We start from the raw sequence: 277,602 nt of genomic DNA, 5'->3' as shown, positions 1-277,602 counted from the left end.
AGCCTCAGCCACTGTAGGAATTTTACTTACACCATGTTAAACTACTCTTAGCGGCAAATTTTTCAAAAATAGCTATGGTAATAGTCAAAGGGGAAGTGAGAACATGAATAAAGCAAATGCTGACTTGCTGAAATCCCTTCCCATATTTCAAAACAAAATAATCCCAGTGATTCTGAAAGCAGCACAAACTTTATAGAAAACGGGACATCTCGTGGCACTGCACAGGAATTGCAGCACGGAGGAGAGACGATGTCTCCTCAAACCCTCTTCCATGAAGACTGTGGCAGAGTAGAGGAATAGCAGTGACGGCACATGAGAGTCCTCCAAAAGCCTGACACGTGGCAAAATTTTATTCCTGGAGTTCAGGCAAGAATTTCCCTTTCTAAATAATTCAAAAAAATACCACCAAGTGATCAAGCAGGTATTCCACTTGATGGGTTTTTGTTTCATCACACACTTGCTCCCCCTTTCTCCTTCCAAAAACAGTCAAAAGGTTTACATGATGCCATCCCGCTGCATCTGAATTAGGGCTTCACACTTCAAAATACCATGGTTTTGACGTTATTTGTAATACATTACAGCGGAGAGCTCTGGTGTTGGGGAAAAAGAAAGGCTTTGTTTACCTATGCTACCCCCTACACATCCGAGTATTTGATCCCTGAATACTTTTGTTTACTCAGCATTCCCAGCAGCTGTAGGCAGATCCCCTGCTAGCTCTGCTCTCTTCAAGTATGAAGCCATGAGCAGGTATCTGTAAGTAAAATGCTCCACACTGATAGATAATCTCATGCCAAGAGTCTGTAACACTGGAAAGCTGATTTCTGAGCTGGAAATGGGCCCAATACAGATGTACTAGGGTCAATTGAGAAAAAAATAAAAAGTCCTGAGGTTTTCAATTTTTCTGTCATCAGTTCTAAATAAGACTTTGTATTTAAGTCTGGATTATATGTTACACATTGAGGAAACTTATTTCATGCCTGAGAAACTGCGTACTAGCAAATCCCACAGTTGTGATGAACAAATAAAGAGAAAAGAGTAAAGCCCGTAGATCAGTCAGGTTACTACAGTACACACTGCAACCAAAACCATCAGAATTCATAGAAGTGTTTCATTTCTCCCTCTGCGCTAGCACTGAATAGTTTCAGTACTTCCTAGCATTCAAATAACTTCCTTCAAAGGAGAGCTGAAGGGGGAAGGATTTTCACAACAGTGAGCTGTCTGTACAGTCAAGTCAGATTTCAGTCAAGCAAACCTTTTTTAATTTGATATTCATATAAGACGTAAAGCAAAACAGCTTTCAAATGGTGAACAAGATATCTGGTCATGCATTGGCTATGCTCAAAGGACTGGACTAAACTGGAGATACCAGATATTTAAAAAAAAAAAACAAACCACATGCTATTTTTAATTTATTTTCTCTTTAAATTAACGTTGCACAGTTCCAGTATTATGCATTTACTTTAAAAGTTGAAGTATTTCTACAGAAGCTCCCAGGTAATATTTTCTCTCTCAGAGCTGCAGGCTGAGACAAGCAAAGCAGATTGGTTTGTTACACATCTCCTCACATCAAACAGCTCTGCTCTGTCACAAGCATTTGTTGATGCTTGAGGTCTTTTACTTTCTAAAACGTTGCCACCTTCTGGTTTTCCATGAAGCATGCCGTTACTTACGGTGCTGGCGGCAAAAAGGGGAGGTTGAAAAGGAGATTTGTTTGGGGGCTTAGTGCTACCAGTAAAAGCCACCAACTTGCTATCAAAGGAGGGGACTTTTGTGGGTGCATTCAGCAAGTTTGCTCAATGCATCTCCTAGTAACCAGCCACCCAAACAAAACAAGCAAAACAAGCCTGCATCACAGTAAACACTCCTTTCCCCCTAAGAGGTTTCACTTGCCTTTCACACAGCAACAGGACAAGGGGAAAAAATGCAAGCTTTGTTTACCTGGAGTTAGAAAGCCCTTTCTGGCAGTCTTTTGGGTTTCTGGCCAGCATTTATGTGGCAGACAACAGTGCACACAGGCGTAGCTCTGAGCCCATTTGGATTCGGCTCCAAGGATGCAACATTTTGGCTTCAGCCACCAAGGGGCTTGAGGCAGGTGGGTCACCTCAGCGCACGCTCAGGTTTTGGGAGGCATACGAGCTCCCCGCTGGTGATCCTCACCAGTGGCTCACATGGCATTCCTGCCAGTAACTCTGACTTTCTGCATGCTCAGAGCCAGTTTATGCCTCAGTTTCCCTATCTGAGGAATTAGGGTAGCAGGGTTTTGCCAAACACAGCAGCCAGGAGAGGACGAGCAGTGCACACACAGACCAGGTGCATCACATTTGCCTCCCGGCTTTTTTAGCCATGTACAAGGTGATTGAATTCAGCTGAGTTTGAATGAGTTACGTGAATACAGGGCTGGTGTACAGCAATGATGAATCACCTTTTCCTCCATGCTTATTCTTTGCACAGTAATGTATTGCAAACCTCTAATTCCTCTGCTAAACATCCATAATCCTCTGACAGCTGAAGAGCCTCCAGGGGTTTCATATTTGAATCAGGGCAACAGACACAGACAGATCAGTTAAAGCAGGCTTCAGTAAAACAGAGTTACAAAATATAAAGACTTCTATTTTAACCAAACTGTGCATTTTAACACCGAAGTGGTTTACATCACTTCAACTACTGACAAATTACCATAAGTCACTCTTAACAAGATCGTTTTGTTAGGGGCTTATGAGAAGACCACAAAGATATACTCTCTTTTTTCCCCAGTTTTAAAGTAAAAGAGTGCACCTCACCCTAAAGGGAGAAGTGCCTCCTTCCAGCAGGAGGGTGCTAACCTGTGCTCACAGACAGAAAAACCTCTGTGCAGACACCGAAACCCCTATAGAAGTCCTGAGGAATGTAAGCAGACCCCTCCATATCTCCCCATGTGCTGGCTGGGGGTCCCCCTCCTAGATACAGGGGTGTCGAGGGCTTCCCTTTCCATTCCTAGCACGAGGTGGCTGACTTGTCTTCAAGGGTCCAGAGGTGAAGATGAAGGCAGCAAGTCTCCTGCACAGCCCCAGTGTCTGTCTCATGCCCAGATTTGACAAAGCATAAGAGGTCTCACTATCTAACACTTTGTAAAAATCTCACTATTTTCCTGGAAATTATTTGGCTGAAGAAGACAAAACCCACAAACACACTTCCCTTCCCTCCGCAGAGGTACTTCACCATACAGGCCCTCTGCTCTTTCCTACACATTAGAAACGAAGCATAGCAAAATACATATATACGCCATCTGCTTCTGCTGGATCTCCTGTGTCCTGGGCCCCTCCATCCTTACCTGCTTCTCTTGACAGTCACCCACCAAAGCACTCCAGAGGGCATCGCTACCGCCCAGCTCAGCAGGCACAACCTGGGACACCCCTCACCTCCCTCCAGGAAACCCACCCAGGTGCCTGTCCCACTCCTTTTAACCTCTCTGTTTCCACCCTCCCCTGCAAGTAAACAAGCCAGCTCCCCTCTCTACTGGCAACACCTGTATTTTGTCCTGCTCCCCTCCACCTCCTGCCCACCCCTTGCTCCCCACACGGCTCCTTCTGGCCAGCAACATCCTGCAGGGCTCACAGAAGCAGCCCTGGACTATCCCAAAGAGTCAGCAAGCCGGTGACATGTCATAATATGAAGGTCTGAGATGAGTTTTGGGAGGCTTTTATCAATTTCAGCATGGGAATATTGAGTTTTCATCACACGTCTGTTGTTACATGGCATTCACGTCATGTAGAAAGGACTGGTTTGAGTACATCAATCACCCAAATGAAAGAGAAAACAAAAGAGGAAAAGTATACGCCAGCGATCCTTTCTCACCAAGCAGATAGCTAAACTTGTCTTCAGCAATCAATCAAAGCTCCAGTAAAACCTGTTTCACCAAAGACAGATGATCTTTTGCGAAAGAACAGATACCTCTGAAAACTTCATTACCATTTGTTAAGACAAAGAGTTGCCTCTTGACAGTCTCCTTAATGCAGCATAAATTTTAATAAGGTGTGCACAAACGACCAGCTACAGTGCAGCTCACAGACTCCGCTGAGCTTTAGGAAAACAATTCTCTACGGCTCCTTTTCACCTCCTGCCCTGGTATTGCTGAAAATCTCTCCTGCTAATCACAGGCAGGAGAAACAGCAGCATGCTTGTGTAGGCTCCGCGTCTGATTTTCAGTTGACATCCATCACGGTCTTTGTAATAATATCACTTGTCTCATATCAGTTGCTAAAAAGTCACTTAGACAATCCAAATTGCTTTTTTGAATCATTAACTGGGTACCCAAAACACTATTAAATGGGATAGTATTAAGGTGATAAGCAATGGATAATTTTTTTCTACAGGTACTTGGTAGGATAAGGAGATGAGGAAGAAACTCCAGGTCATTCTGTGCTTCTTAGGTCAATACACAGATATTGCAGCCAAGCCATGAAATTAACTTTCAGTGTTATATTTGTCTTTTTTTTTTATCTTGGTGTATTGTGTGTTATGGATCACTTTGTGCAAAAGTTTTGATATAGCTGGCATGATTTTAAATTTTTTACAGATATTAGTACTATACAAATTGTAAAATTAGGACTTGTACTATATTATCAGGCACACTGATTATTAAATTCTGATATCTTGATAACACTGATAAAGAAACAGCTCACAGTAACATTGATCTGTATGAAGGATGCCCAGGCATGTGAAGGCTCACTTCATTTGGAAGGAGAGCACAATAAAACCCAAGTTCAAAATGAAAAATAGATATGTAAGAGTGTGAGTAACAGAAACGTCTCACCTTAGTGCTAGAGTTTCCTTGGATTCAGCCTCCATCACTGCCTTACACTAACACAGTTCCTGTTTAACAAACCAAAATAAGGTTCATTGCTTTCACTCACTGTGGCTTAGAGGACTTCTTGCACCCTGGGAAGATCATGAAGCAGCCTCTACGTGACCACCGAGGTACTAGGAGAAAGTGGCCTCCCAGCACAGCGGGTACGGTTCACGTGGCATGCATCTCACCCCAATTCAGCAGTCCATACCATTTCAGGATATACAGGGCTCCAGTCTGAACAGGGGAGACTCCTGTCCCAGGTCAGACGCAGTCTGGGGTCATGAAAAGCTAAAGATGAGAGAAAGACCCTTGGATGAGACCAGTCCAAAGCACCAAGCAGGTGGTGGGAGGCACGCAACGAAAGAAGTCCTCACCTTTGCTGTTACCATCTTTTAACAACCTTTCCAGTTCATATTCTCTCTCCTGACTGCACTATTGAAAATGAAATCAAAGGCAGACAACTGAGTACTTTTTACTCTACATCCATTTATCTTAGAGCATCCCTCGCTGGCACGGGAACATACCAAGCTTGTGATCACCCCATTGCAGCAGTCTGGAGAGAGAGGTTGTGTTAGCAGGTATTTCACTAACTGCTCTAGAAAATATAAGTACAAAGAAAATAATATTTACAGCAAGGAAAGCGAGGTTTAATGTTCAACAGGAGATGCATGTGAGCACACACCAATTCCCAAGTGTTAAATAAGTGTGAGTACACCTTAGTGATCACAGTAGACTCGCAGTTAATTCAGCATTTAAAGATATTGAAAACTTGATATTGAATCTTCTTGGAAGAGCAGAAGTGCCATTTACTAACATAGGGATTAAGTAAAGCCTTGTGCACAAAGATTGCAATGAAAAGTAATTTGTTTTTCTCTGTTATCTGGTATCTTCAGCAAGCAGGGACTTGGTCTTTTAACCCTTTTTGCAGAGTGCTGTTTCTGTCAAGGCTAGTTCAGAAAAAGAGCACAAAATTAATTTCTAAAAAACACACATAAAGACAGAAATAATAAACTAAGCAGAATGAGGACATACGTTCTATTGTTGATTATTAAAAAAAAATCCAGAAAAAGTGAAATATCATTTTAAAACCATTGCTATTGACATGCTCTGTTCTGAAGAAGTTTACTTTCCTGAAATCAAAAATAAAGTACATGGATTTTCAGAGGGAAGTCACCTGAAGCATATGCTGCTGATTTTCACTAAAATTCACACTGAAAATATATAACATTCATATTTGTGAGGCTTTCCTTAAACAATTCCTCCAATAATTGTCTAGGCCTCTCATAGAACTGAATCATACTTCGATTTTTTAACTACGTCAAGTAACATATTCCCCATTTTCTAAAACTTTCAGTCATTACCATGAGGGAAGCTAAAATATCAATGTGAAAGAAAAAAAAAGTTCTGTAAGCCCAAATCAGATGGACCATCATATTCTGTATTGAAAGCTTTGTGCATTCAGGGTCCTTTCCAGCTATCTGAAAAAACAGGATCAGGTCTTTTCTGCACAGGGAGTAAGATGCAACCACAAGACCTTGACTGACGACCTTCTTCCCTTTTAAACTTCTTCCTTGCCTCATGGGATCTAGAGAGCTTTCTGAAAATGGAAACAGATTTCTATCCACCCACCCGAGTTCAGGAGCTGGGACTCTCAAACCAGGATCGAGTCTTCTGAGCATGACACAAGCCCCAGGAGCAGGTGGCTCAGCTCAGATGTGCCAGCACGCCTGAACAGAAAACCTGTTTGGCTGAAGTCCCACCAAGGCACTTCAAAACAGGTCTTAAATGACTGTCGGAGTTTTGATAGCCCTCCACGGAGGTGGATTTTCAAAATAAAATTTGAGATGCAACGACATCTGAAGGGAAGCATAAGAATAAAGAGTTTCTTGGGAACGCAAAGAAATTAAAGCTACTGAGCAGGTCTTGCACGGCTGTAAGCAGAGCTACACTACATGTCACTGTGAAAATACTCATACCAGATTAACCATCAGAAAAAGAAATAGGTGGTTGTAATTGTGTTAGAGTATTTGCAAATGCCCAAAGTAGGACATTTCTGGCATAATTCTTCAGGCCTCACCAGAAACAATTTTGGTCCGCTGAGCCTTCGTGTCTTTTAATCTAGAGATGGGAAAAGAGGTGATTACATGGTCAGCGCCTTTGGTCCGCTGAGCCTTCGTGTCTTTTAATCTAGAGATGGGAAAAGAGGTGATTACATGGTCAGCGCCTCTTCATAAAAGCACAGCTTTATTTGCTCTTGTGCACTGTCTAGTTTTCAACACACAAACACTGAGCTTTGTGTGTTTTCCTTGGAAGATTATTTCTTGACTTCACACACCTTATTGTCAAGTACCTTCTCCCGCTATTAGTTTCACTAGTCCCTATCTGTACTCTGTGTTGTTATGCCTAGTTGCAGATTATGCTAAATAAGCCATCTTCTTCCTCAGCGTTCACATCTTTGCAGTATTTGCAGGTGATGCCATTCCCCTATAGCTACCAGCTAACAAAAGCATACATAATTAACTACTTTACTCTTTCCTTCTGAATTCCCCAAAGGCTTTTCATTGCTTTTATCTGAATTCCCTCTGGTTGTCAGCAATGGCCTAGTAATGAGGTGTCCTGACAGTGCCCAGCACCTTAGGGCTGAACAGGAAGGAGACCTTTCCCCCTCCTGGGACAGGATACCTGTACCTCTGCAGTTCAGCAACACACAGGACACTTTTATTGCTTTAAAAACTCAGGATTAATTTACTACTAATGATCATATCTTGTATTTCTCTCACCCTGCAGTTTACTTGTTTACACCTTCCCAAGATGATTCATCTGGCTTATGTTTTAGAGCCTTTGGCTTACTTCTGACTCTCATCACTGATTAAGCAAAATGATGATTTTGTTGTGAACTTGGACAGTGGGAATTTAGAAACTTCCCAGAAGAGCTCTGGACACAGTGGGACAAGCACTCTGCCCAAAAGGTGGCCTGCCCTCCTCTCTGAGCAAAACGACAAGGGGCTATCGGCAGCATCAATCTTCATTTGGAAAAATAATCAGGTACAACATCAGCACAGAAGAGTTTGAACTCCATCCACCTTTCCGCCCTATGACCATACCACCAGAGAGGAAGGTGTTGGCTCCACAGCTGTGCCCTAAAATCCGCATTAAAAAATGGAAATTTGTTTGAATGGTGCAGATGTTTCATGTCACTTGTGTGTGTGATGCCAAACAACTCTCATGCTTGTCCTTCCACATTACGCTGCCGGTGACAGCATTGAAATATGGAGATTATGTACAAGGAGTGCTCATCTTACTTGCGTTAGAAGTTTGGGGTATGTATTCCTACACTGCAGGTATTTGTGAAATCAGGACATTTCAGATGCAGTACCAGTACCAAATCAAGACAAAGCAAAGAGTGGATAATCCTCCAGCTTCCAAATGTTTAACTGAGTAACCCCCCCAAGCTTTTCTATTGCACTGTGTTGGTGTAAAATGCATATATGTGAGAGGAAAATCATCTATTAGTTTCCATTTTCCACATAAAGGTAACTCAGCCTGTGCCCTGTCAGTCATGCTCGTGAAGAGTCATTACAAAAATCAGATCACCTCTATTTCATGTAATATGGTACGCATGAAGGGCTTCTGCAAATCAAGTTATTAAATGTGCCCCGACCATTCGCATGATTTTAAAGACTTCAGGGCTACTTATCTGCAAAGTCAGGTGGGTATAATGGTAATCTCTTTGTGCTCATCCAGAATATGCTTTACAGTTTTATGGCTACTTATATTAATTAAGCAACACCATTAGCCACTCTTCTTTCTAATCACTGAGCCAAAGTAATTCCCACCATTTTCACAGAGGAAGAACAAGAAAACCGTATTGCTACGAGGTTGACTGGTCACAGGCAGGAAAACCTACACAGTCCTGTTGTCTCATCATTGTCTCATGATTTGGAAAAAGGCCACGCAAGAGTGCAGAAAGGCACCTGGGACACCAGGCACCAGGAGGAGGCATGGACTAGAGAGAACTGGGGCTCTGGCCCTCGCCCATGCACCCGCTCTGAGGGAACTTGACAGAGACAGTTTCCTTCAACCGAGCTGAATTTGCCCATGTCACCCTGTACGCTGAAATTCTCCTGGTGCAGGAGCACGTCAGGCATGGGGGAGCACAGCCGTTCCTGCCTGCGCGGCCCGGTTACAGCCCCAGGGTCCAAGAACCACAGAAGGGCTGCTGTGGGCAGTGGAAGCCACAGTCCTGACTTCACCAGCTCCTACCAGCTCCAGACAGCAAATCCTCATGGCCTGAGGTGTGTGAGGCAGGATGGCATCAGCTCCAAGCCTCCCATACTAGTAGACAAATAAAATGTCCTATTACTTGCAAAGCCCCAAGCAAGCAGGACTGCATGTTGGGACAGTCTGTATAGGAGATGATGGGGTCCATAAATGACACAAATAAGAGACTGACATAAAGCACAGAGTGTGCAATAATTTCAAAAGCTTGCAATGAAAAGCCAGGGCCAGCCAGATGGAAGAAGAGCCAGAGCGATGCCAGCACCCTCTGGAGGAGGGCCTCTCCCAATTGCTTTTAATGTTACCCCTGTACCCTCGACAGGTTCTTCCCCCCATGCCAAGTTACCCAGCAGTGAGCAGAAGGAGAAGAGGGCTCAGACTCACTACAGCAAGGGCTGGGGAGCCAGCATATTGTACGTGCACTGTGGCCTCTAAAGAGTGGCCTTGTCCTCGTAGCATGCTGCCTTGCAACAGAGAAAGGCACGGCAGGCGTGAATAAGGCAGGCTGTGTACCAAGAGGAGCTTGTTTGAATTAGCAGTATTCTGCCCTGTAAAATGCACCCCACGGCAACGCTGGAGACCCAGCTGCCTGGGAATGGTGAGAGGCTCTCGTAAATAAACGACTGGATCAAAACTTATGTCAGGGTGCAGGTCATACACAACCAGAGAACTCACGCTTGCTTGAGCTCGCTCTCTGAAAGCCACTATGGTACAAGACAGCTATCAGAAACCACGTTGTGCGAGGGCAACCAAAGGTCTGCCTCAAGCACAAGTTTCCTAAAGGCCCAGCGGTCAAGTTGCTTCCTCTGTGTCCCCCCGGCCCCGATGCCAGCACAGGGTGGGGGCAGTCATCGGGAGGGTACACGATGCCCCAGGGCTCCTTGGCCGCACCACATGGGCACTGGCCCCAGGCAGCGCCTGGGGAACAGCAGCTGCTGTGCTGGGGCCAAAGCGGTCCCTGAGGACATCAGGGATGGGGAGAGGTCAGCCATGGGATCTTGCCAGGTCTGTCCCCACCTACAGGGAACGAAGCCTACTTAGCATTTTACCCATATAAGGGAATAACTCCTGTAGAATAAAAGGAGGAAAACTGGGTTAGATGTGGTTAAAGTAAAAAAAAAACTAGTTTAAAAAGGTGTCTTCTTCTGCATTGGAAAATACTAAATTTAAAAATGCTCTAATCGGGTCAAATTCAGATCTCTGTATGCCAAAGTAAAGCAAACATAATCTCTTCCGCAAAGAGGGCCCGAGGGGAGCTTTTTAATTCTTTGTTACAGAGTAAAAGCTGCAGGGCGAGCTCACCTTCACATTTCCCCTGAATTTTGCGTTGCAAACGATGTCACTTCAGAGGGAGCGGGGGACCAGCGGGCGGGCGGGGGGCACCGGGCAGAGCAGCAGCCGCGGAGCGCGCCCGGCCGGTGACTTCCCAGGGGACGCGGTGGACCGGGGGCGGCCCCCCCGTTCCTCCCTGCCTCTCGCGGACTCACCTGCGGGGCGGCCCGAGGCGGCGGCGACGGGCGGCTCACAGCTCCCGGCACGCAGCCCAGGGCTGCCGCGGCGGCGGACGGCGGCGCGGGGGGGCGGCGGGGGCGCTGCCCGCCGAGCCCCGCAGCTGCCGGAGGAGCAGGCACAGCAGCAGCAGCAGCAGGAGGAGGAGGAGGAGGAAGAGCGCCAGGTAGAGCAGCAGGTTGAACTCCCACTCCATGCCGCCCGCGGCTCGGCACGGCTCGGCTCCCCGCGGACCGCCCGGTGCCGGTGCCGGCCGAGCCACCGCTCCTCTCGCCGCCCGCAGCCTCCTCCCCTGCGGCAGGGCGGCCGGCGGGCGGAGAGGGGCAGCGGGCGGAGGGCTGCGGACGGGCTCTCGCGGAGCCAGTCCTGCCTTCAGCCCCCGCCGCTGCAGCAGCTCCGCGCCCGGGCAGGGCAGGACGGGGCAGCACCGGGCGGTGGGTGCAGAAGGCACCGTGGCCACCCCGCGGTCCCAGCTGGGGCGCGTCGGCCGTGCTCTGTGGGCACAGGTCCCCCCTGACAGAACCGATGCTCCCAGACCACCCGTCACTGCCAAGCAAAGCTCGCTGGGGTGACTCGCTTCGAACCTGAGCGTCCCATCCAAACTGCAGTGCCCACATAGCGGTACCCGCAGGCAGCATCCATCCTCACAGAATCACAGAATCAATCAGGTTGGAAGAGACCTCTGGGATCATCGAGTCCAACCATTGCCCTGACACCACCATGTCAACTAGACCATGGCACTAAGTGCCATGTCCAGCCTTTTCTTAAACACCTCCAGAGATGGTGACTCCACCACCTCCTGCCTCCCCACCCCGCATGTCACACACGTCCACCAGCACAGGTCAGCCAGCTCTGAACTTCATTGGTATCAGAAAACGTCTCTCTCCTTGAAGACATTTGAGAACCATCCTCTCAGCCAGGAGCAAAAACACTTCTCAGATATTGCCATGGGAATAGAAAAGTCGCTCAGATTTTTAGCCACTTGACGCAGATTTCGGTGAACAAAATAATTGTGATGGACCCACCATGACTTTTGCTCTGAAGGCGATGAAAAAACCTACTTTAAAAATACCAGATGCCCTTTGTTGTACTGCGTCGCTAACATCTGGCTGTTGGTCAGGTAACAGAGCCACCGCCCTTAGAGCCAAGGGACACACCAGGGTTAGATCTGGCATGGCCCGGTGGCTCCTGCAGTGCACGAGCCTCCAGACTTAACAGACAGGTTACTGAGGAGCGCAATGGCAGCGGTGGCTCACTGGCCCCCTCGGGACAGCAGCACCCATCGGAAAAAAAATCAGACCTATTTCAGGCTCCCAAACTATTGCACCTAATGTCCCTCTACTTCTTTCTGCTCCCCAAAGACCACTAGTGCACTGAGGCTGCAGGAGAGCAGAGGAGGCGAAGGAGGTGGAGGGATGTCAGCTTGCTGCTATCCTCATGGAAAACCCTACTTGCACTTTTTGGGTACCATCTGTCTGCTTGCCCACATGATTCATCTCAGCTCAAGTCATATCCCCAATGCCTCCACAGATTTATAAGCATCGGAACTGAAATTTCACAGAGTGAACATAAGCACTGCTGCATATATTGCAAATTTTGTCAGGGCCATAGAAAGTGTGTTACTTCCTGACGAAATACATCTAAAAAATGCATAAATTCTACTTCATAAAGCCTCCCAAATTCTTAATATAAGTATAGCATTACGGCAAGTTTGAGCTAAGGAGATAACTGTGTATTGGGTTACCATTTTACACCGAATCTTCTGTCCTTATGGGACCTCTGGAATAATGCTTCATAATAATGCTCAATAAACAATTTGAAGCAATTTGGGAAAATGATCATTTCCCTTTTCTTGAAGTAGCAAAAGTTCATTCTGACAGCTTCATCAATACTGCAGAAAACATTATCTGGCAGAAGAAGGAAAGGCCAGCATCTATCATTCTCCAGTGCTCACACACCCCGGCTCTGTTCTCTCAGGCACAATAATTAGCACTTTCCCATTTCACTTGTATTATTAGTGAGGAATTGAACTACTCAAAACACAGTTTTCTTATCAGCATTGATTCCCGAGGAACTGAGAATTAGGATCTTTGGGAACTATGGCAAGATTAACACTTGCACTTGATAACACACAGAATATTCATCAGAAGCTCCACGAGAGACAGTCTGCTCTTGTGCAAGAGACCCTGGTGACACAATGCCTTGTGAGCGGCTGTTGCACATGATAGCAGGCACTTCCAAACCATGCTTTTAACCTTTAACAATGTCCTAAGATACAACTGTAAATGTGAAATTGTATTTTAAATCAGCTGAGTCAAAAAAAAAAAAAAGATACATTGCTTTTGGGGTGGTTTGTAGTTTTTATGACCAAAGCAAGAATTCTGAAATCTCTTAAAGCTGTACAGAAGGGAAATAGTTCATCTTCTTTTGCTATTAAAATGTTTTGCTTAATCCTATAACTAAATAATGCAGGCTGTTTCTTATAGTCTGAGCAGGAAAGTACAACCCACAACCTAAATCAGCAGGTATGCTAGAATTCCTCCCCAGTCCTTACTCCTCATATAAAGCAGCACTCAGGCTCTACAGAACAATGGCAACAGAATTACTCAGACGAGGTCTCTCAAAAGAGGTCGTCCATACAGAACAACACAAAGACTTGCCTGGAAAAGATTATAACTTTCAGTGTTTCAAGTTACCAGTCAGTCAAGATTAATTTCTGGTTTGTAACAGACACTTGGAAGCTGGATAAGCAGGAGAAATAATTGTAAAGAGCTGTTCTGATTTAATGGTTTAACTCGATCATTTATTATTTATCCCGCTTATCCTGGGGCTGATACCACCTTTCCTGTAATTGCATCAAGACATGCTGTTCTACCATGGTTACAGCTGGTGATGCTGCACGCGCACAGTCAGATTTTCCTCGCACATTTGTAACCAAACCTACGTCTTCATTCAGTTACCGCTCTCTGAGTTACGATGGCACTTTGGAGAATCTGGGAATGGGGATGATACTGGTTTGTTAGAGCTGCAAAGCTGGGCAGATTCAATTCATAGGCAGCAGAAATCCAGATCACATTACCCGAGCGCTCTGCAGATCCTTCTTCCACCAGGACACTAGCAGCAGCGTGATCTGGCATTCAGGACTAACAGAACTGTGGACTGTGAGAAGGGTGGCACAACACTGACCGAACTATTCAAAATAATTCAGGTTTCAAAAGAGAAAAAAGTCCTCCAATTTTATTACATGTGCTATCATCTGTCACAGATCAGCTGTGAACTTTAAGTTTTTCAGTACTCTGGATTTCTTCTGTGTTGTAGGATTATCAATACATGGGATAAGATCACACGTATGTGGTATCAGTAAACATCTTCTGTCTTCTTTTTCAATAGAAAAAAATAAGTTTCCAAATTGATATTCACTTCAGTTTCACACTCCTGAGTTCTTGTATCAAGCCAGTATTTAATCTGTCTGACAAGTAATATTTAAGACCAGGATATGAGAAAGTGCTTTTTTTTTTAACAACAATTTTGATTTACTTTTGCCTATTCTACATGAAGGCAAACTATAGTTTCTACTTTAACATAAACATTTGGTACTTTTTTTTAAGAGAATTTGAAGATGCTTCTAAAAGATTTGAAAATCTTAAACAATACTAAAATCTTAATCCAGACATTGGTTTTGTATGTTCAGAGCCTTCAACTCTAGCTGTAACAATTTTGGCTTAACATGACACTTAACTCGGCAACTGTTTTCACTTGAGTCAATAAAAATCATGAACGCAGTTTGTATGGAGACAGAGAAATTGCAGGATGTGGAGACAGCAGACCTCTGTATTTAGCTATTGTGCCAAGAGTCAAAGCTGCAGGTTAACTGCACTCACACAGTGGCAGGACAGCACTTCAGCCATGTCAGTAGCTCTTTGGAAGGCTACAGAGCAAAACAGGCAGAAGCAGCAGCAAAAAAAAGAAGGGGTGTAATTTCTTTTCCCCCAACTTTGTTGCTTGTCTAGAATCCAGCCTTGCAAATACCTCCTGCTTTCACAAAAGGATTGCTGAGAGCTGGGAAGTGCTGAATGCAGCACTGTCTACCGGCTGAGAACTTTTGGTGGGACTCTGGTGCAAAAAACTTCTTTCACAAGAATAATAAAACCCAGGAGATTATGTGAAGGCTAACTAAGTATGAGTGGAAACAGCAAGAATATTTTGGGGCTTACTCAGAAATCTAGCCTATGAAAGATGATCAAACACACATCCAGCCAGTAGATGAAGCAGAAGTTATTACCATCGTGCTTTAAGCTGGTATTTGGATGATTTGCTGACAGTTCCTGGCCCCTTTTTTGGAATAAAATTACTTTAGCATATATATTAGGTAACTACTTTCCTAAATTTTAGCCATGCAAGCCTTGACACTTTCCTTCTAATAAGTAAGGGACAAACGTGCTTACAGCTGTGCTTCAGATAAAGAGCTTGTTTAGGTGCTTCTCGGGATCAGGGCCCCAGCACCCCGCACCTCACTGCATCAAGCTGGTACGCAAGCTGTACTGCTCATGTCTTACGGCTGCATTGCTGGCAAGGATTACCTATCCTCCCACCCGCGTGGAACTGTATCTGTTTCAAAGCCTCAGAGCCTCTCATAAAAACAAATTATAAATGATATCATTACATCTATGCAGAGCCTTTCTTCCCAAATAATCTTATAAACTGAAATACTGTACACATCATGTTGTGCATACGTGTGTAAATGAGCATACTGGAGACACTGGAGAGCAGGGCTTGCAGCTAACCAGCACAGGCACATTACAGTTAAGGCTACCATGAAAAGAGAAGATAAATTTTTTATTTATTTTTATTAGGCCATAAAATGTGGTTGCTGGAAGCCTCCTGTCATGATGCTGAGATTCTGATGCAGTTTGTTTTTTTCGTCAGTCTTCAAATGTGATTTTCCCTCATGGCTCAGTTTGGTAAGATAATCCAATTCAAGCATTTCAGCCCACAGAGCATTAATCTCAAACAAAGAAACACTTCTATGTGCGCACAATAGATCTTTAGGCTCTTCTTCCTGACAGTTCCTGCTTTAGCCTAAGTTCCTGTGATTTATTCACTCATTTATTCACTCTGCAGTGTAAAACACTCATTCCTTTTCTTTCTGGTTTCAAACACCCAGAATATTTCTATTACTTGATTATAATTGTAACTCTGTCTCTCACCGTACAGAAATGTAGTAATTGCTCAACTTCTATTTCATTAACTTATTATATTGACCTTATTTTCCACGTAGCCTGCTTCAGATTTCAAGTGCTGTGATTTTATGCCTCCTTAATTTGTGCATGAAATTCTTTACCCTTTCTAGCACACGTGCACACACAAAATCTGCGAAGTAGACTTTGTGCAAAGAAGACAGCATGAATCAAAGGAGGTAGCTGATTTCCAGCCCCCTGCCCCACTCCAACTTCATTCCCTTGGAATCACATCCAGCTCCTCCTGAAGTTCACTATCAGCTTCTCTGGGTACTAATCTTGAACAGGAACAGCATCAGAAGCAAAAATCCACCATACCTGCCTCCCCAGCAATAAAGGTATAATTAGCACTTCTGCAAATGTTTCTGATAGAACATGTATTAGTGCAAGAAAAGCTAATGCAAATGACTGTTGAATGTTCTGGTTCAGTGTAAAAAATGTGTCTCCTTTGAAAATATTGTTTCCTCAAGTTGTTCTAAAACTTCTTTTGCAAACAAGCTATTGCTGTGATTTGCTAAGCAACAAGACTGCAACTCCTCACCAGCCCAAATACTCGGTCGCTCACTTCTGTCAAGAGGAGTGATGCCAGAGGGCACATTGCCACAGCCTGACAGATCAAGGCACGTGAGGGTTCACCGGGAGAGCTGTGACAGAAACTTTTCCCACTCTAGCCCCAAGCACAAATCTCAGCATATGCCCAAGATGACATTTTTGTAATTGATGGGAGAGTAACACAGTTTAGAAGGCTCCTACAAACAATAAAAACCCTTCCAAGGTTGTTGACAGTAACTGAAGAGTTTCATTAAAAATTGTTTAATTTTGAAATGAAAATGACTGCCATGTTTCACAACACTAGTTTTGATTGTGACTGCTCTATTGAGCAACCACTTACTGTAAAAATTCCACTCTCTATATAGCTTGCAAGATTAGTACATTTTAACCTGTGTAATGATTTGTTGAGTAATACTTCTATTTCCAGATCTCCTTCTCAAGGGGTAGGCAATATAAACATTTTTTTAAGAGTATCAAAGTGATTTTAAGTATTACCATTCTCTTGCAAAGCCTGCAACTGAAAACATAACAAAACCATGCTAATGAATGAGAACCAAGTGAAACGGATTAATTTATCATTAGCAAGATAAGGACAGTGCCTTACCATGCCTGAATGGTCTTTACCTGCTCTCCAATAAATGTTTGGGTTTTCAATGCAAAACAAAAGATGGTAATGTTTTCAGTGTGCATTACGTCTTACTGTAAGCTGACAAAACGGCATAGTAAAGAGCTACGTCCCACCACCTTTCCCATTAAATGTTCCACAAAGACATTTTCTCCTGCTTGTAAGCTGTCAGCTTTCCAAAGCGAATCAAAATTCTGCAATTCAAACAGGGATCTCTGCATGTTGCATATCATCACCACTAATAATCCGGCTGCCTGCCAGATCAGGTGTCTAGTGAAACCTATGCAACCTCATGGACTTTGTGGGTTTATTGAATGGCCCTTTAATCTGAATTTAGAAACAAACAGCAGCAAGGAAATAACCTAATTCATTTCTATTCAGCCACTTGAGCTCTGCGTGCCAGATAAAATACTTAATACTGCTCCAACTGCTAACATCAGTACCTTTGACACACAGGACTCAGCTTCTGAGGAATGAGATCTCTCATTTAAATAAAGCACAACAACCTTGCAGCATTGAACTAACAGCTTAAGTTACTCACAAGAGACTTTAACCATCCCAGTATCTGCTGAAAAGGCAACATAGCAGGACCGTGTTTACCGAGCAAATTCCGATCATTGAGATGCAGAAAGATTTCAGATCTCTTTTTATATTATAAAATGACAGAAATATTTCACAATCCTGTTATACGCAAATACTACAACTTACAACATGGGTGAAAATGGGCTCCTAATAAGTACACAGACAACTGCAACATGACAACACACAAAAGATGTAAGAAAAGGGATTCAAAGTAGTAATTTATGGCTTTAGCTTGGGTTTACTTGAATATGCAAACAAAATACTTCTTCAGTGCAACTCAAGTGTCCGAAATTTGTAGTGAGTTTCTGTGAAAGCAACATGAAGACTTCAGTACAACAAACGAAATGTACCAGTGTGAAAGGATTTACAGTAACATACTGGGCAAAAAGTTTAAACTAGACATTCAAAATGCAAAGCTTATGGTCACATCCCACTTCTTCAGAAGTCTGCTTTTTTGTCATTCAACTTACCTATTTGCCAAACTATTTCCACAAGTCGTTCCCAAGCTTTATTTTACATGTTATATCTGTTTGCTAATAAGAAATGGAACTCAAAACATACTTGTTTTCTGTGATTTAGAAACAGTGTTTAACAGTTTACCCAACTGCACATAACTCAGGAGTTAGCTCTGCAATTAAAGTAAACGCTTAGAAAATAATTTCCTTCTTATCAAATCTTAAGGGATTGCAAGTCGTTAGTACCTAACCTTTACTTTTCCTGTAAAAAGATGCACCAACCAAAGCACAACAGGACTTAGGGCTACTAATACGCAGCAAACTTGCTCCCAATGGCAGCATTTTTTCTCAGTGATTGCTAAGCAGCTAGAGTCTAAACCCAAGTCTTCCCTAATGAATATTATCACTGAATTTAAACAATAAAAAAAGCAAAACCAGACAGAATTTCTACCAGTTAAACTCCAAGGAAAACACCCAATCAAGCATATAGCTGCAGTGAGAGAATGCCAAATGTTATCCCATTTGTGGCTAGAGGAAAAGCTGTGTTACATTATTTTGTTCCTTACTATTGCTTCACACATAGTGCCATTTCAGAAAATTAATTATTTTTGTCTCTGCAGAAAGAGGGTCTTTTTGTCCTCTCATCAATATTCTTTTACACTGAAATGATATTTATCCTAATCTGAAAATATAAACCAGCATGGAAAAATCAGACAGCACTTGTCAACACTTACATAAACTTGAAATTGCTGAAATGTGACTCACTTTTCAGTTTGCACTAGAACTTCAATGTGTTATCAACGTTTAAAATAACAGTATAACTGAGATATTTCAACAAATTTGTGTGAGAAAAGTCAAGAGTGTCAGGGGTTTAATATCGGGGGGGAAGATACAGTAATATATTTTCTCGTTTCAACTCATAAAGTAAGCATAGAAGCCACTTGGAAAGGCCTTGAGTTTTTACTTACGGGCACACTTCAGAACAGTAGGAAAGGATGTTCTTCTGACAAATTTGGTAACAACAGGAAAGGACGTTCCTCTGACAAACGTGATAGCAACAGGAGAGGACGTTCCTCTGGCAAATCTGAAGCTTTTCTTGCTTTTTTTGCCCACAGCACTAACTGCCTTGCTCGTGTTACCAGCTTGGCTGCTCTCTGGGGGCTGCAGGAGCATACACATCTTGAAGACTGGGCACTACCACAGCGTTAACCACTCGAAACGTCTGGGACACCTTTTTTTAATTCCGGATGGTTTCCCCGACGAGCGACACTTTGTTACAAGCCCACACGGCCTCGGTCCCTTCGGCCGCTGACGGCACCCGCAGAGCCGCGATGAGACGGCGACTGCAACAGCCCCGTCCCAGGCCCCGCTCCGGGCAGCGGGTCTCCGAGCCGCGGCTAAAGCTGCCCCTGCGGTGAAGCAGGCCGCTGTGCCCATCATTTAGCGGGCTGTAAGGGCCGATGGCGGCGGGCTCCCCCGGGGCACACCCGCGCCTCACGGCCGGGCACGCGGCGGCGGCAGCGCCCGCCCTCAGGGAGCGCCCTCACGGCCGGGCACGCAGGAGCAGTGCCCGCCTTGAGGGAGCCGCCTGAGGGGCGGGGCCGGCTGCGGGCGCTCGGCGCCTGCGCAGTGGCACCTACCGCCCCGCGGCCGCCGCGTGGTGATGACGCGAGCGGGACGCGCGGCATCGCCTCAGTGCCCGCCATGAAGGCGACGCCGGTCTCTAACTGCGAGAGGCGCTTCCTCCTACGCGCCATCGAGGAGAGGAAGGTGCGGCGCCGGCCTCCCCTTCCCCATACCCTTCCCCGTCCCCCTCCCCATCCCCTTCCCTGCCCCAGGGCGGGGGGCTAGCGCGGCTCTCCCCTGCCGCTGCCCAGCGGTAGGCCAGAACGCCCCCCCGCCCCTTCCCGGGCGGGGGTGGCGCACTAACCTGGTGTGCGTGTGTGTGTCTGTGCTCGCAGCGCCTGGACGGGCGGCAGTGCTATGACTACCGCAATGTCCGCATCTCCTTCGGCACCGACTACGGCTGCTGCATCGTGGAGCTGGGGAAGACCAGGTGAGTGCGAGAGGAGCGGCGGGTCGGCCGGCGCCGCGGCCTCTGGGCTGAGGGTAGGCCCTGCAGCGCTTCGCGGCCTGAGGAGAAGCCTTGGGGGCGCCGCTGTGGCTCTCGCTTTAGAGCGTTACGGTTCCCGACCTGCGGAAGCGAACGGAGCGCTAGCGTTGGATGCTTTAGGCGTCTGAAAGCCCGCTCAGATCACAGGAAAGATTTTAGGGACTGAAGCGTAAAAGTCGGGGCATTTCAAGGATAGTAATTCTGCCCCTTTACTCCGCACTCGTGAGACCCCACCTGCAGTACTGCGTTCAGCTCTGGGGGCCCCAACATAAGGACATGGAGCTGTTGGAAAGACTCCAGAGGAGGGCCACGAAGATGATCAGAGGGCTGGAGCACCTCTCCTATGAAGGGAGGCTGAGAGGGTTGGGGCTGTTCAGCCTGGAGAAGAGAAGGCTCCAGGGAGACCTTCTAGCAGCCTTCCAGTACCTGAAGGGGCTACAGGAAAGCTGGAGAGGGGCTTTTTACAAGGGCAAGTAGTGACAGGACGAGGAGGAATGGTTTTAAACTGAAAGGCTGGGAGATTTAGATTAGATATTAGGAAGAAATTGTTTACTGTGAGGGTGGTGAGACGCTGGCACAGGTTGCCCACGGAAGCTGTGGATGCCCCTCCCTGGCAGTGTTTAAGGCCAGACTGGACGAGGCTTTGAGCAACCTGGTCTAGTGGAAGGTGTCCCTGCATGTGGCAGGGGGGTTGGAACTAGATGATCTTTAAGGTCCCTTCCAACCCAAACCATTCTATGATAGGACCATAGGGAAGAAGTAGGAAGGAAAGGGAAAGGATGGGGTTTCCATGTTGGTTGTAGATTACAATACAAAATTACTATAATTTTTCATGTCATTGTTCACCGATCTCACTTTACATTTTGCATTCTTCCACAAGTTAAACGGCCCTCTTTTGTATGTGGAAAAGTGGAATATATGCACTTACATAAACTTTTAGTTATAGATTCTGCTGTGTTTGAGTCTGGTTTTAATCATAAAAGACAGGAGAATGTTCTAATTCCTACATTTGGTTCTCTCAGTTCTTGATCAGAGTTCAAATATGTATGACAGGCACTGAATAAGAGACTATCAGGAGTGAGAAATCAAACTAAAAGCCTAGATGCATGTTTTTTCAAAGTATGTATTTTGTTTCCAGTGGTAGGTGGTTTTTCCTGCTAAATTCTATGACTTAATGGTTTATTTACCTTTGCAGGGTTCTTGGGCAGGTCTCGTGTGAACTTGTTCCCCCCAAGCCAAATCGGCCGACAGAAGGTATACTTTTCTTTAATGTTGAGCTCTCACCGATGGCTGCACCTGGTTTTGAGCCTGGCAGGTATGTGGCTTTCTTAAAAAGAGTAAACAAGGATGACACAAGAGCCCTTGTTTTGGTACATGTAAGTATATAGCGTTAATCATATTCAGTTGGGGTTAATTTTGTTTTAACAGGCAATCTGACTTACTGGTGAAACTGAACAGACTAATAGAACGATGCCTGAGAAATTCCAAATGTGTAGATACTGAATCTCTCTGCGTTGTTGCTGGTGAAAAGGTATGAAAACCTACTAATTTCAAGTGGTTTTAAACTAAAAGACACATATAGTCTGTTTTTAAGGTGGTCTCTGTCTTGTTTTGGAAACTTGAAATTCTGATTTTAGGTTAATGTAAAGATCCACACATCTGACTTCACAGGTATTTTTAACTTGCATATCTACATAGGCTTTCTGAAGTAGTTGGGACCCTGCACACTCAAGTATTTCTTTGCAGAATAAACTTTAAATTGTACTTAAGTGTTACGTATTTTGTCATAATTAAATCTAGCACACTGGGTATCTTGGAATATACTGACGTCTTTCATCTTAAGCAAAGACCTGAAGAATATATGCTGGTTCTTTTTACAATTGAAAAAATGAAACTTTTTTGAAAAACGACTTGGATAGAATCATGTCACAAATTACCAAGCAGTTACGTGTGGTTTTTCTCAGGTTTGGCAAATTCGTCTGGACCTGCATGTGTTAAATCACGACGGTAACATTATTGACGCTGCCAGCATAGCAGGAATTGTAGCTCTGTGCCATTTTCGCAGACCAGATGTGTCTGTGCAAGGAGAGGAAGTGACTGTGGTAAGTTGTACCAGATCATAGTAAATGTCGTGGCATGGCAGGTAGCTGTTTCTGTCTGTCTAAAAGGGAGAATTAAATGTTTGTGTAAGCAGATAAACTGCAGCATACTGATGAGTTTTAGGATAAATGCGTTGCTATTCAAAATGTGAAAGGACAGTAAGGAATACTGGTGAATACAGAATTTTATCAACCTCAGTTTATGGGAACATTAATTGTAAAAGATAAGTATTTTACAGTTTTTGACCAAATCAAGCCTAAGGCTGATGAATGTGCTGTATTTACCTATGTAGGTAGTAAGCAGTAAGAATTGCACAAGAAGAGTAAAAAGAATTTTTTTATAGTTAGATGACTAAAGACGTTAGTCTTTTTTTCTTTGTTCTTTAAATATCTTTGTACAGTATGTGATTTTAAAATTAAATGTGTTTTGAAAATAACTGTTTTCTGGGCCAATTCTTTTCAAAGTACACTCCTGAGGAACGTGATCCTGTCCCCTTGAGTATCCACCACATGCCTATTTGTGTCAGTTTTGCCTTCTTCCAGCAAGGGTATGATTTTTAAGTCTTTTGACAGAAACAGCTTATTGTCAATTCTGCAGAATTGATTTTAAACATAGAAGAGTCCTAAAAATATTTATATTGCCAGGCTGATTTCCTAAAACATTTTGTCTTAAGTGAGATGCCGTGGGGAGATATTTGTGTTCTGCACAGTGTAACTAACCAGCTTTCCACAGATTATGTAGAAAACTTTCTGGGGGGTGCATACCCATAATTACTAACATGTAAACAAATTCTTTTGTTTAATTGTTTTAAGGGTAGTAACTCACCTCAAACTTTTACTCTTGCCTTATGTTGAAAAACTTGATTCTAGGACCTATTTATTGGTGGATCCAAGTGAACGCGAGGAATGCGTAATGGATGGCGTCCTTGTAATTGCCATGAATAAACATCGTGAAATTTGTACCATCCAGTCCAGTGGAGGGATTATGCTGGTAAAGGATCAGGTAAATCTCTGGCTTGACCAGTCTTTCTCTTGTATATAAACTAGTTGCTGTGCTGTAATCTTGGTACGGAAATATCTTTGATATTTGGAAGCTAAGAAATCAATTACCTGTCTGATTTAATTGGAAAAGATTACATATTTTTAGTCATAGAATGGTTTGGCTTGGAAGGGACCTTAAAGATCATCTAGTTCCAACCCCCCTGCCACACGCAGGGACACCTTTCCACTAGACCAGGTTGCTCAATGCCCCATCCAACCTGGCCTTAAACACTGCCAGGGAGGGAGCATCCACAGCTTCTCTGGGCAACCTGTTCCAGCATCTCATCACCCTCACAGTAAAGAATTTCTTCCTAATATCTATTCTACATCTTTCCTCTTTCAGTTTAAAACCATTCCTCCTCGTCCTGTCACTACTTGCCCTTGTAAAAAGCCCCTCTCCTGCTTTCCTGTAGGCCCCTTCAGGAACTGGAAGTCCTAGCAGAAGAGCATAGTACTGTGTATCATGCTGAAGAAGAGACATAGAAAAGGCATATTGTTTGGTCAGATGGTACACATCTTCTTTTCCCCTGTGATTTGGCTGAGGGAGTCTGTAAACTAATTCTAGAGGCTGTTGTATGAGCCTTTTGCACCAACTCGTAGGGTATCCAGTCCCTCATACTAAGATGCCATATTTTATTTTAAGTGTTTTTGACTCCTATGATGTTCTACAGTTTTAATTAATAACATCTCGCTTTCATGATTGTAAACTATTGTTGTATTTATAACAAACAGGTTCTGAGATGCAGTAAAATAACAGCTGTTAAGGTTGCAGAAATGACAGAACTAATTCAAAAAGCCTTGGAGAACGACCAGAAAGTTAGGTGAGTGTTTTGGGAAGGAAGGGAAATGGGTATTTTGAAGAAACATACTAAAAAATAATGTCAACCTGTAGTTTGAACAGTAGATTGTTTTCACTTGTGTTTGTTTTAAATATCAAGTGTTTGTATACTTGAACTTCAAAAAAGAAAGCATTTTTAAGTGTGAAACATCCTGAAATAATATCTGTCACTGAATGACTAGGAAAGAAGGTGGGAAGTTCGGCTTTGCGGAATCTATACCGAATCAAAAGATCACTGCCTTCAAAATGGGAAGTGCCGCTGTTGATACTAACAACGTGGAAGAACAAGCAGAAGAAATCATCGCTAAAGCTGACCCTCCTTCAGAAGTGTATCTTTTCTGTTGTATTATGCAGGGGAAAACCAGGCTTCCCATGCCCTGCATTAGCACTACTAGAAGCTAAACACATGTCCGAGATGCCTCACAGCTTAGGGAGCCTTACAGCCTCCAGAGGAAACATTGACATCGTATTGATTTTGGTTCTAATTGCTTTTAGGTAACTTAATTCCTAGCATAAAGTGCAAAACTGAGGTCTGAAGTGACTGATTGTAACAGTAACTGGAGGAGTACTCTTAACTCCCCTTTGAGGATGTTCTCCCCTGGGGAGAAAAGATACAGCTTAAAAAACAACTAGTGTGCTCTCAGAATACAGAGTTTACCAGCAAACACCAAGATTTTTCTTAACTACTTCAGTTTTGCCAAACCAATATTGCACACTCCTGGGACAGCCCAAATTGGGGAAGGAATAGAGAACTCCTGGGGAGACCTTGAAGAATCCGAGAGGGAAGAAGCAGCAGAAGAGGAAGGTGAAAGCGAGGCTACTGCTTTTGAATGTCAGACAGTGGAAACTGAGGAGACAAGTACAATGAGCGAAACTAAGAAGGGTAAGTATTTATTTTGATATCAGATATGCTTATTATATCACTTTATTAACAGTCTAGAATTTAAATGTGAAAGAAAAGAGAAGTATCATAGCCACTTTCCACTGGAGAGTTACACCTGTTTGCTATTTTCACTTCACCTGGTCGCTTCTGTTTTCTTCAGAAGAAAACAGGGATTTCTGTAGGATGTGGAGGGCTCCAAATTAAGCGCTAGCCACTCTGAATGGTTCTTAAAAAATGCTGTGGTTATTAGTGACAGAAGCTGTTTGTATAACACTGATCACCCATTTGTGGTTGGTTGGTTTGTTTGTGTAGATGAACCTATTGTACTGTCTGACAGTGAAGAGGAAGAAGTTGTCATTCTGGAACCACAGGAACTACCAAAGAAAACAAGGTAACCATCATGTGAAATTAGGGGGGGAAAGGAGTTTGTAGGGAAGATGTTCTTGACAAGGCCAAGAAAGGTCTCAATTGATCAAGGGCACTACATAGATAGCTGAGAGTGAGGAAGTTTAAATCTAGGCTAGTTTGCTCCTGTCACAGAATGTTAGGGATTGGAAGGGACCTCAAAAGATCATCTAGTCCAAGGAGGCCAGTCATCCTGGCTGAGCTGCAGCTCTCTGAAACAGTGATAGATATTTGACTAATCGTCATTCCAAAGGGAGTGGATAGCATAAAAGTAGAGTTGAATCAGCTGCTCCTTAGAGATGCTGCAGAGATTCTACACGCTACACTACAGCTGACCTTAAGCTTCATTTCTGCAAAGTGAGATTTATTGCTGTATCCCTGCACTAGCCATGGAAACCCTCACTGTTGGGTGTAGTACACTTTCTAGAAACAAAGTTTGAACTTTGTAGTGAGCGGGGTGGATGGTTGGCCTCTTTTGGATGATCAGCCTGTGTTCTTTTGAAATAAAACTATTGAGTACCATTCTTTGATACAAGTGTTGTTTGCTCGCAGAACACAGACCAACTCAAAACAAGAAAATACCAGTAAGAAAGCATTTAACAAAAGGAGAAAAAAGAAGAGAGCTGCTTATTAAAGCCATCATCCCTCCTTCAGAAATGCTGTATAATACATAATTTGATCTATCATTACAGAACTTATTTTTGTAGATAATTTTATTTTCTCCCACCCCCCATCTGGTCCTGCTTTTATGTATATTTTATAAAACTGTTGTACCCAGCTTTAAATAAAAAAATTCTGCAGGTAAGTGTGTCCTCATTTAGCCTGCACCCAGGGCTAAACAGTAAACAGTTTTTCTCTCACCCAAATGAGGAAGGGAATTGGGAAAAGGAGGGAGACTCGTAGGTTGAAGTTAAACAGATTTAATGAAATAAAGAAATCAATATAACTGACAACACACAAGAGACAAAACTGTACTTATCTACAGAGCACCAGCAAGTTGTTCCAGGAATCACAACCGTTGGAAAAGAAGGAGAAGGAAGGAGAGCAGGAACCTCTCCCCAGCAAACCCTCTCTTTTATAGTGACCCTGATGTCAATGATACAGAATACAGCTGTGGGCCAGCCTGGGTCAGCTGCCCTGGGTTTAACTGCTAAGGGCCTTGATCACCATGGCTGGCCACAAACTGAAACCAAATCCCAATGAAATGAGGACAAAGTGAAATTCCATGGTTGGCATCCAGCTGTAGCAGAAAACTCACTAGTTCAACTTGAACTGACTTGAGTTCTACAACTTGAATTGCAGAGGTAAGAACCATAGTTTTCTTAACAAAATGGCCTCTGCCATTACTGAAGTGAGCTGTGTATAGTTGGAGTTCAGGTGATGAAAGGAACTCCAGGTCAAGTTTAATGCCAGGAAAAGCTTCTTTTAATTAAGGTAGCTATTACCACCCCTGGGAAGTGTTTCATACCTTGGAATGTTCTTCACAGGGAGAAAGGGCGTGCTGTGACTAAGACCTTGCCCATGTCACTCCACATCTAAACCTTTCACTGCAACTGCTTTGTATAAAAATCAACAGAAATGCATGTACTTAACAAAATAGCATAGAACTTCTGCAAAACTTTAACAGAGAAGCAACTCATACTTCTGCAATGGAGTTTCTTAAAAAGTTTAATTAAATATTACATGCAACAGGAATGCTTCTTGAACTATATTCAAGGAATTATGCTCTGACTTCAGAATTGGGCAAAGTAAAGAGACAAGGAGGTTTCCAGAATATCTGATCTAGCCACTTCGTTTGAAAATCAAGTCAACTTGGAACCATGCACATATTTACAAGAGTGAAGTAGGACTATTTTACATGTGACCTTAGTATTTCAGGAAATACAAACAGGAGAGAAGTTACTGTTGCAGATATTGCATTCCCCAAATCAGATTTAAAATTTAATGTAAAAAAAAAAATTGCTCCCAGCCAAGCAAAGCTTTAATCAAGTTGTGCTCTTTCAGAAAGGGACAAACACAAAGCCCCATTCCTCCAGGAGCTAAACCAGTGGAGTGTCTTAATGTCAGTTCTTCCACCCCAAAGTCACTGCCAGGAGTACAAGAATGGGTGAAGATTCAGTTTCTTGTTACTTCCGCGGTACCACGAGACCTTAAACTTCTTCAGGGAAAAAGAACAGTATTCTTTGCATTGCTGTTTCTCTCTTCACACGTAACATCTCATACCCGACATTCCTTAGAGGCTTTATTTTGAAAGGACTAGGAGAAGTTAAAGTGGATAGGCAAAACAGTAGTACAGTACAACCTGGGATATTTTGTTCAAAGCTGAGTAGCACGAGCTGGAATCGTCCCATATTATCTTCAGAAAATGAGAAGACGAGTAGCAAGAGCTGTCAGTGGGGAAGGAGGAACATAGTCATACTGGGCAGAGATGGCAGCCCGTGCCAGGAAGGGGAAGTCATATCAGTGCGTTGAAAGTAAAGCTCAGGGAGCAATGGAGAATTTTTCTCTGCTATGGGAACAGTAACAGAACAACTTCCACTGAAAACAGAGCAAGGAGGCATTTCATGAAGCAGTAAGTTAGTACTGTAAACCAGTGGTCTTGGGAAGTTTCCAGCATACACCACAAAAAAGAAGGGGGAGGCAGAACCCAGTTTCTCAGGAAGAGCACTGTGCTCTGTTGTCTTCAAAGAATAATCACCCATCACGATTCTGAGTTGCCCTTCTAAGGTCACAAACCCATGTCGCAACTGTGGCAAACATGTTCCTGTATACACAAACTCCCTCTGCTGCAAGGTCAGAGCATTTCCAATACTACGCAGACATGATACACCGTGCAGGTTTTTTCCCAACTAGTTTTAGCTTTTCAGTGGCAACTACTGAAATTAAGCTAAATAAAGGCTATTGGAGAACACACCAATGAAATATGGTTCTTCATTAGAACACGTATAAAAGTCAGAGTGCATCCTAGAAAGCTCAGATCGGACAGCTTGTGCTACGTGCTTTTGTCTTCATCATTTTTGTAACGGAGTTGGTTCGTGGAGGGCTCGGCCTGCAGAGCAGTGGTGGGGGCAGAACAGCAAGTTTTTAGTTAGTCGAGCCACGTGAGTTGTCTCACTATAACACCTGCTTGTCAGCTTGACAGAGGGCTGATGATTTTTTAAAATGTATTTTAAATAGCCCACACCATAACAGCTGTTCAGCATCTGTGAAGAATTTGTACTGCTACCTGCTAGGTGTCCAGGTAACCGGTTGCACAGCATTGAATCAACTTCAAGTTGAAGCTGCACAGGTTTCACAGGGCAGCCCTTGCCAAAAAGCTTTGGAAATGAATGCCCGTTCAAGATGCTAGTACTAGCCCTTGGTGATTTTAAGGTATTGGCAAGACCACTAAAATCAGATGTAAAAATTGTTTATTAGCCAACCTGGAAATGGCTTAATTAAACCTATTTCCAGGTGCTCACTGCTTTAACATGCAAAGAACAGCAAGTACAGGGCAGCATCACTCCATTTACACAGGTTGAAGGTAAAACGTCCACTCGACCTAATGCCGAGTACGCACTAGTTTGCTTGTGTAACAGTTCTAGAACGGAAGAAAAATAAGACCAATCCTTTCCAAGTGAGAGGGACGTACAGAATTCGTACCATTCTGCACATAGCCCATCCACATCAGAAGACATTCCCTCCTCTTGAGGGCACAGAGCTGTAGTTCACCCTTCTGCAGTTTAATCCCTCCAGTGCCCCTACAGAAGGACTAGGTAAGCAGAGAGATGACTAGGTTTTTTAGTAGACCGTGATGAGCTTTCGGGACAGCTAACACATCAGGGGGAACTCCATGGGTTTACATTAGTATCAGTTTTACACTTTGACTAGAAAATATCTATAGCAAGACCCTTTTCTATGTACTGGCAGAGAGAAGTATGAACTGGTGTGCTAGTTTTAGCCGTGCAGTCCCTGCAGCAGAGCATTCAACCTTTAAGCTGAGGGACATCTGGCAATACATTACATCACAATCAAGGCTTCCAGTAACTGCCACATCCTGAAGAGCCTCACAGGAGTCAGTTCCAGCAAGGTGTTCTCCTCATAGCTGTATAGTTTCTTCCAGTATTGTAGCCCTTAAGCCACATTTTGGATCTATACTAAGTCTCAGTTTAAACTAGACAGTATAAAATTGCTACAAATACTGCTGTGGAGTCCAAGTCATTCTTACTTGGAAGGAGAAAAAGCCCTACTGTAATAATGCACTGCTAACATTAATGTTTAGTCTATAATTAGACAAGCAGTCTCAGACTTCACTTGGTCTGCCTGGTTAATTCCATGCTTGAAGAGAACATTTTTATAAAACCCCAGCTAAATATTTTAACAAGATTGCATGTACAAAAGATTTACATTAAAACCACATAAAACTAACTTCATAGTTAAGCTCATCAAAACCTGTATTAATATTCTGAGTGATCACGTCTAGAATTTTGAACCATGTTTAAAACTGTACATCATTTTCTTGTAATATACATACTTTTAAATGATCAGTCTCTTGATTATTACAATAAGTTTAGTGTCTCTGGTGGGTCAATAAGCGATACTCCATGGTACCTAGAGAGGGGAAAAAAGATGCAGGATGTCACCTTGCTCAAGTGCTCTCTGCCGTAAAGAATAGCGTACATACTGCAGCGAAGCACATTTCTCACAAGGCACAGCCAGCAGGAAACACTGGGGCTTGCCAGCTGCCATGCCAACACAGATTTTTAGGAGCATTAAGTACCATCTCCTGGCTACCAACCGTAGGAATGTCAAGCAAATTCCTCCAGTTTCTCCCTGACCATTCAGGTAGCAATAGCACGCCTGGCAAGGAACGTGAAGTGTTGCTCAAGAAAACATTGCCCGAAAACCGGGGGAGTCTTGTCACCATTTCACTTACACAGTAGATTTGGTTAGTTGAGTGTGACTGAAGACTCAAGGTACCTCCCACCCCATGAAGCAGTGATGCGCTAGGACAACTCAGGCGTGACACACCAGCTTATCCTACATCTCTACAGATACTCACTTGGTACTCTTGTACTTTTCCCTTATGGACTGTTGTGTGTGCTGTGCCGCTTTGAGGTAGGTCTTGTGTAGGTCCATGAGGCAAGGCTTGATGTCTTCAAGGGTGTAGCCTGTTGCTTTGCACAGGGATTCAGGCTGAGGGAAAAAGGAAGAGGGACATTTGAATGTTTCTGTTCGCTTACGCTGATGACCACTGGTGGAGTTTGTAGCTTCCTGTTGAAACTGTGTTGTTCTAGTAGGTTGGCAGAGTCTCATTTTCTCAAGCACAAAGTAATTTAATACTCATGGCTCAGATTTTAGCAGTTCACGTAGATTTACAGTAATCCTGAAAACTATCATATTCTAAACAAGTATTGTTGTCTCCAGTGCTTACGCTTTCTTACCACCTACTTCCTCATCACAAGGAAGCTGCTTACATCTTTGAGGCGGATCACCAGAACAAAGTGCATCAGGAGATGCCCCTTCCTTTCAAGAAAATGTGTCCCCCCACCTATTTTTCAAATACCATAGGGAGCAATCCCTAATTAACAGCCTAGAGGTGCGGAGGGGCTGCAATTCCTGCAGCCCAGGCCCCGGCATTCAGAACTGCGTACGAATACACTAAACATGCATAAAGATGCCTGAAGGCTCAAGTTTTAGTGCTACATACCCAAGTTTGTCCAGTGATCGTATAGCCTGCTAGATGAAATGCTGCAGCAGCGATAACTGATGGCAAGTATTTCAGGTAAGGATCAGCATCAATTAGACTCAGCTCCCCAAGGTACTGCAAGGGAAAGGAGAGAAAGGGAGTCATCTGCTTCCAAAAGGACGTAGAAGAGCATTTAATAGTTGCACTAGAACTGTAATTTAAGCTTCCAATCTTGCCATCAGTTGGAGGAACAGCTTTTACTAGTTCCCTCTTAGTTTCTCTTTTAGCATCTACTGTTAGCTACTATCAAACAGTGTTCCCAACACATGCTTTTTCAACACCACTCTTTATATTTAGAGGTACAGAAGATCTAGAGGGAAGAGAGTAGTCGGGTCTGACCTTTGTACAATGAGACAAAGGCTTCCATTTAGGAGCTCTGGTACGTGCCGTGCAGTTAGGATTTAATATAACTTCAGCTGAAATGTTATCTGTGCTCTGCTTTAGAAATTAGCCTCTGGATTTAGAGCTCACTGCTTATTGAGAGGCAAACCAAAACAAAAGTCATTTTTAGCTACAGTGTGTGGGTAGGTGTGGCAGTTTTAGATAACAAAGTGGGAAACATCTAGCAGCGAAACAAACCCCAAATTCAAGTTCATCAATCTGCCTGCTTTGAGTAAGCGTGCGTGCTTGAGCCAGGCCAAGTGCCAGCCTGTAACAGGAACAGAGTATCTCAAACACTGAGTGGAAACAGGAGTGTTAGTTTCCAGTGGTGTGGCACCGCTGCTGGAGGAGCACATGGCGTAATGTAGGCACTCTCCAGAACTCTCCCGAAGAGACTGCACATTTAAAAACGGGAAGAGGCAGAGAAACCTGGCCTGAGGAATCCTTTAGCATTTCTTTTCTACTGGGACTAGGAAACAGAGCTTGTAAAGTGCATTAATAGTAACATAACTCCCTAGTTACGCAGGCCGAGCCAGTAATTGTTCCTTACCATTGACAGGCTCTCCACTTTAGCATTTGTCTGCTGATGTAGGAAATACTGAGTGAGGAACTGGTTGATTGTTGGAGCTGCCAAGTCAAACGACAAAACCTTCAAAATTAAGTGCTCCATCCTTAGAACCTGCTTCTTGGTATAGGTGTCATCTGTGATGTAGACAAACTCTGCTACTTCAGGAGGGTAGATTTCTTCAAACTTCCTGCCAGGAGAAATAGTTATGAGCAAATAATTGAGTACTGAAAAACTGGATAACCAGCAACATATAATGAAAGCCAGCATGCTAATTTAAATTCTGACTTGTGAAGTAGCTGGGCACTGTTACAGCACAAGTTTGCTGCACTTAGTTCAGCAACTCTTGAATGAGCAGAATTTGAAATTACGGAGCTACAATAGCCTGATATTTTAGCACTAAGCAATTTGGGAGTCGGAGTTACTGAAATTCCAGAAGAACCCACTAAACTAATAATTGGTGCAACCAAAACTTTCTTTTCATATGCCTTGTGCATATTCCCTCAAATACCCTTTGCTACTACAGCTAGAAATAATGAATCCTCGCATTAGGTCAATCTACAAAGACAGCCTAGAACCTTGCTTGCAGTTTCGTACAAACTGCCAAGCTTTTAGGTGGATGACTCCTGATTTTTCTTCTAGCGTGAAGCCCTCCTGAGTCAATCTGACTATAGGCAACAGAAATGTGACAGTCACAAGATTTCCATCTCTATGAGACCAGCAGGCGGAATTTTAAATTAAGCCATTTCACTTACGATGCAAGCAGCATAGCTGCAGTGCCCACAAGCTGAAGTTTTCCTCTCAAAACAGACATTGAAGAAAGAAACCTATCAATGTAATTTACAGCTAAGTGCAGAGTTTCATTCTGTAATTTGTATTCTTCTCCAACTTCCACCAGCCAGTCCACAAGAATAGCCCGCATGTTGTTTGTGATATCAGGTTGCTTCTTCATGTAACCCATTTTAGGCTTGCATTTCACCTGTAGGTTTAGATGACAGATAAGATTGAGTTTGGACTAAGTGCCGGTAGGGAAGCAGCTATTTAAACTCCATTTACCACAGTTTAAACAGATCAGAAGTAAACAATGATAAGTCTAGAATCAGTAAGTTCTAGTCCCATGGTCTTGCTTTCCAGCTTGTGTTCAGTGCATGGCACAGTCAACTTTATCACAAGAAGCCAGTCTCGTGTTCACAGCAGTGGACACAGCATCTTACTTCTAGCAAGCTTTACTTTAGTCACTGTAGTAGTAACTAATGTTTAGATGCATTTCTCAACCCCAAATTTCTCCCCCATAAGCTGTATGCAAAGAAGAAAAGAGACAGCAGCTCACCTCCATTTCTCTCAGGTACGTATGGATATCGCTGACATAATCTGGCACGTTATTAACATTTGTTTTTTTCTCTTCTGGTTCTGAGGTTATTGAAATATCCATAATACTTGGAGAATCTAAGCAGAAGATAATAGCCATGTTAAAATGGGCACTGTCAGACCACTCCCTCACAGCACAGGGAACTGCCCTATTCTGTCGTGTGTCGGTGGTGGCTTGCCAGGACTGCTGGGTCTCTTGCCTTCTAGGCAGGCAGAGAGGGCTGACTATCACTCAACGAGACTGGGAGTTGAGGAGACTCTAGGGAAGCCAAAATGTTACTGCAACAGAGAAACTTCCCGTTCCCCTTTCTGTTCTTCCCCCTTAAGAATAAAGGGATGGAAAACTCTTTGGCAATTATGTAGTGCTCAGTGCAACCTTGTTACATAGATGTGAATCCTGAAAGCTTAGCCATTGCAGCTCACAAGAGGGCTGGAGTAACAGAGGTTTTTGTGGACTGCAGAAGTGGACCATGATGAAATCAGCCCTCAGATACTCATGCACGCGTTACAGAAGATGGATCTGACAGCTCCCATTTCTTACATACTGGGAAGAGCTCAAAACACTTGCACCAGTACAAGATATCCCCTGGGAGGAAAGTCTATGAAGTCTCAGGATCTGCCTCAGTAAAGTCCCCTTCTAACTCTATGGCATTAGGCAAAGGGTGAGGCTTTGAGGGCTGCTCTTGTCTAATCTGGTTTGTCTCGTGAGGTACTGACAATTAAGGTTAAAAATATAAAACTACCTACAAAGAGCAGGGGATAGAAGTGTAGAGGCTCAAGTAATTGGTAGCTCGGCTGGATTGAAAAGCTGTTGTATCGTAATGGCAGGCTCAAAGGAACAAAATCACTTTCAGCAACTGAAAAGTTCTCTTCTGAGTCAAACCAAACCAGTCTATGTCCCAAACAGCTTCAGGATCTACACTCCTCCGGTTTGCTCAGGAAATCATTCCCCAGGTAACACCTCGGCACGGCCCTGCTCCCTTCCGCGCTCCCTGGGCGAAGGGCCCTGCAGGCTCGGGCGCTGCCCGGGGCTGCTGCAGAGGGAGCCGCAGGCGGGATGGGGCCCACGGAGCGCACCGAGAGCCGGGGCAGCACCGCCCTCCCCGCGGGCCTGCAGCGCGGCTGGCGGGACACCAGCCCAGCCCCGCCCCGGGCAGGGGATGCTCGGGGGCTGCCGGGGCACCGCGGGGGTGTCACGTACCGAAGCTCAGCTCCATGGCGTTGCCGAGGGGCGCCAAGGGCCGCCGCTCCCCGAGGGTGCAGACGGCCGCACGCAGCCCCAGCGCCGCCTCCTCCTTCTGGGGCGCCGGGCTGCCCCGCTGCCGCCGCCGCTGCTCCTCGTCCGGCTCGTCCACATGGATGGTGAAGGCCTGATGCCCGCCGACCGGCCGCCCCGCCGCCGCCGCCGCGCCATGGCCCTCACCGCCGCTCCGCGCCGCCTGTGGGGAGAGCGGCCCGTCAGCGCCGCCGGGAGCCCGGCCCGGCCCCGCCGCTGACAGCGGCCGCTGACAGCTCCCGCCGTCCCAAGATGGCGCCCCCCCCCCCACCTCCTCCCTCGCCGCCCCGGGCCCGCCACCCCCTCCCCTCCTCACCTGCGGCGGGACCCCGGGCCGCTGCTGGGCGCTCCGCAGCAGCCCCAGCGCCACGCGGGTGCCGGCGGCGGCGGGCGGCGGCGCTTTGCCGCCCGGGGGAACGTTCTCCTGGTTCTCTTGCTCCGCCAGCATGGTCGCGGCTGCGGGTGGTGGCGGCGGCGCCGGGGGGCGGGTGGGCGCCGCCGGACGGGGGATGGGCGCGAGTGGTGCCGGCGGCCGCCGAGTCTCGCGCCGCGGCGCCGCTCTCGGCGTTCAAGTAGCCCGCGACTATTGAACCGGCCAATGAGAGGGCGCGGGGCCGCCGGCGCGTCACGCCGCTACGGGCGGCGGCGAGGGCCAAAGCGGATGGGGCGGGGTGAGCGGCTGGGGGCGGGGCCGGAGGCCAGGGGGCGGGGCCTGGCGGGCGGGAGCCGCGGGGCGGGGCGAGGGCAAGGAAGCAGCCGGAGCCGGGAGGAGGAGGCGGGGGGAGTTTAATGGCAGCCGCGCCTCAAACAAGAGCGAGCGCGGAGCTTTTTTAGTCTAAAATTCAAAAATTACACCCGATTCTAAGTTTTCTTTAGCTATTTGTGTACATAGAAACCGTGCATTTAATATACACAACAGTTTATATGAACTCAAGCTGACTACTGTATTCAATATGATAATAAATATGAATAAAATCTATGACAAAAGCATAAAAGCGTTTTTCTTTAAAAGTGTTTCGGACTTGAACTGCCTTGATTAAAAAAAAGACAAGAAGAAAAATTACTCTGCTTTTTCCTTGTCAGGCTGCAGCCTCAAAAAAAGCGATCAGTCCATCTCCATCACAGCCATCCAGCATTTCCAGAAGAAGAGGAACTTTACTTTTCACATTGGTGCCTTTAAATTTAAATTTATCTATGAAGAGATCTGTGATCATACCTGCAAAGGTAAAATCCCAGGAGTTATTACTTGTTTTCATTATGAGGTATCTCTACTTTTAACTTATGTACCAACTATTCTATTTGATCCTGGGTTTAGAGACAAGACTCTTTTTAAACTTCATGTTTTAAACAATAATTTACTTTTAAACAAACCCAAACCACTGTTAGAACAGCCCAGATTCCAGCTTCATTCTAAAGTGTGTATTTCTGCCTTAGAATTACCCACATCTGAAACACTAAAGAAAGAGGAACCATCACAGGATGGGCAGCGAGGACTCTGCTTACGCTCTATATACATCGGCTTATTAAAGCTGGTGTCTGGCAGAGATTCTCTGAGCTGAAAGCCATACAGGGAACACTAGAGGAGGTTACAGAATTTTCTTCACTAAATTAGATCATCTTCTATGAGTCTCCCTTCCCACCCCGTGTGCATTTTTCTGTTTTTCTGATGTTTTGCAAAACTTAACCACTCAGAATTTAAATCACTCATTTAATTTGTACAGATTCTTAAATGCCATCCTGAATTTGAATACAATCCTTAATCATGTCCATAAAGACGAGGATCATCCGAATATAAGCAGCTGTCTAAAAGTCACTTGCAAATAATCCTGGTATTTTCATTCTCAGTGATATGCTTGTGATGCCAAATCAATTTTAGAAGTTCTCAGGTGAATAATTCTTGAGAACTTGTAGAGAGTTACTCAAAGTCCTGCAGTGGCATACAAGCCATTTTCAGTATGTGCTAGGTTTTACTGCCTCACCTTTAACTTCAGATCTTTATGAACAAAAATATTGCATAAACACGCAGCCTTGGCTGTCTGACCAAACAGACTTCCATACCTATTGTTGTCCTGAAGCTACCCAAGTGTACCCACTTACCGAGTTATTTCAGTTCTGCTAATACTGACTTTATAACTATTTCAGTCATGTCCAGCGTGCTCTCTGGACAGTAAGTTGCATTTGAATAAAAAGTTGAATTGATCAACAAACCATAAAGTCTCTCGAGATGTGCAGGTTGTCTCTTGTATTCCTCAAGCAGCTGATCTGCCTCTTCCAAAATGCTGCGGTATTTTGGTAGCAGGAAGTCCACATTTCCTTCATGAACTTGTAATTCCTGAAAGACATTTTAAATTGTAAGAATCAACAGCAGTTAAGTATCATAAGAGCATAAAAGTAAGAAGAAATTAAGCTAGGGTCTGACAGGAGGAAGTACTTCAGAGACAAGATAATCCCCTTCTAAACTAGCAAGAGTTATTTTCAAAGTGCCTCATTTTCTAGTCTTCTAATGAAATGCCAGGTGTTACTTGTAACTTTGTAGACTAGATTCTCAAAAGCCTGTGCATTACAGCTTCCAGCTCTGAGTACTGCCAGAACAGGATCACACCACAGCCCAGCCCCTACAGAATTAAGCCTAATGAAGGCTCAAAGCCTTCACCATGTCTTCATTTTTAGAATAATTAAATTCCTAGAAAGTGTAGCACATGCTAAAAGTAAACTCTGAAAGTATCACTCCAATTTGTGACACCAAAAAGTTTTGAAGACCTCTTCTAAAATGCCCTAGTCTACCGTCAGACCAATTTAAGATGGTCAATAATATAAATCTTTTTATCCCCCACTGAAAGACTCTTCTCTTCTAGACAAGAGGTAATTATGCTACACATCATGAGTCTGCTGGGATAACAGCTTTCATCAATCATCAGATTATTTTACTGCCTATGAATAAGTTATTATCCAAAAAATGAGTGACAAAAAATTGTCAAAAAAGATTAGTCAAAGCAGATTTGCTGCCGAAAAAAAGCCTAAAACAAGCAAGATGTAAAACATCATTATTATTGCACAAACATAACATGCATTAAGAATAAATTCTCTATTATTCTCTACCTCCCCGGTTTGCCAAATCAAGCCCAAGTAAAATACTTTTAGTGATAGTAAAGATACACACTATTCTCATTGGTAGTCAGTTTTTCTACTAACTCAAGAGTTCTGAAAACTGGTATTTGATTCCCCCAAAGGACAGGAGAGAATTGGTTGTCCATTTTCATCTCCTCTCCCCCTCAAAAAAAAACCCAAAAGAGAGAAGTTTTGATAAAACCCTGGTTGTTGGAAAAAGTCCAAGAACTGAGACAAGCTGCCTAACTGGTACCTCCCAAAGACTAACCATTGAGGAGCAAAAGCAAAAGATTAATAAGGAGATAATTCAGAAATCATGACACACTGGGATGAAGTTCCAAAGCAAGGAAGTCGCATCTGGCCTGGACGATCATCCCAGATCTAAAAAACTTTTAAAGGTTAGTGAAAAGAGACAAAGGAACTGGAAAACAACTGCAGGCAAAAAGAGAACATTAGGTGATAAAGCAGGCTGCCTTCTACTGTTCAATTTAAGTATCCTCAGCATCAGTCAGTAATCCTACATGTTATTCACTAGTTATATAGTACAAACGGGAATTTTACTTGAAGAAGTCTGTCTCCTAGATAAAATGTCCTGGAAATAGCACAGATACCAGTATGACACTCATCTGACCTGAACCCTACAGCTTAGTATCTGACAACATCATCCCCAATAAAAATCCTTCCACAGGAGTTCAGATACTTACTCTCAATGCATCAATTAAGTGAACCTTCTTGGCCAACAGCTGCTGATACTCTAATTTAGGGTGGATAAGCTTTAATGTGTGCCTCACAGATTCTTCATTTATGTCTAGTAGGGAGTAAAAAAAAAAAAACCAACACGCAAATGAATAATACATATTCCATTTATAAGAATATAAAATGAAGTCAAGGACAACAAAATACAGATGAAAGTTTTACCATACGATATGCTGAGATTAATCTTCCTTTTAGTAGCCTCTTTGGAAAGCACATCTTTTAGGATGGATATTGTAGAAATGTTGTCAGACTTAAAACATCCCTCACCTTTTCTATAAAGGAAGAAAATCTTTAAATGAACAAACTTAAACACACATGCACGCACTAGATTTGTCCCTATGTTAAAATAGAAGGCCTGTAAATTAATGCCCAAATCAAAGAATGCAATGCCTATAAAGGCTGTAACTATTCTCCATGTATCAGGTGGCTGTATACACACCTATGCTATTTCCTCCTTCCCAGTGTGATCTTGACAGAGAACAGTTTGTTCCAGCAAATAAGACAAAGCAGTATATACAAATCTCAGGTGTACACAAAGCAGTTACCTTTATTGTATGGCACTAAGATTATGCAAGTAAGATTTCGGACTGTATTCATTCCTCCTAAGTTTTATCACTGCAATACCTTGAAGCCAAACACCAAGCTTCAATACCAGAAGGGAGGAAAAACCCTCTCCCGTTCCACCCAAAACCCCACCACCCAACAACTTTCTACATTATGAGTAGACAACACGTATGGGTAAGGCTGAGAGTAGGCTGGAATCTGTATAACTACAACAATTAATTTTTTCCCCACTTTACAGGTCCATTTTCAGGTGGACGTATATAATTTGCTGAGGGAAGATATAACTAACTAATCTGAGCACAGAGTATTAATCAACACAGAAATAATATTTGCCTAATATAAGCTGCAGAAAAAGAAGGTTTTCAGCTTAATGGTTATCCCACTTGTTTGCATGAGTATTAAATGCCTTTTAAGTTCTTTCTGCTCCTCAATACAAAAAAAAAGAAGTTAGAAAACAATAGGCATTACACAATAATTTCACTACATTAGTTAGCTACATTCTTTAAATTCTAAAAGCAAGCCATCATCTTAAAAATATATCAAGCCTTTCCTCCCTGGCAATTTTGGGGTTTGGACCAACTTCAAGAAAAACCCTGTTCAAGTTACAGATTGCATCATTACTGGATAGTGCTCACCCCTAGTAATATTTGACAATCCTTTTTAAGAAAGATGCCTGTTCTCTTTAATGGGAGTTTTGATGGGGCTGAGGGTAGAGATGTGAAGAGTATTATGTGCACGAAATGGTACTTGCAGACTGGTCAAGAATGAAAAAAACAGAAGCCCCAGCGTAGTCATGTTGCACTTTAGTAATTGTATTTTACCTGTAAGTACTTTCAAGCTGTGTACCCAGGAAGGTGTTCTGAAAATAAAAGGTGATACTCTCTCCAGCGGGAGTCTTTTCAGGCACCTCAGGCAAGCAAAACACAACCCACGAGTGAATTTCAGCAAAACTGAACTGGCCTTTGAGCGTCAGTGTATTCATGGGTCTATGACATTATGAAATTAAAAAAAAAAAGAAATAGTTAATAGTTATGAAGGAGGGGCACTGTCAGTAGCACTGGTTATCCGTATGAAAAAAGTTAGTTCCACATGGTGGTTTCCATTTAATCAACACCCTGTAAAAAGTCAGGGATCTTGCTAAGTAGTTATGTATTGCAGATTACAGCTACTTTTCTGTATTTCAAGACCAAAAGCTATGCTTACATTCAAGTTTCATCTCCTAGTAGGCATGTCAGAACTGGACAAGAAACTAGTTGGAAGTTTTTGACATATCCCATTTCAAGTTGTTAAACCTGAAACCTATGACAAAGGTAAATAACTGACAACACAGCAAATATGACTAAGAGCCTCAACAGTCTCCCAGTGCTGGAAACCACACACATAGCATTTGTATCAAGAACGAGGCATAATAGAGCTCATTTGCACATTGGAGCATTTGCATATAAAAGCATTAGGTATCATTCCTTCAATCTTTCAGTTTTGTGTCGAAGCAAGCAATACCTTAGTGGCAATACAAGATGTTAACTGAGGGTGGGGAAAAATCATGTAGAAATTGCATAAAATACTAGGTTCCTAACAGAGAAATAAGGGGAAAAGAAGTCTTGGCTCAGTTTTGGAGGCAAATTAGCTATGGGAAAGAATTACATTAAAAGGGTGGAGGGGAGAATGAGGCTGAAACTGAAAAGACTGCGGTTACTAACACAGGAGTTTCCTTTCTACCACACCCTCAGCTCTACTAACACACGAGGGGTTGCACTATAACCCAGGTCAGTAAAATGAAAAATAACCTGAAAACAAGGATGAATAATGGCAAGGAAAGCAGGAATCCATTAAATCCACATTTTTTGTTTGGAAACCCACTAAATGGAACTACAGGCTCAAAACTGTAGGTTAGAGGTTAGCAATGACATACTTAAGTTTATACAGTAAATGTTTCAACTGGATTGCGTCGTTTTTTCAAGAGAAAAAGGCATTGATTTTTCTTTGCAAATACCTGTCATGGTCAATAGAATGAGTTCTCTGATGAAGTGAGAGTGGTTTAATTTGATATTGATGAACTTGGCAGGTTTTTGGTTGAATTCTTGGAGTTACATATGCTTGAAGTGTCCCGTACTGTCCTTCAATCGATCGAACCTGCAGAAATGAAAGCAGAAGCCACAAAAAAAGAACAAAAGGGAAAAGACTAATTTACCACAACTTGGAAAATTGGTGGGTATTCAAAATATGTTAAAGAAAGACTGTAGTACTTCAAAAATATTTAAAGTACTATATTTACTTGAGTGCCACTATAAATAGAGCAGATCAAGAATGTTTCAAAACTAGATGAAAGTGTCCAATGAAGTGCTGCTATATTAAATGAATGAAATACTAAGAAAATAAAACCCCTTAAACTGACTTTCTGATCAGTTAAAATAAAAAGTCTATAACTTGCTTCTAATTCTTCAGTGGCCCCATTACTTTTTTTTTTTAATTAAGGACTGTAGCAGCTGGCAGCAAAGAACAGATCAAAGAATCTAAAAGAGTAAACTGAATTTCAAAATATGCATTCATCTCTTCCTAACAATCAAAGTTCTTCCTGAGCTATTTTTTGAAAAGTAAGAGGCCAGATTTAAATTCAAGTCTCAGAATACCCAACAAGCAGGATGTGCAAACACATTCAAGACACCATACACACTCGCCACACCTCTGAGGACACAGTGATGCGTCAATCACTTCTCTGCTGAGACCAGTTACACAGATTGCGCTAAGACGTCTGCCACTCACACAGAATTGACAAGAAACAGGAGTGTCCCACCTATAGCACCAACACAGCCGTGAAAGCAGGCAGAAGAGCTACTGAAACAACTTTATACAAACAAAAGAGCAGACTGGAGTTCAAGTACAGGTTTGCTTGTATAACCTTGATTATGTCCCCTATTGTATCAGGTCTCAGAACTCAAAAACAGTGTTTTGCAGGAAGACATCCACTTCAATGTTTTTAATAAACCTAAGTTAGTAAAGAGTTCTCTTTGGAAATAAAATCACCAAGACTTAAAAGATGTATCGTCTGTATGTGCATAGATGAAATACAAAAAGAGAACGAACTCCACGTGGCAGGTGCAAATCACTGGAGATCCTCAATATATTGCAGCCAGGTGGCAGTAGAACCTGTGCAGATCGAATCCGTCACATCAGGATCCAAATGCAAGAGTGATAGTACAGTGTTTTGATGACACACTGCGCTATGATGACACACAACAGCAAGTTTATACGTTTTTAGTGGGAGAGTAAAAAACCAAACCTCTTTCCATATACCATGAATGCATTTGATTAATTTTTCTTGTGTTATCTACTCTTTACCTAGTGTTTTCTATAGTAAAGGTGGCCAGGGTCATAGCCCTAAATTAAAATAAGACAACTGAGACACAGGGAGATAAAGTGACCTGCTCAGAACCAATAAGCACACTAATAGCATTTCTTAAGAGGGGATCTGGGAAGTAAGAGTCTTATTTCTGCACACTAGGTCCATTATTGCGACTGCACCAAAAAACAGATAACCACCCCCAACTTCCCACATTTGATGAATCTTACACAGGCTTAAATTTCTAATAATAATCTTTTGACTGAGAGTTTTACATAAATAAACACATACCAGATTAGGGGGCTGCAGTATTAGGCAACTACATAAAGAGAAACCCTAGTGCCTGTGTGCATATTGAGGATTTTCCTAATCATGATTTTCTTCACTATTTTCCCCAGTGGTAGCCACAAAATGTGTGAATTTGGTGGCTCGTTAAAAATAAACCCCAAAACACCCACATGCCTTTAGCATAATAAGCACGGAATGACCGGATTTTCTTCCCCTCCAAAATACAAATCTAGTCTATATTCCTTGGTTACTTCCCAGTGTAACTTCCTTCAAACACTTCCCAGGACAAACAGTGCCAAAGCTTACTTTCCCACATCTCTCTCCACTTTAAGTTGCACACGCTGTCTCCAGAATCAAGTATTTTCACAATCTGTGATTTCCCCACTGCTTTCATCTTAGGGACACTTGAGAAGGACCCCAGGCTCTCCTCTGAAGTAACACAGTCCAGAGGAAGGCGACCAAGCTGGTGAAAGGTCTGGAGGGTATGACCTACAAGGAACAGCTGAGGGAGCTGGGATTGTTTAGCCTGGAGAAGAGGAGGCTCCGAGGTGACCTTATTGCCATCTATAGCTACCTGAAGGGAGGTTGTAGTGGAGTGGGAGTCGGCCTCTTCTCCCAGGCAACTAGCGATAGGACAAGAGGACACAGCCTCAAGCTTCGCCAGGGGAGGTTCAGCTTGGACATTAGGAAGCATTTCTTCTCAGAAAGGGTCATTAGACATTGGAACGGGCTGCCCAGGGAGGTGGTGGAGTCACCATCTCTTGAGGTGTTTAAGAAAAGACTGAACATGGCACTTAGTGCCATGGTCTAGTTGACAGGGTGGTGTCAGGGCAATGGTTGGACTCGATGATCCCAGAGGTCTCTTCCAACCTGATTGATTCTGTGATTCTGTGATTTTTAGAAGCCTTTAGAAACCCTACAGACAATTGTAAAGCCTCAGATTAGAAGGTTCTCAGGAAACAACCAGCAGTAGAAATTGGACTGATCACTCGCTCAGGCTAAGCAGTCAGACCAGGTAGAGATCTCTCCATTCCTAAGCAGACATTTACGTAACCATTAATTTATTAGGGAAAATATTTGGGAGCATGTTACCTTAAGTTCAAGTCTTGTAGTATTTGCTTGGCATCGGTAAGTTGCAAGAAGAAAGTTGCTATTTGGCTGTAAGTGGCAAAAAAACCAGAAAAATAACACAAAACAGGTCTGTGGATTCACAAAAGTTCTACTGGTCTGTTTTAACTGTAAACATGTACAGTAAGGTTTTTGTTATTTATGTACAGCTATTTTACGGAAGTTAAATACAAAAAAGTAAACTTGAATACTCCAATTAATTTTAATGATGGTAAAATAAAGAAAAATCTCTATATAAGGAAAAATCAACTGAAGCCTCTTATACTCTCTGATACCACCATAAAAATTATATAGGTACCTATTTTCCATCTGAAGAAAGCATCTGTCAGCCTGCCTCACTCATCTGCAATATTAGTCCAACATCCAAAAACTACAGTTAGATTAGTAAGAAAACACACCAAAAAAAGCTAAATAAATCATCATGAATGACAAGAAACTTAAAAAGTTGATTTCTGAAAGCTCCAGGGTAGACCATTAATATGCAAACTTAGTTCTTAGAAAATATTCAAACTAAAATACTTAGAGGACCGTTACAAGGAAAAAGACTTTGCAGAAGATTTTCATAATGCTAAGGTAGTTTCCAGATTTTCCCCCCAGCCCTAAGCATCATCAGTAATTCTGTAAGTATTTAAGTTTATAATTATTATAGAAAAAATGCACTTAAACATATGACTCACCACACAGCAGAATTTTCACGTTCTAAAGTGATTTTTTAAGAGACACAGTAAGTAAATAAGAAATATAATGCTGTTTACCTAAATTACTTTGAAATAAATATATGTGATACTGGCAAATCCAGAGAAGAGAGCAATACTTAATGTGTCCTTCACATTCCTGATCAGGCAGGAAAAAAGCATGAGAGCAGTTGCTCCTGGATCCTTCTGTGCATATTTATCTTTGCCCTGTGTCAAGACCTGCTGCTAACTCCTAATTCTGAGCTCTCCAAAATTACCAAATGAGCAGTTTAACTCAATGTATTTAAAATTACAAATATATAAAACCAAATTCTGTTTTTATTATATAAATTAAGAGCTTTCATCATGCGATCTCAATAAATGTCACCTCTTTTGTTTCACTCACCTCAGAATCACAGCTGCTAAAACTAACAACAGCAGAATTTTTATCCACATCCAGCAGGTCTATGGGTACATCACTCTGCAGAACATATGACGAAGGAAAAATAAAAAGCTTAAGCTCCTGAGTAGCTTCTAATGCATTTATCCTCTAACTTTCATCAATTATTTTGATGGAGAGGGAGAGGCAATGATTGCTTCATCCAAGAGGTAAAAGCCTAGGAGACACACAGTTTACTACTTAATCCCAGAGTAACATGACAATCTCTCTTCTCTTATGGAGTCCTGAACTCTTGCATGGCTGGCTTACAACTTCAATGTAAGACGTGTAACTATCTTTCAGACATGAAAGTATATTCATATCTTTCAGACATGAAAGGATACTTCATTCATATGCATGAAGCATACTCACGATTGAAGTGTTTCCCTGTTTTAATAGGGGGATTATAATATTCATTCAGGAAACCAAGAATCATATTACATAATTATTAATAATCCTTTTACCTAAAATAACATTTCTGACACAGACCACTTCTTGTCTAGATGTGTTTTCACTGGAATTAAAATTAAATCTAACACTGTTTTGAAAATGAGATTAAAGGGTATTAGAATGATTAATCACTTGCTTTGGTACTGCTTTATAACTTCACAGAAGTGTCAGGAAACATTAATATGCAGCATACTTCCCTAAAAAAAATATTTTTAAAACGGTTTTATTGTCTTCTCACAGCAGACAAATACTAGATACTGCTTTTTATTTCTTTAAAGAAAAAGATGTAAGTTCTAAACTCAACACTAAGTTCGGGCTAGATGAAACAATTTCATTATTCCTCACTTAGCTATGGAAACAGCAGATACTATAGAGCTGCATATTAGCTGTAGCTTTGCATTGCTCTAATAACATCCTTAATAAAAATAATATTTTTATTAAGAAGTGAAAAATGAAACCCTACAGAAATTCTCTCCCATTTGTAATGGCAAATTCACCTCACAAATTCCTCCTTGTCAAATTTTTCTCCCCATGCGTATCCCAAAAGAAGGTAATTCAGTACCACTCCTCTTTCTGACTATCAAAGCTAACATTAATTTCAGCTGATGCAGTAGAAGGAATAACTAATTAACGTTGGTCTATTTGGCAGCAGTATTTATCACCAATTGCACACAAATCAGACGCTGTTCCACGCTGCAAGTGCACAGGTGGCCCATACCATTCTACAATTAATTTTCCGCTACAGAGGGTAACTGGCAAGTCAGAATCTGCATCTCATTTAAGATTTACTGAGTTAATTGCTGTTTAAATAAGGAGGGACATGCAAAAGCAAACACAAAAGTTACGCAGAAACCTGCTAGTACAGCAGGCATTTTGGTAGTGTAACGTTGCTCTGTTCAGCAAAGGTTTAAGTTGTATTTGTTCCCTAACAAGCATTTACAACAGTTACTTCAACACTGCAAGGCTATATGCTTCAATTCCCTCTTATAACAATTCAGACATTTAAAAACCCATATACTTCAGACACTACAACTCAGCTCTTTAAACTAGAAAGTCTCCAAATGTTTTGTTTAGATATCAAGAAAGCCAACAAGAACAAAACCACACTCACCTGTACCAGGACATTGTCTATAGCTGTCTGCACCTCCAAGATGAGGCTGTAGCTAGCATCATCCATATTTAATGTAAACTTATCACTCACACTAAATGCAGGTACCGATGAAACAGCAGTACTGGACTGAGAAGACTGCTGGTATTTTTCACGTTCCTGAAGTACTTTGATCTGTAAGTGTTCCAATTCATTCCTAGAAAAGGGAAAGCACATATCATGTCTTAAAAAAACAACTATAAAAGCTACCCTAGAAATTACGCTGATTGCAAGGCAATCATGTTTATCTTCTGTCCACACTTTTCCAACCAGGGGCGACTGGTGACTCCCTTTCCACGTACATAACAAAGATAAAACACAAACTATACCACAGGAAAATGTAGATTCTACTGTACTTTGCCAAAAGAGATTTTGATGAGTCACAGGAAGGGACAACTTTTTTCCTTCAAGAGTACAACGCATTTTGAATGATATGCTAGTGCCTACTTTCCTCCCATCATTTAGAAGCTACAAGCAGCTTGGAGGAAGGGAATCTTGTCTTGCTGATACCAAGAAAGAAGGCATTAAGACATCGTCATGTGAAAGACAGAAAGAGACTGTGAAATGAGGCTGCTATTCATTTCTACTTTGAAAAAGCTTGATTCTACTTCTAGATACATTAACGATACAGAAAATCCAGTGAGATAGGAAGGCAAGATGACATTTCAGATTTTAACATTTCAATTCTTCCATTTAAATTTCTTTCTAGTGCCATTACCTTAAGGATGAAATCTTGCTCTGCATTTCTTGACTTAATTTTAGTTCTTCACCTGATCCACCTTCTCTATGGACAGGTTCTGTAGTCAGTCCTGTCAGCCAGCCTAAACCAATATATGAAGTTTATATTCCTTATAAGCTATAAAGAAAAGTCTACACTCAGCTTTTGTATGGGTGGGGCGATGTTTGTTCCAGATACTGGGTAGAGAGAATTGAGACTTTAATTTAATCCTTTCTTCGGAGGATGAATCTAGACACTGAGCATGATTTTTTTTACAGGTTTCATTCTTAACTCACAGATTGGAAAACATTACTTATTCTTTTTCATTAAGTACTTTGAGCAATAAATCCCTCTGCTGCAGTTTTAAACCAAGCGCTTAAATTTTTTTCCACCTCTGTTTCTCTGATAAAACCTTGAGTAATTGGCAGTACTATAGTTGAAAACAAAACCTGATGAATGTATTCATAGCAAACTGCATAGTGCACAGTGTGCTTTGAGATTGAACGCTGCCAGTTGAAGTGGAAAAAAAAAAATCAATCATCTTTTTGTTTACTTAATTACATTTACTTATAAAAGCACATACTAGTTGATTATATATTGACACCTCAGGTATGTTACGCAGACTTCAATGGGTGTTTATAGCTCTAGTTACCTCATCTAATGACAGCATTATTATAAAACGCACCCTAAAAGCTGACATGTCCACCATCTTTCACGTCCCTTAGTTATCTACTTCAAGTACCAAGAAAGCCCAATAATGGAGCATGAACTTTAAAAAAATCCACAAAGCCCTACACTGCCAGGCTTCAAAAGTAACTTTGACTGCTCTAAGCACTACTTTTCCTCGTCTGCCAAACTCTGCCAAACTCAGTCTACTGCACATCCTACCAGAGTTTACCTTTGAGAACCCACAGGTGAAAGTGAGCTTTAGCTTTTTTCTTTCTTCTGTGATTCATAGATCTTTATAACATTCCCACTAAAAGAAGCCACAAAGGACTCTGGCCACAGTATTGCTGCAGCCTGTCATACCGAAACAGCTCATACGAGGTGAGGTATAAGCGTCTTTTCATCATCCAAAGACTATTTAAAAGAGGTACTTGAACACCATCACTTCTCAATAACTGACTGAGAATTGTATCTTGCCAAAATACATGATTTTGAATACAAGAGGTTTCAGTAGGCTAATTTTTTAGCACTGAAGATAATCAAAGATAGAGAATTAGCAATATTTTAGCTCCTAGCAGTTAACATATGCAGCATGTTTACCATGGCCTCTGGGACAGTCAGGGAAATAGCTTGAATGCTACAGAGGGGCTGCTGAGGCACCTCACACAGGGAAGCTTTATTTTCTACTAAAAGCAAAATCAACCCCATTCAAAGCCCTATGAAGCTGAAAAGGAAGGAAATTATGCAAAAGATGGGAAATAAAAAAAAAAAAAAAGATATGCATGTCTAACAATATTTTTAATACAGAAAAAATAATAATTCCTTCAGACATATTCATTATTTCATCACAGTTAGGCAGCAGTCTATGCCAGAGAATAACCAGCTGCTGCGTTACACAGCTGAACACATTATGAATATCTTAAAATATAAAAACATAGTTTAAGTGTAGGAAACATTTTCTGAAGTGTAAATATTAAATTAGATCTTTTCAACAAAAACATTACTCTGGTTCCAATCAGAACAAAAATTGTAAGAGATGTGAGCTGCACTAACAACATAGTCTGCTTCATTTTTATCACATCACTGTATGTGACACTTACTGAGTAAATGATAGGAAGCTTACCTGAATATGTAGATGCTAAAATTTCATCATATCCATCTTTTCCTACACAGCCACCCTGGATTGATGCAATGCTCTCTGATAAAGCCTTCAATTAAATACATTCAAGCAGAGGGAAATATCACTGCACTCATACTAGAAGTTTAGGGTTTTTTTGTGGGGGTTTTAAGGGTTGCCTCCTCCTTTTACCTGCATCAGCAAATACCTACATAGATGCACAATATCCAGACCTACAAAAGAGTACGCTAGCTGATGACTATCACAGCTAAATAAGGGTGTTTTAACAAACGCATTCTGATTCTACTCTGTATAACAAAGACATTAAAAAGCAGTTTAAAGCAAAACACTGATGGAAAAAATTTTTCCATCAGGAATTAGCAATCTGAGGGCTGAAATAGTCACTGTGGATCAAATCTACTATTTTAAACAATTCATAACTAAAGCAATTATGCTCAGTTAAGTCCTGACAGTTTACATTTATTATTTTACATGTAAAACACAGACTATACACAACATGAGGTTGTTCTTTCACTAAGAGAGAAGCACTATATCAGGTTTAACCCAGGAAGGACTTCAGTGGTCAAAAGAGCCAGAACTTTATCATACTCTCTACACTATTTTGATTTTTGCTCAATTGAGGATGATTTCACTTTCTGGTTCTTAAACATTAGGATACTGCTTTGAAGTTCATATTGTCAACATTATAGAGCTCATCAAATTAAAAAAAAACCCACACATTTTAGTAGTAACGATTGTGTAAATACTTTAAGTTTTGAAACACAGATTTTTTTTAAATTAATTTTTCCAGCAAAGAGTAGTATGATGAATGTGGGCTTACATGATCATATCGAAGGACAGGATCATCTACACTCTCAAAGCTATAGATTTCTAGCACTCCATCATCTCGTCCAACGAGTAGTTCTTTAACTCCGTCTCCCAGAATGTCAAAACTATCAATACATAAGATACCTAGTGAAAAAGGGAAAAAAAACCAATTTACTTCATCTTTATTCGTTTATGACACAGTAATACACAGGCCACATTCAGTTACACAGAAAGAGATTCTTGGTCAGCTTTTAAGGTTTTATTAATGCTATTTCTGGATGAGTCCCCTAGAGGGCTGTAGTCTCTCACCTGCGCCTGAGGTTCAAGATCATACAGTGGGTTTTACAGCAACCAATTCCAAATCAAAACCACTACAGTCCCCTTGGTGAAAAGCACTGAACAGGGACCCCTTCTGATGTTCAAGTAGCTTACTTTTGAGGGGTTTAACCCTCCCTCGTCAAACATTTATCCCAGATGAACTGTTTGTCTGTCCACACTACTGTAACTTTGCCAGTTGAAGAAGTAAGCACTCTGCTTCCTATAATTGACTTAAAGCTATTGGTAAAGGGACTACTATGAATTCTGGCTAAGGTGTCAGAAAGAGGGGTCTGACTTGTGCCAGACCTGGACTAGGTACTGCTACTTGACATGTTAGTGGACAAACCCACTACTAGCACATGTGGAACCAGCCGACGACAACTGGTCGTGTTGGACAGGAAAGAGTTAAGGTCTGGAAGGAGGAAAAAGCAGTGAGGGAGTTTGTACAAGAATTAATATGAAAAATGAGATGGAACTTAACTTTTGTGACTCCTTCATATTTGATATGAAGAGTAACGACATACTAGGAAGCATTTTAAGAAAAGATTTTAGCAATAGCTTTTATGAGATAATTGAAAAATATATATATTCTATTCCTGGTCTTCTCCTTTTAAAAAAATATGGGCTAATAGATGCTGCAGAAGCAGCATACCAAGGCCAAAACAGGGGAAGCGTCGTACTACGCTCTGATCAGTTAAGCCTCATTGTGGAGCTTTAATGAAAGCCTTACTCCATCTTCAGATAAAAACTCTTATAATAGCTTTTTTAAAAAAGAACAAGAAGCCTTGCAGGGAAGATGCTAACCTTTCCTCTGAAGAGACTTTAAGACCACTGAAGATGTGAAAAATCTAGCAGGTATATTTGCACTTAGAAATAGTCACCATAATGATAAAAACCTCAAGGAATCATACAGGAATCAACACTGTTTTACAAATGGTGCTTTAACAATACTGTAAAAACAAAAGTATCGTAAAGTACTGGAAATAATATGAACAGAAAACCCAAAGCAAGACAAACTGATTAGAATTATTGATAAGAAAAATGAGAAGAATGAAAGAGAGCTTACTCATATTAATATCACATACTGTCATAATTACAAATGCCTCCAAAGTATCTATGAATAAAATTTCCTGATAATTATACTTGTAACAAAGCCTCAGATACGCTGGAAAGCTAAAGAGTGAGAGATTGTGACACATACCTCCTCTTTTTTTGTCATTTCCAATTTCCCACTTCGGTATAGGCTTGGAACCTGTAATCTGGGTAAGACCCAGTTTACCATCAGAAGTTCCATACACAATTTCTTCTCCAGAATCACCTAAACACATAAGCTGAATTTAGAATCGATAAAATCAAGTACACCAATTTAAAAATTTTGAAAGTATTGTGCAGTTACACTCTACAGCCCAAGGGAAAAAGAAAATACTAACATTAGTGTTGTGTAACAGAACTGTCAGGCTTTAAAAACAAAAACAAATACGTGAAAACTGCACCTGCTCTGACAATTTCTTCATGGCTATCACTCCTCTGTGTATGAACGCCCCCCTGCACTGGAGGTCTGCCTAAAACCCATTCATAATCCAATACTTTAAATTTCAGCAAAGACAGGCTATTAAATTGCCTTTACAGAAAAGAAACAAAGTGATTCATTCAGAACACGCATCCAATAGTGAATGTTGTGCCAAGACTTAAGCAAGTAAGAACTACTTTTCCAAAGCAGCTCTGAATGTCGCTGTCACACAACCTAACTGAAACTAAATTAAGCACCAGATTAACACATTAAAGCGATTTCTATTAGGTGAGAACAGATTAGCAAGAAGGATGATCAAACTATTTTAAGTTCGACCCTTCCACAGCCTTAATTTATGGATGTGAGTTCTACTCAATATTCTCATCCATCCACGGACGGATGCAACTAGCAATTCTAGTTATGGAAATCACATTTAAGAGAAACCCAAACCCAGAACTTTGACAGGGCCCCCAAAAGCCCAGTTCGTATTTACATAATGACACCACCTCATATCTCACTGCTCTTCTAAGAGGCTTTCAATTAAATGTGAATATAATTTGAAACACAGTCACATGTGTGTGTATATGTTTATTTGTATATAAGAAATTACTTCACATTCTCAGTTTTCTGGTGCATTTTTAACACCAGCTTAAAAATCAAGGCAAAACATAAATAACAAACAGAAGCAATAAAATCTTAAAAATATAGTAAAATAACATCATTTAGTATATTCAAAATCTTGTTACCCCCATTTCCGTTGTTTAGAGCAAGAACCGTAGGTGGTCCAGGAACTTCTACTTCATACAGTAAATTAGATCCCTAAAGACCAAGAAAACTATCTTGAATGAGTTTTGTAAAAAAAAAAAAAAAAAACAAACAACACACAAAAAAAACCCCAAACAAACCCAACCAAAACCACACCAACCAAAACCAACCCCAAAACACCAACCCCAAAACAGAACAAAACCGCACAAGCATAACGGCAAAATTATTATGGATAATAGTACAGATATGCTTCACTTATACAAACCCCCAATACCTATGGGAGAACCGTTTCTAAGCGGAAACAGGGTAAAGTTTATATAAATAAAGCTACAAAAAATATAAAACTATATAAAAATAAATAAAAAGACTCTTGAAATGTGTTATTATTTAAAATAATCTGCCAAATTGTCTGGCAAATAATTTTTTTAAGGCACTTAATATCACTCAGACTTGTCACAACAGTAATTCGTGAGAGCAAGAATTTCCAAACTGATAGAGACTTACACATTTAATTCCCTTACATGAGCACTTTTAGTTAGAAGGGACCCATTTGTTATCTACTTCCACCTATGAATTCCAAAGCCTATTTACAATGGTTTTATTAATCCTCATTTGCAAGGTTATAATAATGATCTTCCCTAAAAGAATATAAAAACGTACCAGCATTATAGACAGCAATGCTGCCAAGTAAGATACAATATGCTTATCCTTATGACATTTAAGCCACGCTGATACGCTGATTCCCTTAAGAAATAGCCCAATTCTATGGCATCAAGACACAAAACAGACAAGCAAGTATTTTAACCTTTAAAACTCTGAGGACTCTATCCTGACACGCAAGTACCGGTGTGATGCAATTCACTTTATCTACAGGAAGGCAGAGAACATCATTGATTTTATCTCCTGACAGGTAGTAGTGCTGGTCTTTGCAGTCGCAGTAATGGTTATAGATATAGCTCGCACACAGAAAGAGATCTGCTCCTGAAATATGCCTGAGAAAAAGAAAACACTTCCTGAAGCATTTTCCCAGTAGAGTTGCAGCGACAGCCTTTTAGCCCGACTATATGCATCGCTACCACTTGCAGATTCAAGGCATTGGTGGGCCCTGCAAGCTGCTCCAGCTATTAAAAAAAGTTTCTTATGAATCCTAAAACCATATGATTTCTAAAGCTCTCAAATTTCCTATTTTGTCTTCACATAAAATCCTAAGAATATCTTTATAGAAATATGATTAATATATTTTGATGATATTAATTCTTCTCAAGCCAGGTTATATATGGCAGCATCTTCCAACACTATCCAAAAAGAAAAATAAAAAATGTGCTCCTGTTCAGCTACAGAAAGGGTATATGGACATGTAACACTACAGCAATCACCCCAGCTCCGCTCACCTGCATTTGCACTGATACGAGTGCCTCCAGACCCCTCCCAAGCCCCCCAGCACTTTCTAAACTTCACCACGATTTTCTATGTTCCTTCCTACACGTCGTGGCACAAGCTAAGGCTGGACTGGCACTTAGTGTTACCTACAAGCACATGATATGGTAAAAAATTATTTCATAAAATCATAAACTAACAATCTGCTATGTCTATGAAAAAAATGCAAAATATCACACGTACATAGCTTTGATGCTTTCAGTGAGGTTAGTTTCAAATGAAAGAAACTGCTTCCCTCTTTTTGTGAAACCTCTAACTTCTGATCCTGTAGCCACAAAAATTTTCTCTTGTGGTGTATTAAGAGCTCCTCCCAACTCCAATCGTGCAATTTTTTGGCCTGGCAGTGTCTTGAAGACGGGCTGCAAATAGAAAAGCAATTTTCATCATCACACTATCATATTTACAGTAATCTTTTAACATAAAAGATAATGAAATGGCTTTACAATTTCTGGCAAAACTAAGGATACTATGGATTATATGCAGACAAAAATAATCTGTACCTTTCTCTTCAGAATCACAAAGCAATCAAGCATTTTATTAGTCAATACATACAAAAAGCTATACAACACAATAAATTAAGACTATTATTTCAGTGTTATTCATCCACAGGAAAATTTCAGCACTGCTAGTAGCTGTAAGTTTTTTGTTTGTGTTTTTTTTTTAAAAGAACAACACACACACTCCCTCCCTCTTACATGTTGCATTCTTATTCCAGAAGACTAGAGAGATTTCTTTGTATTGCTATAGAGTCCTTATAAGCTGGCCATGAATATCCTCAAGGGGAAAAAAAATAAAATAAAATGATTATTTTTATTAAACTGGGCATAAGTCTAGGCTCATAAAAAGCAATTAGTTTGTCAAAATCCCCTAAGGTGACTGACTTAGTGAATCACTGCAGGTTTTTGTTCAGTCACAGTAACTGAGTACGTGTACAGGCTTAAACCCAACTGAACTGCAGACCAAAAGGTGTCAAACTGACTTTTTTTTTGTGATGATATACACTAGTGTCTGACTCTACAACTGTAGAGGACTATGTGCTTGTCCAGGCATGAAACCAGCATGTCCTCATCACGGCTAGGTATCAGTCCACAGCTCTACCTAGGCACCTTCCACAGGTATCTTATTTCCCATGCCAATGAAAACAGACTTTCAAAGTTCATTAGGAAGAATACTTAAAAAATAAAATTTTAAATGGAACATTTCCACTTACCACAGCTTCCCCTTTTTTTATGCCAAAACATGTAATGACCCCATCCTGATCTCCAACAACCACCTTCAAAAGTATAATACATTGTTATTTTTTATTACATTCATAATTATTTTTTAAATAATGCTTTTCCTATATTAATCATACTTTCCTGTGTTTAAGTATTTTAAATTCTACAGTACTGAATTTATATGATAGTATGCTTTAGAAAGCTACATAAATCACTATACATAGGACACTAAAGCCTAATAACAACAGTTTAAGTGATAACATTTACAATCCTTTTTCTGTTTCTAGTTGCAAACACCAGCAACCACCAGGTGGAACACTCTAGAGAGGCATAGTTGGGAACACTGAGAAGGTATTATTAAAACAAAAAATACACTGTTTATATTGAGTTTTCCTAAGTTTCCTTAGCTTGAACTTAGAATCACAGAATGGTTTGGGTTGGAAGGGACCTTAAAGATCATCTAGTTCCAACCCCCCTGCCACAGGCAAGGACACCTTTCCTCTAGACCAGGTTGCTCAAAGCCTCATCCAACCTGGCCTCAAACACTGCCAGGGAGGGGGCAGCCACAGCTTCTCTGGGCACCCTGTTCCAGTGTCTCACCACCCTCACAGGAAAGAATTTCTTCTTGATATCTAATCTAAATCTCCCCTCTTTCAGTTTAAAACCATTCCCCCTCGTCCTGTCACTACTTGCCCTTTTGTAAAAAGCCCCTCTCCAGCTTTCCTGTAGCCCCTTCAGGTACTGGAAGGCTGCTAGAAGGTCCCTCTGGAGCCTTCTCTTCTCTAGGCCGAAGAGCCCCAACTCTCTCAGCCTGTCTCCATAGGAGAGGTGCTCCAGCCCTCTGATCATCTTCGTGGCCTCCTCTGAACTTGTACTAGGAAAATTAATAAAAGAAATATTTCATCTATATTAAGTGTTAGCAAAATAGAAATAGAGACATATGCAAGAACTTCCTTGTGGTTTCAGCAATGTCTCAGGTTTTGAAAATTCCTTATCGGTTCTGACAGTTTTCCAGAAACAAATTCACACTTTTTTTCCCTATTTTTTCAAAAGTTTTCCAAAAAGTTCCAAGAATTTGGTTCCAAAGTTTTGCCCCTACGCCGTACTAACTAACGAAACTCACAAGATGATTAATAACACTATCACGACACACTCCACAGCCAGATGCTGGTGAGAGCCAGCAGCAGCAGCTCCGCGCCGCCCACAGCCGCTACCTTCTGCGTCGCCCTTCGCCCCGAGGCGGGAAGAAGCCTCATCGTCTTCTGCGCCGTCACTCCCACCTGCGGGCAGACACACACGCTTTCACCGAGCGCTTTTCGGCGCCCGTAGCCCAGCGCTCGGCAGCGGGAGCAGGGCTGAGGGAGGGCGCGATGCTGCGGGGCCCTCGCTGTGCCCGGGGCCGGGCGGCCCAGCCCTGGAGCCGGGGGCCGAAGCAGGAGGCCTGCCCAGCCCCGGCCATACCGCGAGGCGCTTCCCGACCCGGCCCCGCCGCCGGGAGCACCGGGACCCTCCTTCGGGCTTCTCTCACCGGCCCCACCGCCCTCGCGTAGGGCTCCCGCCTCGCCCCGCGGCCCCAGCCGCCTCCCGCTCGCCCAGGCCGCTCGCCGCCGGTGCGGCCTGCTGCCCCGGGGTAAGGGCACGGCGGTGCCGCCCGCAGCCCGGGCCCACCTGCAGGTAGTCCACGCGGGCCAGGCTCAGCTCCATAGCGGCGGCGGGGAGCGGATCGCGGCCGCGGCGCTCCCACAGCTCCCGTTACCGCGGCAACCTCAGCCAGCGGCCGACACCGCTCCGAGCCGCCTTCCCATTGGCTAGGCCTGACGGCGAGGCGGCGGGGCCGCACCGAGGAGGTGCTCCGCCATTGGACAGTATGCGGTGGCGGGCGGCCCCGGCGAGCGCCGCCGGCCTCCGGGCAGCCGAGGGGCGGGGAGCGCCCGCGGCCCAAGCGGCCCCGGAGCCGCGGTGTTGCCCGGCCCACGCACTCGGGAGCGCTGCGACGGGGCACGGGCCCTGCCCGAAAGAGGCAGCCGGGGGGGAGGCGCCAGGCGGCGGGCCCGGGGCCTAGTGGGGGCCGGCGGGTGGGTCAGGTACCGGGTACGGCGGGGTCATCCCGCCTTCGGTGCCAAACTACTGGAACGCCATGGAGTGTCAGTAAAGTAGGAATATTTTATTTAACAACGAAGCATCGGAGGCATTATTTAGAACAGTGTAACAAAATACCAGCCCTGCACGGAGCCGGAATTTTTAAAAAAATCATTTCTACCACATAAAGAGGAGCGTCGGCGTGAGTTCACTGCGCCTTCCAAAGGTGTTTTTTAAAAAAAATTCCTAGGCCTTCCTCGTGAAAGTAAATACGCTGAATTAAGAAAGGGTAGTGGTGGGTATGTGTATATACATATCTGTTAAAACAGTGCTACTACAGTTACATTCACACTTACCTGGTTCTCCTTAATTCCTTGTAATCATACCATGAGTTCTCAGCTTATACACAGTTCTAGCATCACTGGTGAAGAACAAAGATTTCAAGTAATCCTCCACTGATCTCTAGTTGATTTATGGTATTATGAAAAAAATCCTATTCGTACCCAGTAGCTGCAATGAACAGTACTACGCTGTATCTGTTGTTTTAATTTTTTCTTGCAAATTTAGTGCAAAGAATTCTCAATATGTATTCATAATCCTGTTAAAATATCAGCAATTCATACCATTATACCTTTTTAATGCATAAATGAAAAAAAAAAATAGTTCTTGCTTTTAGACAATTAAAGAGAGCGATCTTTTTGTCGTGAGTTAATAAAATTTCCTAAGACTAAATTCCAGAGAAGCTGTACATAAAGTTATTTAGTGCTAAAAATCTACAATACATTTTTCAAGTATAAGATACTGAAATATTATTGCCAATAAATAGTTGTGCTGTAGTCAAAGCCATGGTTCCTTTGTTGAATCATTCACATCTCAACATATTAGGATTTAGTTTCTCACTGAGTTTATGTATTAAAATTGCCAACTCTTCTGTTGCTTGGGACTTATCCTCCAAAAGTTCATAGCGAAGACTGGAGATATCCTGTTTGATTTCCTTTAATTCACCTGTAATTAATCATTGAAAGAAATACTTGTTAGCAAAGTTTAACATTCGTTCAGTGCTGTTCTGTCAAGTCACATTGGTGCGTATTTCAGATTATCTCAAAATATTCATGAGAGCAGGTACAGGGGTGGGGCAGGAGGCTCTGCCTCTTCTTCACTCTCAAAGAGATGCAAGTCTCCACCCCTAAACAGTACCAAAGGTACTTTAATAGTCCATTGAACTCTAATGCTGTGCTCCACATGTATACAGAACATCAAAGATTCAAAAAGCGCTTCACACAGGTTAATGAATTAATCACAGCAACACTGCTGAACAGCTGGTAAATATTAGTATCCCCCTTTTAGAGAGAAAAGGCAAAGAGATTTTTTTTCTGAAGTGATGTGCCAAGATCACACAGGAAAAGTGTGGCAGAGCTGGCAATAGAACTCACAGCTTCTGAGTCTCTCTCCTCTTCCTTACCAATATCCTTTGAATTAGAAAAAGTCAACCAATTTAAAATTATGTTACAATTTGATACAAGAGCAAAAAACACATTTAAAAGAAAACAATTGTCAAGGCCAGGCTCATAACAAGCAACAGCATGTTTTCCCTTATAGGATACTCAGTTCAAGAGCAGAAGCTTTTTAAAATATTCATATACCATTCTTCCAGCAAGTGTGAGGTATGTGAATTCTTACACAGTAGCCACTGCACGAAATTGTCACATATGAAATAAAGACTTTGTACAAAAGAATACCTAAATTCTCTAGTGATGCAAAACAGGGAAAAAAATCCCTAGACTTATGTTTAAAATAGCTGCAGTACATAAGAATGCGCAAGTTTTCTATTTAGAATACAGCAGACTTCAAAAATTGTGTCTTCAAAGGCTGGATCTATACTTAGGTACCCATGAGATGGGCGTCACACAAAGAACACCACCTTTGCTATGCAGCTGAAGACTGAGGTTCAGGGGTTAGCTGACTTGCTCAAAGTGGACTTTCCTCTACAAAACTGGTAATAAAGCAAGAACCATCATGTCCATGAACCACGATTCTTGCTCATCTAAACACATATATGCCAACAGCAAACAGGCATCAGGGGACTGGAAAGACTTGCACGCCCCTGGCACTGTTGGTGAGAGAACAGTCTTTTCATCAGTCACTGGGCAGATGATTTCCCGCGTCTCAGAGCAGGAAGAGGAGCAAAGCAATGGGAATTCAGGAGAGGGCACAAGGGGCACACTGTAAGGAAGACACTTTTAGGAGCTTCTCTGCTTTTATCACTCACAAGCTCAGCTCTGTAGAACCAGGTAGGATGGGGAAGAGTCAGGATAACAGTCAATGTACAATGCTGCCTTTTGAAGGCATAGAGTGGGATTTAATTTATATCTTCTTTCCTGCTCCCTGCTTCTCAATGCAGAGAGTTACAGGGAAGCAGAAAGTAACTAACAAGCAAAATATAAGCTACGCTGCCGGAGCTGAGAGAGCAGCCTGTTCAGGCCCCTCACATCGTATGTGCATGCAGCCGTCTGATGCGTCCATGCCAGTAAAAGCTGTTCCAACCCCAAGTTGTTCATCACGGCACACCAACTGGAGAGCACAAGGTTGCCAGCAGAGTGGCTTGGGTAAGTGTTCCTGGTACACCAAAACAAACTAAAGTAGCCCAGACCAGAACTACTTATGCTAAGCAGGTATGTTTTCCTGGTGGTGGTCACACAGCTTTCTTCCTGGCTGAACCATGACGGTTATAACCTCCAGCTTACAGGGAACAAAACCATTGCTGGGCTGTTACATTTCCAAGAGCAGAGCCAGCCCTGGAGGGGACATCATCCTATTACCTAATAATCTTTTAGCTAGAGCGCAGAGTAAATATGCTCCATGCTGCACACACCCTGATTATTTTGTTTGGGGACCTGCCCAGAGCTCAAGCATTTCTTTTCTGGCCTGTAGGCCTATGTGTCATTCCTGGAAGGCTGAAGGAAGGAGGACAGCATTTGTCTTAGTTTCATCCCAATGGGGAGTCAGGGTGTGCGCCTGGAGCGTGCACCCCTCACTGCTCCAGGGAAGTTCCGCACTGTCAACAGACACCAAGCTCAGATCCATCGTTTCTCAAAAGATCTCTGGTCACACACTAAAATAGTGGGTACAGTTGTCATTTTTCTCCCCGTGCAGCTAACTCTACGCAGCTTTGTTTAATGATGTGCAACTTCACAGATTAATACTCCACACAGCTTTACAAAGGAAGGCAACAGAAGTAGTTCATGGTGTAAAGTGGTAAAGTGTGTGTTCAGTTGAATGAAACAAAGAGTAAGATGTCCCTCAGCTCTAACTAGGACTCTGGAAGTGTGAACAGTTAGTGACTTCCTCACACATTTCCTCTCTAAGTGTGCGTCATGCCTGTGCTCTCATTTTCCACCTGTAAAATGGGGTGCATAGTATTTCTCAGTTCTACTTCTTTGGTGCTATTTGTCCATTTTTGTTGTCACAGGCATACTCCCACTGTTATCTGAGTTCAGTGCATTTGAAGTAGAAATAAACCCGCCTTTTACCTGAAACCTCCATGCACCACTGTAATACCGATTCCTAATGGAACATGACAAAAATTGTCTCTGAATACTGCAAGTGCCGTCTTTCTTACCTTCATTTACTTCGTCGTTTTCTTTGTCCACTTGTGCTTTCAGAACATAACGTTTTATCAGTCTTTTCATGATTTGCTGTCAGATTAAAACAGTTATATAATCAGGTAAGCATATATCATTAAACACTATTCACTTTTCTTTCTCAACTATCTTCCTCATGTCTGTGTTAGCAAAAGAATGAACAGCCCCAGATCAAGCAGTTGCCTCATACGGGCTTTTTTGGTGGCATGCTGAGATTCATCATTACAATAAAGCACTTCTCTCATTTACAGAGCACCACAACTTTTTGTAGGGAACACGACAACAGGAAAATATATCTAAACACGCCTAATTTAGGCTTTAAGTAGCTTCAGAATAGGTCTACTTTTTGATAAACTCAGTTCACATGTGAAAGGACGCAAAACAGTAAGAGATAAATATTTACCTTTGAAAAAGAAAGGTTGAGATTTTATAGTATGACAGTGCAATGTCAGCTGTAAAGGATTCACTAAGATTATATCTGCATTTTTACACTGTAACTGCCAGGGTTCCTTTTATGTACTACTATTCTTGTTCTGTGTTACCATACCTAATCTAATGTAGCTTGTCTAACAGAATTTGCACGGGTGGATTACATACCCTCAACATTTTCACTAGGGGGACAAGAGCTCCTACTTACTCTTTTATTTCTGAGCTGGAAAGAAGACAGGAGGGTAATATCTGACAGACTCCTCTTACCAGAAAGGAGCACTCCCACCTGCACAAACGTTGAACGTCACATCTCAGATCACAAGAAGAAAGGAAGGGAAAGTAATGCTAACCTAGTCAGTTCAATGCTTTCACATCCCTTCCCCAGAAATCAGTTTCAGATGTTTGCTTCTCACTTTCCAAACGGGGACATCAAAGGAAAATATAAGTTTTGTATGTAAGTTTTTTAAATGCTTCAAATAACAGGGCTTGAACAATAACTGCCTTTTTTCCAGTAGCATCCCGGAGTTTGATTTCTACAGAAGGGTTTCTTTATCTGGTGAAGGCAAAATGTACTTGAAACATAATGTTCTGCTAGTACCTTCACACAGTTCTATTACTCAAAACAGCGACAACTGTATGTACTTACCTGATAGCGTGTTGGCTGATTGAGAATGCTGTTAAAACTGTGTGATTCAAAAACCCTGGAGTTTGACTGAGTGAAAAGGTTTAACTACGAAGAAATAAGACAAAATTAAAATTTATTATGGAATTCGCAATTAGAATTCAGCTCCTTTTTTTTTTGTCTTGGAGACATCCCCAATCTCCATAGTCACTATATCAGAATATTATGTCCAAAAAAACTGAGTGCCTGGATTTATTTGTTGGTTTTGTTTTTTGTTTTTTTTTTTTTTTTTAAAACACTGATAATTTTAGCCATCCTGTTCACAGCACAGCTTCAAAGCAAATGTGCTCACCCAGCTGAGGAAATAATGAATTATGACTCGGAGGCAGGGATGGCCAGAGCAAGGAGAGACTCTCTAAACTGGCTTTAACAAAGAACTGTTGTGGATCTGCACTCTTGAGCATACTTTCAACTATAAATACATGCTTAAAACCATTTCTGCTTAGTTCAAAGTGTTTTTCCAAAGCACCATTTTCAGGAAGAGTAGTACATTTAGAAAAATGGTCATTATTTGATTATTTGAGGATCACAAAGCCATCAGATCCCAAAGAATTTAAGATTTTTGTAGCAGTGGGCTAGAAACAGAAGGAAAAAAAGCCACCTTGGACAAGATGGCTTTGTGACCAATGCAGGAGGTTTGTTACTACCAAATCAGGGACCTAACTCTTCTCTCAGAAGACAGAAGTGAGGGTGAAGTAAAAACATGTATCCATAGAAGAAGGTTCAACCCCCTAATCTGCATCTATCATTAAGTTTGTGTGGCCAATTCAGTCACTGAATCAATGATAGCTGACCTCTCTGGTGGGGTAGGGGAGCAAACTGAAGTCAGCCTGCATCTACATAGTAAGTTATTGAACTCTCAGTTATTGTAGTTTTAATTGTGTTTTTCCAGTTATTGGACCTTGTTGTCCTAAGAAAATTTATAGCTATTTTTCGGTTTTATGCAAGCTGGAACACAGGAGGTTCCACATAAATAGGAGGAAAAACTTCTTTACAGTGAGGGTAACCGAACACTGGAACAGGCTGCCCAGAGAGGTTGTGGAGTCTCCTTCTCTGGAGACATTCAAAACCTGCCTGGACACGTTCCTGTGTGACATGATCTAGGTAATCCTGCTCCAGCAGGGGGATTGGACTAGATGATCTTTCGAGGTCCCTTCCAATCCCTAACATTCTGTGATTGTGTGATGTTTAGGCATTCTGAAATACAAATCTATGAGTATAAAGGCTTGACTAATTACCCTACTATCATCAGAAGCACAGATTATACCCTAAAACATAAAGAATGAAGATTTCTGTACCTACCCTAGATTTGGAATTGCCCATTCCCATTTCAATGTCCTTCTGTAGCCGTCTCCTCCTGCACTTAGAAAAGTTAATGATCCTCATGATGAAATAGAAAAAAGATTTGGGGCTTGGTACAAGACTGAATGGTGGAGGTAATGTTTTTCCATCATCAAAATACGATAACCAAAGTTTAGAACGAGCGAACTTCCACTCTACATCACTGTCATCCTGTGTTGAGATATAAAAACAGGTATGTGCTTTGTTTTTATGAAATGCAAAACTTCTTCCAAATGAAACTTCTTTTAAATATCAGCCCTTTCTGGTTTTACATAAAATGTTATTTGCTTGCTAGTAAGACTCCCAGTAGTTATGCAAAAATGCAACCACTTTATCAATTATTTTAACTAAATTTCAGTTGTCTCTTTAAGGCAACTTCTCATTGACAATACTTAGTTAAAGCATGTGAACCATTTAAACAAGCGTTATTTTTGCACTGAGTGAAAGCCAACATATAAACTCCTTCCTATTTAAAGTGGAACTTTTCTGGGTTTTGTTGTTTTGTTTTTTTTTTTTTAAAGTCTTGTTTTTCTCATTAAAGTGGTCACACGAATTTGGTACTCGCACAAGTGATGAAGTATTAGCTTCAAGGCAGACATGGTTTAAAATGGTAGCACTCACAGCTTTTGACATAACCTAGAAAAGTAACTCTGATTTATAACTGAGTACAGAAAATACAAGCTTGGTTGTCATGAAGAAATTGTGTTAAGAACTGACATACTGATTTTGTCCTAATACATTCTTACTGAAGTATTCCAAGGCTGGATGTGTTTTACTCCAAAGATGAAAAGTTTGTTTATGATAACTAGTTTTCTCTTGCTGAATTTCCTGACATTTCCCAGAATTCACTGAGAATACTAGAAATGACATATCCCTTTCTACACTATGTCTTAGATAATCTTTTTTTTTCCTGCTAGTGTGGGTGTGCACCCACATCTATGTGAATGTAGTCTTTGAATAATATCAGAACTCATGGTCTGGAGAACTGGTACTATAAATATACTTTTACTTTCATTTCAGCAACATGGGATTTATTTTTAAAACCCAAGTATCTTCTCTACTTTAATTTTTCTGAATTTTTTATTGCAGTTGGATGCTAAATATGATAATTAATTATCTTTAAAAATGAAGATACTTTGTCATCATAATGAAATTCAAATAAAATATATCTCTCTTAATAAGCAATGCAGGCCAGTGAATTTGTGTGAAATTCAAGTTTGAGGACTGGAACTAAAAAGCAGATTTCCATTAAAGAACACATCAAAATACATTTAATCCATATCCTAATGACTGTCAAAGATTGAAGTGCACTACATTAAGGAAACATGCAATAAGCAACCTAAGGAAACTGGGAATGAACCACCCACGTCTAAAATGTTACGCCCAGTAACTTTGTTTTCTACCTCACATCAGTCTTCATTTGAACATTACTTTAGATTTTAAGATTTCTGGATGGATGACATCTCCTTAGATGCATACACGTGGCACAAGATGAACTACTTGTTCAGATCCTTTAAGGTTCTGCAGCTTGGCTGTGTTGTTAGATAAAGTCAGTCCTAGGAACATGGAATTTTTTGTGATCTCCTTTACTGAGGTAATCTCTTCACTGTACTTTTACGTATCAAGATGCGCTCATTGAAATAATTCCTAATAATTCTGCCCTTTTTCAATATAACAAAAGAGAACAACTTGAGAACAGAGCCCACCTCAATCTCTTGATATGAACTGTTGATCATAGCAATCAGCATGTTGAGCAGAACTACCACCATCGTTACATTGTATATGCCATAAAGAACATAACCAATGTTCTCTATGAACTTATGATCATATTTGAGGACAACAGAGGTTACTTCAGACAGGCCAAATATTGACCAAAATAAGGTCTTGAAACTTTCTTCCACTCTGTAGGAAAAAAAAACCCAACAAAAAAAAAGAGGAATGCATTATTACTAATTATACAAATAAATAGGCATGTTGTATTTACAGTAGTGACAAACAACATCAAGTAATTTGTCTGTGAACTAGGTTTGTAGAGCACCAATCAAAAAAAGAAACACACAAGAAAATATTTTTCACAGCATGTTCAATTTCTCCACCGTGCTCCACTTATCCATCACAGATAATACAGTTGTAATAAATACACGCAAAACAACAGTCCAGGAATTAGAAAGGTATCACATTTCCAGGTTTTGAGATGAAGCGTATTCTCACCTCATGATTTTCCCGTCTAACTCTGCAGGGGGCAGACCTTCCCTGCCCTAATAAAGCTAAAAATGGGGCTGATGGGAAGGAAACTGCTGCACTCCTTTCAAGAGCTTCTGATTAAACCTTCCATTACGAAGGGTGCACTCAGAAGCGGGTAGCAGCAGGTTCAGGGACAAAACTGACAAACCAAACAGATTGCATGGGATTGGTTCACGACTTGTTGAAATCAGTTGGTACTTCAACAGGAGGCAGACACCTAGATACCCTTAAGGTTCTGGGTCCAGGACCCACCGCCTCTATGCTCTTGTCTCCATCCCAGAGTCAGGGCCATTCCTGAGGAACTGAGCTGCCAAGGGCTCTCGAACAGCTGCCAGACAGCTCTTCAAGCCTTCAGGGCCTTTGAGAGTGGATCCTCTCAAATCCTGACAAATTAAAATTATTTGGAGGCCTACTATTGACATTTCCCAGTTGCTTTGTGAAAATGTCATTCAGAAGAAATCAGTAGAATTTTCTTGCGATTGGTTGTCCACAAGCCTGCGTGATTAACATAATATACACCTAAATTATTTTAGACTGCAATGAAAGCTTCCATTATACAACTGGGAAAGGATTGGTCTTTTGTACTTGGCTTTCTCAGGTTCTGAGATACTAGATTTCTCACCGACTTCAACTGTCTTCAGTTTTATTTCAATGCTAGGAGACAGCATACAATATATCTTGCAGACTTTGTTACTGTAATGAAAAACCTGAAAGTTTCATATCGGCTTTTTACTTAAACATCACTTCATACTTACGTTGTAAAGGCTGGGTTTAGTTTAGCTCCAAGGTAGTAGGAATACAGTATGAACATTCCAATCATAAATGCAAGAAATACCATAATAAAAAGGACCATAAATTTGAAGATGTCCTTAACAGTCCTCCCAAGCGAAATCTGCAAGGGCCCAAAGCTCTCATTTGCAGGCAGGATATAGGCAATCCGAGAAAAGCTAAGGACGACAGCAATTGCATAAAGGCCTTCAGATATTATCTGAGGATCAGATGGGAGCCATTTATCTCTAGCTGGAAGATATGAAACACAGGGGTAAACATAAGGAGTTACTCATTTATCACAATGTTTAAAAATAAATCTTGATAGGATTTTCCATGAACATGTCTGAATTTAGTTGAGACAAATACTTGGAGAGTCTAGTAGCTGCTACTTTATTCCTGTTTCCTTTAAGTCACAAATGATGAATATCAAGTTACATTACCTTTTGCTAGAAGAAAAAATATCCTTGAAGAAACATGACGTTTTCTGCTACAGTTTACATTTTAACCTAAACCACGTAACAATAAATAATTCCTTATTGCTTTTCTTAACATGACTGTATAAACTATCTCAGTAAGCCCTATGCTAAAGCCAGAAATTTATTCATATTTTGTGTTTTTTTGATGGGAAGTTAACAGTGATAGTGGATGAACAATTTCATTTGTTAATCACACCAAGCTTTTGCAGTTGTTACAAGTTCAGGACATAACCTAGTTCCCATTGAAATCATTAAGATTTTTGCCATTTACCTCAATGGAAGTAGGATTGTGGCCTTTACACACAGTGTGCACAGAAACAACTGAGCTATATATAAACTCATAAATTGTTTATTACGTTAATTAATGCACCATCTTAGCCAAATAACACTGAATTAACATGTGTTTCATATCAAAATACCATGTGTTTCTAAATGTGCGTTTACATATGTAAAAATTCACACTGATTATAGAGCAATTAATGTAAATAACAAAACCAAGTCTGCTATTATAATATATTGAAGTTCATATAGTATATGCTAAAATACACCGTCAGCATTTACAGCCTTTGCTGGTGTTGCAAATAGAGATTCATCAAACCTTTAATTACCATTTCTGCACTGCAATAACTTGAGTACTTTTATTCTATTTGAGCAGATCTTTACTGGGTCCAGCATCCTTCCTTGGTCATGAAGTGTTGACAGATCTTTATGAGTATGAATGACTGTATCAAACAACTGAACCAAACCAAGAAAATCCACATCAAAATGTTACCTGTTGTGCATTAAGTCAAGAATAAAATATAGCTTGCAAATATATAAAATCAAGAGGGCCAAATTTAGCTCTAGGATAAACAGTTACAACAAAATTATGGACAGGTACATTTGAACTGATTTTGTCCTTATGCCTATTGTTTGGTTTTAATATATTGGCAAACTTATCAAATTAGCATCACAACAACTATTGTTTAAATAGCATAGAAACAAAAATATTGAGGCAGAAACGGTTAAACAATGCTATGAACACAAACACACATGCAAATAATCTTTTTAAGGCTTCGAAATCCTAGTGCATCCTACCAGTTCTTCTATGTTCAGATCTGTGTTGCAGAAAAGTTAAACTCACCATAAGTAAAATATTCTATTTCTGGAGGAAGTGTGACCTCAGAGAGGTCGTTCTCCTCAATGTAGTTGTCCACATACTGTTGTGCTTTTGTGGCCTGCAAGAATGCCAGAAGCCTCGCTGTGAAAGCAGCAATGAAAATGGACAGCATCCCAAAATCCAAAACATTCCATAACTGCAAAATATATTCCCTGGGTCCTTCCAGCCACAGCTCTTTGCATTCTGACCACATCATACCTGCAACAAGAAATGAAAAAAAACATAGCAACATTGGCCAAATTCTTTTCATTTAAACTCCGCATTCTCCCATTTCATGAAATCACGCGGTACCAGTTGAGCAAAAATTCACTTATTTTCAGTGTCACAGTGTCATCATACACCTTGAGTAAGGCTCTCTTGGTTTCAACAGGGTTGATCAAATGGCAAGATATTAACTGATGCACAGGGATAAAGCTGAGACATCTCCACATAGGGTAGAGCAGAGCCATGACTTTGCAGTGGAAGTGTTACAGCCTAACAATGTAACAGTAGCTGTACCTCTAAAGAAGGAAAAATGTTAAATGTGGATAAAGAACTCCTCTCATTTCCTTTTTACGTTTATAAAACACTTCTGAGTCAGAAGGATTAATTTTTACAGGGGAGCACAACTACCCAACTATACAGATGACCCAATATAAATGGCACAATTATACTACTGGTTCTCCACTTTACAGAATAAGTTGCTTTTCAGCATAGAAAGTGCAATTTGGCCATGTGTAATTCAGTTTTCCTAGTCAGGCTTCTCCTCAGAAATTCATTTACGTCAAATTAATCCAGATCACAGTCTCATCATAACCTAGAGATGTAGTTGTTGGGAATCAAGACTTTTTCTTACTTTTTTAAAGTTTCTTAGGAAAAAAACAACCAACCAAACAAACAACAAAACCACTACCCCACTTTTTTTGTCATTTCCCTGGCTGGGTAATTCAGTGTGGTAGTGCTGCCATCCCAACCATATGCACAGCAGCCATGCACCGGATTGGCTTGCAGCTGGTTGTCTCCAAGTGCCCAAGAAATTTCTCACAGTGACTGAGACCTAGAGACGACAAAAATCACAGTCCTTGCCCTCTGTCAAATAAAGAGGCTGCTCCCCACAAGTATATGCTGGTACTACCGAAAGGCAGCATACAAGGGATATGCGTCTCCCTACTCTAACGTAGTTTAAGATAAAGCAGTGCTTAAACCAGGAGATACAAGTGATTCAAAAGGCAGAGCGAGGCACCTTCATGTAGCAGCCATAGTCACACTTCCTTTCTCTTCCACAGCCTGTAAAAGCTGAGGATGCCACATTACCATGGGGCTGACATTTTGCTACGTAAAGCACCTGACTGATGAAGTGCTAGAAGAGAGCATTTTCTGCCATACAGAATTTCAAACAGGCTGACAGCCGATCTGGTTTTGTGAAGAAAACTGAGTAATGAGGACGGACTCATTAGCCCCTTGACACTGGTAGAAACTGTGATTTCCCCAAATGCTACCTAAGCAGCAGTGCCACATACGCACTGACGTGCTAGCACGTTAACACCGAGCAGTGGGAGCTCCTGACCTCTGGCACATACAGCAGCGTAGGCTTCCTGATACTACTTACAAAAATCACTTCAGTAGAGTATAATCTCTGTGGTGTTCTCTTCAGCAAACCTGCACTCCTGTTATAAACACCAGAATTAACCAAACAGTGCAGCAAATCAGCAAACAAAATTTTACCCCGTGCTGCAAGAGTAGGCAGCACAGAGATGCTCCGATACTCTCACCAGTTCTAAGGCACTGTTATCTGCCCTAAAGGTTTATTCTAACTGTGCAGCAGCTGGAGCAAAGGTTTGGGACCTGGGCTTCTCTCCTTTCTTTTAGAAATTATACCTGCAGGAAAACAGTTGACATAAAGATGAAGGGGCAATATACCTACCAAGTACCCATACCATGATCAGCATTTCTGTCCAGGTGAACTGGGTAGTCTTCACCCTAAAGATCTGCTTAGGGTAATCAGTAACAGTGACGTTTGGTAGCGTTGTTATACCTTCAAATCTGTCTGAAGCATTGAACACCAGCAGGCCTAGGAAAATAATGAAGGATGCTGCATGTGCCACAAATTTCATAAATGGGCTTCGAAGAATTCTTCCAAGCTGCAAAGGCAGAATGAAAGCAGTCAGTTTTCCCAAAGAAGCAAACTGATTCCTCAGGCATTCCAGAAGCATAGATGGGCACTCAGAGCTCAGGACAGTCTGAAACCTCATTTTTAAAGGATACTCTTCCAAGTGCACCGAACTGTGATGCTTTGCCGTTTCAGACAAGCCTCCGAAAGGCAGCCTCATGGAGTATGTTGTCCTGTTAGTGAGTGTTCATGTTATTCCATAAACTCTAGATGGCAATGTCTGAGGGCAAACACTCCAAGGAATTACAAACGTACAATGGCAGTGACCAGAAAGTTTGATCTGATGCCCACACATACCAATGGGGGGTGGAAGCAAGCCCATGGAAAATAACTAAAGAAATAAATAAAATCTCCAAGTAGCAAAATGCTGTCCTTACCAACAAGAGCATACTATTAGCTTATCTATGACTATAGCTCTAGGAAAAATCCCAGACTCATCTTCTCATCTCTGCCTACTGTATTCCATTCACAGAATATAGGTTCAGAGCTATAAGTGCCACATAAATAACCCGTGTCTACTACAAATAATGACTGTTCCATCACAATGGAAATTCAGTCGATTTCATTCACATCTGCACCTGCCAGCAGGACAAAACAGCAACAGCAGAGGCAGTCTGTCTACACCAGCAGAAAGGACCAGCCGCCTCCAGAAGACCACACTGGAAAGAGCAATGGGCCTGTCGCTGTTTCTCACTGCATGAAAAAGAAGAGTCTGTGATCCCATCAGTACTAGGCTTATCCTGCAAGCCAGCATCAGAAGTGCCAAGCTATAAGCCCACTCCTCAGAGAGCAATACTGCCAGGATCCTTTAGGCAGTGAAAGTCTCGTGTGGCCAGTGCTGCTGCAACTCTGCACCCTGTACTCAAAAAAATGCAGGTATCAGTGAGGCTGCACCACCTCACTCTCAAGCCTTGGCTCAAGCACAAAGATGGCACTGAGATTCCCTAACGACCCTCTTTGGAGACCCCTTGGGGGGAACGCATATGTAGGTTTACCTGTCCTTCCCAGCTACTTCCCTTTGGGAGGAATGGTCCTTTGGAATACACCTCCTTTCTGTGGCCTGAGCGGGACAATGCTTGGCTCACCTCTGCACAAGGTGTGAGAAGGCAGATGCTAGACAGATGACTTCATCTTAGCTGCTGCACACCTCTTAAGGCCAAAGGTCTCCTGTCTCCTTCAGTACAATAGAACAACATACTGCTCCACATATAATGCCCAACCTTTATTAATGTTAATATACAGTTCTAATGTGATAAACTATCACATACATCACCAATATTAAGCAATATTCCAAAATCCCCTGTGAAGAGCTGCATTATCAGCAGTATCATATAAGAAGAGAAAAACAAGTTCAGCAGATGGGGAACTGGAAGTAGCTTTCTGATTTCAAGGAATGGTTTTCCTGAAACTGCGGTCAGCTACTATGAACTACGTGGACCAGCACACACTGAAGAGCATTTACTACCTGTGCAAACAATCTCAGGTTCCCTTCCTGCTCCTGACCTTTAGAAAGCATTTTGAAATTACAATATCACACAACTGATCTGAATGTACAGTGCTTTCAGTTGACATGAGCACTATGAAAAATGTCAGGTGTTTCTGGTACTGGGAATTAAAGCTCAAGGACAAATGTCGCTTTTCCATATTAGACACCAGCTAAAAATACATCAATACGTTTCTACAATATGGAGCTGTGAGTGAGGAATATCTTTACTACAGATATTCATGGAAAGTGACATTTCAGAGAATGACAGTAACAATTACACTATTGTCACAGAGGTTTCTCTTTAAAGTAAATAAATATTTAACCCAGAGAAAACATCAGGTTCCCTTGAAATATGCAGGAGATGAGCAAAATCTTATTCTTTTTCAGATGAACTACAAGAACAAATATAAATGAGCGAAACTCACGTTTCTTTGCTGTACACTTGTTAAGAAAATAAAATTGAAAGACCACATTCAGCACAGAAGTAAATTTACTTCAATTTTTTTCAAACGTTAATGTTCCTTCTGATTCACCAAAGACCTATGAATATGCTTCATTTGCAGACAATTCACATGCTACAGACTATAAGGATTTCAAAGAAACCACTGTTATTTTCATTGTGAGATCATCAGGAAAGTTAGAAGCACCCACATACTTTCATATAATTTTAAAGAGGTAAGAGTTTACAGTTGCTCTCTTTTACAAACATACCCTACCACATGGTTGAAATACCGCGTTTAATTTAATTTCTGCTCTATGGTTCACTTGGTAAAAAAACCTCCTAGGGCAAGAATAACAAATATTTTACTTAAGATTAAGTTCTGCATCAGTGAAGTCAACAGATGTTCTGCTAATGGTTTATATGGCAACAGCATCAGATCTTAAGATGCCATCAGAGGAGGTCTAATACAGAATCTGAGTGATGGCTTTCAAAAAATCCACATTACTAATATAGATACAATTACACAGCAGAGGTTGTGAGGTGAGCAGGATCTATGGAAATTTAAAAAAGAAAAAAAGCTCTCAGAAGGGGGTTTTTCTTTCTTTAAACTTAAAAATTTCTTTTCATGCTTCATCACTGTCGTCCCCTCTTTACCGCACAAATAAAACAAATAGCATCTTTTGGCTCAAGACTAGAGATTACAAAAGATACCACTAATTAGTTAAAATTTGGAAGCAGCAGAATTAAAAGTACAATATTGCATTTTGAATGCCAGAAATTGACAAACAGCTCCTAGAATAGTAAAAGATATGTAATTTATAAAATTCAGTACCCTGCTACATGGTGCAATCCAATAACCAATGGCTAGAAATGGAAGGCCCAATGCCACAACCAGCACAACCAGACACTTGATAGCTATGGTCTGCTCCCGTAATCCTGAGAGATTTTCATACCAGATAGTCAGTAGCTGTTGCTGACAGTTTGGATGGGCCACAAACTGTAAAGAAAAAGAAAGAAAACTAAGACATATTATAATTTATAAGAAGAGTTACATAACTGCTACATACATCATCATGACCACCTTAAATTTCTGGTGTTAATTCAGACCTTAAGAACATGTTTTTTCTCCTTTCCTTTAAAATAAAGGTTAATAAATAAAGAAGAAACTGCTGAGCTGATTTAAAGCAGCACTTTGGGGACAAGGCTGCACATGTGGACAGCCATCACTGATGGAAGCCTTTTATGCATTATCAGAACAGCTTTACATACCCAAACTGGATCCTGTCAGAGTTGAACCTCAGTCCTAACTTCCAGCAATTTCTCAGCACATCAAGCTGATCCAAGGTACATGCAGAATTTCTGTGGAGACTGAAAATTCTGGTCTGACCATAATCCACCGTTAGCCTCTCCCCTTCCCTGCACATGCTCTTCACAGACCTCCTCAAACATCATTGCCATTTGATTTGGTTCTTTGACAAAAGTTCCAAATACCTCCTTAACCATCTATGCATTTTCAGTCTAAAATGTACTGAGGCAAGAAATAAATGAAGCAAAAGTACAGCACAGAATTTTAAACCTCACCAGAACACACAGGGATGAACACTGAAAGGGTTTCTTCTCTCTTACTACCATCAGTGGTGCTAGCTATCACCTCTACTTAAATGTACTTGGAATTTGAAAATAATCAGAAGCCACTTACTACAAATACATTTTTATGTTTTGTGGAAAATAAAATTTAGCATTCAGTAATATAAGGAAATTCCATTTTGTGAACCAGATGAAAAGATGACCTTATGGTTTTGATGATACTCTAAGGACTCTGTAACAGATTGTATTTTGCTGTACAGTTTTGTATTTTCTCTAAGTTCATGCCTTTGATACTATCTCAGCTGACAAATATTAAATCCTCTAATTTGACAGTTTTTAAAAATAACTTTTCCTTTTTCACTATTTTAAGATTTTAAAGGCTCTTGAATGTACAGATTGTTATCACTATACAGTCTTATACTATTCTTTGTGTTTTAAAGAGTTGTTAACAGCTTAAAAACACACTGCAGAAGGCTCAAATAAGATCTGAGGTGTATACTTTAACTAAAAATATTAACATTTCAGTGATTCCTGAGCAAGATAATCTTATTTTTAATGAATTCTTTTATGAGACATTCCTTTTATCTTTGCTGATTAGTTTACATTATTATTTATCAATATTAAGTATTTGCTCATTTATTTCTATAGCAGAAGGACTAAAAGGTATCAAACATAACAGAGAAAACCACAAGAGCAGAAGTGTACAAATAACTGAATAAATACAGTCTCTGATGAAATGACCAAAAGTTGACATTTTCAAATGTGAGCACTCAATTTTATAAGATAATATTCAGGCATTTAAACAAGAATGTCCTGATTGTCAGTAGTCTAGGCATACACAACTACCACTGAATTTCAGTTCATTGAATGTTGGGCCATTTTTGGAATGTTCAACCCTACATCCAGACTTTGGTACTTAATTTTCTTGTACCCAGACATGGACACGTGAAAGACTATTTTCGAATATACTTACTCTTTTGACCTAACTCTGATGCCCACTGAGGTCAGCGGTAAAATTTCAACTGACCTTAACTAAGCAGAGCCAAGACATCATCAAGGACTTTCGTAACCAGCTGCTTTAAAATAAAGGCAAGGGGAAGCCAGATGAACATCAAGACAAAGAAATAGGGCATCAAGTGAACTTAACAGGATCTAGTCATGAAGAGACAATGAGACATGTGGAAAAAACAGGCTTAGGATTAATGCTCATCTTCTCCTCAGACAGTTATTACAATACAAACTTGCTTCTCCTGAGCCTTTTGTATAAGTTTCCTTCGTCCCTAGCTTCCACAAATTCTTCCTTAAGTGTCCCAAAATTGAAAGGGAGCAGAGATCGAAATCTTAAGATACAGTCAACTTCTGTCTTTCTCCTATGCAGCAAATACATGCAAATGTTCTTTTCTTGGCTTCAGTAAGACTTCAGTATGTTCACAGGGAAAGGGAATGGTTCCCAAATTAATTATGGAACGATAAAACAAGCTGCTGCCAACAACTGCATTTGTTTAGATATGCTTTAAGTTTTATTTTACTAAAATCACTTTTGGTCGAGTTTGCTGAAGGGTGAGCATGTATTGCTCTATTTTTAAAGCACTGTTGTATTTCTGTAGGATGAAGCAATGTGGACAGAGGAGACTGTGCAACCACTCCATCAGGATGACATCATGTAACCAGGAATATGTAAGACTGCCACATCACAAGAGTATGTGGGACATCAGTTAAGCACAAGGATAAACAGCCTAGTTACCACAGCAATTTGAAGAAATCTGGTAATATACTTGTCACATTGGTTGACAGTAACTAGTAAATTGGAGTAAAGAATGCTAGGCAGTTTCACAAAAAAGGATTTGAACATAATTCTGATAACTCTGATAATCCATGTTGGATTAAGAGTGAGATTTGATCTGAGTTGCTTATACTTTAAACAAAAATACTGTAAACCTTGGATATCCATTTTATTATCCTTTGTACTCTATTGAGATCATAAGGTACTATATACACTGTTGTTTGCCAGGTCTTGCCTGCAAAACGCCATTTATATTCCAAATCTCATTAAAAAGAACATACAGTAGTACAATAGGGCAGACTTCTTAAAAAAATCAAATTAAATCATTGGCAATGAAAAGAGGGAACCATAAAACTCTCAAGAGGAAGAATCTGAAGCTGTTGCATGAACTTTTAAAAGGGAAGCAATCTTAATATTTTAATTTACTTTGCTCTAAAACAGAAGTCCCAAAGTATTTTGGTGTGTGATTCATTAACCACTTAGAACACATATTGATGCAGTTTGTACCTACAGTGGAATGGCCAACAGAAATAAAAATATTTTAAAAGTCTTTTATTAAATTAATGTCAGCTTGAACTATGTTTGTATTCTTTTTATTAGGCTGTCACCTTTGAAGCTTATGCACCGTAAAAACTGCCAGCCTGGCCCATTTGAAAAGAGAGAGACTTTTGTGTGTGTTTGCGCATTCTGACACATGCCCCCCATCTTTTCTTTCACTAAGATAAAGGTCATTCTCAACTCAGGACATCAAAAGACAAACCCCACAGCAGATTAACTGTGGCCAAAGACAGGAAAATAAATAATTATTTCAAATTACAAAGACATTTTTAAAAAGCAGGCTTAAAATCACAGGGAAGAGGAGAGAGAAGAAACACCCACGTCATTCCTCCTATGACCAGAGGGAATGGGAAGAAACAGCAAAGGAGCTTTAAGGGAGCTCGCCTAGGGCTATGAATCAGCCCATGGGCCCTCTTGCGTCTCATCCAGAGCTGTGTGCTGGTTTATTCCTCCTGGTCTTATCAACACTTTGATCTGATGCTAAGAGGAGATCTGCCTGTGCTGTAATTTTCCCAGAAAAGGGAGGAGTTAGTGAGATGCCAATGGTTATGGCAAGTTCTTCTCTGGCAGTAAGTCTACGGGCTCTTGAGAAGATCTTAGCAACTTATCTAACTGTTGGCAACTGCGCAATATGCACCACTTCCAAGCCCTCAGAGCAACTCATGTCACTTCTCCCATCCATAAAAGCTCTGAAATTCATCCTTCTCTCCAGCTCTGCTGAAATATTTGAATTTTTTAATTTGTTGTTTTTATTTTCAGCAACTGCAACCTCTTCTATGTTTGTCATCCCCTGTGTATCTGTCTCCCCCCCAGCTTCATCTCCTCTGAGGACAGCAGATTCACATCATATTTCACCTAGCAATCACATCCTCTTACAACTTTGTTCCTTCTGCATTTCTCTTCTCTCACCCTACTTTCCATGCAGTTTCTTACTTTTCATTACATGTTGATCTTATTATCACATTTATCTAATATTTCAGGGTCCAATCCAAACCCCAGTGAACAACAGAGATGCATGAGGACAGTATCTGATCACTAAAAAAAAAAAATCCCAATTTTAATTTAGCTGCTTTTCCAGGCATAATTGACTGTAACACTTCAGATGCATTCAGTTTCATGACCATTAACCAAGTCATCAGTATATAAATATTTTTCTGTATGACATTATTTATTCCTGACATCCTAATGGCTGAGTTTAGACATAGCAGGAACAGATCCTGGCACACTCCGATACAAACACACACCATACAAAGAGAATTTTAAATCTTATCTATCAATTTGAAACTTCAGTGTTTGAAAAGTAAATCCTGTGATTTTACTCAAACTCTTATTGATTTCACTTTGAAGTTCCACTCTGATTTTTATCTCAGCAAGAACTGCGGAACCTGGCCTAGGGTCAGCAACTTCTCTGAAATTTTGCTGCCAATCTAAAGACAGTTGAGATGCAATACTAAAAGCACTACAGCAGCAGCAATTCAGCATGCAGAGCAAGATTACTTGTTCTAACTAGTTTTTCTTGGTTTTTAAATTCCCTTAGTCCTTCACTATTGGGGCTGCAGTTTCAGTCTGAATCTTAGCTTCAAAATCATATCCTCTTTACAAGATGGTGTACGCTTTAATGCAGTGTGTAGGGTATTGAGTGCAAGAGTTTCATTACTAATAGCATTAAAAGCTCCATTTCCCTAGCAGTGAACTTCTAAGCACATTTGCTCACTTGTCATATGTTTTTTCCTGTCTCTTCTCCCGCTGAAAAGGGCATACGGCTCATTAACCATTTCATGGACCTGCAGTTCTGTCTGGCTGTACTATCTGCCTTGCAACAGTGAACTGACCTTAATGTAGCTCACCCAGAAGCACAGCTAGAATTACTGAAAGCCAAGAAACACAAGCCACATCCTTGTCTTCCCACAGCTATAGGATTGAAAGCATCCCATGTGGAGTTCCCACATCTGAATCTATTCTACAGTCAGAACATCGCTATAATCTGCCACAGCTATAATGGAGCCAATCCCAGCACCTAAGGACCACCATGGCCGAGACATTTCCTGGCTCAATCCTTGTCATGCCCTCTGTAATGGCCATTTACAGGGAACAGCACATGTATAAATACGGTAACAACTCCACGCCATCTATTTATTTCCTTCCACCAAGATCATTAGTCTTGTAGGTTCTGAACTGTATTTGACATGAATTGGAGTCAAAACCTTGAGTTTATCTACAAATAATTAATCTCTGCAAGAGAGGAGAACAAGTTTGCTACATGGAATAGCCTTTTTAGCACTATGTAGGTTTTTGTTATTCTTAACAGACCTGTATGGCCCTTTGCTCAGCAATGAATTTCAGCAGTGACAATGACCTCTTAGAAGAAAAACAGAGTCTTCAGCAAGAAAGCTGAGACACAAGCCTCAGCAAAGGTTTGGTAACATTAATATGCAACAGCATAAAGAATACATGTTACTCAGATATGATAACATGCTTATGTACTTTGATTCTTTCCCTGTTCCATCCTTTTTAATTAATTTAATACTTGTATATATGTACCTTGAATTTTGGTAATTAATATGCATTTATCTGCTGTAGACCGATTCTATACTGGAAACGATGACTTGCTGTTTGGAATCTGTGTTTACAACTTTTGTTAACCATCTTTTGGGGACATAATAAACACCAACATTTCCCAGTTGTGCTGGCAGGTTGTTTACAATTCATTTTATGTGGCAGATTGGCTCAACAGGTGGCCACAGAATACAGTGTTATTTATTCTGAAAGACACAAGACTTCTTGCAGAGATGATGAAACTATAATGGCTGTTAAGAATGGAAATGATGCTACCCATGTAAATAGGTAGCAGTAAATAATACACAGGCATTGCTGTATTTCTTGAGTCCTCTCACAGCAGGACACAGTATTAACTATTTTCTGTGCTAGGATAGTGGGATCTTGAAGAGAACAACATATAGCTATACATTGAAAACTGCCACAATAAATGGATATGCACTATGTCAACTGTGTGATACACAGCTCAATTTTTCAACACATAACATTCATTCGCAAAGTAAGTGTTCACTAAAAATTACTTCCAGAAAGGCATCAACTGACAACACATTGCACTTTACAAGACACTGATAAATACAGGCGCAAAGATGAAGAACTGAAATGAACCGATTAACTAGCCACAAATATAGTCCACACATTTTCAGGACTGAATTTTAAAATATTTTTTTGAAGGAACACACACAGTAAACCAGGTAGAATTTCTCACTACAACCCACACAGTTGCAGATGAGCTGTTTAATTTTTAAATGTTTTAAAATCTTTTAAAATAAATTAAAATAATATACTTAATGACAACTTAGATGTTCTCTTTTCCTTTTTCGAAGTAGTAAAAGGAAGACTTTTCAAAAAAAAGACCTATGTGTTGATAGGAACACTAGTAGAAAGCTGCAAGACTTACTCCCCAGAAGTTACTTGCCCAATTAAGTTCTTAAGGTAGAAAGCAAAGGTAATAAAGAGAAATAATGAACAAACCAGTTCTTTTCATTGGTTGAAACCACCATTTTCACAAATACAGCCTTCTCTTTGGATTAGATATTATCACGCAGACCGGCGGAAAGACACATCCTTACTTTCACTGAGTGAAAATCTGGCTCCACTGAAATCTCTTCTTTTGGCTTAATCAGGAGAAAGGTCTGACCTTGCTAGCACAGATGATTTATGTCATTAAAATCTCCTGCCAATTCTCAGCTGTGGAAAGTAGATTAAACTGAACTCCTTCACTGTAGTCCCCTCCTGCCAGCTTCTGCCTTGTGAGAACCTTGATTACACACACTATATCTCAGTAATGCATCTGACCACTGGTTCATAACACCTGTGGAACAATGAGGTGACACTGCATTCCTATTACACTGTCTGAAAGCACTGGCTATGAGGAGTTACCTTTTTGACTTCATACTTAATGGCCAGCTTCACACGGCTCAGTGATGCTCTGTGTCTCTGCGCTTCGACCGGCTCAGAGTTTAAATCCCCGTTCAGAATGGCCTCCACTTCTTCCGAGTCTCGGCACAGATCAAGAACACCAACCACAAAGTCCTTGCACTGCATAGACAGCTTGCGATAGTCATTCTGAAACAGAAGGGTTGGAGAAAACAGCCCATGACAAACATGCTTAAGAGTCAATGGCAAGGAAAAAAGAACCTGTACAAGCTGCTAAAAAGTAACAGTGTGACTTTTACATACTGTGCCAAGTTAGGAGCGTATTAGACATTACAGTTTTTGTAAAGCAGAATCATTTCTTCTCTGACACAAGGTAGCCACTTGAACAGAAGATGATGACAGCTGTTTGTTTTGAGTATGGGAACGTGACATAATAGCGTGATGAAAATAACTCAGATGGGCAGCAAGGGGAAGTTGAATGGACAAATAAGAATTGCACAAACAAACCAGGACCAGAACTTTTGAAACACTAACCTCACACTTGCAAAAAATTTGCAGACAATTAACGAAAATTTTTACAGAGTTGCCTCACAGGCTACAAATACATTTCTGCCCTTTCTACACTGCTGCTTACTCTTTACTCTGATGTATACTGTATTCATTTTCCTCCTTTTTTTTTTACCTGCTCTGCTTCCCACTTATCCTTGCAACCACTTCACACCCAACAACGTGTACAGTGATTGACAAAGTAACTGCATAGAATAACTGTGGCATGAACTTGGACACTAGTGTTGTGGGCAAAATACCCCAAATTTCCTGTAGAGGCAACACAGCTCCTTCAAAGGACAGTTCAAAGATATTAGGCTCCTGAGTCTCTCTAAGACACCTTTCCCCTGTGCCTAAGTAACTTTTACCTCCTTGTACTGCTCATTTTGTCACATTTTCAACTTAGCATCTATAAAATGGGACAGAGAAACTAACATGCTCTCAGTAGTTTCAAATTATTTTGGGAAAAGATGGGAAAAGAGGCTGCACAGGATAATTGCCAGAATCAGCTATCAATCCCCATAGGTCAGATTCAGATATGAATCAAAATGAAACATTACTGGAGACAAACAAATATTACTAAGAATTGTGTTATTACAGAAGACTAACATCCCAGATACAGACTTGGAAACAACCAGTCCTAATGAGAGACCTAAAAAGGACCCAGTTATTTCCTTTGGTCATAGATGACAAATTAATTCAGTTGTCAGTGAACCAGCAGGATGTAAGGTTATTTTAGATTTGTTTTTGGTAACCAAGGAGAACAGTACAGAAGAGCCAATTATAAAAATAATACTGGGATGCATGATTACATTCAGTGAAAGGATAAGCAGTGATATGTGTGACTAAGATTTAGGACTTTTTAAAAGGCAAAATCTTGTGAGAAAGCTAGTCAAGGGAGTGAAACGTACTTATAAGCATGGAAGTCCAAATGCAGAGAAGACTTTTCAGTACAAGATGTGAGATCCTACAAAGACAAACACCTTGCAGAGGAAGAGTCTGGAATGGCAGCTAGAACAGTACTCTTGAAGAAGACAAAGGGGAACAGTCTTTCTTGACAGTCTGGTCAAGGAAAAAAGTTTCATCATAGAGGGCAAGAACTGTAAGTATAAACTGCTAGAAGTCAGGCTTGTAAAAGCTTGCGAAACACAAAGAGGTAAGACAATGTAAAAAGACGATGGGGATTTTCTTCAGTGAAAACGAAGTAGAGACTAAAGACAACGCTAGTAAAGCCAAAAACAATGCCATGCCTTCAGTTTACACAAGTCCTATGTTCTTAACACTGTTTATATTGTTTTCACAACAATTATTATGAATCTGTGAGAACTTGAATACTCTCCCTTAAATTTCCAATTTCAAGCAAGAATTGGCTACACATTTCACTACAGCTAAAGAAAGGCATTTACTGAGATAGCTGAGCAAAAACCATAATAATAATCAGATGCAACACTAATTCAACAGGAGTAAGACTGGTAATCAATTTTTCGTTAACACTATAAAGTAGCTGTAAATCAGCTATTCACAGCGCATGGGAGGATATACTAACTTCCCTGACTTTAGTAGTAGTACTATATAGCTAAGAGAGAAACTACATTCTTTTTCACCTGAATTTGCAGGGACTTGTAACTTCACAAGAAAAAAAGAAGTCTTTGAGCACAGAATAGATAGAAATAATACTAAAACAAAGGTGACATCTCATTAAGGTTTAATCAAGTTTAGTTTAGATGGTTTTGTATTATTCAAGTGCTTTATGACATATCACAACCCAAATTTTGTCCTTGCATGAATGAACATGAGCTGTCCAGTTGCAGGGAATGGCTTCACTTACAAGGTCTTTTCTTTGCTAACTGTGAAGAAAGAAGGAGAAATAGCGGATGACTAATAGTTAGGAAATAACAATAGTTATTCTTGCTAAAGCTTCAGTCCATTTTCTTTACCATTTAACTATTCTCTTTTTCCTTAAAATAACACAGAAACGTAGTACCAAAATTCACATTACCAAGAAGTTGCTTCATAACAACTTCCAATATAAAAGTCAGGAAAATCTGTTTCCTTGTGTTTAAGCTATAATCAAGTCTCTCACACATGCAAGTGCACAAGTACAGCCTAGCATCAGGTTTATAAAATCTAAATATTCAGGTAAGTTTCTGCTATAGTCACACACTCAGTTACAACAAAAGATCAATTAATACAGTTTTCTCAATTAGTACAAACTAAGCAAGAAGAGTACATTTTCACAGGCACTTACAATTGCAAAATATTGCCCACAAATGTCAAAAGTGGGGTAAAATCACCTTACTTGGGAAAAAGGGGGACAAATTGCGATCGCAGTAGTATCACATGAAGACTGCTATTTCAATAGACTACAGACTGTTTCATTTCACTGTTTCATCTTAAATGGTATCTCTCAAAAAATTAATGGTTACACAGACACCTTTGTAACATCAAAAGTATCAGCCTGTATTCTGCATTTCACAGACACCATAGCTGACACCGGTACATAATGGACAACTGATGATGACTGGAATTGCAGAACTGTGTCTCAGGAGCAGTTTCGGAGGACTCTGGCACACATCAGCGGTTGGATCTCAGCCTGCCCAACTCTGCATGCTGTGTTCTCACTCATAACGTTAAAGACTACCTCGTGAGTTCATCTACAATTTTTACAAAGAACATACCAATCTGTGTGCAAAGAATGAAGCCTATGAACAAAAAATCTTCAGCTGATTTCACCCACAAGATTTTCACTATTCCAAAGAAAATTTATACATGCAGTCAAACAAATTGTATATATGTTTTCTGTTATGAAAGCCACGTTCCTGTAAGCACCACAGTTTGTGACTATGCACAACTGCATAACTAGTTCTCACATGTTATACGCAATCATAGATTTATGTTGAGTATTACGTATTAAGTGGCCGTTTTGAGATCACATATGTAGCCAGTTTGCATATATAACTGCAGGAACTGTATATGCAAATCAAGCACATAATTGCACTAATGATTATGGATCTGGGCCCTGTCCTTTTAAAAGTTGGACCTAAACATAGATCAAGCTTGAACACTCTTTGTTAGTTCAGCTGAGATAACACTATGTAAATTTACTTGGAGCAGTGACAGATTCCGCTTTTAGATGCACGTCCACATCTTCTGTTGGTTTCAGTAGGAGCTTTTAGCAAAGCTGAGAACAAAGCAAAGAAGGGATTTATCCTATATAAAGCAGGACTACGATCTTTTTGATCCTTGCTATGATGGACCAAATTCTGACATGATATCAGCTAGCGCAACTTCCACTGGGAGAACTGAGCTTGCTCACACAGGACAGTATTTAGTTGAAAGCTGGTACACAAAGCCTATCATGTGGCTTTTTAGCTACCTCATACTGGTTTTTTCTATGGTGACTCCAAAGGAAAGTTCCATCAGCTGTTCTGACTGCTAGGAATTCTCCCATCACTGTGCAGTAACAGTTTTAAAGTTCTCAGGGAGGAGGAGAAGTATCAATTAACTTTAGTAACTCACAGCAACCACAGTGGCCAGGGTCTGCTAAAAATAGAAGAACAAAAAAAAACCATAAAAATTGGGAATATTTGTATTGAAAAGTATTTTGTGGTGCTACTGGGATTGGAAAACATGATTTTCCAACTACAGTAATGAACATTTTGTTTACATTAAGACAAGATACAGTTCCAGACTGAGCTTCCCTAGCCAGTCTATCAGGTACAAAGCAGTACACCTCGGAGATCTCTAACCACTCATAAAGACAGATGCCAGCAGACCACCACTCCATAACTTTTTCTAACTTTAGAAAAAAAGTCCGTTTCAACAAAAGAAAGGAATCGAACCAGCAGATTTGATACACTTTGAAAACACTTTCTGATCAGGCACATGGGTTATAAAAGCCCTTATAAATATCAAAATAGGTGAAGAAGCCCAGAGCAAAGCAGAACTCTGGTTTTGCATTTCAAATACAGAACTTCATCAACAATGCTGCTTTCCTTCTAATTATCTCTACTATACATAAAACACCCCTAAGAAACTGACAGGAAAGAATCTAATCAGCTGCTTTAAGAGACTGAAATTGGGTGTGATAATAGTAGGTATGGAAGAGTGAAGGGTTGTTTTTCTATGATTTGGTAGCAGTCTTGACTCAGATAAAACAAACTGAAATTTCTGATGTCATCTGAAATCCTGCTGTCAAACCCTGGAATGGGGACTAGGATCACCAAGGAAGGTAAGAGAAATACTGTAGTTCCTGCCCTGGCCACAGGGATGATATGCTGCTATACCAGCCACTAAAATGATGTCTTGCTGCTTTGACAACCAGGCACTGATAATCTCTGCTGTTCCCTTAGCTGGTTTCCAGACCTAAAGAGGAGTCACCAGCATGTTCAGACAAGCCAGCCACACTTTACCAGGATTAGAAAATGTAATAAGAACCTAAAGGGAGGAAGACAGAGGAAAAACAAAACAAAACAAGAAGAGCAAAGAAAATTAGGCAAGCACTTAGAAAGGAGAGAAGAAAAAAGGAAATCCAAAGAGGGAACTGAATAGAAGAAAATAGAAGACAACAAGCAGATGCAAAGAACAAAAAAGGAATAACAGTGTCAACAAGAAACTACAATAAATGAAGAAGAGCAAAAGGAACAACAGGAGCTTGGAACAAGGATTTCAAAGGAGTAGGAAGTAAAGAAGCTTGAGGACGAAAGAAGTAGAGTGAAATGGTCTTTAGGGCTCCAGATTCCCCATCTATTTTTACTCATTTTCAGTCCTTCTTTTTGGCTACACGTCTCGTACCTTCCAGCAAAAATGAGGGTTCACTGGTTTCTTTGAATCCTTTCTCCTTACTTCTGAAGGGAAAAAAAAATTAAATCAGTGTAATTAATAAGTTTCTTTAATATTCACGGGGAACTGACCATCATGAATGAATGTCCTAAGCCATCTTCCCACATTTCTAATATGCGTGTGCAAACTCTGGTTTGCACACAAACACCAGAATTTGTTAGTGTAAATCCTAAGTGAGAGGCAGACTGGACTTTGCATATGCAAAAGATGTAAAGTTCAATTTAGCAAGCATTTACTAGGAAGCTTTGCCCTCAGGTGTTTTTAAACAGGTTCACCCTATATTCCTTCTGGCAAGGTTAGCAGCTGTATAAGTGCTATCCAAAACCACTGAAATCTGAAAATAGAGGCTAAACAGTCAAGAAAAAGAAAATAAAGAAAAAATTGAAAACCAGAATATTTTATTCTGCAACAATTTAACATTTTCAAAACTGAAGGATTTTTTTTTTTAGTTCTGGTTTGAAATAAGTACAACCAAAAAATATCACTTTTTCTCCTCCAAAATTTCAAGCTGTTTTTTTTCTGATGAAATTTGTATTCATGGTGTTAGTACTTATGATATGGGAGCTATGGGAACTAAAAATGGATATTTTTACTGAAATTCTTCTATTCAGTTCTAACCATCTACATCTTCCCCTTACAAATACATGACAGTTTGCCTTAATTTAGCTTTTGGTGGCAAAGACTGTATTTTGGGTTCCTAGGGAGTTACATAACACTTAAATTGAGTCCCTAAGCCCACCAGTGTTTCTGAACACAGGTATAATAAACAAAATTTGTATGCAGCATCACAAAGAAAAAGAGAGATGGTAGAGTTTCTAAGGTGCCACCCCAGAAGAAAAGTTCTCTCTAAGGAGCTGCAGGAGGAAAAAAAAACAACACAACAACAAAAAAAGAAAAGGTTTCTATCCACAACTACCAAAGTGTTATTCAGAAAACCCATAAATCTCCATCTTGGGCACACAATTCTGGGGACTCTGTGGCGCTCAGGTTGTTGGCCTAGTTGAAAAGGAATCAATGATAAACAGGACTGAGTTACACACATCAGAGATTTAACCTTCTGTAATGGTCTCTAAGTGAGGCACATAACTGTAATTCATTGTGAAGCACACAAGCCAACAGGCTCTGTGCATATGATAAAATTCTCCAATTCTTCAATTTGATGTTCACAAAGAGCTTTCCCAGTTCAGTACTTTTTCAGCAGAGGAAAAAGAAAAATTATGACATTTTTCCTATACTCCTGGATAAATACATTGAGGAAGTACTCAATCCATTTGCCAAATTACACAATACGCAGCATGGTATGAGGAAAGGAAGGAGAGGAAGGAGAGGTTTAAGCTTTTACACTTCATTAGTGCGTGGTGCAACACATGAATCCTTCTCAGCACTGAAACCTTATTTTTAAATTATATTTTAACTCACTTAGCTGTATCTGGAGCTATTCTTTCTCAGGAGTCTAAAACTGTTTCTTCCTTTTCTGGTAAAGTTCACTTTATTAATTTCTGCCTGTATTTCTCCATGTTGTTTATTTCTTTTCATTACTCCACAGTGTTAGCAATGCTTCCTGTTTGTTCAAAAAGGTTAATGCATCTTTTGCCTCTCTCAGATCATTTATGAAGATATTAAACAAACAAGTGGTACCCACCACTGACCCTGCAGAACCCCATTAAATTTCTTGTTAAAACTAGATACAGTGCTGTTAAAATCACTACTCACTGAGAACAATCTGTCATTCCCTAAGCTGAGCTTTTCTTATTACACGCAGTCTACTGGGGTTTGATTTTTTGTTGGAATTTGGTTGGGAGGGAAGGGGACGGGCAAGGGGGAAGGCAGGGGACGGGCAAGGGGGAAGGCAGGGGACGGGCAAGGGGGAAGGCAGGTGTTACTGTACTTTTCAAGGTATTCAACAGAACTGCAAATTCATTAAAAAAAGCACTGGGAAACAGTTAGCTAAGTCATTAATTGTCTGATGGAGAAGCTGAAATATATAGAAAAGTCAGGGCACTGACACACTAAACCAGATATAGCTCAAAAACAGATAACAGGACCTACATCTGTAATCAGTCTAACAGCTGGTGTTGAACGAGTGACATTTCCAAAAGGTGCGTCAAAAAAACCCCACTTTCTGTATTCTTAACTTGGTAATAAGGTCAATGCTGCAGTATGCTCAAGAAAAGCATAGTTTCTGCTTTCTGCACTTAGACTCAGCATTTGTAACTAAGAAAGATTTTTGACTGCTACAGCAACTAAAATTGTTTTCCATCTGCTGCAAGGTTATCAGAATACACACTGTCCCTTTTTCCAATTTTCTCCATACACAGCAGGTTCAAAAACAATTTAATTTCATTAAAAATTCTTTTTTAAAGACTTATGTATTGCAAACTCAAAATCAAGAATAAAAGAGACAATAAATATCATTAAAGCATTCGCAATTGAAAAAGCAAGGACATAGCAAACAATTTCAAGCACCTAAAGACATAATGAAGTACCAGCAACTTTAAAACAATAACAAAGAGAGAAACACCAAAACACCATTACCTTGAATTCTTTTTCAATGTTGGCCAACTTGGCAAGTTCATTGCTGAGTTCTAGAGCAGTGAGTACTGGATCTTCACTGGAGAGGGATAGATAAGCCGGACTAGCCAGTCCTTTGTATGCATTTATTCTTGACCTAGAGTGACTGAAAGAATCATGCTTTTGCTTCTCTGTACAGTCATTACATTTGCAGAAGTAATCATGAGGTCTTTCTATCCTTGCTCCTTTCATCAATAGCATGTGCACGACTTCGTATTTTTGGCAGTGGGCAGCTAAAATTATGGGAGTGATATCTGGAGAAAAGCGGGTACCGTCTTCGTCATAGGAATAAAAATCATCATCCTGGAGCTCCTGCTCACAAGGGCTCAGAGTCAGTCGCTTATTTACTGAAAACCCAGGATGATTCAAAATTGCTTCCACTATCCTAATGTAGCCCTTGCTGATTGCAAGCAGCAGGGCATCTCCGATCCGTGCCAAGTTCTCTTTTTTTAACAGAAGTTCTGTCACTTCCAAATGTTCATTCCCTACAGCAAGCTGCAAGGCGTTTTGGCCCATGTAGTCAACACAGTTGACATTCAGTGTTTTTGACTCCTCCAGCATTTTGCGCACCACAGGTATGTTCCCATACTCTGCTGCATCTAGAAAGCGCTCTTCTTCAGCCGTAAGACTGGTGCCCCTGTTGTTGAACATGAATGCCGGGCCTCTAATGGCCTGACGCCTTCCCTTTTCCCTCATCATAGTCATACGTCTCAGAGATGGACTTTCTTCAATGTACCTAAGGAGAAAACAAAAAAGTAACAGAATTTCACTATGTTGGTTATTTGTAGCTTCCACTTCTCCTGTGGCTACAAAAATAATGACTTATTTTGTCCCTTGTCATTTGCCCATCTATTGACAAGAAGTATTCTTTATTGTGATCTGCCTTCATGCTTGCTTGCCTGCAACCTAAAGCATTAACAGGTTCAATGCTACAGGCCATTTCTGTTTTGTTAGCATGGGCAAGATTTTTTTTTTTTTTTACTTTATGTAAGACGTCACTTCTCTTCAGAAATCCCTCCCAACTCACTTCAGTATACATATAAAATGAAAACACATCTACTATACTACTTTTCAGTAGTAATTAATACTACCCACCATAAGCATTCAAGCTGATGGTTTAAGGAAGGCAATATTTATGCTTACTGTATTGTAGTTTATGTAAATGAGAGGTGAAAACAAGTTTTCTTCCTGATGTCTTGCCAAGCAACACACAGTGAAGCCTGATCTCATGCCTTCTAGTGTTACTACTAGAAACATTAACCAAACCTGGAAGATTCTAGTCATGAGTCAATTTAGTCAAATTATAAGTCTTTGAAAAAACAACAGTTACTAGACGTTCAATAAACTTTCTGGATACTAAACTGCTCATAGATTCCAGACACCAGGCATGATCCATTGTAAACTGGGATCAGCTCTCACTCCAGCTGGACTTCTGCAATGCTGTGGGTTATGTTGGGCCTATTTCTATTATACATCTACCATTCCAGGAGCTGAAAGGAAGAAGCTATCTAACATCATTACATGAGTGTGTATATATATATATTTTTAAAAGCCCTCATGCATTCTTGTAATACAATCAAGAAAAATGGGAAAGTCAAAGAGCTATTGAATGAAAGTGAAAATTGGGATGACAGGCTGTGCTGGAAAGAGGAAACCTGAGTGTAGGAAAGTGAGATTGTTTAGGAAAGGGAACCGAGACCTGGGGAGGCTGTGAACTCCCCTCAAAAACTAGTTGCAAAAGCAGAAAGAGGGAGAAAAGAGAAGGGGAACAGGAGAAAAGAAAGGGTGAGCAAGCTAATTCAGAAAACACAGAAACTGGGATTATGAAGCAGTGAAGATACTGTCTGAGAGCAGTGGGGAGCAAACAGGAATGGGCTGAGAGAACAGACAGATCAGATGCTGAGCTGGACCTAGCTAGGTAAGGAAACTAGAGAGGGGAGAGGAGGTTCAGAGACACAAGACTAGGAGTTGCAAAGACCTAAGACAAGAGGTTGAGGAGCAGATGCTACCTAGCTGAAGAAAAGAACAGGAAACAACTGCCTGGCAAGGTCTGAAACAACAGAATAGATGGGATCAAGCTAAAGTGGTCACAGATGGGGGAAGAAGAGAAGCATTTATGCCTGCCAGAGTAGGGGCCAAAGGCCTGGAAAGGTACTCAGGATACCATAACCTCCCTTCACTACCATCTGCAAGTAAATGTGAAACCCATCAGCAATCTCCCTTTCCTTTCTACTCCAGCTCAATATTGAGAGAAACATCCTCCAGCTGCTATCAGTTAATCCATTAGCTCAAGGGATAGAGATCACTTCAGCTGATTTGTTGGGCACAGAGACACCAGTGCAGCTGATAAACAATATATGAGTTAATGGAAGGTGTGCTTTGAATACATATAACACTATATAGATGCTACATAGATACAAATAGGCCTTACAAATTTCCAATTTGGTCCTTAAGTCCTATGTGCCTCTGTTCCTCATCTATAGAAAAAGAACAGTAGGCTCTCATTTTGCAGGAGCATTGTGAAAATCAATTTATTTACGTCAGTGAAAAACTCAAGATACAAGAGTAAAAGGCCAGACAGAAAAAGTGAAGAGGAAATTAATCCTTCTACCCTCAGTGCAAAAGCCAGGTAATCTGCATTAAGGGAGATGTGTGTCCATGTAATGAATGCCGATGGCAAAACAAAATATTAAACGGCCCTTTTGAAGCAAACCCCGTCAGCCTGTGAAAGGACAGAACCAAGGGAAAAATGCCACACACACCTTGGGCACATACAAAGACTATGCATTTCAATGAATATAGCGGAACCTGCATGGGCAGCTTCAAAAGCTGCACACCCAAATCGCTGCAGGTTCAAATCCACAACCAGAGCGACAGCCTCTTAAACGCAGGCGGGTTTTTTTGTGTGTGTGATCTTCCAACAACGAGCTTAGCTTTATTACCACTGCACAAAATATGCCTGTTGACATCACTGGATATTTTGAAATGTGACACTTATTTTCTGTTTTATCTTTCTTTCAAAACCCACTGACTGAATTGACTCATCTGACTCTTGTTAAAAGAGTTAGATCCTTCCAAGTGTTGCATATCCTTCCAGAAGTGTTGCATTAGAGTATCTTCCCAATAAAGAAGATTTCCTTAGCTATAAACCTTGTGACAAGAGATGACATATTTGAAGTGACTGCAGTATCTTCTCTAAGAAAAGATGAAAGTTGCTTGATATTTTAAGGACTAAAATATTGTCAAGACCTCCCAAAAAAAATACAAAGCAAAAAAGTCTCATACAGCACCATACAGCCAGAAGACTGTTAGGTTCATCCATACATCCTTCCTCTCTTCTTCCCCTCTTCCCTCAGCAAATTCAAACACCTTGAAGCCAGTGCAGCACTGGCCAGAGTATTGCATGCAAGCAGCATCAGGTACAAGGTCTCCTATTCCATTCTCTGCTCTCCTGTTCTTACATCTAATATTTTTAAGCTATCCCAAAGCACGAAAATAGTTAAAATTTTAGTTTTAACTATTTAACAGTTTTCAGTATATTTTGCATGTAATATTTGCCAACTGAAGTAATCAAAACAACAAAATCTCAAGTCACATCTCTAAATATCATTAGACTGGCTTAAAAATATGATTAAAATAGAACTGAGTGTGCATTAATTATTTGTGTTCTATTTCCTAAAGCCTTTAAAGTTCATATTCTCACCCTTGTCTCTGTAAGGAGCTGACAGCTTACATTGATAAAGGGAAAGAGAGATAGAAATCGTGATGTTCCTCTTCCCAATTGTTCCCAATAGTTGAAAGAATACAAAAAATTAAAAATCTGTAGAACGCGTGGCAAAAAAATCCACAAGAACCAAGCAAGAAAAATGCCCAGTTATTTTATGTTAATTCTTCAGCAGAGATACACCATGACATTAAGTTCTAGTCCTTGTACATGGGTTGCATAATTACACTATGGGGTATGCAGCAGGAAGGTGAGAGGACCGAATTCAGTCCCCTTTTGCTGACATGAAGCAGCACCTGAGCCCCTCCATTTTTTGCACAACTAGTTTTCACATTTCGCAGCAGAAAAACTGCCAAGGGGTCTATAAAGCCTCAAGCCTCTGTTTGATGCTCAGCACAAATAAGAAGGATGGAGTTGGAGAAGAGCAGTGATGTTAACTGAAGTACACCAGTTCCACCACAACTGGACACATTTCACTTGACCTTAAGCGTGCACCAGTTAGGCAGCTGTTTTGAGGAACAAAAGAGCTTCACTGGCAAGAAGGAAGAACTTCAGAAACCATAAACCAACCTTCAGAATCATTCATTCATCAGTATAAAACAAGGATGGTCTCAAGTTACAAGCTTGATTTCCTAACTATACGGCTACCATTACCCATTTGCCAGCTTAAGTCTAGTTCATTGCTTCCTACTTACGCAAACTCTCAGTAACTTCAGTGACAGCCGTAAATGAACACACATTAGGAAGCGTTTCTTCTCAGAAAGGGTCATTAGACATTGGAAGGGGCTGCCCAGGGAGGTGGTGGAGTCACCATCTCTGGATGTGTTTAAGAAAAGACTGGACATGGCACTTAGTGCCATGGTCTAGTTGACATGTTGGTGTCAGGGCAATGGTTGGACTCGATGATCCCAGAGGTCTCTTCCAACCTGACTGCTTCTGTGATAACTCACTACAAGACAATTAACCAGGATGTGACAGGACCTTAAGTCAGCCCCTTGTTGAATAATACGAAAGCTGGACACCTCCATTTCAGCTTTGCAGCGGAATTCTCACATTAGTGAAGCCACGGCTCCTAAAGGAGTACACCACCTTTTACGACCTTTACCTCATGATAACTATCACAAGCTTCTAGATAGAGCAATATTATGTGCACTCTGAAGAACTAACTGGTTCATTACATACCAGGTAATGTCCTAAGACACAAAAACCTATCCTACATTAACATATTTATGCCTACCTTAAATATTTTCATCTAAAATGTGTGCAATAAAAAAATATTTTTAACAAGATTTCCAGTAAACAAGCAATGGCCACTTGTTTCTTGTGTTTTGTATGCATCACATTTACTATGACCTTACATTTCATTGTAGTGTTGCCTGGACAGTTACTCCTATGGACAAGGCTAGAAATTTGAGCAGCAGAGCAACTGCAAAGGACTGGAGTAAGCACTATGATTTCACTGCTTTTACCATGGATTATTTCAATTACAGATTGCTACTCTGTTAGCCTACCCATCCCTTTCCACATTCAAACTTTCAGAACTGTAGCAGAAGGACAGAAATATGGGACAAACAGTTGACCTGAGAATTCCTTCTGTTCTGCTGTTATCTCATCAACAGCAATCCAAAAGATTTATAATCTTGTTTCTAAGTCTATTTTTTAACACTGCAAACTGCACAAGCAATTTTAAAAGAAAAAGAGAGAAGTTGGAGACACAGAGGTTTCATTCTGGGCCCTCCCAGATCCATAGAGCAATTTTCTAACATTTGTACTGAAGAATAGGCTGTTATTCTCCCTGAACTATTAAATGCAATAAAAGGTGGCATCAACAACTTACAAGCAGTTTACGCCACTGCTAAACTGCAGTACAACATTAGTGATCTTGATCCTATTCTAGCCCTGAAAAGGAAATGGAGCCCAGTGATTATAGACACATATCATAGAATATGCGATGTGCACACACATTGGAAAGCAACAATGCCGGAGTGAGCCACACAGGAGATGCGGATTGTGCCTCTTGTTCTGCCAAAAGCAACCTCTGAGGTTCCAGTTTTAAAATTAAAGGATGATAATTGCCTTACTCCAAAAGTAAGTGCTCTGACAAGCAGCATTTTAGCTCATGACTCCCGAGATCTCTTAAAGTGATCTCAAATGTTTGCTTCGTTACCATCACAGGAAAAGACTGAGTTGTTCCATGTGAGGCAGCAGCTCCTGGCTCTGTGCAGGGCCACGGGCAGTGCTAGGGGGAAAATCCCCCCAGCCTCACTGCCTCTCCCCAGTGAAGGCTTTGCCATCCCTCCAAACTCTGCTACAGCCACATGCCGGAAGAGGCTGCTGGTAAATTTGTTGCTTCACCAATAAAAATAGTGTCACATTCACATATGTTTGCATCAAAGCTTGTGCATGTTCCACACAATTTGGGAATCCCTGCACCAAATCTAAAATGTATTAAACAAGAGCTTCCTTATCCCTTCTGTGAACCACTGCCTGGGCTTTCCAGAAGAGGGAGGCTAATTCAGCTGAACAGCAGAACATAAATCAGGCCAGCTGCAAGATCTGACTCAGGTCTATACTCTCCCACTGGTCTGAAACAACATAATCCATCAGTCAAAATGCCCTCATGTCAGCTCACAGAAGTTCTGGCTCCAAACTGGAAAGAATTAGTCAAAAAATGGAACAAAACACAATGGGATAACAGGAGGTGTACACATACTTAGTTTGTTCCTTCCCTTCCCGCCCCACAAACTATGCAGAGCTTTTTCCTACCACTACTCTTCACTAACTCCTCAACAGAAAATACCAACCATCTGAATTCCTGTGGGGAAAAAAAGGACCGTATTTTGATGACAGGAGTACATCTATGCACACACAGAAAAAGGTAAACATCTCACCAGGAAAGAACCAAGTTAACAGGGCTGCAGCAACAAAGAATTTTAAAGCCCCATTTACACTCAGTCCTTTGTGTTCTGTGGTTCCACTCAGGAAACTAAGCTATGATTTTCCAAGAGACTCAGGGAATCAGGCATCCAGTCCCTACTACACTTAATTTACAGGTTTTGTCCACATTTTTCCCACTGGGACACACAGTACCTTGTGAAACAAGTATTACATCCAGACTGCAGTCTTAGTTGGAATCTGAGGTTAATTACTTTTTCCAGCAATATTTGGCACAGAAGGGAGCCAGCTGTACATTGACAGGTACCTCGCACAGGTTACAGCTTTCAGAGTGAAGACATTTCAAATACCAAGTGCATCTTCTTGTGCAAACTACTTGACATCTTCCTGCCTCCTTCCCCTTGCACTTTGTCAGTATTGAGTATTTAGACTACAAATTCTTCCAGTCAAGGATTCTCGTACTCACGTTGTGCATGCTAAAGCCTTATGTGTGTTAATCTGAGCGCATTATGAGCAAACTGATACTCATTTCATTAACAAGGCTATGATTTTAGGCATTAGCAGCAAACACAAAATGTTACTCCAGAAGAAAAATCCCACTGCTATGCTGAGGATGACCATGGGCACATAAGAGGGGAAAAGGCAGTTGGGGGTCTTTTGCCTCCATGCCCTGTCAGTTCAATACACTCCTATTACATTGATTCATGTCAGCCCTTTTGTCAGTCCACCAGTTATCACTGTTGTCATAGACTCCCAGGACAGGATCACAAGAATTATATACTGGGAAGCAATTCCAACAGACAGAGCTCACCCCAGGCTCAAATGCCTACAGCTGCGCAAACTGAACTCTAGTTTTAGTCCCTGGTGGAATAATACCCGCTTCTTAAAGGAATATGCCAACAGCTCTAGGAGGACACCAACCTAAAAGGGATCCAGAAGTTTAGGACTCATAGCTTACAATTCATCTGAGCTAGCTTCAGCTGTCTAAAAATAAAGTGTCCAACTCTAAACTAATCCTCTAGGCTCTTTTTATGGTGAATGGAGAAAGACAGGCACCTCAAGAAAGAAGATAAATGACTATGCTGGCTTGCCCACTGCTGTTTCCTTTCTCATCCCATCAACTACAGAGGGAGCCTAGACAAACAAGTGCAACTAACTTTCAGACAGCTAAAGACATGTGAAAGACTCCTTCACTTGAAGTCTGGATTGCTGGGTACAGGGTATTTGTGAAGAATTTCTACACTGGGATGGTAAAAAACACTTTTATTTGTGGTTATCCCACTCTAAGCACTACTCTATTTCTGTATTTAACAGTTGTCTGGATTGTGATTTTAATTAAGGCTGCTTCTATAAATGCTGAATATGTTACCCTAAAACTCAAAATACAGTGTTTGTCATCTTATAATTAAAATATTTAATTAAGAACTAATATTGTCCTGAAAGTATAAAATACTCAAGTAATCCTCAGAGGTTAAGTCTACCTAAACTGCAGCATGTTATAAAAATAAGTGAATAATTCATGGACAACCTATATTTTGTAAGTCAGAGAAAAGAAAGTTAACATCTATGTTACTAAAACTGAATGTATTTCTCTTGCAGTAAGTCTAGTCATGGTCAGCATTTATACATCTTATATATTTATGCATCTTAAAAACCAACAAACTGGTATTCCTGAAGACAACATCAAACAGGGTAAAGACAGATCTCAAGAACTGAGGCTTTTTCTGCACAGGTGTCCTAGATTTCTGTGGGGAGTCTGGTTTTATCACAGCCTGGGTTTTTAAAAAAAATATAAAAGAGATGCGTTAGCACTGCTAGTACAGAAGGGTGCAATGGGTTCTCTAAACCGTAGCTGAGCCATTAATTAGGTTTTCTCGGCAGCTATGCTAGTAGCCAGGAAAAAAGAATAAAAAAAGGAAAGAAAGAGATGAAATCTCTTGTGCCCCAGCGCCCGGCAGCCCTGCCAGCCTTCTGCTGCGTGCTGCCCCCGCCTCACCCCGCCGGAGCAGAGCCGAGGGGCTGGGGATGAGGGAGCGGGGAGCCCGGGGGCACGTAGCCACGGGACTGTCCCCCCAAGGCACTCTCCCCGAAGCCTCCGCAAACCCGCCCCGTCTCCGGCTCGCTGCACCGGTCCCGCCCGTTCGCCGCAGGCCGGGCGGGCTGCGCCCCCGCCGCGGGGCCCGGGACGGAGCGGGCCGCCCCGCAGCCGCCGGCGCTTCCCAGCGCCACAACTTGCCGGGGACGCGGCGGCCGGCCCCCCCGGGGAAGTCACCGGCCAGCACCCTCTTAACGCACCCCCGGGGCTCAACTTACATGGTGCTGGCGAGCGGGGGGGGCGGGTAGTAGCCGTAGGGCTCCCGGAGGGTTTTAACGGCTCTCTGAGGTGGCGGAGGGGGCTCCGGCCCCCCATTGACGCCTCTCCAGCCGCGGCGCCGGCGCTGCTGCTGCTCCTGCTCCTCTTCCTCTGCCCCCTCCTCCTCCTCCTCCTGCTGCTGCGGGGGGAAGGTCACTCTCCCCTGCTCCTTGCTCTTCCTGCTCTTGTTCGACATCGTCAGGGTCCCCTCAGGCGGCGGCGGCTGCTCCGGCTGTCGGCCGGCCTCGTCCGGCAGCGTGTGCGGCGGGGAAGGAGGCAGGAGGAGGAGGAAAGCCCTGCCCGGCGAGGGACAGAGCACCTGGGGAGGACAAAACCCTCACCATAAAACCACCGCCGCCCCTCCGCCCTCTCCTCCCGCAGCCCGGCAGCGGGAGCCGGGAAGCGCCGGGGAGACGAGCAAGAGAGAGGGGCTCCCGGCGGCGGCTCTGCCCCTCTCCGCTCCCTGTCATCGTCCCTCGCTAGGACAGCATCGTTACTGGGGCGGAGGGGCCGAGCCGCGGCGGAGAGCGGCAGCCGCCTACCGCAGCGGGCGCTCCGGAGAGGGGACGCCTCTCCCCGCCACCTCCGCCCGCCCAGCGGCCGGCTCGGCCCGGGGTGGGCGGTGAGGGGGAGGCGCCGTTGCCACAGGGCCGGTATAAGTGTCCCTCACCCGCCCCGGTAAAGCCTCCTCCCGGCACGCCTGGTGTTCAAGTACCGGTATCGCCGGTACCGTAGGGAGTCCTCAGGAGGTCCCTGCAGAGACGGTACCGAGCCCTTCCCAAGGCTCCCGCCGTGGGACGAGCTCCGGGGGAAGCCGGGGCCGGTTTGCTCAAGTAGTAACGGCGTGAGGCGGCGGGCTGCCACCAGCACGGTAGCGCTCGCCAAAACGGCCCGAACACAAAAGCCCGGTGAAATAAAGCATAAAGCTCCGTCGTTATTTTGAGAAATACTCCGCCCTGCACTGGAAACAGTTGAAGTTAAAGTGTTCAGCTAAAAAGAGACTCTCAACTGGCTCACCAGTGATAAACCCGAGTCAAGGTTTCCAAAGCGTTCTAAACATCTCTGCCCGAGACTTGACTGGTTCAATTCTCCACGGTGTCAAACTAAAGACCAGTGGGAGGATGTTAAGACACCCATTGCATGTGATCAGAGCTAGTTGTACTCTATAGATACCAGTCACAAAGACTCTGGCTGTATGGAGACGTATTACCTCTTTTATTATTATGAGATTTTCAGTGTATTATGGCATAGGGAAAATTATTCTATGACAAAACCTCATTAAAATCAAGGCAGAGTATGTGTGCTTTTATACACAGAGTATGCAGAATAGGTACACAGAGACTACATATGTTGATTTATATATACAATCAAGCTATTCCTTTGTCTACATACTGCTGAGATGCTATTTTTCTCTTGCTTTAAACTTTTTCAAAGCATTATGTGCCCATCAGGATAAATTTGCATGAATCTGTATTCAAAACCACAGGTCCTACTGAAATTTAAATTCATGTAAATTTTCCAATTACCTCAGAGCAGGTGGACTTTAAACCCACCTATGACTGCTTAGATAGAATTTTCACCACTGAGCATCATTAAGTAGTCTCTTAGTATAAAACACTCATTATCTCACACTGTACACTGTCTCCATTTAGCCCACACCCAGGGCTAAACAATAACCAGTTACTTTATCACCCAGTGACCCCTCCCCAGAAAAGAAAGGGAATTGGGAAAAGGAGGGAGACTCATGGGTTAAAACTGAAGCAGATTTAATAAAATAAAATAAACCAATACTAATACAAAAGACACAAAGTTATATTTAGCCTATATAGTGATAGCAAGACCCTCCAAAGACAACAACCAGAGAGGAATAAAGAGAGCACTATCCCCCCCCCAAACTTCCCAATTTATAGTGAACGTGACGTTTATGGTATAGAAAACACCTGTGGGCCAGGCTGGGCCAGCTGCCCTAGCTTTTGCTCCTTATAGCTTTAGCACCTGGTTAACTCAAAACTGCTAATGGCCTTGATCACCACGGGCACCTGCATACCATCACTGGCCACAAACTAAACCAAAATGTAACAGAAAACTCATTCTATTATTTTATCTCAGCAAAACCAGAACAACTGTTTTCAGTATCAGCCATGGTTTTGCCTTTGTTGTTTTCCATATGTACAAAATTTGTACTCATGAAGCACAGGAAAAGCCAACCAAGAGTTTCACAGAGATAATTTACTCGGCTACAGCTTTGAAGAAAGAACTGGGTTTTGTTTTCGTCAGTTTAATTAGTTGGCATCTTGAACTATTTAGGGAAGTGGCTTTTTATGTCTTTTGTCACATGCAAAAACTGACTGATCTTCCGTGGAACTACGTACATGGTAGAGCAAATTTTGCTCTCTAAGAAGCTCATGTGTTACGTAGCTACTGTAACTTTGAGGTACTTGGGGTTATTCATTTAGGACAGTCTAGGTGTCTAACCTAATTATACATACTGTAACAGTGTTATATATTTTAGAGCATAGCCATGCAACAATCTGTTTGCATCAAACCTTGTCTGCTTGCAGGGGCCCTTTGGCTTAAAAAATGATACTGCCCATATTGTATTCTTTTTCAAAAAAAGTCCCCTGTTATTGCAGTGGGCTACAGGAATGGACTTTCAATTGGCTCTAGAATTTCCCTTGAGAACAAAACATAAAAGTACAGCTGGAAGTAGATGAGAAATGCTCTTGCTTCCCAAATGTATGCTTGGAGCAAGGCTTCCACATATCAAGGTTTATTTTCTTTTCAGAAATAAATAAAAGGGGGTTTTAATATTGGTTCTTAGTTTCAAGAAAGTCACGTTCTTGCTGCTTCTGTTGTGCTTCCCATCACTAATTTGAATTATGTGTTCTATGGGCTGGGTTTTTCATTACCCGAGTATTGTCTAAATAGAGATTGGATTGCTGTTTCTACAATGAAAGGTAATGGCTACTATCTATTCAGTTATCCAAGTCGCTGATAATACTCCACTTGGAAGTCATCCTTGCAGAAGCCTTTGTGATACAGCCCTCCATTTCGAGGGATAAATGATGATAACTCTCCAAGTAATTACAGTACTATATATTACAGTATATATTTCATGCCACAGAACTTTCACCTAAACTGCTTCTGCAGTTTGCTTCTGAGAATGCCGTGTGAGACGGTGGCAAAAAAACCCCTTATTAAAGTCATGGTATAGCACTATAAGCGCTGCGTAGAAGGCCACTTTGTCTACCACACAATACCCCTGCAACATGGACCTCTGACACATCTGATTCCCCTCACTGCCTATGTTAGACAGGAAATGTCAGTCAAATTTTTCAGGGAGGTGAGCATTCCTTCTTGATACTGAAAGAAAAGGATAATAGAAGAAAAATTGACCAAATCCTTTTCTCTTTCTCATCATACTGTTACAAAGCCACCAAGCCGAAATACATGGTTCCTAATGTGCATTTAGATTAAGTGCTTTTCTTCATCCTGCCCTTCCTGCTTTACTTGCTTTCTGGTCAATTTTGGCCAGCTCTTGCTTGCATTTCAACTCTACAGCACAACAATAGTGCAGAAATTTTCCCCTTTGTTTATATGAAGGAGATCCTACCTGAAAAAGAGCCAGGATAGCAACAAAAGAATCCATTAGAAATCTCAAATGCTCTTTCTGTGGTTACGGTCTTAGAAATATTTTGTATTTCCAACTGAAACGTGTAGGGAAACTATCTCAGTCACAATAAAATTATGCATAGAGAATTTACCACAGTTTGAAGTATCAGGCTGCTACCAGAACACAGTATCGGAACAAGAATATGAGAATCCTTGTCTGATTAAACTTCAGCCGTCATTGCCTTACCTGACAGAAAAATTTAAAAACCATTGCTGTGTCTTGGTGGTATGGTTGAGGCTCCACAGTGCCATATTCAGGCAAATAAAATGCATGAAGCTACACTTTTGAAACACCAGACCAAGCGAGAAACCTCATAGTAGTGAAATTGCACCTTCAAAATCCTGGGCATGGCCGAGTATTCTCAAAAAGGGAATTCTGTTCATGAGTCATTTACACATTTTTGAAAACATTAATAATGTCAATAATGCCAGTGTTCCAAAATCATTATTCTTCTCAAAAATATTTAATGTTATCAAAGTATCAGATAGACATCAATATAGCCAAACTGCAGAAAGCGAGTGAGAAAGGATGAGTAGATTTGAAATACCAGGCAGAGCAATACAGGGAACCTTGTGCCGTCTGTTGTTTCAGCTGGTTAAAGACTTCACAGTCAAAAGCTGCCAATCTAGTACATTTTGTGAATGCTGACTTGAATTTACAGGGATTTGAAGTGATGTCATTTTAATTTAGAAAACGGCTTCCTGGAAGTTGCTTGGACAGGAGCAAAATAATGAAAGGTGTACTACTATAACGACAGAGACTGAACAGAAAAGCCTGAAAGATTTACAGCAAATAGTGAAACATAGCAGATATGGTAGTATGTTACAGAAGGTGCTAGATTATTCTTCATACTCTTTTTTCTTTAGGACATGGATTTAATGTTGTAAGTATTTCATGTTCGAGTTGGAACTGCAGCCAGAATACAATCCCTCATTCTTTTCACCGGACTGGCTTGATCAAGACAGGATAGAATTGGACTGGAACAGGGTTTTGTTTATATGGATCGACTACTCTCTGGTGGATTTTTCCTGTCCTCCTCAAAACTGAGAAATACACAATTCAGATTTTAAAATTTCTATTGGCGGTATTCTTCAGCTGGAAGGGAGTGATCAAAAAATTGCTTTTCTAAATGGAAATAAGGTGTCTAAAGAACCCCCAGCAAGAAATTTCCTTGAAATATTGTCAAAAACATGAGTTCCATATTTCTCTCTCCCATTATTTTTCAGCTTCTTTAAGTTAGGCAAATGAATGGCGTAAAGATCTGAAATATTAAAACAGATAGCACGGCTGGCATTCAGTACACAAAAACATCAGGAAATAAATTCAGACTCTTAGACTGAACTAGCATAGCGGTAATACCCTCCAGATCTATGAGGCACCTAACTGAGGGGATATGCAAATCAGTAAGATTGTGAGAAGTGATGGGGAAAAAGGTCATTTAATGAAAATGCTCTGGAGTTTTCCCCTGCCAGAATTTCTCTGAGATACATTTCAACAGTGTTAATTTGAAAATAAATTTAACCTGCTTGTTGAAAATTAGATTATTTACACTAAGACCTTGTTGGAACTAAGTGATTTAGATTTAAGAATCAGCAAGATCCAAGAAACTTCTAGTGACAATTTCCCTTGCAGAACAACCTTGTATGTCATATGATTATGCCAAATGATTAGTTTCCTGCTTTATAAAAAAGTAAGAGTATATTCTCTCAAGAGACAAAACTGGTTTTTATTTGCTTGAAGTGATGGGTGAAGAGAGGCAAAAAGACACTCACGGTAATGCTAGAAATAGAATCCAGGTCGTGCAGTACACTGAACCCTTCTCTAACGTGTGTGTACTACTTTCATGAAAATTGGGAAGTTGGTGGGAATAGCAACAGTGTAATGAAAGCAAAATTGGCCGCCTTTGCCTCATACTGGGAATTTGCCTACTTGCCAAGAACCCAGTGTTTTCAAGGACGTTTAGCTCCTACATCAAGGACTTCTATGAAAGTCTAAACAGGTTAATCAGCATGAAGAAAAAAGAAGAGCGATGCGATGTCACTGATCTGTAAGCAGATCTCAGCCTCAGAACTAATATTATGGTTTAAGGCTTTTCAATGACATGAAAAGATAAATTCCCGAGACCTGAGCCTGTAATTTCTTGCAAACTGTGCAGCCATTCAGGCCCATGCAAAGTGAGTGGGTAGAAAATACTGTTCAATCACCTACTGGAAACCAGGCCCTCAGAGCTGTGTGTTGCAGTTGTATTATGTGGTCTGCTTTATGGTATTAAAAGGCTACTGAAGTCTCCTGCCAATAAAACCATTAGATAGATACTAGCTACATTTTCAAAGGTCTGCAAAATGTCTATCTAGACAAAATGGACAAATACTCCTCTTTTTTTGCATTAAGCGGCAACTGTGTGTACATTTACATGTTTGCACCTGTATTCCCCTTTTTCTAAGACAAGCCCGATATGTCTTTAAACAAATCCAATGTCTTTGCACACTTTTGAACAAATCCACAGGATCCTGAGCCTATGCCAATTAAGCTTTATTCCTCTCTTTTCACTCATACTAGCAGAAATTAGAAGCTAACAGAGGTGCTACTAGGAAAGGGACTACAGAATCAATTCCCTTATCTATACATTGCCCTGGGGACTGTATGTAGCTTATAAGCTTCAAAAAGTACACTTTCATCAGATTTGCCTTACTTATCATTTACATATAAGGCTGGATTTTCTTCATTAAATTAGTTTCTCTGTCCCTGTCTCAGTCAATAGTCCTTGAAAACGTAAACATGAATCTTAGCCTATTGCTGAGTGCTGGCAACCACGTGATAAGAAAATTTCTTGTCACAAGAGAACATCTTTAACAACTAAGTTTTCTTTTTGACAGTGCTTCAAATATGGGTGGATGAATGCGATGCACCCTACTGTCCCCTTGCTGGTTGATAGAAAAATTTATCACATGGATGTATTCAGTGCTTCAACTAACGAGACTGAGGGTTGCAGTGGATTTACGGAGTGCAGAGTAGCGCTTATTTTAGCAAATTAGCAATGATTTCAGTCCTGTGCAAGTAATTAAGTCTGAATATATTTGGACACAGTTCGATCTTTCTCTAATTGGGGGAGCAGGATTTGAGTCACTGTGGGGATCAGAATAGGGGAAGCAGGACATAATAAAAATAATAGCAAGAGACAAACAGATCATGATGAATTAAAACAGTTCACAATGATTTTTAAACCCAGAAACAAGTGGATTTTTCACACTGTTTTGTGAATTGATTTTGTAATATATTTTAATTTGTGGACACATTCTCCCTTGTGACCTCGTAGCAGAAAGAAATTTAAACAGCAATTTACCATTATAAAAGACAAATCTGAGTGACAAGCATGGCTCCCTGAGGAGGAAAAAATCCTTCATCCCGGTTTGCACCATTCAAAGTTCAGATGTCCAGGATGTCTGGCAATTTTGACTGAAAGATTACCTGATTCTGTCATAGTTCAGAGCCTAATTTTCTTAAATCGCATCAGAACCCTTGGATAAAACCATCTGGTACTAACTACTTGCCATACCTCAGAGCATTAAATTCCTCTTGTTGGAAGAGGAGCAAATACCAGAGCGCACAGTGTTGATTGAAAATGTAATCTCTCCTTTCATGGGCTGCTGTGGAATAGGCGATAACACTCAACCATGGGTGCTCACAATTTGAGTGACAGCAACTCAGTGGGTCATCCAAAACCACTTCTCTGCTATATTGGAGGAATGGGCAACTACAAGGGGAGGAGATTAAAAGAAGATCCTGCCAAGTAGTGTAGCTATGCTGTGAGTGGGAGTACATCCTCCTGCAGAGCTCCCAAGTCATTTGTGGCCAAGTGAAAAAAACTGTTCAGTACCTGGTATGGCAAAAATCATGTTTCCAGCTCTACCAAATAATTCTTACCCTTGAAATGTTTTGATGTTCAGTGCACAGTGAAGCACTGAGCACTTTGAATATCATCATTCCCAAGTGATCAGGAGATAATATTGGCAACTGGTGGATTAGTCTTAAGCCTCTTGGTAATAAACTTCTTAGGAACAGGCCACATCTTATCTCTGAAATAAGATGCGCTCGGAGACATTAATTAGGAATTAATCAGAATCAATATAAGAGACACAGTGCAGCTATATACTTGTCTGATTGATTAAAGCAGCCACAAGATGCCAACAGCTTGCTTTGGCATAGCACACAACGCGTTTAACTCGTGCCAAGTTCAGGTGCCCTACAAGGCTGAGGATCCCATATACGTATTCTGCGTCATGAAATGAAAAAAATTGCTATATATACTTTTGTTACAGTTTTTCTGCCTTGTATGTAAGAAAAGCCACTTTTCAGAAAAGGGAGTGAGGAAATGCCAAAGTTTCTAGCAGTTGAGAAGTGCTCAATAACAGAAAGAAAGAAAAAAACAAACAGGATGTTTCTGTGAGAAGACATTACACTTACTGGTAACAATCTTCAAAGTGACTGAGAGGGAAAAAGGGAAAGCATGGAAAAAGGGAGATGTGACAGTACTCACAAATTATTCCCTGAAGCCAATTTAAAATATAGTGAAGATGCAATATCTTTTGCCATGAAAATTAGAATAACTCTACCGTTGTTGGTAAGAGGTAGACGTTCCATTCAATTAATACATGTTTTGGGAAGGAGGATGGTTGTAGAGGTGAAAGTAAGGGTAAAGAACCTCTGCACCCCTGTCTTTCAGCAGTCCCTGTGGTATCCTGGCATGCGTGACTGGGTGGTGACGCAGAGGTATGGAGGTCAGTTTTCCAACTTCACTTTCCGACTTCAGGAAAGCAAAAACCTTTAAAGGATATTGTCACTTTTTTTTTGTGAGTTCAGGTCAATGGAAACGTTGCAATCACTTTCAGTGGAGTTTGAATTTCATATCTGGCTTTTAATAAGAACACTAACCCACGTTCATGAAAAGCTGCAAGAAATTTTCGCGGTTTTTCAGAACACAGCCAAATCCAGCTGGACTGGTACCTCAGCCAAATTACGGAGAAAAAGTACATCTCAGGAGACCCTCATAGGTTGCATTAATTTTTAAAACACTCATGTCCTGGTTTTTAGGAGTGAACAGCAACTACAGTTCCCATTAAAACTCAGAAAATGAGACCAGAGATGCTTATTCAGCAGAAGAGCAGTAGAAGGCAAACTATTTTGCAATAACATGACAGACAGACATAAGGAAATGTCTTTCATGCAGAAAGCATTTATATGCCCATAATAGAGGTATTTCCACCTCCCTTAATATTTTTCATTACATTACCACAGCTGCTGTGTGGAAACTGCCTGCATCAGTGAAGTCTTTGTCTAGGAATCCACCCCCCCAGTAGATTCAACTAACAGGGATTTGATACCAATAGAGAGCTCAAATAAAATTTCATCTTAATAGCGAGAGGTAAACACTGAAAAACTGGAATACTGAGCATCAAAACTAGTCTATAAGGGAAAAGTTATAGGAATGGTTTCCTTATCAGATGAAACAGCTGTTGACAGAAATATGTGTCTGGCAAGTCAGAGATTTTGGAAAATTAGGAATCTACACATTGTGGATTTTGATGTGGGCATCATGTGAAATCCATGGAATTCACTTGAAGAGATCCAAAGATTATCCAAGGGCTTGTTAAAAACACAGATGTAAATATATATGTCATGTGTAAAAACAGCATGTTAGAAGACATACAGGAGTATTTTTTAAAAATTGCAAAAATAAAAATGTGGCCAAAATTGGATTCTGAAATTAGTAAGATCTCTTACATACGTAATCATGAAAAAATAACTAACCTGCAGTATTAGATACAAAAATTTCAAGAGCCTCATACACTCAAACTTTCTATTTTTGAAATTGTATCATAAGCCATCAAAGGGGAACCCTTTAACTTCTTAACAGTCGAGGCACTTTCACTTTAAAACAGGCTATTAGCTTTGTCCATTTTTGAACAGTCCATTTTCAGATTCAGAGAGTGCTTAACATAATTCCGTATAATTTCAGCAAACCTTTTAGCAAGAGTGAATCTGTTATGCTACCCATGCTGTGTGACACTCGGAAAGGATTGATTGCACATGAGGATATGACTATCTGATAGAAATGGTGTCTATCATACATGAGTGACAGAACTATATCTTGACTTCTCTGTTCTTTCTTCTTGACGCTTTGTAATGAAGATCCTTGTATCAGATAAAAGACACGTAAAATTACATACATTTGCATTATAAAAAGGGGAGGGTGAAAATGATTGTGAACACAAACAAAGTTCTGCAAAGGCTAACAGTGATAGACCGACTTGTCCAAAACCAGTGAGATACACAGGAGAAAATAAAGAAGATTTGGGGGAGGAGGCAACGGTTTGTTTTGGACATCTTCAAAGACGATATCACCACAGAAATGAGGTAGATATTGAGATGGAATGGAAGGAAGAAAGCATGAGTATATTGGCATTTTCATCCTTTTTTCCCTGTGACACCCCCACAATTAATACAACACATCTCATTAGATCATAAAGAACTGCTAGACACTTTCCTTAACACTGTCTCCCTGTAGCCCTATTAGATTCCCCATTGTCTGATTATGCTGAGCCAATTAAATAATTAGCATCCAGTTTTGTGGAAACCACAAATAAAATCAAGATAAAAGGTACTAGGATGTCCTTGACTTTTTCAGGAACTGAAAGATCCATATGACACAGAGACGTTAAACCTGACTCTTCATCCCATGGAGAAAAATAAGTGGGAAATTTTGTGTACCAAGGCACAGAAAGTTTGCTGTTCCCATATAAGTTCCCTACTGTCATACTCCTTTACATATAAGTTCCCTACTGTTATACTCCTTTACTCTGCCCATCTTTCCTCTTGTCCCCACACAATGGAGCAATAACTATTAGTAGCTATCACTGAGGCATTTGGAGCCAGCTCAGCAGCAAAGCCCTGGCAGAGAATACCTGTCGCTGCCACGGATTCTATCGGAAACTGGGGGAGGCAATGTCAAGAGACACGTTACCTGGGCATTTTGGATCAATCCTTGCTGCATTTGACATATTGTTTTACTGGACTTCAGTCCTCTCATTGTTGGAGGTGTTGCCCAGAATATAAGATACTCTTGATGTAGGAGGGTGGACCTAACCAACATGTCTGAGATGGTTTGACAAACCCTGATTCCTAAGTTATAACCACGGTGTGAGACAGTAAAAGGAAAAGAAAGGTGAAAACATTGCACAATATATCCCAGGACCTCAAATGGTAAATGAAATCCTGAAGGAAAACAGCAGAGAACAAGAAAACAAAAATGTTATGCCCAAAAAGTGATAAATAAATAAATAGGCAAATTATATCAAAAGAAATAATGAAAATATTTTCCTCTGGTTTCTAGTATCTACCAACACACCAGGTCCTTTAGCCAACAATTCATTAGCATTTGTTAGGCATGGGTCAAAACTGCAAAGCATTGAGTTCTGATTTAGAAACTTTTCTCCCCTCAGAAATTAAAAGATACTCCCGTGCAGCAACACAATATGATTCAAATGAAGGAAATTCAGTGGAGCACTATTGTAAAGCTCTGATAGGTGCATGCTGTTTTGTTACACCAAGTAGCTGTTTAATAGAAATATCCTCTGATGTCTGTTTAAAATCATAACTGATTTTTTAATACTGACGCAAAATTGTGGGGTTCTGTGAATACTGTCAATTTGCTTACCTGCTGCATTGGAGTAGAAATAGGAGATGTAATAACTGTGAGGAGCATTGTACACAAAACCAATTGACAGTTCAAGAGAAACAGACCCAATCAGAGCATAAACATAGCCTTAAATATTATTAAAACGGTACATTAGGCCATTCATGCCACTTGATTACTTTAACATTTGTAACCATATGGGACAAGGACTTGACATGAAGAATGGAATGGCTTTTGCACAATGGACTATTCAAATTGAAAAATCGGCCAAGTGCACGACGGGCAATTTGCCTTCCTGTGAAGCATCTTGCATTTGCCAAGCAGAGTGGAGAATATTGGACTTGATGGATCATTGGCTTAATGGAGCGTGGCAGATCTTATGTTCCTATTACAACTGACTGGCGGAGGGCATTGTTCCAAGCACAAATTCGGTATTAAAAGTAAATGTATATGTTCTCCTGAGCTTCTCTATATTTAAAAATTACAAGTGGTCCAATTTCTGTTAAAACTTACTAATTTTATGCAGCCTGATTTTTTTAGTGCTGCACTCTGATTTACAGATGACCTCAGGATAACAATAATTTATTATGAGACTGAGTGAGAAGAAAAAGAGCTATTCTGAAATCTAAAAGGGAATAGTGGTGTTGGTGAATTATTTTATATGTCACATTTCTAGCTTGCTTTGCTAGAACAAGATCATGTGAGAGGAGGCTGGTTTTCTAAATTGCCATGTAAACAAGCAAGTGAGGTGTTAAGATTTGTGTAGCTGAGAAATGCGGTGGTCTTATGACACAAGAAGTACTTCTAGCTAAAATAAAGGGAATAGTCTCGGGAAACCAGACATACAATTCAGTTATCACTGTCTTTATTATCTTTCAGCAAGTATAATGCCACAAACTTACTTAGCTCACAGCCATAAAACCTCTTATCAGAATTAACCCCAAATTAAGAAATAAAAAACATTTAAACCTTTTTTACAGGCAAAGGGAGGGCTGGAATGGATAAATATCTCAGAATTACATCATTCTCCACTGCCGCCTTTGTGGCAGGTCTACACTCTCAGAAAAAGGGTGAGGCAGAGCATCTAGTGTGGTTGTCTGGATGCCAGTTAGCGCTACAAAATCCTCTCCCTAAATTTACAGGGACCTGTCTTGAAGGTAGGTGTTTTACCTCTTCTCTCTCCTCCTGTGTTAGAAAGCTACTGTAGAACCTCACCTCTTTGTCCAAATAACTCATTTCCCATGGCCAGTCCCCTGCTGAACACCATCGTTGTGGTCTAGTGACTACATGCAGTAACACAGCACCATACAGCTCATTTGTGCGTGTCATTTTTTCAGGGCACAAGCTACAAAACCATCACCGTAATGAATGCAAAGAACCTGTAAAATCCATCTACCTCCAAGTCATTTACACCATAATTATTAAATTACTTCAGAGCTTGGGTGAACATCCTGCAGTGAGCAGTAATAGGAGCGAAGGAGACTATCACACTGCCTAACTTGGGGTGTCTAATTTAAGTAATGAATTAAGAGTCTGTCTTCCTACCTTCTTTATATATCAATGCAGAAAAGGAAGTGTCTCTTCCAAACAGTCATTCTAAATGCCCGCGTTAGGGAATGTAACGAGCTTTCCAATTCAGCCACCTGTATTTTGTGCCTAAAGTCAGGTGGTGCATTGTAGTCAGGAAGGGGAAGCTCTAAAAGGAATTGAAAATCCTTGCTCGGACAGAGGATAAAACTTTATATCAGCAACAAAATGGAGATGGGAGAATTCTAGAATTTTGTGAAACACATTAGTGCTAAGGTCACTGTATTTTAACATGGATTTTATGTGATGTCATAACTGAACTAACAGAGGTCATTTATAACTGCTAACACTCAACGTATGATTGTACTTTTGCCTTTTTACTAACAAATTGTGTTTTAAAACCTTGAAATAGGGACAGAAATAAAGCCAGAACTGAAAGACTGAGGCAATTATTTAGGTCCAGAGCTCACTTTCCAAACACTTGGTTTCTCTTCTTAAATACATTGCCAATCATGTTTTAATTTTTAGCAAGATAAAAAGAAGAAAAAGAATTTAAATTCAAAAATGTATGTTACTCTTGATACTTCCTTTTTCCTCTGTGCTTTCCTCTTTTTCCTTCTTTAAAAAAGTATAGATATGCTTTTTTTACATATATGCCATATATGTATAAACTTATGCAGTGTTTTTAGAAGAGCAATTCTGTCTGACAGCCCCTGAACTGTTAGCTTTACAATGTCCTTGTTGGGAAGAGGAGCAATTATGTTTGGTAATTCTTGGTTTTTGTCAAAGTGAGTTCATGTTTTTTTTTTAATTGAAACAAAAGAGAAGTATTTACAAACATAGAAATAAGTCAAAGGCTATCAGAAGTGAAGAAAAAACAGCTATTGCCAATGGTGCTTGAACTTCAGCCATTGGTAAGTCATACAGAAGAGAAGAAGTTTTGCTCTTCCAGCTTTATCTAAGTTTTTCTGTATTATCACAGGCATATTAGAGGCATATCAGGCACTTTGAGACACCAGCTCTACTAGAATCCATTGCTGGAAGTGGGTTTTTAGACACCAAAAGGGTTATTGTAAGATTTGTTCTGACTCCTAACAGATTTGGACACTTCCCTGGGAGAAGGATGCAAAGAAAACATAGGTAGAGGGTGTGAGGAAGAAGGTGAAAACGAAACATATATCCTAGAGGTGGTATATGAGATTACCATCTTCTGACAGAGAAGTCAGGAAAATACTGATGGCATGTGGTTCAACATTTGCATCTGAGCAGGGTATCTGTCAGCTTCAGACAAATGAAATCTCAACAGCATTATGGCAAGTCCCGGGATGGAATGTACCAAATTCTTTTATAATAGTGAAAGATCCAGAAAGGTGTTGGCCATTTCTACTTAAATCTGATAATAAAAGCAAGCTTCCAATGACCAGTTTGGAAATTTCATGAGAATTCTGGCTTCATACTATTTTATAAGCTCTCCAAAGGACTTGAATACTCTTAAGTGGCAATTATTTCCATCAGACCACTCATGCTTTTTTTTTTTTCATTCCAGTATGTGGCTTCTTTCTAATATAAAGTTATACAATATATTTGCAAACTTAAAACGTTTTCAAACACTTTTCCTCTTTTCTGGACGTTTGAAAACCTCAATCTAAACTACCAGTTACCATTCTGTTGCTGTTCAGAGCTGCAGAGATAATGTAGCTGGATGGCATTTTGATGGGCAGAAGAAAATTGCCCAGATTCAGATTTCATCTGAACGTCAGAGCATGCGAAGCCACTCCAATGATTTTAACTTCAAAATGCCATTTTTTATTAAGAAAGTGCTTCTGTCCTCAGTATTTACATAAAAGAAACAAGAGTTTATGAGGATAACAAAACACAGCTTTGCTCAATTGTTAGACCGTTGTTTATGATGGACAAGATTTATTCTCATTTCAGGTGCTAAAGAGGTATGTTTGCGTCTTGTCTGGAGAAATCTGGAGCAGGAAATCTGTTTTAAAGCCTATTAAAAATCTGTTTCTACACAAAACTAGTTCCTATGTACTTGCCTGTTGTAGGACACGCATACTGCAAAGGGATCACACCTGCGTTTGCTGATGACTGACCTCAAAGTACTGTAATGTTAAGCAAAATCGAAGTTCATTGCAAGTTTAGGGCCAGATCATCTGCTTCATGGAAAAAAAAGGCTTGAAATTTCTTTCAAAAGCAGTCATATCTGGCAGCTGTAAAGAGAAGATGATCACTTCCCCTCTTTACAGCAGCCAGAGAAGACACTGAAAAGGCATAAGCTGTCATGAGTAACAACTTTCCTGTCACAGAACACGCAAGATTTTGGGAGATGGAAAACGATGAGCAAAGTAGTAGCTTTTCACAGCGATGACATCTTGGGCACAAACTTAAGTCATTTCTGAAAACCCTGATGATGAAAGTGGAGATAACAAAGAAGATTGTGGGTAATAAACCAAGACATGAAGAAGTTGCTTCTCAAATTGCTTGGCCTGATGCCTTCTGCTTTCTGAAAGTGTTTCTTTGGAGCATGTAGGCAAACAGTTACATCCCTTGATGCTGCATATGCCTGCAAATGCCTCCCGTCTTCCAGAACATAGTTAAACCTAAGGTTTACTACAGCTTTCAGGCTGCAGGGATTTATGAGAAGCTTGCCCTCATCTGTGCAGTTCTGTGCAGACAGGGAATATGAGGTCTCGAGGGCTTTCCTTTTTATTAGAACAAACCCAGCAGTTTTATGAGCTTTTAAGTAAAGCATTGGCAAAAAGCAAAAAATATTAGTTGATATAAAATATGCATACAACTTTATCTCTTTATGAGAAATTAAATTATTTTCATTCATTTTCAAGGATAAAAATTAACTTTGACATACATTTAAAATCAGGACAGGCTGGGGATAAGGAAAATAAAACATTCTGCATGAGAGCTGATCTCAGACAACCAAAATGTTAATTTCTCATTCACTGATCCACAGCTCAGGAAAATATATTTGGGTCATTGCCCAGCTCCTTTTGCCCTGAATTTGGTTGGCCATCTTGCTGCTGTATTAACAGCCACTGCCCTATTCCAGGGAACGCTTCTGGGAATACGTTTTTGTATTGTGATTGCAATAACAGTAAATACAACTGGTCTTTCAGATTATGAAATACTGAATGTGCACAGCGCACTCCACTTAGTGCTGGCTGCTTTTTAAATGTATTTTCTCTCCTGCCTTTTTAGACAGTGAGGACAATAGGTTGGCCAAATGTGATGCATGCAGGGCCCTGAAAATGGCTAGCTTTTGCTAACTTGTTTCCTTCCTCTTCCCCTTATTTTTTAAATTTCATTGTACAATGTGTAGATTGAAAATGGAGTTTTTCACTGAAACCATTCTGCCCCAGTTTGACCTAGTCTGAGGGCAGCCATGGCACCTAAACATTAGTCTTCTGAAGTCATAGGCTTCAAGGACAGTTTCCCTACAGGTAGCTTGCACTAGTAGTGCTTATCCACTTGCCCGTATTTCCATGGGCTGGTATATACATATTTCTATTATCCAAGTACAGTGAAACAGCTTTTATGCGTATATTAAGTCTCTTTCTTCTTTTTTTCCCAGTTATCTCTTGCCTGCAACTCTTCTTGTAAGGAGGGGAAGTATCAGGCTGTTTCAGTATCTCTAGACAGATAATATAAACAGAGAGGTTGTAAGTGTTCTTAAGAACAATGAAACAATTTTTGTAGCCATTAATAATAAGTAAATAACTGTTGAATTGGTAAGAATAGAAGATCTAGCCTATTCAAGCCTTATTTTTAAACGATCACAGTTTTAGCAGCTTGGTATGGGACTGCTTTGCTTTTGCATATGCATTTGTCAACAGTTTTGGAGGTAATATCACTGGTTTAGCAAGAAAAATATTGTATGTTTTCATTGGCAGGCGTGCAACATTTTTTCACTAAAGATGTGAGGACCATATTACCAGGCATGGGGTTGAATGTATAAACTAAGATTAACAGTATAACTTTGCTATCTGATAAAGCTCGCAAGCCCGTATATATAACCAGCTAGCTGAAGGAGGTGCAAAATACTTGGTCAGATAGAATATGTGCACACCCTTTATAGAAACACATAAAAGAAACTTTTATTAAAACAACTTTTCTTCAGAATCTGGCGTGGAAGAGGAGACTGCCTGCCTTGATAGAGAGATACACAGAAAGACAGAGGCCTGTGAGGGCTGTCACCTGCTCCAGTCTGGCTGAAGACAATAGTGACAAAAAGTTGTTACCACCTAATGGTTGTTTAGTCCTCCACGCAAAACTACCTAGTCGTAAGCTTAGTTCTCTGAGGATAAATAACCACCTTATAAAGGTCCCAATCCTACACTACCTAGCAGTTCTGCTGGCAACTTCAGTGAAGCAGCCAAGTGATTTGGTGCATAATCCATTCTCCCAGTACTGTTTGCAGGTGGCTCGGAGACCTGCCGGCAGGTCTCAGCCGGGTGGGGCTGGCTGCAGCACTGCTGCTTCTGCTCTACCTGCCCGTGAAGGGGTAGACTGAATCAATTTCCAGAACTATTAGTCAGGCTTTTCAGAATTAGTACATCCATTTCTCCCCGTTTCTGAGAAAAAGTGCTTGCTGGGGAACTGCAGCTTTGCCTCATTCTTCCTGTTCTGCCACAAGTCTTAGTGATGGGCTGAAATAATGTCAGTTGTTCTGATAATAAATGCGTATTTCCTTGCCACTGTGAAGTAAAACAATAAGTTGTTTTAAGATAATATTTGCCTCTAACCACACTTAGACAATGCACTGAATTTCCACTGAGAGGCTAAACTAATGCTTTAAACTCAGCTCCATGAGTTATTTATAGATCTTCTGCTGGCTGGTGATAATGATCCTCCTCAGGCTTAAGTCACAGGCAGAATAATCCCCTGAATTCGAGACCTTTTATTAATCGTTCATGTATTTTTGCTTTGTGGGAGGAGAGCTACGTCCTACCTGTGTGCTTGGATGCTATTAACAAAACACCTCAAACAGCGTATTGTATTTTTCCAAAGGAGTCTTACCTCACAGAACAGGGACCAGTAGTACTTTGTCTCCTGCAAACATAATCCCAAGAAACTGCACAAGCAATGGGCTTTATCTTGAGAATATACTTGCTCAGAACCACCATTACTGTCCTCCACGTGCCCACAGCTGCAACAGTCAAGGATAGTTGTCCCAAACCATACAGTCAAGCAGCTGTGTTGTCTGAGGTATTCAACACTGTAGAATACTAAAATAATTATTTTCCTCTTTTTTTTTAAATTAATTTGGACAGTAGCAAGCACTAATCAGATAATATGAAGGATTGCTCATTATTCAGAAAGAAACAGACCCAGAACAAATGCTCCTTCTTGTCTGATGTGCCTTTGAGAACAAAGAAGCAGGCAAATGGGAGCAGAAGATTCTTAGTCCTCACAAGGGAGAAACGATGAAGCCTTTGCTATACAGTTTCTTTCAGCAGCCTCACTCAAGTCTCTTCCATGATGTCCTTGCTAATGGACCAGTGCAGGTGCTACACAGGTACTTGGGAGCAGGAGTGCAAATGGCAGAGGAAATGGTCGCTGCCTCCCACAGCCACACCAGCACCCATCTGGATGCTGTGGATTCAGGCTCTACTCTGGGCTTTGACACCAACTGGTGCAGTGAGACCAGGAGTCTCCAGAAGGCATCAGTTTCCATGTATTGCAGTGTCTGACCCCTCATATTTCTTGCAGAATCTGCTGAAAAATGGTTAAGAAAGTCGTTCTCTTCTGTTATTCCCCTAAGGCACGTATAAGTTTCTAGGAAGAAAAGAATGTTCTTTGTGCTGATTTATAGAAAGAGGATGCATTCTTTTTTTTATAAATGTTTAGCAAGTTTTTATTTTCATGTGAATAGCATACTGGAAAACAGATATTTTCCCAAGTTATAAAAAAAGTCATAATTTTATGTCCTTCAACAAATTTTACCCTGTTTTCTGCATATGTAAGTGTGGGAAAACAAAAAGCTTTCAATGAAAATTTTGAGGAAGATGGAAGCATTTGAAAAATCATTGGCATTATAGATTCCCTACCAGCAATTCCACTGTGAGAATGCAATGAGAAAGCAAATGGTAGATTATTTCCCCTCGCTTTCCATGCTTCTAAACCCTGCTGAGAGTTACAGGTGAGAAGTAATATCATAATAAAGTCAGTAAAGACAAGTCTTACACTGCTCCACAAAATAAGAAGGGTCAAAACTTCGTTAGAGGATCAGGTCCTACGCTAAAGGTAGGAAACAAAGTACATTTTATTTATTGACCAGAGGTTAACCATACCAAAAGCAAACAAATGCACTGAAAACCCGATCAGAAAATGGAGACTGAAGGATCCTTCAAGGTACTCAGCTTGCACAGTGCACAGAGGAAGCTGAGAAAGGGAAATTGTCAGATAATACTGCAAAGTTTTAATCCCACAAGAACAAAGCAGGATCATGAGATTCTCATGTTGCTTTTTCTGCCTTGTGAGGGACTGTCTCAGCAGAATGAGTTTCTGCGAGTACAGGAAGAACTTTGTCAAATGGTCTTGTCATTTAATCAGGGAGCTTTTGGAGTGCAGTTGGTTGGGTTTTAAGGACATCAGCAATGTGTGCCTTCTGGTGTTTGTGATTTTCTCCAGTTGTGAATATCCCAAATTCTGTAATCAGACAATTCATTGGTGACAAAGCATTACCGGCACCACCAATAGCTGCTAGAATGCAGCTCCATTCAGGAAAACATGTTTAAAATGTATTTCTAATAGACCATGCTTGCCATAAAAGAACAGATAAAAAGTTTTCATGAGATTCCTTTAGAGAAGAATCTTACTAAGGGACCTGAGGAGAGAAATCTCTTTGGGAAAACTCTTTAAAATTGCATTTAAAATTAGAATGCTGTACTACCAGAGAAAAAGACAAAGATAAAAGTACTGTTTGTCAGATTTGCTGAGGAAGAGTACCTACTGAAATTTCTTTATAGTCTGCCGTAGAAGTTGAAAATACACATATTCCAAAGGTTGAAGGAACCAGGTTCTGTTATTCTACTTCAGTATTTCACACAATGGGAAACCAGAAAGAATAAATTTCTCAAAGCATGGCTACGTGCCCAATGTGGACTGACTCTCAGAAGAACAAGAGCAGACAGCAAAGTTAGGAACTGCCAAATGAAGCTCTGAAGGTATCAGCCTAGCTTCAGTTCAGGCCCTCTGTATGCATATGCTGTGATCCATTTTTTCATCAGACAGCCTTATGCTGTTTTTCACCCCATGAAGTCAGGGAAGAGCCCGGGTTGTAAATTGGGATGCTTTCTGGCACCCCTGCCTTAGCTGCTACGAGGTGGGAAGTGGGGGGGTGCAGGGCTGGCAGGGGTGTGCACACCTGCCGTGGGCAGGCTTGGAGGCATATGGAGGATGTTCGGGTACTCTGTGGTGACAGCGCATAACCCTTCCAGCTAGTAATGTGACCTTAGCAACAGCCTGCGTGGAACCTTAAAACTCAGTGAAATTTAACTCGGTTTCTCTATGGAAAACAGAATGCCCATCTATGACACAAAGAATAATTCCTGGAGAAATTTAAACCCTTAGGCCACAGGATGGGGAGAAGAGTAGGACTTTCCAAAGCAGAAGATATCTTAATTTTCTTTTTTTTTTTAAATACCAAACAGCAACATTTTCCCTGTGTTCCACCCTGAGAAACAGCAAAATGAAATTCTCACAGCGAAGAACCCCATTAACCTTACACGTGGGCTATGTCAGCAGTTCAAATTTAACAGAATTATAAACAGTTGAAAATGGACTTTTCTGATAAGGACTGTTGGATGTTCTTAATATAGGTATGGCTGTTAGTCTTCAAAGTAGCACTCACCTGTGCAGGTGTGTGCACAAACGTGTATGTGTGTGTGTTTACCTAAAATAAACACACTTTCTCGTGTTTTAATTCTGCTTCCTGCAGAATGGAAGATGAGAATAACGTTTAAGATCAGAGAACAGGAAGAGTATTTAGAATAACTAAACAATGGACACTGATAGTGTTTGAGTAGGTGATCCATTCCAAACACTTTGGATAGACTACACAGTACAGCAGTGTACAGATGTGTCTATCAGGTGAGCAGACGCTTATGCTTAGAAATTAATGTTACAAAAATAAAAAAATAGCACCACATATTTGTAACCACATTTGCTGTGTCCGTGTTAGTTTCCTGTGACTGTCCCTGGTAAATATGAAAAGGAATCACATAACCAGCCTCCTCGCTTGATTTCAAAGAACTAAGCTAGTAGCAATACAGTGAACACAAAATATATAATTTGGTCACAGTTTTGCAAAGCATCTGCAAAATAAGTAAATAAATAAAAATCTGGAGATTTTGTTAAAATTCTTCAAATGAGCCTACAAAACAACACTTACCACAAAACTTCATTAAAGAGAATTAATGACATAATCTCTCTATGTTTACTTCTTCAGAACAATTACTTGAGGCAGGAAATCTTTAGATAAAAACATCTAATGATGCTAAGTCTCCTATCTAACCTCCTTCCCGAAAACATTACAGTTAATGATGACAAATTCTTTCCTTTTGTATCATAATAAAATTCTGTCTTGCATGTGGTTCAATAAGAACAACAGACGATTTGGCCTCCTTCTTTCTGATTTTAAATTCAAACTGTTAATTGCCTTATGAGAAGTTTACAAAGGTGGAAAAATGTTTTTCTTCTTTTGTCACTGTAGGTTTTATTTGTTCTGAACTTGCAATAACTAATGGATCAATTCAAAAAAAGGTCAGTAAATTCAGCAGTTCTGAGGTACAGTGAATGAGGGACTCTGCATGTGCTTTTCTCTTTCATAGGCTGCAGAGAAAATAAGATGAACCTACAAGATACAGTCAGAAAGAGCAGGCCAGGTTAGAAGGCAAAAAGTACAGCTACAGATGGAATTAAACATACTAAAGTTCCATAGTAGGTAAAACTATAGTAAGTAAGATATGCTGCTCCCAGAGTTATGATACAAAGCGTTCCTGGAGCTAGCCATACACCCCAAAGCAGGGAGTTCATGCTAGAAGAAAGCACATCTCCCTAGCACCCGGGCTGCCTTTGTCCACTGCGGCAAGCTGAGCTCTAAGTCCCTGCAAACACCCGCGCCCGCGCTGGCTGCTGTGCTTTGTGGGCTGCTGGCGTTGACAATCCTGGGAAAGGCAGGAGCTATGAGAAAAACTCACAAACCAGTAAAATGGAAGGAAAAGCAAATACTGCCAGTTAAACCATGTGCTTCCTGCGGTGCATTGCTGTCAAGTCTCGACGGTGGTATGTAAGTACTCAGGTGGGAGAGCTCATTTCCAGGTAATACTATCTAAAGGCCACATGCTGTTTGGAAGCATAAAAGTGTCAGCTGATCTGCTTACCTACTGATACCGCTAAATATAATGTGAGTTTATCAGAAATTTTCAGTTATTATGCAAAAATATAACTTTGGCCCATTCTACGTATATCTACTGAGAAAAGAGTCACAATTTTGCAGAAGAAATTATGGTGACAGGGATTATGCTTACAAGTAAGGATTGCAGTGTCGTTCTTCAATTTAATCATTATGATTTTGCATCTGAGTCTACAATAAGTCCTATCAATAATGTTAGTGACAATGAGTCCTCTACTACTTAGGGTATTTGCATGAACCTTTTGCCCTTTAAAGTACCCGCCATTAGGAACGTGCATGTAGAGAAGGCTCTGGGAAATGCTGGTACACTACGGTGATATCATGCACTCCTGAGTAGATGATACCAGGGTTTAAATCCCAGCGGTAATTTAAGCGTTTCCTCTACTAAAGCTGTGATCTGACAATCATTGCTGGAAAGGCGATGACAGCTTAAGACATAGCTATCCACAGCTGCTTGTTACTTCTCTGCCAGAAATTACCCCGGCAGTTCAGCTAGTGGAGTGAATCATTAGAGTGCTCCTCATCAACAGCATCGCAGAAGTCAGCCCATCTCATTCTGACGGCTGCTGTGGCTGTGCGAAGTAACTCAGCTGATTTTACACTAGAGTGGGTGAGGAGAGCTCGTGTAGTCTGTTCCCTGGCTGAACTGCGGGGATGTGACTGCCTGCAGATAGCTGCTGCTGACAAATAGGAGAGACCTTCTGCGTAGATCATGTGATGGTCACCTAACGCTGCTGCTGGTGCTACCTTTGGCAGACTGGAATCAATAACAGTTGCTGTAAAGACTCCTTATCAGTCTGGATAAAGCCAGAGACTCTACAGAAGCAGCATCTTAATGCTTGAAAAGCATAAAGCTGATGAGGCAACGTAGGTCTACCGACACTGGGATTCATTATGAAAGCTCTTACTGAAACAGTCAATGAAATTATGCAAAATATTTTGTCTGAGTACGCCCCTTAGCATTGCGTATGCAAAGGAAAAAGAAGCATGTTCCCTAAAACTTCATGTCACATCTTGTCCTCTGGTGGCATCTCTAAGGGCAGTTTGCTTTAGGGACTCACCAAAGAAACATGCAGTGATTAGGAAATGTATCTGTAGACTTCGAACAGTTTTCTACCATTTTTTGAGTCATGGCAAATCCGGTATTTGTTGGCACTTGTCTGAAAAGCCTAGGTTTGTTTTCTTGACTCACAAAATAGTAAAATCACATTTCTTTAGCTAACTATTGGGCATCTTTGGGAAAATGTGTTGTTTGTCACGTTGCTCTCACGTTTGCCACAACGCAGTGCTGTCTAAAGCACAAAGAAAATCTCTCTGGAAAGAATAATATGATTTGCTCCTATGCATGGCCAGGTAGATGCGTTCATGAGAACTCACATATGTTTCTGAAGAATACTTGAGAAAGAACGATGCCTAAACACAGGTGAAAGAAAACAACTCAGAGACATCCCTTCCTTTACAAACTATCTGGCTTGGTGCAGTGCTGGGTTCAGAAAACGTTCTGCACACTTCTTGGAAAAAAGCACAAACATTTCCTGAAAAGGCACTTAGAGATTAAGTAACACTTCCCAAAGTGTTACTCTTTTCTTGCTTAAAAGAAAGCTTTCTGGCCATCACGGGGTGGAGGGAAGGGAGTAAGTCTATCGACAAACCCTTCTTCCCTGTGCACATGTTGAGCCTGGGAAGCAGGCCGGCCGCAGGCTGACAGGGAAATGGTGCAGCTGCCTCTGCTAGAAGATAGGCAGCGCTTCCCTATCTCCCCGAGCCAGCACCCAGGCACTGCTCCTGCCCCACCGGGCTCAGAGACTGGGCAATGAGGGAATGTCAGAACTGCTGGAGAGAGCCCAATTCAAGCAGATCAACTGTGCTGTCTTTTCCTTTCTCAAATAATTTCAGCTGGTTTTCGGCTGTAGTTTGTTTTATGTCCTTCCAGTGCTAGGGAATGAGCTTGTGGTTGGAGAGGTTCCCCTTTGCCCTGAGCTGAAACCTGCTGCCATAACAGGGGTAAAGCCATTTTCACCACTTCTGTAAGAAGCATCCAGCATTTGAGAGAACAGCTTTTGAAACAGCACACAAATGGTTACCAGTTTTGTCTTTCTACACCGACAGTTTAAATAACTTTCACCCTTAGTTCAAGGATACCTGCTGGTGATAACTGTTTTCAAGGCTGGTTTAGGACCTTCAGGTAGATGGAGAGGACACAATGTGCAAACAGTAAATGTTGAACTGTCATTTTCCGGCTACACATGAGAAAGAAAAAAGGAAGACGGCTGATTTTTTTTAAGGCAAAAACCAACTCAGTCTTGCACAGTGGCAAACAGCAGAATAGTATAGTCAGAATATAAGTAGGGAAGCTGTGTAGTTTATCCAATGCAAATGTGATAAATTGCTGTTTATAAATTACTTATTGCTTGTAAATATAATTTGTGAAGTATTTATTAGGTAAAATCATAAAATCATCTGTCTCCAAGGTTGTGATCTGCATATTAGCAATAGCACTCGCATTATTGCAAAGTGTCACTGCTGACGAGTTTTCATCGTATTTTATTACCAATAACAATATATTTATTTGTACTGCTTCATGCACTACCCTACCAGGCTAAGTGGGATCTGCGATGATTACACTGCGAATGTGTCAGCAATATTTCACCTGGGTCTTGGGGGAATATTAAGGGCATGCACCTTGCCTCCACGGATGTCATGGTCAAAACTTTCAGTAATTTCACCATGAAGAGGACCAGGTCTTGCACGTGCCACTCTGCTCTCTCTCCTGATGTGATCCCACTGCATGTGTCTCTGAGGCGAGGGCTTGGGATCTCTCCATGGGTCAGAGCTCCACGGCCGGTCCTGACTCCTCATTGCTTAATTCTCTGAACACAATACATCTTGAAGTGGTTCCTCTTCTATTTCTGCTGCCGCTTGTTATTTTAATAATATTTTTAAAGTCACCTTGCTCATCCTTAAATGTTGTAAGCCTTGAAGATAAGACTGCTCATAGGGGCAGGCACTGGGCTAGCTGAATGTGGTCACCTTTGTGGTCTCGAAGTAATACTGCACAAGCAGCTATCTCCAAAAGATTGGAAACAGATGACATTATAGATGTATAATGTGTCAGAGGATCTCCTAGGCAACTTCCAAAGCCCTGGGTCACATAGAGCACAAGTATTTCAAGTGCTGAACAGGGATAAATTGCATTGCACAGTAATTGCACAGCTGCCTATCCACTGTCTCCAGTGTTAAATGGTTCTCCATGAGCACAATTTCGAGAACCTTTGGACTGGTTTCCTGTGCCGCAGTTATTGCCTTTACATAGATACCTTTTTTCTTATTCCAGCATATGTTTGATTTTTCCCTCTTTATCTCTTATTTCACCTCTAAATAATTTTCCTAAAAACTGCACTTGAGCAGGATTATTCCCTCAGTTGCATATTTACATCACCTCTTAAAATCCATGTTATATCTGTGCATGAAGAGTTCACTGTTGGATTCCTCCACCCTTTTTTTTTCTGAAACCAAAAAATGAACAAGTAATGAAAGGAATAAACCCCCACAAAGTCTCGGTATTATCCTACTACACAGCAGTCATTGAGACAGCAAGTGAAAAGTAGCTTCTCCAACAAAAACGCTAGAGGAGGTTAAAAGAAACGTAGGTGGGTATTTGTCATTCCAAAAGGCTTATTGTACAGAGCTAGTACTAAATATGGGGTGATATCCTGCATATGTCTTTATTCACCCAAACGTCAAGTCTGTGGGAATTTCCAAAGTGCAAAGAACACAGAATCTAAGCCAGAATTATTTGTAAACACGGGATAGATGAGATTTATATAACAGGCTACTGCAGATGTATGAATCCAGGAAAGGAAATAATTACAAAGGAAATTAAAAATAGTCACGAACCACCAGAAAGACGTGTGCTTTCACCACTTTCTCTGGCAACAGAGTGTTACACCCACTTGCTGTGTGCAAGTTCATTCTTCTAGATAACTAGTAGGGCCAGGAATGGGGTCTCCAGTTTAAAAAAGAAACCTTACTTGGTAAATACTTCCTATTGTATGTTCAAAATCGGTTTTAGATTGCTTAGACAAAAGCTTATACAATATGCCTATACATCTAGTACAAAAAGTCTTCTAACAGTGTGTTTCAGTACAATGTGCTTCTTTTGAGAGCAGGAGTAACTAAAAATAAGAGAAAATTAAGACTGAAAACTAAAGCTAACTTACCATGATGACATTTATTACCAGCAGAACACCACAAAATGTAATGTGTTATTAATAAAGTGACACTGTAGAGCTGTAAGACGTGAACACTGAAAGAACGGACATAACTGCTTGTAGTTACCAAACAGACAATTATTTATAGGCCTACAGACACTTAATAAAATCCAATATAAATCAATAATGCAACTAGACAGAAACAAAACAGGGAGAGTCAAGATGTAGCTCTATGGCCCTGGATATTGCTGTTACCTGTGGTGCACATGGTGGCACTGAGGACACGTCAGGGAGGAGGGAGGCTGCTCGGGGTCTTTAGGGGCTTCCAAATATGCACCTGAAGCCAGGCACAGGTTTTTAACTGGTTCAGAGAACAGATCATAGGAAAACACAACAGGCTAAAGGAAATCTCTGGGACCATAATAACAGCAATAACTTCCTTAATAGCAACAATTTCCTTAATAGTAAGGAAGCTATAACGCATATTAAAAAAATCCATACTGAAAAAGGAAGCAGTAACACAATTAAACTTCACGTGTGCACAACTAGCGAGTGATGTGGGGGACAGGTGAGAAAGGTGGGGTTTTAGTATATTAAGTGAAGGATTTTGTGAAAAAAAGTGTGCAGGCGCAACATAAGGACACTCAAGTGTGTTTTCATAATTGCCAAGATACAGTAATGGGATATAATGGGATCCCTACCTGTTTGCTTGTTTTCACCTGTCATTTTCTGAAATTAAAAGCAATGATTTTTCATAGAAATAGTATTTTTAGTGCTGTCTGAAAACAGTTTTGACAGATTAATTTTAACAAGTTGTTGGTAAAAACTTTTGTCTTCTACAAGCTAAACCCTGAGCTTGATGAAATCAGCGTTCATTTTATGTGGTCTGATGCCCGTTTCCTCACAGAGGTCTGAATGAGATGCACAAGAACTTTCCTGTGAATTTACCTAAACAGCACCTGTTATGAAATGCAGATTTTATTATCAGTGTTGGTTTACAATCACACTCATTAATCTCATCAGAAGGAAAAGGTTTATAAAAATGATTGTTTGAAGAAACTAAAATAAAAACTAACATGTTTTGTGAGTAATTCTCATATACCATTCTGACTGCTGATCAAAGCGAAAACTATATTGTTTAGTTTAGAGGAATATGACAGCATATCCTTTATGTAGGGTAAATTATATTTTCCTTTACATTTTATTTAGGGATTTAATGAAGAATAGATTGATCTTCTACATTTTTCCTATATTCACATAAGATCTGGGTGCACAGATCCAACACCAATAAACTACTCTCAGAGCAAGGAGGATTTCTTCCAGCTCAGGAGGAACCTGTCTGGGAATCAGTTTTTGGGTACACCATGAGATGGACAATTTGCATTGAAAGACCAACAACCTTCAGTGAAGCTCCTTGGATAAACATGCTTTGGAAGCAAAAAAGATATGACGACTACCGAAAGGTCAAGTATGGAATAAATTAAATCTGTAATTGATAACAAGTGACTTCCAGCTCTGGCAAATTATATACTTAAAGCAAATTACTAATATTTGTTTGTTTTCTGAACTGAGTGTCTGTGATTTTATCCTCAGATGAAAAGAAGCAAAGAATTTAAGATCTTGCCACTAAGCTAAAGGATGTGGGTGTTTCTGACCCACCAGCTGCTGGCTGCTGGCTTATGTTATAGTGAGTTTTTGCAGTGTCACAAATATTTTGCAAAAGGAGTATTTAAATTTATTTATGTCTAAGCTCAGTGTTTGTTTTTAATGTAATCTAGAATGAACTCTGATAGTAAACACTGATGTTATTTAGGGAAAGTGTAAACCAACCAGTAGTTCCATTTATATACTCACAGCTCCAGCAACTTCAAAGTACTTGCTAAAGCACAACTGAAGACAGAATTTAGTTTCATAAAACACTGCTCAGTAGTAACATGCTTTTTTCTATTTATTTGTGACCGTTTTCTCAGAGCTGGGAGAATGAGAGAAATATTTTAAATTCTGAGTGGGTTACCACACTGCTCTTGGTCCACCTAAGCCAGAGCCCAGCCTAAGGTGGGAGACACCTGTGTCTGCACTCTGCAGCCTCCTGCAATACTGAACACAGCACCGGGAAAACAATTCCCCAGTGATATTGCTACAGAGCTCCGTGCAAGAGGATTGCCTGACAAGGACTTTTCAATCTGATAAAGACTATGAAGGGGCTCTTTATGGTTTCCTGATTAAATGAATTGTCTCATAAAGTAACTGCTGCCGATGAATCAGCTTCTAACTCCACGATGGTGAATGCCTGATTCTGCTTTCCCGGGCTTGCAGGGGGGCGGTTGCAGGAGTCTAGTTGCTTTGGGGGATGCAGATGGAGCGTGGTGATGGGGGACAGGGTGAGGACAGGAGCTGCAGAAGGAAAGGAAGGCTCAAGGCTCTACAATCACGTCTGCAGCCGGGTCCCTGCGTGCTCTTGCACTGCTTGGGGACGGGGTCCTGGATCACTACGAAAGGACATCGCTGGGATTAGCAGGCTGAGAGAGAAACAAGATCCTTGCTACTTAAGTGATCGCATATGGCAGTTTAGTACGAAGTTGCTGGCTTAATTGCAAGAAGACGGCAATTGTTGGTAAGGGAGGCTTTCTGCCGCGTTACTGAAGGAGGAGTGCCGGTGTGCCCAAGCCTGATTCTTAGAGGGGTCGTGCCCATGAGTATCCAGGTAATGTCAGCTGGAGCAGCGACTGCTCCATTCCCGTGGAAAATGCCAGGAGCACCCAGCTGCCCCAACAAGGTAAATAGTGTAAGTCCAAGAAATGAGTATGAATGTTCCCGGTCACATTTTTGCTTTTGTTAAATAGTGTCAAGTACCCAGCAGCTTCTGGTTCTGTATAAATAAATTCTGACAGCCTCAACATTAGCTTGACTTTGACCCTTGGTTGGCATCAACCAAAGATAAAACATACGAGCTAAAAGACTTGGAAGCTTTTAGAAGAATATTCGGAGAAGCATCTTCCACTGCAAAACAGAGGAGGTATAAATAATTTAAAGATGATGCTTTTACTCAACAATTCCTCTGTCCTTACAAAGACAGACTTGGAGTTTTAGGCATAAAAATAAACATTCTGAGGCAAATGGGAATGCCACCTGACGTAAAATAAGTTAAGGCATAGAGGATGGGGTTATAATTTTCCTTAACTCGAAAGTTATATGATGAGACAACATTTATAAAATCTCTTTTCAATTCCCATGTTGATAACTAAAGATGCAACATCATACGCTGCAAAGAATTAAGGACAAATCATTCTCTGTTTTCTAGACCATGAGAAAAATTTGGGCAAGCTTGCAAAGTTATACCCCAGGGACAACATTCAAGCTGCTCTGTGTGTGTACATAACACCATCAGAAGCTGCCGGCTTCCCCCCAGAAAGCAAACGAGCCTCCGGTACGATAGAGAGCGGACGGGACTGAAAGAACCCCCTGACTTAGCTCCCCCGTCCCTGAAATGTGAATCTAGATATGACAGTCATTATGTTACTCTACTTTTAAGGTATTGAAACATATTACAGTGCATTATATTTCATCTGTTAATCTCAAACCATCTCGAGAATGGCTTGATGTGTCGGGAGAGGCTTTCTTGGTCCTTCAGATATGAATCATCGACTGGATTACAGAAGGAAAAGGCGATTAATCAACTCCTTTCTCTCATTACCTGAGTGGTTTTTTTTATGTCAACAATGTATCTTGAAGCTTTGATTATTTGCGTACCCTTTTAAAAGTAATTTCTACAAATAAATTTCAAATGTCAAATATATTTTATTGTCTGGCATCAGTGTGCAGAAGGAAGAGCTGAAAGAAGCAATCCAGCATCATAACTTATTGGGAAGAAAATTAAGGGAAAACTCCTTTAAGAATAGAGAGAAGGAAAAGAAAGCAGGAGGAAAATATCAGGAGCTATTTTGTAGACACTCCCCCAAAAGGTCAAGGGAGGCAATGGAAGGAATGAAACTGGTGATGGAAATCAGCAACACAGACAAACATCCCAAAAAATGCAATCTTCAGAAAAGCAGCAGGCAATCAGGCAGGGGTGCTGTGAGAATCCACAAACCCCATGTCACCGCTAACCCACAGCAACCACCAGCTCTGCTCCCCATCACACCCATGAAACACCCCTGCCTCCAAGGAGCTGTGCTCACAGGGTCAGAAACATCAATATAATGCCAAGTGCCCATCTGAAAAAGAAAAGCCCGGCGCCCAAGGCTTTCCGTGGCTCCAGGCTGTGACGCAGTGACCTGCTGCAGTTGTCCATGTGCCAGGTCCCACGTTTTGGTGAGAGCCTGTGAAGATTTGTTTAGACCGAGCCAGATGATGCTGACAAAATAACTTTGAGGTGTAAAAAAAGAGGGATCTGAAAACTGAACATATACAAATCTAAAAATTATATAAAACTGCTGCCACTAATTGCTAAAATTACTCTTTATTATCACTTTTGGAAATAGTTCTTATTGTTGCTGTGTTAGCAAAGAAAGGGAGCAAAGACATTTAAAACTGCAGTGCTGCTGGCTATCATAAGGCAAAGTGAAGCACGCTGTTAGATTGCATGCTACAAATACGCACATGTACTAATTTTTGATACAAACACAGCGGGATGTTGGACTTAAGCTGGCCTTTATTTCAAAATACCACGTGGAATAACTTCTGTTTTATCTGTTGCACAAGTAGACTGAAAGCCTCTGCATTTCCTCCCCACCACTGCAATTGTGATAAGACCCAGAATTTCAGCTGCCCTGGCTTTTCTGTCTCAATCCTGGTAACTTTAAATTGTGATATTACACTGAGAACAGAAACCATTTTCCCCTCTGCCTTATTTTGGTTGTTCTGGGACACATTCTGCGCTGTAATTGATAGAGTTTAAAAATAAATCTAGTTTGGCCTTTTCAAACATAAAAATATTTTCTTGAGAAGAAAGTGCAAGTTTCTTTTACAGAGAAGGTAAATATTAGTGCCCTTTGTGAAACAAATAGGTTCCAAGTCCTAGAGGGGTAAATATTTTTCCTTGCGGTAACTCCATATTTCAATTTTCTAGCCAGGCGTGTATCAGCATTAAAGCTTTTCTTTCCATCTCTTACACCAGGCAGGGGCCCACCTTCCCCAAGCTCTAGTGCTAGTTTTGAGCTAAAATTTCTTCATGTGACTTAGCTGCATGGTCCTCATTAAAGCCTTCAGGCACTGTGTGGATAAAAACATTTGGAAGAGCCTCCCAAGACCCTGAGCATCCATCCCCTCGGTGCAGCAGGTCAGAGCATCGCTGGAGTGCACAGCTCTAGCAACAGCGGGGAATGAGGTGGGAAGGGGGGCTTCACTATGAAAACCAGAAGTATTTAAACAATATTTTTCTTACTATGCTTAGTATGATGAGAATGTAATAAAAAAATATGAAGGATAAACCTTGTTAGATAACACTTGCTTTGATGGTAGCTCATCTGCCGGGCGGAGGATGCCTGAAGCTGTTCTGAGCACAGCACTGCCCGGCCACGCTGCTCAGGATGCCGGGGTGCAGCCAGGGCAAGGGTTCGCCTCTGGTTTGTGGCACTGAAAGATCATGATGCTGCTCGAGGGATAATCCTGACGGTGCCTTTCTGCGCCAGCTTGAGAGCTCTTGCCAGGCACCCAGGGGCATCTTGTGCCCTTGTGCAGCAAGCGGGATGACGCTTACTGTTTGTCGATCCAGCTGAAAGTTGGCTCTGCAGGGAAAACTGTGCGGTCTGCTTGAGCCAACACAGGGCAGGAGGTAAGAATATGCGGTTTGTAGAGAGGAGCCACAAGCCCTCTGCTCAGCTGGGCTCAGTTTCACTTTGGTTCAAGCGAATCCACGCAGTCCATAGACAGGTCTCACGGTCAGGCCCGTGAGAACAGGATCCTGGCTTAGAGGATCTGTATTTCCCCTCCAAAGGATTTGTTTTGTGGATATGAAGCAGTACAACCAGCCTTTTAATCTAGGTGCCCAAGGCTGGGTACCCCGCACCCTGCTGAGCCCAGAGGGATACAGCACGCTGGAACACAGAGCTCAGCACCTGTCTTAACAGCGTCCAAGTACCACATGGGAAGAGGCACACACACACTCGGTTACTGTTTCAGTTTCTTCTGATACGCTGCTGAAGTCTGTAGGATGCACACCTGGGTGATTTTAACGAAATCTTTGCGTTTATAATGTTTTACTACATCTGACAGTCAAGTCACAGCCTCGCACGCCCTCAAAAATATCTGACAATTAACTTTTTCTCTGCCTGTCTTTTGCGGGTGAGTTTTGTCCACCCGCTTCGGAAGGACCAACCAACAATGAGAACAACAGCCAGGACACAGAATCACCCAGCGCCTCCCAATTAAGAAATGATCAAACTGCGAGCGAACGGGACAGCGGTACGTGCTGTGGGCTGACAGGCGCTCAGCCCTGCAGCCGTACAGCCGGCGGGAGGCCGAACGGGAGCGGTGGCTGGCAGTGCTGCTCCTCACGGGACGCTTCAGCCGTGGTTGCGATGACCGCGAACATCTCCGCCTGTTGCAGGATCCATTAGGGTGACTATAGCTGACGGGCCGTGTTTCTCAGCTGTACACACCAGCAGGCAAAGCCGCCGCACCGGGCCCGCCGCCCTCAGCCGGCAGCCGGGCCCCGCCTGCGCATGCGCGGCGCGCACACCCGCCCGCCGTGAAGGGGCGGGAGAGGCTGCCCCCGCCTTCCCCGCGCGCGCACACACACACGCGCGCGCACGCGCGCACACACAGACACACACACCCCCCCACCCCCGACACAGCCGGCACCGCCTCTTGCGATTGGCGGCGCGCCCCCCTTCTTCCCGCCCCCTCGGGGAGCCACCGCCCTTGCCATTGGCCCCGCTGCCCGGCGGCGCCTCGCGGTTGGCTCCGGCGGTGCTGCGGGCCGGCCTTCGCCGTGAGGTGCGGGAGGGCCCTGGTTACCGCCGCCGCCGCTTCCGGGTCCGTGGTGAAACCGCCGCGGAGAGCGATGGCGTAAGTGCGTGGGGAGCCGGGCGGGGGCGTGCCCCGTTGCCACGGGGCTCGGCCCGGTGCGGGGCCGCCGCGGGCTGAAGATGGGGCGGGGGCTGGTGCGGAGGGGTCGGCCCCGCCGCTGTCCCTGGGCCTGTCAGGCCGCGCCGCCGGCGGCCTCTGTGAGGTAAAAGCCACCCGCGCGCGGGGCGGCTCTGAGGGGCGCCAGCCGCCCCCGCCCCGGGCGGAGCCGGGTGCCGGCCTCCGCCGTGCCGTGCCGTGCCGTGCCGTGCCGTGCCGTGCCGTGCCGTGCCGTGCCGTGCCGTGGAGGGGGCCGCGCCCGCCGGTGCTCAGGGGGAGGCGGTCTTCGCGTGCTGCTTCACCCACCCACCAGGGCGTCGTGTCACCGGTACCGGCGCGCCCCCCCGTCCTCTGCCCGCCCCGTCTGTTCTCCGTGGAAGCCCCTCCGGTTTCACTGGTTCCTGTTTCATCCCTTTGCGTATGTCTTTTGTAGGTTAACGCCGTGCAGGGGGCTGTCAGGTCAGAGGACAGAAGTTCAGGTGCTTCCAGTTTTGTTTGGCCTGCGAGGAAAGTTTTGCTCTTCCTTTCCCTGGCCGGTGAAAGACAATCTGTGCCAGTGCCTGTGGTCCTTAGAGGGTTTCACACACGCACGCTGATTGAACACAAAATGCACCTGCTTTTTGATGTCTCTGAAGCTGTTATTATAATGTGCTTGCGCTGCACATTGGCAATAAAAAAAACCTGATATAATTTATCAATATAACACGCTCTAACACGTTACTATGTCGAATGTGTATTTTAAAGATTAGCATATAGCCAATATCCCAGTCATGATGTACATCTGGAGTTGTTTCCCATCTTAAGACACATCTCCACAGCAACTTTTGCTGAACTTTGTGAAAACTTCCAAAGTTGGTGGTTCGCTGCAACAGATACATCTCTATACATAATTTTATCAGGTTTGGTATGAAAAAGACCATGATTGTTGCCATGGGAGTTCTTCTGTTGTGTAATTTAATTAGTTAATTCTACTTTTCTGGCTGCTTTTTTTATTGCAGCTGTGCAGGTTTTTTTTCCCAATTTTTATGTGCAAAGTGTAATGACCAGATAAACAATTGGGCCAGCGGTTTTGGCAACTGAGAAGAAAAACTGGAGTGTAGGAGGGAGTAGTCCTCTTGCTTGTAAAAAAGTATGTTAATAGGATAATAGGTTATTCAAACAATCATTGGTAAAAACAGTGTTTAAGGTCCAGTTAGGCAGCTGGCTCTAAATGGATATTCAGGGATGTTTGCTTAGGATCAGGGCCTGAATTTGCACAGTTTGGTAGTGTTCATGAACAGGTTAATGCATGAGTAGATTTTGCTCGTGGTGAATTGTCTCAGGTTGATTGGAGGTACGCTGAAGTAACTCACCCCTCTTGGGTACGCTGTTAGAAAACTTTGGCATGTGAAATGTGCATCAGCTGCTCTTTGGTAATTGTCCTTTTGCGTAATTTTATCTTGTGGGAAATAGGCGGGAGTTTACTGCTGTTCGTTAGCAGTGTGCAGAGTTATCCTGTGTTTACAGTGGTGTTGAGATATCCTACCTTCTCCTAGTAACTTCTTATCTTCTTATGTAACTTCTTATAGCGCTTGTTGCTGTGCCAAAATCTTTGGGTTGACTGCAGACTGGGACAGACACTAATGAAGACCTATATGTAGTTCACTTAAGGATGACATTATATATAGCCACAGACTGATTTTTAGTTTGATTTATCGCAGATTTTCCCCTTTGCCCGAATTGTGGTGATATATTAGAGGAGAAATTTCAAGGAAGTACTTCTGGAAAAATTCATATGTAAGGTGTAGAAGACTCAATTTCATGGAGTATTTCAGAGGTGCAATGCTGTAGTTCAAATTTAAAAAAGGGAGGGGAAAAAAAAAAGTCATTGCCTTGTTGTTGAGACCAGCCCCAAAAAGGATTTTTTTTTTTTCTAAATAGAGGAATGTGCATAAGGGCAGTTCCTATTTATTTCTACTGTTATGAGCCTTTAGGTTCTGTTGTTTGGTTTTGTCCTTTCTTTTTCTTCTGCAGCATCAAAAGCTGGTAATGTAAGCAGAAAAACAACCCTCTCCCCTGAACAAGTCTGAGAGGCAAGGTTAAACAATATATTTTTATTTTTTAAAAATTAGAATTAAATTAAAAGTTATCCAAAGTTCAGTTAGGCATTCCTAGTCTAGCAGTTGAGTGATGCAAGGAGTACTGTATGTTGGTTGCCATAGCAGGAATTTGTCTTTGATTTCTTCTGTATTAAAACTCATGTCCTATACTACTATAAATAAAGAAAAGTATGTCACTTCTGCTGTTTTAGGCACTTAATCAGTAGATTTCTGTTGCAAATGATTTTTACATCTCCGTCCTTTAGGACAGTGGTACTTGTCTAAACCACTCAAACTAGATTTTTCTTTTTTTTTTTTTTTCTTCTCACTGCTCTCAGAAGTGTGTTAATTTTTTTTCTGTAGATGCTTCTCTGGTGGTTTCTGTTTCTCTATTAGGTAAAATAAATCTCATCAGGTAGGCTACTGTAAGAGTGATTTCTATCTTATATCTTATAGTTCCTTTGAATATACTTTAATTTTGATTTAATTAATCTTTAAGTAAATGTGTTATTTACTAATGTAAGTTACTGTAGTGCAAATTATGTTTAACTAAGGCTATCCACACACCAGTTTAACTAGGTGTGACTCTCTTCTGTTCTCTGTTTTTAGTTCAGCTGTTTCCACTGGAGGTTGTAGCAAGATTTCATTAGTATAATTAAAGCAGTAGTTTAGTTTGCAGTTTACTGCTGTTGTTACTTCAAGCAGTAGTGTGGGGTGGTGGAGGGAGAAAATAGGCCTGAATCTTAGTTATTTTCTTAAAAGAACTGCTAATCTTTAATTGGGTATAAGGTACAAAGGCAACACAACATGTCAGATGGCAGAATTTCTGTGTGGGTGCTGTCACTTAGGTTATTTTTTGTGTACATGTGTTTTTAGAGAACAACTTTCCTTCTCTTCCTCCTCCCCTTGCTTGTTGATTAAAGAATAGCGGAGCTTCCTAAGCTGTGCTGGGACAGGTTTGAAGTCTTCGGCCCTAGCTGGAGTGTTTTGGGAAACATGCCATGGTTGGCAGTTTTTGTTTTGTGAGCTGTGCCTAATGTGCATCTGGGTGCTGATGGTGTCACAATACCTTCAAAAGGAAAATTCAGTTGAGTCGTGTTTATGTTTGCAAGACTCCTTTCTAATATCATTTAATTATGTAAAGCTCTGATTTCGTAGCAGGTGTTGCAGGAGACCCTTTGAAAGAAAGTGATGGGGTGGGTAGGATGCAAAAATGCCATTTCTTTGCTTTTCTCTAAGGAATCGCTGTGGGTACGGCTCCTTTACTGGAGATGTGAAGCATCCAGGTGTATCATCTACGTTCATTTATTGAGACTAGGGGGACTTACCTCCTGTTGTTTAATGTGTCATTTTGGGTGTAATTGTGACTCCGCTGTCTTATAATTGCTGTAGAAGTTGGGAGTTGAGTATCCTCAGGATGGTAGTTAACCTGTAATAACATCAATGAACATATATTAGGTGCTTGATTTCTGTGAAGATCTGAGCAATATGTCTGACAAAGCTTAAACTCCTCGTTTAATTAAACGTTAAAATTCCCGTGAATTTTAATAATAATAAGGGGATTGGCAGCATCCATTATTTCCCTAGCTGCTTCATAAAAGTGTTTCTTTTCAATATCATGAAATGCTAGGTTTTTTCCCACCTTTGGATACCAGTTTTATTCACCTGTTTCTACAAGGTGTGCCAGGAAAAGTGTGTTACAAAGGATGTGATAAACAGACATTTATTTTTCTTTCTCCTTTTCTTGTGCAGTCCAAGACCCATATTACCCTAATGCTTTTGGGCACTGAATAAAATATCTGTTGCCTTCATCTTCAGCTGTAGGTACAGGACAGACCTGACTTCGTTCAAGCTTTGTTCAAGGTCTGTTCTTGGTGTTAAATGTTAATCTGTCAGGCTGAGGTTAAAACTAGTTTATTTGGTGAAATTGAAATGTATTTATGAAGACGTGAAGCAGCTGCTTTTGAGGCTTTTTAGGGATAGAATGTTTGCTGTGAAAATTGGATTGAGTTTGGAATACTGGAAGTAGGCTAGAAATGAAGTGTATACCCCCAGGATTATAAGATGCCTTGCATCTTTTTAATACTGAGAAAAACTAATTAATGTGTGACGCAAGTAATTAAAATTAATTTTTAAAAGTTTAAGTGTGTGTTTCTGCTACAAAGAAAGCCTGTCTGACCAGGAGGAGCAAATCTACAGCAATATCGAACCCTCACATCTTCAAGCCAGTCCCCTGTCTGCTTTGGACATGCTAAGTGCTCTGAACATGCACAACCTGAAAAGCAGGCCCCAAGTATTTCGGTTTGGGCATCATAAATAAAGGGTTTTGTCTTTATCTCTCCTTGCTTCAGGTATCTCATTTGCAGAAAGCAGACTATGTAACCCCTTAAAGGACTGCTGTGAAGACAAATACAAGTATCAGGATTCTGTCATTTCAGTGCCCCAGAATCTTCCTCTTCTCCTGTCCTCCTCCCAGGAGAGAGCTAATACATTTTGTGTGTGTTAACATGGTATGCAGTAAATAAGAGCCACAAGTGACATACTGAATAGTGAAGATGTGCTTAAAAAAGGCAGGGGGGGAAGGCAAATAAACCAAAACACTTGTCATGGTTTTGGACTGTATTTCAGGCATGTTAACGGAGCTCGTAATCACAGAACAGTAGAGACCTTGAGAAAAGACTGTAAATAAGTGCTGAGAGGTAAATGTGAAGTTTGAATTTCTCTTCCTCTTTGGTGCGTTTTCTTTCTTGTATTAGCAGGGTTGGTAAGACTCAGTTTCCCACCCAGGCTTGGGTCTCATCCTTCCAAGAGTAATCCCTTCAGATTTAGAAAGTATACTGTTACTTCAGAAGAACAGAGTAGCACTATGAATGTAAATTACAGGCTCATCAACCTGTGGGTCAGTGTTCCTGGAGAGTGCTACAGTTAATGTTTTGGCTGATTGTGAAGTAATTTTGCCCAGAGGCATAAATGTAACAGAGGATGGATGAGTGCAGGCAGCTGAGAGGTATGCATGATTTAAATCTGTGGGTACAGTGTATAGGGCATGGAAGATGAAGGTGGATAGGAGCAGGACTGTCAACAGAAAGAAATGCTGGTTACTTAAAGTAGCTAATATCTGTCCTGAAAAGGCTGTGTCTCTTCCACTTAACAATCATCATAATCCAGATTCTGCCTCTCCATCTTCCATGCTGTATAAATGCACAAGGACGTTATAAACAGTGTGTACTACTTAAGTCTCTGCATGCATCTCCTTTCTATAAGACTGATTCATATGGCCAGAATTGCTTCATGATCTAAGTGGATTAAGCACCTGCTTTCTCCAAGATGCATACTGAGAGCCCACCTCTAGTGCAGGTGTTGCTGCTGCCTGTTTCTGGGTGGTTACACTTTCATTGCCATCACCCTGTTCATCAGGTGACTTTATCAAGGGCAAAGGGTACCCTAACAAAAAGAATCAGTGGGGCAGGGTATTAAGGATCGGCTGTGGAGCTCCAAAATGATGTATTGACACATGATGACTGACGGGGGATTCCTGAGTTTATTGGCATGCAAATAGCAAATGTATTCCAGAAAACTTCCAAGAATATCCAATTTATGGTCATGGACAGTGATGCCAAAAATTATGAACACTCTTTGTTTAATTAACTAAATATCAGGATCCCATGACTTGCAGTCTCTGAGCTGTCTTGCCACAGTCCTATTTAGAGCATCACGATATTTAATGTCCTGTCTCACTATCACGTAACATTGGGTGATAATTTCTTAGGAAGAAGCCACAGGTTGCTTTCTTGAGGGAGTAAATAGTGGTGGTGTTTGTTAAGGTGATAGGTAGTCCTCACCAATTGACAGCACTTCTACAGTCTTACCACAAAAGAGTGACCCTGTTGTCTCTTGGTAAGAAAGGAAAAAAAACAAGTTCGTTCTTCCTTTACGCTGAAAGTGTTGATTTTGGTTACTCCAGTTACCCTGTCATCCATGGGTTAAAGGCTCTTAGAGGCTGCTTGCAGGGGCATCATCTGCTTCATAATACCAGTTGACATGTGGGTTTTTTATTAAGGTACTGTGAATGTCTTAAAGCAAATCACAGTGCCATTATGTGATTTAATTTGCTATTGTAACATCCCTTCTAAAACAAGGGCTTCTTTTTTTAAAGCGTGTGTATGTGTGATGCTTATTATTCCTCTTTGTAGGGGAGCGAAGTTAGTGGCTTCTTTATCATCACTACTGGAAGCAATGTCTGGTGTTTTGGTGTTGGTGGGTTTTTTGTGTGTTTCTGTTTATTGCTTTCATGTTCTGTCCTCCCCATTCTATTATTTCTTACAGAAGAGGTAGTGAACAAATTGTTAGCACTTATTCTTGGGACTGTACTCATGTTTTAGTTCAAGCATAGGCTTTTAGTTCAAGGTACTGTATTTACCCTAATGCAGGGGAGAAACCAGTGCATTAAAGGCAGGGGTTTTTCCAACTTCTTCTGCATTTTGTTTTCCAGTTATAATAGTGAGAGATAGTATGGCTATTACAGGAAAAACTGCGTAAATTGTTAGTTCTATTGCTAACACTTGTAAATACTGACTATTCCAAAGATGTTATGCTGCTCAAAAACTAAGATCTTAACCAGTGTTACTTAGTTTTATGTTCTAGAGCTCTTGATGGTGAGCATCAGAGACTTCATAAAGAAAGGAAGTAAAGTCTACTCATTTTTTTTGAGGGTTGAATACTGACAGGAAGACAGGCTGCCAGGAGCTAGAAAGTGGTGTGTTTTTTTTTTTTTTTTAAAAAAAAAAGGCAGAATTAATGCTTATCTTCCTGTAAGAAGGCTTGAGAGATAACGTCCAAGGGACAAGACTTCAAATGAAACTAATGCAAGTAAAATACTACTGTGTAATTACAGATGTTACTGAGTTGAGCTACTCCCTGTTAATCACACTTAATTAATATAACCCAGTTGCAAGGTGATTTATGGGTGCTTTGAATAAGTGTGTAAGATCGGGACTGGTTTTCTACTCTGTAACAGAGACACTATGTAGTCACTTTTTATAAGATGATGCAAATCCATCCTAAAGCAGAAGAATTAATGGACGCAGTGGATTAGGAGGTTGTGGGAATTTTCCATAGCTCCTGAAAGTGTCCGCTTTGGCCTTTCCTTCCATGGGGGGCAGGGGTTCAGTCTCATATTGTCTGATATTACCTTTTTGTGTGTTAGAAGGCTTAATGCAGACTAATTTTTACTTGTATGTTCAGTTACCTTTTGACTTACTGCTATGGTACAACAGTTTTATAAATTTATGTGCTATTATATGCTGTATAGGGCATTCAGGGTACTAAATTTAGAGAGCGTATTCTGGCCTTGTGTTGATCTGTTTTAGGGAGGCACGTGCTTGGAAACTCCTTGTTTCAGCAGAAATGAGTGAAAGTGTTTCTGGAGCTCTAGAGTAGAAGAAAGGGTAGCTGAGAATCATGAAGGAATAAAACAAATTCATATTTGTATGAAACAGACTGTTAGAGATTATTTAACATGGTACATATGCAATTTTCTCCAAACTGTACTGTGGTGGTTACTCGTTTTTGATGTGTGGTTTTTTTTTCCTTCAGTTCTATAGGTGCTGGTGCAAAAACAGTTTAGCAATGGATCAAAGAAAAAATGATAGTTTTGTCCCAAGTATCACACAGCTGGAAGACTTCCTAACAGAACATGACTCCAATGTTGTTTGGCTGTTAGTAGGTAAAGTGAATCTATTCTGTTTCGGTTAAATGTTTTTTTTTGTGTGTACTTTTAAACATGCTTCTCTAAATGCTGGCATACCAATGCTGAATTTCGTATCAAATTAAATCTAAACATTGAAAATCAATTTTTATTTGTCGTATAGATGTTTAGTGAGGTATGGCAATGCTATGTAAGTAATTCAGGAAGAAAAAATACGGAACTGTTTCCAATACTAATCATGCTGCAACACTTGGGAGGGAAGTCTGAGGTGCAAAGGACGACGCTCTACAACTGCGACTCTGCAAAATAAGAACTCAGTGAGAACTTCTCTCCATGAAATAAGTTTTTTTTCTAACACCAGCGTAAGCTGGTTGTTAATTGTAATACCATAACAAAGGATTAGCATTGTAGCACGAGGCAGGCAGATACAATAACTTTGTTATACCAACATGTACATATCTGCTGTTTCATATGGTATAGTTTGAATAGTGATGTAAAGACTATTGTGTTTAATGACATAACTTCTAGACTAAGTTGTGTGCCACAATAAGGCTTTAAGCCAAACCATCATGTACTCAGTTATGGGCTGGTTTTGTCAATGTGCCTGATTTAGGTATGCTAATTTTTTTGTAACACTAGTACTATTGTTTGGATTTGTGTAGGTACTTCTATTTTCTGAACCTATGATTAGGTGGATCAGGGACAGCAAAGTAAAAATCAAGTTGTATTCAGATCCACATGAGAGTGATAGAAGTGTGTGATGAATTCAGACTTTTCCAAAGGTAGATAATGCCTGTTTTTCAGCCTTGATTCTTGGACCTGGAATGAGGGGCAGCACAGGAAAAATAACTTTATTTTTAACTTCTGGGAAGCTAAAGCATGTCTGTTGGCTGTTGACGTACTGGAATTATTTTCCAGTAGGCCAAACTGAATGAAAAGGACATAGGCAAATTAGCTGAGGGTGCTTTCTGAATATTATTTATTTCACTTTTAATATGTTGACATGAAAAGTTTGTACTCAACACAAAATTCTAAGTGTAATCAAGATGAAAATAAGGGAATGACCATGCTAATAGTTGCTCATGATGAAGTGTGGAACAGATCTGAAAAATTTTTCTCTGGAAGCTTTGACATGAGACTTAGAGATGTTTGGATCTTTCACCGAAGAATAAAAGTGTCAAATTGCAGCCTGCAGAATTTTCTTTCTGTTTTTCCCTCTCTGCACTGGATTCTTAGAGCAAACTGTTAGTAATTCTACTTGGAAAATATGTAAGATATAAGCAATTCCATGTAACAGCTATAATTTGAACCAAAAGCTTTGCTTAGTTTTCTGATTTGCTTCAATATATTAAACTTACAAATTTGTGTTTCACAGAAGGGTGGGTGGAACTTCAAGAGATAATATAGTCCATGCCCTTTTTCTACAGGCAGAATGACCTATAGCCAATTACACAGTTTTGGCAAGCTGCTGATCTCTTCAATTGTAAGAAACCACCTGCTATTCTAGAAACAATGACACAAACAACAGAAAAAGCTGGGTAGCCTCCTGTTATTGTGAGGTTCGGATAGAAGCATATTAAAATAGTATTTATTAACCGACCCAGTTTCAACCAGCCATTCCTCCTTTGCTTTCATCTGCTGACCTATGACATCCTGTTATAAAAGAATACAAAAAGATGTCAGTAGTTTCTTCTCCTGAATCCTGAAACAGCTAACTTGATCCCAGTAAAAGAGGTGATGAATTCTAGAAATGAACATGCTCCTCAAAGAGCTATTGCTCAATTCTAGAATAATTTCTAAAAGTCACGTGCAGTAAAACTTTCCAAATGTAATTTCCAAAATACAGTTTCAGTGAGGAGGCTTTTAAAATCAAGAATATAATAATGAGATGAATAGAGTTTATGGAATCTGTCACTTAATAGTGGAGACTAATTTTGGTGAGGGAAGAGAAGCAGCTACAATTTGTGGCAGATGAGACTAGTGGTAAAGGCAGTGGTTTAGGACCATAGTGCCTGGAAACTGCACTAGTTTGCTGATATTTCTCAGTGTATGTCACCTTAAAAGGGTACCTTCTTGGCTGTAGGTATCTAGAAGTTAAGTGTGTAGTTGAACTTCAGCCTCAAATTAAGTTTTATTACTGGATTGAGACCCTTTGAATATGAGTCATTCCACCTTTCTCCCTACATTGATAGAGGACCAGCAGTGAGCAGTTTACTCATCTGAAAGCGAGGGGAGGTAAACACTGTCCTTGGAGTGTGCCTTCACCGAAAGCCAAGAGCAATTTCTTTTGTGGGGTGTAGCTTTAACCCTCCCTGCCTTGTTCCTGTGTAATCACCCACACAGATCTGATTTGTTTTACATGCCCATCAGCTTACCTGCCTCAGTGTATGGGCTACTTGAATTTTGGCCCCACTGGATCCATTTTCCAGTAGGGAAAAGACAAGTCATGCAAGTCTCTCTTCTACCTTCTCCTCATCTTTCAACAAAGCACAGATGTTGTTACAAAGCAGTGGAGCATTCCACTCCAAAAAAATTAAGAGGCAGTAAAAGGACAGGTGGCTTTTGTAATTTTTTCGCTTTTTTTTTTTTTTGAGTAATCATCTGAACTCTTCGCAGAGTGAAGGTGTCATACCTTTCTGCCTTTCTGCACTTCAGCTTTCCCATAAAAGGCACAATAAATCTGAGTTTTTCAGTATGAAGTGTATAGATAAATGAAAAACTTCTGGTGCAAAATTCTATTAGTATAATGAGTAGAGATACCTCAAATACAAAAATTGCTTGCTTTCTTACTCTGCTTTGGATGAAACAGAATGGTAATTATCAGTAAAGTGAGTTAGAACTAGTCTGTTCCCTGACAGTCCCATTCCTTTTGGATTTGTCCTTCTGGAATCTTTGAGAACCCTTGTAGTTAGAAATAGGTTACTAGCTCTTAATCAACTGAAGTAAAAATTACTTTGGGGATTAGCAGACCTAATTTTTTTTTTTTTAAATATGTTTCTCATTGCATTGCTATTTCTGTTTTTTCCTATCAAATTCCATGCTTGAACTGTTGACAGATTTCTGCTAACCCAAGGACTGGTACATTTCTCTCAGGATACAGCAATTTAGGAAACGATTTCAGATGTGATAATGTTGCTTCCTGTGCTAAGATATGAAAGACTAGAAATTTAAGTTACAGTTCATGGTTTGGAGAAGGGTGGAGAAGGAATGTAGTATGACTTCTGTTGTGGTGGTTTTTTAGGGTGTTTTGAAATAAATGACCATGTGTGATAATGCATGTTATGATTTGATCTATGAAATCTAACTTCTTGGATGATAAGGGATGCAGTGAAATATGTGTTGCCTTTTGCAGGTCCTCAGGAGGACATTTTCTTTTTATATTGGGGAATGGAAGAGCAGTGAAGAATCTATAGTTTTCTGAACTTCCCATTTCCCCTTCTTTTTCTACCCACCTCTTGAAACACCCATTAAAATGTCCCATCAGTTTCAAATTTTTTTGGAGAGTAGGAATAATATTCTTGTGCATTATAGTCTTAATAGGTAAAGCTTTTATCTAGGTCAGCGTGCTTCAAAAAAAATTTTAATTCATTTTAATCTTTCAACAGCGACAATATTGTCTTGTGGATGGATTATCTACCTAACCTATTACAATTCCCGGAACATTGGCCTCATTTTAACATTGGTTCTTAACAGATTATATAAACATGGCTACATCCATATTGGTAAGTTATGATTACTGTAACGCCACTGTTTATCTACTGCTTTTTATTATATCTCAATTTGCTACAAACTCTAAGTAAGATTAAAGTGTTCCTTTGTTACAGTAACTTGAAAATGATCAGCGTGGGTTTAATTTAACAGGAGAAAAAGTTCAATATTATACTTAAGGGGAGGATTCTTGGTGTAGGTAGAAAAACACCCTCTTTTTCATTGAAGTCTCTCATTATTTTATATTAAAGTTCACTTGACAGGTTTTAAAATTTTAAGTCAAGTTTACTTTTTTCTGTTTAGTCTGCATACTTTGTGTGCTTAAAACCTGTACGTTTTCCATTACCCCTTTTTCAAAGCCCTGTAATCATAATGGTTAGTGTCCTAAAAGGAGAAGATTGACCTCAGTGCCCCATGGAACCTACTAGAGCTGCTTCTGAATTTGCCTCATAATTTGATGTTAAGGGGTGCAGCTTCCCACTCCCCCACACCTTTGAGGCAGGTTATATGGTGTCTGAAGTGCGAGTAGAAACTGCTGGGGTGGGCTCAGAGAGGCACGGTGGAGTCTCAAGCCTCAACTCCCTGTTATGGCAGTGTCCTTGCTTTCTAAATAAGCTGTCAGAACAACTAATAATGTTAATCCATATTGGGACTGTGATATGTAGAATTTATACTGCCTAGAACACTTGCATCAAAATCCATTAACTTTTTTTTTTCTTTTGTATTTTGAAACATTTTTGAATAAAACAGGTCAGTACAAATCACTTGGGCACTCGCCCACATTACAAAAATATCTGATGCTGAGTCACAGAGGGCTGTATCCCACAACTCACTCTGACTGCACTTTTAATTTTCTTTCATTTATTCTTTCATAGCTTCCTCTGTCTGCTTCCCAGAATGATGATGACTTTAGTTCTGAACTTTTTCTGCAACTATCGATCATAAATGTAGTGAAAACCTAAAAAAACAAACCACCAATTCGCCCATACCTGCCTGCCAGAGAGACTTCTGCAATAATTTGCTTATGTCCTCAAGAATTTAAGAACTGTAATCCAAACCATCTTCAAATCCAACTTTTTGAACAGCAATGGAGATGGAATACTTACTGGCTGCTACACTTGATCTATAGGCTTTTATTAAAATTTCTCTGTGAAATTGCTATTAAGTAAAGACAGCTGGATATAGTTGGCCAAATATATGGTGTTCTTTATAAACTTAATCAGCAAGAAGAACATAACATTAATTAAATCCCATGATTTACAGCTTGGTTTCAATTGATTAATGTTGATTTTTCTTTTTTTTTTTTTTTAAAACAAATCATGGTTTACTTAACTTTCTGTGGGTGAGGTGAAAACCCTAAGGAAAAATATGGGCTATTACATTACCTGCTGGTCTTTTCATGCTTATTAATCTTTCCTGCTGTAAACACAATTTGTCATAACAATTGGACTGAAAACATTATAGCCTTTTAAAAGTTGAAAAATTATTTTGTCAGGAATCTTTGTTTCTCTAATTACAGTCTTGCATACAATGGCTTGATACTGACAAGTGTTCAAAATAGCTTTCCTTACTCTTTTACAAGCTTCATAAGGCGCCTGGATGTTCCTAGTGTGTCTCAGGGGTTGGTTGTATTCTTGGGTGGTGCCAAACCCAGCGCCTTTCAGGGGGATGTACTTTGTCTTGTATGTTCTGAATCTCTGATTTCCCGTCTCTGAAAGTCAGTGTGTTTTTAAAGGGAAAACTGAAGATACCCAGTAAACACGTTTCAGATAATTGAATACTATATTCTTCTTGTTCAGAAAATAAAGCATCAACAACTTTAGGCTAACGTCCGATAAACACTTTCTCTCACACTAGGTTCCTTTTCGTTCTCTGTGCTGTCTGGAAAAGTCATGGTTCGTGAAATCTATTTCATCACAGAAGACATGTCTATCAGGTACAGATTTCCAAGGGAGTTGCTCTTCTAAGTAGTGATTTCAAATACAGTAAATGTGTATGTCTAAATAACACATATTAAAATACCATATTAAAATGGGCAATAAATGTTAAAAATAATCCAACATTTGAGAGTTTGAAGGATGACTATTTTTCATTAATGTCTTTCACTCCTTCATGCTCCTGCTCTTAAGTCTGGAAGATTCATTTTGGCCAAGTAGTTTGCATTTATTTACTGGAATTGAGAATAATTTGTTTCATGAACTGCACACAGGTGAATAGTTTGTAATTTTAGTTCTTACTGTTAAATTTGGAAAGACTTGAGAAGGTCATGGATGTGGGGTTTGATATAAATTTCAGGTAATGCAGTAATTGTATAATATTATACTGTATGCTTTATGCTGTAATGCTTTGTGCTTTAATGTTGCTTGTACACGACTGCAACTGCAGATCTCTGGGCTGCTTAAGGCAACATGTCATGCAGCTTGCATGTAGGATTTTGGATTATCGCTCTTAACTTCTGTTTTATCTAATTTATTTGATTTAGAATTCAGGACGCATTTATCATATTTCGCTGGTGGAAGATGTACAACCCTAAGCAGAAACAGCATGGTAGGTTTCTCAACAAGGTTTCAAAGTTTTACTTAAGTTTACAGGTAGCCTACAGAAAAATATTTCCTTTGCACAATTGGATGCGTGTAATTGATTTGTTAATATGTACCTGAAGTACACGGAACCATCAGAAGGTATGGGTTCTTGTAACTGGTTGAGCTGTGTTAGTAGACTAGAACAACACAATGAAGTAAATGCAGGATTCGTTATCAGGGACTTGAACTGTTCTTAGGACAAACCATTAACCTTAACAGTAGCCTTTATTAGATGTAGCCTAAGCATAACTGACCCCGTATTGAAGTTTATAACTGTGATAAATAGAGACTTCTTATGTTCTGGAAGTGATTTAGTTTTCATGTTTTAGTGTTGTGCTGTCAGTATTTTAGCAAAAGTGTTACAGTAGGGGATGTTCTTTAGTGTTTGATAACCCTGTGTCTTCTTAACTTAATTTTTCACGTTTCCTCACTTTGATGACCAGAGAAGTCATTTTTCTTCCTTATCTCTGGCTGAAGAGGGAGGATTAACACCAGATGCAAGAGATTAATTGTATCTGCAGAAAACACCGTGAGAAAACACGAGTAGCCTTGTGATGTGTGCTTTGTCATTTATAGGATTAGAATCTGTTTGAATGAATCTCAGGTCCTGCCTCCCTTGGCTTTGAAAGCATCACAGCTCCATTGCTAATTCAAGGAGGTCCAGAAATGGCAACTGTCTACAGTTGAGGAGAGCACTAATTGAGAGGGTCATTGAACTTTGGAGGGCTTTTTTTTTTTTCCCATCTCCCATTTGGATGTGGCCTCTGATGGTGTGAAGCCTCTCAAACTTGTCAGCAAGCTTGTACAGCTCTTGCTTTGTCAGTGCCAACTTAACAGTGGTAGGAGTGCTGCATGCATGTTATGCCATTAAATAGGCGACGCTGTTCAACATAGGGATAAGAGTTAGGAAGAGTTGCTCACTTCTTTTTATTGAGGCATTACTAAGCCTCTGAGGTGATAGGACACAATTCAAGTTCTTTATACTGTAAGGAGACTCATTCAAAAAGTGGAAGTTAGTCTTAGAGTTAATTAGGTTTTTCCAGCCACAGGTTATTGTCCAACAGGTTTTCATAGAGTTTTCTTCGTCTGCTAGTTAAAACATATTTCTCTAGTGGCTCACAGAATGAAAAAATGAATTGAACTTAATGCAGTAAAGATAGTTGGGTCTGTCTTTTATGGTGATAATTTGGCTTGGCAGTATTGCAAGGCTTTAACCATTTCTGCTGGCATTTAAGACTGCATAATTGGTGAACAAATAATCCAAGTAACCAGGGAGGTCAGAGGTGTGTAGGTCTGACAACAAAGTAACAAGAATAAAGTACTTTCTTGAGTAATTACTTTCTCCTAGGAAAAATAACCTTGCTCACTTTATATTTTGATTATTTAGCAGAGATGCTTTCATTTTTAGCCTTAAAGGAAAATAAAATCTTCAATGATGCTTAGCCTATTGTAGTATATTCTTCCCAATACTTTTTAATCTGCTTGATTGCAACAGAAGTACCTGTACCTGACCAAATCACGAAGCCTGCTGGTAAATTGCATCTTAAGATTTATGTTTTGTTCAAGGATTACTCCCTTGCAGCTGTCACACAGAATGATTGGGAAACCTGTTGTAGCTAGACATTACTGATGCATACCTTTGTTTCAGATCATTCATAAAAAAAAAAAAACCCAACAAAATAGAGCTGAGATTTTCCTGTAGAAAAACACATAGGCTGAATTAGGGCTATTAACAATTTAAAAATCCCACCAGATTTTTATAAAAACACAAGCCTTAAATATATTAATATTTTTGCTTGGAATAAATACATCTTATGAAGACTTAGATATAACCAATAATAATTAGTTCCTGAGTGTTGTGGGTTTTTTTAAGTCCTGTAACTAAAGTGCAGGGCACTTCTAACAATGTGAAATGCAACAGGAATGGGATTTTATTTTTCATAGTGGTGATAAACTTCAAGTCCTGTTAGTATAGAAATAATGTAACTTCATTCTATCTTTTTTTCTGAGAGATATTTAGAGTATTAGAGAAGGGGTTATTTGTGCACAAAGGGGAGTCTAGTGAAGGATCCTGAAATACTTGAAGACCTTAAAAAGGGAACTCCCTTTCAGGTCATTTCAGGTGTCCTTGACATCACCTCTTTGGTAAAGGGCTGTACTCAATAATCCAGTTTTCACTGGTAACATTATTGATGGAAGTGCTATTACAATTGTATGCAAGGAGCTAAACTTCAGCATGGGAACACCTTAGATTTCCTAAAAGCTATCTTTGTTCAATTGTGTACGAAGCTTGTACGTGTCTCCATCTCCTGAAGGAATGTGCTGAAGGTAGTGCATACTCATATATTCCCCACTAATCTTGTAGGAGGAGAATTACTAGAAATTCATTCATATATTCAGAAGTTTTAGAATCAGAAAGGGCTTCAATGTTTATCCAGCCCGGTCATACAAGTCAAAGTTCTCCCTGGAAGTGAAATAAGTGACCTTTTAAAAAGATGGAGTGATGATGTTCAATAAGTTGACATGTTCAATAAGTTGTGCCAAAGTAAAACTGTTTTTAATGGTAGGAGTTACATATTCAATCTTGATATAACTTCAGCTTCCAGGTTATTACTCCTGTCAGTAAGAAAAATCCAGTATTGTTTCACATGTGCATGAAATATGTTCATGTGTTATGGGGAATATTTTTCCCTGATAACTGCTTTCTAATCACGTGGCTTCTCAGCCTTGTTCCTGATGAGCTGAAGAATGTGGCAGTGCCTGCCAGTTGTTGCTGACCTGCTGAAATCCACTGACTTTATAAAAACTGAGCGAGGAGCACGATCTGAGGTTTGTCAGAGAAGGGTGAAGGTGATTAGGAAAAAGAGACCAAACTCAGAGAATAGTTTCCTACACTCTGGTATATGTGCTTTGCAAAATACTTTATGGTACACTCCTCCTATTGAACTTTTGTTAGTCAGTATGTGTTTATGGTGAAAGGGTAGATTGCAGTAATGGATGCTAGGAAGCATGACTATTAAACTTTTGCGTCAGGAAAAGGAAAAATGAAAATGCTCTGCATTCTGTTTTGGTTTTTTTTTTTTCACGTTTGTTCTAAAGCTAAGAGAATTATTTTGTTACCGTTCTTCTGAGAAGATGAAAGCTAACCTATCAAAATAGATGCATTGTCTACCTGCACTCTGGAATCTAAAGTAAATGTTGCTGTAAGACTTACGTTGCACTGTAATTTAAGGGTGCTTCTCATAAAGACTTAGTTACAGTTCCTTGCATAAGAGAAAGTTTGAACCACAAAAAGTTTGAATAAAGATTATTGATAACCTGTAGTGAAGTTGCATTTCCTGCTGTGTCTTTTTAAAAAAAAAAAGTTCCTCAGTTTGACCTAACAAGTGGAATCTGTTTTTTCGTCACGGCACTATGTACGTCATACTGATGTTGAAAGAACTTAATAGAAAAAGTCAAGTATGTGGATTGTCTTCCTGCCTTGAGTGTAAGTTAAATTATACTTAGTGTAATTTAACTTATTTAGTGTAAGTTAAATTATACTGGGATTTGAGAGTACGTTTTTGTACATACTTGAGAAATGAAAGTGGTGTAGGAACATAAGTTGGAGGATTATGTTGTGAATAGGGCACACTCAGATGTCTTGGCTTAGGTGCCACAGCAGATCATCAATTTTTGTATTGTAAAACCATATAGTGTAGTTTGAGGTCCTTTTTGAAGGAGGAATACTGATTTGAGAACCAGTTCCTCTACTTTTTGTTGTCGGGAGTGACTTGTTTCGTGTTCCCATTAGGTGAGCTGGGTATATTTATATTGAATTGTTTGGGTAGGTGTGATACATACATTTGAATAAATAATATATCTAGGAAGCAAATGTCAAAACCTTGGCTACATTAGTCACTTTGATTCCAACAAATGTTGATAAAACTTCAGTATTTTGCTATCAATCTGGTAGTTACTTTTACATGACCTACATATATGCTGCTTTGAATCATTTAACTATATGACATTCAGATGTGCTTATCTCTTTTTCCTTGCCATTTTTTTTTTTCTTTTCCAAAAGTATCTTAGGCAACCAAACTGTTGTGGAGGTCAAATCTTATTTTTGTTATTAGGAAAGAGAGATAGTTGTCTCTTTAAATCCCCTTTAAAGAAATGAATTTCTACATATGATTTCATTTAGTTAATGAAGTCTGATGCTTGCCTGCAGGAACTGAAAAATTACATTTATTTGTGTTCTTGATGATACTGAGATCTCCCAGGTGAACAATTGTGTATCCCAATCTTTGTCCATGTCATCCTTTGCCTATATCTTATTGATGCAAGTTAACATTACCAATGAACGGATTTGAGAGTGCTTTTATGAAAACAGGAAGGAATTGAAACTGGCTCATTAACTTTTCTCTCTGTCTCCTGTTCAGGAAAATTGTGATGTCAGTGCTTTCTGGAGACTTACTATACATTTACTTTTTTTTCATAATGATATGGAAATTTCTGCTAATTTAGGTTTGAGGGGTAAAAGATGGGTTGCTGTTGTTAGGACAGTGTTGTATAGATGCGTAACATTGGGGGACTGATGAGTTTGTTAGCAAAGAGGATGCATTTAATAAAGCAGGTGTCTCTAAACTTTGGCTCTTGGGCAGCTGCATTTCTTCTCCTGAGCCTGACCACAACAGCAGCGGTGTACGCTCTGACTCCTTAATTTCTAGCGTCTGTGGGAAATGTTGCCTTCAGTTTTTACCCCAAGTTACAGATTGGGGAGTGCTGTAATAACCATTGATACTTAAGCTTCTTAAAGTCTGTTTGACTTAAAATTCCAGATCAGGTTTTAGAGCAGCTCAGGTCTCTTGAGTGAATGTGTAATGGGCACTCTTTCAACTGGGTAATTAGGGGGAAATTGTGCGAGTTTTTTCCTCACATTAACTACATAATTAGGTCATACTATCGAAGGCAAAAGTATGCCAAAGTATGTCACAGACAGTTCTCTATGCAATCAGCAGATGTTAAACTAGTTTTTAAGTATCAGAGTCAAGCTGATATTACAGTTAAAATTTTAAATTTGTGAAAATGTTGACCAGTCGTGCAAAATGAGTATGCTTCTTGTTCTGCACATTCATGTTTTCTGTTTCTCTGTAAAAGAAAGCTTTTTCCCAGTTCAGGCCTGCTGTACAACAGAGCTTGGCTAGAAAACCATTTGGTTTTTGAGACTGAATTGATCTCAGGTACTGATATCTATGCTAAAAAGCAGAAGTTGGCACCGAGGCTTCTGTGCTGTGCATCAAGAGGGATTTTTGTTTGTTTGTTTTTATATATGAGACTGAATAAACCTCACTTACCACCTTGTGCAGCTCCTGCCTGTATTTGTTTTTGGATTGTGACCTAAGGGTAAAATGCCTTTCAGGTTTTATATTTTGTATGCAACTGTCTTATTTGCCAAGTTTTACTGATTTGCTTGGAATAGCGTAATTATTTTGTGGGGTTTTTTACTGCTTTTTAATTTATACCTCGGCAGCTCTTCACTACCGTGTAGATCGTTTTTGCAAAATGTGCGTGTTTGAAAAACTGTAAATATTGCAAGGGAATGTTAGAATAGACTTCGAAACTCTTTTCCTGCTGTTTGTTTAGATCCAAAGGCAGAAACACGACTGTATATTATGGTGAATGACTTTGAATTTCATGTATACAACCGTTCTGAGCTTTATGGACAACTTCAAGAACTATTTGGCTTGGATCCCACAATAATTCCAGCAAAGAAAGATGATGAAAAAGCACAAGTAAATGGGAGGCAGAGAACACATACCAATCTTCAAAGGTAAATTATTATTCATTTTGCTGTTTTGTTGATGCTTTGTTCTGCGAAGTGCTGAACTAATTGGGTAATGTTTTGTTAACATATGCTCTGGAGGCCAAATGGTTGAAGCACAGCTGAGAGAGAAATTGCACTGACAAGCCTGACAGTCTAAATCTCTTTCTTTTCCTCAGACTTCCTACCATAACAATTAAAAAACACAACCAAACACTCCTTGTTTAATGATCAGAGACAGGTTGAAAAATCTACTTGAACCACACTGTGGAAGGGGAGCATGTGTTGAAGAGGATTATGATTGCAGAATAATAATTGTATTGCTCAGTAGAAGTAATAGCTGCTCAAGACACTGAATAGACAAAATGTGAGGATCTACATGGTATTGGGAGGACTTACTGTCCTTTTGAGCTTGAAACTCGGGCTGATTTCACAGGTTGTCTTTTTAGGGGTGTATGTTTGTGTATAGCTACACAAGCCTTCTTTTCTCATTTCATTCCTCTTTTTTGGTGTACCTCAGAAAACATGGTGTGGGTCTATAAGGAGTTCTTCTACATGGCTTATGTGTAGTGGAGTCAGGTATTCAATAAGAAACCTCTCTTTGGGCAGAATCACAGCAGGCTGATTTATTGCCAGGAGCAGAGAAGATCTAAATGAGACTTGAGTCCTTCCACTGCTGCTGGCCAGGCCAGTATGTGTTACTAGATTACATAGTGGGCAGCTCCAGGATGCTGTGTTAGTCCTGAGTTTGGGTAAGAGCTGTGCCTCTGAGCTGGGATCTTCATGTTTTCAATTTACACCCTTATTGACAAGTGCAGGAAGGACTTCTGCTTTTGAGGAGGATGTGTCTTGGGAAATGAAAAATCCCCCACCTAAACAGGAATATTTAGAACAGACCAAGTTCCCCTGAGGAAGGTTTATTTAACTATTGCTCTGTGTTAAACATGGCACGTTTGTTTTCTGCCGGTGTCAGCTCAGTATACCAGCACCCAAGACGTAGCTGTGCATGCATACGTGTTCTTCCAGGCTCTGGAGGAGCCTGCAGTAGTCTGCTAGCAGGTCCCTTACAGGAGGCATCCCTGTGGGAGGGAATGTTCCCCGAGATCTGTGCATTGAAGACCCCCTAGTTCTTTTGCAGAAAAGACAAAATAATAAACCCCATTTTTTTTCTCGTAGTGTTAAAGTAAAAACAGAATCTCAAGACCCTTCTTCTTCATGGAGATCGCTTATTCCAGTCATTAAAGTCAATGTGAGCACGGTAAGTGAAAAGACCCTGATAATGAAAATATTTAGCAGTATATGCTTAAAATTCAGGCTTGCCATTCATTTTTCTTATACATTCTTTTTGAGTTTTTGTTCTCCTTCATGCTTTAAAAAAGTTTTAAAATGACACCACCAGCACTCCCCTGCCATAATCACAGATACTGCTGGTGCTGATGGAAATGTGGTTATGTTCTCTGTTTTGGGAAATACTCATGCCTTAGACTTCTAATGATTTCAAGAATATCACCAAGAAATTAAGCTAGATAATGGCTGTTGTAGAATGTGTGGTGTGTTGGGTTTTTGGGAGGTATTTGGGGTTTGGTTTTTTCCTTCCTTTTTTTTTCTTTTCTTCCCTGCATCTTTTAACAGGGATAACTGGACACATTCCTTAAAAGTTGATGTTCCTTCCCAAAAAAACCCCAGAAAACTGTTACTGAGGTGATACGAGATAGAATATTGAGAGTTTAATGTACAAGGCAGTATTTTTAGATATGCACAGTTATGGCCAGGATTTTTGCCCACTAACTTTATTTGCATATGGCTGGTTAAACTGCATTATAATAGATAAATGTATACATATATATATATAAAAGACCAGTGTATAACGAGTAATTGGGTTTTCTTTTTGATTTAGGGTCGCTTGGCGTTTGGGAATCATTATCAGCCACAAACACTTTGTATTAACTTTGATGATGCTTTTTTGACATACACCACAAAACCGCCTTCGAGCCACCTTGATCAGTTTATGCACATTGTGAAAGGAAAATTGGAAAATGTTAGAGTCATGTTGGTTCCAAGTCCAAGATATGTTGGTCTTCAAAATGATGAGTAAGTTTTGGGGTTTTTTTTGTTTCCATATTGTTTTATTCTTTATTTTAAGAAAATTAAGAAAATAATGTTGATTGTGGTTCTGTGACTTTATTTTTCTTAGTGTATTAAACAGTTGGCATTTTTACCACTCTGAAGGTTTTAAATGTTGGATTTTTAAAACTATTTTATTTATAGAGAAAATTACTGGTTTTCTATCTCATTGTAGATTTTTTTTTTTGTATGTTCTGCTCTATGATTAATATCCTGCATTCAACTTTTGTTTTTCTTCACTCAGGTACTATAGCTGTACGCAGGCTTTGACAGCACTAAGTTTCTAGGATAAATGCAAGGTTTAAGGTGTTGACTTCCATGGAGCTGATTTGTATATGGTTTGGAAAATATTTTTAAAAATGGGCAAAGCTGCGTGATACTTTCTGTAGTAGAAATCAGGTTCTCTATTGAAGACAGATTGCTGATTCTTTTACCTTTGTGTATTTCACATAAGTGGGGTTATATAGCTTTAACAGACTGAATGGTAATGAGTCAAACAAAAGAAAGGGTGCTTGCACGAAATGATTTGACACTAGGATTCTTTTTTATTACACTTTAACCAGGAAGACATTTATGTGCATACTGTATTAACATTCTTGATTGATGTGGTATGAACATCATAGCCAGAATTTTCTGCGTTATCTTATTTGATGCTTACAGTTTTATATATTCAACAGATAATTTGGACAAAACTGCTAAATTTCAAAGTCTTTCACAGGCGTCATTTGCTCAACAAAAAATAAACACTGTATACTCTCCTTGGACAATTGTGTGTATGAGTTTATGTAAAATGATTATACCTATTTTATATCTCCTAAGCAACAATATCCAGAGAATTAATTGTGATGTTTGGAAATAAACTGTACCTCATTTGACTGTAGCTTAATTGGCTTTGTATCAGCCAAATACTGTCGTCTATAATATGCCTTTATACGTTTTCAAGTAACATTCTGTGGATGTGTACAGAATCTTACTCTTCCAACATGACGACAAAGGAAATTTCTCCAATTAATACTGAAAACAAACAAGATTAAACCAAAATAGGATTAAGATACTCAAACTATTAGCTTTTTCTTCTGCTTCCGCTAAGTATTTTCTTCTTATGCTGTTACCATCCCTACAGCTCCTGATGGCTGAAGGATGGCATGTGTGCAGAAAACATGTGCCCTAATTCACTGGGTAGATTCAACAAATGACCCAGTTCACTGGAAACTGGGAATGTTTGAATCTTTAGAGCCTGCACTCTTATGCTACTTTGGCCTAAAAGTTAAGCTGAGTGTCTTACCTTTCAGAAATTCCTGTAGGCAATGCACGTATAAAAAACAGTTAAATTTGATGAAATTTGTAACGGACTGACTAATTGATACAAACATCAAAAACCCACCTTGAAAACTGTTGTATTATATTACAGACACCTCAACACCTCCATCACTCTTTGCAAATAAATCCTCCAAAACTCAAGTTAAAAAATTGTGCTAGGTCTTTATTCTAAATCAGTTCTGCTACTGGGTTCACCACCTATCACCTAACCTCTGACCATCCTAGGACTGGCCGAAGGAGAGATACTGCTTTTCTTGGCTGCTGTGTTGTGTTTGTGATGGCCTGTGATGCTTTGATAATGTAAAACTATAAGCTGCTTCAGTCATCTACTACATATTTTCATATTCTTCTTAAAAAGAAGTGACAAGACATGACAATACAGGAGAGTAGTAGTGAGTTCAGAGAGATCAGAACAAGAGCATGAAAGAGAAGTGTTTAATGGAATATGCAGACGTGGTAAAGATGTACACTAAAAGAATTGGAGGTAAAGGACCGAGGAAGACTTTTAGCTACCATGTGGGGTTTTGGTGGTTTTTTTTCCTCTCCTTCCACTTCCATTTAGTGTAAGACCTCCTAGCTTTCCTCCAGGAAGTGGAGTATGGCAAAGGTGATGAGGATGACAGGGCAGCAGGTGTTTGACAGGAGGATTTGGCTATTCTGGCAGCTCCTAAAGCTTTCCTGTAGATATTTCTCTTTCCTACAGCTAAATGACAGTTTCTGTGAGGCCATGGAGTTAAGTCAAGTTGTCCATATGGAAGAAGACTTAGCTCAAAAACCTCTTTGTAATTCTATTGAAGATAGTGTTTTAGATTAAAAGAAAATTATTAATTATTCTAAGTCGATATAAGTAAATGCTATTAGGAAGGCAGAAGTAAACAGTTGTTAAATCTACCCTATGCGTTCATATTTTATAGTAATTTTTATTAAAACAGTGATGTAGCTTCTCCAATGCATTTCTATAGGCTTAGGTAAATCTGTATATAGTATTTTGAGACCTATGCACTCCGTGCTGTCAGAGAGGGGAATGCACGTCATGTGAAAGGGATGTAGTATTCTGTATTTCATGGAAGAAAACACATACCAGATTGAGCAGCAGGGACCTGTTGTCCATATTTTCCAAGCTTTGCTGTGTTCGAGCTGTGGTAAAATGGGCAATGTGCTTCTAACATGTCACAGACTGTGTATTTCTGTCATTGGAATTTTCTTTTTTTTTCTGTTGACGTGAAAATTCATAGAAGTGAGTGAAAAGGGGCAAAAACGTCTTTTGCAGTAAAAATAGAATTTTCACATTATAATATTATTACTACTATAAAATGTAATACTACATAAATTAACATGTGGTAACACTGTAAGAAAGGGATATGCTGATCTAATAGTGTTAGAAGCGTTTCATGTATTAGTTTTATCACTTAGATCCTTTTATATTGAGGGAAATGTTATTAAAGAAGAACAGCCTCTTTTTTTTTTTTTTTTTTAAACTAATGGTCTAATTACTGAAGACGTCTTGTCCCTTCGGTTTAGAGTGCTATTTTAGTAAGAAAACAATTAGCAGGTGAAGGAACGATTTAGGACAAGGAGAAAGGAACTCTTGATGGAAAGAAACATTGAAAGTAAAACTTTGGTAGTTGGTTGTGGTTTATAATACCTGAGAAATGTCTTTGTGGAGAGGAACGTGGTATCTTCATGCTTGAGTTAACTATACTTTTAAGTTACTTTGTGTAATAATAATAATAATAATGATGTAATGATCGAGTATTTTTTGCAAATCAGGGTAGACATAGCCTAGCAATATGACAGCTGCCTTTTTGATAGGAGACTTGAGAGCAGAGAGATTTGAATATTCACAGTGTTTATTTTCAGTCTGAGGTAGCAGATAGACCAGGAATCACAGCGTGATAGGGAAGGAAGGAGAAGAACTGAAGTTATAACCTGCACTTCAAATTTAGATTACAAACAACTTCATTTGGACAGACTGTGGTGTGGCCCGGGCACTTCTGTCTGTTCCATCCACCCTTCTGGTAATGCGACAAGACCAATGCCTGGTAGATAAGGTAGCCTGTGGCTCTTGCAGGCAGCCTGCAGTCAGGCTACTGGCAAGACCGGTATAGACCCATGGAGCTGGTGCCTTGGGATCGCATCAAACTTGGGTCTTGCCCACAAAATCTTCCTGGTCAGGTACCATATGCACTGTTGGCTTGCTTGATACAGATAGCAGTTTTAGTGATGATGACATAGTTAAATATGTACTGCTTACAAGTGAGCTTGACCTATGTAATCTCTTCCTTTATGCCTAATATGTTGCATTTAAAATTACTTGAATTCATAAAGATTAATCTCAGTGCATTGCTTTTTAATCTTTATCTTTGCACTCTTTTTCATTACAGACCACCAAGGCTGATGGGTGAAGGTTTTGTTGTAATGCAGTCCAATGATGTTGACATCTACTACTATATGGATGAACCAGGTACCTTCTGTTAAATTCAAAGATAAAATTGTAAGGGATTTGAAGGCTATTTGTTTATTTAATTGTCTGGACTTGCTAGACAATTTCCTTTTTTTTAGTGCTGAAAAATCTTTATGCTGAAAGAGTTAGTGTAATGTTTTGGAGCCAATAAAAGCATTCAGAAGTACGCTTATGAATGCTTATAAATTCATAAGTTAATTTTTCTGCAAATGAAAAAAATTTCCACTGAAACAAATGGAAGAGAATTCACATGTTTTATATTTAAAAGGGAATGAAATTTTGAGCTGCGTTCTTTTTAATGGTGGTTGTCAGCTTCTAGACCGTTTCATGTAGGAGGCCTGGGGAATTCCATAGGTGAAATAACTGTACATGTAGAACTAACGTTTTTATCAGTGAGTAGTTTTATATAGATGTAGGCACTCTGTCAGGAGTGCCTTCCACAAGCCTCTATGCAACATGGAAGCAATTAATTTTTATATTTATTCTTGAAACAAGCTGTGTTTTAAGCTGTAAACTTAAATGATGTAGGTTTCCAAAAGTGCTTCAGGAGTGGGGACAATTTTCAGTCAATACCTACTCGGGTTTTTAGGAAGTTTATTTGATGCATCAGGTTCTGAATATTGCAGTGCCTGTCTTTTTCACTTTAAATCCAGTGCGTTATATTACCACTTTATTTTGCTGGAGGTTTTTTGGTTTGCAGAAGCTTTTGCTCTGACTCCCCTTAGTATTGCCGAATGTAGAACAAAGGTAACACGTTCAATAATGATGTATACTGATGTAGGATAGGTGGCAATCCTGGATCGTTGCTGAATGACTGCTTGAATTCTTACTAGTAACTCTGGGTCTAGTGTAGTAAGTCTTCCTTTTTATTTGCTTGCATTGTCTGTAGAAATGATTTTAACTTAATCTTCTTAATTTCAAAACTTGGTTTGTAAGTAGGATTCGGAACCGAATGTGGCTGTATGAAAGCCTGTATTGGTAAAAGCGTACTTAAGAGAGAAAACTGCTGTGTATGTCAGCATTTCACTGACATTGGTGAGCAGCACTTCAGAAAATCCCAAGGATTTTTGCTCATATTCTTGCCCTCCCACTGGGACTTTGCATTGAATTGTGGCTTGATATTTACGTACTGCAGTGGTTTCAAATAAAACTGACATCAGGACACTTTAATTGTCTTGTGCTTAGCAAACATTTTTCATGCTAATTTGAAGCAGCTTCCTTTAATAATCTGTTTATTATATTATGTAATATAGGTCTTGTACCAGAGGAGACGGAGGAAAGTAATGATGGAGAAGCCAACAACGAAGACAGCAAATTACAGGATCTACCACCATGTTGGGGTTTGGACATTGTTTGTGGAAAAGGAACAGACTTCAACTATGGACCTTGGGCTGATAGGCAGAGGTATTACCATGATTTACATCTTTAGTTTTAATCTTTAATATCTGTTATTATTGAGAAAACATTCTGAAGTTTCCAGTATGTGATTGCTCAGATTTCTAATTTGTATGGGGTAGACTAGGCAGTCTTAAAGAAGAGTCCTGCCACAATGGTTTAAGATTAGTAAATTCATTGTCATTTATCTTGCTGGCCTTCCAGAGTTAGCATCACTCAGTGAATTTTTATTCTTAGATTAATAACTTATGTTCCTATTTTTTGTGAACAAAGTAGTTTTACTATTTATGAAGTGTTATATACCTAAGGGTTTAACCTTTTACTTGGTTACTTTTAGAGTTGTCAAGCTCCTGTTAGCTCATGGATGGGAGTGCACTGCATATTTATGAGAAAATTTTATGGAAGTACAAGTCTGGCTATGAAAATAATGAGGGGGGAATCATTTATCCCTGATTAGGAGAATCAACCACTTGATGCGGTCCCCGAAGTATTTATTATCTGGATATTTTAGTGACAAAATGTTAGGCCAGAGCTCTACTACTATTTTTCACTTAGCCCTCGATGTTATGCACATGAGTATTTCTGGTGGAGACAATAAGATTGTTTAGAGAGTAAAGGACTATTAAGTAAAGGTGACATAATCAGTGCTTTCCATCTTTTCCCCTATTAATTACAGTTTGATACTTCTCTTGGCCTCCATTAACTCTCCTGTGAAACTATTATGATTAACTGTCTCTTAGGAGCGTGAGGATGGCAGACCAAAAAGTAGTCATTAGATATGGCAGTGTCTTAGAGAATTTAAGAGAAAATGCCAATTTACAGAACAGTGCTTTGCTAGGAACATGAAGGCAGTGAATCATTAATGATATTTTTAATACTATCAAAAAAGCTCGTTCTATATTTTTTGTAATTTTAACTGGCAGAAGGCAGAAGGCAGTTTGGTGCCTGCGCAGAGTACGTAGAGTTCATAGATGCAGACCTGAGAACACTTCTGCTTTGTGCCATGGATAGAAGATAGACTTTTGGAAAGTGCCTGAACTTTTTAGAAGCACTGATCTGTAGGAGTTCTGTGGACTTTGTACTCTCGATTCATAAAAGGGCTTCTACAAATACCAATCTTTAATACATCATGCAATAAAATCTTGAGTTTCCCCAGGATTTTGACAGTGTGTGTTGTGTGGTGTTTGTGGGGGTTTTGTTGTTGTTTTTTTTGGCTCGGGTTTTCTTTTCTTGTGTTGTTTTGTGTTTTGTTGTTTTTTTTTTTTTTTTAACTTCTCAGCTGCTGTGCTGGTTAGGTGCTGGGTGCAGGAAACTGCTACCCCCCTTAAAGACTTACTTCCACCCCCTTGAGACCTATATAAGCTATGCTGTCTGTGCTTCATCGCTGTGGCTTTCCTTTCATGTAGTTGCATGTTCAGATATAAGTCTGCAGAAATGTAGGGTTCATTTCACTCCCATTCTGAGGTCATAAAGCTTTGTATTTTGTTTATTTCTGGGCATTGCATCAATTTTTTATGCACAAACTGAAGCATAAACAGATTACTTCTTACTATGTTTTTGTAGCAGATTTGTAAACCAAAGATGAGGAATAAGAAAAACATAGTTTGTTTGGCATCTGAATTAATTTAGAAGAGAAATATTTTATGTATGGTCTGTCCATTTGTGACTTTTATCCAAAAGTCACTTCTTGTCATTGAAACTTTTGGAGATTTCAATAATGAGTTGGAAGACTCCCATGATGAAGACTTTAAACGAAAATTCTTTCTTATCACATCTGGTGGTTGTCTAAAGACTCAGCTGACTGGAATATAGTTAAGTGAAGCAAACAGATGCATAAATATGTGTAAATGTTGTATATATTTCTTCTGTGAATAAAAACAAGTCTCTTTTTTTTTTTTTTTTTTTTTTTTCTTCTTCCCCACTAGGGATTGCTTGTGGAAGTTTTTCTTCCCACCAGACTATCAAGTTATGAAAGTCTCAGAAATTGCTCAGCCTGGGAAACCCAGACAGATTCTTGCTTTTGAACTGCGGATGAATATTATTGCAGATGCTACCATTGATTTGCTCTTTACCAAAAATAGGGTAAATAGTGAAAACTTATCTAGAAAATAACTTGTCTACTGTGATTACACTGTGCTTTTTGATTGTGCATATTTTGACTTGTCTCAAGTGTTTATTACAGAACTGTGGTTTTAAAAGCTAGGCGATTGTTGTAGTGTTATAATTATGAGCAAACCCTTCAAAGAGAACTATTGGCTGAGAGGCATTAATATTTGTTGGCTTATTTTAAGTTTCTTTTGAGCCTTAAAGCTACATCTTAAGCCATGGCAGCTCCTACAGTCTTGGGAATTCATGACCTGGACATTTCCTATGCAATCTTCCATTGTGATGAAGCTCACCATGATGAAAAGACAATTTCTTCTGATATTGGATGAATATCTAATATTACTGGAGAGATGATAGTGGGGGGAACAGAAGATGCATATGTGTAGGGGTTTGGATTTTTCCTTCCCCTGTAGCTGCTCTTATAAATGGGATATGGTGTGACTTCATTGTACCCCTGTTTTCTTCTTTTTTTTTTTTTGTGACTGAAAGGGTTAAAGAGTGTAGTGTTAGAAATATATATTCATTTGCTCTCTCAGGCCTTGGATCAGAATATCTTATGCAGTTTCTGTTAGTGGGCCTAAGTCAGCATTTGTTAAGCCTAGAAATGGTGTTATTTGGCATCAGTGCACATAGATAGTTCATTCGTAATTTTTCTGAAGGCAAGAAAGTCTTAAGTCATCAGGTGCCTTAATCCAGGGGTGGATAATGATAGCCAGAGGCATAAAGTGCACTGGTTGATGCAGCAAGCCTAGAAATAATGTTTGGACTTTTTTCCCTTCTTGCAATACAGGAAACTAATGCTGTACATGTAAATGTTGGTGCAGGATCATATTTGGAAGTAAATATTCCCATGACAGTAGGTGAAAATGGTGAGTTAAGGCTAAGCTTGATTTGTTTTCCTGATGTTTTTCCTGAACAGTTATCTTAATTCCTGTGTCTGTGAATGTCTTGTAGTGTTTTTTCCTTTGTGACTATGAGATGTATATTCTTATGTGAAGGAACAAAAAGTATTTCCTTGTACATTTCATTGCAAGATATTAAAGCATGTACATATTTAAATAGATAAGTTGCCTCCATGTTTTTTTAGGTTAGGGAACACAAATTCCTTAACTACTAGGCGGTGTATCATTTAACTGTGTGTTGTGAAGCAGATTACAGATACATGGTCAACTCAAAGCAGGAAGATTTCTTCAGTAGGATTAGTGTAGTAGTTGAGTCATGCTGAGAAATGCATTATGAAAACTAATTTGTTTATTTAAACAAAACAAACCCCCAAATCCAAAGGTGGAGTGGAGATAAATGTAAAGTTATGGGTATGTTCCTTGTGTTTACTCATCTTGTTGGCTGGTTTGAAATCCTCTGCTAAATTGTTCTCTTGATTCTTTCTGGCATATTTGAGTTTTATTCTGCAACTTAAACCAAGATCTCTGGAACCCAAGCACTTCCAGACCCAGCAAAGAAGACTTCTGTCATTTTGCCTACATGAAGGCAGAACACGTTAAGCTCTTCATTGACAAACAGTAGAGGACAGAATTATTATAGTACTAATTTCCATCATGATGTTTCTTGATTGTTAGTGGACTGCTGAAATCACTGGTGAAAGTTATTTAAATATTTGTGTAACTCTTGTGTCTGAATGATTGTTTTCTATCTTTTGTTTGCTAGGCTATTCACCTACAATTAAAGGGCAGCTTCTGCATGTTGATGCCACTAGCAGTATGCAGTACCGGACTCTCTTAGAAGCTGAAATGCTAGCTGTAAGTTTAAGTTTGCATTACTAAGCACAAAGCTTCAGTCTCTAGAGGATTTTTAGTGAAGAGCATATTTATTTGTCTGTGGAGCAGTTCTTTAGGTTCTTAAACAATACAGCAATATGCCTTTTGAATGTATTTTGCAAGACCTTAATATGTAAGGACTTACAGGTACACACATAACTATGCAGGTGTGTAACTTTCAGTGACTTACATAATTTATATATGAAGTTATATGTGTTATGAAAGCAGTGGAGGGATTAGAGTACGATTTACAAATCTTGCCTCACTTACTATGTAGCCATATGTTTATATAGGCTTTACCGTAATAAATGATTACATTTAGCTGTGCTACAGAATGTGTGTGTCTAAGTACTTAAAAGTACTTCAGAGTGCTTAAACTACTTGAGACGATTTAATACTGCATTATTCTTCTGCTTGCCTAGTATTTCACTTCTGCAGTGTTGTAATTCCGTAGATTGCCTTTCTCACTGTTTTTTAAATGACCTTATGATGTTTTTAATGTTTAAATTTGAGCATCATATCAATGGTTGAAAAATATTTATATTCTGAAGGATTTTATCTTTAGCTTATTGTGAAAAGTGATGCTTTTAATGAAAACTTTGCTTTATAAATTGCTTGGTACGTCTGCTGCAACAGATGTATCAAAAGTTTGTAGGATGCCTTTCCAAATAAATGAATACACTAACACTTGACCTTCAAACACAGAAAGAGAGATTAAATTATTAAGGAACTGGAGAGGCCTTCTGTTCATCCCAGCAGGAAGACAGTTTTAATTATTCAACAGAGTACATATGTGAAAACTGCTGAGCTACAGGGTCAAGCACTGTAATCTCTTCAAGTAATTCTGATGCTTTAATGTCTTGTTCACAGTTTCATATTAATGCCAGCTATCCCCGGATATGGAACATGCCACAGACATGGCAATGCGAACTTGAGGTTTATAAAGCAACATATCATTTTATCTTTGCTCAGAAAAGCTTCTTTACAGGTAACTTCTTTACTAAATAAGTTACGTATCAAATTAAATATTCTTTCTTTAGAATTTCTTTTCAAATTTTGCAAAGGTGTACAAGGTCAGGTAACTGCTTTACTAAATACATATCAAATTAAATTTATATTTAGGACAACAAATTGTTTCTGAGGACCAGGTTCCTGATGTTTTCTGTTGCCTGTGTCTAAGTACATGATATTCTTATATTTGAGTAGAGATACCAAATGATTTAATTTTCTAACATCTAAACTAAATTTGATCTGCAGTTATGTTAAGTGATCTTAAATTTTAGATGAATTTATTTCTATCAGAGCTATTGATTTGTTTTATATTTGTCACCTAGGATGTTGGTTTCTCTGATATTTCTCTCTTTGGCTGACTGATTTTCAACTACTTAGGCTTTAGGTTGTGTCCCTGTGGCTGACAGATGATGAGAGAAAGTAATTTGCTCCTTAGGATTTTGGCTGTGAGGAAGAATACATGTGCACAAGACAGTACAATATGATACAGTGTCACGAAGCTGTTGCTGAAAGTTCCAGCTGCAGTAATGGAAAGAATATAGCCCCATCAATGTGGCACTGCCTGGGCTAATTAGCCCTGCTGGGAAGAAGGATTAATTGGTGCAGGCATAGTGCCATGCTAATAAAGTTATCCTCCTAGTGAGGCCAGAGCTGTTGTCTGTATAGTGCTGCAGTGCACAGCATAGTCTACCAATCTATTCAGAGCAAACATGAACTTGACAGCAACGCTGTTTTGCTGTGTTAGAAAATATTACTAATGTACGCATTCAGAGTATCAGAATGGAAAACCAAAGGAAAGCAGTCAGTAGTCCAGTGCTTTTAGGTCAGTGTGTGACTTAGATACTGAACAAAACTAAACTAGAAAACTTAATTAAACGTATGGCTTTCCAACTTAAGAAAGCAGGTGAGAAATGGGAGATGGATTCACAGCAAGTATTTGTGGAATATCTGCCTGAGAAATGGATACTGTGTATTGTTCTCATTTTCCTTTTTCTGTAAAGGAGCAAATGGTTAACGTTTCCAATTTATGAAAAGCCAAAAAACAAAAGAAGAAATCTCTCGCTTGATTGCTACTAACTCGTCTTCTATTACTTTCCATGGGTTTAGATTTGATCCAAGACTGGTCCAGTGATAGCGCACCTGATATTTTTTCATTTGTTCCTTATATGTGGAACTTCAAGGTCATGTTTCATCAATTTGAAATGATTTGGGCAGCAAATCAACACAACTGGATTGACTGTTCCACCAAACAACAAGAAAATGGTGAGATCACTTTTCTTTTTATTTGGAAGAAAAGTACTTAGTACAAAAAAAAATGTACTTAGTACAAAAAAAATGTACAAAATATATAGAGAGAGTACAAGAATTATAAAACTTATACTAGAAAAAAGTGTGTTCAGTGATAACTACCCATTTTGCTACTGTTGATGTGCATAAACCATCCTAAAACTTCTGTAAGTTCTAACTTACTTTGTACAAACACATACCTTTTTTGGGGGGAGAGTGCCCTTCTAGATCACGTTTTAGCATTCATTTTTCAAGACACTTTGAATCTTTGATTTAGCACAACAGTTTGCAGAGAGCAACCGTGAGGTCTTGACATATATTCAGGAAGCAAACTGAAAACATTCACTTGGGAATAAATTTTTTAAGTAACATTGGAAAAATACCACTTGAACTCCATATAACTAAAAATGTCTGTTTCCTGTTCATTTCAGAATAGGAGATAAGGCTACTAATTCTAGACAAAGCTAAGAGGTGCATTTCAGAAAGCTGAAACTTTGTTTAATGGGCAATTTGGTTTATACGTATTTCAGTGGTCTACGCTGTACTAGAATCTTATAATTTCAACATAGAAAGAGGATGGTGGATTAAAGATCAGGAAGTTGGGTTCTATTTAAAAATAAGACTCACTACTTCATCAGAAGTGTGAGGAATTTTCAGTGTGTATTTCCTTGTCCAAAAACTGGTGTGTGAAGCAATAAAGTAAGTCTTAAGATATCAGTTACAGTTGTCTGCTTGCAATTTCATTTTGCTAAGTACAGTGTCTTTCTATAAAGGACAAGCTGTAGGGAATAAATACTTGCAGAATAATTTAGTAGGATGTACTCTAAATACACAGTAGTTAAAATGGCAGTTTCTTATGTCACGAGTTCTTGAATGTCTTTTCATTATTTTTACCTGTATGTTTGGTAATTTGTCTAAGAATAAAATAGGAAGTAATTCTGACAGATGTTTTTTTGTTTGTTTTTCTTCTTCTCTACCAGTTTATCTAGCAGCTTGTGGAGAAACACTGAACATTGTTTTCTCTCTGCCTTTCACTGACTTCGTTCCAACCACATGCAGTACTAGATTTTCTTTAAGGGTAAGTTCTTCCCCCCTCACCCCTTTTGTCTTTCAAATGTGAGATAGTTTTCCTGCATTCTTCAGTCAGGAAGTTTTGAATAAACTCTTTCCTGAAAGAAAGACACTCTTTTTCACTTCCAGTTCATAGAATTTTTCTTTAAGTAACCCAGAGGTAAATGGTTTCTGTTGCTTATATGAAGCATCCAATCACAGGCTTTTTTGATTTATATGTACATATATATACAAATAAAAATACATTTAAAAAATATATATACCCGTATGCTTCATACATACATATATACACACATTTGTTATATATGCTATATATACTTAAACTGTGTGTGTCTGTGCTATGTATTTTATCACTTGAAAGTCTGTTCCAATTTATTCAGAAAATGTGAAAATCTAATATATGTTCAAAGACAAAAATCAAATACTGGAATGGGTACCCCCAAACCATTTTGGAAAGCCACCTTCCAGATTTTTAAGAGTTTCTGTAGAATAAGTAACGATGATAAAGTGGTTTTGACAGATGCAGCTAGTTCTTTGAAAGACTGTACTTCTTGTCTTCCCTAGAATAGAAGCAATCTACTGCTACTAAAAATAAAAAACTAGTTGATGGTGATTTTAGTAATTTTGTCTAATTTGATAGCAAAGCAAGCAATGTTTTATCTAATTTTTTTTTTTTAAAGTATGGTTTAGTTGAGATGTATGGTGGCCTTGAACCAGTCACTTAACTTTTGCAGTATAGCTGGAGCAACACAAGAACAGGAATCACTAAAAGCCATGCCCCCCCTGTGTTTTACAGATTGCTATGGTGTTATGTGCTGCAGGTTACTGGACTTGTAACTGTTCAGAACTACAGAGCACTTGGGATTCTACTAGAAATTGGTGGGAGCTGTGGTCAGTGATCACATGGGAAAGTTGAGATTTCTTGCCTCACTTTGCCTGTAAAGTGAAGATGATGGTGCATATGAACATGCAAATAGCGTGAGCATTATGCATAAAGTGAATGTAAATTAACTTTTCTGTTACTAATGTTTGATTTTAGGGAGAAGATGTTGATCTTCATTTGTATCTACCAGATTGTCATCCTAGTAAATATTCCCTTTTTATGCTGGTGAAAGATTGTCAGCCTACTAAAATAAGTCCTGAATCTTGTATTTCTGCCGAATGTCAAAGTGGTCAGAAAACGGGTAAACCAAAATGGAGGAACATTACTCAAGAAGAGTGAGTTTCATTGTGTTATATATTTATGTCTTTATATTGGCTCTTCATATTTATTTCTGTTTGTGATGAAAGCAACCTCATACATTCATGGAAGAGGTTTAATGAAACTGTTGTACTTCAAATAAAAGTCTGATGTTTCTTTTTTGCAAGGGCTGGATGGGTTGAATGCTGGACAGTCCCGAGTGTTGTGTTTACAATTGACTACTCGTGGCACCCAATTTATCCTCAAAAGGCAGATGAGCAGTTAAAACAATCCTGTAAGTGTCACTTCTTTTTTCTTGTTAACATGTTTCATTTCAGGCATGCTGCGACTTTGTTGGATCAAACTGCTTAAATTTGCAGAAGGGAATTTTGAACTAAACTGCTACTATATGTCACATGGGAGAATGCTAATCCTTAGGATGCACCAGGTTTGATTTAAAAACTGACAACATCTCGTGATGCAAAATTTCAGAACATGTCCCAGTTCCCTGTGTAAAAAGAGGATACTGTCTGTAGTTCTCCTTGTCCTTAACAAAGTGGATCTCTTAAATGGGCTGTTGCATAACGCAAAATTTCACTTGGTATATTAAATATGATGCACAATATTTTTGGCAGTATTGTGTGTAGCCTTTCTAAGCTTTTTTTCCTCTGGATGTTGTGATGTTGTCTTATGATTTAAATGTTTAAATACATTATATATGAGATATAACATCGTCTTACCTTTTTGGATATGAAACTCTGAGATTCCATTGTAGCTAACACTGTTGAAGTGAAACGTGGCCATCAGATATGAGTGTTAGACTGACCAGTCTAACACTAATTTCTAAATAAGTATTTTTAAATTTTAAATATCTAAACAGTATTTCTAAATAACAAATATTCTGTAAGTATGTGCTTGCAAAAAAAAAGTTATAAATACTTAAACGCTGAGATAAAAGTAAGTTATTTTAAATGCAGAGGACGGAATGCAGGAAGTTATGGGATTACATAAAAGTCTTTCAGGTTGAGATGCTAGAAGCAGAACCGATGAAGGAGAGGTATTAGAAGAATAATGAGGGCTAATTTGAATGGGCCTCAATCAGCAGGTGTTAGAAGACATGCTGGATAGCATGTTTAGGTTTTGAGTTCCAACAATTCCAATCTAAAAGAACTCAAATTTTAGAGGATGAAGCAGAAAAAGTAAGATTCATCTTGCAGATGTTCATTAAGTGCTCTTGTGAGACTGTGTCAGCTTGTGTCAAATGTGCATACTTCAAATTTGAAAACATTTACTCCTAATTGTAGCAATTGAACCTGCATTTGAAAGCTTGTACGTACACAGGTAATTTCATCTGCAACTTTCTTCAATGAATAATCCAGCACAGTACAGCTCACTTTTAGTCTGTGATGCTGATAAATGTGTTTGTTACAGTAGCAACATCTGTATTTTGTTTTGAGTCAATCAGTAGAACTCTTCAAGTCTCTGAGAAGCAAATATGTTGCATTACAAGAGATGCAGCTTCTGAAAAAGTGGTCATGTCACTGCGGCATTTAGCTGATTTATAACCCATAACATAATGCAAAAGTTGTAGACAATAATGGTAAGTTAAAGCCTTGAAGGTTTTCTGGCTACAGGTGTGTATTCACTGTAGTTCTGTATGTGCCAGTTCTTCCAGTTAAACTGGCACCTGAAATCTTGCTCCATCTGGAGCATCAATTTTATATGGTTTTCCATCAAGTTCTTTACTTCCCAGCAGTCGCTTTACATCCCCCAAAGCACTTCCAGTTATTAGCTTCCTTCTCGTCGCCTTTCCTCACTTAAAAAAGACAAAGCACTTTCTTCCCCCTAACTCCAAATTAAAAGAAGGGATAGGAAATAAGATTTGAATTTCCAGACTGTTTTGTGACTAGAGTAATTGAGTTGTTTGAGAAGAAATTTCGGCCTCCAGAGCTACCAGTTCAGAATAGGTTTTTAATATAACTTTTTATTTTTCCTATTTATTCGTGTGTTTGTTCTGCAATAGCTATGTCGTTGTGGGAAATCTGCTACACTGAAATGAAAGCATGTCTTTGTTTAACTTGAAAAGCAAGATAAATAAATGGAATTTTTTTTCAGAACTTGAAGGCTTGTTTTTCGCTTGCATAATTAACATTGACTAAAATATTCTGTATTTTCCTGTCTTCCCGTAGTTTACTAGATATGAGAAACCAGTTCTGTAGCATAGACATATTAACATAATTATACAGTCCAAATTAGAAAGCTGCAGAAAGTTGTATATATAATACACATTCATATTTGCAGAATTTTGTCCCTCAGAAGCCTAACTTGTAATTAAAATCTGTTTTCTTCTTTATTTTGCTCCAAAGTGTCAGAAATGGAAGAAACAATGTTATCTGTGCTAAGGCCATCACAGAAAACAGCCGACACTGTGATTTCATCTCCCACAGCTTCAACCCGCCTTCCCCTTGACCCCGCAGAGCTGCCCCCGGATAAGCTCCATGTGGAACTGGAACTCTCCCCAGATTCCCAGATAACCCTGTATGGACCCCTACTCAAAGCCTTTCTGTCCATAAAGGTAGGCATACGAACACAACTTGTAAAATTTATGGATGGCCACGTGTAGGAAAGGGAAATAATTCGATTGAAAGGGAAAACTAGAATTCTGCAGAATACGTGAATTTAGATGAAAACTTTTTGGAATGACTTCGTTTGGTGATATGGTGTAGCTGGGATGAATTCAGTTGGGACAGGCTTATGAGAAGACTTCCAATATATATATGTTGACCTGCATCAGCATAATTTTCCTTTCAAGGAATAGCATATGCTCTGGACTTCATATGCAGAAAACTACTCCTTTGACTTTTGCAGTAGTAAAAAAAAAAACCCAAAAACAAACCAAAAAAAAAAAACCCCAAAACCACGATTATGACTAGAGCTTATATTAACAACCATTTTTATGCAAAGATGTATCAGAACCCATGCTTATAGTGCATTTTAAATTCTGCAGAATTGTTTGTTTATTATTGTTTTAATTAGATTCTGTGAAATTTCTGGAGTTAGGATCAGGGAGGGGAAGGGTGAAGGACATGAGAAAAAGTTTAATTTAAAAAGCTGCTTCAATCAATATTGAAGAAGAATTTTTCATCCTTTTCTTGATGTTAATCTATTACGCTTTAAAATGTTTGTTTGTGTTGCTTATGTTCTGTCCTCTTCCATTACTGATCTTCAGGGTGGCTAGAAACAGCTTAATTTCACAGTTTAATTTCTTTCTACCTCCCTCACCCTGCCCTGTTGTGACAAAAGCAGAGGCGATTGAACATGTCGCTGCTATTTGACTAAGCTTGAAATGCTTGGGGTTTGTTGGTTGAGGGTTTTTTTTGGTGGGTTTTTGTTGTTGTTTTTTTATTTTTAAAGGGTCTGTTTTACCCTACATAGATGTAAACTAAGGTAATGCTTCTAGAGGCTTCAATTTTGGGTCAGAGAATGAGGAATTTTGAGATAGGTGATCAGTATCAGGACTCATGCTGAAACAGTCATTTTTATGAATTTATATAAGGTATTGCATGTAAGCAATGAATAGCAGAAAATATTAAGTTTCTGTAGAGTATAGGACTTGCAAATATGCTCATTATTTTTTTCATGTTGCCACTAAAGTAAATAGGATTAAAATCAGGCCACTATTTCATCTTGAAGACTTCATTTCTTCTGATGCAGAGGAAATGCACCCATTTTTGGATTGTTTATTGAGCTCCTCTTTTGGAGCCCGTAAATTCATGAAATGGTTCTGTCTTTCCAAGCAAAGCAGCATTTCTTCAGTGCTCTTTGCCCCTGGAGGTCTATGTAACCAGTGCTACGTTAGATCCCTTGATTCTATGATTATTTTTAATAATTTTTTAAGGTGCAGATTTCTCAGACTAAATCTAGCTTTTATCTTCTAAATCTCAAGAGAAATTTTAGATGAATAGCTTGTTTTTGAAAATGCGCATTTATTGTTATTTTTAGTATTTTTGTGACTGTGTTTACATCTTTTTGTCCAGCTGTGCTGACAGCATCTCTTAATAGATTTCTAGGGTTTTTTTAATGCTTGTTTTCCTGACTTATGGTTGAATTGTTGTTTTCAGTTTGTTTTCATATATTTTTTTCAATACATACGGGAGAGATTCCTAGACATGCATTGCTTTTGCAGTTTTGTGAAGCCTTCTATTCTTTAGAGGTAGTTTGTTGGTGTAGCGCGCTGTGTTTCTCACTGAAGAGCTTACTGACTTGGAATGAATGATTTATAGGTCCTTGCATCCCCAGCAGAAGGTACTGGAGTGAGTTACTGGAGTTCTTAGCACCCTCTGCTGGGTCTGCCTTATAAAAAATATTTCAAGGTTTGTGTCGGAACACCGACCTTTATCTTTTCCCTTTGCTAGAAAGCCAAGCAGATTAGCTTTGCTTAACTTTTGAGGTTTTTTTTTGGTTTGGCCACAGAGCAATGCTTAATTCATAGGCATTAACACCAAAAATACTTCAGAGACTCAGTACAAGATGGTAAAATCACATGTCCACAGGAGTCATTATTTCAAGGCCGATAACAAGCCTGCCTTTTCTGCAAACCTTTTTCAAGGACATGGGCACCTTGCAGTTGCTTGCTTTTTTGTTGTACACTTCCTCTTTGCTTGATTGCACTGCAGACTTGTGCTTACAAAAGAACAAAGTAGTTTTGGAAAGCAAGTGAGGCACAGAAAAGGGAAGGAGGGGAGCAAGAAACATCATAAGATTAAAATCGTTTCAGTTTAATCTTCAGTCTAGTACTCATTTGTCTGCATCTCACAAATCACCAGTTGAGTTTGTAATAGGTGCAACATTTCTGTCAACATGAGAAGCTGAGGGACTGAATTACTTTCTGGGAACAAATGAGGGAGCAACTTTTCTCTCTGTGTTGTAACCTCTTTGGTCAGAGAGGATTTTGCTCCATGGAATATTTAGCCCCCAACACTTCCCACATACTGAATTAATAAGAAAATATAACCTGCATCATTCAAAAACTTGTTCTTGAGAGTCTAGCCTTTTTTTTTTTTTTAAAGGGGAGGAGGAGGTGACAAATTATCAGAAATCTGATTCTAATGCACTTAATAAATAAAACACAGGAAGCTGATTTTTTTTTTAAAAAAATATAATTAGCGATGGATTTTGTGTTTCGCAGTAGAATTTGGCAAAGTTACTTCAAGTCTTAGATAATTAAGGGGGATTGGCTTAGAAACAAGGTGGGTTTTAGACCCAAGGGGAGAAATGTTTATGAACTAATATTTTAGAAGCATGTTTTAAGACTTTGAAATACGCTGATAACAAGTTTCAGTAGGTTGGATGAGTGTGACTTCCTGCAGGGTGTTTTGTGTTCTTACTCTCAAAGTTATCTATCTTTAAAAGCACAAAATCTGTTTAAAATGTCAGTAGTAGTAGTTCAGAGTAGTTATTTGTATTGCGTGCATCTAGAATACCACCGGTTGAGAACTACTGAGAGCCCGTTCTTTTCCTGCAAAGCACATGGCCTAAATTTGCTCACTTAAGGTATCCATTTTTCATAAAATAAAAGTATATGTTTCTTCAGCTGTAGGTTGTAGCTATACCGCTTATTTTAGGGAGAGCTAACATATAGGAAAAGGTTGGATTTGTATTTCGTTACATTGCCTGTATGTTTTTAATTTGTTTTCCATATGGATATAACAATTCCTTTTCCTAGGAAAATTATTTTGGAGAAGATGACATGTACACTGATTTTGAAGAAGTTATTTCAAGCCCTGTTTTGTCACTGTCAACTTCTTCAAGCTCTGGATGGACAGCTGTTGGAGTGGAAAATGACAGAAAAGAAAATGAAAGTTCAGTCAAGCCAGTTCATCCTCTTACTTTACGCCCGTGGGATATCACTGTGCTTGTTAATTTGTACAAAGTGCATGGGCGATTACCAGTGGTAAGTACTTTAGAATCTTAAAATATTTTACTTCATGTAATTTTTTTTTCTAGTTAAATCACCTGGAGCTAAATTTAACTCCCTGGAACATTCAGTTAGAGTGGTGCTTACCAAAGTATATGTATACTCTGGACTAAAATTATGGCTGTCTAAACCAATTTGAGACACAATTATCATTTTGCTTATCTGAGAGGCAGAACTGGATAATTTTTTTATGTGTTCTTTTCAGTGAACTTGATTTGTGTGATAATATTTCTGATTGACGATTATGGCTTCACTGCTAGTTAGCAAAACTGTCTTCTAATGGTGCATTCTGCTCTGTGCAGCTGCATTCTGAGGGATCCCCAGGAATTCAAATAAGAATCCAGACAAAAAGTTGGGTTCACTCAAATGGGTTTGAATTGCTGTTTATGTAATTGTCGAAGGGTTTTTGAAGTTGCACAGGCTTCTCTTTGAGTATTCACTTGGAGGAAGATTAGCATACTTCCTGCTCACAGGTTTGATTCTAATCTTACAATTTCAACCCTGTTGTGTATTTTCAGTTTCTGAAACAGATGTGTTTAATTTTTATTTTAGCATTGCAGTCCAGATGGTCCTGAGTGCCCTACAGCTTTCTTGGAAAGGTTGTGTTTTGAGATGAAGAAAGGATTTAGAGAAACAATGCTTCAACTTGTGCTGTCTCCAGTGAATTTGTTTCTGAATGACAACTATCAGGTAATAAGGTGGTTTTTACGTGTTTGCATGTGTAGGTCTGTATTGTGGAAGTTCTGATGATCTTAAAATTCAATTCTGTTTTGTTAGGAACTTTCCTCTTTTACACATACAAAGTTTGTTAAGGCTTATGAATCAAAAGAGGTATTAAAGAAAAATCTGATGTATATTTTTAAAAAAATCCTTATTTCTGTCCAGTTTGCATTTTAGTGAAATGCACAAAAGAAAAGATTGTGTTTTCTTAATTTTGCTTAAAATCTTTCTGGAGAAGTTCTCTAGGAAATGGAGAGTAATATTCACACTGGTCTTAGAAACATTGAGTGATCTCTGGTTTGTGCATGTTTTATTTTGTGGTGGTGTTTGTTTTTTTTAAGAATTTAGTTGTAAAAGATACTCTAAATACTGGCACATGTACATTTTGTGCAGTGGCTGGATATGTTTCACTTTTTTAAGCATATAGTTTTAAAACTACATGTGTTGGTAAATAGAATAACTGCATCTTTCACATATTCTCTATGACTTTTATTAGACTAAATCACACAGCTGGATCTATATCTTATGGTCAAGATATTGTTATGCCCTACAGTCTTCCTCTGGTGGGGGAGTCATGAGCAAGTACTTAATGAGAGAAAGTTAAGTGTTGTTTGTGGCTCGTCAGCTAGTTCTATACTGTGATTTTAGTAAACTTGCAAACATTGCCCGTATGGATGAATGTATCTCACTGAGGAGTTGAGACTGAAATTTGTTAACGCAAGAAGTTATCCTGATTCAGTGCAGGTTAGTGAATAGTTGGAGTTTGTATTTTGTTTATGCACATGTTAGTTGCATTAAAAGCACTATGATACTTAGACTGTGCAGATTATATTATTTACAGATTATATTGTTTTCAATCCCTGTGTCCTGAAATAAGTTGCTGCTAATGGTCTGTATGATTTAAAATTTACATTAGTTTTATCATAGAATCATAGAATGGTTTGGGTTGGAAGGGACCTTAAAGATCATCTAGTTCCAACCCCCCTGCCACAGGCAGGGACACCTTTCCACTAGACCAGGTTACTCAAAGACTCATCCAACCTGGCCTTAAACACTGCCAGGGAGGGGGCAGCCACAGCTTCTCTGGGCAACCTGGGCCAGTGTCTCACCACCCTCACAGGAAAGAATTTCTTCCTAATATCTAATCTAAATCTACCCTCTTTTAGTTTAAAACCATTTTATCTTACACACATTCCAGTGTTTGAAAACTGGAATACTGTGTGCAGGTGAAGATGCATGTCACCCTATTTTTTTTACTCTTATGTTAGTAAGATAATGAAAGGAATTGGTTGATGCTTGTTTAATCTTTCCAAATTTGGATCCAGTGTGCAACAAGCACAAAAGTACCTTAAGTATAACCAGTGACTGTAGACTGACTAATAGATAAAAGAATTGGAAGAAATAATGAACTTTCTTGAAGGCAAAAAGTTAAATGATGACATCTTAGGAGGTTCCACGTTAGCCCTCAAATTTTTGAGATGTTATTCTGTCGACCTCTTGATTAGTAAAGAAGAAATCCTATCAAGAATGTAGAATCTAAACAATTTGGGTTTTGGTTGCAACACTGCGACCGTCTTTAGCAGCAATCTGAAGAAAGCGATGGTGTGAAGTCACAGGAATTGAAGATGCATAATCTATATGGGATTAATAGGGCTGTCTTTCGAGAGAGCTGCAGAAATTGGATGTAGTGACAGCATGGTGGCAGATAAAATTCCATTTTCCTCATAGCTTTTGTCAGGAGCTAAGTATCCGCATTGTAGAACTTATTTTTCAATTGAATGAAGTTGTCAGAAGGTGCAGCTGAAGCTGATGAGAATTACAGTTTGAACATACGAACCTTTATGTAATGAAAAATTCCATCCTATGAATTTCCAGTTATGTTATCCAAATCTGCTGGAAGATTTGTGTATATCAAATTTTTGTGGGTGTGGTTTTTTTGGTTGTCCTATGAGTTTGTCCTGACTTGGGTTAGATAAACTTCCTTCTACCCCCAAAAGATTTGCATATATGTTGTTGCGTGGGTAATGCTGAGGTCTTGGGACTGTCTAGCTGTACAAAAGTCAACAGGATTTAAGAGGTGAAGATGAATGCGTAATGAAGTATCTCTGGCTACACAGTTTTTGCCCTTTCTATTGATGTATTCTTTGCAAACATTAACTTTAACTTACTTGTCCTTAACAGCGACCTGCAGTGGATGAAGTTCTTCGAGAGGGTCACATCAGCCTGTCAGGTCTGCAGTTGCGTGCTCATGCAATGTTTTCAGCAGAAGGTCTGCCTCCTGGCAGTGATACTTTAGAATATGCATGGCTGATAGATGTACAGGCTGGAAGTCTTACAGCCAAAGTAACGGCACCACAGGTACCATCTAGAAATTATTCGCTTTGAAGTATTACCTTTCTTCTTTCTTGTAAAACTGGTGTAGCGTGGATTTTTGGAAAGCGTGTGATCGCAGCTGAATTTGGATGCAGCTGTGCCTTAAGTAACCTTAATTTTTAGTTTGAAAATCTAATCATTTTTATAAATGGATAAGAGATGCCAAATGAGCTGAATCTGTTATTCATCTTAAATCTAGGGTGGCTAGTGTTATATGAGAATTTAAAAGGATGATGGTAACAGAGCATGAACAAATTGGTAGCGAATACTGTTGTCGCCACATGTAAACACATATATGTTATATCTTTGTATGTTAATGTACTTGGTTTAATTGCAGAGTAAATAATACTTCTATGTAAATAGAACTGGTGTTTTGGGATGCCTTAAGCCATAAACTAGGTAACATGATGAAGAGGAGAAACAAAAATCTACTCAGAAGGTATAAGTATGAGATGACTTAGTTGTCTGTGACTTCCTCTGAGGTTACTTTTTATTTTGTGATGCTGACTTCTGGAGATGCAGGTTTGTTACCCCTGCTGGTTAACTCTCTGGGAAGGACAAATGAAGTATTCAGTTGTGATTGCAGTCTGAAAGGCATTTGATATCCCTCAGCTGTAAGGTTCTTGGAGATATGTAGGTATTAGCATGAAGGGATGCTGCCAGCAATAAGGATATCAAATTGAGCATCTGGCAAGAATTTAGCTTGCAGGTAAAGTTCTGGCTTTCCATAGAAAACGATGCACAAAATCACATTTTAAAGTAGGAGACAAATGAGATAATTTGTGGGAGTGTAGTATGGGCAGGCCTCAGCAGGAGAGTCACTGGTGGCTCAGTCTTGCTGCTCAGTGCATAAATTCTGATGCTTCGTCCCACTGGAATATAGTTTGCTTTCACAGTGTTGGATTTTCTTAGGTCAGCCTTAGCACTAATCCTTTTAGTTTTGCCATTGATGTTACTTTTATTTTTCCAGATACAATAATGGTTCCAAGTATACAATAGGCAGATCACTTATTTCTGGTGTAGGCTGCCAGATCTTTAAAAAAGGTTGCTTTGTCAGTATATTCTGAGACATGAGAGAAGTACATAAATTCTGTTTAGTAGTTATTGTTTGGTTTATTTATTTTTTAATTGTTTTAAGGCACTTCTACAGCCTCTTATTCCTCTAAAAATTGGCATAATTTTCTAGGATTAAACGCATATTTCATTAGGAGACTTCTGCAGCAAATACAGTCAAAATAAGGCATACAAGCAATTTCAGTAAATCTAAAGAACAGACTCCAGATACATTTTCATGCTGCGCATAGAGACTTTTGTGCCGGTATTTCCCAAAATGCTACCACTGATTTAGATAAGCTATAGTATTTACTCCACTGCTCTTTGCTTCAAAATTAAACCTAGTTGATTCAAAGTACTCTAAGGTTAGAGAGCATTTCTAAATGCTTGATGCAACTTAAGGATTTTCTTCCCCTACAAAGCCATTCTTAGTTGTATGCTTCATACAGGATTTTTATTTTATTTTTATTTTTTTGTTGTCAGCACTGCTATGGAGCAGAACTTGAATTTGTCTTTCAGGATCATTGGCTTTTTTCCTCCCATAGTGTGATGTATTGCAAGAATTTGTGAAGGGACAACACTAAAGGGAGGAGGAGAACTTTTGTGCAGGACAGTCATAGCTATATTAAATTCCAGTTAAATTACTGCTGATTTTAACTGCCCTTTCCTTTGGCTAGCCAAAGAAAACCCATTTCCCTCTCATAATAGAGATGGACAGTCATGAATCATTTCCTTTATGAATGAGCTAACTATATAAAAGAGTTAAATCAACCATAGGCTAATTATGAGGTCCAGCGAGATTCAGCAGTGTTCTGTTTAGCCCGTTTTCTCCTATGCTTTCTAAATGTACCTTTGTTACTTACATACAAGGAAGTCAGACATTTAATTATGAATGGTAATAGATTATTTCGAGGTATTTTTTTGAGGTAAAATAAGGGGAGCTCTGTCTTCACAACGAAGTTCTCAATTGACTATAATAGCAAAAGCTGTTTCCTTATATTAAGAAATAATTTAGGAAATTGTTTAATGTCATAGTGTTATCCATGAAAACCTACAGACTTGCATGTTGTGGCACACAGAAAAATAAAAATCAATCTTGAGTAACATGAAATAGACTATGTGTAAGCAAGGTAATGCAGCCAGAAGGTTATGGTGGGGTCTTTTTGTTTGTTTTCACTCCTGCTCACCTCTTAGCCTTAGGTGATGTTCTTTCAGTACTCTGTTGAATGCCGAAAGTTCATTTTGTGTACTTACTATTAGACAACGTGGTGTTATTTGCTTACAGCTTGCGTGTCTTCTGGAATGGGGCCAGACCTTTGTATTTCATGTGGTGTGCCGGGAGTTTGAACTGGAAAGGCCAAAATCTGTAATAATATGCCAGCATGGAATTGATCGTCGGTTTTGTGACTCGAAGGTAACCTTTCATCCGTCTTAATTGCTCACTATATATGCACAGGTTCTTTGGAACAGTTTAGAAATCAACCTTAGAGTTATCAAGACACATGGAGTATATGGTCAGATGAGATGTTCCCTTTGATAAATTATAGCTAATTATTTTTTAGAAAGAAAAGTGATTCTCTCTGGATTTTCCTGTGGATGTGCACAATGGTTTTGGTGCTCTGAGTTATTTTGAGAAACAGTATCCACAGAAGTCATGCCTAGTTTCTTACCTCTGCTGTGACCGTTAAGAGCCAAAGGGCATACTCCAGTGTCCCTCAAGAGACAAAGGTCATACTTCCCCTTGTGCTCCTGGCATATTTCCATGGTACTTTTCATCCTGTATCCTCTGGTGATGCAACAGTGCATTGGTGGGAGACTTAAGCTGACAGCTTATAGCTTCTGTGCACTTTTTTTAGAATTCTTGGTTTGTTTTAAACATGAGACTCTTATTTAATCATAATGTCATTGTGGATTCTTCTTTTGGTGCTTGTCTCTTGGAATCCACATGCACAGTCACTTGAAGACTGAAGAAAGCTTACCATATATTTAAGTATGATTCCTGGATTTCATCTCTTGGCATCCTCACTGTTTTGTTCCAGTTTTTGTGATGATGTCTATCAGCAGACTTGGTTTGCCTTTTGATGGTGGAAGCCAGGAGAGCCAGCTGGGTCCCTAGTTGTTGCTGGTCAGAAGAACTAAACATGCACTAGTGAAAATGAACCTCAGCACAGAAACTTTTTATTGCTGTAGTTCTAGGCCTCTGTTCAACAGAACATAAATAAAAGCATAAGCACAAATTAAACTAAAACTCCTAATGTACATTTAAATCTTTTTTCTTTTCTCTCTTCCTTTTTCTTCAGATGAACTGTGTCCCTGGGCCATGCCCAACATCTGATGACTTAAAGTACACTATGACACGCTTAGCCATGGATGGAGCAGATCTGTATGTGGTAGAACATGGCTGTGCCACCAATATAAAGGTAAAAATATTTCTCTTAACAGCAATTAAAATACTTCTTTGTCAATAGAGTTCTTTGAATTTTTTGATAGAATAGCTACTGAATGTATTGCTTGCTTACACACAATGGACTAAGCAGGATTTCTGAAACTTTTAAGTGATAAAAGGTTGGCTTGGACCGGGACGGGAGTAGGTCAGTTTGGCTTCTGCTTAGTAATTCTGTTAATGATCTTGGAAAATAGTAAGGAGGAGTGGATGTCTGCCAAAATAAGAGTGGAAACTGCAGGATTAGTGTAAAAAAATTTAATAAATACTATATAAATCTCTGTGTGCTCTACCTTAGTAAATTTACAACTGATTTATATGGATTGCATACAAGTCAATGATTGATAACTCATTATTGTCTTATGTGACGCAGCTGTTTGAATTAAGTTATATTTTTGGTAGAGATGGGAGAAGTGTTAGTGCCACTGCCTGACTGAACCTAGAATACTGCATGGTGTGTCCTCTGTTCAAAAAAGGATGTGAGAGAAGAGCTGATAATCTCTCCATTATCCTACCACACAAGAGAAAACTGGAATAATTTACTCAATAGAGCAAAATATAAGTTAAGAGACAATTGAGTTATGGTAACAGCAGAAAAGGAGGAAAGTGCTGGGCTGGTAAAAGTGACTAGTAGTTGTGCTGTCAATTAATAAATTCGGTTTTAAAAGGTAGGCTTAACATGTAAGGTTTTGGGGACAGCTTCACATTATGAGCAAGAATCTAACTGAAGGAAAGTGGTATTTATTTTAGACTTTTTTAAATGACATGGTACCTTGTCATTTGAATGGCTTGCTACCTTTTGGCACTAAAAAAAAAAATGTATTTTAATCTCCACATTCTTTTGAGTCCAATATTAAAAAGCACCATGACAAATATTAACTTTGTTTGCTGGCATAAATATAAATGGCACTATTCTCAAAGGCAACTTAATAACCTGAACCACTCTAGAAATTTATATTCTGAATGTGTTTCATTTGAATTTAAAAAAAAGGTTTCCAGTGCTCCTTTATAGTCTGTGACAGAGATGAGAAGTAATAATTTAATATTAACCCTTTGGGTAGCTCTTCCACAGCCCGGTTGTTTTTTCAGCTTTCCTTCTTTTCCCTGTGAAAAGTTTGAAAGCTTGATCTGAAATTTCAGGTATTTCATGGTGACTTTTTGGAGAGGACTCAAGCTGTGCAGGAAACTTGGTCCAATGTCTTCAGATTACTTGAAATTTGAAGGCTAAGCATGTGTGGCAGGGCTATGTCATCTTTTATCAGTGTACACCAGTGTCAGAGAGGATGGATACTGTATGGGCAGGTGGGTTAGTTGTTCAGTGACCAGTTCTCACAGCAAGTGCGGAGGTAAAGCAAGAACTTCTGGTTCCTCTTTGGAGAGGGTTGGCTCCTGCCGGTACCAATGCTTTCCATAGGAGAGGGGCAACCTACAGTTCAACAAAACTACCAGAGTTACGCCAATACAAGAAGTAGAGCATGATCATGTAAGGGCTACTATAACATAATTCATATGGATCTTAGGTTTAGGATTGGGGATTTCTTGAGTTTTGCAGTGTTTAACATGGTTCTCTCACTGAGGTATTTATTAATTGTAGAGTTAATAGAGCTTTGTATTCAAAGTGTATAATCAATGTTTTAGTCTAAGGACATAGAATGATATATATCATAGGAAATCATATATCCGATTTTGCAAGTTTCTGATTTCTTGGTTTTTAAATGACAGTGAAGAATTTAATAATGATTTAATTTTTTTAAAGATTCATTACAACATCTGTCCAAAGTTGAGCTTTCTTTTTTGATCCCTTTACAAAAGGAGACTTCTAAGTAGAGATTTTATTTTTGTTATTTAAAAACTCGCTGAAACTAATTTCTAAGCTTGCTTTCTTTTGTGTGTGCGTGTGTGCACATAAAACTGGTTCTCTGTCTTTTTTTAGAGAGAATGGTTTACTGAGATCTTTCTGGAATGTAGTAGGTGGTGCGTTAACTGGTTTAAGGCTACCCTTTCTTTGTTTCACTCATGACTAATCAGAGTTCATGTTTTAAATCATGTTTTCAGATGGGTGCTGTACGTATTGCAAACTGCAACCTCCACAACCAGTCTGTTGGAGAAGGTGTAAGTGCTGCTATTCAAGATTTTCAACTGAGACAATATGTTGAGCAGGTGAACAATTGCAGAACTGGTCTTCAGCCAATATTAAGGAGGGCATATTGGCTGGAAGCTGGATCTGTCAACTTGGGGCTCATCACTGCTGACATCGCTTTAGCTGCAGATCATCCTTCTAAACATGAAGTGCAGAGACATTTCTTAGAAACGCATGATAACCGAACTAAGAGGTAAGGGATACGGTTGAAGGAGATGCATTGGAATTTTTTTGGGGGGTGTAAGCTAATACATTCATCTAAAGATGGAACTTTGTTTTTTTGTTTTTGAGGGTTTTTTTGCTTACATAGATTACAATTTCTTGAACTTTTTTAAAGTATATTGAATGCTTAGCTATGGAGTTGGTGGTTTGAATGTACTTGGACTATACAAAATAGTATGATTTTTGGCAAAACTTACTTTTCCCTCTGCCTTCCCATATCCCTCAAAATGAAGATCAGGGAGAGGAGGGAATCAAATTTGCCCTTTGTTCTCAGGCTGGGCTGAAAACAGGCCTAAGAGTCCTGAGGAAGCTGATGAGCAGCTGTGAACAAGATGCCACATGTAACTGTGATTTGTGTCTCTCCCTGAAGAGCAGTTACCTCTGCAGAAGCAGTTACCTGGCATAAGCAACATACACCAGTGTGGAGTGTGTTTGCAGTGCTTGCCTCCACGCAGAGAAACAGGGTTGTTACTATTAGCATGTATTGTGGCAGGTGGACATAATCTGTGCCTGAGCACTGTTGCATGAGCACTGCATCTACATTTGTGATTTGCTCATTTCTGAAGCTAATCCTTCATTTTATGTCTGACAGCTGTGTTTCAGGTACAAATCTTACGTACGCATTTCGTGCTGGGTGAAATATATGTGTGGCTTACATATAAGAGAGGAATATCTTTTAATCTTGTTTTCACTGAATTTAAATGTACTAAGGCTGATATGGTCATGTTTTTGTTTTGTTTTCTGTTTTTCTGCCTTTGTATAGGTTGTGGTTTTTGTGGCCTGATGATAATTTGAGGAATAAGAGAAGCAAGAACAAGTGTGGCTGTCTTGGTGGTTGTCGATTCTTTGGTGGCACATTAACAGGACTAGATTTTTTCAAACTTGAGGAACTGACACCTTCAAGCAGCTCTGCTTTCTCAAGTACAAGTGCAGAATCTGATATGTTTTATGGGCAGTCTTTACTGCAGCCAGGAGAATGGATAATTACTAAGGAGATTCCTAAAATTTTAGATGGTGAGAATGCATTGTACTGTAATTTTACTCTATTTTGACCAACAGTGTAATTTCTTAACTGCACAGTAGTATCTATAGTCTTTCCAGTTCTAGTTAATGAGTAGTACTTATACTCTTGTCCGAGAGGTCTTGTAGTGCATGGGCCCTTCTAAGAGCAAAGAGTAGCTTGAAAGTAGTGAGCAAACTTTCATATGCTGAATTTTTATATTAATGTGCAACTCCTTTCTGAGTAAAAAGAAGTTTTTTGACTTGCATCTGTTGTACTTACATAGAAAGCAGTCTACCAAGGCAATCTGATGCTTTGCTGCTATGATTTTATTCATTTGTGTCAGTACAATGTGCTAGTACGTGTATGCATTTCAAAACTAGGGCTTTTATTTAATAAGGATTTTGATTTCAGTGGGCAGGGAAGAGACCATTGCAGTTGTGCTATCAGAAGTTCAATTTTTCTTTTCTGATCCTAGGTAAAGCAAATGGTGTAAAGCGAAAAGATTGGGATTGCAGATCTATGGGTGTAGAAATAGAAAGAAAAGCACAACATCTAAGCCTGCAAGTGCCGTTGCGCTCCCATAGCTCCTCATCGTCTTCGGAGGAAACGAGCAGTTCTAGTGCTGCACTTCCCTTGCTTGCAGGTGAGAAGGACAGCCCGTCGTCAACTACTGAGGATCACTTGGGACAGAAGGAGTTCTTGTCTGGTGGAAAAAGGGAAGATGGTCATGGAAGGTTAGTATTATCTGTCCAGATAGAAGTATAATTCGACTCTTGAACGTGTTATGACAAAAAAAACCCCTTATATTTAGCAATTTATACAGCGTTGGTTATTTTCTAATGGTACTGCTGAAATGCATTTCCTAGTTTGAATGCAAATTTGGGTCCCTATTGGGGGGTGATTACCTGATATGGGTAGAAAATCCAGCATGTAAGACAACAGCGCTTGCCATTAATGTTCATTTTTACATCCTCTATATGTAGACAAGTGGACTAACAAGTGGCAGAATTTAGAATGTAATCAGTATTATGAAAATAACTGGTATGCTAATAGAAAGTCACGGAACCACTGAAGCATTTGACAGCTTCTATAATGTAAAGAGAGAAGCATTAATAGTAAAATAAGCAAATGAACCTTTAATTTTTGTTTCCAGTGTTGCAGTTGAGGGTGCGGAGGGCAGCCCTGCATCCCCTGGCAACCAAGAAAGGCCTGTTGGTCAGTCTCCCCTGAGGTCTCCACTGAAACGGCAAGCGTCCGTGTGCTCCACCCGGCTAGGGAGCACCAAGAGCCTCACGGCAGCATTCTACGGAGACAAGCAGCCTGTTGCAGTTGGTGTGCAGTTCAGCAGCGATGTGTCTCGCAGTGATGAAAATGTCTTGGACTCCCCAAAGCAGAGGAGGAGCTTTGGTTCTTTTCCATATACTCCATCTGCAGATTCAAACTCATTTCACCAGTATCGCTCGATGGATTCCAGTATGTCAATGGCTGATAGTGAAGCTTATTTTTCTGCAGCAGAAGAGTTTGAGCCAATAAGTAGTGATGAAGGTCCAGGAACTTATCCAGGGAGGAAGAAGAGAAAAAAGCAAGCTCAGAAAATTGAATATAGTAGAGGGTCTATTTATCACAGTGTGGAAGGGCCCTTAACAAGCACAATCCACGGAGAAATTAGTCAAGATGTTAAAACATTGCCAATTAAGACTCATCCTTCACAGACTTCATTTGTTTCAGCTCTGGGAGGAGAAGATGAGCATGCTGAGAACATGTATGTCATGGAATCTGAGAAGGCTGTGGAAAGTGAGCAAATAACTTCCCAGCAGCCTGTGATGGCATGTTACCAAAATTATCTTACACAGTTCCAGGTGATCAACTGGTCAGTAAAGCACCCAACTAACAAAAGAACTTCAAAGTCCTCATTACATCGCCCTTTAGACCTTGACACGCCAACGAGTGAAGAAAGTTCATCATCTTTTGAGCAACTTTCTGTCCCAACTTTTAAGGTATGGAAGATGGAGGAAGAAAGAATAGAGAAAGGAATAAGAATTCAAAACAAGTTAAAATTGCTTAGTACACCTGTTGTGTTAATAAAGCTATGAGAAGCTTGAAGCTTCTTTGCTTTTAGTTAAGGAATACCTTGGATTTCTGACTTGAGATCATGGGCTGTGTGGCTGGGAGGTCGTGGAAAAGAAACGATGTAGTAAGAATTCTGTGGATAAGATGTGTGTTCTGAATTGTCATTGCACTTAAAAATGCTACTTGTTGAATAATATGCAGCTGAAGGATATATATGTGAATTTTGTTTAAAATGTTACACAGAACTTCAGTAGCAGAACATTTACAGAATCACAGAATCAACCAGGTTGGAAGAGACCTCAGGGATCATCGAGTCCAACCGTTGCCCTGACACCACCCTGTCAACTAGACCATGGCACTAAGTGCCATGTCCAGTCTTTTCTTAAACACATCCAGAGATGGTGACTCCACCACCTCCCTGGGCAGCCCATTCCAATGTCTAATAACCCTTTCTGAAAAGAAATTCTTCCTAATGTCCAACCTGAACCTCCCCTGGCGAAGCTTGAGGCTGTGTCCTCTTGTCCTATCGCTAGTTGCCCGGGAGAAGAGGCCGACTCCCACTCCACTACAGCCTCCCTTCAGGTAGTTGTAGACTGCAATAAGGTCACCTCGGAGCCTTCTCTTCTCTAGGCTAAACAATCCCAGCTCCCTCAGCTGTTCCTTGTAGGTCAGACCCTCCAGACCCTTCACCAGCTTGGTCGCCCTCCTCTGGACTCGCTCCAACACCTCAACATCTTTCTTGAAGTGCGGGGCTGATATTTAATGCTGATAAAATTATAATCTGGGCTATAAATGCTTTATTTCAAAGTAAAAGTGAAACTCAGATTTAGCAAATGATTTTTCTAAATGGGCTTTTTTGTTTTTTCTTGTGATATCTGTCATATGACTATACGTGCTTAAGGAAGGAGCAGAAATGCAATTCATGAAAAATAATGAAGATGACTTGATAGGACATCGGTGTCTAAGCTCTGGAATTTAATTTGTTATCACTGCAGCAAAAGCTTTGTGTTCATGCAAGCCTTTTGTAGATTAGTATTTGAAGTCTTTTTTTAAAGCAATTAGTCACTATTTATCTATGTAAAAACTTCGTAATCTAATATCTCAAGCCATTTAAAAAAATAAACGTAGGAGTTTCTGTATATTATATTGGAGAATCTGCATATGAGGGATTCTTTTAAGAAAAAAAACTGTAAGGAGAATCTTTATTTGAAGATTCCTTGGGTATTTTTTTTTTCATATATAGAAGGATGGTAATAAATTTCTTTGCACTTTTATCTTAGATTGTTAAACAGGGTCTCACGGCTAATTCGTTACTGGACAGAGGCATGCAGCTTACAGGATCAACATCTAAGTAAGTTGAGTACTGCATGACATTATTAGCATATGTTTTAAGAGTAAGATTTTCCTGATACTCTTGTTAAATATTTTTGGCTCTTGCTAGCCCTTCCAAAATTTGTTTTGTAGTAGTAGTTTTCAGCACAGATCTATTTAGAACAGAGTATTCTATGATAAAATGTTTGGTTTTGGTCAAAAAGCAAGTAACCATGAAAGTATTAAATTATTTCACTTGTAGGTTTTCAAGATTACGAATTGCAGCTTAAATTAATTTGGGAGGTTCTTGTGGCAACTGTCCATTGCCTTGCCGAAACCTAAACTTGAATCTAGGGAAGGACCTTGCCCTGGGGTTATATTTTTGTGCTTTCTAAACTATGTGGTGGAAGAAACCTGCCATTATATGCATTTTATTAAGAATTAAAATGATACCAGAACACTTTCGTATTTCTTTTACAAACCTAGATTATTAATCTGTATTTGACTTGTTTAGTACACCTTATACTCCACTGGAAAAGAAGTCTGCAGAAAACACAGATGATGAAACAATAACAGAAGAATGGACATTGGATCACCCTGTCTTCCAGACACGGACAACGGCAATAGTAGAAGTAAAAGGAACTGTAGATGTAGTTCTCACTCCTCTTGTAGCAGAGGCACTGGACAGGTAATTAATTTTACTTTTACTACTACAGTGTTAATTGATTATGCTAAAAATTGTCTAAAATCAGAGCTGTTTTGTTCAGCAAAGGTTTAGCTAAAAGGATTGAATGAGGTGACTGATGGAACAGTAGGGCTTTGTACCCAGGGAATGTAATTCTGCATTTCCTGTGAAGAAGCTAGAAGAATGTTATGCTGGCCTGGGAAGTGCCCTTGATGTCTGTCAGTGCTTAATTTTTTTCTCTGTAGTGTGAATTAAACATTATTGATGGTGTGTCGTGTGAAACTGGAAGTTTAAATGGTCTGTTGTGGACTTGTTTCCTCGTGCAGGTATATAGAAGCAATGGTGCATTGTGCTAGCTCTCGACACCCAGCAGCAATCGTTGATGATCTGCACTGTAAAGTTCTCCGCGATGCTGTACAGAACAGCAAAACGAGCTTCTCGGAAAATGTAAGAACAAGAAAAATGCACAAAGATTTGAGAGAATATTGTTTTCTATATTTTACATAGTAAAAGTTTTAATTGAATTCAGCGTTTTGAGATATGGTAGCTAAATGCTGTATTAATTTGGAATACATATTTATTTTTATCTTGTGCCTAATGTACGTGCATGTTTATAATCAACAGTTATATACTGTCTTTCAGTGACCAGAAATCTCTCTTACAGTATTGAAGTTTTTCTAATTTGGACGGTCTAGTCAGTAGCTACAGTAATTTGCATGAGATCATGCATTCTGTTCTTTAGAAATTACTGTAACTGATATTCTTGTGTATTATATTTGTATCAGCAATACATAATTTATAGTTTTACAGTAGTTAGGGAGATAGACTCTGTGAGGTAGAGGAAAGTTCAAACTAAGCTGTGAAAGCGCATGTGGGGTTTTTTTGCAGTTCATCTGATACCCTAATAATTAATTTAGCTTGAAAAGAACTGTATGGTAGTTCTACAGAATTAGGAGTTCTTTCTGTCCAAGCTAATGACTGTATCTATATTTTATGATTTCTTAGACTTCACAATGTAATGGGCACTAATTATTTACTTCATAGTACGTTGTTCTATATAACTTATATATGTAGAACTCAAACTTCCAGGTGAAATCTGGTCATTAGAGAGTGACATTGCTGCTCTTAAGGATCTAGACCTACTGTATCTGTAAGTGCTACAGTCCTTGTTCTAGAAATCATGGTATTGAGCTTTAAATGGTCAGAATCTCTTGCTGCTTCAGTGCTGATAAACTGTGCTGTTACTCTTTAGCTTAGAAGTTCTGACTTTCAGTGAGAATAAATTATTTTTTTCCTCCTCCAAGTTATCTTCAAAGCAGGATATTAGAGGAACAAAAATAGACACTACGACTACAGGAACAACAAACCAGGGACCAGCACAGACCAGTCTCTCACTTAAGCAAGATAATGTGACAATTAAAGGTCTTCAGGCCAACGTTACTGTACCAAAGGTAACAAGTTTTTGTTTAGCTTACTAGTAAACATGTGCCTGACAAATTACCCTTATTTTGCATCCCTATGAGTTCCCCAAAAGCTTAAGTTAAGCTATGTATTTGTGCTAGATAACTAATGTTTAACAGGATAGACTGTTTTGGAGCTGCTCAATTTTATTATGGGAGGTATGCAAGTTAAATAACACCCACTTATAGGGATGACTGACTGCCACGTCATTAAGTTACGTTTTTACATCTTCTAGGCATGACGGTTTTATCTTTTATTTTTTCATTTTACTGAGAAGTATAAGACAAGGTTTTTTTATCAGAAATTAGTGATGTATACTTAATGTAACATGTTTTTCTAAATTTCTTTACTCTTTGGGGGAATTTTACATATAGGTGAACTTGTGTTTACTACAAGCATCTGTTGATGAATCCCCAGGGGTTTCTTCTGGCAAAACCGTGACTCATGTTTCATTAGTAGCTTTGTGCTTTGATAGAATTGCTACGCAAGTTCGTATGAATAGGTAAGAATAATACGTATAACTATTTGTGGCTCTTTCTTGTTCAGTTAGTCAAAAGATTTACAGTGATGCCAATTTTTTGCAGTTCTGAAGAGTATTTGAAAAAGTTGTCATGACTGATTAAGCAATCAAACGTGTCTTCTGTGTTTATAAATTAACATCTAATATGTAATTAGAATTGTAGTTTCTTTAAGAAGTAGAGGAACCCTTCTGGAATAATTTTGGAACCTAAGCAAGAAAGAGTTAAAACTAATATGTCATGCAGCTTAAAATTAAATTTTTCAGTATTTTTCTACCAATGTGTAAGTATCCTTTATCTTACAAAGAATTCTTTTTAACACTGCTGTGCCAATGCCACTTAAAATTTTGAACAAAAATAATCAAATTAAATATGTCTATCTGAGATTTGCTTAATTGTTTTTTCTCCCTTATGTTCAAAGGGGTATAGTTGAGGAGACTTCAAACAATGCAGAAACTGGGAGGAATTCTGTCACATTTGATCGTTATATCCAAACCAGTAAAATGCAGCCCCAGTCTTCTGGCTCACTGAGATCCAATGCTGGAGCAGAAAAAGGAAAAGAAATTGCTGCTAAATTGAACATCCATCGTGTTCATGGACAACTTAGAGGCCTTGATACAACAGGTAAGCCTTTTTTTAAATCGTGGAAACGTCAGTTTTCATAGAAGCAAGTGGTTGTAGTTGGCCTTGATCTTGTAGTTTGGTTGTGTGGTTTGGTTTTTTTTTAATCAACACAGATAAAAGGACACTTGAACCTGGAGATTTTGCAGTACTCTAAAGTTTAGGATAGTTACTCTGAATTATTTTCTGTTAATCTACTGAAGTGCTAGATTTAAATGTACGCAGAGTGAAAACTATCAAGATGATCTTCTAAGCAGTTTGTGTGGCAGATGTGTTGCATTGTCAATATTGACATGCACTGGTAAAATTTCAGGCCTGGGCTTCCTTCTTCCCAGGTGATCTCTTCTCAGCTGCCATTTTTTGTCACCTGATGCAGGGAATGAATTATGCTTATTTGCTTTCTTACTGCTTTCTAACAATTTCAAGATAGGTATAATGTGTCTGTTGTACTGGCAATTTCAGCACGACAAGCTGTAGATTTTTAACTATAGCAACTACAAAGCTGAAAATGAGATCTACCCAATTGTCTGCTGTCTTGTTTGTGTTAAGGAAATTCCTTCAAGTGGCTATGAATTAAATTCAGCTGCTAGAACTCCTGATCCTGGAAAAGCTAACCTGGAGAAGATGACCAAAAGTAGAGGCAGTTTTTGTTAAAACTGATGCAATTTTGATGGAATCTATACCAGTTAGTGCCATGTTTTACTCTGTCCCATAAAGAACAGGAATCTTTAGGACATGAGGAAGTGCTCTGTGAAGCAAGTATGATTAAAAACCCACTGCTGTGCAATGAGTGAGCGAATGAAATTGGAGGAAAACAAAAGCAATAAGAGAAGACTAAAATGGTTAACTCCATTTTTACTTAGTTATGGGTAGAATCTTAGCAGTAGTGTCATGTCTTAGATATGCCGCAGACATTAAAGCGGCCAAGTAATTTCTGAATTCTAACCAAGAAAACTCATCATCTTATGTTTAAAGGTTTGAGAAATGTCTTTTTCTGAGGATTTTAGCATTTCAAGTGTACTTCAAAAGTGATTGCAGTTATAAGTTAAGGGCAGAGAGTGAGGATTGGAAGGGATATAAATTGATTTAGTGTAGTTTTTTTCCTCAGATATTTGACATTTAGCTCTGTGTGTGAGTTAATAGGCAATAGGTATAAAATTATTTTAAAAGTTCCTTCAGAAATGTCACTAGAAGAACGGATTTATATTTAAGCTACATCCTAACATCAAAGAAATCAAGGTGGCATAGTACCCTCCTGGATCTTAGACAGCAAAGATCATCATGAATTAAGAACTGCTTGAGTATGTATTTTCTTAGGTATCAGTGAGACTTAGCGCTTTACATCCTCCCATCACAGACATAGACATGCTTCCAACCAAAAAGCAGTCTTTGAATTAAAATTAGAACTTTCCTTCTAAATATCCTTCAAGTATGCTATAGTTAATACTAAATGTGTTTTTACTAAAACATATTATCCAAGAGCACTGTCAGTATCACTGTCATTTGTTGCTATTAAACCTTAGGTATTAGGAACAGATTTTTTTGGTAAAGTACTTTCAAGCCGATTGCCTGTTTCAGATAAAAATCCGAAGAGTTTGTTTGTACACATGTCTTTGGAACCAGGACTCTACAAAAACATGAAGAAGGCACATGTGTAAGGATTGGAAATGTCTCTAAGCTCTAACTTTGTGTTGCTCAGTCCTTGTTTTTTCCAGACTTAAAAATGACCATGCTCATATTATTGTACCAGGAGCAAGGTTTTTCTTCCTCTTTCTATGCTGCTTTTTTTTCTTGATCATGCTTCAATTTTATTTTTTTTCTTTCTTTTTCTTCCCTCCTCCTGTTTGAGGAATACTAAAAGGACAACACTCCCAAAACACTGTAAACTGCAGAGAGCTATTTGAAGATGTAAAGTTTTTTTCATTTTGTAACAAAGTGGTAAATATGTTTGTTTTCACAGATATTGGAACTTGTGCAATAACAGCTATTCCTTTTGGGAAATCAAAAGTTCTTTTTACTTTGGAAGAGTTGGATGAGTTTGCTTTTGTGGATGAAACAGATCAACAAGCTGTTCCAGATGTAACTCGAATTGGTCCGAGCCAAGAGAAGTGGGGTTGGATAATGTTCGAGTGTGGAATTGAAAATTTAACTATAAAAGGTAAAGCTTATATAGGCTTTATATTATTTTGTTTTATGAAACTGCTAACGATTTTGTTGTTAGGTTGTTCTAGTTTAGCAATTATTTGATTAGAAATTGCTGACTATAGGTGATACTAATAGTACGTGTCTGTGGTAAATAAATTATATGACATAGTAGATTATATAATTAAGGAACTTTTAGTAATCAATGCCACTTACAATAGTGTGTGTACTCTTCATCTACTTGGAACAACTATCAGAAGCTCTACAACTAGCTGTTAAATTGTTGTATAAAAATTGTAGTGATAAATTGTTGTCTAAAATGATAATGCATCTTGTTTAACCAAAATCGTATGTATTTCTCCTCTTAAGTGCAGATCTTTTCTATGGGACATAACTTATAGATGTTTATGCACAGCAAACATTTACAGTCTTGGTATGTGCTTTTATAGGAGGAAGACAATCTGGAGCAGTATTGTATAACACGTTTGGAGTCATGGGAAAATCAAGAGATACAGAGAGAGGTGGATTGCTTGCATCAAATAACTCTTCAGATTCTCCAACTGGTAGTGGTTATAACACTGATGTGTCTGACGATAACCTTCCTTGTGATAGAATAAGTCCCTCTTCAGATATTAATGGAAATTCAGTTTCAGATGAGCAGGTACATACACACTATGTAGAAATGATTGGTCTTGGGTTGGGTTTTTTTAAAGTGATTAACATTCATAATGAAAAATTGACAATTTAACAGATGTCTTGTTGTGCCAACTGAATTCATACTGTCTACTTGCACACCACACTTTCAGCTTTCCGCAAGGTCTCTTGGTATTGTCTTGGGAGAGTTGGTGGACAGCATTAGTTTATTTTTCTTTGCCTAAATGCATATGAAGCTATTTCTTATGAGCACAGTGTGGTATGTTAGTGTCTGTCAGTGTAATCACTTCGGAAAACAGTTTCACTTTTGACTTTGTGTTTCTTTTTTTAAGGATGAAGGGGTTGAATCTGATGATCTAAAGAAAGATATACCTTTGATGCCTCCTCCTCCTGACTCTTGCAGCATGAAGTTAACAATCAAAGAAATTTGGTTTAGTTTTGCAGCCCCTACCAATGTGCGCTCTCCAGCCCATATATTCTCAAGGTATAATTTTACCTGATTTAAAAGAAAGTGACAATTCTGCTTTGTTAAATTGCAGTTGTATTCTGTAGATTTTAAATGTAATTTCAGTAATTTCTGAAGCTTCTCTGGAAATGAAAATTCTGGATTTTATATATATCACAGTAACTCTTGCTTCATTTTTTTATTGTTGTCATTTACATGGAAGTGTTGCTAGACAATTTTGAGTTAGATATGATTAAAAGAAGAAAAGAAAGGTTAACAAAAAACAACCAAAACCAACAAAAAACTTCCACTGAGACTGAAACGTATGAATATTCTTGCCTCAGCCCTTCAGCAAAAGTCCTTCAAGATGTATTGTGTAACAGTTAATGTGGGATTCAGTCAGTGATGAGGATTTCAAACTGTATGAGTTCAGTAAGGAATACAAATCTGAAAAGGAGGGGATAGCGGTAGCAAGAGTGGATGGAATCATGAGTGTGTGAGCAAGTAAAACAAAACCTGCCTTGGGTACTTTTTGCCAACTTTAATTTTCTGGGTAATAAGTCCGTGTTTGTTACTTTGTAACATTGTTCTGTCATAGTCCACCTATTTCAATGTTATTCATAACAGCATTAGAAAATCTTGCTAATTGGTGCTGCTGAAATGTGAATACCCAATTGTTTTTTTTTTCTCAATAGGCAGCTGAACCTCCTGAGTACTGCAACGCCTGCAGTTGGTGCTTGGCTTGTTCCCATTGACCAAGTGAAATCGTCATTAAATAAACTAGAAACTGAAGGGACCCTGCGAATCTGTGCTGTTATGGGTTGCATTATGACAGAAGCTTTAGAGGTAAATGACCTTTATTAAATCAACAGGTGTATCAGAAGAGAGCAGTGTAATATATATTTGTTTGGGATTCTGGATCTTTTCACTGACAAGCGTATAGCACCTCTTACAAGCCTTTGCTTCCGGAATTGGTCACAAGAACTCACTACCTGTGCTTTTTGTACACAATCTAAATTTCAGTGGAAAAAAATTCAGCTGTTACTAGTGAGGAAGTCTTGCGCTTTTTACAGGAGTGCGTCTCCAGGTAAAATAACTGGAGATTCTGCCTTTTGAAAGGGAAGAGTAAGAAATATAGCTGTAGCGTCTGGTATATTTTATGAAATACAAAAGTCTGTTGAAGCATGAAATATTGAGGGAGAAAATGTGAATTTCTGTGCTCCCGCAGTGTATTGAGTCATTGTGTTTATTAGACCCACTTGTTAATAGGAAGGGAGGAGAAGCATAGCAAGGGTGAAACATTCTCACAAGAAACACAAAATAGACACATTTTTTGTTGAAAACTAGGATTGGTAGAGCTTTTATGACAAATGGGGTGTTCCTGTGATTTGCTAAGGAGCTTTCTTGTGTGGGGGCAGTTTTCTGCTGCTCATTTCCTTTGCACCATCTAGTGGGAAGGTTTTGAGGTGACACCCGTTGTTGAGATCCTGTCTTGCATTGTAAGATTGACGAGTTTAGTGTCAGGCTAGTTCTCTGCTGTACCCCAAAATCATCCTTTGCATCAGTCTCTTATTGCTACCTCCCTTCCTATTTCTTTTCCTACCTTTTTTTTTTTTAGCATTAAACCAAATTAGAAAAATGCCTGGTTTAGGAATAAACAGTTTCTTTGAAAAATCTCAGCTAGCTGTGCATATGTCCGTTAATCCAGAGGTAACTTTACAAGGTCTGTGATTTGAATACAGCCTTCTCTTTTACTACCTCATATAAATAAATAAGCATCAAGCATGATTTTTCACATACCACTATTTAAAATAAGGTAGGTATCCATGGGGAAAATTTCTGTTGCAGAAGTTCAAAATGGGGTTAGAAGTTTGTGATACCATAGGTGAAATCTTGTGGTTTATGTGTGTGTTCTGTTTGCCAGTATGTTCATACGTGAAAAATTGTTACATTTTAATCTAGAATAAAAGTGTGCACTTTCCTCTGAGAAGCAAGTACAACAGGCTGACCAAAGTGGCTCGTTTCTTGCAAGAAAATCCTTCTTGTTTACTGTGTAATATATTGCACCATTACCTTCTTCAAGCAAATTACTCCATTATTGAGGATGCCACCATGGTGAGTTACCCTGTAAAAATGGACGTAACTCAGTGTGTTAGTTTCAAATGTACAAATTCTAATGTCTTAAATTAGGTAACTGTTTAAGGGAAGTTAACAAACAAGAAAATATAACCCAAACTGATATATATCCTTAAATTGATAAGTAGATATGGCTTCTCTCACTTCATTTGCTTTCATACCTGCTGTTTTTTGTTGTGGCCTCTGTATACGCATGATTTTTATCGAGCTATTTTATTAGTAAATACATGAGAAATCATAAACCAAAAAGATGTGCTTTAAAAATTGTTAATGGCCTTTTTATCAGACTCCATTTTTCTTAAAGATAACAGCGAAGTAGTAAAAACTTGCATCTGTAGTTTTAAAATTGAATAAATCTCAATTATTAAGGCAAGTGCATGCACCGATTAGCTTATTCCAAATTCTCTCCTTCAGAACTAGTTTTCATGTCTTTTAGAAATACTTGGATAAAGCAGACAGTTTAAGAAAAGAGCAAGAATTGTAGAAACTCTAAGGCTTAAGAATCTAATCTTTTTTCTTGGTGGCTTTAGAATGTAAATGGTCTGGATTGTAGTGGTAAATAATTGTTTGAACAAACATTAGGCATAAGGAGGAGTGTTTGCTCCTGATCTTGTGTTATTTTCATAATCCAATTTCACAGCTGTCAGATTTAAACACTACGTTTTTCAACGTATTCAGCTGCGAGCCCAGTGATCAGAAATAGCACAATTTGTGGCTTAAATAGCACTGTTTGATTTGTGCTCAAAATAAGAAGCTTTCTTTTTTTTTTCTTTAGCACAATTTGTAATCAAAACAATCCCTAGTTTTTGCCTCAAATTTATGTTTTCAAATACTGGTTACCAACAATGGAAAAAACCTCATCTTTGTAATTTCAGTTCTATTTCTACAGTCAGTCTAGTGCTGTTGTGAATTTTAGTCCATAGTTCAGAGCCTTATAATTACTTCAAGTACTTTTAGTTTCATATTTAATAAACCTGTTTCCTGTTGTTTATTTTTGGCCCCTTAGGCTAGATCCTCAGGCGATGTAAATGAATGTATTTACTGTGTTCAATGAAGCTGTAATTTTTATCTCTTAGCACTATGGCTGCTTGTATCTGAATGGACATTATGTGGTGCCAGCATGTTTCTGTCATAAGCCTCTTGAGCACAAAGATTTAAGGGAGTTCCGACTTTTTTTTTCTCCCAGTTTACTTTTAAATGCTGCTATGCATTTAATTTTTGTTTTTCTTTTTTTTAAGAGTGATGGCCTTCCTGCCTTAGTAACCTTAAAGAAAGGTCTAGTTGCCTTAGCAAGGCAGTGGATGAAGTTCATTGTGGTGACCCCAGCTTTTAAAGGAGTCAGCTTACACAGACCAGCTCAGCCAGTGAAATTGCAAACAAACGCCTGCCACGAGCATGAGGATGGACTTGGATTAGACAACGGAGGGGGTCTTCAGAGTGACACAAGCGCTGACGGAGCAGAGTTTGAGTTTGATGCAGGTATTTTTGTGGTGTTCTGTCTCCGTGAAAGTTCATAGGGACAAGTACCTCCTCTCATAGCATTTGTATCTTCTTTAGTTTTAACGCTTGAATACATTATAGTCATCTTTTTTAGAATCGTCTTCATTTTGAAGCAGCTGCTGATAATCCTAATTATAGTATTATAATAATTCTTACTTGTTTGGGGAAAAACAAAGCAGGAGACTTCTCTTTCTTCACATGCTTTGTCTTGTTATTTACTGCACAAAATATGTCAACTTAATTATTTGCTAGCTTGCAATTAGGATTTTGTTGTGCAGTTTATGACCTTAGTTAAGAATTGTAACATGCAATTCTATGAATTCCCCCAGGTATAGCTTCAAACCTACCTTCTTATTTGTTCTTTGTGAAGACATATTTTCATAAAAAAATTTTTCCCTCATTTTTACTACTTCATATGTGGTAGATTTCTGTTGCTAGCTTATAAGTTTGCCAATGTAACATAAGCTACTGATTTAGCTTTGTATTTGGTATAGAGCTGACTTAAGTAAGAACGACAGAAAGGAAGGGCATAAATAAATACATGTTGTTGCAGCACTCCTATTTGCTGTCTTGAATTGACTTGTTTTTTTGTTTGTAGCACCTATATACAGTGTTACTGTTCTCAGAAATACAATGTTTGTTTTTCTTTTCTCCAGTAAGAATTATGTAACATTGAGGAAAAAATAATTTAAAAAAATCAGGAGGAGAATCTGCTTTTGTTAGAAGCCAGGCAGCAGTTATCAGCTTAAAGACAGCAAAACTGAAGATGTTTGTGTATGAAACTTGTATGTAATCATAAAATATGATGGAAATTTTTGTCTCTTCCTCTAAAATATCTGCTTTGGTTGAGCAGAAACAGACTATTAGAACAGTGAAATATTTTATTTTTTTTGCCCTGTGTATATTCTTCTATTTTTTCACTGAGAATTTTGGAAGTGGCAACTTTGCTGCCTTGTATAGATTTACTTATAGATGGAATTGATGCAAATGTAAGCATCTTAATTGAAAAAAAGATCATCTGTGCCAGAGTCAGCAAAATAAAGTGAAATTCGGCAACTTCCTTTTGATGTGTAGCACAGAGCAACAGTTGTATCACATTAGAAGGACAAAAAGATTTGTTCTTGGATTATGAAACAAAATCCAGTAGGGCTATATCTGAGGTTTTCTTATTCGTCTTAAAATTCCCTTGAATTCCCTAGACAGCTGTGTGTAGGTGTGTGTCAGAATTTGGAAGTTCATGACTGCTTGTAAATAAATGTACCTAATAATAGATAATCTTGTTTGCTCACATATATATAAATGAGAAAAATTATTTGCTTGGTTCCAGCTACTGTCAGTGAGCATACCATGCTCCTAGAAGGAACAGCTAATCGCCCTCCACCTGCTGGTGGCTCTTCTGGGCCTGTAACTGGTGCTGAGATCATGAGAAAATTATCCAAGACTCACACACACAGTGATTCTGTTCTGAAAATAAAGGTAAGTTTTTGGTGCCATGCATGAGGGGAAACTGGTTTGTAGCTGGCCTGTTTAGAAGCAATTCTGTAGGCTGCAGATGAATACATGCTTGTCTAAAAAGTAACTATAACTACCTATAATTGTAACACATGGGAAGTATACTCCTTAACTTATAAAAGCAGTGCTCTATCAATTGGCCTCTATTCTACATCTGTTTATTGTTTTTCTTGCCAATTAACTTCAGAGCCATGCTTAAAAACAATATATATGTGCATCATTTAAGGAAGTACATTAACTTTTCTGGCTCTTTATTTATGGAAGCAGAAATGAGAATTTAACTATCCTTATACAAAATTGACAAAACTCTCCAGTAACTTGTATTAAAATTAGTGTGGGTTTTTTTATTCCACAAGTTGTTCAGAAAAACTGCAAGATTTTATTTTTATCTCTACTTTCTGAACAGAAGGAATCTGTGAATGTTTGTGGTTTTGTGGGGGTTTGTTTTGGTTTTGTGTGTTGGCTTTGGGGTTTTTTGTTTGGGTTTTTTTTCTTTTGTCCCATAACTGGACACAATACTCCCAAGTGTGGCCTCACCAGTGCTGAGTAAGGGGGTAGGATCACCTCCCTTGACGTGATGGCCACTTACTGCCTAATGCAGCCCAGGCTGGACAGCCCAGCAAGGGCACATTCCTGCCTTACATTCAACTTGGTGTCCACCAGGACCCCCAGGTCCTTTTTTGCAAAGCTGTTTTGCAGCTGGTCAGACCCCAGCATATACTGGTGCATTTGTCCCTTCTAGCAGATAGTCGCCTGCTACTGTCACTGTTCCCCCCTGGTGGTCTTGTGTGGTTTAGGGTTAAGTGGCCCAGGTGCTTTGCTTGAAAGCACATCTAGCTCTTCCTCAGTTTTGAGGGCAGAGAACCTGTTTCATAGTTTTAAGTCTTCAGGTGGACCAGGAGCCTTCCTCTTGGTGCCAGAAGACCCCAGCTTCTGTTCTTCACCTTCCCTAGAGGCTGCACTTACCTTTATACTAGGGATGGAAGGGATTTGGTCTTCAGACGAAGACCAAATACAAATGAGGCTTCCATCCAGTGGTATGCACTATTCCTTCTGCAAACTTGTTTTAGGTGAATTCTGCAGTTCCATTTGTTCCTTGTTTGGCTTTTTAAACTGTTTTTACACATAAAATTATTTTAATACTTGAGAACGCAATAGCACCTTTATGCACAATACCTGTATAGCATATAACCTGCCCCAAATGCAGTGCTACTTGTCCAAAAGTTTGCAGGATTGAGAATTTTATAGTTACTGTGTTCTGATCTCAGATCAAATGTAGCTTCCTTTTTACACGTAAAATTCATTACTTCATTAGTGTCTTTGTTTTCTCCACAAGGGTATCCATCCGTATCATTCCTTAAGTTACACTAGCGGAGATACAGCTACAGATTCACCAGTGCACGTTGGCCGTTCTGGAACAGCAGTCAAAGAAAGTCCAAGAAAAGAGAGTCTGCTCAGCTACCTTACTGGGAGCTTTCCTAGCCTGCATAATCTTTTGGAAGGGACTCCTCAAAGAAGTACAACTGCAGTTAAAAGTAGTTCTTTAACAAGAACAGGTATGATGTAGCATAAGTAAGCTAAAGGGAGAGGAAGGGAGGATTGATTTTATTTTAATGATTTAGAAAAGGTACTATATTTTCACTAGGAGTTACCATTTCTGTTTAAGATCCCCCCTCCTTCCCCCCAAATAAGAATCATAATTTTTAATATTAGTTCCTAGACATCACCATACCATTTTCTAGAAGCAAACAGTGAGGACATCACTGAAAGAAATGACAGCTAACAAAATAAATAAAATATTTTCCTTTTACTTAACCTTACTACTTGTTGAGCATAATACATAATTAATTGAGTCTTTTTGAATGAATAAGGAAATGAAGTGATGATTTTGTATTTGTCATTTTTTCTTGACCACACAAAAAAAGTGGACTAAAACTAATGTTCCAGTAACTTTGTTCGTGTATAATAACTTGTGGATTTTTAATAATGGTCTGCAGAAAAAATGTGTTTTGTAGAAGTTTGTATATAGAATTTCAATGTATGTAGAAATAGGTACACTGAAATTTTTATGTTCCATATTATTGTTGGGAGTGCATTGTTATAATTTATCTAAAGAAAAACAAATAAGTCTGATACAGCATTTTCTCTGAAACCTGTCTCCTTTGCTGTCAGGGAATGAAATATTCAGGAAAAAAGGTATTTTGGTTTCTTAATGACTTCTTTCCTCTAATGGTAGAGATGAACAAATGCAAAGACACTTGTAGTGCAACATCCATTAGCGTCATAGTGTAACTTTTGTGGTAGCACCTGTAGTGCTGCTTGACACATAATTTACTGGAATAAACCCTGAGGATTAGGCTTATTTTAATAGTGAATAGATATTGTCAGTAAAACTATGCTGCTTTCCTGGTTTTTGCTGACTTTGAAACAACAAATGCTAAAGCTTCGGATTTATCTGTATAGGAAATACTGTGGCCACGGACATGTTATCTGAACATCCTTTGCTGTCTGAACCATCTTCTGTGAGTTTCTATAACTGGATGTCAAATGCTGTGGGCAACAGAGGAAGTGTAGTACAAGAAAGTCCAGCCACCAAATCTGGACACAATAGTCTTCCAACAGGTATTGCTAATTACAGCTGAATTTGAGATGATTTGGGGTTGGCTGTTCCAATGTGTTAACCACCTTCTTTCTGAAAGTAATTGAGCAAGTGACTTAAGTTCAACAGATGTAAATACTACTTGTGGGACTTCTCAGGAAACCAGAAAATGAACAAATGTGATTAAGCAAAACAGTTGTTTTCATTTCCCTCACCCTGCCTCGAAAAATTTAGCTTTTTCTTACATTTGGAACTGTAAATGTAGCTTCTGAAGCCATGTGTAGCTGCAAAAAGCTAAGCCATAGAATCATCCTTAGTTGCAGAGTTCCTTGGATTTCGTTAGTTACTTTTAATGGAATTTGCATATGCTGTTTTTGTAATGAAAATGTTGTGCATTGGAATCCTTGCTCTTTCTCAGTTCAATTTTGAGACTAAACATAAACATCTATTATGAGAGTAATGTTATTCAGGGATGGGAAGTGGTCAGTTGGTGTAAGGAAATGGAGAAAAGAAAATACACATTACTGTAAGTCTTAAGGGTATTAAAGAAACAGATATGTAACAACTTATTGCAGCTTATTTATTATTTTTAGTAAGCCTGTCATCATTCATAATCCCCAAATGTGTGCGTATCTTTAATTTTCACTAACTAAATTTGAATATTTCTTCTATTAAGAGTTTTTCAACCATAATGTATTAATCTTAGCAATAATAAGTTGTTTTAATTTGTTTTTAATATTGAACAAATAGTCTGATCCTACAAAACATCTTTGTGCTTATCTGGGGTGGCTCCTCTGTAAACTGGAATGTGTTTCTCTGCGAAAAGAATCATAGGGCAGAAGTATAGCTTTCAATTTTTTTTTTTTTTCATAAAAGCTCTGTTTTTTCCTGCTGAAACGGTAACAGTTTGTTCACAAGCTCATGTTCCTGAAATTAGACTTAGTGATTTTAACTCGGATACAGATTTATCCAAACCATTTTTCTGTGGAGGTGTGAAGTCATGGCTATCTGATAAGTGCTGTAAGCTTGAGTTTTGAAGAATCAGGATTAATTTACATTGGCAGAGCAACTCTGTCTCATGGAGGTTGAGTCCAGTCCAGCTCAAGATGCAGGCGATTCAGCATCGCTCTGCCCTCGTGCTGCAAGTCGGATTGTTTGCGAGTAGAGCAACCGCAGGGCAGTGGCTGCCCGTAGTCATTTGTATGAAGAGCATATTTGGCTAGAGACTAATCTATAGAGATCTAATTAGTGGATCTTGCACTGGGACTAAGGAAGCCCAGAAGGTTATAGCACATTGAAAGCTAAAGTAAGTATCTGCAACTGTGGATAGTCTTTCTCTTTGTTGATGGTATAGGCTACTCAGCCTATAAACTATTTCACTTCAGGCAGGAGTTAAGTACCCTATAGAATGTAGTACAGACAAAAGGCATTGGGAAGGAGGACAAAAAGAACGAAATATTTTTATGCTTTACAAATACGAATTGGACTATCTCTGTTACCTGTTTCAGCAATATCAGACTGTTTCTTTATCCTGAATCACTTTTGTGAGGTTATAGACCTGACTAGGACTCTGACTTTCTATGTGTATGGCATGTGATTCAGCAAGGTTAATTATATAGAAACAATAGAATTCATGGTGTTAAAATTTGCTGTGGTGTTTGTGTTCCATGGGTATTTATTTTTCAGGTGTGGCACCCAATCTTCCTACTATACCCTCTGCTTCAGACTTCAACACAGTTTTGTCTAGTGACCAGAACACCCTGGATGGCACACACTCGCAGCACAGCACCAGTCAGGATGACATTGCAGGTGTAGAAGAGGGTAACCAGGGGTTTCCTGCTGTCCAGCTAGCAGATGCACAGGTAGGGGTGGTTTGCTGATGTATTTTGGAGTTTTGTAGGGAAAAACTAGTTATTACTTTAAAAACAAAATAATCTTACAACAATGAAAATGTTATCCTGTTTTTGTACGTTTCTTATGCATTCTTGTGCAAAGACGAAAGGCTCAAGAAATCTCTGACGTGTCCCATAACAAACTTTATCAATGGTGATTAATAGAGCATTGCTTTATAACTTGAAAGAACATATTGGAGGATTTATGAGAGTAACCTTAGTTCCCCAGAGTATTTTTTACTGAGGGGAACATGCAGAAACCTTGCTCCCATGGCTAAGCATTCAGTGCTAGCTTGCTGTGTAGTCAATCTTTTTACTCAAAAGTCCATAAATCTTTTCCTTTTTATCCCCCTTCTTTCTGTTTCACAGCACTGTCAATAAAACTCAAAAATGTTGTCGCTGACATAGTAAATATTGTAGATCAACAAATGATGGAACAAGAATATAGGAATAATTTAAACAGTAAGAAGTAAATCAGTGCATTTTGTTTTGTAGGTTGTTTTCAAACCTCTTCTAAGTTACACGGGAATTCAGTCTCAGGATGCAATGCCACTCTGCTACAGAATGTACTTTGGAGAGTACCTTTCATTCTCAGGAACTTTGGACTGTCTAAGAGCAGATATTGTTGATTCAGATACAGCAAAGGAAAGAAAAAGCAAGCGAGCTCGAAGGTATGTTGTGAGGTATTTGAAAAGATGTATATTGGTTAAAGAACAGAAATCAGATTTTTCATGTGAAGACACAGAATTCCAAAACACTTCCACTGAATAAGGAGCAGTCGTTTATTCTTTTAACCTTACCTGTTTTGTCGTCTTGTTAGAATATTTTTTTTAAATTTTCCTGTGAAATGGTTTTGAAATTTTAAGTATTTGTATCTGAGCTACTTTTGAAAATTGGAGATTGGTGAAGGGAGAGCTGGTGGGAATAATAGTGGGGGGAATTTGAGATGCTCTTAAATGCTGTTTTTGTAATCAGTTCTGTAAAGGAGGTTGTTACTTGGCTGTAAGTGCTGAATCTTCCCCCCTCCCCGCTGCTGATTTTTGGGCAAAGCTTTAGGTTATGATGGAAAGATTGCATGCCAAACAAAGTTTACATAGAACTGAATGATTACTATGTTAGTAGCATGCAATATGAAAGTACAAAAGTTCATTTTTGATATTTAGAACTACAGTAAGAAGATTATATCCTACGGAAAATGAAAGGTTGGATGCAGTAAATTAGATGTACCGCTGTGTAAAAAGTATTTGACTCCCATAAAAAGAAACAAAGTAGTAACTTGTACCTTTTCTTTCCTTAGGCAAGGAGCTGTCAATCTTCCTCCTCTTGAATTCAAACCAGCTTTGATGTTAGAAACTTTCAGTATTAGTGCCGTTGTAATGGAGAAATCCATGTGCACACCTCATAACTCCACCAGTGCCCTTTCTTTTCATGACTTGAACAAACGCTATTATAATACTTTTCACTGTAATTTTACAATTTCTTGCCAGTCCATAAGCCAGCACGTAGATATGGCACTGGTTCGTCTCATCCATCAGTTCAGTACAATGATTGATGATATCAAAGCCACACAGACGGACATCAAACTTAGCAGATACACAGCTGGATCAGCCTCTCCGACACCTACTTTTAAAACCCGCAAACACAGAGACTTCCGCTCTTCTGATTTCAGCCGAAGCTCTCGAGGAAGTCTTAATGGAGGTAACAGAGTGAACAACACCAAGAACAAACGAACAAACAATGAGAACAATAAAAAAGAGTCTCGAAACAAGAATTCCTTGGGGAGGTCAGAAAGAAGAACTTCTAAAGTGTCCAGGAAGGGTTCAAAAGATGTAGTTGACCACGTGACTATTCATATGGATGACTCTGACTCTATTACCGTGTCTGAACAGAGTGAACCTTCTGCTGAGTGCTGGCAAAATATGTATAAACTATTGAACTTCTATTCACTCATTTCTGATCCAACTGGGATTTTAGAAAAGTCTTCTGAAACTTTCGGGACAACAGGTAAACTCGTTCATGAATCCAAATAATTGAGAGTGTGTGCTTTTGCTCAAGTGTATTCTTCTAAAGCTTCATCATAAGGCGGTTTTTGAAAGTTGCCCACCTCATATAACTTGGATCAGAAGGGCAAGTAATGAGGATTGGGGGGGAGCTTGTAATTAGTTCACCAAAATGGTGCACAAAAGAAAAAAATCTGTGAAAATATGTAAGCACATAAATAAGTGATCCTGAAGGAGACTCTTTCTGCCCTGGGAATGACTGAGTAAAAAAATAATCTGTGAACCTAGCTTTGAGAGAAGAAAAGGTGAAATACTGATTTTTGGTAAAGTCCAGCAAAGATTATGGGTGTTTGGGCCACAATTTCACCCAAAACTTTGAGATCTGGGGTGATCATTGCTCTCTATTTCCAATGTATTTTAGCACAGCAGAGTAAATTTGAGAGCTGACTTAGCATCATTCTTTTTGTTGGTGAACTTAGGTTGCTGTAACTATACAGGGGATGGTATAGTTACTAGTTAGGTATATTTTCTTTGGACTTTTTTAAACTAAAGAATGAAAAACTAAGTGTCAAATGAGAGCTGCTGTTAAACAGTATCTTTAATGCACGGAATATCGTATCCACACCTCTGATATCTGCACAATATGTAAATTTTCTTACTTTTTTTTATGCTCTGAGTGTTGAAAAGGAAAACTTGCTCATCCAGAACAAAATTATAAGAACCTTTGGCTGTGAAATTATCAAAAAAGAAACAGGACAATTGGAAACTATCAGAGCCTTTTTATTGTATAACAATAAAGTCACATAACGAGGAATATTTATGTAACATACATAAGAATATATCTATGAATAATAATGAAATCCCATCACTCGTTGTCTCATAGTGTCTTGGGTTTGGTTCAGTTGCATGTTATTAGAGTGGAATAAGCAAGACACGGATAATTTGCCTAAAGAGTTCACTGGATGTGCAAGATATGTGATCCTTGGTTTCAAATACAAATACAAATCAGATATGCTGTGGATTTCTTGCCAAGTATCCTTCAATAACTCCGTTGTATTTTTGTAGGTGTTCGAAGCCCAACCGAACCTGCTTGTAGGGTGGTGTTTGAGAACGAACAGGATAATGGCAGAGACATGCAGAGGAAGCGCAGCCTGGTGACTTCAGAGCCACAGCATGTAACTCTCATAGTCTTTGGCATAGGCATGGTGAACCGAACCCACCTGGAGGCAGACATTGGCGGTCTAACGATGGAATCTGAACTGAAGAGAATCCATGGCAGTTTCACCCTGAAAGAAAAAATGAAAGGTGAGATAAGCTCAAAAGTACTCTGTAATTAAATTCAATGGCAGCTTTACACGTTCATGTGTGTGCACATACCTTACCAATGTGTATGTATGTGCATGTGTAATATGTTTTGTTTGTAAATAGGTGTCTGTGTGTGGACAATATAATAACATTCAACAAGTTCTTTTAAAAACTATTACTAAGATGCTGAAGGATTTTAAAAAGATGCATGATTTTAAAAAAATGCCGTGAAGGAAATTCTTTTAGAAGATAGTCACTCCTTTCATTTTCAAAAGCTTTCTCACTCCTTTCATTTTCAAAAGCTTTCTTCTTGTCACAATTTATATTTGATATTACTTAATATGACTACTAAAACTAATTTTTCAATTATTTTTGTGTTACTATATTTTTGAAAGCAGTAGGCGTATCTGGAAGTATTTTACTGAATGAAATGCTGTCAAGTATCTTTTTTTCTTAAAGATGTACTACATCAAAAGATGACTGAGACATGTGCCACTGCTCACATAGGAGGTGTCAACATCGTCCTGCTGGAGGGCATTACCCCAAATATCCAGTAAGTATGAAGCCTGACAATTTAAAGTTGTTCAAGGACATAGAAGTGGTATCAGTTGCGTGACAGTAAAGGTATGTAGCTTAATATGGAGAAAGCATTGATGATACGTCTTTAGGTAGAATCCATGAAGTTGTAGAGTTTGGTGGCAATCACGCAGCTGTTGCAGAACTGGCTCGAGTTTGACTTGTAAAGCTAATTGCATGTGCCCGCGGACAGGAGGCGTTTCTATGAAAGGCATGTCTGAGTAAGCTGAGAAGGAATACGGCGAAAGTATTAGTAGGTTTCAGTCTAGGGCACCCCATCGCACAAGTCTTACACATAGTTACATGAATATTCCTGTTCCTTTCTATTTCTAGTAAAAGATATTAGTAAGTTCAGAACTAATTGTAGGATCACGGTGTAAATGGGTAAGTGACCTGACTGAAAAATCAGTGGGTGACAGGTTCTCTTGTAAAAAGTAATTAAATTTCATGTAATCAGAACTTTTTGCACTGATTTTATTCCATGTGCTGTATGCATAGAAACTTTATCACATAGTGTGTATTGTTTCTCTTAAGCTTCTAAGTGCTTTTTGAAGTTTATAGGTTCCACAAAACCATACAGAATTTCAGGGAGCATTTAACCTACTATGCTGATTATTCCCATTTAAGAGCTATATTGTTTCTTTAATAGATATCTTTTTTAACTCCCATGATGCATGATTCTTTGTGTTATTTTTACAGTTCTAATATCCATTCTTCACCTTTTATATAATTGACACAACTTGACAGGGGCAGGGGGGAGAATCACTTTTTGTGCATGAACATCTTGAATCACTTGCTCAGCATCCACATTGTTTTTATTTTTTGCCAGGTTCACAAACTCAAAAAGGGCATGCATTATTTTTTTTGTTTCTAGCTGAACTTCTTTCTGTTTGAGTTGCAAAACAACAGTTGAACTACAACTCCTTGTAACGTAGATCACCATCACGCAGTTTGAGTCTTAGCTGGGTAACCCTCAGTATGTGATCCGGGTTTAGAATATTGATGTTGTAGAAAAGGGGCTAAATAATGTGCCTTGAGTCTCTCTCTTCTTTTAATTCCCATTTAGTTTGGAAGATGCCATATAGAACTTAAGACATGTAGCATTTTATTAATGTCCCCGGCTAAATTGCTTCTGATATGTGTGTTTCAGAGGGATAAATAAAAGTTCTAATCTGACAGCTATGTAGGGTTTCTGAAAGCGACTGAGGTACTTCATGACTGTTTTGCATCATAATCTTACTGAGCTTCCATATAGGGAGGGTACAAAAGGAAAGGGGGGAAAGAAATCTTTAACAACAGCAAACAAACCCTAACAAAACCAAAACCTTCAACTTGGTAAATTTGAAAGTAATTGTCATATTGTGGGTTACAAGTAATTAACTGACTAATTTTGCATGAATGTTTATTCTTTATTTGCTTTGTTTTTGTTTTTCTTGCTTTCTCTTCAATCTTCATCTGTAGACTGGAGGATTTTCCTACATCTCCTACAAGCACAGCCAAACAAGAGTTTCTGTATGTGATATTATTATGTTTAATAGCCTTGCAATTAACTTTGTGTTGTGTAGCTAATGGCTGCATTCCTGCTGTGTGTGATTGTGTAGGCAGATGTTGCTTGAATACATTTTAGTTTAACATCTAATATTACATAGATAAGCTTTTAATGTAGCCTGCTAAATATGTCCCGAAAAACCCTTTGTAAACATTAATAGTCTAGCTTTAGGGGCAGATATTACACTATATTGTCATTACTGTAATGCTAGAATGGTTTCACTGACTGTTTAAGTTCTTCTATGCTTATTTTAGTGAGATGAAATAATGCTGATAAATGTAAAGGAACAGACAGGCTAGATTTGCTTTGAACTTGGTGAGGCACTTCTGTGCTTGGAGTAGTAGTACCTGTTGTGATTTCAGCATGAATAGGACCATTCCTCTTGTCTTTATTTACCAGGCATGCTGACCAGGTTATGCTAACACAAAATGTTTTCCTTAAAACTATGCCTCTGCATCTACTGCTAATGAAGGTGACCCTCTTCATCTCCCCCAGATCCATATGTGCGAATGTAGGTCTTTTCTCTCACAAAAGATGCAAAGTTTTCTTTATAGTTGCTTTCTTACTTCCTGATGCTAAAGTCCAGAGGGTCTCTCTGGACTAGTGATCAAGGTGGGAAATGATACACTGGTAACCTAGAAGCCCTATTACGCAATGACCCTGCAGTACTCTGAGAAGAAAAGTTATGTAGCCAAAAATTGTGAGGCTCTTATTTCTTTTCCCCTTTCTCTTTTTCCCTCTCTCTTTTCCCCTCTCTTTTTTTCTTTTTTTTCTCTCTTCCCCAAAGCAGTATTCTGAGCATGGGTTTCTTTTGCTGCTTTAGACCACCAGTGCATATCTTTTAGAAGGACTTAGTATAACTGTTGTTTGTTACAGCATTTGTGTATGTTCAGTGTTGTGACAATACAGGATTAACTTTAAAATGTCCTTATAGATGGTAACTCTGGAAGGAGAGGTGAAGGGCTGTAAAACTGCAAGTGATGTAAAAAAGATACTCAGTTTTTTGTTCCTTTTTGTCTGGTAGCAACATTAAACGAGCAAAAGAAAGTACTTTTTTGCATAGTGCATCACTGAACAGTCGAATTCATTGCCATATGATGTGGTCAACAAAAGTGTAAATGATTAAAAGGATTGGACAAATCCACGTAGGACAGGTCTGGTTGTGAGTCATGAGCACAATACAGCCTCTGGCTCAAAAAGTAAACCCCTCATGGCTGGAATTAAGGGAAGGATCACTTTATTTATGCCCCAAGTATCTGCTACTGCCTGAATTTTCATCTGACTCAGTGTGGTTGTTCCTGTGCATGTTACAGGCCTCCTGCTGATGTTTTTCCCCCACTTTTTCTAACGTTCCCAAAAATCTGTCAGGTTGAGTGGTGGCCTTGTAGCCAGTTCTGTAGTGGGACAAAGAGGTTTTTCACAAGTTTGTCTGGAGAGTGATTACTATGGAATTCAAGTGAGAACACAGAATTACTTCTGAATGCATTAGTGGTATATAACTTAAATATCGGTTAGTGATTTTAATAATACTCAACCAGATCTGTTATAGGCATATCACTGTAGGTAAGCAAACTGCAGATATATAATGTGCAGGGCTTATTCCAAATAAATGTATAGCTACATAGTTGTTCTGCATTTCATTCTGTCATGGAAGTAGGCTTTTTGTAGACCAGACAAGTGACAGTGAAATTCATTCATTGCATGAAATACAAAAATACCTTAGCAGAGAAGCACTGTTAATCTTGCTAAAATCTGATTCTCCTGCGACAGCTGTATTGGTGTAATTTTTTTCCATTAAGGAAGTGCTTAAAGTGGTAAGAATTCTTCCCATGTTCAGAATTGATTGTAAATTCAGTACAGACTTAAACTCCGACTACATTTACTTTCAACTTCTACACAAAGATTGGTTAAGACTAGACTGCCTGTCTGGTAGAGGTCAGGAAGAGATCTTGCAAATTCCCTTAAGCTGAGAGTTGTTCTTGTGATGCTTGAGTAGCTAATGTAGTATTTTGTGTTATAAATGGGGGAAAAAATGTATTCTTGGTTGGCTTCACAATAGTTGAGTCAGAATGGTACTAGGAAGAGAGTAGGAAATAAGCAAACATCAACAGAGAAATACTTGTCTTTGTTTCTTTTAAAGAGGTGGATTAAAATAATTCTGCCCTTTTCTTAAGTAATGTTTATTAGTATAATGTTTTTCTGGAAATACTTGTTAATTAAGATTTGTTGCCTCCTTCATATTTGTGTAAATTCTTCAAATATATTGAAATCGATTCTATTTGACAGTCTACCCTAAAATATTAACCCTTAAGTGCTTTAGGTTGCTAGTAGCTCTTGCGTAGCCATGAAAATCTGAAAATGTTTTTAGAGCTTCAGTAAATTAATCTGCTGTTGATAGGCCTGTGGTTGCATTACAGTGCTGTGTATTTCTTCATTATAAGCAGAAGGATGATATCTTGGGATGCTTTGGGCTAGCTGGTATTTTTAACATCAGAATAAGGAGCCTTGTGTTAGGGCTTCACAGAAGAAACATGACTTAGGGAGTAGAATTCATAGAATATTGTAGCTTTCACCACGAAACCAAACTGTCTATAGAACAGTTTAAATCATGGTACAAAAAGTATTTTAGTTATGCTCCTTAAAATCTAGTATTTGAAAAACTTTCACTGAATGTTGCAATTTTATAGAGTCTGTTTTTCAGACGTTTTAGCTAATGTACTGCATCTTCACAACTAAGTGTCTTTCTCTTCGAGGCTGTAATATTCTGTGCTGGCTATGTAATATACTTCTATTGGGTAACTCTCCAGTAATTGACCTTAGATGAGAAACATTAATGTGTTATGCTATGTATCTTTTTTTTAATAGGAACTCAGTGAATTCTGATATGCCAAATTTTCATTTTGACATCAAAAACTGTCAGCTTTGTGCAGTTGTATTTTTATCTTGGGTAACCATTGTGAACCTTATCATCCTTAACATTAAAATAAAGTTTAGACTTCATAATTTGCAATAGTATTTGTCAATTAAACATCAGTATTAATTCAAAACCCCGTCTATCACTTCCTCTGTATTTATTGCTAAGTGAGTATTTCCTCCATTGACCTTTTTGGATGCTAAAATAAGATTTTACTAAGTCTTCTTATGAAAAGGGTGATTGAAGATTATTCCTGAAAAGCAGTTGAAATGGAAGGCTCTTATTTGCATCCGTGTGTGAAAATTTGTCTGTGTATGTGCAGCCTAGTGTGTATAAACTCAAATGATCTTACATTATGCAAGAATAACAGTTCAACAAGTATTTTTGCAATTGCATGTCTTGTAGTTCTCTTAAATGTAGTGCAGTTGTTTGTGGCATGTAGTGCATCTGTGTGTGTAAAGTGAAAGAAAAAGGAATGTGTATGTAGTTTATAAACAAAATCACTTATATGAATGCTTTAAAATTCAGCTAACACTTAAAAACCCATTTTAACGTAAAACTGTAAGTTTTGAAAGACGTGTGAATAAATCCCATTTCCTTTTCTGTTAGAACTGTCGTGAAATGCAGTATTGCCAAATCCCAGGCCCTATATAGTGCCCAGAGAGGGTTGAAAACAAACAACGCTGCTGTGGTCAAAGTTGGAGCCATCAGCATCAACATTCCTCAGCACCCTGCCACACTGCACAGCATGATGGTGCGCAGTTCTCACCAGCTCTCCAAGCAGATTTCGGATCTCATCAGGCAACCGTCAACTGCGTAAGTGCTGCTTGCGTGACACTTCTGAATGCTACTGGTTGCTATCTGTTTATGGGCTACTTTGAACAGATGTGGGAGGGTCAGGCTAGTCATAGATCATGTTAGAATAACAAAAAGTATCTTCTGATCTTTGTCTTGGTAAATAGGCCCCAGCCTACCAAAGAAGATGTTCCAACTCCTTTGCCCTCTGAAAAGACTCCAACAAGTATTAATCAAACACCTGTTGAAACAAATGAATTTCCACAGCTGCCAGAAGGCTTAGAAAAGAAGCCTATAGTTCTTAAATTCAGTGCCATGATAGATGGTATAGCTATTGGAGCAGCGCTCTTGCCCTCTCTAAAGGCGGAATATAAGATGGGAAGAATGAGGAGTCATGGAATGACAGGTAACAGTTCCCTGAAACGTTAAAAACATTACGGCTTTTAGTTTGGCCTTGCTAGAAGCATCCAAGAGGACTTGCTATTTCTGTTGAGTTATAGCTACGGCTTTGAATCTGTTGCTGTCGACTTATTTTTTTGAATGTGGACTTCAATCACATGGGGCCATATAGAGAATTTACACTGTTATACACGATTGCTAGAGGCAGAATACAAGAGCGGATGAAGACATGTATTCATTCATATGGAGCTTCTTCCCAGAAGGCTTCCCTCTGATAAAATCAGTTTATGATCCTTGATGAATTGAAATCAGATTCGTAAGGCTACTTGAGAATACTCTTACAGGGCCTCAGTACAGATGAGGTGGTTTGTATGATTCCCTTCTCCATCTAATTACAGTGAAGTCTTCATTTTCTTGAAAAATTAAGAAAAACACGATTTATGTGGGTGGATATTTATAGCTCTAGAGGTCTGTGCACTTCAATAACATTTTAAAGGGTTTTTTAATTCCAAAAGTGTTCTTAAATTTAAGGATAAATAAAAGATTCTTTTGCCAGTTCATAACTTTTCTTTCCCTGTCTTCCTTTTACAGGTGCCCAAACTAGATTTAATTTTGAGCTTCCAAGTCACAGATTGCGCTTCACTTCAAAAGTCTCTGCCACTGATATGTCAACCATTCCTCCTTCAGCAAGTCTCAACCTTCCTCCTGTCACTATGTCAGGCAAATATATCATGGAAGAACATGATACTTACTCAGACCAAATTTGGAGCATAGATGAACTACCTGCAAAGCAAGGCTATTATCTACAGGGGAACTACTTACGTTGTGTGGCTGAAGTAGGTGTTGAAGACAGTAGTCGTCTTTGATAACTTGTTCTTTCCATTCTGTTACATTTCTGTATGTGCATCTTCATACTACTTTAATAATCTGCCTTCTCCAGAACTCTCAGGTTTACAGGTTGATCCAAATATAGCATTTGTAATTGCGTGACACTGAAATAGAACTTTACCAGTCCTTAGCCTGATGAGCAGCCGACATATTAAGCAGTCAGGACCACTATATTGGAGGGTTTTGAATATGTTATTTTGTGCAAATAAATAAGGAAGATATGTTTAGAATCTTTTTTTGAATGACATATTTCTCACCAGTGAAGCAGACAAAAGCGTATTATGCTGATGATTCAAATAAAGTGTAATTTTAAACTGAAAGCTTATGCTAACACATTAGATAATATCATATATTTTGCAAAAGGAAATACTGAAAAATTTGAAAACAATTTTATTGTTTTATAACTTTTATTTTTTCATGATTAGACAACTCCATAGATAGGAGAAACTATATATAACGTTAGTTAATGATACAACATTTTCTGTTGGGCACAGAGTGTTCTACTCACAAGTTCTATTTGTGTACCAATTTCCATAGTTGCTTTTCACAAAGAGAAAAGTGATGCTGCTTAAAAGAAACCTATCTGGTGGCGAAAAGTGGAGCTTTTCTTGTAACTGTATTTCTTTAGTCAGAAAGCTAGTCTACCATGTTTGTAATTGAGACTTCTGATGTTTGCATCTTTATGGGAGAAGTTTAATTAGGTGACGCTCTTTGTTCAACCCATTGGAGTTATTTCCTGGCTGAAGAAGGACCTTAGGGTCTTTGAATTTGTTCAGCATGTAAAACAGAAGGGAGGGTCTGCTTAGCAAAGGCAAAAGCCAAGTCCAAGTAGTTATAGAAAATACCTGTATTTTAATTTTATTTTTAAAAAATCTTAATGGCAAATTTAAACAATCTTAGGCAGACTCCAGTTCCTTAGGAATATTCTTTAAGATTAGACTGGACACATAAGTTTACCATTGAAGATACAAGTAAACTTGTTTATCTACAGTAATTAGAATAATGCACTTTTAGAGGTTGAAAGCTCATTTCTATTTTCTTCTGATAATGATTTACTCTCTGTAATTAAGTAGCATTTCACATACTTCCATGAACCTTAATCAAGTCCTGCATTTTATTGTCTAAGCTAAACTTAAGCAGGAGAATAAACTTTTTCATATAGTAGTGTATGTCCTTCAGTTTTCTGATAGGCATTCACAGCAGAAAAACTGCAAGAAAAAAAATTTAATGTTCTTTTTTTATGCCAAGAACAATATAATTGGACTTGAAAAGATATGCCTGAAAACTAAAAACGCATAGTTTTGAAAACGTAGGTATGTTAACTGTTCTAAAGTTTTGTTCTAAAATTTTGTATTTCTGCAGGTTGGTTCCTTCGAACATAATCTCACAACTGATCTTTTAAATCATTTAGTATTTGTGCAAAAAGTGTTCATGAAGGAAGTAAATGAAGTCATACAGAAGGTTTCAGGTGAGCAGAACACTTAAAACCAACTTTAAGTACGATCCTTAAACCTTGTTCGATGGCAACATTATATAGATCTCTAGATCAGATATTTATTTCGCAGACACTGTCATTTTGTGTCTAGTGCTCCAAGCAGCAGTGAGAAGAAAGCAGCAGAGCTGGAGTCTGAAGTGAATAAAGAGGCTCTGGAAATTTTTGTAGCTCTATGAGAAACAAGACATTTTATTGGGAAGCAGGATAGTTTGTCATTCTGGACCCTAGCCTCTGTGTCTATCTATGCCATAACCTCAGCTGGGTAACTTTCTATATTCTCTTTGTTCGCCTGTAAAATGCAGATCATGATATTGCATTTTATAAAATAACATCACCATATTCTTTGAAAGGAAAACAGCTGTGTCCAGGGAAAGTAGTGTCAATACTGGCATTACTTAGTGTCTCCTGATTCCTAGCTCTTCAATTCTTTGCAGATGACGTATTTCAGAACTGTATGAAAAAGGTATTTGGCTATTCATTAGATTTTGTGTTTGATGCTTTATACTGCAGAAGTGACAGTTTTGTTTCTGTCATTTAGGCTGGCTTCTCTTCTCAGAAGAACAATAGAGTTGTGTCATTAAAAGCTCAATTAGAAAACAGTTGCAAAATCAGTCAGTGCTGTCTCTTTTGCAGTGTGCAGTGGAAATTGCATACTGCATTGTTCATCTGTTGAATAGACAAGGTTACAAAACATTTATTTTTCGTACGTAAAAAACTGTCTGAATCAGTTTGTGCAGCATTTAGAAGTAGATCCACTCACCTTCTAGTTCTTACGGCTAGAGATTTGGTCTGTGGTGAAGAACTGAAAGCAAACCAAAAAGCTGATAACTTGTGCCATGCAGTGATATTTCATTTCAGCAAACAAGTTGTATCACCCCACAGACTAGAAAAAATAGTACAAAATGATACTATTTTTTTCTGACACCTGGCTGCTCTGAGGGAAAATGTAAGGACTGGAAGCTTTGTTTGGTTTAGTTGTTGTTTGGTAGTTATTGTTTGGTGGTTTTAAAAAAATGCAGGAATATAATTTACTGTGGATATTAAATGACAGATGAGGAGATGAATGGAAAAGCAAATAAGAACTGTAGAAGTGTTTTGTTGTTCTTTAGGTCAAGATAAGAATTGGTAGATGGGGATAAACAGTAAATGAATTAGAAAAAGGAAAAACAATAATTAACAAGTAGTATTGTCTGTCTACTAAGAAATAATAATTAAAAAGTCAACAAAAATTAAAATAATCAGGGGAAATAAAGGGAAAATGAATTTTATTATGTTTTTAGAGGAAGAAGGATGCATGTTTGAGAGAGAATGTTAGAGGATGACAAATGTGAATAAATATTCAAAAGCAGTGTCTGCTTTCAAACTCATGTCACATTTTGCACTGGTTTATATAAAGATTCAACTCGAACTTTTAAATTAGTTTCATTCAAGAAAATTATGCACCCTTACGTGAAAGGGTAGATGGAGAAGTTTTAAATAAAAGTAAAATCTCTTTTCTATTTTCTTTTTCAACTGGCAAATGCTTTACAAACTTCATGAAGAAATGTCATTGCAAAAATAGCCTCTAATATGCATGTGGAGAATATATGAAAGATGAGTTAGTTCTCTTGCTCAGAACCCTTAGGCTACCATTGTAGTTTTACATGATCCTAGTTAAGAATATTTAGGGATGGGGGGGAACAAAACATTTGAAGAAGAAAAACATCCAGATACAAAATAGTGATTAAAAATTTACTGTTCTTGTTTGGTTTTTTGTTTTTTAATCCATGACGTAACTGCCTATTCTTATTATGGGAAGAATTAATGGCTTAGCCTTTTCCAGTGCAAGCCCTTCATGTAAACTAAGACTGAATATAGATTAAATCTCCAGGAGAATTTAAACCAGTATTGTTCCTACAGGTTAGGGCCTATGGGGATATGTGACTTGGGATGAAATGTGCCAGGATGAGGAAGTAAACACAAAAATAAAAGAAACACAAAATAGTCTTTCCTCCTGTCATTGAAAAATAGTGGTATAATTTCAGTTCTTCTTTTCATGCAATTTGCACAGTATTCGGTCAAGTTTTTAATTTTTATTGTCAGATAATTAGGAGATACATTGGTGCAGGAGACAATATCTTTTTGAAAACTAAGTGTTACTCCTTTCAGGCTTTGAGCCTTCCTGTGGAAGGTTTCCCAGGAGGGGAGGGACATGACTCTCTGCCTTGATGCTTCATAGAGAGCTGCTAACTATATGTAACAAGCTGAATCTGTCTTCCATCTTCAACCTATATTTGTTTTTATAAATCTTCAGCTGGTCGTTGTTTAAAATGGGGCTTAATTCACTGCCACCTTTTTTTATATCTATGTGTTTGAAAATGCCTTCTTTGTTAAAACTCTGAATGTGTATATTTAATGTGTACAGGAGGGGAGCAGCCAATACCTCTTTGGAATGAACATGATGGCACAACGGATGGAGAAAAACCAAAAATTCTTCTTTATTCATTGAGCCTACAGTTTAAGGTAATCTTATGATGACAAAACAGTGATCCTAGATGCTATTAATGGTTTTCAGGTTTTGACCTCAAAGTGTATTGAATTAGGGATACTCTGCATGAAGAAAAAGACCTTGAGTTTGGTTCCCGTAATCTTTTAAAACAGCGTAGTGGCATTGCATTGTGAAAAACTATTATGTCCTCTTTTTTTTTCTGCACAGTGAAAAGGGTTTTTTGTTGGCTTTGTTTTGTTTTTTGGGGTTTTTTTCACCTTCTCTTTATGTCTCTGAGCAGATCCTAATAACTTTGTACCTTCCTTATTTATTAGGGAATTCAAGTGACAGCTACAACTCCCTCAATGCGAGCTGTCAGATTTGAAACTGGATTGATAGAACTTGAACTCTCAAACAGACTGCAAACCAAAGCAATGCCTGGAAATAGCAGCTACCTCAAACTGTTTGGGAAATGCCAGGTGGATTTAAATCTGGCACTAGGACAGATTGTTAAACATCAGGTTAGTGCTCAACATCTTTGCATTTGATGTTCTTAGTGTGTGATTAAAAAATACATAACCAAGCCAAGAGGCTGTCTTACACTGCTGGTTTTTTTTCTGATCTGGCTGTGGAGTGGGTGTAAAATGTAGGGGGGCTGGGGACGGTGTTGGTGTTTTGTTGGAGGTTTTTGGGGGGTTTTTTTGGTTGGTTGTTTTTTTCAGCTTGTTTTCCTTTTTTATAAAAGTTTAAGCATTCTACAGCACACAGTTGTGGAAATTTACTTCATGAATATACTCTCATATTTTGTTAAATAGTTGTTCAAAATAAATTTTCTCACTTGAGTCAAGAAGGGACTGGGGATGACTTTTCAGAAGAAATAGCAATCTTCATTATGAAGGCCAGTGTACATGCATAAAAGATGGAAGGAGTCAAGTACGGGCTCTTTTTTTTTTTTTTTTCCCCCATGCTATTAATATCTTGGAACTTACTAGCCCTTTGCAACAGTAATGGCTTTGCTACTGAGTCAAATTCAAAATTTTTGTTGATATTGCTATTATTTTTAGGTTACATGAATGAAATAATAAGATAGACAAGATCCAAACTTGACTAAGACCTACCTTTTGACCTAGTTTATCTGTATTAGTTTGACAGTTGTATCTCTTGGATTCTTAAACCCACTGTTACCTGGAATCACTAATCCTATGGTATGAAAATATTTTATGTTTGTCTAGTAACAAATACAACTCTTAGAACCTATAAATGTACTGTCACAATAGAGGAGCTGGATATATTAACTTTAGTTAACGTTGTATGATAAATAAGGAATGTAACACTGCGATCAGAATTTAATGTAAGAAAACTGAATAGAAGAGAAAAAGGGGAAAGGAGACATCTTCACTTCTTGTTGTAATTTTACATTTTGTCAAATGCAGTAATTTGATTATTTCTTCCCCTGTCCCTGAACTCCTCCCTGCTGCAAACCCCTCCCCCTTCCCATTTTTTGAACATTTTAAGGTTTATGAAGAAGCTGGCTCAGACTTTCATCAAGTTGCCTACTTCAAGACAAGAATTGGATTAAGAAATGCTCTCCGAGAAGAAATCAGTGGCTCATCAGATAGAGAAGCTGTGCTCATTACTTTGAACAGACCAATTGTTTTTGCTCAGCCTGTGGCCTTTGATAGAGGTATTGAAGAGACAATTGCTACAAATTTTTCTTAATACTGAGGAAGCTGTATATCTTTTTTCAAAGAGACTTGATTATTCAAGATTTAGTATATTTCATGTTAAATCAAAATGTTAGGTAGCTGAGAAATTCAAGTCTACTGCATGCCAACTGGTTGTTAATTCCTGACATCAAAAATTCCATTTGCTGGGGTGATTAGTTTTCAGATGGTTTGGAGAAAGTTGCTTTTATAAGTCTTCACAAATGAATAATGCTGAGAACAGCATCACTTTCTATATTTTAATGTGTTAACTTTGCTAAATGATTGGCTTTGTCCAGCTTGTCCTTTGCAGCATAAGCCTCTTCATTACATCCTGAATGTGTGTGTGTGTCCACTGTTATATATCCACTGTCTTAAAGTTATGGAGAAACTGTACAGATGAAAAAAAAAAGAACTTTATTTAGTGAATATGCTTGCCTTTTCTTATGTGTTGAAATCAATTAAGCATTTCTGGTTTCTTCATAAAGCTGTGCTATTTTGGCTGAACTACAAGGCTGCGTATGACAACTGGAATGAACAGAGAATGGCTTTACATAAAGATATTCATATGGCCACAAAAGAAGTAGTAGATATGCTGCCTGGAATCCAACAAACCTCTGCGCAGGCTTTTGGGACCCTCTTTCTTCAGCTGACTGTCAATGACTTAGGAATTTGCCTGCCCATCACAAACACACCTCAGGTAATCAAAATGTCTGAAGCAACGTGACTATTGGTAGTCTGTTGAAATATCCATTTGTATGTGGTACGTGGCTTTATTTATTTATTTATTTATGTCCATAAACATAATGTTTCATCACACCCATGCAAAAGTCATAGGATGCTGATAACTGCAGTAGTGACAGTTTCTATCACAAATTCCAATTAATCTTCATATACAAAGGGCTGGAAAATAATCCGTTAATCTGTGTATTTAAGACTCTGCACAATTGTAGATATCAAAATAAGCACAAAAAAATGAAGTAAAAAGCTACTTTTTATCGTTGTTTAATCAACTCATGTACAACCCTTCTTGGAGAAAAGAATCAATCCTGGGCTTGTGTCCTGTGGCCATGGGGCCATATGGTTCATAGCCCTTGATCGTCTAGTCCTTGATCCTACATGGATTTTCTTTCCTTTTCCAGATGACTTGACTCCCAGTGCCGTAATATATTTACAGTGTAGGTGTTGCATTTAGAAAACAACAGTGCAAAACATTGTATGAACAGATGTGATGCTTTTGAAACTTTCTGCAGAGAAGGAAAAATACAAGGAGATACAAGAAGAGGATCAGTTTTCTAATAGGGAAAGATAAACAGCATTTAACACGTGTACAATATCACTTTGACATTGCAACGACCAGTAAATTGTCTCTGTGATTTTATTTTCCAGTCTAACCACACTGCAGATCTTGACACTGGCTCTGCTTTAGTCCTGACTATTGAAAGCACATTAATCACTGCCTGCTCCTCAGAGTCTTTAGTTAGCAAAGGTCACTTTAAAAACTTCTGCATCCGCTTTGCTGATGGCTTTGAGACAAGTTGGGATGACTGGAAACCAGAAATAAGAGGAGATCTAGTCATGAATGCATGTAAGTGGGTGTGATTTCATACTGAACAATAGTATTTCAGATAGAAATCAGCTTTTACCCTTTCCTGTGACTTCTAAAACTGCTGAACTTTCCCAATAAATATAAAGAAAAGACTTTGGCCTTGTGAAAGCAAAATAATATGAAACTAAAAGGTTGTATTTCTTTGTTGTTTTCCTTATTAATAACTTGGTTGCTGTATGTCTCACTGTAAGCATTTAAGTTCTATCTGAGAGATGCTGGAAGAGTTGGATGCATTGCTTTTATATAATTTCATAAGATCCAAATAAGTTTTTAATAGTTTAATATAGATGATTTTCATATATATATATCTTTCATTATGGTGAAGGTTCTGAAATTTATATGGAATTTAAAGTTGATATAAACTTGGATGTTACCAAGTAGATTCACTTTACTAAATAAGAAAAGTCATTCAATGGGAATTAAAACTAAACCCCCTACCCAACACCACTCATGCTTTAATTGCGGAGGGCAAGAGACTGAGGTGGAATTTGGAAGGGCTGGTCTAAAGCAACTTTGACTGTCTGCATAATCAGTGTATGTGCTTCATATAGGTGTTGTGCCAGATGGTACATATGAAGTATGTTCTAGGACAACAGGACAGGCTGCAGCAGGTAATACACTTGTTTAATAAATCAAGTCCTACATAACTAAAGCATTCATAAAATATGAAATTTAAATCCTTTAACTGTGCTATAATTTAGTTTTGCTTAGTATCTTGTTTTCCTGGTAAAAATCCTCGATGTTTTTATCTGCTCCATGTTTTCAAACTATTCCAGGTGGAATCCATTTAGAAGGATAAACAGTATTCTGTGGAGTTCTGCTTAAAGCAAGTTCTATATTTTGATGCTGAGAGGTGGCACTCATTAGAAAAATCCTGGGAGGTTAGGGTATTCAGCAGGCACATTACACTTATATTATAAATACTTCCAGCATCATTGTTCGAGACTTGAAACTGTAGATAGGTCAGCATTTTTACATGCAGACAGACATCCATTAGGTTTCTTGCTGTTAGAAATCCTGTTCTGGAATAGCATAGTTGTTTGCAATTGTAAGAGCTGAAGCTTGAAATGCTCTCTCCTGGTCATCAGCTTGGCTGAAGGGAATGTATTTTCATTAGGTTTGTCTGTGTATATCACTTGTTAAAGAAATACTAACTTTGTAGCTGTGAAATGCTTCCAGCAAGCATTTCAGTTGTGGAATATGTTTTCCACAGAGTGTGCAGAAAAGACAGTTCTTTGTAACTGCTAAACACTGTCTTGGCTAATTAACACATAACTCAGTACAGGGGATTTTTTAAAACAGGAAGAACTGGTTAAAATTTTTTTCTTTAAAATACAGAAAGTAGTAGTGCTGGAACCTGGACACTGAACGTGTTGTGGAAGATGTGTGGTATTGATGTCCACATGGATCCAAACATTGGGAAAAGACTGAATGCCTTAGGCAACACCCTCACAACGTTGACAGGAGAAGAAGATATTGATGATATCGCTGACCTCAACTCTGTAAACATAGCTGACCTTTCAGATGAGGATGAAGTTGACACTATGTCTCCCACTATACATGCAGTAAGTAAATCAACCAAAACGTGTGCTACTGTTGGAAAAGGCGTGACAAAGTCTTCAGTCAAATGGAAAGATCTTAGTCTTGAGTCCAGCATGCTACTCTATATAGCTCATATAACTCTTGTTGCAAATCAAAAAAGTTTGTGTGTTAGTTTTCTAACTCCATATTTCAAAGGCAAGAAACCACAGATCATATTTCTACTGGTGTTATGTGGAAATACCGATCTGGATTTGAAAATATGGAGACGCAATACCTAACTTCAGGTACCTGGACTGGAAAAGCTGTGACTCTAGGTTTTCTTAACAGGAGAGTAAGTTACTAATATGAGCAAATGAGGAAAAAATTCTTTTTCGGGACTGCTACTCAGTATGCTGCTGACCTTGCCTTTTGGTTTCACATGAAAACATTTTAACAGATGTTCTTTAATGGCTGTCTTAAATGTCTCATGCCTGCCAACAGTGAAAACGTTATCCCAGAACACTAACGTTCCTGTTTGTTGTTTAGAAATCAGGTGGAGGTTCATTATGTGGAGATGCACGCAAGCTAACGTTTGGGCAGCGGATTGTAAATCACCTGCTGGGTTTGAGCCCCCCAAACCATCGATACTCTGTTCCTGTAGAATATCTGTTGGGGTCAGCGAAGGGTGATTCTCTTCAGTCTAGCAGATCACATATGAAAGCAGGCAGATCCTGCTCATGGGGACATGTATGTAGTAGTTAACGGTGTGTCTAACTGAATGATGGGGTTTCGATCACTGGAAGAAATCTAATCAGGTGCCTTTTGAAATGAAAGTGATTCTTTTGCATGCACTAGTCCAAATTTTAAGGTGTGAAATTCACTTTGCCTGTTGTTAAATCGTACTCATGTCCAATTTTTGATGAAGGCATTAATGAAATGTTTATTTCAAATAGGAGATTGTTGATCACCGACGGCAGGGACCTTCGAGTATCCAAACTGGAGAACAACGAGGAAGAAAATTTGTGAAGCGTTTAGTTGATATTAGAGAACTCAATGAGCAAGCTAAAGTTATTGATGACTTAAAGTAAGTTGGGTTTTACTTTAACTCGCACAAAATTTGGGAATAACAAACTGCAGCTGACTTTTTTCTGTTCTTATCACATAACTTGTGGCATTGTGATGGTCAAGTGGAAATGACTGTCCTTATTTAAAAATAAAAAATTGTCCTTTTGGATTCCATAAGAAAAAAAAATATATATGCAAGTACTCTCTCAAATTTCTCAAGTTCTTCCCCAAGTATCAAATTAGTCTATATTCTTTCTGATTCTGCATTACAGTGGCTGATTATAATAAATTTCCTATTGATTCAAAATCGTGGTGATTACTTTAACAAAATATATTACTTTGTAAGTAATAAGCTTAGTCTCATTCACTTGGAGAAGAAAAATACTTAAATTGACTATTTTTGCATCTTGTAGGTGATACTTTAAAATTACATCTCCTATGCTGTACTTGAGAAAACCCTGAGGAAAGAATTATTTCAAATTTCATAAATTTCATCTGAACAACTTAAGTGAATTAATAGTTTTTTGCAGTTGTGGTTCGTTGGGCTTGCCCTTTTTTTCTCCCTTCCCTAAGACAGACTTACTATAAATGGATCTGTCTGGGATGGGAATAGAGAGCTTGGTAATTATGTGTTAAATAATGAAGGAGACACGTTTTACTGCTTATACTTGGAATAAAATTGCTGTCACCATTCAGAGGCAATTGTATCCAAAGTTCGGATTTTAGGTTAAATGTTTCTTCTAATATGAGTTAAAGAATCAAAGTTATGGTTTGTGCCTGCCTTTTCTCAGTTTATGAATGCTTCAGTAAACTGTGATTCTTTCAAAATAGCAGTTGCTTTACAGAGCTTTTAAAATTATTTAGCAGCGTGCTTTTTCTGCAGAAGGTAACTGCTACAGAAGGCTGTCATTGGTGTGACAGGGCTTGGGACTGTTACAGCAGGAGGATTTTTCTTTGTCCTGCTGGGAATTCTCGGATTTCCTATTATGTTTTTTTTTAATTAAACAGCTGTCATGTGATTGAAAGTGCATAGGAGGTCCTTTATCTAGTTGTTACAACTAGGCCTTTTTGAAATAAGAGAGTTGCTGCATAGTTATTCTTATTCTCCACCTTAGCTAGCATCATGGTAGCACTGTTGTTTGGGGGTCTCCTTGCATGCTAGTTTGTTCTACATCCTTTGTCCGCTCTGCTAAGTCACTTGGAGACAGAAACCTTAAAATCAAAGAGTCCTCTTCAGGACAAAATATTATACCTGACAAAAAGTTGTATCATGGAACAAGAATAAATCTTCTGCATCTGTATTGGGTACTGGTCATAAGTAACTACTGAAAAAAATGAGAAAATAGGATAATTCCCAGGGAAAGCAGAACATCATTGCAACACAGATTTTGAAATGGTGAAAATAATGTCACCTATTTGTAAGATAACTCAACCATGATTTATCCCCAGAAAATTAGGTGCAAGTGAAGGAACTATAAATCAAGAAATTCAGCGCTACCAGCAACTGGAGTCAGTGGCTGTGAATGATATCCGCCGAGACGTTCGTAAAAAGCTACGTAGATCCAGTATGAGGGTGAGCAGTATTAAGTTACTTTAAAAAATGATAGCACTTACGTTGCGTATTTCTTTTCTGCACGTTGATTAAAGCAAAGAAAATGTTAGTAATGGAAAAGGAAGGTTAAGAATATCAAACAGTTCAGCAACCCCTTTACCTTTAGGAAAGGGTGGGGAAAGGTTTTTCTCCCTTGTAATAATGGTGATAGCAAAGTTGAAATTTCACACACTATAACGTAAATGGGTTTATTTGCACACTCAAGAATTAGTCAGAAGATGTGTATTTGAAGATGTCATTTATTCCTTAGCAGATTTTAAAATGATTCCTTATTGGACTGATTAATGCAGATGCGGAGGCAAGCATGTTAACTGCCTGGGCAAATGACAGATACCTATTGTATTCCACTTGGCATGTGTGCTTTCTATAAGTGTGTTCTATATATAAATAAACAGTATATTTGCAGAGTTAGGTGATGTAAAAATAAAAACAAGCTACTAAGGATAAATGCTAGAAGACACTGGATGAAAAAACAAGCAGTGTTGCTGGTAATCCACAAACATATGTGGCTGTTGTCCCAGATCCTGATAACAAACCTGGCAAAACATTATTTTCAGTGTGTCCTAGTGCATAAGCTCAAAGTATGCTGCTTCGTTAATAAGAAAAAATCTTTCAAATAGTAATTTGTTTGGAGTTCGTTCTCAAATGCTGATAATGAGATGCATTTTAGCTATTATGGAACAAAAAAATCTTTTGACTTTAGTGGCACGCCTGTGTAAAATAGTATTTTAGCTTGCCAGAGTTTATCTCAGTGTTGCATTTAAATGTTATTTTTGTTTTAGGCTGCCTCCTTGAAAGACAAATGGGGTCTCAGCTACAAACCTAGCTATAGCCGATCTAAAAGTATTTCAGCATCAGGAAGACCACCTCTGAAGAGAATGGACAGAACAAGGTAAGCTTCTGTGAATTTAAGATCTGTGATAGCAACAACAGCATATGTAACAGAGGAAACATTGGACTTTGGCCCCAAGAGTCCTTTTACTATAGACAGCAGCTATATGTGGTGGAGCTGGATAAGACGTGGTCATTTTGGAAGACAGGCATGTTCTAAAAAGCACCTTTTTTTGAAACTTATTTTTTGACAGACTTAGTAGTATGTCAAATGAGGAGAAGTTTCCATTTCTACAACAACTTAGGGTTTTTTACAGAATCCTGCTTTCAAGACATACTGAAGAAATGTATGTAAGGAAAAGGGCATAGTGTAATCATTTTGATTTCTACACTTGATTTGCAATCATCTCCCTTAAAAAAGGCTGTTGTAACGAGAAGAAGGAAGGGAGAGGGGTTTTTTTTTTGTGAAAGATAATTTTGTTTTAATCTCTTCGCCTGTATAACATGTATTGGTTTTGTTTTGTCATTTAATGGCTGTTGAGCAAACTGTAGTTGTATAATGATACCTGCTAGTAAAGTGTTCGCTTTGGTTCTAGAATACATGTGTTTGAGTCTGTTGCTCCTGTAGATCCAGCTGAAGCGTTCAAAGTTTGGAATTAAAAATGTACTTCATTATTACGTACTAAATATAAAAGATTTGAAAATTTAAAAAGGTGGAGAGGAGTGTTAGAATTCTTTGGACCTTTTTCTATGAGAAAATAAATCCTTAATAGAAATTTGCTTCAAATTTGAATACTTCTGTAGAAGTGAACGGAAACTTATAAATAACCCAGATGCGAAAATGTCAGACAGCAGATATTGCAGCATAAAACCAACTTTATAAGTACTCTAAAGTGAATTTTTCAAGGTGCACTTGAAAAGGAATCTTTCTTCTGAGTTAATTAGCATTCTTGATAATTAAAGCAGAGCAAGTGTTGAAGGCATGAAGGTTCTAGTTCAAGATCTGTCAGATGAAAACCACTTTCCTTTTACCTTTTCACAATGTTATCTGAAGAGAACCAGAAATTGTATGGAAAAGCAAATGGGGCTTTTCTGTTGCTCTATAGGAAACACAAAGTTTTGGGAAACTTAATGAGTACGTTGGCTGTGAATGATAAGCAGAATGCATATACTATAAGTCCAAATAATCCATTCAGTTGCATCAGAGAATACATAATCTGCCAACCTGCTTTATGTCCTGTGTGACAATGAATATCTTATTTTTCTATAATTTCTACGTGTTGGCTCAGGATTGAAAAACTTACTTAAAGAAATAAGCAGAGATTGGCTAGCGATAGGCTACCCACCAAGTCATGTGTAGCTTCCTTCTCTTTCCTCTTCCCCCTCCTTTTCCCTTTTCATCTACCCTAAGTGCTTCAGTTATGATTTTATGCTTTTTTTCATAACACAATGGTAAGTAGTGACTGTACTTTTTTATTGCCTTATATTTGTGTACTTAACTGATTGCATGAACGTGAAATCCTGTAGTAAAACTCAACAAGCTGCTGTGTTTTGGTTTTGCTTATAGCTCTCGACTAGGAGACAGTGAAGATCTCCCAGATATCCGTGTAGATGCTGCATCTCCTGGGCCAAGAGTAACTTTCAACATACAGGATTCTGTAAGAATTACTTTATATGCAATATAATTTTATTTCCTGTGCCATTTGGTCACAAGTTCATGAGATAGGTATACCTAGGCAGACCTGAATTGCTTCTGTGTTTTTGTGTGTCGTCTTCTGTGTGTGTGTGTGTGTGTGCATGCCTCAAATTATGGATGTGTTTTTGGAAGATAGATTTGTTTTGATAAGACAGATGTGTTTTGCTTTCTTAACACAGAAATTAATTGAAACATTAGGGAAAATACTTGAAAATGGTATTTTTTTTTTTTTAGGCTGACACGCATAGTTGTAATACCATTGTTTTGGAATTTTTATCAAAAGAGTGCAAAAAAATCACCTAGTGTTTTTTGTGTTTGAATATATTTAGAGTTTTGGAAATGGGTGTTAGTCAGTTTGCTGTAGCCCTACAGCTATATCCTTCTGTGCATTTGAAATGGATTGTTGAATCTTTGGTCTTGTTTGTTGCTATGTTTTCTCATTTTTAAAATGTTCCTATTATGTTGTTTTTGCATGGCTGAGATTATTGTAATTGTTTTAATTTATATATTTTTTTTCACTTCTGATTAAGTTGAATAAAACAGCTTTGGGGATTGCACAACAATCCAGCTGTCCAGGGGAAGGGTATTTTCAGGTATTTCTGAGAAGAAGCAAGTATTCTTTGCCAGAGAACTAATCTGTCTCGCAGGGAGCTGCTTTTCAATGTTTCATCTCTGTTGCACTCAGCTAAACAGAATGTATATAAAATTTGAAAATATTTAAATTTAAATGTGTAAAGTAAACAGAAGAATACGATTGGTTGTTGATGAACTTTACAGAGTGTTTCTACACTCTTCTGTAGACCTAAAACTTGGCAGTTTTTGTGAAATAACTTCTTGGAATTTTGTTTGCATATTTATGAAGGCTCTGATCAAGGCTGATATAAAGTGATGTAAGTCCAGCCTTGAGAATGTGCTTTGGAAGAGGATTTTGGTGTGTGTGCAGGTGTCTTCACCTGTTACTTTGTGTTCAGGCATCAACACCAGTACAAAATAATTGCTAGGTGGGAGGACATCTTCTCACACTTTTTTTTTGTGATGGAATTCCTATATGTAATGCAGAGTAAGACATGTTCAAATAATGGTGAGTAGGGAATGTGCCAATACTTAGTACCCAGAAAACAAATGGGGGAGTATTTTAACTGCTTTAAAAAACGTCTGGGGAAAATAGTAGAGATTTTCCCAACCAAAACCAAAAAAAACCCAAAACAAACCAGCAAAAGCAAAACAAAACGAAATTAACAAAACAATAAACTCAAGAGATAGTAACATATCTTTTCTCCCTTCCAACTCTCACCTCATGCTCCCAGGAAATAAGTTCTTATTTTTGAGAGAGGTGGAAATGAAACATAGAAGTGTGTTTTGCACATTTAAATATGTTCACATTTAAAAGGTATCCTACCTTTTTCTGTTGTTATGTATAAGCCCAGTTAGCTTAAGTTTTGTTGGCATAGCAGAATGCTGTCAAACACTTCAATGATTCAAATGTTAAATATTTTAAAAAAAAAAAATCTTACTGACATTATAATGCCAGTTCTTAACTTCACCAGAGCTCTTAATTTGAATTTGCAGATGACTGTGTAGCTCTGCAGTCACACTGCATAGGTAGTGCTGGTGTTAAACTAACACGTAACACTTTTAGATATTTTTCACATGCATATTAAAGAAATTAATGTTCAAAAATTGCTTGTGTGGTGTTTGTGGTGTGCATTATGAAGAAATAATAATTCACAAGGAATTATTGGAAGCCCCTTTTGGAAATTTGGCCTGAAGTTTGTTTCGTGTTAAAGCCCGTTTGCCCAAGAGCACAGCCCAGAACTGCAAACTGGTGCCATACATTCTGCGTTAGCACTCTGCATGCACGCCTCACTAACGCTTCGGGGTACCTCACCCCTCTACAAGGTTCATGATGATTTTTGCTGTCTTTTGTTCTTTTCTTTCAAAATATTTTTAAAATTTAAATGAAATGTTTCCATTCCTTCTGACCGTGTGAATTGGTGAGAGCATCATACATATTTAGCAACAAATTGAGCTCAATCACTTGGCAACTCCCCACCAAGCTTTCACTTCTTTATTTTTCATAATCCATCTTGCAATTTCTACACCTGCTGCCTCTGTATTATGAGGAACTTGGGAGTGAGAGTTTCTCATAGCACTTTTGCTTTTTTATTTCCAGAGCTATCTAATGCATTCTCGATGGAAACGGTATCTGTGGAAATTTAATATCTTTTTGTCTTTTTATAACCAGTTTCCAGAGGAGACAGAAATGGACCTTTTGTCTGTAACTGTTGATGGTCCCTCCCATTACTCATCTACTAGTGAAGGCTCATGCTCGGTATTTGGTTCACCCAAAACTCCAGTAGTCTTCTCACCCGGCATTCCCTTCCAGCCTGAAGAAGGACGCCGGGATGACAGCTTATCATCAAGCAGTGAGGACTCTGAGAAGGAGGATGACCATGAAAGAGAGAGGACGTATTTTTACAGGAAACCACCGTAAGTAACGGTCTTAAGGAAGAACACAGAAATTAAGAAAATACACTTGAAATGCTGACTTTAAAGCTACAAAATCTGTTACTGATGAAGGACTGAATTTTGTCTGAAGTGTGTATGTGGAAGGCAGGGGAGGTTGTGTTTGGCAGAGGTGACTGTGAGGGAAGGAGGAATTCTGATCTGAAAAGGAGGCAACTGTTGGAAATTCCAGGGCTTGAAATGGAATAAATGAATATTAGAAGATATTTTAGCCTTGACTAAAATAATCAGAAACCTTGACTAAAAATATCGGAAGATACTTTAGCCTTGACTATTGTTGCAGTCTTTTTCTATTTTAGCTTTCATTTAAAAAGGAAAAAAAGTTGTAACGAGCTTCAAAGACCTTTACATAATTATTACTCAGAAGAAAGCAGTATTTCCAGTACCTGAAGGGGGCCTACAGGAAAGCTGGAGAGGGGCTTTTTACAAGGGCAAGTAGTGACAGGACGAGGGGGAACGGTTTTAAACTGAAAGGGGAGATTTAGATTAGATATTAGGAAGAAATTCTTTCCTGTGAGGGTGGTGAGACACTGGCCCAGGTTGCCCAGAGAAGCTGTGGATGCCCCCTCCCTGGCAGTGTTTAAGGCCAGGTTGGATGAGGCTTTGAGCAACCTGGTCTAGTGGAAAGGTGTCCCTGCCCATGGCAGTGGGGTTTGGAACCAGATGATCTTTAAGGTCCCTTCCAACCCAAACCATTCTATGATTCTATGAACTTGGAAAGTGAGTTTTCAAGCCACGGGGCAGGTTTTAGTGGGACCAAATGACAGATTTGACAAATACTGCATAACTTTCAGTTTTATCCAGTGTTTATACCTCCACAAAGTACATGTAATAATGTAAATACTCACAAATATGAAAATTATTGTATATATCTTTTTGTTCCTTTTTCTTGGTTGAGAATTTAAGAAAGGCTTAGTTCTTTGCAGTACCTTATACTAAGAAAGGATACTTAGTAATGTGTTAATGGAAGATGGATCACTGTATTGCTGTGTATCAGATAAGGCCTTTTCCAGAAAAGTTCTTAAAAGATTATATACTAAGTGTGGACATAGTCTAAGAATGCCTCCCCTGCCATCTGTTCAGGTAAATGTCATGCTAATATCTAATCCACACTTGTGCCTGTGCAGGAGTACCTCTCGCAAGAAAGCTACAGGCTTCGCTGCTGTCCACCAACTGTTCACTGAGCGCTGGCCAACAACACCTACCAACAGAAGCATGACTGGCACAACCACGGAGAGAAATATTGACTTTGAACTTGATATCAGGGTTGAAATTGATTGTGGAAAATGTGTACTGCACCCTACAATGCTTCAGCAAGAACATGATGACATCAGTTTACGAAGGTAAGAAATGTGTTCCTTAGTTGCCTTATGACGAACAGGGCATAAGAGTACTTTATTCTGCTTTAGCTGTTAAGTCCATCTGATCCTTCCATCACTTAAGTTATCACCATATGCACAATAATTAATGACTCTTAAGCACTGACCTGTTTGAAAAGCATAGATGTATGTGCTAGTTTGTTACCATCATGTTATTAGTAGTAATTATCACTACTTCAGAGCATCACTATAAGTTGCAATTGTTATGGCCGAGTATGGCATGGGGAGTTGTGTTTGTTTAGCAAGAATCAGCATATGCCTCTCTTCTGGTTTTATTTTTAAAACATGTTTTATCTTTCATAAACAAAATGTTAGGCTTTCAAAGCACTTGGGTTATTTTTTTTCCAGCCTCCAAAGAAGTAACTTTACAACTTAGTGAATCCACATAATAGTTTGACTAAGAGTGGGGCTACCAGTGTGTTTTCTCATGATCTCTGAGGGCTCCCACTGTTTTCTGAGTTAAAAACATGCTGATACTATGTATCTTTTTAAATAAAATACATTTTTTTTATTATCTGAGGCAACAGAAGGGCTTCTGATCTTAACGAGGTTTGATCTCATCCTCGGTTTTTAAGTTCTCCTTTCTTCATGTGTATGTGATTGGGCAGCTTTACATTACTTTTTAAAATTTGATATGTTATTAATAATATGGTGAATTTTAAGAAACTTACTTGACAACAAAGATAATTCTTAGTAAGTATAGTATAAGGAAATGAGATTTGTTTTAAATCTAGTTGTAAGAAAGAGGAACAAATGAGAAATACTTTTTCTTACTGAGAGGTATACACAGGAGACCTGTAATTAGAAAGCAATTCAGTTTCTGTCTTTTCAAGAAACTTTTTTGTAAGAATTGATACGGAAAGAAAAAGAATCTCTTAAGAATTTATATGAAGACAGGCTTTACAGCAGAGAAGGGAAATTGACAAGTGTTTTCTGCATATCAGAGTTTTCACAGTTCATGTCAGGTAATGTAGATGAACTTGACTGTAAGAGTACAGAGCACTGGAAGGTGTTTCTTTAATGACAACAATAATTTTCTAGATTTTATTGCCTGAAATAATCACATAATGAAAATGACGAAACCAGAGTGAGCAGACAGAAAGGGAGTAGAGGTCACAGAAAGTAAAGAGTAAAGCAGAGATTGAAATGCTTCCTGATATAGTTGATTCTACAAATTTGTTTTAGAAATCTCTAGGTTTTTTAATACTAGAAAATATACTCTTATTAATATAAATATTAGGCTTGCATTCATAACATGCAGTGTATTTATTTTAGGAGCTATGATCGGAGTTCCAGAAGTTTGGATCAAGAGTCTCCTTCAAGAAAGAAGAAATTTCAAACTAATTACGCATCTACTACTCACTTACTTGCTGGCAAGAAGGTGCCATCATCTCTACAGACAAAATCTAGTGATGTGGAAACGACAGTGTTCTATATTCCTGGGGTGGATGTAAAGGTAAAAGGAGTGTGTAACTAGCAGGGAAGCACTTGCTCTTTCTGCTCAAATGTGATTTCAAAGCAAATATGTTGTTAGAGTATGTACAAGTTCATATATGCAGAGCACCTCGGCAAAAATCTTTCAGTTGTGTAGATAGTGCTAAAACAGGAATAACGATTTCTGTAATGCTGTATTGAAAACTGATAGATGCTTTTACCCTCATTTTCTTGGGGGGAAAACCCCAAAATCTTGGGACTCCGAAAATAGAACTGTGTCAAATGACACTCCATAACAAACAGCGTATGTGATATTATGTAATGAAAAGAAATCAGTTCCATTAACATTTTGGTGTCTAAAATTAGACATTTGTTTTGGATATTTTTTTCTCTGACAGGTAGTTTATATTGTATGCCCTTTTTAAATAAAGGAAGGTCTGTTCACTGTCGGTAATTCATGGGAAAGGCAGCTTAGTAGTTGGACCACTAACACATAACGCTTTCTTACTGTGTCTTCTGTGTTGCCTATTATAGCAGTCAGAGTCTTGGTATAAAAACTATTTTTTAGAGACAATGTTCTCTCAAACACTGTGAAACTGTACACTCCCTTGTTTTTTTTAATCATTGTTTCTATATCCTAGGAAGAAAGGGTCTCAACAGAAATGTTCTTGTATTTGTGATTTGAAATCCTATGGAGTAAGAACAGGAAAAATAGGTCACTGCTGCATGGAAACTACATGCAATTCAGTTGAGGCAATGCCATAAATCAAATGCTCTTCACTTGAAACAGCCTGGCTTTTCTAGTTTGATGTGGAAGGGTTACGTGTGTCCATTTTCCACTGTTCCAGGCTATCTTCAGGGATAACAGTTATGCCTCAGGTCCTGCCCATTGCTTTTAGTCAAATTTAGGAAAAACTAACCATTCTCTACAGCTTTTCTTATGTTCTGTATTTTCATTGATAAGTGTATTATGCACATATAGGAGGTGTGAACTCTTAGAATGTTTTATGATTTTTAATTTTCATGCAACTTTCTGTATGCCAGTGTTTAGTAGTGGAATAGTTCCACCATGCAGTAAGACAGAAAGGAAACTAGGCAGACAGGAACAAATAGTTGGTGGCACTGGATGTGTACAACGTAACAAAGAGGAGCAAGCTTTAGGCATTGTTCCTAAATAGCTCATTTCCTCTGTTTCTCTGTGTTTACTTGATATTTTTTAATAGGTTATTAATTTATCTATTTTTTTGTACAATGATTTCAGTTCTTGATGTGCACCAGCTATATCTGTAGAACATAAATTGGAATGTAACATATCTTACAATATTTTTGTAAATAATGAAAAAAAAATTTTGAAGGGATGGAGTAATGCCAAAGTGCTATATAGAAATTGAGCTACTTATATGAAGTAAGTTGATCTTTCTTTGCTTTCCAGTTGCACTACAACTCTAAGACTTTGAAGACTGAATCGCCAAATACTTCTCGAGGATCCTCTTTGCCAAGAACCCTTTCCAAAGAGTCCAAGCTGTATGGTATGAAAGATACTGCCACATCTCCTCCTTTATCTAGCACTATCCACAGCAAGACTAACACCTTACTTCCTCCCCAACCCCCACCCATCCCATCAGGTACTTATAGACAATAACCTTCTAAAACTATCATGGATATATATCTTTCCTTTGTGTAATCTACTAGCTTTAGATCTGTCTGCACATTACCTGAAGCACCATATTTATCAAGTCTTAACTTTGGCTGCAGAAAACCTGATCCCAGAAGCATGAATGCAGTTCATAAAGCTGCATTTTTAGAAATCTCTTGCCAAACCAGTCTCAGTAATGTTTCTGTCATAGTCACCATATCCCAGGGATGGGCTGTCACTGCCTTCTCCCTGTTTTCATTTAACAAAATGCTTATTACTGGAAAGCAAAGTTTAAGTAGCCGTATAAAAAGTGAATGCTGACTACTTTATTCTTCATAATGCAAGAAAAAAAAATTCAGATGAATCCTTGCTTCCACAGATTACACTATTCAGAGAATACTTTTGGCTTTTAAGTGCCTTCTGCGGCATAAGTAATGCAAAAATTATAGCTTTCTGGGACTGGGTTATTTCTGGTAGTACTGAAGCAGCTGTTTAGATGTATTTTTATTAATCAAAATACCAGACTGGTGTCCTCAACTGTTGCAGGCTCTTAAATAACCATGATTTGGAGTAACATGAGTTCTAAGACTTAAAGTTTTGTTTTATCTCCAATGATTCCTGTTTTCAAGCAGGAGTCCCTTGTTACATCATGTCAGATCTAGAGGTATGTAGATTGCACCTCCAACTTCCAAGACATTCACTCTTCTCTCCTTCGGCATTCGAACATCACTTCAAAAACAAAGCCAAAATGTTGTCAAAATTTGGTGAGCAGGCAGAATTAATAACTGAAAAAAGTTGTGTGTGGGTTTTTTGGATTTTTTTAAATAAAACCAAGGGAGGTGCTGGGAGAGAATGGTGAAATAGAGACAACTTCCTCAATTTATCCATGCTGTTGAACCATTAGCTCTTACTCCTTTAAACATACATCCTCTTTATGATTACCGAATGTTTTGTAATCTCGGTTTATACTACTTTTCTTCAATATTGTTCTGTATTTTCCTGTCCCCTTGGCAATCTTTGCCTTTTAATTTTTACAATGTCACGTCCAGTTACTGAGTCTTGTTGTTTTTATGTCTGTAAGCTCTACGTTTGATGGGGGGCTTACCGAAATTGCACTTGTATGATGATATAAATGTCTCCCAAAACTAGGGATTGCAATTACTGTATTTCTTTATGCATTTTATTTTTATGTTTATTAGTTCTGAATTGTTTTGAAACACATTTATTATTATTTATGTTACCTTTTTTATATTACTTTTCCTCTGGAATGGAAACCACTTTGTCTTTTATTGTCTTGGTCTCCAGTAAGAGCAACATAGTACAGTCTAGTCAGAGGCACTAAACAGACTAGTTTGCACAGAAAGAAAATTCAGTTCTTCCTTTTTTTTAGAATAACAGAATTTTTAAGCTCCGTTTTAGTTGTTTAGTTAATGTTTACATTTTTCTTGGAGAATTTAAAATCAATATTATCTTTGATCTCTATTGATTCTAATAGCTGTTTTTCATAGAGACAGTGATTGAGCTGCTACTAATACCTTCTGTGCGTATTTATATTTTGGTAAGCATGGATCCAAGTGTTAGCCTCTTCCACAGATTTAGAAGACAACAGTGTTTTTATTAGTTTATAGTCTGGCTCACTCCAAGCTTTTGAAAACGCTGGTTTAGAATCTTTAGTTATTCTTTGCATAAATATAGTAGGACTTGCCATTTACAGTTTTAATTTTTTGATGTATTTTCTCAGTTTAAGCTGACGTTCTTCCGAGGCTCACATATTTATTTTTCCTAATTCCACTTCCATTTCCAGTCAGCTGTGGTTACTTTGCATTGTGTACTTGGAGAATTGTGTGTGTCTGATTTCAGTGCTATTTTTTAAAAAGCGAAGTGGTGACAATGGCATAAGAGTGCTTGGTCAGGAACATGTGCAATGGAATTAAAATCAAGCATGACAGGCTAATAGTTGTTTTTGCATAGTTTTTTTTAATGAAAACTTACAGCTTAATTTTTTCTAACCGATTTGATTTGTGCCTTTTCAGATGATGATACAGGGAAATAGAGGAAACAGCTGTTAGTTACGAAGTATCTTCTAATGCTTATCAGTTACTGTTGAGTGATATTAAACAAATTTATCTTTTAAATGTTGCAGCCAAAGGGAAAGGAAGTGGTGGAGTGAAAACTGCTAAACTATATGCATGGGTTGCGCTGCAGTCGTTGCCGGAGGAAATGGTGATTAGCCCATGCTTACTGGACTTTCTAGAGAAAGCTCTTGAAACCATTCCAATTACCCCCATTGAAAGGAATTACACAGGTAAGTTGCATATTTGTATTCTACTACTCTACGCTTTTTCGTCTTCTGGTGGCATTGAGCTGCTCTTCCCCTTTAAATTCCACTTTCTAATGAGTTCTTGTACTTGTTAAAAGCTGTTAGTTCACAGGATGAAGACATGGGACAATTTGATCTACAAGATCCCTTAGAAGAGTCCACAACATCATTAGTATCGTCCTCGACATCAGCATATTCATCCTTCCCTGTAGATGTGGTGGTTTATGTACGAGTTCAGGTGAGGTTTTAACTTCACATTCAGTATAGTAAGTAACTTCAGTCACAGTCTTTGAGACAATCCATGCTTCTAAGTTTGCTTTTTAAAAAACTAAAAATATTTTCAAGTCTCTTTTCTGAGATATTAATGTCGAGTGTGATGATAAAATAGGACTTATTTCAGCAGAAGTTCTTAAGTTCTGACATGTTTTAGTTCCATGGAGACCAAGGAAATGAGCTATTTTGAGAAGTCACAAAAGTTCTGAGCATTTTTAATCATGACTTCTTTGTTGTGTCTTTTAGACTTTTTTTTGAAAAGATCTTTCATAACTAGTATATCATATATCTATCCATTGTTTATAGGTACCATTACAAAACAAAAAGATTTTTTTAGTTTATATGGAAAATGTAGGAATGTACAGTTATCATCTACAAGGCATTATTCATACTGCTTAATATTTGATGTGTCTGGGCTTTTTATATGTGTAAGAGAGAAAAGTGCAACCGCAGAGTGAGTCAGAGCACTTGTATGAAGTAAATTGATCAGAGTGATTCTGCATAGTTCTTGCATGAGATGAGCTATGAATTGACTTGGGGAGGAGGAAGAGAGGGGGACGTACATGTCCTCTGCTGCATCCAGGCTTCCTGTGTATAAGTTTTCCAAAAACTGGTCCAAATAATAGCCCTGGTGTTGGAGGGATTCCCTGAAATTAATGTATCTATAGCAACTTGTATACAGTTATCTTACTAATTCTAAAACCAGTCTGAAAAGGCTGTAATTTGCTTAGATTTAAAAAATAAATACATAGCACTTTATAAGCCAAATTTGGGATGGCTTTAGTATTTCATATTTCTTCTCTGAATGCTTTATTTTCTTTCTGTCATTCAGCCCTCTCAAATCAAGTTCAGTTGCTTGCCGGTATCAAGAGTTGAATGTATGCTGAAGTTGCCTTCCCTGGATCTTGTTTTCTCCTCAAACCGAGGAGAACTGGAAACATTAGGCACAACGTACCCATCAGAAAATGTGTCAGTTGGTGGCAATACTTCACAGAGTGGCTCAAAGAATTCAGTTAGTAAATCTGGAGCACCAGGTAATATGTATATGAATGTTTATACTATATACAGCTTGTAGCATAAATAAATATAATGTTTTTTAAAATTAGAGCAGAAGATAAGCTTTTACACACCTTGAGGCTAGACATATGTATTAGTGAGTAGAGGACGATTTCTTTATGTTGTATCAGTTTCCTGTGAAAGCTTGCACAGGCACAGCATATTGGAGTTTTTCTTGCATTGGTTAAGCGAGTTCCGTTATCTCTTATAACAGGCTAACATCAATACATAGAATATTTAAGCTACATTGCTGCTACAAGGGCATAATTTGATATGCATTTGGTCTGTTTAATATTACTGTTAACAGTCAGTATTATTTCACATTTGAAAATGCTTTTGTGTTAAAACTAACTTTTGCAAAAAACAATTTGACTTCAGGTTCATCACCCGGACTAGGCAGCCCCCTTGGCAGAACACGGCACAGCAGCAGTCAGTCAGACTTGACTACTTCTAGTAGCAGCTCTTCAGGCCTGAGCTTTACTGCCTGCATGTCGGACTTTTCCCTTTACGTGTTCCATCCATATGGAGCTGGAAAACAAAAATCTGCTGTTCTAACCCCTGGATCAGGAGCCTTAGGTACAGAACAAGTTTTTGTTTGCTTTAATGAACATTGTTCAAGTTTGGCATGGTTTCCTGAACTGAAGATTTGGAAAGGTCATAGAAGACTAAACTTTCTCCTGGCTATTTCTAGGTAATGTGGATGAGGAACCAACTTCGGTCACTGGCCGGAAGGATTCTTTGAGCATTAACCTCGAGTTTGTGAAAGTCAGCCTGTCACGAATAAGGCGGTCAGGAGGTTCCTCCTTTTTTGAGAGTCAGTCTGCAAGCAAAACTACCAGCAAGATAGATACTACATTGATAAACATATCTGGTAAATGCTTGTTTCATTTTAGTCCTATTTACTTCGGCGTGGCCATTGCAAATCTGTTTTACTGCCGGTGATCAAGAAGAGTGTTGGCAATCCAAAAGTGTATGTTTCTTAGAGCAACCAGTTGAAGGGACTGCAAACCACATAGAAAAAGTGTATGATGAGCCTTTGGACTGAGTTTCTCAGCTCTTCAGCTTGTTTGTTAGAATTCCACTGTGTTTTCTCAACGCATTACTCTGTGCTAACTTGCTTGCTAAAGTTAGAAAGCAATTGCGGCATGCCCACAGTGTCCATATAGTATAGCTTCAATAAGTCTGCACATTACAGGAGCCTGTAACAGGGGAATGAACTTCAGCAGGCCACCCAGTGCCCTAGTGTGAATGCTCTTTTATGTCACTGTTCCATCAGAACAGAAAGGTGAAAGAACTCAGGTTCTCATAGCTGGTTCATCTCTTAATACATGTTGTAACAGAGATAGACTAGTATAATAATATAATGTTATGTTAAATTTATTCCCAAAGTTGGTTAGGCTTTCAGTTGGACCTAGTTTGGTAAACACTAACCACTCATTTTCATAGTCCTCTCTTCAGAAACAGGTATTTCAGAGGTCTGTTACCTGAATAGGACAAAATCTTTTACAGACACTCAACCTTTTTTCCTTTTTTATAGGAAAGCTAGAAAAAGTCTAGTTTTCAAGGAAGCTCCCCATAGAAGGACAAAAAATGAAAGTGGATTATGTAGCACAATGAAATGTGGTATTATGGTGATGATATACTGTGCCCATTAACAATGACAACTGAATCTCCTAGATCACGAGCTGCCTTCTTAGTGTTCTTCATGATCGATTTTTTTGTTGTTTTACTCTGATGTTTGCTGTGTGTTATTATCTTAATTCTGGCTGCACTGCTGCATGTCTAACTCAGTGATGTAGTTCTGCAGTCTCTGTTCAGTTACTAGCTGTCAAATTTCACCACCTTGCCACCTAGTGCCTATGAAGCTACAGTGAGAGCTGGACTTCTGAATACTCAAGGAACCTTGAAGTAAAAGTGGGGTTTAAAGACTTGCTGTTTGCTTATTTATTTTCCCCCACTGCACATGGGATCCTGACTTGCTGGGCAAAGAGCAGAATGGTTGTGATTAATCTGCCATTAAAGCTCTCAGATGAGGAGTCTCAGAGGCACATACAACACAAGTAGGAACATCAGTTATATTCTTGGGCTCCATCTTGCCTTTATGAAATGTGTTTGTATCTAATATTGGATGTGGGGAAATGGCAACACCTCAGGAAAACTGCAGGTTTTAATGACTATTTTTTCATTACAGCAGAGACTATGCTGCTGGATAAAGAAGCATTTGACTATATTGAACACTTATTCATTAGATTTGGTTACCAAAACCTGTTACTACTGAGCAGTTACAGTTGTGTATGTGCTTTTTCTTTTGTCAGCTGTCTGTGATATAGGATCTGCTTCTTTTAAATATGATATGCGGCGACTCAGTGAGATTCTAGCCTTCCCAAGGGCTTGGTACAGGAGAAGCATTGCTAGACGGCTTTTCCTAGGTGATCAAACAATAAATCTGCCAGGTAAGAGACTGCTTCTTATCATGAAAAACCTTTTTGTACATGGGGTTGTAGTAGGAGTTTTATAAACATTTATTACCTGTGTATTATTACATGTGTGACTAGATATACATGTATTATAATTTACTCCATATGCAGTCAGTCTAATAATTTTAATAGAAATAATAATAAGTTTAATAGAAAATCCTAGAAAGAAGAAATGGAAAATTTCTGAAGTAGGTCATTGAATTATTTGAAGAGCTTATATTAATGAAGACAGTAAAAAACCTTTAGTTACAATAAATGAAATATATTTTGACACTCTCCAAATACTACTTAGTATATGGGAGGATATTGTTAAACAAAAATGAAATAGTTTTTCTGCCTTTTATGTGCTGCTTTTTTTCCAGTAGCTTCGGGTCCTGGAACACCAGATTCAATTGAAGGGGTAAGCCAGCATCTTTCTCCTGAATCATCACGGAAAGCATACTGTAGGACATGGGAGCAGCCCTCCCAGTCTGCTTCATTCACACACATGGCACAGTCACCTAATGTTTTTAGTGAACATAATGCAAGCAGCAGTATGTCACCTGGGACAGCATCTCATAGCTTAAAGTCTCCCGCTGTTACAAGATCCAGGAGTGTGTCTGACTCTTCAGTGCCTCAGAGAGGTTAGTAGACAATGATTTCTTTATTTTTTTTAAGTATTTCCATCAGTTGTATGAAAAAAGTATGTCACTACTGCTTTGTAGAAAGCAACCATAAAATATTCTTTTTCCGCTGTGCCTGGGAGTGTAGAGTGAATGGCTTAGAGACAAGAAAATGTCTGAAATGGATGAATCAAAGTGTAGTTTGTTAGCATACTTTCTAGAAAATTGCAGTTTCTTTTACTAGAGCAGGAGCTGTTGAGTTGGGATTAGAGGAGTTCTCCAGCTGAATTTGATTGCATTGTCGTTTTCTTGGCCCTCTATTCTCACCCAAGCAATGACCATGCTCTTAGCAGAGGGTCAGTATCACTGCTCACAGGTGAACTCAGTTATATCATTTCATCTGAGACTTTGGACTTGTACTAAGAGGCCTAAATAAGGTTAGTTTCTATATAAGAAATAAAGTAACTTTTAATTTCTTCTACTACAAACATTATTGTATCTTATAGCAGTGTAGCACTGGCTGTGTGGAATATTTATGGTATTAGATATAGATAGGAGATTTAGAAGTTATGGTGCTTGTTTTACTCTAGGAAAAATGCCTGTAAGAAGAGAAAGGACAGGTATTTTGTCTATTTAGTAAGCAAGATGTTCTATATGAACAGTTTTTAAAAGAATTCATAGTTGGAGAAGGATTTATGGCTGGTAAAGTGGTTTGTTCATAGGAAATGCAATTTTGCACAGGCTTATAAGAGTATTGCCAAGATTTTTGTGAGGAGAGCAAGGAAAATCCTAATACTTGAAATTCTGTTTTGGAACTTGTCCAAATAACTGCTACCTGAATATTAAAATATTAATAATTCATTTTCTGAGTACACTGGTATTTTTAAACAGTTAAAGAATTTAAAATACGCACTTGCATGACTGACTGCAAATTAAAAATCTTTTCTCTTAAAGATATTAGTAAAAATAAATGTGTAAAATGAGTCAATTTCTGTGACAACTAAAGCAATACGTATTGCAAATCCTCTAGTTCTCACCCTCAGTTGTAGTTTTGTGGTGCTCCTTAAATATGGTGTTATGTTATCCTTTTGTAATATGTACAATGTATATATTCTGTCATTTTTTCCTAGCATGTGGAATAATTTAAATTTTTGTCTACTTTTTTGTTTAGATACTCTCTCAAAAACATCAACTCCATTTAATAAGTCAAATAAAGCTGGAAGCCAGCAAGGAACACCATGGGAAACACTGGTTGTATTTGCTATGAACCTAAAACAATTAAATGTTCAAATGAATATGAGCAACGTAATGGGCAATACTAAGTAAGTACAAAACAAGATCAAGCATGTTTTAACAGATGGTGGTGTTTTGGGGGCAAAACCCCAATTGCCCCACAGACTGTTAACAGCCTGTTGTCTTCTTGCTTTAAAATCCTGACTTTTTCAGTGTTGAACTGTGAAGCCCCTCATAAATACTGGTAGATGCTTAATCCTGAAGTCACATATGCCTTAACCACATTATTTACTGCTTTCCAGTAAATAATTTTCAGTTTCTCTTCTGACAGCCTGGAAAATTGTTTTCCATTTTCACCTCTGTTCTAGGTGGACCACCAGTGGTTTGAAAAGCCAGGGTCGTCTCTCTGTGGGGAGTAGCAGAGATCGGGAAATTAGCATGTCTGTTGGCTTGGGAAGATCACAGTTGGACTCCAGAGGGGGAGTTGTTGGGGGTACCATAGATGTTAATACCCTGGAGATGGTGGGTAAGTTGGAAAGCTGCCTGGTATTAGTATGTGCTCCAGACAATAAATGTGAAAAACTAAAAAATACACACAGTACCTTGCTTTGTGAACGTGCTAGTATATAAAAACTTTGGATTCTTACTTGTGCATTCTGACTATGAAACACGCTCTGAATTGAAGGGGCAGCCTTCTGACCAGGGGCTGATTCAGTGTCAGGGTTGCCCTAAAATTACACTATCTAGTTGTGCAGCCCTACAGCCCCCTTCAGCTGTCTGGACAGATGGCAACTGAAAGATTTTATAGCATTTCAGCTCCTCCTAGAATTTCACAAGTGCTTACTGTCTGGGAAGTGCAAAACTGGCTTTGGAAAAAGGCTGGGTGTTCTGGCACTACACTAGAGTCATGACCTCCCCAGGCACCTGGAAAAAAAACAGTGCTTTCTCAGTCCTTCTGTATCATGTGGATGGCATAAGGGTGATACCACAGGAAAAACTGATTTTCTTATCTTTAATGCTGTATTTCTGTATTGCTTTGGGTCTCTTTCAGCTCATATTTCTGAACACCCAAACCAACAGCCCAGTCATAAAATTCAAATTACCATGGGTTCTACTGATGCACGTGTTGACTATATGGGGTCCAGTATCCTAATGGGAATATTCAGTAATGCTGATCTTAAACTACAGGATGAATGGAAAATTAATCTGCATAATGCTTTGGACTCAAGCATCTCTGATAAAAGGTAACAATGCTTCCTGTGTTTAAAATGTATAATGTTTGATAAAGTCAAATTCTGACTATATGTCTTCTGTCCAGTATCACTAACCAAAAATGTAAGTGTCTGCTAGAAAGCAAAGCGTTCAGGTTTGTTTGTTTTTAAATTGTCAGTAGGAAATAGATAAACTGCTAATGTTCTTGCTATTTTTAATATCTAGCGAGATATTTGTCCATGGGGACTTGAAATGGGATACCTTCCAAGTGATGATTTCAAGATTGACTACACCAGACCTAATAAAAATAGGAATGAAACTCCAGGAGTTCTTTACACAGCAGTTTGATACAAGCAAGCGAGCTTTGTCCACCTGGGGACCTGTTCCTTATCTCCCTCCCAAGACAGTGGCCAACAACTTAGAGAGAAGCTCACAAGAGCAATGTAAGTGGTCCAATAAATAGTATACTTCCCAAGTAGGATGTTTTAATTGCAAAAATTCATCTGAGCAACTTTATACATGCAAGTATATCTATTTGACTTGAAATAGTTTCTTCGGTACATTTTTCCTGTAAATTTGGGCTGGCAATAACCTTTCAATGAAGAATGCAAATATCTCAAGTACCCTGCCAGACCTGGGGTACAATAATGAACTGAGGTTATTTTTGGGTTTTAGTTAAAAAGATGTATTTTTGTTTAAAAAATAAAAATATCTTTTTGCAGTCTTCGAAGTATTTCAGTAGAGTTTAAATAGTTTTCAAAGTCTATTTTGAAGTCTATTTCAGAAAAAAAAATTTCTGCTTTCAGTAATAGGGGAAGTGTGATGTTATTCTTACTTTCTATTAATCATGACCTGAAACCATAATTTGTCTGAACACAATGAGTCACTGATTTCCAAGTATGCTTGTTCAGGTACTCTTAAGCTAGATCACAAAGATGAAACAGTGTCAATGAAATAGATAAGAAAATATCGCTCGTAATTCCATGTTTTATTAAAAATACAAATACAGCAGCAATCTTTTCTGTATCTTTTTCTTACCTAAAGTTTGTTCTTACTATTGCATGTTTACTTTCTAGTGTTGGATGCAGCTCATCATCGCCATTGGCCAGGAGTTTTGAAAGTGGTATCTGGGTGCCATATATCCTTATTTCAGATGCCATTGCCAGAAGATGGAATGCAATTTGGAGGATCCATGAGCCTGCATGGAAACCATATGACGCTGGCTTGTTTTCACGGACCTAATTTCCGCTCAAAATCGTGGGCCTTATTTCACCTTGAAGAACCCAATATTGCATTTTGGACAGAAGCCCAGAAAGTTTGGGAAGATGGTAATTTAAACCATTTCCTCATTTCTCTAAATTCCTTTAAATTAATTTTAAGAATGTATTGATATGTCAGAAGAAATCAAAGAAAAACTTTAAGTCTGAATCAAGAGTATTTCCCAAAAATGTACCACTTGCCTAAAATAATAATCTGTTCTCTCTCAGTCTTTACCACCATTTGCTTTATCTGTGAAATAATGCAAAGCACCTTTTCAAATATGCTAGATATGTCCCTGATAACATGGCTACGAAGCGGATTGTCTGCCTTGTTAATTGCATGTCTGTGTTTATGTAGTCTTCTTTTTCTCTATGATGAATTTTGATGGTCTTATTGCTTATATTTGTCTTCATATCGAGAAATTTTTACTGTCTGTAGCTGAGGATTTAATTTTTCTGTTTGCAAGCTTTATACCAGTTTTTAATGCCACTGGCATATTAATTATTCATGTTAAATATCTGCGCGAGAAGAGTGAGGAGAAATCCCGCAACCTTTACCGACCTGCTTTTTCCATTTTTCTTTTCTGTCTCACCCCACGCCGCCCACACCTTCAATGCAGGTACCAGTGAACACTCCACGTATATTGTGCAAACCCTGGACTTTCATTTGGGCCATAACACGATGGTCACCAAACCGTGTGGAGCCCTCGAAAGCCCTATGGCGACAATCACAAAGATAAGAATGCGCTGCCATGAAAACCCTCCACATGGAGTTGCCAGCGTGAAAGAGTGGTTCAATTATGTTACGGCCACAAGGAATGAAGGTCAGATTCACAGTCATTAAGTTTTGGGATTGGTCTGCTTGCCAGGCAGTGCAGATTGGGCTGTTTAAAAGCTGCTAAATTTCAAGTGGGCTACAGGGAGAAAGGAATTTGAAATAATGGGAGCTGTTTCTTCTTGAGAACCTTATGGTGAACTGTGGAATGAAGCATGGCCGTATGCTGAACAGCTGGAAGTGTTACTGAGCTAAGTCCTTTTTCAAACTGTGCAGTAAAGCCACAGTGTTCTGTTAGTGTACAGGATGATTATGTATCTGGCATTGCAGTGGTTTTCCTCTTTCACTATATGCAAAAAATTTCCTTGTTTCACGTCCAGTTGTGATCTTGCAACATGAGGATATATTCCACTGTATATGAAGGGTTTATGAATTAAGTGGAAGTAGGAACATATTCTAGGCTTCTGTCACCACTTACGACTAACACTTGAAAATCACTCATCTGCCTGAAGTTTTTCAACCTGCAGCTGCTTCTAGGTCTTAAAACATTTTGAATCATATCTTGAAATCATTGTTAATTGGAAGATAAAACTTTCAAGATAATGTTAAAATAAATCTTAAACAGCTGTTGCAATTTCATTCACAAACCATAGAATCAGTAGATGATATCAATAGAATTTCTGTGAAAGGGTAAACAGCAGAATATGGCAAATAGTGAGAAATAAGCAGATAAGTTTATTGGAAAAAATGTTTTAAAATTATCGATATACTATACTAATATTTATTCCTTTTGAAAGACACAACAGGATGTAATGGTTGAAGCTCACAGATAGAGGCGATGTCTGTCAGTGTTTTTAGGTAGCCCTGTTTTGCTACATCCAGAGCATTTAAGTATATAAACAACAACAATATTTGACTGTGTGACCTTTTGTAGCCAAGCTTTTGGGAGCAGGATAAAGGATATAATCTTAATAGTCATACACCAGCAGTTTTCCAATGGAACACTAACCTTTCTTAACTTTTTTGTGTTGTCACGATTTTAGCAACTGAAAACTAATGCATATGCTGTTGCATGTGTACTATGGTAAAAGTCTTTGTGACAAAGTTGGATTCCTGGTCAACAGTGATTTCTGACAGCAGTGCAGCCTTGGTAAATTAGGGTATTACTTGTATTAATTAAAAACATTTTAAGTACTACCATATTTTCAAACACAAAGCATGCACTTTGAACCCATACAGTCTATATCTCACTTAACTTGAAAGCTCATTACTACAACAGTTGTGATAGGGTGGTCAGATGAAAAAGATTTGGACTTCAAGCTTCCAAAAAACTAACAAAGTTTCTTAGAAGTGCTTAGATGTTATGGTATTGACACTTATTTCTGCCCTCCTTCTTATTATGAGATGTATTTGGTGAAAATTTGTCACTCTCTGTGCTGACAAGAACCTTTTTTTAATAAAGACTACTGAATTCAGGAATTTCCCATTGTCCCTGTAGAGTTAAACCTGCTTCGAAATGTTGATGCTAACAACTCAGAGAGCAGCACAACAGTGAGAAGCTCAAGCTTGCTAAGTGGCTTCAGAGGTGGCTCCAGTTACAACCATGAAACTGAGACCATCTTTGCGTTACCAAGGATGCAGCTGGATTTTAAATCTATTCATGTTCAAGAGCCCCAAGAGCCTTCATTACAAGGTGCAGTAAACATCATTTGGTTTTTCTTGATCCAAAGCTATTTCTCATAAATGAGGATTTAAATACAAAGCTACTGTGCTGATAAGAGACGAGGATTTAATCTGAGAATTACTGCAGATCTGCAAGAAAGGGTACCATTTCATAAGTAGAGGGAATTCTGATGAGAGAGTGAAGATGTAGTCCAGAGAGCGGTCACTATAGAAAAAACTTGCTATGAGAAATTAATATGAACATTTCAGCTAGGTTGGCTGGTTTTAGGGGGTTGGTTTTCTTATTTTTATTAAAATGTTAAAGAGGAGGGCCATTCTGAAAAAGGGAATATGAGATAGGAACCTAAATTTTATGCTCTTGTTAGCAAAATGTTCTCTTCAGACTGCAGTTGGAACTGGTGGGAAATAAGACTTCTGAAGGTGTAAGACATTCATGTAGATGTTTATCTTGGCTGAGCTGTGGTTTTACTCCATACCTGATCCTGGATAGTACTGCTAGATAGGTCAACCTGTTGGTTTTAGGTTGTTTTTTTAATAGCCAAACTAGCAAAATCTGCTCTCAGCTTTTCTTATTGTCTAAAATCACACACTGATAGCATAGCACGAGCTAGTGATACAGCTCTGGGTTGACTTTCCACATTGAGGATGATCAAGGTTGCTATGTGGTAATTTTTCTTTATTTTCAACATCTTTTAAAACATACCAGAAGTTACTCTGGTGGGAAAACTGTTTAAAAAAAAATGCTGAGGCCACTAAACGCAGATGTTAATTGTAGTCCTTTCTCTCCGTTGAGTCTCTGGTTCAGTAACAGCAATGTAATTTTCAAATAATTTGTATTCAAATTCTGTGTACTTTTATGTATACCCTATATACTTAGAAGTGTATTAATACTGGTTTTATCTGACTGTAGATACAAGTGTTAAACCAAAGGTGGAATGCAGTGTAGTAACTGAATTTACAGACCACATTTGTGTAACTATGGATGCCGAATTGATTATGTTTCTGCATGACTTGGTGTCTGCTTATCTGAAAGAAAAAGGAAAAGGTAAGTTGCTATTTATGAGGTAACACTCGTCTGACAATCGGCAGTTGTCAGACTATTTGATAGTACATATTTGCATACTTTTTAATAGAGTTGACTTGTTAAAAATGGGTTTAATTTTTTCTATTCAATATATTCATTAACGACTTGGATGAGGGATTAGAGTGTGCTGTCAGCAAGTTCGCTGATGACACAAAACTGGGAGGAGTGGCTGACACAACGGAAGGCTGCGCAGCCATTCAGAGAGACCTGGACAGGCTGGAGAGTTGGGCGGGGAGAAATGTAATGAAATATAACAAGGGCAAGTGTAGAGTCCTGCATCTGGGCAAGAACAACCCCATGTACCAGTACAAGTTGGGGACAGAGCTGTTGGAGACCAGCGTAGGAGAAAGGGACCTGGGGGTCCTAGTGGACAACAGGATGACCATGAGCCAGCAGTGTGCCCTTGTGGCCAAGAAGGCCAGTGGCATCCTGGGGTGTATTAGAAGGGGTGTGGTCAGCAGATCGAGAGAGGTTCTCCTCCCCCTCTACTCTGCCCTGGTGAGGCCGCATCTGGAGTATTGTGTCCAGTTCTGGGCCCCTCAGTTCAAGAAGGACAGGGAACTGCTAGAGAGAGTCCAGCGCAGAGCCACGAAGATGATTAAGGGAGTGGAACATCTCCCTTATGAGGAGAGGCTGAGGGAGCTGGGTCTCTTTAGCTTAGAGAAGAGGAGACTGAGGGGTGACCTCATTAATGTTTATAAATATGTAAAGGGCAAGTGTCAAGAGGATGGAGCCAGGCTCTTCTCAGTGACATCCCTTGACAGGACAAGGGGCAATGGGTGCAAGCTGGAGCACAGGAGGTTCCACTTAAATTTGAGGAAAAACTTCTTTACTGTAAGGGTGACTGAACACTGGAACAGGCTGCCCAGAGAGGTTGTGGAGTCTCCTTCTCTGGAGACATTCAAAACCCGCCTGGACGCGTTCCTGTGTGATATGGTCTAGGCAATCCTGCCCCGGCAGGGGGATTGGACTAGATGATCTTTCGAGGTCCCTTCCAATCCCTAACATTCTGTGATTCTGTAATTTTAAAAAGTTAAGCCTAACTTTGCTTCCATTGAAATCAATAGAAGTAGTATTAAATGTTCTTGAAATATGCACTTAATGCTATGAAATGATAGTTACTTCTTTCAATCACCGAGAAGTGAAATTTAACTATACAAAAGTTTTTTCCGGGTTATTTTAGACTGAAAGCCAAGAGGTATTTTGGCACTTCTCTAAGTGCAACATTGTTCAGGAAATATTTGAGCTGATTTTAAGTCAACCTCTGTAGGACTGGAAGCAGAGTAGTGTTGCATACAGATGTACAAACCTCCTAATGTCACTACACTGACATGGCACCACTGAGCAGGGAGCTGTACTAGTACCTCTGCACAGCACTTTGCTACACTGTCTAGGCACAGGAGGTTGTTCGAAACCAGTTTGGTCACCTCCAATGCAGCACCTATGTGCAGTATGCTGCAGAGAACAGACGTACTTCTGGATTTCCGTTCCTTACTGACTACTGATGAGCTTGTGCTAGTTACTCTAAGTCATAATCTTGCTCCTATTTTGACACCTAGTGTTTAGTTTAACTTTCTTTTTGTAAGGTGGTATATGCAGATAAAAACTGTTTTAGGAAGCCACATTCCGTTTATTGTAGTCCTTTCAACGGAGTTTCTCTCAAGACATGCATTTTTCTGACTTCAGAATGCTTTACTTTTCCACGTGAATACGTTCAGTTGCAGCATTCAAATTTGGCACACGCATTTTTAAGCAGTATGTGGTCTTTGCTAAGAAGAGCAAATTGAAGACAAGTGAGTTTGATGTATATGTAAAGTGTGCCAAACACAGTGACTTCTGTTGTTGCAGACTTAAGGTGAATAAACTGTGCAGTACTGCATGACTGGCTGTGCTCTGTGATTAACCGCCTGTTGAAGGCAAGGTCATCATCTAGTGGCTTTAGTGCTTTACAAGTAATTATTGCCATGAGTATCTAAAACCTACTAAATGAATTAAGACTTGGAAAAGATTGTAATGGCACTATAGGTGTTGATCATAGATAAAATTATTTCAGATGTTACATTTACCGTAAGTATTCTGTAATTCTAGATGAGATGTCATCACTGAAATTAAAAGCTCTGCTTAGTTGAAGTTTTGCAACTTCTGATCTTAAACTAAGATTTTTCCAAATTTTGTCACAGCAATCCTACTCTAGACTCTCACTTCTCTACTTTTTTCTTTAAAGGCTGCCTCAAGAGTAATATAACACGGTAATGTACATATAATCAATGAGTTACCACCACACTGAAAACCACACTTTGTTTTTCTGGTGTGGGTGAAATTCAGTGTGGTGCATAGTAGCTTGCATTTATTACCAAACTGTATAGAAAATGTAACATTTATTCATGTGATGTAACATGATCTGATGTATAAATGTAACACTTATATGATGTAGAACACATTCAGTATTTTATAAGTTTATTTTTATAACTAACCATATCAAAATCTGTTCATGTGTAATTGCGTACCACAGAGCTAGGAGTGCTAATTTTCCTAAAAACACTTCAACAGGTAGTTGAAGTCCTAAAAAATGTTCAACAGGTGCAGAAACTAACAAACAGGGAGGATAACTATTTTTGGTGGAACTTTGTCAAAAAATTTGTTTTCGAGCTACCTTAAATCAAAATTCAATCCAAATTCACAGATTTGTTTTTATTTTATAAACTATGTTGTTTGGAGGAGAAGGAGCTGCTGTTCCTTTTCTGTATTCCAGGACTTAAACTCAAGTAAGAGCTGGGTTCAGGTCCCCTTGATGCCTTCGGACAAAGATTTAACTTAACTATTCCCCCACTATCCTCCTCCTCAGAGACTACTCTGTCAATCTAAAAAAATATCCTAAACTAGGAGCATGTCTGAATTTTGCTTATGGAATGTAATACGCTTTGTTGAATGCCACGATGAATTTGAAAGAAAGCCCCTGTATACGGGTGGTTTGGGCTGGCAGAAGGAAGGATTCCACATTCCAGTATTATCCAGTGCCTATTACAGTTTTCATAGGATTATTTTTTACTAGCACTTTGTTCAAATCAAAACTGTTTGCCAGAAATTCTGTAAAACTGAAACACAAGGTGGTTCTCTCTTTTTTGGGATTTGTGCTTTTGTTTTATTTAAATGATGTACAAAGAGAATTCAAGCAAGATGCTCATGACTGACTGGTGTGGGGTTTTTCCTCTCTCCATTGCTTAGCGATTTTTCCTCCTCGCACTTTGGCTGCTCGTCCAGGGCAGAAAAACTCCGTTGGTGTTCTTGAGGACAGCTCCACTGACAAAGAGGCAGAGGAAAGCATTACGTACACTACAGTCGACTGGAGAGAGTTTATATGCAATACTTGGCATTTGGAGCCCACGCTGAGGTAACAAGCAGGTTTATCCGCAATCTCTTTGTCTATGCATTTTATCTGTGGGTATTGTCCTGCAAACGACAAGTGTTTCCATGTTGATGCTGGAGGATCAAACATGTGGATGCTGTTACAGATTTGTCTTCGGCTATTAGTGCTGCTATGAAAGATACCTGCTGCAGGACATGGCAAAAGCTGGATAACGCAATTATCTATTATATCAGTTAACGTCTAGATTAGAATTTACACAGATTAAAGATGTTGGAGGCCCTTCAAAAAAAAAGGGTACAGTAAAATTAAACTCATTAAGGACCACAGAGTACTGTGGTTCACTGTCCTACAACAGTTCATTCACTTTCTGCTGTAGTTTGTCATCTTGCAGTTTTCCATTTTTAGCATTCCAGTTTTAGTTCTTCTTTCAGCAGTCACCCTAAAATTAAAAAGCACTCTGTAGTAGTTGCTATACGGCAGTTTAAATTTAGCACAAGAAAACAGTGTGTATAGCAGCAACTCCCTGCTCTCAATATACACTTTTAATCGCTGAAAATGACTTTGCTCTGTGTCAGGGTTGGTTTGTTGTTTAACCGCTGCTGACACTGCTGGAGCATCTATGTGTTCATTCACGTATCAAAACAACACATCAACCCAGGCCAAACAAACCTTGACAGCTGGCATTTTGTGTTAGCAGTAATAAAAAATCAATTTAAACGTGATCTGGAGGCAGCCCAGTCTGGTTTTTTGCCTCTTTGAGCATCCTCTTCCTTTGAGAGGATGTTCCATTGGTCATCTTCAGCTTATCTGTATAAATTAAGTTTGAAACGATGCCTGTTGGACTTAGTCAGAAGTAACAATGGTAAAAATGGATATTTGTTTATACACACGCCAGTTGCTATATTTGTATATTTGAGATTGAGTCCCCTATTTATTGTTTTTTAGATTAATATCCTGGACTGGGAGAAAAATTGATCCCGTTGGTGTTGACTACATCCTCCAGAAGCTGGGCTTTCACCACGCAAGGACTACTATTCCTAAGTGGCTGCAGCGTGGTGTCATGGATCCTTTGGACAAAGTTTTGTCGGTCCTTATAAAGAAACTTGGTACTGCACTACAGGACGAAAAGGAAAAGAAAGGAAAAGACAAAGAAGAATACTGAAAGCATAATGTGACAACCGTAATTCCGTTTGCTTTTATCAAAGTGTTATATATTTTAAGAAAATATGGTTTAAAGAGAAACCTAACAGCTTTTTGCTACTCTATTTAAAACTTACATTGTGAGTAACTGTTTACCGTGGTACATGATACCATTCTGTATTTGAAGTTATTGCATGATGACCAATGTATATTCTGTGAAGGAATAGCTGGAACACTGTAAATCTCCTCCTCAGTCTCCACTGTTTTACTATGTGCAATATGATTCCTGCATCTTTAAAATACTTGCAGATTAACTGTGAATTTTCGTAAACTTTATTTGCCATAACACAAACCCCTCCTTGATGTGACTGGTAATTTGATTTGTCAATGTAGACTTGTGTAAATTTTATATATATATATATAACTTATGAAACTGTGATTGCCTTAGTGCTAAACATGTGAGTTTATTACACTTGTAATAAGATTTAACTATTGTACAGGGCTTTTTGTTGTTGTTGTTGAACTTCCTTGATTAAAAAAAAAAAAAGTGTTTTACGTGTAACTTTGCACCGAGTTATCATTTACGTGAGGTGACTCTGAGAAGGGCGGGCTGCGCCGCCTCACCCCGCCGCGGGAGACGGGCCTTCCCCGCGGGGAGCGCGAAAACGCCGACCCCGCGCCCTGACGCCTGCCCTGAGGAAACTCTGAGCAGCCGCACCGACCGCCTCAGGGCGGGGGGGCGGCTGCGGCCCCGCGGCCGGTGCTTCCCCGGGCCCCGCTCTTGCGCGGTACCGCCACAAGTGGGTCAGGGCGCGGCGGGGCCCGCTGGGCTGCTCTAGACCCGTGACGCCGCTGAGCGGTTTCGGGTGCCGCCCTGCCCGCCGGGACGGCTCCGCTCGGCGGTACGGGAAGCCGACGAGACAGCGCGGGGGCCGGCTGCTCGGCGGCCATTGCCGCGCCGGGAGGAGGCTCGCTCGCTCCCTGTGTCCCCGCCTCAGCGGCCCCTCGCGCCTCGGCCGCCCGCACGTGCCGGGCGGGAAGGTGCGCCGCGGAGGGACCTGCCTCCCCGCCACAAAATGGCGGGGCTGCGCGGGGGCAGTCTCTGCCTTAGAAATCCCGGCGGTGAGCGGGCCGGTGCCGAGGGCCGGCTCGGGGAGGCGGTGAGCGCTCTGCTCGGCCGGTGGACCCCAGCCCCTCAGCGTGGGGAGCGGCTGAGGGGAGCTTCCCGCCCAGCCCTGCGCCTCGTCCCGCCCTTTCCCTCAGGCGTGCTCCACCTGCCCGGCGGGTGTAGGAGCTCCGGCACCGCCCGCAGCGGGACCGTCGGGGCGGCCGAGCCCACCGGGTAGGTTTTCTCACAGCCCAGGAGGAGGAGAGGAGAGCAGGTAGCAAAGCCCTCAGCGCCAGCTCGTCCGGGAAACTTGGGAGGGATCAGCTTTGCCGCTTTAGTTCTTGCCTCGCTGCCTGGAGAGCCGGCTGGGGGGTTGTCTTGTCCTTCGAGCTGGTTGCAAGAGGAGGTGTAGGGCCGCGTAAAGCGTGCGGGAAGGTGGTTAACTAAGCCGAGAAGTGAGCTTGAACCTCCTGGTGCCGGCTGGGAAAGGGGAGGGAGTGGAAGGACGCTGGGTCTCTCTCTTCAGGCGGTGGGGAAGCAGAGTGGGAGTTGTTCGTAGCGCTCTTGTGAAACAGCTTTACTGAGAAAACTGGAGTTTGCAGCGTGCCTTAAACGTGTCATAACTTTACTGTTAAACTTACTTAGGTTGATCAAAAATGACTAGCAGCAATGGCTGGTCTCAGAGTGCTGGAATACCCGCTTTCGCCCTCCTACAGAAGAAGACTTTGCCAGCTCGGGCTCCTAGGCAGCCAACTTCAGGGAAGCTTTTTCAGTCTGTAAGGCCAAAACTTCCACCTTCTGAGGGGTGCAGTGTACCAAACGTGACACAATATCCAGGTATAGTTTTCAGTTTGCACACTGGGATTAGCTGTTAAAATACACTGTTAATGCTAGTGCAAGTCACTTTATGATTTTCTCTTTTTTGAAAGGCTGCAAGCCTTTGCTGCTTTTTTTTAATCACTATATTTTCTTAAATGACTTCTTTAGCATCTGCTTGAACTTCTTCCTCTTCTTCCTGTGTCCGTTTATACTGGAAGTTTGTTAGAGATATGTTGTAGGGTGGGCTATATAGTCTGCAGCATTTCATAATTACAAATTCCAAGTTATACATTAAAAGTGCCGTAGAGGTTGCCGAAATATAGGATAGGTACTGCTGCACAAGTTTTCGTAGAGATCACTGAGAAAAGCTTGAACTGAAGTTCCAGATGTCCCAGGATGTATTTTTAATTTTGTCTCTTCAAATAGTTGCACTGGGGTAAAGGCACCTATTTATGAGACTTGGAGATAACAGTTTATTTTAGTTCTTCTTGGCTGGGAGATAATTGTGCCTGCGTGTGTGACAACCCTGATGCTGAAGATTCCATCCATCCTAGAGTGGATACAGAGAAAAACATTTCATTTTTTCTCTTAAATCTAAAGGAACGCAGTGATCCCTCACAGATGTAGATGCTGCAGGAAGCGTTAATTGATTATTCTGTAGGAGAGCTCCAAGTCAAAGACAACTGCCTAGATATAGCGTGCTCCTTGGCAGAGTTTGTCTTTCGAATGAAACTCAGAAGTGTGGGTTTGCCTCAGGACTACTTCTCAGAATTTATAGAAGTCTCTTGTGACTTGACGAACTGCTTCACGTTGCCCTCTGAAGAGGGTAAGGGCTCTGTGCTAGGACAGATGAAATATCCCCCCAGCCGCTGTCCTGGTTCCCAAGGTGGTTAATTGTGGGTGTGGAGCATGCAGGGTCAGGGTGGGTGTGCAGTGCAGCTCCCTGGGTTCTGTCCTGGCCACCTCAGCCAGAGGTGCTGTCTCTGTATTCAGCAGGTCTTTGTGGGTGGGTTTCTTTTTTCTTTGAATGAGTTATCTGCTTTTTGAATAATGTGTGTGGTTGCTAAAACTTTTACAGTGTCTTACAACAGGGAGTTCCACTTGATTCATTGTTTTCTATGAAAAACCACATGCTCCATTGTTTTGAATCTGCCATCGGCAACTTTCATTTGATCACTGGTTTGCAAGGGAGGGGAGGGGCAATAAATGTTGTATTTGCATGTAATATCTGTCTATATTCAGAGGTTAATGGATTTAGTACTCAAAGTAAAAGCTTTGATGCTTTTAAAAGAGGAGGTACACACCGTTTCAGAGTTGCTGGTGGTGTTAATGTAGGATTCAGTACAAAGCAATACTGCCCTAGAGTAAATGGTTTTGCTTTTTGTTCTAAGAAGCATCTAAAAAGCATTTATTGTAAACAGATTTAAACTGTTAGAGAGTGTGTTCAGTTCTTCTCTTAATTTTGTTTCAAAACCTTTTCATTTGAAAGGAGTCCATGCACCCCCATTACCAGCACCTCCTTCAAAGAAAGACCTAGAGGAGTTTATTGCAAGATACAAACAGGGAGTAATAAACCCAGTATCTGCCTTGCATCAGTTTGCACAAATGCACCATCTAGAACTTGAATTGAAAGAAACTAGTGTGGCAGGTAAATACTTCCTCTTTTCTTAAATAAAATAATATTTGCTTATCCTTGAGATGATAATGAATTTCTGCAGTTAATATTGATGGCACTAATACAGGTGAACTTTTTTTACTGGTGGTTGTGCTACCCTCCACATATGTTGCTTTTTGCCTGCCCTTTTATTGTCTGCACAGCTGTGTTTCATAATTAATTGCTATAGAATTTCATCAGATGAATTGTATAAAATTCTGGCTGCTACCAGAGCTTTGTGAAAAGTGCATAAAGTAAAAGCCGCCAAAATTCTTGTGGAGGTGAAAGGTTTGAGTTGTATTTTGTTAAATTGTCTTTTTGTCTCATACTTGTCTTTGGAATGAATATAAGCACATAAAGCTATAGATAAAAGTACCTTAAGATAATTTCACTAATTGTGTCTGCTTTTTTTCTCCTTTAAAGGTGATATCATAAGGCCATATTTTGCCTTTTGTGCTGTGGTAGATGGTGTTTGTTACAAGACTGGACTGGGAAAAAACAAGAAGGAATCTAAATTAAATGCAGCTAAACTGGCTCTTGATGAGTTACTTAACTTGGAGTGTACAGGGCCAAAGGCTTCTGAAAAGTCAGGTAAATATTCTAGTAACACCTAATTAGCTTGAAAAGCTTGGCTTAAAGGTTTCCTATGCAAAATCTCTGTGTAGTTTTATTAAATGCTTCTGTATCAGGGCCTGTCAGTTTTCTTGAATCCTTTGGGCAGAGCTATTTGTCGTATGGTTCTGAAACTTGTTTTTTTCCTTTGTGTTGTGCGTATTAGGAGTTGCATCAGTTTGTAGCACAGAGCAGAGAATACTGAAGGAATTAATTTATTTGTTGCTGTTGCGCTTGATTTGCTACTCACTAGGTAACAGCAATATGAAGTTGAGGTGACAGCAATATGAAGTTGATCGTAAGTGGTTTCAAATTTTTATGATTAAAAGGCTTCAACACTGAGTTGCTACTTTCAAAAGAATTCAGTTACCAAACATTGATCTTCTTTTAAGGGTTGCTGCCTAAATAGTTCTATGCTTACAAGGACTTCAAAGTCAGAAAAGAAAGTTCTTAAAGAATTAGAAGCTTTAACTTGCTGAAAATAGTGTGAGATCCATGTTTTGAAATTTGGAATGTCCATCTCGGTTTGAAATTTTGTTAAATTGCTAGGTCCTCTCTGTACTCCTGATGAGCCCTGAACTGCAGGAAACTCAATTTGTGTTTCAAGGATCTGTTTTGGTAATGAATAGTCTGGTTTTCCTCAATTGATTCAAATTGCCCAGCAAATGCTTGCTTTTTTTTTTAAATTATTCTCTTTAATACATCTAGTGATCTCTATTAAGTTACTGTTACTTTAAACATCTCTTTGAAGAACGCTGTAAGGATTAGCGTCACTAAAGTAGGAGACTGACCATTGGTTCTACAAATGGGCACAACTTCAGCAAGTTGCTTGAATTTAAGTGGTGAATTGGTGGCAGAAATAGAAACGCTATTTCTGTCTTTGCTTGAAATACTGTGTGCAGTAAGTAGGTGATCAAACTTGATCCATATCCCTGATTTATTATCATGAATAATAAAATCATAACGTGTTCAGGTATTCTTGTCTTTTATTTATTTATGTCCATCCTGATAATGTTCAGAATCCCCAAAAGTGTGTGTTGATAGTGTTGCTTTTACCATGTGTTGATAGTATTGCTTTTACCATGTGTTCAGATTGATAATTTGGCGGGTGGTTGATGATGTCTTTTTTATTCCCCCCCTGCACATTTGTGTCTTGCTGGCTTTTGTTGTTTTATTTAGAAGGAAGACAGCTTGTATATCAAAAACTTTCACAAACACTTGAAGAAGTATTTAACAGCCTGACTGCCAAACATCCCGAGTACCGAAGTTGTGGCAGTTCACTGGCTGCCTTCATCATTGAGAAAGGCAAGTCTGTTTTGATCATGAGTATGGGGGAGAGGAAAACCTCGGCTGTTTGTGTTCCTGGAGAGCCTTGATTAACGCATTTCTGAGCTGGTAAATAAATGTAAAGGGTAGCTCTCCTTCTTTGACATACTCTGTTCTGATGGATCTGTCACATGCATAATTGTGCTACAATCATGCAAATATTCAAGACCTACATAAGCATTTCCCTGTGCTGTCTCAAAGAGGAATAAGGCTGTATAGACCAGTATAGGCCAGAGCAGGTGGATATGCCTTGAAGAAAGCTGCAGCCTGTGGAGAACCCACACAGGAGCAGGCTTCTGGCAGGAGCTGTGGTCCATGGAGAGGAGTCCACACTGGAGCAGGTTTTCTAGCAGGACCTGTGACCCTGTGGGGGACCTAAGCTTGAACATTCTGTTCCTGCAGGTCTGCACTCAGTGGAAAGGACCCATGCTGGAGCAGTTCTTGAAGAACTGCAGCTGGTGGGAAGGACCCAGGCTGGAGGGATTCATGAAGGACTGTATCCTGTGGGAGGGACCCAGTGTTGGAACAGGGAAGCAGTGTGAGGAGGAAGGAGCAGCAGAGACAAGGTGTTAGGAACTGATGCTTCCCCACACCTCTGCACTACTCGGGCAGGGAGGACAGGAGGTAGAAGAGTCAGGAGTGAAGTTGAGCCTGGGAGGAAGGGAGTTTAGAGGGAAGGTGGTTTTAGTTTTGGTTTTGGTTTGTTTCTCACTATCCTACTCTAATAGGCAATAAATTAAATTAATCTTTCCCATGTCAAGTCTCTTTTGCACATGATTGTAGATGGCAAGTGAGCTCCCTGTCCTTATCTTGAGCTACAAGCTTTTTAATTTTATTTTTTTCATAGAATCATTTAGGTTGGAAAAGACCTTTAAGATGATCGAGTCCAACCTGCTGAGGGACGGGGGATATGAGAGAGCAGCTTGGTGGGCACCTGGCAGGCAGACAGAGTTAACCCACCACAATCCACCACAATCACGTAAAAATAAATGTTTTCTTTTTAGATGGACAGCACGAAGTGGTAGCTCTGGGAACAGGAGGATGTAATTACAGTCAGTGCTTTCAGCCTGGTGGAAGAGTGTTGCGTGACAGCCATGCCATTGTTGTTGCGAGACGTTCTCTGCTTAGGTGAGAATGTGTGTACAAATAGTTACTGGTTCTTTTGCAGCCAGTTCTTCTCAGTTTTACTTTTGCAAGTGTAAATACAAGTGCACTTGCATTTTATAGTTAGTACTTTCTGGATCATTTTCAAATCCTGTGAATTAAATGTGAATGTCCATGTATTTGTAAAGAAAGTAGTGTTTTTCACATTTACTGTTAGTTAATACTTTCTTTAGATATTTTTATAGGCATCTTTTGCTGTTCTATAATGACAATCCAGCGAGGACAGAGAAATCCATATTTTGCACAGCACCAGGCTCGAAGCTGCTTACCCTAGAGCAAAATGCAGCTATCTTTCTCTACATGAATCAGCTTCCAAAAGGAACTGCTCAGTTAAAAACACATGTGTAAGTACCTTGGTATTTTCAGAGATGTTGTAGTGGAAGATTAATTTGATCGCAGTGACAAACACGTGTGGAAAATACACATTGTTACGTGTTTCTAAGGTGGTGGGGGGCTATTCTGAATTTTGTTTCATGTTTTGGAAGCATTCATGTACAGGGTGGTAGTGATAAGTGTATGAGATACAGCTCAATGTGACGATATAAAAAACTTTTACATGGGTTATAGCTTCAGGACAATGCTTTGTTTATTACAGATGGCCACTTACTGATGTACCACTTACCCCCTCCCAAGATACTATTAAAATACTAATAAATCATTAATTTAACCACTGAGCAAGGGGATGTGATGTCTTACTGTCATCCTTGGCACTACAGGACTAGAGTATAAAAAACCTTGTATTGAAACAATAGGCTCCTGCTCTGCTTTGTAGAAAAAAGGTAATGAGAGAAACTTGATGGGACAAATATACTATGCTTATCTTTGCACTTCTAACTTCTCTTAAATTTCTGGAAGTGTTTTCTTTAATAGTTTTGACGTTTAACAGCAGCGGTCACTGGGGTACGAAGTTACTATGAACAGTGTTATTTTTTGTCTGTTTTAGTGGTGCAGTGGAATAATGTCCCTGAAAGTTGTAGAGTCATAACTCTTTCATATATACAAGACAGCTAGGTCGTTTTGTACTGTTTGGGGTGTTGGGCAGGCAGACTCGTGACCTGGAAGTCACAGCCAGTTCGTTGCAATTTGTGCTGCCTGGGAGAGCCCCTCCTGTTAGAATTGCAGAAGGGTTTAGATGACTTCCAGTGTCCCAGCCTGCTCTGACAAGGAAATGGTTGATGAGACTGGATGCCGTTTGTAAGCCACTCTGTAATAGTCGACGGATCACAGATTCAGCGCTTTTTCTCTTGCTTTTTGTCTGTTCTGGTGTGTGCTCTCTTGAGACAAACTCTGGGAAGTATTTTCTTCTAATACAGCGGATTTGCTTATGTGTAGAGTGATTTAAAGATAGTTTTTAGAAGGGAGATATTTGCAAGTGATCCATTAAGTAGCAAAATGTTGCCACTTATTAACAGGCAGTAGTATGTTACTTAAGGCAAAATTAAACAGTTGCTTTATAATAAGACAGTAAAGCAAAAGCACCTTTGATAGTAATATTGTAAGTTGTTATAAAATTGGGGAGAGTTAGCTCAAAACTTCAGGCTTTGACTTCTTATTCCTCTTTAGTAAAGGGGGAAAACTGTGTTTTGCTTCAGAACAGTCACTGTTTTGTCTCCCTACTGTGTTGCATCTGCTTATTTTAAATATTTTGAAGAATTGCAGTGTAAGTTATGTTTTAAAGGAGATTTACAACCTTAAAGCTGCTTTTTTACAAAGTGAACAGCCTCCAAGTTACTTCTGTCATGGTGTGAGCAGACACACAGTGATAGCTTGTTTGCAGCATACGCTGATCTTTTTTAATGTTTGCACAACTGATGGCTAAGGTTAGGTTGAATTACTGTTTCTTATTTAAATACTGATTTCAGTATTCTAGTCACTTGAGGAGTTGAATGTGGTGTTTCTAAAATTTACAACTATTGAACATAATGTAAGGCCTGGAGCTATTGCTAATTGTTTTCTGAGAAGCAGTATTAGAAACCACTTCACAGTAATCTATGATGAGAGTACTTTCTCACTGAAATTCATGTTCTTGTCTGTCTTCAGACGTCTCAATCCACAATCTATATCTGCTTATGAAACTAATGAAGAACTGAGTCTCCATGTGGCTATAGAAGGCAAGATTTACCTCGCTGTTTGTTGTCCACCTAAAACTGTTAGAGTGAGGAGTATGTCAGCTAGTGACAAATTAACCAAATGGGAAGTGGTTGGTATTCAGGGAGCGTTGCTGAGTCACTTCATTGAACCAGTGTACATCAACACTATTCTTATAGGTAAGTTTAATGCAAATTTCAGTGGTTGGTTTGTATGTTCTCCTGTTCCAGTTGGATTACGTTTTATAAAACATGAACTAAACCAAGATGGTTCTTTAAAGAAGTGCAGTATTTTTCTGAAAACGTGCTAAGCATGTATATTTTTTTTTCGCTGATCTCTGAAATGCTCTAATGTAAAACTCAGTTAGGCTTGCTCTTTTGTTACTGTGGGTTTGTTTTAGCTTGCTTACTTGTACTTGTACAAGCTTACTTGTATTAGAGTAATCGAAGAAATTGTTTTATAACAGATTAAATTTTAGATATCGAGTAACTATCAAGTGTGACAAATGCTGTGTTAACTACTCGGTCAAATACGGTGACTTTAAGGTGACAAGGTTAGTCACTTAACTGTAGAATGGAGCAGTGGTGGAAAAACTGCCAGTATTTATATATACTGTTGGATATGGAGTAATGTGGACAAACGCCTCTCGAGAAGAAACTGTGAAATCGTTTTTGTTCTGTGAACTGAATATTGGAACTGATTTTTCTGAGCATTAATTTTGTGTAGAAAAATGAATATAATGTAGACCAGTGGAAGCATCTGCATTCTTAGCTTTTTTTCTTTAATTTGATGGCTCGTTTTGTTTGATAGGAGATGGAAATTGCCAGGATACAAGAGGGCTAGAAATAGCTATAAAACAGCGTGTTGATGATGCACTTATATCACAGCTTCCCATGCCTTACCTGGTCAACAGATCTCATACTTACTTGGTGAATGCTGCACACCCGATTCAAATAGACTTTAAACAGAGGTCTCTTAGTTTGAACTGGTCATTGTCAGATGCATCACTGGAGGTTGTGGATGGGTTAAATGGAAAAACCACTGAAAGGTTAGAATTTTTCTTCATTATGTTGGAAATAATGGTTAGCCTTATTTGTTTTGTGCCAGTTCATAGGAGTATTCATTTTTTAAGCTATGCACGGAGGCCACAGTATTACCTGATGAGGGAGATTCTCTCCTGTGTTAGGTGAATGAATCCTGTGATTAGATGTAATTTCAGAGATCTTGTAACTTTACAGTGAGATACCAAGATATGAAATTAAATAGTTCTTTGAATTAAGATATCTTTGTTCCATTGTCTGTTGTAGTGAATGTTTTAGTTTTCACAGTACATAAGAACAATTAGCACCCTAGTTCAGATGAATTCCAGTTTGAAAACCATTTTTGGTGGCTTGTTTAAATTCTCACAGCTGCTGATTTGCAGTAGCTTTGCACATTGAAAGTGGAAGTAGAATCATATGATCGTGTTCACAAAGCATTGGAGGGGAAAAAAAAATCCTGTAATGATCAAAGCAATATACCTGTGATGTGTTTGTTACTGAGTTTTATCATTCTTTTTTCACTTTGGCTATAGTTCACCGTTCAAAAGTGGCGTTCACATGGCAAGTCGCCTTTGCAAGGCGGCGATGTTTAATCGTTTCAAACTGCTTGCTAAGGAAGCAGGACGGAAGGATTTGCTTCAAGTTGCGACGTACCACGAAGCTAAGGTAAGCTGGTACGGGAAGGGGAGCTTTTAGTAAGGAGTCTCTTTATGGCTACTCTCAAAACTGGTTTGATAGCCAGGGGTGACTTTCTGTTTTGCTGAAGACTTCACCTGAACAGCTGGATTTCCTTTATTGCCTATAATCTTTGCCTGAGAATGTCTGAAATTGCTGTTTTCAATTAGAATTATTCTACTGAATTAATCTTGAAACATTCTCTATGAAAATCTGCCATGTTTTGTCTCAGCATATGGAGGTTGCTGAGCATTTTCCCCACATAAGATAGTTTCGTATTAGAAAGGTTGAGGGTTTTTTGTTCGTTAGTTTGTTTTCAATCTTACTTTTTATATTTGTTTCATATTCTACTGCATGTAGTCTTGTGGGAGGATTCTTATGTCATGGAGGAGTTGGAGGGTAGGAATCGTTCATCAGAAGACAGCGTTAGGTCCCAGGCTGTTTGTTCATGTGTTTAGATTTGCATTGATAGTGAATGTTTATTTTCTGTGTAAAGATATGATTGGAACTGAAAAGATGCTGAAAAAAATGATGTTGAACAGAACAAATCCCTCATCCCAATAAATGCCCAAACATATTAAAAGAGTATATTTTTAGAGTCTCTAACACTTTCTCTCACTTAGCCACAAAGGGAACTGTAAGATTTGTAGGTATTGTTTTCTCCAAGGTTTCTGCTTGTGCATATTATATACTGGTGGTAAAGAATACAGATCTCAGATTCCTGAGTTCTTTCAAGATCTTTCTTTTTCTTTTTTTTAGATTAAATCTGAATTGTACCAAGAAGCTAAAAAGTTGCTGCAAAGCTACTTGGAGCAACATGGTTATGGATCCTGGATTGTGAAGTCTCCACATAGTGAGCAGTTCAGTGTCTGACTGTGAGGCGGATTGTATGTAAAGTCAGTTTGGATCATTTCTTTCAGTAAAATGTAATTCTCATTAGTAAAATGTTTAACTGTAGGGTTCATATTTGCAGCAAGAAGATAATTCCAGCACTGCTTCATGTCAATTTAAATGCAGTTATTAAACCATCTGTAACAGTTTAGTCTTTTCCAAAAGTTGGTGTTTTCTCATAGGTAGGAGTATCTAACAGCTTTGCAGATCTACTTTGTTTTGCTCCCCAATGCCACCTCATTTCTGCTCCCTCACCCCACTACCCCCCCTCACACACCCCATAGAGTTATTAACATGTTTTTTTCCTGTTAGTTTCAGATTGCTGTGTATTGATTTCTTCTTTTTCCCTGCCCTTTTCATAACTGTCTTTAAGAAATTAAAAAAAAATCAGTAAAAGTTGGATTTCTTTAAAGAAAAAAAAAAGTATACCAATGTGAAAATCACTTTCAGAAACAAAAACTGGCAATCTATGCTTTATCTGTAGGCAGCCTTTGCTAGTCATTTTAAGACTGTTGTTTCGCATGGATTTGCCAAGTGGCTTGTAGTTTACTGTATGTTGTTTGTGGTAGAAGAGTTAAAAAATAATCTGTGTACTTCCAAATGTGAAACGTTGAATTACCAAGCTGTTACTCAACTGTTGGGTGACAATCACTGTTTTTGGTAGTGGATTTAAAGCATTTTAAAGCTGTTAGTAACAAAGTAGTGTGATGTAATACAGAACACACCAGAAACAAGGTTCTTTCAGTTTTTGTGAGCTGCCCCAAAAACATCAGAAGTTACTGCTTGAAGATTAGTTGGACTCCACCCACCGACTACTTCATCACTGTACTGACGAGTCCTTGCAAAATTGTCTGCATACATAATAATCTGAAAAATGTTGCCTATATCGAGAGGAAAGTTGCTTCCCTGTAAGTTATGGTAGGAATATGTTAACATTGTGATGTTTAAAAGGATGTTGTTAAGTACCATGCTTGGGGTTTTGTGTGGTGGTGTGAAATACGAGTGTATTTAAGCTAGACAGTACACTTCCATTGTGCTACTTGATTTTTGTATGTCATACAAGTGTGGGAAGCTGTTAAGTTAGGCAGCGTTTTCATACATCAGTAATAGTTCAGTGCTGTAGTCATATTCCAGCTTCTTATTATAAGAGAATTCTAAACCAAAAACCTCCTTCCAGTATTTTTTTTTTTTCTTAATCTGTCTTTCTAACTTGTATCTGGAGTCTTTACTGGAGACGATCACGTTGATTTTCAAGTTGTTGAAACTCGCTGACTTGTTACTACTCCGTCCTTGACCTGTTTTTTTGCTGTTCTGCTATTTTGTTTTCTATTACTAGCTTTTAACCTGGAAGGGTGGTGCGATGGTGGTTTGTTGTCTTCTTGTGGCACATGTTCCACATAGTATTTGCTCCACGTAATGTTTCCTTTCTGAGAATGCTTGAGAATGGCCATCATATTCCAAGCTAAAGCATAGCATTACTGTTTTTTTCAGGGCTGTTAAAAGTTTAATAAATTTCCTTGACAATGTGTTAGTGTTCTATACACTTCTGGAGTGTTTTTCTGTACGGACTTAGACTTTTGCTGGGACATCATCACCAAGGTGTTTTCTGTAGTTAAGCTAGCAGCCTTAAAGATGTACAAGTAACTGAGCTTTTTTTGTGTACTTCAGCCATTTTATTAATTGAACACCAAACCAAAACATCTATGAAACTTAGGTTCCTCCTGAACAGGAGAGAGGTTCCGTTGTGAAAACAATGTGTTGTGCTGGGCCTCATAGCTGTATCCTTGGGAAACGAGTTGATGACAACAGCGTGGCTCTGGTTCTTGTATTTGGATTGTTCTTTGATTAAGTAACAGCATCTGCAGAATGCACTGAGCTAATAAATGTAGGCATGTAGGTGGGCTATCCAGGTTTGTCCTCAGCTACTTCAGTAATTCCAAAATGTATGGTTCTGCAAGCTTGAGAGAGGCAAGAGTGCTGTGGTTCCAGTAATGAGGATGAAGATGTAGTACCGACCGGTGCATGCACACAGAGCACATAGACATCATACATACATAGATACTTACATACATGGCCACACAGACCAGAGAGAGGCATGTGGATGCAAACAGCACCACCAGCCTCTGGTTGAGAGCTCAGCCTCTCCCCTCCCTGCTGGAGAAGCGTTGGGGTCCGCTGGTGAGAATATATATACATATACGTATATGGGGGTGGTGTGCACGCATGAGCTTATTCTCTCTGTATACATACACGCATGTATAGACACACCTGCTATACGTATACACGTGTACATGTCACGAGTGTCATACAAGTCAGATCTGGCATACATGTAACATACCTGTAACATGCCACACGTTGAATCTCACATGTCAAATCTGGCATGTCACATAGGTAATTTGTCACATGTCACGTCACATACATGTAAAGAAGTTTTTCCTCATATTTATGTGGAACACAGGAGGTTCCACATAAATATGAGGAAAAACTTCTTTATGGTGAGGGTGACCGAACACTGGAACAGGCTGCCCAGAGAGGTTGTGGAGTCTCCTTGTCTGGAGACATTCAAGACCCGCCTGGACGCGTTCCTGCGTGATATGGTCTAGGTAATCCTGCTCTGGCAGGGGGATTGGACTAGATGATCTTTCGAGGTCCCTTCCAATCCCTAACATTCTGTGATTCTGTGATTCCGTGTATCCTGTGTGCATCACATGCATGTCACATGTGGTGCGTATCTTGTGTGCCATGTCACGTGCGATGTATGTCACATATGTCAGATATCACACATCACAGGTCATACATGTCACATAAATATCACATAGGTTTCACAAGTCATCCCATACATGTCACATACATGTCACATTGCATACATGTCGCATACATGTCACATTGCATACATGTCGCATACATGTCACATATACATGTCATGGCATGTACGTGGCATGTACATGTTATGACATGACACATAAATGTCACATACGTGTCATGTCACATTTTAATTTGATGTTAAAGCTGTGGGATCAAGCAGAAGAAGAGAGCTTAGGAAATCGGTTTTGGTAAGTGTTGTAAGGGGTCCTGGTGAGGGGTTTTCCAACTTCAGGAAAAAGCACGTACAGTGAAGTTCACCTTGCTACACATTTTCAGATGATTTCAAAATAATAACGTTTTTCTCTAAAGATTTCATCTAAAGCTTGGGCAAATACAGCAGCCGATCCTACAGCTACTGTGTAAGTATCTGAACCTACCTATAATTAGTTGCAAATTCGACGGACAAACACATACGGACAGTGTATTTGCTGTAGGTAGAATTTTTATCAGTATTTTTAAAACTTTAGATGTTTTCTCTTGTTTTTTAACAACAGGTTAAAGGGCTACCAAATGGACTATAGTGATAGTATCGCAAAACATGGAGGAAAGTACACTTCTAGTTCTGTCAAATGAAACTAGCCTATTCATTGACCAGAACTTGATAAATGCTGCATTCTGTATTAACATTGATCCAATCTGTATGTTGTAAATGTACAAGTTTTAGTGAGGAATCTATCGTGTTTTTTCTATAGGCTTTTTGAACAAAAGTAAACTGATTTTTGTCACTGTCTTTGGAGCTGTGCTAGTTACTCCATTCTGCCAACAGTGTATTTTTATTTAGCCTAAGCTTTTACCTTTTACGTTACACTCAACGTCACCCACTCATCACGCACTATGTCATGGCGGTCTGCAAACTTCTTTGCACACAGAGGTGTAGTGACCACTGCTGTGTGTCTTGGATCCACAGTCGTAGTTTGTTGCAAGATTCTGCTGCAGTATTGTTTGCCATGATTACTTTCTGCTGTTGCTTTTTGTCATTCGGTGGCCCTGAGAGAATGCAAAATCACAGTGACTTGAACATGAATCTTCATCTTTGAGTTGTTTTAATCAGAACTCGTTCTCTGAAACCTAATTTAGTCAAGAAACTTGTCAGATAAAAGAGTACATATTTACAGGTATTTTTAACTTCAGTGAAATGAATCCCTCATCATGAACCACACAGTAATATTAAACTGGGTTTTTCAAATGTATATAGCAGTAGTCTAACAGTATTGCTTAGAGGTCTTGATTCTTACATAAAAGAAGGTGTGCATCTATGATGTGAAGGCTACGTGTTGCAAAATAACACTATGTCAAAGTAGCAATACTTAATTCTTAGGTTTTTTTTTACACTAGCCTTTGTCTTAGATTTTCTACGGAATGGTGTGAGTGTGTTTACGTGCTTTTCCAGTGTGCATTTTGTTAATGTGACATAACTAACTGCTGACATGCAAAATGCTTTGCCAACATCTTGTATGCTTTTTAGGAAACATGCAGTTATGTATGGCCAAAACTGAAATACCACCTTAAAACATTAATTAGAATCTAAAAGGCCTCATGACTACAAGCATGTGCAACACAAGCAACTGCCTCTTACCTCAGCTGGCTTATATGTGTCAGCAGTCTTCATAGTCAAACAGGTACTTCTCTGAAAAGGTGTCGTGAAGTGCTTGTTGGAGGTGCTACACGGGTAGCAAGCCAGCCAGAAAATGTTTTGAAAATCTACAGCAGTGCATGGCTACTGTACAAAAGTCACGTGGCAATCCCCAAAACTAGTGCCAGAGTAGCCAGAGCTTCTGCTTCCCATGACTGTAAACCTGCAGCTGTCTCAGAATATTGCAGCCCAACTCCAAAGCAGTGTGTGCAGCCCAAAAAACCCCCAAATCACGTGTATATATTTTCACACTGCATGTATTTTGTTCATGAAATTCTGAGTAAGCTATGGCTTCTACCTTTCCTTATGAATTTGTGGGTAAGTATCTCCTTAAGTTTCTGAAGTACTTGACTGTTCCTACCTTCTAACGCATGCTGTTTAGAGACTTAGAAAAGATTTTGGTAATTCCACATGGGATGTCCAACTGCATGGATTGACCCCAAGGTAGGTTTTACCAGATCTTCAGAGTTGAGCTTTCTCATGCTTAAGCAAACAATAAAGGAAGCCTCATTTATTAACAACGGTGTTCAATGAAGACTGCTCCTGTACTCTCTGATTGCTGAGAGCTGGGGCAGCGATGCAGGTAAACATGCATGGCCTGATACTGGGACATGTTTGCAAAGCCACATGTTAGGTGTGATGCTGTTAGTTCGGGATGCAGCTTTCTGCTGTAGATGAGAGCCTTTAGATGCAATTGATTCAAGAGATGATAATGTTTATTAAGTAACCCAGTGAAAAAACTCAATGAAAGAATGGATAATCTAAAACTGCACCAGTATTACTGAGTTACAGTTACATTATGTTGTAAGTTTTTACAGCTATAAATCTCTTATTAGTCTTAAATCACATAAACTGTGTATATTTACTATCGAACTGTAATTCTGTTTCCATTCCCTCCCCTAATACTCAGCACTATAGTCCAAGTCAGCCCCTCTGGGACCAGCTTCCCACACAAAGTATTTCAGACAGAGACCTGATGGGGAGGCCAGCAGGTGTTCAAGGGGGTTTCTGGATTTGCCTCTGCAGGTTAGTGGCACTGCTGGGCTGTCTCAGCCTTACTCGGTTTGGTTGTTGTGGCCACTTAGGTATGGATGGTCCTGCAAGATTCTGCACACTAGAATTCCTCTACAGTTGGCAGAGCTAGTCAGAAGTCAGTAGTACTCCTACCATTCTTACATTCTCATGGGTGTTTTTAAGACTAGTCTCTCTTTGACTTTATCTCATAGGCTCAGTGCTTCCTATGTCTTTAAATATTGTCTCAGTTTGTTTAAAGGAGAACTGTTTATGTTCTTTTTGCATGCTGCTTTTAAGAATTTATCAAGAAGGAATCTATGGAAAGAGAAGCATTCTACAAAGATTGACAAGGTAGAATTTTTACCAATAAATTGCTTGACTGTTTTCTCATCTTCTATCTCATACTGTGTGTAGGTATTGCTGTTGTTACAGGCTGTCATTTGGACAGCATCTGATTTGAGAAGAGGGTGGAGCTGATCTGTTTGTGGCTGGGATGACTGACAGTATTTTGCTTTTCCGAGTTCTTGTGGGTGGGGACAGAGCACTCCTTCGCTGTGGGAAGAGAAGATAAGTAGAGCAACAGATATCAGCGCTGTAAGTATTTTCCCAGATTTGGCAGAAAGCTATCATTAACGCCTATTTTCTCTTTGCAGCATTCAAGAAAACTGCTGTTTTTTCCATTGTTAGTCTGTTTTTAGGTCTAAGGTGAAATACTCTCTACCACACCCACCAGCAAAACACATCAAAGACTAAACGATAGACTGATAACTGTTGTAGTAGGCTTACTTTCATCAATTGCAGCTTGCTTTGTTAGCCTTAAGTGGTGGGTTTTGGATTGTAAAAGATGCTCTTCTTAGTTGTTTCTTTCTGCATAAAACTTAGTGTCACATGACTTACTCCGTCTTCATTTGAAGTAAGCACATTTCTGAGGTTCCACAAAAAGATTTTTGTGAATACTTAAGGCAGTATTTGTTCATGTGGATTTATACATTAATTGTCAATTTTATGTCAGTTGTTGCTGGAAGGCATTGGCCATGTAAATGTTCTGGGACACTGGTACCTCAGTTACCTGCATAGTTATTATTTCAGGTGTGTTACTGTTTTCATAATGTTTCCTTCTCTCTGAAGATTTTTGAGCGCTACGTGTTTTGCTTACGTGTCCTGCAAAAAATATGGCAGAAAGCCTGTGTAGCTAAGTAGGGCAGCTCGCAAAAACAGTTTGGGGTTTTGGGTTTCTTTTTTGGGGGAAGCAACTTGGTACTATTACTTCTATACCTTGTGCTGTGTGCCAGCATAAACTGGTATTTTATATGGCTTTAAAAAGGTTATCTGCAGGTGTCTTGCATTGAGTCAGGTACCTGTATGCTTGTATACTGATAAATGCTTTTTTTGTTTTGTTTTGTTTTTTTTTTTAATTGTGTTTTAAAAAAAAGCAGAGTAGTAAGTCACCAATTAAAAAGTATCAGTTAACAAAGAAGACTCTAGACTTGATTTTTATATTATGAAATTTATTAAATATAATCTACAAGTAACTCTTAATAGCTTTTTCAATAAATAGTTGTTTCTCTATTGACAAAGTGAGAACCAATTAGTTTTCCAAAGTACATTTTGAGCCCGTAGGGCTTACAGAAAGGATCAAATGTGATCTTAGAACAGACTGTCTTATCACCCAGACTAAGAACATACAGTGGTCCCAAAATGGACAGCAAGCTAGTAAGCCACAGGGCAAAATACATAAATTAGTCATAATTAAATATTTAAATAAATAATGTAGCAGTAAAAATAAAAATTGTTATCTGATTATTTTAGCATAGATTTCAGAAAGTTGCTCAGTTCTTGGTGAAATGCAGGAAACTTTTTCTTGTCATTAGCTTCACAGATCTTGCATCCAGTTCCTTGGGGAATTAGGTCCTGCAATACAGATATTTTAGTTGATTGGTAATAGCTCTCTTGCCAGCTAGTTTTAGCAATAATACATCAACTCCTGTGTGTTAAGTTTTTCTTTTAAGAAAAAAGAACCCTTAATATTTCAGGGGATTGGCTTTTTTCAGTTGGTAAACGTTAAGGGATGTATGATGAAGGAGCTGCTTATAAAGAAGATTTTTGTAAATGTAAAAATACTACAAGCTAAACACATTCACTGTCTATGAGAAATACTGCAGCAGAGGCAAACCTTAATTTCTAGCCTGAACAGGATTTCTAAAATGATACAAGGATCTCTTAGCCATGGAATTTGTTTATGTGGTGTATCAAGGTGTACTTCATTCATTGTTGGGTCCTTTACAGTCATAAATTTATGGCACAGTTTTCAAAGCAGTTGCTTGTGTAAATGATTGTTATGGTCCTAAAAGCAAGTTTTTGTCAGCGTAAGATGCCTTGCGTGATTCAGTAAAGAAAATAAATGCCATATTTTTTTACATGTTGACTTGTACAACTAGTAGGGCTCAAATCTGTTTTACTGCATTGGATTATCATGCAAATAGATGTTGTCATATAGTTTAATGTTATGATATTTTTATATAAAATCCTGTATTCACAAGAGATGATAACACATAGACCTTGAGGCATAAAAACACTGATTCTGGCATTGTTTTTCACTAACACTGAAGCACTTATTTTCTTTTTCTTTTTCTTTTTTTTAACTGGATAAAAAGATTGCCTACCATAAGACTCTGGAGATTCTTTTGGATATTTCGAAGATTATCAACATCCTCATCTTCAATTTCGTTCTCCAAGGTGCCCATTTCTGTCAGGTAACATTGTAGAGTTTGCCAGCTGCACTCCTAAAACAGTCAGCAAAATCATTATATATATATAAAAAAAAAAAACAACACTTGTTTCCTGAAGACAATTGATTTAATTTAACAAACTCTCAATTGCCCATTGTTTTTATCCTTGTATCAGGAATTAAGCTGTTGGTTTTCTACAACGTATAGTTCATTTGTTCCCTTTAAAGTTGTGTTGTAAGATGTTACATATGGCCTTAGTTCTATGGTAGATTATTGTAGCTTTTCAAAAGTGAGTAGTCTTTATAGGACACTTGAAGTGTTGGAATATCTCTTGGGAACATGAAGCTGTCATATTTGCTCCTAAACCAAGCCTTACTCCTGGTTGTCATGTGGAAATCATGTCTTAGCAAAAGGGTTAATAGTCAAAGCATCTGTCAGTTTTGCAGTGGCCTTTTTAGAGCCATCTTCAGTTAATGCACTTTGGTTGCTCTATCTAATGTCTGCATCTGATCTGGCTTTTGAGTACGATAAATAACTTTACACATCACTCTTACAGGCTATTTCAGGTTCTCAGTGACAATAGGTTATTAATCAGCCTCATACGTTTGCATTTAAGCGCTGCAGCTCTGAGATAGTCTTGATGTTGCCAGCATATGAGAAAAATGACTCAGATAAGGAAGTGGTTGCAGAATCTGGCTTTAAATCTTTGCTGAAACAAAACTACTGTTCAGTGAGAATTCTTCTGGATTAACAACTTAACTGGAGGTTCAAAGTAGTTAACAGATAACTTGCGTAAAGATTTTAAGTACTTCCCAATACTAAATAACTTGATGCTCTTGTTCGTTTGTCTACTTGCACACTGAATTGAAAAGTAGTACACATCAGCAGCCTGTCAATGATGATGTCTGTGGTAAAGCTGTACTTGGAACACTGCCTACACTCTGATGTGCAATATTTTAGAAAGAAGCGACCACGATGATAGTATTCTTGTGGAACTAAGTCTTAGGTATTAACTAAATACAATAAAACATGAATATATAGCTAATATACCCAGAATTGCATGGTAAAGTTTTGTTTCTGAAAAGAATTAGGTAGAGCATAACTGAGTTTGATCATTGGTGGGATATAGAAGACTTATAACCTCTTAAACAGAACCTACTAGTGGCTCTGCGTCTAGTTTAGATAAAATATGGGCAATTTCATATAGAAATAGATTAAATAAAGCAATATCTAAGTCTAGTTTCGTTCTCAAAATTGTTCCTGTGCTACTGTTAACACAACAGTATTGCCTCCTGCAAATCTTACACAATGTTTAAATAGTTCATAAAACATTTTTTGCTGCAAATTCAACAGTGTATGAATGTAAGCAGGATGAATAGGGAGGATTCATTTTGTGTTACATATTGTACAGAACAATGAGGTAATATTGTGTATCAGCGTGTTAATGTTTGAGAATACAAATCAAAAGCTGAAGTGTCTAAGAAACTGTACTCCCTACACTGAATCCAAACTGTTCAGATTTATCTTTTGTATCCGCCCTTCTGATAAGCGAATTGGTTTGGTGTAACTCAATAATATGTAATTTTAAATTAGCCATACTGTAGAAATCCTTCTGAAAACAGAAAATTTAAACTCACCTGTTTCTCATTTGGTGTGTAAAGGTCAAGATGAATCTTCTGTAGAGAAGGGGGAGAAAAAGTTTTTTTTTTCTGATAAAATACATAGAAAAAAGTAAATAGAAAAGGATCTTGCAATAAAAGAAAATCAACCACTTACGTCCTTGCTTTTTTCCAGGATTTGTAAATCTCTTATTAAAGCTCTAAGAAGGCTCTCTGTTGATAGAGGTGCTCCATAAGCTGCAGTGATAAGCATTACTGCTGAAATACAGCTGAAGATCAGTACTTTGCACATCATGTCAGTGTTCTGATTATCTGTATGCTAGTATTGAAGTTGTGATATGTGATGAGAGCTGGTAAATTGTCATTAAGCTGTTTAGTGTATTTATACTCTTCTTTCTGAGGGGGGAAAAAGATGGGGGCGTCATCTAAAAGAGGTTTTATTACACATTTTTTCATATGTTCTACCTGTATGGCAAGAATCATTAGTTTTGTTTTTCCTCCCCTGATGACACTTTGGAATTTTTATAAAGCAAGAGGGATTTTACCTACATTCACTGGTGTAAGAGAAGCCCACACTCACTTTTGCAGTCTCTCTTTGTGCTTTCTGCATGAAACACTTTTTCCCTCATGCGCTCTCCCACTCGCCCATAGAATATGCCATAGAATATACTACTGCCACACAAAATCTTGTTCTAAAGATGTATAATTTACCCATTTTTTGTTTATCTCTATATATTTATCCTTCCACAAATCCTGTGGCGTTATTTAAGCGAAGAAAAAAGAAGCATTCTCATTTTAGTAATTGTTGACTAAACAACAGGAAGAAAGTTGGCTTCCTGTCTGAAGGTGGTTTTACCTGTCATCTTTTGCAAAGACACTTAGTGGAAGCTTAGGTGCATAAGTCAGTCTTCATACCATCAAATTTAAGACGTTTATGAAAAAAACTCCAGCAGGATTCTTTGTTTTGGGATGTTAAACTGTGTTTTCTATTACTGTATATCTTAATGCTGTTCTTTTTCCCTTGTGTGCGCCTTTCACTTTTCTCTAGCTTATAATGAGAATGCACTGCTTTTTAAAGTATTTACAGATTTTCTTACTGATACCTAACCCACCGCAGTTTGTGGTATGTATCACAGTACCGAAGTTGAGAGTAAGCAGTCATTTGACACTGAACTCTTGCATAATATTGCTGAATTTTCTTTTCTGTTTCAGGGATCTGTTGGCTGACACCTTTGGAATGCAATGTGCAGTGTTTAAAATCCGTAGTTGTCTTCATTTTGAGTGTAGTTCTGAGCCAAATACTCCCCCTGCTGCCCAGAAGTCTCCAGCAGCATATGAAACACGGTTCTTTTGTCCAGTGAATTTAGTTGCTGAAACTGTATGGAATAAATTCTGGGTTTGCACGGTGCTGTGGTTTGAAGTTTTGTAGCATTCAGGGTGAGCAAGACTGGTGGGTAACTAACTACTTCACCCGCCATTGCATATAAAACTACACGTGGAAACCTGCTTTACACATTCTGATCATGTAATCTGAGGGGGAGTGGATCTCTTCAGAGCTGGTTAGAATATGCTTTTGCTTCGACTAAATACAGTCCATTACTATAATTCTTTTTATTAGTGTCTGATGGTCTGCTGACCATTAAACTGGTGTTAATTAGCAGTGTGATCCCAGCTCCTGGGTATCTTGGTCTTCATTTCCTGGTTTTGAAATAAGTACAAACATTTAATATGTATGGTCATACAGAAGTCCTAGTAGCTATTGCAGCTTGCAATATGTAGTATCTGTGCAGTTTGAAACCTTTTCTGGCACTATATCTTTTGTCTCTTGTATTTATTCTTGATAGTAACCAATTTCAAACAGGAGTTATGACTGTAGAGGTGAGCTTTTGAGCACTGGGTTGTCAGCTTTTCTCCAGGGTGCTTATGAAGTTAGGTCATTTTATTCATGGTTTTTAGTTGTTTGGTTCAAGTTAACATGTTTTGTCTGGGTAAAGTAGTAAGAAATACCTCAATAGTGAGCACAAGACATGTTTTTGTTTGTAATTGTTGCTTACTGTTTTCAACACTATTCAGTGTTTCCTATGTAAAGTCTATAAAATTACTGAGGTTTCTCTCTTCTTTATAAAATATTCAGTGGGAATGCATTTGGAAGCACTGAATTTGAGATTCCAAATCTGATTCCTTTCTGAAGTAGTTTTTAGCAGTTTAGATCAGAGGTTGCTCCAAGCGCTTCCTTTGTGCTGGAGTGTTGGGTTTTTTTTGCATCAGTGCTTAAAATACAACACAGCCAGCACTGGATTATTACATCGTTTGCTCAGCATGCTGCTGTTTGATTTTGCAAGTCTTGGAGAACTTAAAAAAAGGCAAGCCTGAGCATTCTGTCAAATTTTTCAGCAAGTTTGCAGATAGGTCTGCTGAAGAACTAACACTGTTTAGGTAACCAGCTCCCAAACATCTTTGACCATAGAGCTTTTAAGAACATTTTCCTCTTAAGTCCTTTATAGGCCGTAGCGTACAAAACTATGCTCTTTGTTGTAGTCTAGGTGTAATTGGAATCAGATCTTTATCTGTTAGTTGTTTTCAAAGGCTAAAAGAGGCTTGCATTTCAAGGGGGGGTGGCATCTGAATATACACTATTTAATAAATTGTGCACAGGAGTTTGAGTGATTAATTTTCCCATAACATTTTGCTGCAGGCTTTGTGGTCCAACAGGAGAAAGCGACGGATCCTGTTTCGACCATTTTTATTGGATGTGCCAGGTGAGGGGGAGATGGCTTTGAGTGTATTGATAAACCCAGAAACAGCACAGACTCAGTTAATGTTAACACACAACTTAATATTTGCATTATACCTCAAGTTTTGGGACTCTGTCTTGCTTAGAAGTTTTAATCTTCACTGTGCTAGCTGAGCAGTTTCCAAAGAAGTTAGATTGGTCTTATGGGTTATTCTTTCTTCACTGTGTACGTGCAAGACAAGCCAAATCTGACCACAAGTAGTAGAAAGAAGTTGAATCTCCAGGGACAAAGGCAGAACGTTCGTGGTCATGGTTCTAGTGAGACCATAGGTCGGCTGTACAGTGGCCTTTGTGTTGTTGGTATGCTGACGTGATGGTATAAGCCCCTCGACAATTCCCAGTGGTACTATTGCATTTGAATAGATTTGTGTTTAAAATGTCTTCATCTTTTTTTTTAAATTAGGTTTTTCTTACTTGCATTTTTTTTCACTTAAGTGCTGTCTGTCAAATTATAGCAAACCAGTAGTTCAGTGTATGCTCAGGGGCTCATATACTGTCAGAGATGGATAGCTTTTTCAGATGAGAATATGCTGCTGTGATGTAACTTCTAAATGCAGTAATACTTCTCTCTGTATGGTGTTGGACTTCTGCACTGGTCAGATTTCATTAGCTACGCTCAATCTGAGCTCATATTTTTTACTGGGCAAGGAATTACTTAGGGTTTTATTCAGAGGTAGAGTGACTTAGTTGGCCCTCCCAGCTTCACCACAGAGTTGATTGCATTTTAACAGGAAATGAAATTACTCATTTAAATTGCCTTGGAATCATACAGGATAAAGTAGTGCTGCCAATGCTGAACCCCCAAAATCCTGCCTTTAAAAAGTATTGGGGAAGATACTGGTGACAACAACCCCATGCAGCGCTACAGGCTGGGGGAAGAGTGGTTAGAAAGCGGCCTGGTGGAAAGAGATCTGGGGGTGCTGATGGACAGCTGGCTAAACATGAGCCAGCAGTGTGCCCAGGTGGCCAAGAAGGCCAATGGCATCCTGGCCTTTATTGAGAATAGTGTAGCCAGCAGGTCTAGGGAGGTGATCGTCCCTCTGTACTCGGCACTGGTGAGGCCGCACCTTGAATACTGTGTCCAGTTCTGGGCCCCGCACTTCAAGAAAGATGTTGAGGTGTTGGAGCGAGTCCAGAGGAGGGCGACCAAGCTGGTGAAGGGTCTGGAGGGTCTGACCTACGAGGAACGGCTGAGGGAGCTGGGGTTGTTTAGCCTGGAGAAGAGGAGGGTCCGAGGTGACCTTATTGCAGTTTACAACTACCTGAAGGGAGGTTGTAGTGAAGTTGGAGTTGGCCTCTTCTCCTGGGCAACTAGTGATAGGACAAGAGGACACAGCCTCAAGCTTTGCCAGGGGAGGTTCAGGTTCCTAGACATTAGGAAGCATTTCTTCTCAGAAAGGGTCATTGGACATTGGAATGGGCTGCCCAGGGAGGTGGTGGAGTCACCATCTCTGGAGGTGTTTAAGAAAAGACTGGACATGGCACTTAGTGCCATGGTCTAGTTGCCATGGTGGTGTCAGGGCAATGGTTGGACTCGATGATCCCTGAGGTCTCTTCCAACCTGATTGATTCTGTGACCATGTAATACTGGGGGGTTTTTAGTTCGGTTTGGTTGTGGTTTTAATGCACAATTATTAAGGGTTAGTTGATTTATAGGTCATTTTCTTTCTAAATAAAATAGCATTACACTAAAACGTTATAAGAAAAACACTGTAAGAAGCACTGTACCTGAAAAGCTTTAAGGAACACTTTAAAAGCCTCACCTAAATTTTCAAGGAAGATTCATTAGCAGTAAAGCAAATATGTTAAAGGGAAACAATATTTGTGGATCAGGGAGCTGGGAAGGGAGAAGAGTGTTTGTGTCTTGCTGTTCTTTTAGCGGATCATTTGTACTTTTTGTAGTATTTGTGCCTAATATAAAGAATAAGGGCTCATTTTCTCTTATAGAAAATGAGTAAAAGTAAATGTCACACGCTGACTAAACCCCTGATCTGTATGACTTCAAAGTCTGGAAAAGTTTTTACATAGGATCTGTCTCCTCTCAGTTTAGGCTCTTTTTTTGTGTGTGGC

The 277,602-nt window shown here is 39.2% G+C and overlaps 7 protein-coding genes across 19 annotated transcripts; 3 read left to right on the top strand and 4 right to left on the bottom strand.

The window, feature by feature from the left end:
* The first annotated feature begins 19,746 nt into the window (after nt 1-19,746).
* EXOSC9 (exosome component 9) lies at nt 19,747-27,250 on the top strand. Of its 2 annotated transcripts, none has more exons than XM_068403583.1 (12): nt 19,747-19,836; nt 20,028-20,122; nt 21,375-21,494; nt 21,608-21,710; nt 22,144-22,281; nt 22,744-22,826; nt 23,149-23,281; nt 24,052-24,140; nt 24,340-24,486; nt 24,850-25,040; nt 25,353-25,431; nt 26,431-27,250. In XM_068403583.1, exons 1-12 carry the CDS (start codon nt 19,771-19,773, stop codon nt 26,597-26,599), a joined length of 1,413 nt encoding a protein of 470 aa, XP_068259684.1. In that variant the 5' UTR covers nt 19,747-19,770; the 3' UTR covers nt 26,600-27,250. The 2 variants fall into 2 exon arrangements, with proteins under 2 accessions (XP_068259684.1, XP_068259685.1); XM_068403584.1 differs by lacking the exon at nt 26,431-27,250 and adding an exon at nt 25,998-26,238.
* A 2,733-nt stretch (nt 27,251-29,983) lies between these two features.
* Nucleotides 29,984-35,211, bottom strand: CCNA2 (cyclin A2). The gene is made up of 8 exons (XM_068403929.1): nt 35,080-35,211; nt 34,689-34,926; nt 33,450-33,565; nt 32,875-33,098; nt 32,105-32,309; nt 31,135-31,248; nt 30,487-30,620; nt 29,984-30,035 (listed from the first exon to the last, which is right to left on the bottom strand). The coding sequence occupies exons 1-8, from the start codon at nt 35,209-35,211 to the stop codon at nt 29,984-29,986; spliced, it is 1,215 nt and encodes a 404-aa protein (XP_068260030.1).
* A 402-nt stretch (nt 35,212-35,613) lies between these two features.
* BBS7 (Bardet-Biedl syndrome 7) lies at nt 35,614-56,978 on the bottom strand. The gene is made up of 19 exons (XM_068403566.1): nt 56,902-56,978; nt 56,448-56,513; nt 55,227-55,289; nt 54,200-54,375; nt 53,385-53,571; nt 52,561-52,633; nt 51,506-51,622; nt 50,000-50,130; nt 49,165-49,249; nt 47,376-47,478; nt 46,622-46,814; nt 45,028-45,102; nt 43,912-43,977; nt 41,185-41,324; nt 40,013-40,177; nt 38,790-38,899; nt 38,576-38,679; nt 36,972-37,095; nt 35,614-35,979 (listed from the first exon to the last, which is right to left on the bottom strand). The coding sequence occupies exons 1-19, from the start codon at nt 56,935-56,937 to the stop codon at nt 35,843-35,845; spliced, it is 2,151 nt and encodes a 716-aa protein (XP_068259667.1). The 5' UTR covers nt 56,938-56,978; the 3' UTR covers nt 35,614-35,842.
* A 1,040-nt stretch (nt 56,979-58,018) lies between these two features.
* Nucleotides 58,019-97,120, bottom strand: TRPC3 (transient receptor potential cation channel subfamily C member 3). Of its 2 annotated transcripts, XM_068403225.1 has the most exons (12): nt 96,885-97,120; nt 87,917-88,688; nt 79,997-80,182; nt 72,965-73,129; nt 69,959-70,175; nt 68,020-68,253; nt 66,405-66,669; nt 65,112-65,307; nt 63,367-63,576; nt 62,029-62,112; nt 60,932-61,007; nt 58,019-58,317 (listed from the first exon to the last, which is right to left on the bottom strand). In XM_068403225.1, the coding sequence occupies exons 1-12, from the start codon at nt 97,118-97,120 to the stop codon at nt 58,175-58,177; spliced, it is 2,784 nt and encodes a 927-aa protein (XP_068259326.1). In that variant the 3' UTR covers nt 58,019-58,174. The 2 variants fall into 2 exon arrangements, with proteins under 2 accessions (XP_068259326.1, XP_068259327.1); XM_068403226.1 differs by lacking the exon at nt 62,029-62,112.
* A 33,283-nt stretch (nt 97,121-130,403) lies between these two features.
* On the top strand, nt 130,404-252,025 carry BLTP1 (bridge-like lipid transfer protein family member 1). 11 transcript variants are annotated; one of them, XM_068404322.1, is made up of 86 exons: nt 130,408-130,475; nt 138,206-138,335; nt 141,923-142,039; nt 143,883-143,961; nt 144,508-144,572; nt 150,233-150,419; nt 151,587-151,668; nt 152,308-152,501; nt 156,239-156,318; nt 157,572-157,722; nt 159,639-159,795; nt 160,610-160,688; nt 161,485-161,576; nt 162,465-162,582; nt 163,713-163,868; nt 164,873-164,970; nt 166,003-166,181; nt 166,332-166,438; nt 168,591-168,718; nt 171,869-172,096; nt 172,673-172,810; nt 175,022-175,198; nt 177,552-177,680; nt 178,567-178,686; nt 180,765-181,042; nt 181,835-182,085; nt 182,550-182,808; nt 183,228-184,071; nt 185,425-185,495; nt 185,970-186,143; nt 186,467-186,587; nt 187,445-187,591; nt 187,976-188,103; nt 188,541-188,743; nt 190,701-190,898; nt 191,332-191,543; nt 191,869-192,020; nt 192,677-192,827; nt 193,944-194,096; nt 195,356-195,596; nt 196,945-197,093; nt 198,466-198,685; nt 199,593-199,751; nt 201,415-201,590; nt 202,116-202,291; nt 202,918-203,624; nt 204,686-204,925; nt 205,385-205,478; nt 206,963-207,013; nt 210,574-210,780; nt 210,927-211,165; nt 211,750-211,994; nt 213,409-213,514; nt 215,946-216,043; nt 216,344-216,529; nt 217,524-217,692; nt 218,200-218,411; nt 219,101-219,299; nt 219,872-219,931; nt 220,659-220,885; nt 221,795-221,925; nt 223,356-223,479; nt 224,301-224,410; nt 225,917-226,007; nt 226,576-226,638; nt 228,291-228,535; nt 229,699-229,914; nt 231,226-231,406; nt 232,817-233,009; nt 235,164-235,325; nt 235,439-235,578; nt 236,446-236,647; nt 237,048-237,245; nt 237,361-237,540; nt 238,985-239,122; nt 239,509-239,769; nt 240,920-241,070; nt 241,350-241,507; nt 242,033-242,225; nt 242,419-242,636; nt 243,270-243,521; nt 244,073-244,276; nt 245,726-245,920; nt 246,821-246,955; nt 250,220-250,385; nt 251,307-252,025. In XM_068404322.1, exons 2-86 carry the CDS (start codon nt 138,239-138,241, stop codon nt 251,521-251,523), a joined length of 14,985 nt encoding a protein of 4,994 aa, XP_068260423.1. In that variant the 5' UTR covers nt 130,408-130,475; nt 138,206-138,238; the 3' UTR covers nt 251,524-252,025. The 11 variants fall into 11 exon arrangements, with proteins under 11 accessions (XP_068260426.1, XP_068260423.1, XP_068260419.1 ...); XM_068404318.1 differs by having other exon boundaries at nt 168,510-168,718; nt 201,454-201,590; XM_068404323.1 differs by having other exon boundaries at nt 168,510-168,718; nt 232,817-232,913.
* A 1,240-nt stretch (nt 252,026-253,265) lies between these two features.
* Nucleotides 253,266-262,860, top strand: ADAD1 (adenosine deaminase domain containing 1). The gene is given in 12 exon segments (XM_068404185.1): nt 253,266-253,446; nt 254,090-254,254; nt 254,918-255,076; nt 255,506-255,673; nt 256,244-256,312; nt 256,874-256,999; nt 258,025-258,148; nt 258,358-258,528; nt 260,225-260,451; nt 261,083-261,320; nt 261,846-261,978; nt 262,747-262,860. Coding segments are annotated over 12 exon segments (1,875 nt in total).
* A 7,330-nt stretch (nt 262,861-270,190) lies between these two features.
* LOC137665129 (interleukin-15-like) lies at nt 270,191-273,033 on the bottom strand. The gene is made up of 4 exons (XM_068403944.1): nt 272,896-273,033; nt 272,757-272,795; nt 271,054-271,173; nt 270,191-270,301 (listed from the first exon to the last, which is right to left on the bottom strand). The coding sequence occupies exons 1-4, from the start codon at nt 273,031-273,033 to the stop codon at nt 270,191-270,193; spliced, it is 408 nt and encodes a 135-aa protein (XP_068260045.1).
* Between the last annotated feature and the right edge of the window lie 4,569 nt (nt 273,034-277,602).

The sequence above is a fragment of the Nyctibius grandis genome, chromosome 6 (genome assembly GCF_013368605.1).
Source record: "Nyctibius grandis isolate bNycGra1 chromosome 6, bNycGra1.pri, whole genome shotgun sequence".
Classification (NCBI taxonomy): domain Eukaryota; kingdom Metazoa; phylum Chordata; class Aves; order Nyctibiiformes; family Nyctibiidae; genus Nyctibius; species Nyctibius grandis.
The sequence above is the reverse complement of the archived record's forward strand: the minus strand, read 5'-3'. Positions and strand labels throughout refer to the sequence as shown.

Coding starts and splice junctions, on each gene's coding strand:
- EXOSC9 (XM_068403583.1), top strand. CDS start 19,771: ATGAAGGCGACGCCGGTCTCTAACTGCGAGAGGCGCTTCCTCCTACGC. Junction 21,711..22,143: donor GCGTTGTTGCTGGTGAAAAG/GTATGAAAACCT, acceptor GGTTTTTCTCAG/GTTTGGCAAATTCGTCTGGA. Junction 22,282..22,743: donor AAGGAGAGGAAGTGACTGTG/GTAAGTTGTACC, acceptor TTCTTTTCAAAG/TACACTCCTGAGGAACGTGA.
- CCNA2 (XM_068403929.1), bottom strand. CDS start 35,211: ATGCTGGCGGAGCAAGAGAACCAGGAGAACGTTCCCCCGGGCGGCAAA. Junction 32,310..32,874: donor GCAGCTATGCTGCTTGCATC/GTAAGTGAAATG, acceptor TTCTCCTGGCAG/GAAGTTTGAAGAAATCTACC. Junction 31,249..32,104: donor AAGTGGAGAGCCTGTCAATG/GTAAGGAACAAT, acceptor TTTCCCTTGCAG/TACCTTGGGGAGCTGAGTCT.
- BBS7 (XM_068403566.1), bottom strand. CDS start 56,937: ATGGAGCTGAGCCTGGCCCGCGTGGACTACCTGCAG. Junction 43,978..45,027: donor TTAGCAGCTGTGATTCTGAG/GTGAGTGAAACA, acceptor TGCCACTTACAG/CCAAATAGCAACTTTCTTCT. Junction 37,096..38,575: donor ACTTAATTGATGCATTGAGA/GTAAGTATCTGA, acceptor AATGTCTTTCAG/GAATTACAAGTTCATGAAGG.
- TRPC3 (XM_068403225.1), bottom strand. CDS start 97,120: ATGTCGAACAAGAGCAGGAAGAGCAAGGAGCAGGGGAGAGTGACCTTC. Junction 66,670..68,019: donor AATAGAATATTTTACTTATG/GTGAGTTTAACT, acceptor CATATCTTCCAG/CTAGAGATAAATGGCTCCCA. Junction 62,113..63,366: donor TGGGCAATTCCAAATCTAGG/GTAGGTACAGAA, acceptor ATTTCTTCGTAG/TTAAACCTTTTCACTCAGTC.
- BLTP1 (XM_068404315.1), top strand. CDS start 138,239: ATGGATCAAAGAAAAAATGATAGTTTTGTCCCAAGTATCACACAGCTG. Junction 166,182..166,331: donor AGGAACATTACTCAAGAAGA/GTGAGTTTCATT, acceptor CTTTTTTGCAAG/GGCTGGATGGGTTGAATGCT. Junction 216,530..217,523: donor GACAGATTGTTAAACATCAG/GTTAGTGCTCAA, acceptor GAACATTTTAAG/GTTTATGAAGAAGCTGGCTC.
- LOC137665129 (XM_068403944.1), bottom strand. CDS start 273,033: ATGATGTGCAAAGTACTGATCTTCAGCTGTATTTCAGCAGTAATGCTT. Junction 272,796..272,895: donor TCCTGGAAAAAAGCAAGGAC/GTAAGTGGTTGA, acceptor CCTTCTCTACAG/AAGATTCATCTTGACCTTTA. Junction 270,302..271,053: donor AGAATCTCCAGAGTCTTATG/GTAGGCAATCTT, acceptor TCTGTATTGCAG/GACCTAATTCCCCAAGGAAC.